This window comes from Bos mutus, chromosome 16 (assembly GCF_027580195.1).
Source record: "Bos mutus isolate GX-2022 chromosome 16, NWIPB_WYAK_1.1, whole genome shotgun sequence".
In the NCBI taxonomy this organism is placed as follows: Eukaryota; Metazoa; Chordata; class Mammalia; order Artiodactyla; family Bovidae; genus Bos; species Bos mutus.
The window spans coordinates 58,811,187-59,058,949 of NC_091632.1; the positions used below are offsets into that span (position 1 = coordinate 58,811,187).

The 247,763-nt window shown below is 44.6% G+C and overlaps 2 protein-coding genes and 2 long non-coding RNA genes across 6 annotated transcripts; 3 read left to right on the forward strand and 1 right to left on the reverse strand.

Moving 5' to 3' along the window:
• The first annotated feature begins 2,978 nt into the window (after positions 1 to 2,978).
• Positions 2,979 to 22,141, forward strand: LOC138991204 (uncharacterized). Its single transcript, XR_011467163.1, has 3 exons — positions 2,979 to 3,128; positions 15,184 to 15,340; positions 22,027 to 22,141. It is a non-coding gene; the product is annotated as an uncharacterized lncRNA (long non-coding RNA).
• Positions 22,142 to 55,467: 33,326 nt separating this feature from the next.
• On the forward strand, positions 55,468 to 59,930 carry LOC138991205 (uncharacterized). Its single transcript, XR_011467164.1, has 2 exons — positions 55,468 to 55,650; positions 58,713 to 59,930. It is a non-coding gene; the product is annotated as an uncharacterized lncRNA (long non-coding RNA).
• Positions 59,931 to 88,842: 28,912 nt separating this feature from the next.
• TP53BP2 (tumor protein p53 binding protein 2) lies at positions 88,843 to 156,580 on the forward strand. 3 transcript variants are annotated; one of them, XM_070385456.1, is made up of 19 exons: positions 88,843 to 89,133; positions 115,951 to 116,098; positions 122,635 to 122,748; positions 126,230 to 126,312; positions 131,245 to 131,346; positions 133,435 to 133,609; positions 134,163 to 134,344; positions 134,706 to 134,870; positions 135,256 to 135,484; positions 137,193 to 137,303; positions 137,621 to 137,769; positions 138,544 to 138,700; positions 138,791 to 139,009; positions 140,565 to 141,340; positions 144,327 to 144,464; positions 145,156 to 145,289; positions 147,777 to 147,943; positions 152,946 to 153,145; positions 155,661 to 156,580. In XM_070385456.1, the coding sequence occupies exons 1-19, from the start codon at positions 89,107 to 89,109 to the stop codon at positions 155,700 to 155,702; spliced, it is 3,318 nt and encodes a 1,105-aa protein (XP_070241557.1). In that variant the 5' UTR covers positions 88,843 to 89,106; the 3' UTR covers positions 155,703 to 156,580. The 3 variants fall into 3 exon arrangements, with proteins under 3 accessions (XP_070241557.1, XP_070241555.1, XP_005903788.1); XM_070385454.1 differs by adding an exon at positions 112,036 to 112,179 and having other exon boundaries at positions 88,844 to 89,133; positions 138,544 to 139,009; XM_005903726.3 differs by having other exon boundaries at positions 88,844 to 89,133; positions 138,544 to 139,009.
• A 1,391-nt stretch (positions 156,581 to 157,971) lies between these two features.
• CAPN2 (calpain 2) lies at positions 157,972 to 216,242 on the reverse strand. Its single transcript, XM_070385457.1, has 21 exons — positions 215,982 to 216,242; positions 210,784 to 210,853; positions 184,903 to 185,021; positions 183,793 to 183,926; positions 182,526 to 182,694; positions 181,094 to 181,177; positions 179,408 to 179,493; positions 178,126 to 178,200; positions 177,260 to 177,420; positions 175,354 to 175,523; positions 173,600 to 173,611; positions 172,202 to 172,413; positions 170,342 to 170,378; positions 169,355 to 169,420; positions 167,853 to 167,910; positions 164,847 to 164,911; positions 163,827 to 163,895; positions 163,265 to 163,343; positions 161,010 to 161,126; positions 160,692 to 160,750; positions 157,972 to 158,945 (listed from the first exon to the last, which is right to left on the reverse strand). The coding sequence occupies exons 1-21, from the start codon at positions 216,216 to 216,218 to the stop codon at positions 158,922 to 158,924; spliced, it is 2,103 nt and encodes a 700-aa protein (XP_070241558.1). The 5' UTR covers positions 216,219 to 216,242; the 3' UTR covers positions 157,972 to 158,921.
• Positions 216,243 to 247,763: the final 31,521 nt, after the last annotated feature.

Genomic DNA, 247,763 nt, shown 5'->3' on the forward strand with positions numbered 1-247,763 from the left:
GAGTCAGACACAGCTGAAGTGATTTAGCACAAAGTTGTATATTTGGAAAGAAAAGGTAGATTTCATGGAATATTTTTCATACAAAGTGATTCAGCTAACTGTGTTCTCTCCTGCCATTAGAAAAGTATATAAACAAAAATTATGGGAACATGTAGGTAGTAGTTGCTGCTGCTACTGCTGCTAAGTCACTTCAGTTGTGTCCGACTCTGTGCGACCCCATAGACCGCAGCCCACCAGGCTCCCCCGTCCCTGGGATTCTCCAGGGAAGAACACTGGAGTGGGTTGCCACTTCCTTCTCCAGTGCATGAAAGTGAAAAGTGAAAGTGAAGTCCCTCAGTTGTGTCCGACTCTTAGCGACCCCATGGATTGCATGCAGCCCACCAGGCTCCTCCATCCATGGGATTTTCCAGGCAAGAGTACTGGAGTGGGGTGCCATTGCCTTCTCCAAAGTAGTAGTTAATCCAACTTAAAGAATCAAGGGAAGCTTCACAAAGGTTACATTTCACCTTTGCCTAGAAAGATGGGGGTATTGGGATACTTGTGGAAGCTTTCTAAATTAAAAAGTGAAGAAAGTTATGTTGTTGTTGTTGTTTAGTTGCTAAGTCGTGTCGAACTCTTTGCAACCCCATGGACTACAGTACGCCAGGCTCCCTTCTCCATCACTATCTCCCAGAGGTTGCTCAAATTCATGTCCATGGAGTTGGTGATGTTATCTATCTCATCCTCTGCTGCCCCCTTCTCCTTTTGCCTTCAGTCTTTCCCATCAGGGTCTTTTCCAGGTTCTTCACATCAGGTGGCCAAAGTAGTGGAGCTTCAGCTTCAGCATCATTCCCTCCAATGAATATTCAGGGTTGATCTCCTTTAGGATTGACTGGTTTGATCTCCTTGCAGTCAGTCCAAGGGACTCTCAAGAGTCTTCTCCAGCACCACAGTTTTAAAGCATCAGTTCTTCAGCACTCAGTCTATTTTATGGTCCAACTCTCATATCCGTACATGACTACTGGAAAAACCAAAGCTTTGACTATACAGACCTTTGTCAGCAAAGTGATATGTGCTTTTTAATATACTGTCTAGGTTTGTTATTGGTTTCCTTCCAAGGAAAGGAGCAAATGTCTTTTAATTTCATGGCTGCAGTCACCATCCACACTGATTTTGGAGCCCGAGAAAATAAAATCTGAACATGCATGTTCAGTGAGTTTGACTCTTTGTGAACCCACGGACTGTAGCCCATCAGGCTCCTCTGCTCACGGGATTTCCCAGACAAGAATACTGGAGTGGATTGCCATTTCCTTCTCTGGGGGATCTTCCTGACCCAGGGATTGAACCCACATCTCCTGAGTCTCCTGCATTGGCAGGTGAATTCTTTACCACTTGAGTCACCTGGGAAGGTGAAGAACAGCACGAGGACATTTCAAACAAGAGGAACAGTAAGAGCAAATAAATGAACTATGTAAACACCCAGAAGATCGGGAAAATGCAGGTGGGTACAGGATTTTGAACTTTAATTCTGTAGACAGTGGGGATTCTTTTTGTTCTTCTTTTAAAATTCTTGTGTCAGTTATCAATTTATTGCCTCTGAGCTCTAAATTCACTCTTTTTGCCTGCCCTGTGAATATGTTTTCCTTCCTGGAGAGATGTTGCAGCAGAAAAGGGTTTTTTTGCTTGTTCCTGTGAGCTTGCTTGACAGGCTCCTACAGTGAGCATGTGGGTGGCTTCTCCTTCACCAGCTCCTAAACGGTGTTAGGAGCAGCACCCTGTGATCAGCAGCTCTCCCTGGCACCTCCTCCTCCCTTGGTGGTTTTGTATTAAAGTGCCTCTGGTCTCCCTCCTGGAGAACAGTTTTCTCTTTCAGTAAGTTCTAGAGGGTGGGTTATTTCCAGCAACTTTTGTCAGCACAGCACGACACAACAGCAACTTTCCTGCTATCCTATGAACCACAGCTCTGCCCTCCCACAAAGTCAGGGTCTCAGCCTTGAGGAGCCTCTTCCTTCAATGTTGTATCTTAGTTCAAAGAATATGGCTGCTCCTTATATTTGCCATCTCTGTATTCTTTAGAGTTCTCTTCATTGCTTACTAGCCAACCTCTCAATGTTCCAATCTGCTACTATATTCAATCCTGATATTAAAGTCTTCTTGTTCAAATTACTATTTGGTTTCTCTCTCTTAATTGGACCCAGACTGATAAAGTAGTGAAATTGATTTTTTACGATGGATGTCTTTCAAGACTCCTAATACAGAGAACAGATAAAAGCAGATCTTTTTTAATTGAAGCCAAGTGGGAAGATCCAAGACTCATCTCATTCAATCTTTCTTTTGTTCCCTGAGGAAATTTATCAAAATCTACTACTCTACAAATACTTGAAAACTATTGCTGTGGGCAATTGGGAGCCATCTTGAGTTGGAGAAATAACTTGATCAGTGGTGTGTTTCAGGAAAATGATTCTAGTAATAATAGAGAGACTACATTGGAAGGCAGAGAGTTGGTAGGTATGATGCCTATTAGGAGGATAGAGTGGTAGTTACAGAAAAATAAGATTTGGGGACTGAAATAGAGCAGAGACTTTTAGGATGGAAAAGAGAAATGCACAGAAACTGTAAAATTGCCAAAAATGAAAAAAAAAAAAAAACTGACACTACTTAATGACTGGATGTTGGAAATCAGGTACTGGAAAAAGAGTTAAAAGGTGACACTGTTACACAAACTCACCAATGGGGTGACTGGATGGGCCGTCAATGAACATTAGGACCATCAGAAAGGCTCAGGTTGGGGGTGGGAGGAGAGAAAATGAGTTTGATTTGGGGCCTAGTGAGATTAAATGCCTATGAGGCACCCAGAAAATGATAACAGCTCTAATTCTTTGAATACTTCCCTTGTGCCAATGACTCTTGCAGGTGTTCTCATTTTCTTTATGCTCTATTTTTAAATGTATCCAGGATTTTGTTTTCATCAGGTATAATGTAAGATGACAAGACTCAAAGACAACTACTTTGAAAGGAGAGTTTATCACTTACAATTCCCAAGAGGAAGAGGCACGCCACACACACACAGTCCTCTCTCCCCCACGCCACGTGAAGTCACGTGGGGAAGAACCACGGTCAGCTACGAGATGCAAGGAACAGAGAGGAAGGTATGGCCGCAGCCTTTATTGTGTCTTTTATAGGACAGAATGGGTGAAGCAAGGGAGGCAAGTTGACCAAGTTTAGGATTGGATAGCTTGAATAATTTCAGCAGACTCTGGGCTCCTGGGTTATCTCTGGTTCCACTGTACTTTTCTCTGGCATGGTTTACGGCAAGGGTTTAGTGTTCCAAACTACCAGAGGCTGATAAAAGGAGTTGGTTGGACTCTGAATTGGTCAGTGTGCATATCAAAGGCATGTTGTTTTCTGGGGGAGAATGGATACGTGTATACGTCTGGCTGAGTCCCTTCGCGGTTCACCTGAAACTATCACAACATTGTTAATTGACTATACCCCAATACAAAATAAAAAGCTTAAAGTTTGGAGAAAAAAAAAAAAAAGACAAGTTGTTTGCTATCTCAGGGAATATGCTAACCCTGGGAGGCCCAGTCCTTCCCCAGGTTGAAATGCCCCAAGATGTCAAAGCATTGTAAGATACAGAAAATAAAAAACATGATCAATTCGTTCTCCCTCATCTCTCTTCTTCTCCCAGTGATCTTATCTTCCATTCTATCACAGCTACTTACTCTCATAGTCATGTAGTAGACCATGTCATTATCAGTGACTGCAATTTTTTCTGCCCGTTTCAAACATCCCAATCTCTGGCCATCTCTTCCTGTCTTTGCAGCTCACTGCCTCTAATACCTTATTGTTAAGAATCCTCTGAACCCACTGGGACCTCCCTCCATTGATCACACTAGTTTTTTCCTGTTCCTCATCCTTCTCATAACATCTCTTCCTGCCTAACTCTGCTAAAATTCCACTGATAGTCATGATCTTTACTCCCTTGTAGAAATCCTCTACTCGCTCGCCCTTTCTTGCTTTATTATGGGTGCTTGTGCATGCTCAGTCACTTCAGTCATGTCTGACTCTTTGAGACCTTATGGACTGTAGACCCACCAGACTTCTCTGTCCATGGTATTCTCTAGGCAAGAATACTGAAGTAGATTGCCATGCCCTCTTCCAGTGCTTTATCATACTTCTGGATAAACTATGGTTTCAGTTCAGTTCAGTCGCTCAGTCATGTCTGACTCTTTATGACCCCATGGACTGCAGCATGTGAGTCCTCCCTGTCTATTTCCAACCCCCAGAGTTACCCAAACTCATGTCCATTGAGTTTCTCGTCCTCTGTCATCCCCTTCTCCTCTCGCCTTCAATCTTTCCCAGCATCAGGCTCTTTTCAAATGAGTCAGTTCTTCGCATCAAGTGGCCAAAGTATTGGAGCTTTAGCTTCAGCATCAGTCCTTCCAATGAATATTCAGGACTGATCTCCTTTAGGATGGACTGGTTGGATCTCCTTGCAGTCCAAGGGACTCTCAAGAGTCTTCTCCAACACCACAGTTCAAAAGCATCAATTCTTTGGTGCTCAGCTTTCTTTATAGTCCAACTCTCACATCCATACAGGACTACTGGAAAAACCGAAGCCTTGACTAGACGGACCTTTGTTGGCAAAGTAATGTCTCTGCTTTTTAATATGTTGTCTAGGTTGGTCATAACTTTCCTTCCAAGGAGTAAGCATCTTTTAATTTCTTGGCTGCAGTCACCATCTGCAGTGATTTTGGAGCCCCCCAAAATAAAGTCTGCCACTGTTTCTACTGTTTCCCCATCTATTAGCCATGAAGTGAAGGGACCAGATGCCATGATCTTAGTTTTCTGAATGTTGAGCTTTAAGACATCTTTTTCACTCTCCTCTTTCACTTTCATTAAGAAGCTCTTTAGTTCTTCATCACTTTCTGCCATAAGGGTGGTGTCATCTGCATATCTGAGGTTATTGATATTTCTCCCGGCAATCTTGAATCCAGCTTGTGCTTCATCCAGCCCAGCATTTCTCATGATATATGGTATCTGCATATAAGGTAAATAAGTAGGGTGACAGTTCATAATATGGTTAAAGTATGATTAGGTGCAGTTCTCTACTTACTCCTGCCTGTATTAGAGAACTGAATGTGACTGCCAAAAACAAAAACAAAACCCCCAAAAAACGAAACCATGCTGATTGTTCTTACTTTAAATTCATGATCACGACTCTCAAATGTACCTTACTGCTGCTCTGCAATCACTGTACACTTTCCAAGTTCATTTCCTCTACTGTTTTTCTAATGATTATTTCACACCATCTCCTCTCTTCTCTAACTTTAAATATTTTTCCACCTCCCCATCTACATTCAGTTATTGATCTGACTTCTAATTGCTTCAGTGACAAAGAGGACGCAATCAGAAGAGGACTTCTACAAGCTCCTCATTTCACATGTACTCACCGACCTGTACCTACCCATGAACTCTGACTTTCTTTTGTTACTTTGGATGAATTTTCTGTCTTTTTATTTTTTTATTATTTAGCCACGCTGCATGGCATGTGAAATCTTAGTTCCCTGGCCAGGAACCAAACCCGTGCCCCCTACATTGGAAGCAGGGAGTCTTAACCACTGGACAACCAGGGCAGTTCCTGGATGAATTTTCTAGTTCCCAGCGAGGGCTAACCTTTCTGCATGTGCAGTAGATCCCTCCATCCCTCCTCTATTCAAGGAATCACTCCAGCAATTTCTCTTTCCATTAAAAGTTCTCTCTTTTCTTGGTATTTCTCCTCACCATACATAAATGCCATTAGTTTTCCCATCTTAAGGAAAAAACAAACAAAAACTCTTGACCTCACATTAACTTGAGGTAACTTGACCTTCCAGTTACTACTCCATCTCTCCCCTTCCTTTCACAGTAAAACTTCCCTAAAGATTTGGCTCCATTTGCTACCTCTAATTTCTCTTCTCTTATTCTGTCTTGATTCCCCTGTAATCAGGCTTTTACCCTGGCCACATCTTCAATATTGCTCTTAATAAGGTCTCTGGGAGCTGCTCATTGCTAAATCTAATGGCCAGTTGTTAGTTCCCATCTTATTTGACTTGTCAGGGACATTTGTGACAGTTAGTCATTCTACCCTTTTAAAAATACTTTCTGCATCTGGCTCTCAGCTTGTATGTCATCCTGATTTTTCTTCTACCCAACCAGTCTCTTCTTTTGTTCTCTCTTCATTTCCCTGATCTCCTAACATTGTGATGCCCTAGGGCTCAGCCCTTGACCATCTCTTTATTCTTATATTCACTCCCTAGGTAGTCTCAGCTAATGCCTTTTTTAAAAAAAGTATATATTTGGCTGCGCTGGTCTTATTTTTATTTGTTTGGCTTGCAGCATGTGAACTCTTAATTGTGGCTTGTGGGGTCTAATTCCCTGATCAGGGATCAAACTTGGGCCCCCTGCCTTGGGAACATGGAGTCTTAGCCACTGGACCACCGGGGAAGCCCCTGGATGTCACCTTGTTGTATCCTCAGATGGTGGAGAGCAGAGAGAGTTAGCTGTCTTGTTCCCCTCATAAGAAAACAAGTCTCATCATGGGACTCCACATTCTTGACTTCATAGTTCACCTCTTCACATAAGTGGATTTGCCATAAAGCAAAGGAAGTTTAAATGTCAGGCTCTTTCACTTCCTATAGTCCCTTTATCTCACATTCAGATGATGTTTTAATGAAGGATGGTGAGAGATGGTGAGTTGATAGCAGGGCAGCTGTATATTTGAATCTCAGTGTTCCAATTAAGTGTTGGGACAGCTAGGCATGATCTGCCCCCATCTCTTGTTGCTATGGATCAGCATGTCTCAGAAGTGGGACCAGAAACTTGCATCTGAAGAATCTGGAGCATTTGTTAAAAATGACATTTCTTAGGCCTTATCCAAAATCTACCAAATCAGAACCTCTGAAAATCTTCACTGTAAATAAACTCCACAGCTATTCCTTAGACATGGTATGCTGCTGCTGCTGCTGCTGCTAAGTCGCTTCAGTCGTGTCCAACTCTTAGCGACCCCATGGACTGCAGCCTACCAGGCTCCTCCATCCATGGGATTTTCCAGGCAAGAGTGCCATTGGCTTTTCTCTGTGTGTTTCCCCATTCCTTCTCCCATGGCACAGTCTATGAGGAAGCTGGTACTTTTAGATTGCTTAATTGTGTACTCAAGTTCATAGTACTGTTAGAACTCAGATTTTCTCATCAGTTAACTATTCTAGAATTTTTCTTTTCTCTTGCCTTCAGGCATTGGCCCAAAAATGTGATTTTCATTTGTGCAGAATAGGTCATCCTACTTTTTTGATAAATAAATACTTTTGATTTTTTCCCCCCATAAATTTGGATTTGTGATTCTTTCCAAACATATTGACTCATGTATGCCTTGAATAGCTAGAATTGTGCATTAGCAGAGTAGATGTGAGCAAATATCCAGTGAACAAGATTAGATGACCATGAGGCACAGTAGAGGGATGTTTACATTTATTAGTCATTGAAATGAAATGGGGGGGTCAGCTCTTGAAGGTCTGTGGGGGTTGGGCAGTGGTAAAGGCATTGTCACCCACACTGTGAGCCACAGGAGTCTGACATTTGAAGGAAATTATTCCCCAGGCAGATCCTCATCTACAAAACTTCAGGATCGAAAGTGGTTCTGATTCAAGACTAAACAGAGACTCCTGCCTACAGAGGCTTCAAAAGAAATGATGGTCCATGACTCACTAATAACTGCTTCATATTTTCCTAGGCTTCATTGAAATGTCACCATGGTTTGGAGTCCCAAACCCTAAGCAACAAGCTAAAATGATTCTGAAGCTTAAAAAAAAATAAGCTGGCAACCTTTGGATAGAAACACCACATACAGCAGTTCAAATGTCTTGATTATCCTCTGGTCATTGTCCCATACCCACGTGTGAGGGGGCACGTGTGAGGGCGTAGGTATGGTGGACATCTGTGCAGCAGAGCCAGATTAGCAAGTGAGGGCAGAGTTAAGGAGCAAAGCCAATGTACTGCCTGTCAGAAAAGAAGATGCCAAAAGCTATGGCAGAATTGGAGGCACAGAATGGTAGTCAACAGTCAAGAACTTACCAAAAAAATGAGATGGCAAGAGCTGCAGACTAGGGGTGCCTGACATGTTTCTGAGTCTGGTGGGGTCTCAAGTAACAGTTGCGGTTCAGATCCCATCTGCTTGATTCAAGTACATCTCAGACAGCAGAAGGCCGGTGAGGAGGGCTTTTTTTTTTAAGAAGTGGATTTATTTAGAGAGAAACACACTCCACAGACAGAGTATGGGCCATATTAGAAGGTGAGAGTGGCCAGAGGGACTTTTTAAACAAAAATGATTAAAGTAGAGTTGATTTATGATGTTGTGTTAGTTTCTGTTCTACAGCAAAATGATTCAGTTATACATATGCACATATACATATGTTCCTTTTCATAGTCTTTTCCATTATGGTTTATCATGGGATATTGAATATCCTGGGCTATATAGTAGGACCTTGTTGTTTATCCATCCTATATATAATCATTTGCATCTGCTAAGTCCAAACTCGCAATCCATGCCTCCCCTCACCTCCTCCTCGGCCCTCTAGTCTATTCTGTGTGTCTGTGAGTCTGTTTCTGTCTTGTAGATAGGTTCATTTGTGTTGTATTTTAGATTCCACAAGTAAGTGATATCATAAGATATTTGCCTTTCTCTCTCTGACTTACTTAGTATGATAATCTCTAGGTCCAACCATGTAGCTGCAAAAGGCATTATTTCATTCTTTTAAAATTTCTGTAGAGTATTTCACTGTATATATGTGTCCTATCTTCTTTTTAAAATTTATTTATTTTTTAATTGAAGGATAATTGCTTTACAGAATTTTGTTGATTTCTGTCAAACCTCAACATGAATCAGCCATAGGTATACATATATCACCTACCTGTCCTGGGTCCTATCTTCTTTATCCGTTCATCTGTCAATGGACACTTAGGTTGTTCCCACGTCTTGGCTATTGTAAATAGTGCTGCTATGAACACTGGAGTGCGTGTGTCTCTTCTAAGTATGGTTTTCTCCCGATATATGTCTGGGAGCGAGACTGCACGATCATATGGCAACTCATTTTTTAATTTTTTGAGGAACCGTCATATTGTTTTCCAGTTGGCTGCACCAACCTACATTCCCACTAACAATATAGGAGGGTTCCCCTTTCTCTACACCCTGAGAAGGGGTTTTAAAGAACTGGATTCTTGCCCTCCTGCTCAAATTCTGAGCTTTGTTGTCTTTTAAGGAATTAAGAAATTGTTACCTCTTTGAAAGTTTCTTTATCGTTGCCCTGTTACAAAGTATCAAATGCATGCTAGTAACTAAAGTCCTTGAGCATCATTCGGATGTCCTTTGTGTATTGGTCATCTCTTAGGTTGACCCAAGTATAGTGTCAGGGGCTGGGATGAAGGATAAAGGGCTTAGGAGAAACTGCCCCCAAGGATGAGTGATCAGGAATCCACTATCTCAAGAGGCTTGGCAAACTGGGCCACAACACTCTTATCAGAGGATATTTTGTCTGGTGAGTTGGGGCAATATTTGGCAGAACTAAGAAGTAGTTTTAAGTTCTGGGATGTCATCTCAGAGAGCAGGAGGTGAGGGCGGAGGCTGGTGAGAGGAAAGCTCATGTTGGAATCTTTAACTGAGCTAATAATGTTCTAAGCTGGACTCTGACACTAAGTTCGAACTTGCAGAGTTAAATGTGAAACCATGGCAGACAGGGACCTAATCTTACAGGTGGGACCAGCCCTGTGAACAGTAGGAGGAGGCTCTTGTTCAGTCCAGCAAAGAGCATTTAGGAACTCTGCTGCTGTCACCATCAGAATTGGGCTATTACCTAAGAAAGAGAGTCTGCTCCATTCAAGGGCCCCGCCCCTGAGCCATTTGACCTGTTTTGGCCTTTGTTTTCTTCTTTTTGTCTTTGGCTGTGCTGTGTTTTGGTTGCTACACTTCGGTTTTTTGTAGTTACAGCAAGTGGGACTATTCTCTAGTTGCAATTGGTGGACTTTTCGTTGTGGTGGCTTCTCTTGTCGCAGAGCATAGGCTCTAGGGCCTGAGGGCTTCAGTAGTTGCCCCGAGGCATGTGGGATCTTCCAGGACTAGGGATCAAACCCATGTCCCCTGCATTGGCAGGTGGTTTCTTATCCACTGTGCCACCAGGAAAGTCCCTGTCCTTGGTTCTTTCTCCTGACTCCCCTGTTATACATCCATAGTTCACTTGGCAAGCTCTTGAGACACCCTTCCACACTGTCACATGTTGAGAATGAGTATATGAACACACCTTCCCCCTTGGGAACATCTTCCCAGCATTTAGCCTAGTAAAACTTGAGCTGGGCCCTTGGATAGGATCTGCACCACCTGGGCCTCTTACCCTTACCCTGGGCCAGGGGTGGGGAGGAAATGAGAAACAGGGGCACAAAGGAAGGTCTATTTTGTGTTCCTCTCTCTTTCCTCCTTGTGTTATTACCCTCTCCTTAATCTACCATCACAATCACTTAATACCTTAAAAAAAAATAGCTTCCTTTTCTCTGTTGTCAGATCTCACAAACAATATGGTGGTCTGCTTTCTACCTGTAATTCACTAAGGACTCCAAGTCAGCCTCCACGTTTCTTTTCTGTTACCATGTATTGCTTGAGAACATTGCTGCTTTGCGAGCTCTCAGAAAGTAGGTTGGGAGGCTAATTAAGATGGTTCACTGAGGTTCTTTAATAAGAGGGAATTCAGAGGAACGAGAAACATATACTTAAGGATAGGAGCAAAACCAATTGGAGGGCTGAAATGACATTTAATCTTTCAGGTCACAATGATGTCATTTGCTGCCCTAAATTAGTGGTTATCAGATCATCGGTGCTTGTTAAAAATAAGGGTTCCTGGGCACCTCCTCTGGCAATTTGGAGTCAGTGGACCTGGGATGGGTCCTGGGTGTCTTCCTTAACAAGAATGCTGAGAAATTCTTGGATGCCAGCAAGTTTGGAAGCCCTGTCTTCAAGTATCTATTACTGAACAGTCCCAGAGGATCTGAGGGTACACATGATTTTATTTTGTATAAAAATTTTCTCATAAAACTTATTGATTCAACCTTAAAGAACAGTTGGAAACATAAACTCTCTCTATTTCTGTTATTCAAATACAGTAGTTTCACCGCCTCAATTCCTTGTGTACTGCACTCACATTTCACATACTTGTGAACAAAAAACAAAGTACAGAAAGTTTTATTCGGCTGTTTTTTAGCAAAACATATCAGAAACATTTTTTTTCTTGATGTTATAGAAGGTTGGTAGTTATAATGTGAAATGTCTATAATTTATCTACTCATTTACCAAGTATTGCCCATTTCAGTTGCTTCTAACTTTTTATTTACATTATAGGTGATATAGAAACATTTAGTGGATATAGCTTTTATTAAAAAAAAAAACTTTAGGATAGTTTCTTAAAGATATTATTGAATTTAAGTGTGGATATTTTAAGGTCTACTGCTGCTAAGTCATTTCAGTCGTGTCCGACTCTGTATGACCCCAGAGATGGCAGTCCACCAGGCTCCCCCGTCCCTGGGATTCTCCAGGTGAGAACACTGGCGTGGGTTGCCATTTCCTTCTCCAATGCATGAAAGTGAAAAGTGAAAGGGAAGTCGCTTAGTCGTGTCCGACTCTTCGTGACCCCATGGACTGCAGCCCACCAGGCTCCTCTGTCCATGGGATTTTCCAGGCAAGAGTACTGGAGTGGGTTGCCATTTCCTTCTCCAATGCATGAAAGTGAAAAGTGAAAGTGAAGTCGTTCAGTCGTGTCCGACTCTTAGCGACCCCATGGACTGCAGCCTACCAGGCTCCTCCTTCCCTGGGATTTTCCAGGCAAGAGTACTGGAGTGGGGTGCCATTGCCTTCTCCTATTTTAAGGTCAAAGGGTTGCATATTGGAATATAAAATAGTTCCTCATTGGTAGAAACTGGTTGACTAGTTTCATGTTTAAAATGCTTGTAAACTTATGTCTCCACCTCTTTCTAATTAAAAGTACATTTTCCACTATTTGTATAATAACTGTTTAGTGTGCACTTCCTATATAGCAGTTACTGTTCTAATCATAAGGCCATGGGGAGCAAGGCAAAAAGGTGGGGTAAGATAGACAGTAAATGTACAAATAAGGAGACAAGGTAACCTTAGACGGCAATGACATAGAGTGTGACAAGATGCATGTGAAGTGTAATTGGGATTGATGAGTTCAGCTGGGTCTGGGTGGCAATGGGGAAGTGAGGTTGAGTCATGACCTGAGAGGCAAGACTATGCTAACCAAGCGAAGGATGCAAGCAAGAGAATGTCAGGCGAGAGAACTGCAAATGCAAATGGCCTGGGGCGAAAGGAACTCTGTGGTTCTGACAGAAATCCAGGTGGGCGGGTGATAGTGAGAAGGACAGTGACAAGTTGAGGAAAGATCACGTAGACTCTTCTGGATCACGGGAACGAGACTGGATTTTATTCTAAGGGCTCCAGGAAGCTACTGTAGTCTTTTCAGCGGGAAGTAACATGTTCTGATTTGAAAAGGTCACTGCCTGCTGTGTTGAGATTGAATGAGAGGGGATTTAGTGATGTGGGTGGAAAAGTCAGGAACTATTTTAATGTCATCCTTGTTAAACAGATTTTTTTTTTTTCTAAGGAAACTACTGGGGAGTTTTGAGCTAGGAGGTCATATGAACGGCTATATTGTAAATGGATCATTCTGGCTTCAGGGAAGCTCCAGGAAGCTACTGTAGTCTTTTCAGGGAAGAGAATAGTCATAGTTATAAGATCTGGCAGAAGTGGAGTGGGGGCAGGGGATGGAAGCATGGAGACCAGTTAGGAGGTTCTCACATCAGGCACGAGATGGTGGGGCTTGGACCAGAGTGGAAGAAGGGAAGGTAGCGAGAAGGGATCAGATTTTGGATATCCTTACAGTGTAGATGAGACCAAAGAAAATACAGATAAAATACAGAGTAAAGTTAAAGATGTCAGCAAAATCCAAACAAATGAAAGAAGGAAGACATTTCCTGAGATGGGGAACACTGGGAGGAAGCTTAGGGTGAAAAGAATTAAGAGTTCTGTTTTGAACCTACTAAGTTTTCTTTTAAAATCAGCTTTATAGAGGTATGATTTGCATATGGTAAAGTGCACACATTTTTAAAAATTTAAATATGATAGCGTAGTTTTATTTCCAAATGTTAAACAAATCTTGAAACAAGCCAAAATTTTTGTGATATAACATCCTTTTACCTAGATTCAAGCAATTTATATTTTATTTAGGTTTTAAATTTTTTTTTATTTATTTATTTTAATCGGAGGCTAATTACTTTACAATATTGTGGTGGTTTTTGCCATACATCAACATGAATCAGTCATGGGTGTACATGTGTCCCCCCATCATGAACCCCCTGCCACCTCCCTCCTCCCTTCATCCGTCCGGGTTGTCCCAGAGCACCAAATTTGAGTGCCCTCTTTCATGCATTGAACTTGCACTGGTCATCTATTTTACATATGGTAATATACATGTTTCAATGCTGTTTTCTCATATTGTGCCACCCTTGCCTTCTCCCACATAGTCCAAAAGTCTGTTCCTTACATCTGTGTCTCTTTGGCTGTCTTGCATATAGGATCGTTGTTACTGTCTTTCTAAATTCCATATATATGCATTAATATACTGTTTTGGTGTTTATCTTTCTGATTTACTTCACTCTGTATAGTAGGCTCCAATTTCATCCACCTCATTAGAACTGCTGCTGCTGCTGCTAAGTCGCTTCAGTCGTGTCCGACTCTGTGTGACCCCACAGATGGCAGCCCACCAGGCTCCGCTGTCCCTGGGATTCTCCAGGCAAGAACACTGGAGTGGGTTGCCATTTCCTTCTCTAATGCATGAAAGTGAAAAGTGAAAGTTGCTCAGTAAGTGTCCGACTCTTTGTGACCCCATGGACTACAGCCTACCAGGCTCCTCCATCCATGGGATTTTCCATGCAAGAGTACTGGAGTGGGTTGCCATTGCCTTCTCCATCATTAGAACCGACTCAAATGCATTTTTTTTTAATAGCTGAGAAATATTCCATTGTGTATATGTACCACAACTTTGTTAGCCATTTGTCTGCTGATGGACATCTAGATTGCTTCCATATCCTAGGTATTATAAACAGTGCTGCAATGTCTCTTTCAGTTCTGGTTTCCTCAGTATGTATGCCCAGCAGTGGGACTGCTGGGTCATATGGCAGTTCTATTTCCAGTTTTTTAAGGAATCTCCACACTGTTCTCCATGGGGCTGTACTAGTTTGCATTCCCACCAACAGTGTAAGAGGGTTCCCTTTTCTCCTCTCCTTCACCAGAATTTATTGTTTGTAGACTTTTTGATGGCAGCCATTCTGAAATGGTACCTCATTGTGGTTTTGATTTGCATTTCTCTGATAATGAGTGATGTTGAACATCTTTTCACGTGTTTGCTAGCCATCTGTATGTCTTCTTTGGAGAAATGTCTGTTTAGTTCTTTGGCCCATTTTTTGATTGGGTTGTTTATTTTTCTGGTATTGAGCTGCATGATCTGCTTGTATGTTTTGGAGATTAATTGTCAGTTGTTTCATTTGCTATTATTTTCTTCCTTTCTGAAGGCTGCCTTTTCACCTTGCTTATAGTTTCCTTCGTGGTACAAAAGCTTTTAAGTTTAATTAGGTCCCATTTGTTTTTTTTTTGCTTTTATTTCCATTACTCTGGGAGGTGGGTCATAAAGGATCTTGCTGTGATTTATGTCAGAGAGTGTTCTGCCTTTGTTTTCCTCTAAGAGTTTTATAGTTTCTGGTCTTACGATTAGATCTTTAATCCATTTTGAGTTTACTTTTTTGTGTGGTGTTAGAAAGTGTTCTAGTTTCATTCTTTTCCAGGTAGTTGACCAGTTTTCCCAGCACCACTTGCTGAAGAGATTGTCTTTTCTCCATTGTATATTTTTGCCTCTTTTGTCAAAGATAAGGTGTCCATACGTGCATGGATTTATCTCTGGGCTTTCTATTTTGTTCCATTGATCTATATTTCTGTCTGTGCCAGTACCATACTGTCTTGATGACTGTAGCTTTGTAGTATAGTATGAAGTCAGGCAGGTTGATAAGTGCATACATTTTTAAAAACATTTATTTTTATTTATTTGGCTCCTCCAGGTCCTTCATTGCAGCATGCACGAAGGGATCGAATCTGGGCCCCTGCATTGGGAGTGAGGAGTCTTAGCCACTGGACCATCAGAGGAGTCCCAGAGTGCACACATTTTGATGAGTTATGTCAAACGTACAGGCTCATGCAAGCACTACCACAATCAAGGTATAGAATATTTTCTGAAATTTCATATAAAAATACTGTACTTTAAACTGATTTTCTCTCCAAAATGGTATAACTTCTTAGAAATGATTTTAAAACTTAAAAATTAAAAGTTATTTCAGAACACCAAAAAGTCAGGACAAAGATATAACAGAATTGGCAAATTTATAATTACATAAGATATATTTGGTTTATAATGTTTTTGTAGTGTTTAGCTTTCAAGCATTTATTTCACACTCATTTGTATTAAGTGCATACGCCTGGGACTGCTGATCAAGATCCACAGGTTTCCTGCCTTCGTTAGTCTTATGGTCAAGCAGGAAAGAGAGAACTACCAAAAAAGTTTTCTAAATATAACTTTAGGGGAAGTAGGTGATGTAAGTAAAAGGGGGAAAAACACCTTGAAACAAAAAAGCAAGCGTGTGTTTATACTAATTAAGAAATAAATTTGACCTGACACCATAAAGTATCTAGAAGAAAACAGAGAATTAAGCTCTTGTGACATCAGTCTTGGCAATGATTTTTTGGATTTGACACCAAAAGCAAGCACAACAAAAGCAGGGGGAAAAAAGTGGGACTACATCAAACTGCAAAGTTTCTGCACAGCTAAGGAAAGTGAAAGTGAAAGTTGCTCAGTCGTCCAGAATTCTCCAGGCCAGAATACTGTGGTGGGTAGCCTTTCCCTTCTCCCGGGGATCTTCCCAACCCAGGTCTCCTGCATTGCAGGCAGATTCTTCACCAGCTGAGCCACAAGGGAAGCTCAAGAATACTGGAGCCTATCCCTTCTTCAGTGAATCTTCCCGACTCAGGAATCGAACTGGGGTCTTGTGCGTTGCAGGCGGATTCTTTACCAACTGAGCTATCAGGGAGGCCCCACAGCAAAGGAAAGCATCTACAAAATGAAAAGGCAACCCATCGAGTGGGAGAAAATCTTTGCAAATCATACATCTGTTCTTGCTGTTCAGCAACTAAGTCGTGTCTGACTCTTTGCAACCCCATGGACTGCAGCACCAGAAGCAGAAGATATTAAGAAGAGGTGGCAAGGATACACAGAACTATATCAAAAAGATCTTCATGACCCAGATAATCATAATACTGTGATCACTCACCTAAAGCCAGATATCCTGGAATGTGAAGTCAAGTGGACCTTAGGAAGCATCACTATGAACAAAGCTAGTGGAGGTGATGGAATTCCAGTTGAGCTATTTCAAACCTAAAAGATGATGCTGTGAAAGTGCTACACTCAATATGCCAGCAAATTTGGAAAACTCAGCAGTGGCCACATGACTGGAAAAGGTCAGTTTTCATTCCTAATCCCAAAGAAAGGCATTGCCCAAGAATGCTCAAACTACCGCACAATTACACTCATCTCACATGCTGGTAAAGTAATGCTCAAAATTCTCCAAGCCAGGCTTCAACAATATGTGAATTGTGAACTTGCAGATGTTCAAGCTGGATTTAGAAAAGGCAGAGGAACCAGAGATCAAATTGCCAATACCCGCTGGATCATTGAAAAAGGAAGAGTTACAGAAAAACATCTATTTTTGCTTTATTAACTATGCCAAAGTCTTTGACTGTGTGGATCACAATAAACTGTGGAAAATTCTGAAAGAGATGGGAACACCATACCACCTGACCTGCCTCCTGAGAGATCTGTATGCAGGTCAAGAAGCAACAGTTAGAACTGGACATGGAACAACAGACTGGTTCCAAATAGGAAAAGGAGTACGTCAAGGCTGTATATTGTCACTGTGCTTATTTAACGTGTATGCAGAGTACATCATGAGAAATGCTGGGCTGGATGAAGCACAAGATGGGATCAAGATTGCCAGGAGAAACATCAATAACCTAAGATATGCAGATGACACCACCGCTATGGCAGAAAGCAAAGAAGAACTAAAGAGCCTCTTGATGAAAGTGAAAATGGAGAGTGAAAAAGTTGTCTTAAAACTCAACATTCAGAAAACAAAGATCATGGCATCTGGTCCCATCATTTCATGGCAAGTACATGAGGAAACAGTGGAAACAGAGGCAGACTTTTTTGGGGGGGCTCTAAAACCACTGCAGATGGTGACTGCAGCTATGACATTAAAAGATGCTTGCTCCTTGGAAGAAAAGTTGTGACCAACCTTGACAGCATCTTAAAAAGCAGAGACATTACTTTGCCAACAAGGTCCATCTAGTCAAGGCTTTGGTTTTTCCAGCAGTCATGTATGGATGTGAGAGTTGAACTATAAAGAAAGCTGAGTGCAAAAGAATTGATGCTTTTGCACTGTGGTGTTGGAGAAGACTCGTGAAAGTCCTTTGGACTGCAAGGAGACCCAACCACTTCATCCTAAAGGAAATCAGTACTGAATGTTCATTGGAAGGACTGATGCTGAAGCTGAAGCTCCAGTACTTTGGCTACCTGATGTGAAGAACTGACTCACTGGAAAAGACCCTGATGCTGGGCAAGATTGAAGATGGGAGGAGAAGGGGACAACAGAGGATGAGATGATTTGATGGCATCATCAACTCAATGGACATGAGTTTGAGCAAGCTCCGGGAGATGGTGAAGAACAGGGAAGCCTGGTGTGATGCAGTCCATGGGGTCACAGAGAGTTGGACATGACTGAGCGACTGAACAACAACAAGAACAACAGCCTTCTTTATGGTCAAACTCTCACATCCATGCATGACTACTGGAAAAACCATAGCTTTGATTAGATGGACCTTTGTAAAGTAATGTCATTGCTTTTTAATACACTGTCTAGGTTTGTTATAGCTTTTCTTCCAAGAAGCAAGCATCTTTTAATTTCATGGCGGCAGTCACTGTCTTCAGTGATTTTGGAGCCCAAGAAAATAATGTCTGTCACTGTCTCCATTGTCTCCCCGTTTAAATGCATGAATTGATGGGACTGGATGCCATGAGCTTTGTTTTTGAATGTTGAGTTTTAAGCCAGCTTTTTCATTCTCCTCTTTCACTTTCATCAAGAGGCTCTTTAGTTCCTCTTTGCTTTCTGCTATAAGGGTGGTGTCATCTGCATATCAGAGAAGGCAATGGCAACGCACTCCAGTACTCTCACCTGGCAAATCCCATGGACAGAGGAGCCTGGTAGGCTGCAGTCCATGGGGCAGCTAGGAGTTGGACACTACTGAGCGACTTCCCTTTCACTTTTCACTTTCATGCATTGGAGAAGGAAATGGCAACCCACTCCAGTGTTCTTGCCTGGAGAATCCCAGGGACATGGGAGCCTGGTGGGCTGCCGTCTATGGGGTAGCACAGAGTCAGACACGACTGAAGCGACTTAGCAACAGCAGCAGCAGCATCTGCACATCTGAGGTTATTGATATTTCTGGCAATCTTAATTTCAGGTTTTGTTTCATCCAGCCTGGTATGTCACATGATGTACTCTGCATATAAGTTACATAAACAGGGTGACAATATAGAACCTTGATGTCCCCCTTTCCCTATTTTGAACAGGAAGTTTGTTCATAATCTGATAAGCGGTTAATATTCCAAGTATATAAAGAGTTCATACAACTCAGTAGCAAAAATAGTATATAAAGAATTCAAACAAATCAATAGCAAAAAAAAAAAATCCAATTAAAAAATGGGCAGAGTAAATGATTAGGCTTTTATTTTTTGCCCAAAGAAGACATCAGTTCAGTTTAGCTCGGTCCAAGCTCATGACTTCATCAGTTCAGTTTAGCTCATGTCCGACTCTTTGCGACCCCGTGGACTGCAGCATGCTAGGCTTCCCTGTCCATAGATGACCTATAGGTACAGGAAAAGATGCTCAACATCACTAACTGTCAGAGAAATATGAATCAAAACCACCATGCGATGTCACCTCACACCTATCAGAATAGCCATCATCAAAAAGACAAGAAGTAACAAGTGTTGGTGAGGATATGGAGAAAAGTGAACTCTACTGCACCGTTGGTGGGAATGTAATTTGATGCAGCCACTATAAAAAACAGTATAGAGGTTCCTCAAAGCATTAAATATAGAACTATCCTATATATTGTCACCCTGTTTATTTAACTTATATGCAGAGTACATCATGAGAAACGCTGGGCTGGAAGAAGCACAAGCTGGAATCAAGATTGCCGGGAGAAATACCAATAACCTCAGATATGCAGATGACACCACCCTTATGGCAGAAAGTGAAGAGGAACTCAAAAGCCTCTTGATGAAAGTGAAAGTGGAGAGTGAAAAAGTTGGCTTAAAACTCAACATTCAGAAAACTAAGATCATGGCATCCAGTCCCATCACTTCATGGCCAATAGATGGGGAAACAGTGGAAACAGTGTCAGGCTTTATTTTTCTGGGCTCCAAAATCACTGCAGATGGTGACTGCAGCCATGAAATTAAAAGATGCTTACTCCTTGGAAGGAAAGTTATGACCAACCTAGATAGCATATTCAAAAGCAGAGACATTACTTTGCCAACAAAGGTTCGTCTAGTCAAGGCTATGGTTTTTTCTGTGGTCATGTATGGATGTGAGAGTTGGACTGTGAAGAAGGCTGAGCATCGAAGAATTGATGCTTTTGAACTGTGGTGTTGGAGAAGACTCTTGAGAGTCCCTTGGACTGCAAGGAGATCCAACCAGTCCATCCTAAAGGAGATCAGTCCTGGGTGTTCTTTGGAAGGACTGATGTTGAAGCTGAAACTCCAGTACTTTGGCCACCTCATGAGAAGAGTTGACTCATTGGAAAAGACTCTGATGCTGGCAGGGACTGGGGGCAGGAGGAGAAGGGGACGACAGAGGATGAGATGGCTGGATGGCATCACTGACTCAATGGACGTGAGTCTGAGTGAACTCCGGGAGTTGGTGATGGACAGGGAGGCCTGGCGTGCTGCGATTCATGGGGTCGCAAAGAGTCGGACATGACTGAGCGACTGATCTGATCTGATCCTATAATTCAGCAATTTCACTTCTGACTGTTCAGCCAAAGAAAATGAAAATACTAGTTCAAAATGATATATCCTCTCCCATGTTTTTTGGAGCTATTTTTATTTTAAACAATAGCCAAGATAAGAATACTACTGTCTACTGATGAAGTGTTGTTAGTTGCTCAGTATGTCCAACTCTTTGTGACCCCCATGGATTGTAGCTCACCACACCCCTCATTCCATGGGATTCTCCAGAACCTAATACTGGATTGGGTTGCCGTGCCCTTCTTCAGGCAATCTTCCTGACCCAGGGATCAAACCCGAGTCTCCTGCTTTGCTGCCAGATTCTTTACCATGTACGTCATCAGGGAAGCCTTACTGATAAATGAATGGATTAAAAAAAATGTGGTACAGGAATACCTTGTTTTATTGGACTTTGCTTTATTGCGCTTCACAGATATTGCATTTTTTCTGTAAATTGAAAGTTTGTGGCAACTCTGCATTGTCAGATGATGGTTAACATTTTTGATCAGTGAGCTATTTTTGTTTGTTTGTTCGTTTATTTATTTGGCCAGATGTTAGTTGGGATATGCAGGATATTTTTTTTTCCCTATTTGCAGCATGTGGCATCTTTAGTTGAAGGCCAGGGATTGAACCTGGGCCCCCTGCATTGGCAGCATGAAGTCATAGCCACTGGACCACCAGGGAAGTCCCAGTGAAGTATTTTTAAAGTAAGAAAGGTACTGAACATTTTCATCACCCCCAAAGATTCCCTTGTGCCCCTTCCAAGTCAATCCCCACTCCTCATGCCCCTTGCTCTAGGCAATCACTGAGATTGCATTCTATCATGACACACTGGATTTTTCTTTTTGTCCTGTCAGTTCAGTTCAGTTGCTCAGTCGTGTCTGACTGTCTGCGATCCCATGATTCGCAGCACTCCAGGCCTACCTGTCCATCACCATCTCCCAGAGTTCACCCAGACTCACGTCCATTGAGTCAGTGATGCCATCCAGCCATCTCATCCTCTGTCGTCCCATTCTCCTCCTGCCCCCAGTCCCTGCCAGCATCAGAGTCTTTTCCAATGAGTCAACTCTTCTCATGAGGTGGCCAAAGTACTGGAGTTTCAGCTTCAACATCAGTCCTTCCAAAGAACACCCAGGACTGATCTCCTTTAGGATGGACTGGTTGGATCTCCTTGCAGTCCAAGGGACTCTCAAGAGTCTTCTCCAACACCACAGTTCAAAAGCATCAATTCTTCGGTGCTCAGCCTTCTTCACAGTCCAACTCTCACATCCATACATGACCACAGAAAAAACCATAGCCTTGACTAGACGGACCTTTGTTGGCAAAGTAATGTCTCTGCTTTTGAATATGCTATCTAGGTTGGTCATAACTTTCCTTCCAAGGAGTAAGCATCTTTTAATTTCATGGCTGCAGTCACCATCTGCAGTGATTTTGGAGCCCAGAAAAATAAAGCCTGACACTGTTTCCACTGTTTCCCCATCTATTGGCCATGAAGTGATGGGACCGGATGCCATGATCTTGGTTTTCTGAATGTTGAGCTTTAAGCCAACTTTTTCACTCTCCACTTTCACTTTCATCAAGAGGCTTTTGAGTTCCTCTTCACTTTCTGCCATAAGGGTGGTGTCATCTGCATATCTGAGGTTATTGGTATTTCTCCTGGCAATCTTGATTCCAGCTTGTGCTTCTTCCAGCCCAGCGTTTCTCATGATGTACTCTGCATATAAGTTAAATAAACAGGGTGACAATATACAGCCTTGATGTACTCCTTTTCCTATTTGTCCTGTAGGTTTGTGTAAATGGAATCATAAGTGCCGGGCACAGGAAGATGAATCAGACATGGTCCACTGTCTGGCACAGGGTTTCTCAACTTTTAAGCCTGTGTCCTCTTTGATAACGATGGAAATCTCAGGTCCTGTCCTGATTTACAGGGTAAGTCTATAGGGAGGCATGACCCCCTGTCTCCTGCTTTCTTAAGACTTTGACAAACGCTGCTTCTTTGTATTCTCTGCAGCCAAGAAGACCTTGTTGAACATTATTTTCAGATGTACCGAAAATGTATCAAAAAGGAAAAACTTTCCTTTTTTCCAATATAAAATTATATTACAACATTATAATGTGATTTCAAATTACATAGTTCACATCTCCAAATTTTGAGAAATTCCCGTCTTGGGGGTGGGGGTAGGAGAAGGGAATGGTCCTTACCTTTGAGAATTACTTGTCTATTTTTTTTTTTTTCCTGGCTATGGGGTCAGTTTGTAGGATCTTAGTTCCTCAACCAGAGATTGAACCCAGTCCACGACAGTAGGTTTCTCAGATGGTGCTACTTACCAAGAACCCACCTGCCAACGTAGGAGATGTAAGAGATACAGGTTCAATCCCTGGGTGAGGAATGGCAACCACTCTTGAATACTCTCCGGTATTCTTGCTTGGAGAATCCCATGGACAAAGGAGCCTGGCAGGCTACAGTCCATAGTGTTGCAAAGAGTCGGACACAACTGAGGTGACCTTGCATGCATGCATGCACAGCAGTGAAAGCGCAGAGTCCTACCTGCTTGACTGACAGAGAAGTCCCATCACTTGTCTGTTCTAACAATCACGTGGAAATCAGATGACTGACCATTGGCATTGATCTGCCAGAGGACATTCTGGGAAGAGTTGTACAGCCTTCTGCCTCATCCTGCCTCATTTAAAGAGCTTGGCCTTTTACGGGTGCCAAACATTTAATGATCACAGACCAAAGCAATTACTCATGTCTTTGTTTTATATCCTTTGGCTTCCTGATATTATTTTTAATAGTTCTCCCATAATCACGTAATAGCTCATTTATAAGGTCATCGGGATCCAGGAAATAATGAGCATTCAAATAGGTTTACCAGAGACTTCAGGTAGTTATACAGGCAGGGCATTCCCAGCTGGGCTGTTGTGGGATTTAGTTTTTACAGCAAAGAAATTACAAAGTATCATATTGCAGTTGCAGAAGAATGTATACCTCTTGGAATCTAATGTGTTCTAATAGAACATTGCAATTCTGACTAGTGGGAGGGCAGCGTACAGGGCAGTAGCTGTGGAGGAGGGTTAGTTTGTCAGAAGGAAAGAAGCGTTGATTTATTTAGGGAATAAGTAAATGTTGTTTAGGAACATCCTCCTTTTCTTCCTCCTCCTCCTCTTTATGACAGTAATTGTCAGAATGACTTTGTACTAGGTTTTCATTTTCAGCCCAAGATTTTATAGCTTTTTCACTAATGTTCAAATTCCAAAGAGCAGGTATTAGAGTAGGAGGAATAAAAAATATATATTGAGAAAGGAAAAAAAAGAAAAAAGAGAGAAAAGCTAGACATTGATTCGTTTTTCTAGTTACTATAAAATCTGTGCCTGTGTTGAGCCATCAGCAGGGAGCTGGATAACATTATTTTAGTTCCTATAGATGTTTCTGTGGCTGTTGATGACTATATCACACACTATTTCCTTTGTGAGAGCTTGCAGGAAAAAGTTTTTCTCTGGTTTTAACCGGGAACGGTTGTTCTTTTCCTGTGCAACAGATTGCCTTAAATTTCTGAGAGTCCTGTGCATCATGTAATTGATCATATTTTTTTTCCATTCTAGAATCTTGAGTTCAGAATTTGTGACTCTCAGTGGCTCTACCCAGTGAATAAGCCCTCCTAACCTCCTTCTACTTTTTCTACCCTGATTGTCTCTTCATTCTGATTTCCTCACTTGATTTCATTTTATTACAGGGTATTGTAGGAGTATTGAGACATGCTGTATCCTTTTTGAAAACAAGGGCATATAAGTAAACAGTAATTAAAAACCCGAGGAGGAGAAATGCTTTGCTAGTAAGGGACCTTGGGCAGTTGTCTTGTGGTTCTGCAGTTTGAGTTTTTATTGGAAGTGTTAGTGCTTTAAGGCACCGATTCTGGACCCTGGCCACTGGGGTACTTCCTGTTTGATCTAAGGGAAGTCATTTAACTTCTTCATGCCAGTAGTTTTCTGCTTAAGCTGATTCATCTAATTTTTTTTCATTTACCATTATTATTCAGGAATCCATTTGTTTGCTTTAATCTTCTAGGTTCTCTGTGTCTAGGGCATTACTGTCTTTTAGTCACAACATAGTCAGTGTATCAGTTATTTCCATTCTGTGTAACAAATTACCCCCAAATTTAGCAAATTAAAGCAATACATATTTATTATGTCATAGTTACTAAGAATCTGGAATCTCTGATGGACTTAACTGGTCCTCTGCTTCAGAGTTTCTTACAACGCAGAAATCAGGGTGTTATCTGAAGGCTCAACTGGGGAGGCATCAGGTTCCAACCTCACACACATGGTTGTTGTTCTTTTGGGCTTTTCTAAAAAACTGAAGTATAACTTATCTACAATTTTGCATTAGTTTCAGGTGTGCAGCAAAGTGACTATGATCATATATCTATTTCTATGTCTATCTGTCAATTATTTCTTTTTATTCTTTTCCATTATAGGTTGTTACTGAATATAGTACCCTGTGCTATATGGTAAATCCTTGTGGTTTATTTTATATATGGTAGTATGTATCTGCCAATCCCATACTCCTAATTTATCCCTTCCCTCTTTCCCCTTTGGTAACCATAAGTTTGTTTTCTATGTCTGTGAGTCTGTCTGTTTCTGTTTGTAAATAAGTTCAGTTATATTATTTTTTAGAGTTCACATGTAAGTGATATCCTATAGTATTTGTCCAACTCTGTCTGATTTGCTTTAGTTAGTATGATACTCTCTAGACCCATCCATGTTGCTGCAAATGGCATTATTTCATTCTCTAGTATGGCCAAGTAATATTCCATTATATATATGTGTACACATTTTCTTAAACCAGTCGTATGTTGATGGGCACTTGAATTGTTTCTACGTCTTGAATATTGTGAATGATGCTGCTGTGAACATTGAGGTGCACATATCCCTCCGAATTAGAGTTGTAGTCTTTTCTAGACTTTTCTATATATACCTTAAGGAGTGGGATTGCTTAATCATATGGTAGCTCTATTTTTAGTTTCTTAAGGAACCTCCATACTATTTTCCATAGTGGCTGCACCAATTTACATTCCTCCCAACACTGTAGGGAGGGTTCCCTTTTCTCCACACACTCTCCAAGTCTACATTTATTATCTGTAGACTTTTTGATGATGGCCGTGGGTCACTGTAGTTTTGATTTGCACTTCTCTAATAATTTGGATTCTGTGATTATGGTTTGTGTGTCTGCCCTCTGATGTCTCTTGCAACACCTACCATCTTATTTGGGTTTCTCTTACCTTGGACGTAGGGTATCTCTTCAGGGCTGCTCCAGCAAAGCGCAGCTGCTGCTCCTTACCTTGGATGAGGGGTATCTCCTCACAGCCGCCCCTCCTGACCTTGAACGTGGAGTAGATCCTCTCAGCCCTCCTGCGACCACGCAGCCACTGCTTCTTGGACATGGGGTTGCTCCTCTCGGCCGCTGCCCTGACCCCTGAACTAAGATCATGGCATCTGGTCCCATCATTTCATGGGAAATAGATGGGGAAACAGTGGAAACAGTGTCAGACTTTATTTTTCTGGGCTCCAAAATCACTGCAGATGGTGATTGCAGCCATGAAATTAAAAGATGCTTACTCCTTGGAAGGAAAGTTATGACCAACCTAGATAGCATATTCAAAAGCAGAGACATTACTTTGCCAACAAAGGTCTGTCTAGTCAAGGCTAAACAAAGGTCTGTCTAGTCAAGGCTATGGTTTTTCCAGTGGTCATGTATGGATGTGAGAGTTGGACTGTGAAGAAAGCTGAGTGCCAAAGAATTGATGCTTTTGAACTGTGGTGTTGGAGAAGACTCTTGAGAGTCCCTTGGATTGCAAGCAGATCTAACTAGTCCATTATAAAGGAGATCAGTCCTGGGTGTTCTTTGGAAGGACTGATACTAAAGCTGGAACTCCAATACTTTGCCACCTCATGCGAAGAGTTGACTCATGGGAAAAGACTCTGATGCTGGGAGGGATTGGGGGCAGGAGGAGAAGGGGATGACAGAGGATGATGCCATCCTCTGGATGGATCATCACCGACTCGATGGATATGAGTTTGGGTGAACTCCGGGAGTTGCTGATGGACCGGGAGGCCTGGAGTGCTGCAATTCACGGGGTCGCAGAGTCGGACGCAACTGAGTGACTGAACTGAACTGAACTGAACAATTTGGATTCAGTTCTTTAAGGGTTGTTGGACCGACGCCTCCCTCAGTACTTTGCCATTTGCTTTGTTGAAATCAATAATAGGGAATTCCGTGGTGGTCCAGTGGCTAAGATTTTGCACTCCCAATGCAGGGAGCCTAGGTTCAATCCCTGGTCAGGGAACTAGATCCCACATGGTGCAACAAAGAGTTCGCATGCCCCAACTAAAGATCCTGCCTGCCATAACTAAAAATAAAAAAGGATCCTTCATGCCACAGTGAAGGTCGTAGATCCCATGTGCTGCAACTAAGACCCAGTACAGCTAAATAAATACTTTTTTAAAAACCCAGTAATAGAGTTGTTCTGCTAGCAAGATGAAAGCCACAATCTTTTGTAACCTAATGTATAATACTCTGTCTGATCTTTGTTCCTGTTTCCTGGAAGATAACCTCTAAAGCCTTGGAATTTCCTGAGTTATAGGAATGTCTTTGTTATTCGTGGTGGGACCCTCAACCATACCTGAGTTCATGAAGTGACTCAGGATGGAAAGTCAGATTAGAGGGTTCGAATTTTCAGCTCAACCTCTAGGGAGAGAAAGGGGTTGGAAACTGAGTTCAGCCAATGATTAGATCAACCCAGCACACCGATAAAAACTTTGGCAACTGAAGCTCAGTGAGCTTCCTTGTTAGTGAACACCTTGATGAACCAAGAGGTTGCTGTGTCCTGATTCTATAGAGAGAGAACATGAGAACTCTGCATCTGGGACCCTTCCCTAACTTTGCTTTGCATGTCTCTCCATTTGCCTGGTCCTCATTTGTATGCTTTGCAGTAAAACTGTAAAAGTAGAGCACGTCCCTGAGTGTTGTGAGTTGTTCTAATGAACTGTTGAATCTGAGAGGGTCTTGTGAATCCTAGGATCTGGAGCCAGTTGCTCAGAAGGACCAGTGGCTTGGGGATGCCCAAACTTGTGACTGGCATCTAAAGTATAGGCAATCTCGTTGGGGTCTGTGCCCTTAAATCTGTGGACTCTGTAGTCACTCCAGGTGGTTCGTGTCAGATTGCATTGCAGTATTGCACCTAATCATGAAATGACATCCCATCACTTTTGCTGTATTCTGTTGTTTAGAAGCAGTCGGAAGGTTCAGCCCACACTGGAAGGGAGAGGGCTGGATAAGCATGTGATCTCCAGGAGGCAGAGAACATTGGCAGCCTTACCAGAAGTTTTTGATCACAGTCAGTGTAGCCTACAAAGTAAGGTTACTTGTCTTAGAACATCTTGATTGATTAGATGCACATGAGGTCATGGATTGTGAAATGTTAACGCTGGAAAGGATCTTAGGTATTGTCTAGTCTAGTTCAACCCTTTTGTTTTACAGATGAGAAAAATCAGGCTTAGTGTGCATAGGTGTCTTGCTTGAGAGCATGCAATGAGCCAGTGTCAAGGTCAGGACAAGAACTCAATGCTCTTTTCCCAATACCATGCTAAGTTATTTAATCTAGCCGATACGTAAATCAAAACTGCTATAGATAAATGTGTGTGCTTAGTCACCCTGACATGTCCAACTCTTTGTGACTGCATAAACTGTAGCTCTCCAGGCTCATCTGTCCATGGAATTTTCTAGGCAAGAATACAGGAGTGGGTTGCCATTTCCTCCTTCAGGGCTATTGATAAATAGTTATATTGATTAAAACACATTCACAGAGTTTATGGACTCCTTAGCCGAGAGAGAAAACTCCAAGGATGAGAAGATTCAGGTAGGGTCAAAGATTTTGCAAAAGACAAAGATTTTAACTGACATAAAATTGAAAAAACTCTTTGTTTCCAGGACATGATGCTGTGATTTTTTTTTTTTTAATTTAGACAATTGAATTAAGAAGGAGGCAAACAAAATGTAGAAGCAAAAGAAAATTAAGCTTCAGACTCACAGTTCACAGTATTAGTCATGCTCTCTAGACTGGTCCATACATGAATTCAGCTTCTTGATTAGCGTCATGATCAGTGGCAGGGGAGTTCTAGAATCTGTACTGAAACAAATGTTGCGCACCTCACAACATGCCAGCAGAAATTGTATGATATGCTGAAGTGGTTTGACTTTAAATAAGATGGGCAGAAAAAATGCTATTAGGACATAATAAAGAAGCTAATTGTGGCTTCTCTAATTGGGTTTACAAAATAGCTTCAATTCTGACCTCTGATCAGGTTGCCAGGAAACAGCAGATTTTCGTATTGCAGGATTTGGAGAGAGTGGGCAGGAAGCAATGGTCTGCTTCGTTTTCAGCAAAGGCACAGGGCAGCTCCCACAGTCAAGGTAAAATTCAAACAATAATTCAGGACTAACAGGGGCTTTGGCTTCCAAAGGCATTTTTGGAAGAAAGGACTTCTTATAGCAGAGTGTAGTCCTGTCACTGATCATAAACAATGTTACTAACCATAAACAATGTCACTAACCCTATCATCTTTACCAATAAGACTGTGCCCTTTGGTGTGTAATTCACAACTGATACTCCCAGCAGTGTTATCTCTCTTACCACAAAGTGAATCCTTTGTTCCATTCCAACAAAGTTACTCAGAGTTCCTCAGTCAGGGAACCCAGCCTCCTATGGGGTTCACTTATGGCGGTTGTTCCCAACCTCAGGGCCTTAGACCAGTACCTCCTGTCAGATTGGTGGCAGCATTAGATTAGAAATAAAGTGCAAAATAAATGTAATGAGCTTGGATCATCCTGAAACCAGCCCTCACATCCCCAGTCTGTGGAAAAATTGTCTCCCATGAAATTGGTTCCTGATGCCAAAAAGGTTGAGGACCACTGACCTATGACTGCTATGTCACCTATGACATTTTTGCCCTTATGTCGAATCCTCTTACAATACAGGAGACCCCTGGTTCAATTCCTGGGTCGGGAAGATTCACTGGAGAAACGATAGGCTACCCAGTCCAGTACTCGGGCTTTCCTTGTGGCTCAGCTGGTGAAGAATCCGCCTGCAATACAGGAGACCTGGGTTGGGAAGATCCCCTGGAGAAGGGAAAGGCTATCCACTCCAGTGTTCTGGCCTGGAGAATTCCATGGACTGTATAGTCCATGGGGTCACAAAGAGTCAGACACGACTGAGCGACTTTTACTTTCACATTCTCTATTCCATCTAAATCTTCCTCATTTTTCTGGACCAGGTAGTCTCTTCCTCTCTGGGAAACTTCACATATGACTCCACTTTATCACTGAACAAAAGGCTAGCATTGTGCTGCTGCTGCTGCTGCTAAGTCACTTCAGTCGTGTCCAACTCTGTGTGACCCCATAGACGGCAGCCCACCAGGCTCCCCTGTCCCTGGGATTCTCCAGGCAAGAACACTGGAGTGGGTTGCCATTTCCTTCTCCAATGCATGAAAGGGAAAAGGGAAAGTGACATGACTCTTAGTGACCCCATGGACTGCAGCCTACTAGACTCCTCCGTCCATGGGATTTTCAGGCAAGAGTACTGGAGTGGGGCACCAGGGTGCTAAGTGCTTTATAAATATTAATTCAATCCTTACAGTAGCTTTCAGAGGTAAATCCTATTGTTACTGTCAAATGAAGGCTCAGGGAGAGGAGCATTTTGAAAAGGAAAGAAAAAATTCACTTACAAAGAACACAGGAGAGGCAAACTTAAGCAGGTCTGGCTCAGCAAACCCAAACACAGGATTTAAAGGGATAAACCTAAAAGTTACCAAGGTTACCAAGATTACATATCTGTTGACTATATAAAAACAACTTTCTCACATGATTATCGTATTCTCAAAAGTGATGATCTCTCTTCAGACAACAGCATTGCATGAAATGAGAGATAATATCACTTTTTTAAAGGGAGTTTACGGAAAATATTCAAGATTTTGTTATTTGGGGGGAAGAATCAGACTTATTTTTGGTTTATCTCGGATTCAAAGTGGTCTTTGTTCATCTGAGTATGGAATGTAAAGTACAGAATCATGTTGAAAACAAGGCGAATTATAAATTTTTTGCTTGTGCATTATCCCCCATCCCAACCTTGGCTCATTGCAGATCAGGAAACTGAGGCAAACAGAGGTAAAGTCACATGTTTCCAGTTGTAGGGGTGGCAGCTGAGGGGGTGGATTTGAATACAGGTGGCTGGTTCCACTGGGTAACAATACCTGCCCATTTTCAAGGGTACCTCCTTCCTTGGAAATTTACTAGCTACTTCCTGCCTGTCATTTAATGATGCATGTGTGTGTTAGTCCCTCAGTCGTGTCTGACTTTGCAACTGCATGGGGTGTAGCACGCCAGGTTCCTCCATCCATGGGATTTTTCCAGGTAAGGATATTGGAGTGGGTAGCCATTTTTTTCTCTGGGGGATCATCCTGACCCAGGGATTGAACCTTGGTCTCCTGAATTGCAGGCAGATTCTTTACCGTCTGAACCACCAGGCAAGCCCTTAATGATGCATGACCCTAGACTCTTATTTCATTTTGCATATGTGATTGTCCTCTTTCTCCACCGGCCTGAGGGACCCTTACTAGCTGGGATTTTGTGATGCTGGCATTTGATAGCTCTAAGCCCACACAGCTGTTGCTCTATAAATATTCAAGAATGGGTGAATGACCTCTGGGCCCATTTCCACTTATAAAAACTGGTGGGTGACTGCTCATTATTTATCAAACCTGTTCATGTTCAGGGTTTTTGAAAATACATGTAGCATTATTTTTAACAAATAATTTGAGCAAAATTTTGAAAATTTGAGCAAAATTTTGAAAATTGAGATTTCTGTGAGGATCCAGAAAGATCTGCCCTAGGCTTGGGAATGCTAAAATTCAAGTTATTTTTCTTCCCATTTACATTGAAATACTCACCAGGACTTCTGAAATGTCACTGAAGGTCAAAATTTGAGGTGCCACAGACAGCTGCTGCCATCCAGGGACATGGTTTCAGCCAGTACCCATAGCAGTGACCGAGGAAAAATGGCTTAATCTTCCTAGTCTCTCATTTCCTATAACACAAGCTTAAGAACCCATCAGTATAATGATCTCCCCAAAGAGCTGAGGCGAGAAATGTCAGAAATAAACTTTCCAAGAGAAAGAGATTCACAATAATAAACTTTTGCTAAAAAGCCTTCAATATACTTAGCAGGCTAGAAAAAGAACCATCTTTTCTTTTCCGGTGAAAAATAACATTTTCTTAGCATTATCAAGAGCTGATTGCTGGTTAGTTGTTCCCTATTCATGGGTTATTTTATGACGGGATTTTAAACTCTTGTAATAAATGGTTTCTATCAAAAAGCTTGGCACATCCTCATATCACAGTTATCGCCAATGGTGCAACCTTCATCTCTGTAGCTGAAAAAAAAACCTAACTTCCTCTAAGTATTTACATAGTGCATAGTATTCTTTACTTTGCAAAATGTTGGCTTCCAAATGCATACTTTGGATGTCATTCTTTTGACGCAGAGAATTTCATAAAGTTATTTTAACATACTAGGGTATGGTACTCCTTTTCCCCTTGGATAATTTTTTTCCCTAGTCAGTAGAAAGCGCTTTCAGTGAGAAGTAAAGAAAACCACACACACTGTTTAGTTTCTCTCTGAACATATTATAGGAGCATGCTACCTAATTTTTTTAATAAGCCAGATTCTAAGTAATATACAACCAAACGAAAAGGAAACTAGTTATGGTACAAGAATGACCTCTCTAAGAAAGCCACAAAAACACGCCATTATTCTTCTTTGGGGTAAGTCAAGAGCTGTGTCATTGTCAGCCAGTGAAAGAGTCGTTCTAGCCTTGGGCAGTTATTGAATTTGTTCTGCTTTGCTACTGACTGTTGGTTTTGGCTTTTATTTTTCTTTATTTTTCCTCTTTCTCTTCGACTAGTTCAACTTCAAAGGAACTATTTCATGTTCCTCTATCCCATGATCAAAAATTCCTCCAAATGTTCTTGGAACTAGGGTCTTTCGAGGCTGGGTTTTTGGCTGCCTTCAGTCCTAGCTTGTTGAGTGTCTAGGCTCTGTTCAGTTTTACCACCGGCCATTCGATTATGGCTCGAGCCACTCCATGGACAAGGTCTGATGAGCCAGGACACCGCACACAGTGGGACGCACCTGCAGTGAAGTTCAGTGGCAGGTGTGGCTCTGAGAGCATTGCTGTCCTTTCTGTCTCCTAGTAGCACATCCAGGCCTGGCCTAATCTCTGGCCACAATAACTCGGCCTTGGCCAGAGTACTTTCATCCTTTGTTCAGGGATCGGTATACATCTCAAGCAAGGATAACTGGAGTCTTTCCCAGGATTCTTCTCTTGAGCCAGGAACGAAGACTTATCCCTTATTTTGGATCCCAATGTGGAGAAACCTCCTCCTATAGTAGGAGAGAATAAGACCAACTCACAGAGAGAATCTGCAGATAGAGGAAGAGGATGAGAGTTGAGAACTCTGTCTATAGTTGAGACCTATTCCACTCTTGGGCACCTGTCAGCCAATAAATCCCCATTTCTGCTAGCTGATTGGAACTGGAAACCTATCATTTGCAACAAATTGAGTCATGATCAAATCAGATCAGATCAGATCAGTCGCTCAGTCGTGTCCGACTCTTTGTGACCCCATGAATCGCAGCACGCCAGGCCTCCATGTCCATCACCAACTCCCAGAGTTCACCCAGACTCACGTCCATCGAGTCAGTGATGCCATCCAGCCATCTCATCCTCTGTCGTCCCCTTCTCCTCCTGCCCCCAATCCCTCCCAGCATCAGAGTCTTTTCCAATGAGTCAACTCTTCGCATGAGGTGGCCAAAGAACTGGAGTTTCAGCTTTAGCATCATTCCTTCCAAAGAACACCCAGGGCTGATCTCCTTCAGAATGGACTGGTTGGATCTCCTTGCAGTCCAAGGGACTCTCAAGAGTCTTCTCCAACACCACAGTTCAAAAGCCTCAATTCTTTGGCGCTCAGCCTTCTTCACAGTCCAACTCTCACATCCATACATGACCACAGAAAAAACCATAGTCTTGACTAGACAGACCTTTGTTGGCAAAGTAATGTCTCTGCTTTTCAATATGCTATCTAGGTTGGTCATAACTTTCCTTCCAAGGAGTAAACGTCTTTTAATTTCATGGCTGCAGTCACCATCTGAAGTGATCTTGGAGCCCAGAAAAATAAAGCCTGACACTGTTTCCACTGTTTCCCCATCTATTTCCCATGAAGTGATGGGACCAGATGCCATGATCTTTGTTTTCTGAATGTTGAGCTTTAAGCCAACTTTTTCACTCTCCACTTTCACTTTCATCAAGAGGCTTTTGAGTTCCTCTTCACTTTCTGCCATAAGGGTGGTGTCATCTGCATATCTGAGGTTATTGATATTTCTCCCGGCAATCTTGATTCCAGCTTGTGTTTCTTCCAGTCCAGCGTTTCTCATGATGTACTCTGCATATAAGTTAAATAAACAGGGTGACAATATACAGCCTTGATGTACTCCTTTTCCTATTTGGAACCAGTCTGTTGTTCCATGTCCAGTTCTAACTGTTGCTTCCTGACCTGCATACAAATTTCTCAAGAGGCAGATCAGGTGGTCTGGTATTCCCATCTCTTGAAGAATTTTCCACAGTTTATTGTGATCCACACAGTCAAAGGCCTTGGCATAGTCAATAAAGCAGAAATAGATGTTTTTCTGGAGCTCTCTTGCTTTTTCTATGATCCAACGGATGTTGGCAATTTGATCTCTGGTTCCTCTGGCTTTTCTAAAACCAGCTTGAACATCAGGAAGTCAATAAAGCAGAAATAGATGTTTTTCTGGAACTCTCTTGCTTTTTCGATGATCCAGCGGATGTTGGCAATTTGATCTCTGGTTCCTCTGCCTTTTCTAAAACCAGCTTGAACATCAGGAAGTTCACGGTTCATGTATTGCTGAAGCCTGGCTTGGAGAATTTTGAGCATTACTTTACTAGCGTGTGAGATGAGTGCAATTGTGCAGTAGTTTGAGCATTCTTTGGCATTGGCTTTCTTTGGGATTGGAATGCAAACTGACCTTTTCCGGTCCTGTGGCCACTGCTGAGTTTTCCAAATTTGCTGGCATATTGAGTGCAGCACTTTCACAGCATCATCTTTCAGGATTTGGAATAGCTCAACTGGAATTCCATCACCTCCACTAGCTTTGTTCGTAGTGATGCTTTCTAAGGCCCACTTAACTTCACAGTCCAGGATGTCTGGCTCTAGGTCAGTGATCACACCATCATGATTATCTGGGTCATGAAGATCTTTTTGGTACAGTTCTTCTGTGTATTCTTGCCATCTCTTCTTAATATCTTCTGCTTCTGTTAGGTCCATACCATTTCTGTCCTTTATCGAGCTCGTCTTTGCATGAAATGTCCCTTTGGTATCTCTGATTTTATTGAAGAGATCCCTAGTCTTTCCCATTCTGTTGTTTTCCTCTGTTTCTTTGCATTGATCCCTGAGGAAGGCTTTCTTATCTCTTCTTGCTATTCTTTGGAACTCTGCATTCAGATGTTTATATCTTTCCTTTTCTCCTTTGCTTTTCGCTTCTCTTCTTTTCACAGCTATTTGTAAGGCCTCCCCAAACAGCCATTTTGCTTTTTTGCATTTCTTTTCTATGGGAATGGTCTTGATCCCTGTATCCTGTACAATGTCACAAACCTCATTCCATAGTTCATCAGCCACTCTATCTATCAGATCTAGGTCCTTAAATCTATTTCTCACTTCCACTGTATAATCATAAGGGATTTGATGAATGGGGGAATTAAGACAGATATTGTCTCAGCTTTGGTAGAGCTTACTGTCTAGTGGGAGAGTTCTAGAAATTGGAGTACATGTGTTGAATGCTTCAATGGTGTGTGAGAGGAACTCCCAGTAGGGGAAATCACACTGGTGTAGGAGGTCAGGGGGTGTTTTACACAACCACATGTGCAGGAATTAGGCAGGGGAAAAGGGGCAAGAGTGTGAAAGCTCAGTGGAGAGACAACAGGGTGAAATGGAGACAATGTACCATTTTCATGTGGAGGGAAATGAAGCTGAAGAGGCTGTTGAAAAATATATAGTTCCTATCAGATTACTTGGTATTTTGCTGAAACAATGAAAGGCCATTAAAACATGTCATCAGGGCAATGATCTGATCAGACTTCTAGCTTAGAAAGGGCCATGCAGGCGCTCTATAGAGGGTAAATTAGAAGAGACTAAAGCTGGAGGCAGGAAGGCTGTTGCAGGAGCCTGGGAGCGTGAAGCAGGTCGCCTTGTTTGGACAGCAGGAATGGGGTTGGATAAAAGTGAATAAAATCAAGAAGGTGAAATTGACCATCGTGGTGACTGACCTCTGTCCTCTTTCTTCCAAATCCAATTATATGTTCAAGTGGTGGTCCTTAGTCCTTTGCTTCACTTCTGGTTCCTTTCCACTTGGCTTTGAAGTATTGGATGAGTTCTGTTCCCTTTTCACTCATCATCGAAGGATTTTCCTAGCAAGGCTAAATGGCTTTTTCAATTCCTTTTTTCCCCCTTCATTAATTCATTCTGATTTCAAGTAGTTTTTATTTTTATTACAATTTTTGTGCACATAAAGAATCAATTCTTCAGGGCTTGTGACAAAAAATACTGCTTTCTTCTGCATCCTGTTTCTTTCCTTAGAGGCAATAACTTTCAAATCTTTAAGCTGATTCTTTTAATATATATCTTCCTATCTCTACATGTTGTCATTTGAGATACTGTTCATATTGTTATTTCTTGGTATTTCCATTTTAGACATTATCTGTTGACTCCTTCCATGAAAGGTAAAGATTTAATTCACTTTCACCACTGCCCTCCGCTACCATATATATATAGGTGTGTACATATATATATATATACACATACACACACGCATACTTACATATATACATGTATATCCCATCACCCCATCCCATCTTGGATAGAGGATAATTCCATGTGTTCACTATTATAACTACATAAATACTATTCAGAAATGGACCAGGTAGCATACTGTGATTATTTACCCTTTCTTGCAGAACTTTTTTATTTCCCCTGAGGTTAATAATTGTCTTTTAAAAAATTGTTGTTGTTCCTTGATTTTCTTTATACTTATAATAAATCAACCACAAACTTTCCACAATTGTCTAAATCTTCTCTTAACGCTCGCCACCTCATCACTTTTATCTTCTTGTCACTTTTATCTTCTTGAAGAATTCTTTCCCTGAGCTTTCCAACTTGCTCCTGTCTGACTTGACTGCTCTCTGTGCTGGCTGCATGGTAGTCTTCCTGGATTATCTCTGCACCATCATTCTAGGGAGATCCTTTGCTTTCCTCTTGAGTTGGAACTTCTGTTTCTTGAGACTTTCTCTCCCATGCTTGGCTCCTTGTTTTGGTGGTGTGCATTCCTTCAGGAGCTTCCTGAGAAACTGTAAATAGGAAGGAAAATGTGGGGGCCATTCATGTCTAAAAATATTTTTGTTTTATCTTTACATGTAATTGATACATGAGATAGAATTTGGGGTTGAAAATCATTTTCCTTCTGAATTTTGAAAGCAATGCTCCATTTTCTTCTGTTTTCTAGACATTCTGATTCCTGATTATATATGGCCTGTTTTATGAGATCTTTTATGAGTTCTCTTTGTCACTAGTGAATGGAAATGTCCTGTTGATTTGTTTTTCTGTGGTTCTATTTTCAGATATTGTGCTGGATATTGGATGAATGCTTTCCATCTAAAAACTTAAGCCTTTCAGTTCAGGAAATTTTCTTGAATTATTTCTTTGACGATTCCCTCTCTTCCATTTCCCCTGCCCCCATTCTTTCTTTATAAAAACTCTTACTATTCAAATATTAGACATTCTTGAATAGTCTTTTTTATTTTCTTATCTCTACACTCATGTTTCCCATCTTTTGATCATTTTTTTCTACTTTCTGAGAAATTTCTTCAACTCGATCTTCTAAACCTTTTATTGAGATTTTCATTTCTGCTAATGGTCTCTAAATATTCTTATTTCATGAATGCAATATCTTCTTAACTTTCTGAGGTTACTAATTATTGTTTTGCAATGTTTTATCTCAGCAACTTTTGTTTCCTTTAAGTTTTATGTATGTGTGTTTGTTGTGATCTGTTTTTCATGCTGGGGATTTTCCTCAGATGCGTGGTGAGCCTTAAAAGTCTTCTTATATTTTAGAGAGGCACCCTTGCAGTCAGTTGGGAAGTTCTGAGTATGTGGGTGGGGCTTGCTTGTGGACTTCACCTATGATGACCTAGCTGAGGCATGTCTTTGAGGAACACAAGTCTGAATTCTTGGGTCTTTCCTCTTGGACTGGTTGGATTCTTTTGAGAAGAAGCTGCTAACATTTTGTCTATAAGAATGATAAAATGAAAATGATGCTGAGCTGAAAATATTCCCTTTAATCCTCTGAAAACACTATACCAACCTTAGATGGTGCCTTATGTCCAGATAATACATCTCCTACTAATAGGGTGGGAAAGGGGCAATCTATGAAAGCTAGACAGCAACTTTCATTCAATCAGCTGTTTGGGCCCACCTTCCTCCCCACTTCCAGTAGAACCTCAAGCCATCAATTCTGGAACCTTTTAGGACTCTGGGAGTACACATCAAACTGCATCTTTCCCACCGCTGGCTCAGGATCTAGCTTTCTCTGATGCCCTGAACTACCGCTTGTCCATCAGCTTTCAGATGCCAAAATTTTATTACTGTCATGGCCTCTCCATTCTCTTTATCTTTATGAGTTTGTGGCTTAAACCCCAAATCCCTATTTTGTTGATTTATTGGGGTTTTAAGAGGCAGTAAAAGTAAACACAGGGTTCAGTCTGCTCTCTTAGTTTTGAAGTCACTGAACTAGGCTTCCTAGTTAACTCTGCTTCACGGGGCCTATTTCCTGTTTCATTTCCTTGAAGGTCCATTACTGATCCCTTTAGCCTTGAGATTTGCTGTAGAATCTTTCAACACTAACTAGATGAAAGACAACAGAGGTAAACTTTAAGATTCTTCCTTGGAATAAAAATCCTAATTAAACATGGACTCCAAGAGGTGTTGCTTAATGCCCATACACATGAAAAAGACTGTAAGATCAATGTAATTCAATAATGTGATATGACTGTTCTTCAAATGCTAATTGATATGTGGGCTGCATTAACAGAAGTAGAATGCTCATAATAAGAGAGAGGAGATGCTCCTTCTCTCTTTGGTATTCATCTGTGGATGCTCTCATGTCCCCTACCGTATCCTTTGAGAAAGATGATGACAGCACAGAACAGAATAAGACAAGAGTGAAATGCGTGGAGACGGGACTTGAAATCTCAGTGAACGAGGAATGCGTGAAACAAACAATGCTTTGCTTGAAACAGAGAATGTAAGAAGGGAAATGCAAAGAGCTGTCATGTGGATGCGGATTAAATTTGGATTATGGGAACTTCCCTGGTGGTCCAGTGGCTAAGACTCCGAGTTTCCAATGCAGGGGGTCTGGGTTGGATCCCTGGTCAGTTCTGTTAGTCAGTTCATTCACATAGTCACGTCCGACTCTTTGCTACCCCATGGACTTCAGCACACCAGGCTTCCCTGTCCATCACCAACTCCCAGAGCCTACTCAAACTCATGTCCATTGAGACAGTGATGCCATCCAACCATCTCATCCTCTATTGTCCCCTTCTCCTCCCACCTTCAATCTTTCCCAGCATCAGGGTCATTTCCAGTGAGTCAATTCTTTGCATCAGGTGGCTAAAGTATTGAAGCTTCAGCTTCAGCATCAGTCCTTTCAATGAATATTCAGGACTGATTTCCTATTGGAGCTTCAGCTTCAGCATCAGTCCTTTCAATGAATATTCAGGACTGATTTCCTTTAGGATTGACTGGTTTGATCTTCTTGCAGTCCAAGAGACTCTCAAGAGTCTTCTCCAACACCACAGTTCAAAAGCATCAATCCTTTGGTGCTCAGCTTTTTTTGTAATCCAACTCTCACATCCATATATGACTACTGGAGAAACTATAGTTTTGACTAGATGGACCTTTGTTGGCAAAGTAATGTCTCTGCTTTTTAATACACTGTCTAGGTTGGTCATGGCTTTTCTTCCAAGAAGCAAGCGTCTTTTAATTTCATGGCTGCAGTCACCATCTGCAGTGATTTTGGAGCCCAAGAAAATGAAGTCTCTCACTGTTTCCATTGTGTCTCCATCTATTTCCCATGAAGTGATGGGACCAGATGCCATGATGTTAATTTTCTGAATGTTGAGTTTTAAGCCTACTTTTTCACTCTCCTCTTTCACTTTTATCAAGAGGCTCTTTAGTTCTTCTTTGCTATCTGTCATAAGGATGGTGTCATCTGCATATCTGAGGTTATCGATATTTCTCCCAGCAATCTTGACTCTACCTTTTGCTTCATCCAGCCTGGCATTCCAAATGATGTACTCTGCATATAAGTTAAATAATCAGGGTGACAATAGACAGCCTTGTCGTACTCCTTTCTCAATTTGGAACCAGCTTGTTGTTCTATGTCCAGTTCTAATTGTTGCTTCCTGACCTGCATCCAGATTTCTCAGGAGGCAGGTCAGGTGGTCTGGTATTCCCATCTCTTGAAGAATTTTCCACAGTTTGTTGTGATCCACACAGTCAAAGGCTTTGGCAAAGTCAATAAAGCAGAAGTAGATGTTTTTCTGGAGCTTGCTTGCTTTTTCTATGATCCGATGGATGTTGGCAATTTGATCTCTTGTTCCTTGGCCTTTTCTAAATCCAGCTTGGACATCTGGAAGTTCATGGTTCATGTACTGTTGAAGCCTGGCTTGGAGAATTTTGAGCATTACTTTCCTAACATGTGAGATGAATGCAATTGTGCAGTAGTTTGAGCATTCTTTGGCATTGCCTTTCTTTGAGATTGGAATGAAAACTGACCTTTTCCAGTCCTGTGGCCACTGCTGAGTTTTCTATACTCCAAACTCTGATCCCTCGTCAGGGAACTAGATCCCACATGCTGCAATTAGTTTAGCCAAATAAATTAATAAATAAATTTTTAAACTTTCGGATTATGTTGTCGAGGAGGAAGGATTTGGACTAAGGGTAGAAAATACAAAGAGAAAGGTGGCTGTTCAACATAAAGATCTTTCTCTGGTTATTGCTTCATTGCCTGGTTTGCCCCTGATTCTGGTAGGCCTCTTCTATGGCATGAACATCTTCTTGTACTTATTGAGCACCTAAAGATAGGCCACCTGATGCGAAGAGCTGACTCATTGGAAAAGACCCTGATTCTGGGAAGGACTGAGGGCAGGAGGAGAAGGGGATGACAGAGGATGAGATGGTTGGATGACATCACCGACTCGATGAACATGGGTTTGGGTGGACTCCGGGAGTTTGTGATGGACAGGGAGGCCTGGCGTGCTGCGGTTCACGGAGTCACAGAGTCAGACACCACTGAGAGACTGAACTGAACTGAACTGAAAGACAGGAGAACCCATGTATGGGTAGGGAGGGAAAAAGGGATAGGTGATATGGGAACTCTCTGGACTAATCTGTTCAAATTTTCTACAACTCTGAAACCATTCTAAAAACTGAAATATGCTGGGACTTCCCTAGTGATCCGGTGGCTAAGACTGCCTCACAATGCAAGGGGACCGGGTTTAATCCCTCGTCAGGGGTCTAGATTCCAAATGCCGCAACTAAAGATCCTGTATAGTGCAATGAGAAGGAAATGGCAACCCACTCCAGTGTTCTTGCCTGGAGAATCCCAGGGACGGGGGGAGCCTGGTGGGCTGCTGTCTATGGGGTCGCACAGCGTCGGACACGACTGAAGTGACTAGGCAGCAGCAGCATAGTACAATGGAGATCAAATATCCTGTGTGCCACCACTAAGACTTGGTGCAGACAAATAAATATTTTTTTAAAACCCTAAGATTTGTTAATGAAAAAAAAAAAAGACTTCTCCTGATAAGAGTTGTTGGGAAAGGGCATGGACTGGCTAGGGAGAGGCTGTCCTTTATGTCTTGAAAGGTATGGTTGAATTAAGAAGCTTCCAGGATCCTTTCCAGACTTGTGATTCTATCTTAAGGTCAAAGAATCATTCAGAATTGGAAGTGCTATAAACGTGGTTCAGAATCACCTTCCTTAACTTTTTAGACAAAGGCATTGAGAGCCAGCAGATCAGTGCCTGAGCAAGTTCTCCAGCCAAGCCTTCTAATTCCCTACCTGGCATTTCTCTTGGTCTTCCAGACTACTTTTATTTTAAGAACCTTAACATATTTGAACAGTTACAATAATAGCTTCCCCAAGGAATGAAACTAATTTTACATACAATGTTTTTGTATTTGTAGATGATAAAGTGCTTCCCAGAATTTACATACTTCATTGAGTCTCTCTCCCACTGTCAGCCCAGTAGCAATTCCCTGACTGTGTATTTTTTGCTGTGTAATCCAGGGTGCATTTGGGGGGCTATGCTCCTTGTTCTGTGATCTAGGTTTGAAAAGTCTCTCGCTCATTAGTGTCCTGAATGAACCACATAGATATAATAAATGAAACCTAAGGCCTTACAGCAAGTCATGTGAAGTCGCTCAGTCGTGTCTGACTCTTTGCAACCCCATGGACTGTAGCCTACCAGGCTCCTCTGTCCATGGGATTTTCCAGGCAAGAATCCTGAAGTAGGTTGCCATTTCCTTCTCCAGGAGACCTTCCTGACCCAGGGATTACCCAGGTCTCCCACATTGTAGGCAGATGCTTTACCGTCTGAGCTACCAGGGAAGTCCAGCAAGTCATATGTCCCCTCATTTGGACATTTGTATGATCACTGATGGAGAAGGAAATGGCAACCCACTCCAGTATTCTTGCCTGGAGAATCCCATGGACAGAGGAGCCTAGTGGGCTACAGTCCATGGGGTCTCAAAGAGTCGGGCATGACTGAGCGACCTTACTTACTTACTTACTTATGATCACTGAATCCTTGGGTGGTCTGAGTTTATTTATCATGAACTCTGGTCTTGACCATTTCAGTCTATGAACATCTCCATCCTCCCCAGACTGTAAGGACTGGCCTTCCAGGAACCCAACAATCAGAATTAAAAATCAGGTGGAAGGCCAGGATCTACATAGGTAGAATTGATAGATGTTTAGTCAGACATGAGTGGGTCTCTGCATCGTTCTGGATGGAGTCATCTTCCCCTCTCCAACCCGTACACTGGTGATCAAAACATGCCCAGAGTTCCTCCCCTTTTTGTGGTCCAGGACTGCTAAATTTCCAGCTTTATCAGGACCAAACAAGATAAAACCCACCAGCACAGGTTGGTGGAGGTGCAGCAAGACCTAAAAGGTGACTCAAAGTAATCCGGGGCTCATCATGCCATATTTGTAATAAAGTAGCATTGTGGTTTTTGACCACCTCCATGGCTTTCACTTGGGTGCTTATGGATAAATGCCCACATACAAGGAGAAAACATATATCGTAAACATATAACGTAAAACTGTCAGTCACCTTGTCAATCAAATGACCCGGTACAGAGGGAGGGACTTTCTAACACTCAGAGAAACCTACTCTACCCCCATTGCCGGGTGCGGTCTGGTATCCAGACAGCCTGTTCTCATCCTGTTTGGGGAGTACACTATCACTTTGCTTAATACTTAATACTTAATACTCTTGCTACTTGAAACTGCTCTATGTGTCCCGTCTGAATTCTTTCCCTCCAGAGGACAAGAACCAAGGAAATCACCATTCTGCCAGTAACAGCACAAGTGTCAAGGAATATGCTGTTGCTGGAGGTCAAGAATAGATCAGGAAGCTGGGGGTGGGGCAAATCACAAGTTAAAGGATAGGCAGAGTCTCAAATCCAAGCACATTGGAAAATCAGGCCCAAAGGCCAGCACTCAGAACACTGTGATGGAAACCTCTCCCTGGGGCAAATCAGAAATCTAGGTGTATACGGGCCTAAGCTTGAAAGTCATTTGTCACTGTCACTACCTGGTCAGAGAGGGGATCAGATTCTTGGTAGGGTCTGCTGATAGAATTAGAGAATAGCTTTGAAAAATGTCATACTTCCTTCTAACTGACTAAGGAAAAAAGTCTATGGTGATACTTACAATACGTGCTCAGTTGTGTCCGACTTGTTGTGACCTTTTGGACTATAGCCCACCAGGCTCCTCTGTCCATGGGATTTTTCAGGCAATAATACCGGAGTGGGTTGCTATTTTCTACTCCAGGAGATCTTCCTGATCCAGGGATCGAGCCTGTGTCTCCTGTACTTCCCACATTGCTGGCAGATTCTTTATCTATTGAACCATTAGGGAAGCCCTGATACTCATAATACTTTGTGATTACAGAGTACTTCTTCTAGAAACACCATTTAATTCATTCCCTTAAATTTCAATTGGAGAAGGCAAGTTCATTCTTGGAAAGTAAAGGGCAGTTGTGATTTTAAATTCCTATGCTGCAGTTTTAGGAACAGATGGGGCAAATTTCAAAACAGCTTTTCCTGACCATCAGAAGTAAACCAACACTCCTAATAGCAAGGTCCTGTTTTTTATCTTCTCCTTTCTCTTTGTCTGTAGGTAAAAGCAGAATAGCACCAATCTTTTTGATTGGACAAAGGTCAGGAGGTTACAGTAGAGAATAATAGTCAGTGAGTAATAAGGAGAGACTAAATATTAATTCCTTCATGCGCAGGATGGGTGACCACAGATGAAATGCCCTGTAACCCATGACCAGGCCACGGAGTCATCCTAGCTTGAAATGACAGGCTTCTATTAAAGTAAATCACACAGTCATGAAAGGAGACCAGAAAAGCAGCACTGACCTTCTTATTTATAAACCTTTCCATTTTCTTAGCTTAGCCTCATTTTAGGAAGTATCATTGTTCCTCTCGATCCAATCAAATAAGAGTTTCTTTTCTTACATTTTTGGCAAGACTTGAATATGCTAACCTTATCCTAGGAGACTTCCTGATTATCTTTGAAATGAGAGAGGGAGGCAAACGTAAGAGAATTAAAAAGAAAAAACCCAGTGGTTTGGAAGAAATCTTAGAGATTATTTAATTGAACTCTGCTACGTAGCAGCTTCACTTGAAACCTGAACTATTTCAGGAAATGGAATTTATTTTCTTAAAAACTCTCAAGGAAAGACTTATAACCATTTTAGGCACTTAGGCAAGTACTTAGGGGTTAGATTTCATTTAAGTTCATCCCAGTGTTTCTTGCTCCTATAAAGGATTAAACTCAGTCATAATCTGTAGAGCCCTTTTGGTTTTAAATGATTCCATAGGGAAATTAATTCTTAAAGCTACAAGTTGTACTACTGTCCTGAAATTTTCACTTGGAACTCGTTTTAGTATTTAAAGTGAAGTGAAGTGAAGTTGCTCAGTCGTGTCCGACTCTTTGTGACCCAATGGACTGTAGCCTACCAGGCTCCATCCATGGGATTTCCCAGGCAAGAATACTGGAGTGGGTTGCCATTTCCTTCTCCAGGGGATCTTCGAGACCCAGGGATCGAACCCTGGTCTCCCGCATTGCAGGCAGATGCTTTACCATCTGAGCCACCAGGGAAGCCTTAGTATTTGTAGTACACTTTAAACACCAGCCCTAGGGCATTCATACAATGGGCATGGCAGGTTACAGATGAGGAAACTGAGGTACAGAGAGCTCTGGTAACACTATTAGACAATCTTGCTTTTACAGCAAAGATAATTCTTTCTGGGTAAAGATTTGTCTAGACAGTGGTTTTTGTTAATGGAAAATGAGTTCAAGAAGAGCCTTCAGCCTTTCATTTGCTCCTTATGATCAGAATCTAAGCTGTCAACCTGGCAGTGATGAGTGAGGCTTGCTGTTCACTGTTGCTTGGAATAAATTAATATTTCAGGGAATTTTTCATGATAAAGGTCAATAACTGACTTTGAAAACATTAAGTTAAAAAAAGGAAGGAAAATTGCCCTTAAATGTGATCAAATAGCAATGGAATTTTCTGACCAACTGCCTATATTTGGGATGGTTTAGTGGTTTGCTTAGGTTGTAACTTCCTTCTCATGTTCTCTTATCTTTTACTTCCTTTCAATGTGTGTGCTTAGTTGCTTAGTCGTGTCCCACTCCTTGTGACCCTTTGGACTGTAGCCCACTAGCCTCCTCTATCCATGGGGTTCTCCAGGCAAGAATACTGGAGTGGGTTGCCATTTCCTTCTCCTTTCAATATCCTCCCCAAAAGATGGCATGAGGAGACTTTCTGGGACGTGAGAACATGTTCATTGTTTACTATGGGCAATCTGTCTCTTACAGAGGGCTTCCCCGATAGCTCAGTTGGTAAAGAATCCGCCTGCAATGCCGGAGACCTGGGTTCGATCCCTGGGTTGGGAAGATCCCCTGGAGAAGGGAATGGCTACCCACTCCAGTATTCTTGCCTGGAGAACTCCATGGACTGTATAGTCCATGGGGTCACAAAGAGTCAGACACAATTGAGCGACTTTCATTTTTCTTTTACAGAAGGCACTTAGATTTTCTTTTAGGCTTCTGAAGTTATTGCCACCCATTATCTTTTTACTTTATTTTATTTTTAAATTTTATTGAAGTTTCGTTGATTTACAATTTGTGTTAATTTTTTATGTACATCAAAGTGACTCAGTTATGCTTGTGTGTATATATACATATCAGTTCAGTTCAGTCACTCAGTCGTGTCTGACTCTTTGCGACCCCATGAACTTTAGCACACCAGGCTTCCCTGTCCATCACCAACTCCTGGAGCCTACTCAAACTCATGTCTATCTAGTTGGTGATCCCATCCAACCATCTCATCCTCTGTTGTCCCCCTCTCCTCCCACCTTCAATCTTTCCCAGCATCAGGGTCTTTTCCAGTGAGTCGGTTCTTTGCATCAGGTGGCCAAAGTATTAGAGTTTCAGCTTCAGCATCAGTCCTTTCAATGACTCTTCAAGACTGATTTCCTTTAGGATTGACTGGTTTGATCTTCTTGCAGTGCAGGGGACTCTCAAGAGTCTTCTCCAACACCACAGTTCAAAAGCATCAATTCTTCAGCGCTCGGCTTTCTTTATAGTTGAACTCTCATATCCATACATGGCTACTGGAAAAACCATAGCTTTGACTAGACAGACCTTTGTTGGCAAAATAATGTCTCTGCTTTTTAATAGTTTTTCTTCCAAGGAGCAAGCATCTTTTAATTTCATGGCTGCAGTCACCATCTGCAGTGATTTTGGAGCCCCCAAAAATAAAGTCTCTCACTGTTTCCACTGTTTCCCCATCTATTTGCCATGAAGGGATGGGACTGGATGCCATGATTTTAGTTTTCTGTATCTTCTTTTCCATTATTGTTTGTTACAAAATATTGAATATAGCTCCCTGTGCTAAACAGTAGAACCTTGTTGTTTAATAATACTTGCCACTGCTAAGTTGCTTCAGTCGTGTCCGACTCTGTGCTACCCCAGAGATGGCAGCCCACCAGGCTCCCCCATCCCTGGGATTCTCCAGGCAAGAACACTGGAGTGGGTTGCCATTTTCTTCTCCAATGCGTGAAAGTGAAAAGTGAAAGTGAAGTTGCTCAGTCGTGTCCAACTCTTCGCAACCCCATGGACTGCAGCCCACCAGGCTCCCCCATCCATGGGATTTTCCAGGCAAGAGTACTGGAGTAGGGTGCCATTGCCTTCTCCGGTTTAATAATACTTAGCCTCTGCTAATCCCAAACTCCCATTCCTTCTCTCTCCTCCCTCTTAGCAATCACAAGTCTGTTCTCTATATCTGTGAGTCTGCTTTTGTTTTGTAGATATGTTGATTTGTATTGTATTTTAGATTCCACATATAAGTGATATTGTACATGTCTCTTTATCTTTCTGATTTATTTTGCTTAGTATGATAATCTCTAGGTTCGTCTATGTTGCTGCAATTGGCATTATTTCATTACTTGTGATGGCTGAGTAGTAGTCCATTGTACATATTTACCCCATCTTTTTTATTTATTCCTCTGTTGAAGGACATTTGGGTTGGTTCCATGTCTTGGATATTGTAAATGGTGCTGTTATGAATATAGGGGTGCATGTATCTTTTCAAATTATAGTTTTGTTGGGAGTATATGCCCAGGAGTGGGATTGCTGGATCATACTCCATTATCCTTTTTTCTTGGCTGTCCTGGGTCTTTCTTGAGGCCCACAGGCTTTTTTCCTCTAGTTGTGGCACCCATGTGGCACTAGGGCGCAATCTCTTGTGTGATGCCTGAGGTCTAGAGCATGCAGGCTCAGTAGATATGGTGGGCCTGCTCAGTGGTCCCCGCAGCATGTGAGATCTTACTTCCCAGATCTGGGATCGAACCCACGTCCTCTGCACTGGAAGGCAGATTTTTAACCGTTAGACCATCAGGGAAGTCCCTGTAGTAGAATGTCTTCTGATGTATGGCTAGGTTCACGTTTGCCTCTTTTTGGCTGGAATAATACGGAAGTGCCGGTGCATCCTGCCAATTGCATGATGTGGGGAAAACTCAGACTGTCAGTTTGTCCCACTAACTACTGGTGATGTCAACTACTTTCTGGTGTTTTGATCATTGACCGACACAGGAAACACTAAGGGAACAATGACTAATCAATATGTTGGAATCCACTTAAGCGGAAGACTTCTTAGACTAATGTCATACGTTTTCTGGAGTTTTTTGTGTGTCTGTTTACAAGTTTCTCTTTGTAAACATCTTCCAGTTTTCAATTAGTTCAGAAAAAGCAAATAATTGTGGTGCTGTAACAGGGTGGATTTCAGGAAAGAGGATTTGAAACACTATGAGGCTGGGAGGAGATCAACTAGAGGGTTGATGGGTTCCCCACCTTTGAGTGGAGAAGGTGTGCTCAGGTCCTGGGACTCATCAAAGCTGTAGATGGACCTGAAGAGTGGACCTGACCCCCCCACCCCACCACACACACACACTCACCTCCCCCAACTTCACCTCCTGTGTGATTGGTGCTTGCCATCCTGCTCATACTCCCGGATTTTACACAAGTGTGCCAGTTCAGGTGGATGAGAAGGGAAGGGACTGATGTTTACTGAGCTCCTGCTATGATCCATGTACTTTGATGATGCAGAATGAAAAGCTGAGTCATCGGGAAGTTGAGGTCAGTAGAAAGAGTAATCAAACAAAAGCTAAGATAGTCATGTGTCAACATCCAGAAGTTCCTTTCCAGAGAGACTTTCCTGTCTTTTTAAGGTCTGTCTTTGTTTCTTTCTTTTTTTTAATTGACTGTATTGGGTCTTCGTTGCTGCTCCTGGGCTTTCACGAGTTGCTGCAAGCCGGGGTGGGCAGCTCTTCGTTGCGGTGTGCAGGCTTCTAATTGCAGTGGCTTCTCTTCTTGTACAGCGTGGGCTCTAGGTGTGTGGGCCCAGTAGTTGTGTATAAAAGCTTCCATCTGCTAACCCCAACCTCCCACTCCATCCATTTTCCCAACCCCCTCATAAAGTGTATTTATCTTTGGGAATCAAGTGCTACTTTATTATGTCTAATAATAAAATATATTGCTGTGTTTCTGAAGATGAATTAGAGAATGTGCTAGGGCAAAGGGGTGGTTTTCTTGTCATTAAGTACTAAATCTCTATCACTCATATGCAGTAGTAATGTATCCTACACGTGGCATTTCCAGGGGAAAGATAATAGAGAGAGGTGTATTGATTGAGAGTGACAGAGTGATTGAGAACCCTGGTGAAGATGAGCTAAAGCAATAAGATTTATAGGAAATAGTGATGCTAAATCAGGAGCCAGTAAGGTGCTTTTGTGCACATGGAAAGGTGACCAGAAAGTGGCGGTGAATCCAAGTCCTACTTAGCTTGTCTTGCTACCTCTAACCTCCAGGAATCAACTGAAGTGTAATTCTCCAATGCAGCCACCAGGTGGCCATAAACTCCCTTGGGTGTGCACAGGCAGCCGCACTGCCCTTGGTGCCAAAGGTGGGACATCAGTAACCCAACTGAAAAATTCTCTCCTCTGCTGGTACTGACCTATTGCTGTGCCCATCTGCTCCTCCCTGTTCGCGCGTAATGTCGACCAGATGGATGGACTCTGTCTTGAGACCTGAAGCAACCGTTCAACCATAACCTAATGAAGATTTCATTATAAATTGTTTCCACTCCTCCACACTCATTTTAAAAAATCTTTGACAATTCCTCTACATAGGCTTATGTAATGATAACAAATGTTTATCTACTATTTGGTTTTCTGTTTTTAATTCATTGTTATTTCACATATTCAAATTAGTATTGTCTACATGCATACATTTTAGAAAGTTAAATATTGTTTCAGTGCATTTCACAAGTTTTCACTATTATAAATAGCAGGAGTAAAAACACAAGCATTTTGATCCAAAGTCGTTATATATTGCCAGGTGACTTCACAGGAAAAATTTTTTTTCAACTGTTGCTTTCCCTGAAGCCTCTAATTCCTGATAAAAAATAGGTTGCTGGTATCTTGAGAAGCTAAAAAATACTCCCTCACCTTTCCTGCATTATGTATGATCTGCCACCTTCTCTACTCAATTGACTGTGAACTTGCTTCTTCTGAAAGATTAGGTAGGATAAGAAATGTATTTCAGCCGATACATATCAGCTTTGGGGAAAAGTGCTCAGACACCATTTGAATGATAGAACCATTTTGAAAGTTCCAGGTTTTCGTCTTTGATAGTATGTTTTCTGCTTTGCCTGAATCTTTCTTTCTTTCTTTAGTAACACGAGTTGGCCCTCCCTGGCAATAATTACCTCTTTTCTACTTAACTGTCTGAAAATGACTCACTGGCTCTGACCACTCATTACAGGAAATCTAACCACCAACATTATTTGTTTTTTTTAAAAAATATTTTGTTGATGTTATGTTTTATACCTTATATTCCTGACTTTCAATTTTCATCAAAATTTTTAAGTTGCATTTTTCTTGGGAAGGAGCTGTTTGAAATTAAATAATTCATTACTCTCAAATAGGTTAATAAAATCCAAAAGTATTCATAGAGTATAAGTAAAAAGAAAGTATCCACCCTTCACCAAGTCTCCCAATTTATTTTCCCAGAACCAACCACTGTTCATGTTTTTTTTTAATATTCCCCAGATATAGTCTATGTATAAAAACATGTATATATTTGTATTTGTACATTTAAATGGGCTTCCCTGGTAGCTCAGGGGTAAAGAATCTGCCTGCATTGAAGGAGACTTGGGCTCAATCTCTGGGTCAGGACAATTCCCTGGAGGAGGAAATGGCAACCCATTCTAGTATTCTTGCTGAGAAAAATCCCATGGACAGAGGAGCCTGGCAGGCTACAGTTCATGGGATCACAGAGAGTCAGACATGACTGAGCACAGCACAGGAAGTCTATGAGTAGCAAATCTATACATTTAAATATGTGCTTTTGTTTTTAAATACTGAGAATAACTACATACACATGATTTAGTTTCCTGCCTATTTTTAATTTTATGCTATGTCTTGGAAATCTTTCCATATCAAGATGTTTGACCTGTCTCATTGTTTTAACAGCTACATGGTATTTCATTGCATGGCTATATCATAATTTATTCAACAGTGTCCTTTGGGTATACATTCATTTTATTTCCAAACTTCTATTACTAAAGAATCCATCTGCAATGCAGGAGACCCCGGTTCGATTCCTGGGTCAGGAAGATCCACTGGCGAAGGAATAGGCTACCCACTCCAGTATTCTTGGGCTTCTCTTGTGGCTCAGCTGGTAAAGAATCCGCCTGCAATGTGGGAGACCTGGGTTTGATCCCTGGTTTGGGAAGATCCCCTGGAGAAGGGAAAGGCTACCCACTCCAGTATTCTGGCCTGGAGAATTCCATGGACTGTGTGAATATCCATGGGGTCGAAGAGTCGGACATGGCTGAGCGACTTTCACTTTCATTACTATAAATAGTAGTGCAGTGAGTATCCTGGTATTTATGTTTTACATTCACTTGCAAGTTTAAATGTTTAGAAGAGGAATTGCTGGGTTAGAGATACGAATTTGAAAATTGATAGCTATTGTCAGTTCCCCCCGCCACAGAGAATTTTTAATTTGCATATATAACATTATAAGTAAGGTCAAGTAGCTTTTGATAAATTAAGAAGCCACCTGTTTTTTCTCTTCTTGAGAAAGATGTTTCTTTGAAACATCTTTCTCAAGAAGAGAAAAAACAGGTGGCTTAACATCTTTTGTTTTCTTTTTAAAACATATTTTTTTGGTGTGAAATTCACATAGCACAGAATTAACCATTTTAAGGTGAACAGTCCAGTGGCATTTGGTGTATTTCCAATATTATGCAACCACTACCTCTGTCAAGTTCCAAAATGCTTTCATCATCCCGGACAGAAGTCTCAAACCCAGTAAGTAGCCACTCCTCACTCCCCTTTCCCCCAAGCAGTCCCTGGCAACCACTAGTCTATCTCCTGTCTATGGATTTATCTATTCTACATATGGCTCCTTGTTCTTTTTCAAATTTAATATATTGGAATTCTTTAAATATTAAAGAAATTAGTTCTTTGTCTTATGTGTTATAAATATTTTCTTTTGTTTCTTGCTTGTCTTTTGTCTTTGTCCATCATATTTTCCTACAGAATTTTAATCTATATGAAATTAAGTATGTGAAATTATTACCAAAAAGTGGGATCCGGCTGCTCACCGCTCAAAAGCCAATAAACAGGCCAGGTTGGTGGGAAGGAAAGTTTGCTTTATTTCAGATGCTGGCAGCTGGTGGGGAGGGCAGACGTCTGTCCAAAGGCCAGCTGTCTGCCACTGACAACCGTGGGCCAAGAGCTTGTATAGGCCGAGGGAGGGGGCTACATGCAGAAACAGCACAGTCAGCTCTGACAGTTGTCTTGAAATCTGTCCTTGGCGGTCTGACCAACGTCATCTTGATTGTTTTAGGAACAGTTAATCATCACTCCCAGGGTCAGTTTGTTTCCATTTCTCTGAGGCCAGTTCTTGGAGTTGTGGCAGCTTATGTCGTGGGTGCAGTCTGGTCATCATGTAGTTAACTTCTTCCACCTGGTGGGGGTTTCAGTATCAATAAGACCAGCTCATGGGATGTGACGCAGAATATTATCTATGGCCCTTGAGAAGGAACTAAAGGTCCTCAACTATGCTCAGTGACTACATTATTTTTGTTTGGTCTCCTTTGTTTTCCTTTGTTTCCGCATGTTTTCATGTCTCTGATTAAGCTTATTCTTTGACTAAAGTTTTCCACAGCAAAATGCAGGCAGAGGACATGGGGGGCAAGGACCGTAGGGTCCTGCTTCCTTTCAAAATTAAAATACATATGTACATATATATGTATATGTATTATGTATATCGTGACCATTGAAATCTGACACCACAAGTTTTTCCCTTGCCTTACCATTTTCTCTATTGTATCTCCCTTTTCCTACAGAAAATCCTGTTCCTGAAATAGTAAATTTGCTCACCAGTAAATTGACTCATTGCCCTACAATGCAAACAAAATACCTTTGGATGTATCACCAATGCAACTACTAAAAATAAATCTATTAATTAAAATTCAATGTTTGTAGTTCTTTTTGTTCTTAGTATATGTCCCACTAATGATGTATTGTGTTAGTAATTACTTTCAATACATTCCTTTCTCTGTGTCCAATGGGATCACTTTTAAAAGATGTAATTTAATTACTCAATCTTTAAAAAAAAAAAAATGGCATCTGAGTTTTGTGTTGCTCCCACTAAGGTTATGGAGAACTTTCCCCATGTTTCTTTAAGTACTTTTAACTTTTTTATTTTACATCCTACTGCTGCAAGGAACAAAATTTAATAGACTAGTAACAGAGGAAAAAGAGAATTTAAAAAAACAATTACTAATAGAGACAGAAAAGTATAGCCAAGGCAGACTTCCAGTCTTGCAGAATCCAATGTGGTGACGAAATGAGCAGAGCGTGGATTTAGGGTTGGGAACCAGAGTCTGCCTGCCAGGAGAAGGGGCACAGCAAACAAGCCCTGTCCCAGGAATGGATCAGGCCTGGGAAATGTGGTATCATTATCACACAGGTATGACTTCTAAGCATTCTGATGTGTAAAAGGTTTTTTTTTTGAGGAGTTGATGGGGAGAGAGGTGGGTGTGGTCGTCACTGGTGGGAATCCAGCAGGTCACACTAGGGGCACCTCTGAGAGATCCCTAAGGTCAGGACTCAACTCAGTCCTTGGTTTTTGGGTCCAGTACCCAGATTTTCTTTGGCCAGCCGGTGATAGATTTATGCTTGTTAAACATTATGTTGTTGCTGTTGTTGTTATATTTCAATAGGACAGTGCTGTCTACTCTCTCTCTCTCTTTTTTTTTTGGCTTTTTTAAAATTACTTATAAAGCTTTATAGAAAGAACACATCTGAGTATCATTCTATTTGATGATGACAATTGAACAATACTCATAAAACATAACTATTCTTGAGTAACTAATAATTATCAAAGATTGTAATTGACTGGAGTTGTATCAATACATTTTTAGAGAGTGATGCAATTAACATCACTGCGTGAAGTTGATGGAGCTTAAAATAGCTCAAGGGTTCATCACACAGCTTACGATTGTGGTTATCATTCACATTTTGCTCTGTTAGGGTTTTGTTCCAACCTTGTGTATATTATAAACACAAACTTACTGTACAACTTTAAAAAAAAAATGACACGTTGCCAAATTTTGAGTGAAGAAGAATTTTTTGGTGAATTTTAAGCAGATACTTTACCCAATATATATACTAATGTCTCAGAAGATGATAGTTCTTCGGAATATAGTTCTGATTCAGACGATGTGAATATTAGACCCACAAAAAGACAGAAAGCCTTAGAGATTCATCTTGATAAGGAAAGTGAAAATGAAACTCATGGCTCTGGAGAAGACTTTACAGCTGTGTCAGGTGTAACTGTTGAATGGAATAACCCACAAAGTGTTATGATATAACGGAATTAATTAATATCTGGCCGACCAAAATAAAAATCGCCAGCCACAGGTATTAGTTTCTGCAAAAATGCCCCGGTCAATAATGAGTTAAACTGATGGTGGACTGACTTGTTCATCAGAATTCAGCAAAATGATCGCAACAGGGTTTCCCTTTGCAGTGACCAAGATGCCTGAGTCTCCAAGCCTTGCCTATGGGAGCAGAACCATCATTTGTAATAGAAAGGCCATTGCTTCTCGGCCTTTTGGCTAAGATCAAGTGTAGTAATAAAAGGGCCCTGGGTGACCAGATTATTAATCAGAAGGCTGTTTTCTGTGAACAGAGTATAGATAAGAAAGCATTCCACCTGTGGGGAACTCTTCATCTATGTTCCTATAAAGCCTGATGAAAAATCCTTTCTCTTCATCAGAAGATACTTCTCCGGTGACAAGGCTGTTTGTCCAGTGACCCCAGAAGCAGGGTCTTGGATAGAAATAGACGCTACTGGTTTCTTTTGTCTCCCTGAATCCATATCAAAGCATATCAAGCTTTCCAGAATTTGAGGGGTGGATTTCTGTCTCAGTTAATAGTGTTTGTTAGATCAGGAGTTTGGGAAGAATTTCAGCTACCCTGAATTTTTTTCCGAATTGACTAATCTGTTGTTTGTGTTGAGAAATCTACATGACTCTTTTTTCCCAGCAGCCTTGACTATTCTCTCTGCAGCTCCAGTAAGAGGGGATAAGCCAGAGGGATGGGACATTCTGGCTTCTACACCAGCTCGTAGAACACAGCTTGGATTCACCTCCACTAATTTCCCATTTCTTCATCCGCAGGAGGAATAGGTGGCTTTGCTACTAAGAGGGGTCCCACACATTTCTCTGGACCACAGTTTCCATCTTTAGCTCATGTTACTCTGGCCCTGTTCAGGGGCTCCCAATGAAATCCTAACCTTTGACGCCTCTTCCAGCACCCCACTCTGTTGTAGGGTGTATACGTGAATGTTATGGTGGAAAGACCCTTCTTCCCACTGCAACCCTCTCACGAGCACCAAGCAGGGAGCCTGCAGTGAACACTGAGGCAGAATGTCTTTCAAGTGGAAATTGCAGGGCGGGGAAGGAGGTGCAGGTCATTGGATGAATGCCTTCAGGGTTGCTGGCAGGTTGCTACATGGATGAGGACCAGAGAGGATGAGTCATCTCAGGAAACATAATCCATGGGTGGAGACGGGCGGTAATGTCACACTGAGCACACTTGTTTTAGAGTTAACTTATTAGTATTGATCCCCAGGGATTTAAGCAAATCATTTACCTCTGTTTTTCTGGAAAAACATGGAAAACCTCATATAATCACAAGAATGAGATTAAGGGTCATTGACCCAAAGAAAATAGTGCTGATCTGTCTTCTCTTTTGTGGCCTATCACTCTCGAGCTACCAAGACCCCCAGGTAGGTCAGGATTATGTAGCAGAAAGAGTGGGATTTGACATCAAGCAGATCTGGGTTTTAATTATATTTCCACTTATCTGGCTCACATTACCGTACCTTTTTGAGTGTTTGTTTTCTCTGTGAAATGGAGACCTAATAACTACTTCATGAAGTCATGAGAATTAAAAATAATAATACCATAAAAGTTCTTGATAAATTGTAAGCACTCAAAAAATGAGAGCCCTCATTATTTGAAAGGCGTAACAATGTAATTTTGTTCTTTTGGTTAGCTGGGAGAAAAGACATTTGGCAAAACGTGAGGTTTTAAAGTGAGAGACTTTATTTTTTGGGCTCCAAAATCACTGCAGATGGTGACTACAGCCGTGAAATTAAGACACTTGCTTCTTGGAAGAAAAGTTATGACCAACCTAGGCAGCATATTAAAAAGCAGAGACATTACTTTGCCAGCAAAGGTCCATCTAGTCAAGGCTATGGTTTTTCCAGTGGTTATGTATGGATGTGAGAGTTGGACTATAAAGAAAGCTGAGCACAGAAGAATTGATGCTTTTGAACTGTGGTGTTGGAGAAGACTCTTGAGAGTCCCTTGGACTGCAAGGAGATCCAACCAGTCCATCCTAAAGGACATCAGTCCTGGGTGTTCATTGGAAGGACTGATGCTGAAACTGAAACTCCAATACTTGGGCCACCTGATGCAAAGAACTGACTCATTTGATAAGACCCAAATGCTGGGAAAGATTGAAGGCAGGAGGAGAAGGGGATGACAGAGGATGAGATGGCTGGATGGCATCACCAACTCAATGGACATAGTTTGAGTAAACTCTGGGAGTTCGGTTATGGACAGGGAGGCCTGGCATGCTGCAGTCCATGGGGTTGTAAAGAGTTGGACACGACTGAGAGACTGAACTGACTGACTGAAGGTTTCATCTTTGATTCTATTAGAATCTTGAGGACTTAGTTTTGTTTTTGTTTCCACACAATTGAGGTTAAGTTATAATACAATAGTTTTGCTGGAGGCTTGGAAAACACACACTTTTTGTTCTTCTTGTTATTTGTTTGCAAGTAAGAATAAAATAAAAATCTTGCATCTTCCTACCTAGGGAAATAAGCTCTTCATTGGTTCTAGAAGATTGTGAAAAGTCTGGTGCTGGGTACATTGGTCACATATTAGAATTCCTCTGGGCACAAGACAGTGGGAAAGACCAGGGAGGATGTGACCACCACAGGCAAAGCCACCGATGTGGCCCATGGAGGTGTGTGATATTTTAAGAGCTACTGGTACCATCTGGAGCTTTTTTCTGTACCCCAACTCCTTTACACAAATAACAGTTGGTATCTATGACTTAGTATTTTACGACAAAGAACAACAGGATATAGGACATAAAATATGACATTAATTATGGTGTATGGCTCTATAGTTTGTATATATATATATATATTGATGTTAAAATAAATGTTGGTCTGAGAACTGCACAAATTATATGTTTTTACTCCATAGTTGACTTTTCTGTCAATGACCGTCAGGTTTGAAGCCTTGGTATCCTCCTGGGCTCGTCTCTTTTTGTTGTCTTCACATCCCAAGGGTTTGGTCTACTGCTCAATTAGCCATGTAGTGTTTCTATCTCTTTCTCATCCACACTGCCAGTCTGGATTCAGCCCTCTTCACCTGGGTGTTTTAGTGTGGGTTTTCCCCACAGAAGAGCCTGACATAAGGACCTGGGTACAAGAAGCAGGAGTGAGGGGGATGGGAGAGAGGGAGAGAGGAAGGGAAGAAAAGCCAATATTGGGGTGTGTTACTGAGGGTCCAGATCGCTTTGAACAATGGAGATGTGATCCCACTGGGACCTTTTAGAAAGGTAGAGAGTAGCTACCAGAAGAGTCCACCTAAAGGACAGAAGACAGACATTTATTCAAGGCTTCTGGGCCTGGTGGACTCTCAGAGACTTATAGAAAGCCTGAAACAGTCACCTGAAATTGTTACCGATAGGTGCGGGCTCTGGCGGCTCACCACTCAAAAGCCAATAAGCAGGCCAGGTTGGTGGAAGGGAAAGTTTGCTGTATCTCAGACGTCAGTAATTGGGGAGGAGGATGGACATCTATCCAAAGGCCCACACCACCCCTGACAAGCAGCGGGTGAGAGTTTTATAGACTGAAGGAGGGGGCTACATGCAGAACAATGCAGTCAGCTCTGACAGTAATCTTGACATTGGTCATTAGTGGTCTGACCAGTGTCGTCTTGGTTGTTTTAGGTATGGTTAATCATCAGTTCAGGGGCTTCCCTGATAGCTCAGCTGGTAAAGAATCCACCTGCAGTACAGGAGACCCTGGTTCGATTCCTGAGTTGGGAAGATCTGCTGGAAAAGGAATAGGCTACCCACTCCAGTATTCTTGGACTTCCCCATTGGCTCAGATGGTAAAGAAACCACCTGCAATGCGGAAGACCTGGGTTCGATCCCTTGGTTGGGAAGATGTCCTGGAGAAGGGCATGGGAACCCACTTCAGTATTCTTACCTGGAGAATCCCTATGGACAGAGGAGTCCGGTGGACTACAGTTCATGGGGGTCGCAGAGTCAAACATGACACAGCACAATCTTCAGCTCCAGGGTCCATTTGTTCCCATCTCTTTGAGGCCAGTTCTTGGAATTGTGGCAGCTTATGTTGTGGGTGCAGACTGGTCATCATGTAGTTAACTTCTTCCACCTGGGGTTTCAGTATCTATAAGACAGCTCATGGGATATGGCTCAGAATTTTATCTATTGCCCTTGAGAAGGAACTAAAGGTCCTTGGCTGTGCTTAATGACTACATTATTATTACTTCATCTCTTTTGACTGCTTTCCTTTGTTTCTGCATGCTCTCATTTCTCTGATTAAACTTATCCTTCGACTAATGTTTTCATAGATAAAAGGCAGGCATAAGACATAGGGTGGGGAGCTGGGCAAAGGCCATAGGGTCCTGATCTTGTTTCAAAATCACAGGTGTGCTGAGGGGATGGGATGTGGGCCCCATGGTGTCTGGTTCTCTGGGCAACTGTGATAACTTCCTACCTCGGCATCTCTACCTCCAGTCTACCCCTTCCTGTGATGTCAGCTTCATCTTCCTCAAGAACAGTGCTTATCATGTACTCCTCTTCATCTTCAATGTCTCCTTACGACATCCTGGAAAAAAGATAACCTTCTTGGGATGGCATTCTGGATCCCGGGAAAGTGGCTGAAGAGACTTCAGCCTCACAGGAGGCCTGGCAGCAGCGTTATCGGTGCCTTCTTGAAGACTTCCCAACACTTCCAGCTCTCACCTTTGGCTGTGCTCTGCCCTCTGCCTGGAGGACTTTTTCCCCCTCTTCTTGAGATTTTGAAATCCTATCCCTCCTCAAGGGAAAGTTCAAATGTCACTGTATTAGTTTTCTACTGCTATGTAACAAACGCAATGGTTTAAACCTACAGCCATGTACTACCTCCTGGCTTTGTCAGTCAGAATTCTGAGCAGGCTCAACTGGATTCTCTGCTCAGGGTCTCACAAGATGGAAACCAAGGTGTCAGCTGGAGTAGGCATTTACCTGGAGGCTCCCAGGTAGAATCTGTCTCCAGCTCATCCAGGTTGTTGACTGAATTCTGTTCCTTATGTTGTAGAAAGAAGATCATTTTTCTCGCTGGCTATTGGCTGAGGTTGCTCTGACCTCCTAGAGGTTGCTCTCGGCTTTTTCCACGTGTCCTCCTCCATCTCAGCTACAGAAAACCTCCCTTGAGTCCCAAGTTGCCCTCATGTTTAAGTTTTCTTCTTCTAGAAGATTCATGTGATGAGACTGGGCCCACTTGGATAAACTCCGTTTTGCCAAAGAAAGTAACATGATCACGGGAATAATATCTCAACAGTTCTGCCCATACTCAAAGAGGATGAAATTATAAAAGGGTGAGGATCACTGGGGTCATTCTTTAAATTTTTCCCATCATACCACCTCTTTGAGAAATCTCTTCTGATCCCTTCAAATGAATGCCAGACCCTTCCTCTGCACCTCACAGCATGTTGTGACAATGAATTCACTGTCTGCAATGGAGCTACTATGACCTGTTCTTTCTCCACAGAAAATAAGAGCCCATTGGTCTTCCTTACCTCCTATTTGTCTTTCTTAGCCTTGGTTTTTCAAAGCCCCTGAGTTATTTTTGTGCCAGAATATATTTTGGTATTGTACTATATTTAAATACTGAAAGACACATGAAGGACTAAACCTTAAAATGTTAAAAAAAAAATGTACAGAGCCATGAAATAAATAAAGTTCTAGAGAAAAGGAAGTTCTAATATAATTTTTACAAGGGTTTTCCATGACATTTTCAGTTATGTCTTCTTGGTGGGTTAAGTATGAAATACCCCTCTTTATTTCTTTTATTGCTATTCCCTTAAATTCTATAATGTTTTAATTAAGGTATTAATTTTCTTTTTATAAATAGTAAGCTGTAAGTCCTAAAAAGAGTTGGAATTTTTAAATCCAGTCCAAGAGTCTGTCTTTTATTTGGTGTGTTTTACCATTTACATTTATCATGATTACTAAGTAGACATGTTATGCTGCTGCTAAGTCACTTCAGTCGTGTCCGACTCTGTGCAACCCCATAGACGGCAGCCCACCAGGCTCCCCTGTCCCTGGGATTCTCCAGGCAAGAACACTGGAGTGGGTTGCCATTTCCTTCTCCAATGCATGAAAGTGAAAAGTGAAAGTGAAGTCGCTTGTTGTGTCCGACTCTTAGCAACCCCACGGACTGCAGCCTTCCAGGCTCCTCCATCCATGGGATTTTCCAGGCAAAAGTACTGGAGTGGGTTGCCATTGCCTTCTCCGGATATGCAATGACTCAGGCTTAAATCTGAATTAGCACTTACATGCAAAATAATCCCCAAAGTTAAAGACCACTTGACTTCAGAAGTCACTTCGAAAGTCACAATAAAGTTATAATGGCCCTTCTTGGAAGACTAGAGTAAAATACCCAGCCATAGTTGTAAGAAATCTTTCAAAAAATGCAGCCCTTTGTGAATGACATCTCAATTAAAAAAAAAAAAAAAATGGGCAGCCCCTCAGAAGCAGCTCTGGAAAGAGAAAAAATATATAACTTAATGTATCTTAAAAACCAATGTGAATATAGGTTCAGAAGATAGTTAAAAGAGATATTTTATAAGGCTACCTAGGATTAGGCTTATAACATAGCCTAGTCTTTCAACTTTTGCTCTAAAGTAGACATGTTACTACCATCTAATTTTGTTTTCTTTTTTCTGTGCTTTTATTTACTACTTTTTTCCTTCTTTCCTGCTATCTATTGTGTTGACAAAGAATTCTTTTTCTTAGAACTACACCAGTTTGTTTTTAAGAAGATTTATCTGTTTTATTATTTTCTTGACGGCGCGGGTCTTCGTCGCGCACGTGGGCTTTCTCTGGTTGCCGTGTGCAGATTCTCACTGTGGTGGCATCTCTCGTTGTGGAGCACAGGCTCTAAGCACCTGGGCTCAGTAGTTGTGGCCCATAGCTGCTCTGAGGTATGTGGCATCTTCCTAGACTAAGGATCAAACGGGTGTCCTCTCCATTGCAAGGCAGCCTCTTAACCACTGGACCATCAGGGAAGCCCTCTTTATTCTTATAGCTCTGGGTGAGGTATTTTTGTGATGACCTTAATTTTTAACATGCATATCTAGTTTTTTTCCAATAAAGTTTGAAGTTCATCGGTGTTTTTATCCTCTTCTTGCGTGAGGCAAGAAGGCCCTTGAGTTTAGTGCCTAGATCCCCTGGAGAAGGGAATGGCAACCCACTCCAGTATTCTTGCCTAGAGAATTCCATGGATCGAGGAGCCTGGCAGGCTACAGTCCGTGGGGTCACAAAGAGCTGGACACGACTGAGTGACTAACACTAAAACACTGTATCACCTTCTTGAATGAGGCAAGAATTTAGTGCCTGTCAACTTCTTGCAAACTCTATACCTAGCCAGATATTGGTGTTTGTTTTAGTTTGTATTTAAACATTCAAAAACTATTTTTATTATTACTATTAATGATTTAAACTTAGTTTTAGATTTAGATGTATTACCATATACTACCAATTTCTCCCTTCAGTCTTATTTTTTATTTTATTTTTTTACATTTTGGCCACCCTGTGTGGCATGTGGGATCTTAGTCCCCTGATCCTAGGGATTGAACCCATGCCCCTGTGGTGGAAGTGCAAAGTCATAACCACTGGACTGCCAGGGAAGTCCCCGTTCTTATTTTTATTTTCTACATCTTCCTTTATTCTTTTGCATCTTTTGACATTTTTTCAGTGAGAATTTTAGGCAGTAAACTTTCTATGTTATGTATTTTAAAGTATTTATTTTTTGTTTTGTGTCTTAATTTTTATAACACAAAATTTCAAACATGTACAAAGGCAGAGAGTTTTTTGTGTCATGTTTCATGTGTTCATCACAACTTAAACAACTACCAATGCATGGCTAACATAATTTCATCTGTATGTCTTCCCCCACTTCCACTGGCTACTTCCTCTTCTGAAGCAAAGTCCATGTTATTATCAAACTGAAGATAAACAGTAATTCCTTAGTATCATAAAATATCCAGTCAGTGTTTAAATTTCCCAATTTTCCCTTTTTTACTCTCTCTCTGTAGTTTGATATTCAAATCAGTATTGCTAAGTCACTTCAGTCGTGTCCGACTCTGTGCAACCCCATAGACGCAGCCCACCAGGCTCCCCCGTCCCTGGGATTCTGCAGGCAAGAACACTGGAGTGGGTTGCCATTTCCTTCTCCAATGCATGGAAGTGAAAAGTGAAAGGGAAGTTGCTCAGTCATGTCTGACTCTTTGCAACCCTATGGACTGCAGCCTACCAGGCTCCTCTGTCCATGGGATTTTCCAGGCAAGAGTACTGGAGTGGGGTGCCATGGCCTTCTCCAAAATCAGTATTCATACATTACAATAGACTGATACGTCTCTTGTCTTGTTAATCTATAGATTCTCCCCCTGCCTTACCCTTTTTTCTCTGCAGTGTATTTTTTTTTAAGAAATAGCATTGTTTGACCTATAGTTTCCCGTAGTCTGAATTTTGCTGATTGTGTTTCCTGGATGTCATCTAACCTGTTTTTTGTCTCCTATATTTCCTATAAACCAGTAGTTAGCTCAGAGGCTTGCTCTTCTAGGTACAATTGATTTTAGCAAGGATTTATATGCAGAATATATAAGTAATTCTCAAAACAATAATACAAAAAAAAAAAAAAACCCACCCAATTTTAAAATTGGGTAAAAAATTTAAATAGGCACTTCACTAAAGAAGATATTTAGTTGGCAAATAGTACATGAAAAGATCCTCAGTATTATGAGTCATTAGTATTTTAATTTTAACTACAAGCAAATACCACAAATTACGCCTATTAATTAGTGGTCTAAATTAGAATGGCTAAAATGAAAAAGAGGGTCCTTGCCAAGTGTTGGTGAGGTTGTGGAGGAATTAGAACTCTCATACACTGCCGGTGGAATGTAAGATGTTACAACACTTTGGAAAGCAGTTTGGCACCTTTTTTAAAAGGTTAAGCATACATCTATTATATGACCAAGCCTTCTACTCCTGGTTATTTACCAGAAATGAAAACATGTGTCTATACAAAGACTTGTATACTAATGTTTGTAACAGCTTTATTTGTGATAGGCCCAAACTGGGAACAACCCAGATTTCCATTAACAGATTAATAGGTAGACCAATTGTGGTATAACCAGACAATGGAATATTACTAAACCAAAACCACAGCAAAAAATTAGATGAAACATTGATACACATAAAAGCATAGGTGAGGACTGCCCCGGTGGCATAGTGGAAGAGAATCTGCCTGCCAATGCCGATCGCACGGGTTTCTTCCCTGGCCCGGCAAGATTACATGCACCTTGGAGCAACTAAAGCCTGTGTGCTACAACTATTGAGCCCATGTGCTCCAACTATTGAAGCCTGTGCACCCTAGAGCCCGTGCTTGAGACAAGAGAAGCCACCGAAATGAGAAGCCCGCACACTTCAATGAAGAATAGCCCTGGCTCACTGTAACTAGAGAAAGCCTGTTCACAGCAATGGAGACCCAGTGCAACCAAAAATAAATAGATAAATAAATTTTTTTAAAATGCTGCACCTTAAAAAAATAGGTGAATCTCAAAATAATTATTCTGAGTGAAATCACACCACTCCCCAAAAAGCACATACTGTATGATTCCATCTATATATAAAATTCTAGAAAATGCAGACTGATCTATCCCAACAGAAATCAGTCTGGTAGCCACATAGGGATGAAGGGGGAAAGGAAGAGGAAGGAAGTAGAGATTATAAAGGGGCACAAAGAAACTTTTGAGCGTGATGGATATGTTTATTATCTCTTAAAAAGATGTTTTATTTTTACTTTTTTGGCTGCACCATGCAGCATGTAAGATCTTAGTTCCCTGACCAGGGATCAAACCTGTGTCCATTGCATTGGAAGTTTGGAGTCTCAGCCACTGGGTCTTCAGGGAAGTCCTATGTTTATTATCTTGACTGTGGTGACATTTTCAGAGATTTGCACATATGTTACAATTCATGGATGGTACGCTGTAAATATTGCAGTTTTTAGTGTGTCAATCATATCTCAATATAACTGGCAGAATAGTGACCCTCTCAGAACCGGTGAACACATTACATAGCAAAAAGTAATTATGGCTGCATATAAAATTAAAGTTATTAATCAGCTGACCTTAGAATAGGGAAAATTATCCTGGATTATATGGATGGGCCCAGTGAAATCACAAGGATCCTTAAAAATGGCAACCCTTTAAATATTTGAAGACCTTTTCTTACCTTTTTACAATATTGTGGAAAAATTTAAACGTATACAAAAATGTAGAGAATAGTATAGTGAATTCCCAGGTACCTATCACTTTTCTTTTCTACTTCAGGCAAATCTCATTTCAGTTATACTCTCATCTACTCCCCCTTTATTATTTGAAGCAAAAGTCAGATATCTTATCATTCTATCCTTATCTATTTCAACATGTATAATTAGAAGATAAGGACTTAAAAAGATAGCCACAGTAGTATCATTATCATTCTTTTTCTTTTTTAAAAGACCTTTGGATATGAACCATTTTTTAAAGTCTATATTGAATTTGTTACAACATTGCTTCTGTTTTCTGTTTTGGTGTTTTGGTGGTCCTGAGGTATGTGGGATCTTAGCTCTTCGATTGAATCCCATGCCTTAGAAGGTGAAGTCTTAACCACCAGATCACCAGGCAAGTCCCTGTCACTCTTAAATCTGTAATGACCTCATGATATCATCAATTATCCAATAACATATTCTTAAATGATAGTTTGGTTGGGCATGTCACCTTTTTTGGGGAGGAAACAATTCGCATGAAGATTTTTTTAAAACATCAGACACTCAGAAGAGGGGTACCAGCTCCACCTCTAAGTTGCACGTGTGACAAATTTTGTGCAAGTAATAGTGGAAAACGCCTCACCTGGAAAGCTGAAGAACCGTGTTCACTTTGGCATATGGTAAAATGTTTATTCAGACATGTGAAACAATCATGTTAAAATTTATTTTTTATTTTTAAAAACTCTTTTGAAGTAGTGATATTCAAATTTAAATCTAACTCCTTTACAGAGTTCATAGTTACATAAAATGTCATTTTTCATTCAATGAATGTTGAGTTTTGCAAATGTTTTATTATTGTTGTTGTTCAATGGCTAAGTCATGTCTCACTCTTTGGGACTGCAAGAACTGCAGCACGCCAGGCTTCCCTGTCCTTCACTGTCTCCCAGAGTTTGCTGAAACTCATGTCCATTGAGTCAGTGATGCCATCCAACCATCTCATCCTCTGTGGTTTTATTAAGTTATAACATTTGTTAATTCCATTTCTTATAATCTGATGGGAACTCTTTGTAGGATCTGAAAACATTTACAAAGTGTTTCTACATCTGGTGCAGGTATTTTCCTGGGCTCCTCAGCCTCCAGAGGCACTCAAATTGTGATATGATAAGAAATCTCTTATTCCTGGGGGCGGTCTTGCAAACCACCAAGTCCTACACATCCTGACATGCCTCTTAGCTGCTGAGTCTCTGTGGGGTGCTCTCATTGCCCCTAGATTACCTCTGTCTGCAGTGCCGCTACTGATGCTGGGAGCATCTGTCTTTGCACAAACACCACACCCAGAGGTTCTGCCTGCCCTCTCTGCAGCCCCTGTGTGGGGCAAGCGCCTGTGCTTTGAGGTACAGCCAGCAAGCAGCTGGATGAGCTTATTCCCAACCTGCCTGTCACTTGCTTGGGTCTCAGGACTGAGCTGACTGCCTCTCACACATCTTATCTTACTCTTGGGCCATGTTGATCATTGGGAATCAGGTTATTTTCTTTCCCTTTTCCAGGTGGCCAGTCTCCTCACTGGATTTTGCTCACTCACTTGTCCTTTCCTAAAAGCACCCTTTCCTTTTTGCCCACCTCTTCCAGCTGCTGGTTCTAGAGCTGAATCAGTCATTTTGACCTAAACCTCATGTTTCTTGGTGAGGTTTCACTTCATCTACAGAGTCATATGGGCTTCCCTGATAGCTCAACTGGTAAAGAATCCACCTGCAATGCAGGAGACTGTGGTTTGATTCCTTAGTTGAGAAGATCCACTGGAGAAAGGCTAGGTTACCCACTCCAGTATTCTTGGACTTTCCTGGAGGCTTGGACAGTGAGGAATTTGCCTGCAATGTGGGAGACCTGGGTTCAATCCCTTGGTTGGGAAGATCCCCTGGAGAAGGGAATGGCTACCTACTCCAGTATTCTGGCCCAGAGAATTCCACGGACAGAGAGCCTGGGCTACAGTCCATGGGATCACAAAGAGTTGGACACGACTGAATGACTTTCATTTTTTATAGAGTAGTATCTGATCCCCATGGCAATCTCATGAAGTAAGAAAGGCAGGCATGATTAGCTTCACTTAAAGACAAAACTGAGGTTTAGAAACAGTCAAGCAGGGCTTTGAAGGAGCATAAACCTGTGAAGGAACAATTGGAGTCAAACACTGAGGTAAGACTAGATAGCCACTTTGCTTGGGACATGAAGGGCCTGAGGAAGACAATCACAGAACTGGTCCTCTGAGCTGGAAGAGACACCCCTCCTCCACCTCCCCCCCACCCCCGCCTCCCCTCCACCCCCCACCCCCACCTCTACCCTGACAGAGACATGCAGATCAGATTTCCCTGGAGGGTTTGCAGGCTTGCTCTGTATAATGAGAAATGACAGCTGTGGTTGGGGAGCACAAGGTCTGATTTCGATACTAGGTAAAAATATGTGTAACCCCCTTATTGAATGCTTACTAAGAACCGGGTTCTGGGCTAAACCTTTTTTTTTCCCCTTGGACTTCCCTGGTGGCTCAGATGGTAAAGCATCTGCCTACAATGCGGGAGACCTGGGTTCAATCCCTGGGTCTGGAAGATCCCCTGGAGAAGGAAATGGCAACCCACTCCAGTACTCTCGCCAGGAAAATCCCATGGACAGGGAATCCTGGTAGGCTACAAATGGCACCCCACTCCAGTACTCTTGCCTGGAAAATCCCACGGATGGAGGAGCCTGGTGGGCTGCAGTCCAAGGGGTCGCAAAGAGCTGGACATGACTGAGAGACTTCACTTTCTTTCTTTAGTTTTTTTTTTTTGGTTGTGCTGGATCTCAGCTGCAGCTTATGGGATCCAGTTCTCTGACCAAGGATTGAATTCCAGCCCCCTGTGTTGGGAGCTCAGAGTCTTGGCTGCTGGAACACCAGGGAAGTCCCTGAGCTAAATCTTTTGCATGTACTACCTCCCTTGATTTTCACAGTATTGTGAGAGCAAAATAATATTGTTCTCATCTTAAAGCTGAGAAAACTAAAGCTTCCAGAGGTTTCAATAACTTCTCTGATGCGACACTGATAGCCAGTGTCAGAGATGGCTTCCAGTATGGTCCTGTGTGTGACACCGAGTCCATAATTCTAGTCACTCCGCTATGTTTTCTTACAGGAACTGAAGCCCCTGAACACAAAGTTGGCTTTATTCCAGTGGTAGTTAGATAGACTCAGGCTGTCTCTAGTTAAAGAGACTAATTTTCCCTTGCTTGTGGCTGAGAAACAGTTATGATCAGAGACTCAGTGGCTCTTAGATTTCTTAATGAATCAATCTTTTGCTGCATGGCAGTTCTTGGTGCCCTGGAACCAACATGCTCAGTGGAGGTTTTCTTTTTAGCTTGTTGAAATTTCTTCTATTTATGTTTACCCTGTGCACGTGTGCTAAGTCTCTGCAGTCGTGTCTGATGCTTTGCGACCCTTTGGACTGTAGCCCACCAGGCTCCTCTGTTTGTGGGATTCTCCAGGCAAGAATACTGGAGTGGGTTGCCATGCCTTCCTCCCGGGGATCTTCCCAACCCAGGAATCGAAATCTTGTCTCTTATGTCTCCTGAACTGGCAGGCAGGTTCTTTACCACTAGACTTCGATTGCCCTGTACCCCTTTGAAAAAAAAGACAACGAAACTTATTCTCAGACTGACTTAAGATTCATGACTTAGGCTATTGGCATTAACCAGAAGGATCCATTTACTTGATCGCTGTCCATGCAAACATCTCTCGCTGTCCTCAGGTTTAACCAGTTTTTGGTAACATAGGCCCAGCTTACTACTCAGCTTGGTGTTTAGACTTGAGACATCTCCCCAGCATTTCCCTTTCAGGTTGTCTTCTCTGAACCTTATCCCAGCCCCAGACATCCCCGTAGATGATGGTGTCAACTCGCCTTCTGCTTCTCAATGTAACTGTGAGGTCCCAGTTTTATCCCAACTTTGCCATCTGGGGGCATCCAGGCTGTTTTCTGGTTCAACAAGTTCTATCAGTGAACCCCAGGTCCAGGATGGTACTCCTTGCTGGATGCAGGTGTGTTCTCCAGGACTCTTCTCAAGAGTGGTTTATAAACCTTTTTGTGGTCACCTAGAAATTTTGATGACCTTCAATTTGGAGAGAGCATCTGCTAGTTAGTGGATACCTATGCATTTGTGTCTATATAAAGAATCAGATAAGCTGATCAAAAGAAGGCCTCATATAATTCCAAGAGATGATGGAGCCCTTCTTGAGGGTTTGATGCATCATCTTTGTCCTAATGGCACATTTCAGTTTTTGCAGCCATGAGCTACTAACGAAAGTGACAGACTTGAGGGTCTTCCCTGGTGGTTCAGTGGTTAAGAATCCCCTGCCAATGCAGGGGATATGGGTTTAATCCCTGGTCCAGGAAGATGCCACATGTCACAGGACAACTAAGCCCATGTTCTGCAACTACTGAGCCCGAGCTCTAGAGCCCATGCTCTGCAACAAGAGAAGCCACCACAGTGAGAAGCCCACATATCAAAGCTGGAGAGTAGCCCTCACACTCCTCAACCAGAGAAAGTCTGTGCACAGCAATGAAGACCCAGTACAGCCAAAAAAAAGTGACAAAATTCAGGCCCTCCCACGGCATTGTAGCTGCTGCTGTTACTGCTGCCATGGCTGTCGCTCAGGTCTTCCTCCAAGGTTTCTTTACTTATGGTTAGCAGTGTAGGCTTTAATTCTGCTTCTGGCCAAGATGTACTAATTGGTACTAGCCTAGCCAACCTGCCATAAATAAGCATAAAACTAGGCAAAATATACGCAGCAACTGTTTCAGGCATTTAGCAACAGACACTATAAGGCTTGCACTCATCTCACATGCTAGTAAAGTAATGCTCAAAATTCTCCAAGCCAGGCTTCAACAGTACGTGAACTGTGAACTTCCAGATGTTCAAGTTGGTTTTAGAAAAGGCAGAGGAACCAGAGATCAAATTGCCAACATCCGCTGGATCATCAAAAAAGCAAGAGAGTTCCAGAAAAACATCTATTTCTACTTTATTAACTATGCCAAAGCCTTTGACTGTGTGGATCACAACAAACTGTGGAAAATTCTGAAGGAGATGGGAATACCAGACCACCTGACCTGCCTCTTGAGAAATCTGTATGCAGGTCAGGAAGCAACAGTTTGAACTGGACATGGAACAACAGACTGGTTCCAAATAGGGAATGGAGTATGTCAAGGCTGTATATTGTCACCCTGCTTATTTAACTTATATGCAGAGTACATCATGAGAAATACTGGACTGCATGAAGCACAAGCTGGAATCAAGATTTCCAGGAGAAATATCAATAACCTCAGATATGCAGATGACACCACCCTTATGGCAGAAAGTGAAGAAGAACTAAAGAGCCTCTTGATGAAAATGAAAAAGGAGAGTGAGCTTAAAGCTCAACATTCAGGAAACGTAGATCATGGCCTCCGGTCCCATCACTTCATGGGAAATAGATGGGGAAACAGCAGTAACAGTGGCTGACTTTATTTTTCTGGGCTCCAAAATCACTGCAGATAGTGATTGCAGCCATGAAATTAAAAGACACTTGCTCCTTGGAAGAAAAGTTATGACCAACCTAGACAGCATATTAAAAAGTAGAGACATTACTTTGCCAACAAAGGTCCATCTAGTCAAGGCTATGGTTTTTCCAGTGGTTATGTATGGATGTGAGAGTTGGACTATAAAGAAAGCTGAGCACAGAAGAATTGATGCTTTTGAACTGTGGTGTTGGAGAAGACTCTTGAGAGTCCCTTGGACTGCAAGGAGATCCAACCAGTCCATCCTAAAGGACATCAGTCCTGGGTGTTCATTGGAAGGACTGATGTTGAAGCTGAAACTCCAATACTTTGGCCACCTGATGTGAAGAGCTGACTCACTTGGAAAGACCCTGATGCTGGGAAAGATTGAGGGCAGGAGGAGAAGGGGACGACAGAGGATGAGATGGTTGGATGGCATCACCAACTCAATGGACATGGGTTTGGGTGGACTTCGGGAGTTGGTGATAGACAGGGAGGCCTGGCGTGCTGCAGTTCATGGGATTCCAAAGAGTCGGACATGACTGAGCGACTGAACTTAATTTAACCATAAGGCTGTGATTCTTGAGAACAAGGAAGCTCATGGGGTGAGCCCCACGTGCCCTGCATGTGTATGTGCTAAATTGTTTCAGTCGTGTCTGAATCTTTCGACACTATGGACTGTAGCCCACCAGACTCCTCTGTCCATGAGATACTCCAGGCAAGAATATTGGAGTGGGTTGCACGCCCTCATCCAGGCAATCTTTCTGACCCAGGGATTGAACCCGCACCTCCTGCAGCTTCTGCACTGAAGCAGATTCTTTACTACTGAGCCCCTGGGGAAGCCCTCCTTTGCCCTGATTTGGGCAAACTGCATCTGGGGATAATTTGTATGGCATCATGATATAGAGCCCAAACAGAGTCTGGGGGTCCCTCTGAGCTGAGGAAGCAGAGATCAGAGTTTGGGGCTGTGAATGTGGCTGGGAGGCAGGAACTATGGGACATCGACAGGATGGAGTGGAGAGCCCAGAAATATACCCATACATATATAATAAGTTGATTTTTGACAGAAAAGCCAAAATAATCAAATGGGGAAAGGATAGTCTATTTCACTGAAGTCGACTGAATAGCCACATGAAAAAAAAGAACTTTGACCTTATTTTATCTCATACACACTATAGGTCATGGGCCTAACTGTAAAAAGTAAAATTATAAAATTTCTAGAAGCAAATATAGGAGAGAAATCTTTGAAAGCTTGGGTTAAGCAAGATTTCTTAGGACAGAAAAAGCACAAAACAAAAGCATGATAAATTGAACTTCATCAAAATTATAATTTCTCCTTTTTGAAAGACACCATCAAGAAAATGAAATGATAAGCCACATAATGGGAGAAATAGTCTCAATGCACATGTCTATCAAAGGGCATTTTCCCAGAATATACAAAAATCCTTACAACTCAATAATCATAAGCCAAACAGCCTGAGTAACGGGCTAAAGACTTGGACAGATACTTCACAAAAGAAAATGTACACATGGCCAAAAGCACAAGAAGATATTTACCATAAGTAATGAGGCAATATCAAGAATCCTTTTTAAAAAAAAAAAAATTTTATTTATTTATCTATTGGCGGTGCTGGGTCTTAACGGCAACATGGGCTTTTCTCTACTTGTGGCCAGCGGGGGCTACTCTCTAACTGTGGCGTGTGGGCTTCTCACTGTGGTGGCTTCTCTCATAGTGGAGCACTGGCTCTAGGGCACTTGGCTGCAGTAGTTCCAGCACGTGGATCCAGTGGTTTCAGCTCCCAGGCTCTAGAGCACAGGCTCAATAGTTGTGGTGCCTGGGCTTAGCTGCTCCAAGGCATGTGGGATCTTCCTGGATCAGGGATTGAACCCGTGTCTCCTGCCCTGGCAGGTGGATTCTTTACCACAGAGCCAACAGAGAAGTCCAATACCAAGTATGCTCAAATATGTGGAGCAACTGGAACTCTCGTCCCTTGCTGGCAGGAGTGTGAAGTGGTCTAACTACTTTGGAAAAGACTTCGGCAATTTTTTATAAAGGTAAACACACAGTAACCAAATGACCCAGCAATTCTATTGCTAGATTTCGAGATATTTACCGAAGATAAATGAAAATACTTGCTCAGAAAAAGATTTATAAATGTTCACAGCAAGCTTATTCATAATAGTCAGATCATGATATAGCCCAAATATCAATCAAAGGATGAAGAGTTTGACAAATAATGGAATGCTACTCAGTAGTAACAAGAATGCACTATTCATACATGCACTAACATGAAGGAATCTCAGAAATATGCAGAACAAAGGGAAACAGACATGAAAGAGTTCAATGCTATCTCATTTTATTTCTCTAACCTTCTAAAACAAAGCCAAACTACCTTTTGGTATAAGAAAATAGATTGGTGGTTGCCAGGTGTGGGAAGATTGATGCAAAGATATAAGAGGCAGGTGAAGAATTATTAACCTTGATTTGATGGCATGGTGGGCTGCCATCTGTGGGGTTGCACAGAGTCGGACACGACTGAAGCGACTTAGCAGTAGTAGTAACAGTGCATGGTAAAGAATCTGCCTGCCAATGCAAAAGACATGAGAGTCAGGTTTGATCCCTGGGCTGAGAAGATCCCCTAGATTAGGAAAAGGCAACCCACTCTAGTACTCTTGCTTGGAGAATTCCATGGACAGAAGAGTGTGGAGGGCTACAGTCTATGGGGTCACAAAGAGTCTGACACAGCTGAGCAACTGAGCACGTATGCATGCATACACAAGAGTTTACACATTTGTCAAGACTAAAATGACTGCTCACTTCAGGTATGTGCAATACACTGAATGCAAATTATACCTCAATAAAGTGGACTAAAAAAATAAAGAGCACAGACCTAGCCTAGGTAAGGAGACCTTTGGCTGTTTCTCACTAATGAGTGATCTTGCATGAGTTAGTTATCTAAGTCCAAACTTCTTTATCTGTAAACTGGACTATTAATAGCATCAATTTCATAGGGTCATGGTGAGGATTTCATAAGATATAATGTGTTGTTTTAGGATCTGGCATGAAATTTAAAATCAGAAGTATTGGGCTGGCTGAAAAGTTTGTTTGGATCTTTCTGTAACAGCTTACAAAGAAAGCCCAAAGAAACTTTTAGCCAACCGAATAGTTCCTACTACTACTATTCATGGATTGTTTTTCCATGAAGTTTTTTTTCCCCTCTAATCAACTCATGAAAGAATGTGGTTCATGATTCATCTCGTTTTTAGAAGGGCTGACTCTGTAGATCTCAGAGGAGATCTGTATCTTTGCCCACCACCCACAGATCACACCAGCAGAACATACAAATCACACCCTGGAAAAGCACCTTTTTAAAAATGCCAACTATCAGCAGGAAAATTAGGCTAATCTTCTTCCCCTGGCTGAGCTGGAATAGAACGTTCTGTGTGCCTGGATACAGAGGAGAGATCCAGCCCTTCAGGACTAAGTGAGATTTCTTTGGGTTGTGCCATTAAACCCAGGCTGACCTGCCTTACAGTGGGCTTATTTGACCCAGCAAGGTGTTAGAAAACTTGTCGCTCTTGGATTCACAGGTGGTGTTTCATTTTGATGAAGTTTTCTGCCCTCTGTCTATGACAGCTTGCTTGGCAACTTGAGCCTCCCCTGCCCACAGTTTGGCTCTCTGCCACTTACCCGATGATGACTATCTCAGCAACAGCTCCCGTCTACCACCCTCTCCCGTGCGTGCACTGGTTTCGTCACACCTGACCAGCCAACCCTGCACGATCTCCTGCAGAAACTCTCACCCAGATGGCTCCTGCCTGCCAAGGGCTCGTCTCCTGGAGCCTCCAGAAGTAAGGGGCCCTCCACACTGAGTACTTCTCTGCTGGTATCCGTGAGAAACTGGAAGAATTTTGGACATTAAGTTTATCTGAGCTCCTAATCTGAAGTATTAGAGCTGCCTCCCATTACCCCCAAGGGATTTCAGTCTGCAGTAAGAACTGTGAATGCATAATGGGCTGAGGTTAAGATCAGAGTTAGATGAAGCTGGGTTTGATACAGCTTGTGCAATACAACGCCTTGTTTGTCTTGGGACCTCCTCTCTGAGAGAAGCCTTTCTGCTTACGAGACTTCTATTCTGACTTTTGTATTCCGTGTGTTCCTTTTTCTTTGGATTTTCTTTGGGTTGTTCAAGTTAAAAACACACTTCTACATGTTGATGACAACAGGTAGAACATTTGATTTGTTCCTTCAGGCAATTAGTTTAGTGGTAGTATGTGGGCTGTGGCTGTAGGCAGAGCTAGATTTGACTGTCCTCTGTGCATCTGTGCTGGTTGTTGTCTGTATGACTTGGGGTAAGATCCCCTGCTTCAACCTCCCTGGCTTTCCTCTTGCTCATCAAACATGCCAGGCTCACTTCTTCCTCAGGGTCTTTGCAGGGGTTCTTTCCTCTGCCCGGGACCCTCTTCATTCAGATCTTCTGGAGATAGTTTCATTTAGATCTCAGTTCAAACATCATCCCCTTCAGACAGAACTTTCCTGACCACCATTTCTAAAGTGCTCACTCCACTCCAGTCACTTACATTGTCTTAATTTCTTCATAACATCTGTCCTATGTACTTCTTTATCATCTGCCTCCTCCATTAGAACAAAAACTTCTAGAGAGCGGAGCAGGTACTTTCCTTCCTATCACTGTATTTCTAGAGCTTAGAGTTGTACTGACAGGACTTCCCTGGCGCTGCAGCAGATAAGAATCCACCTGCTGATACAGGGGACACAGGTTCGATCTCTGGTCTGGGAAGATTTCACATGCTGCAGGGAAGCTGGGCCTGTGTGCCGCAACTACTGAAGCCCACGCGCCTGGAGCCTGTGTTCTGCAGCAAGAGACACCACCACAATGAGAAGCAGGTGCCCTGCATTGAAGAGTAGCCCCCACTCACAGCAAAGCCCCTGCAAAGCAATGAAGACCCAGTGCAGCCGAAATAATGACTTGTACCTGCATATACATAGTACACAAGAGAAGACTCTACACATGGACATAGCCAGATGGTCAATACTGAAATCAGATTGATCATATTATTTGCAGCCAAAGATGGAAAAGCTCTATACAGTCAGCAAAAACAAGACCGGGAGATGACTGTGGTTCAGATCATGAACTCCTTATTGCCAATTTCAGACTTAAATTGAAGAAAGTAGGGAAAACCACTAGACCATTCAGGTATGACCTAAATCAAATCCCTTATGATTATACAGTGGAAGTGAGAAATAGATTTAAGGGATTAGATCTGATAGAGTGCCTGATGAACTATGGATGGAGGTTCGTGACATTGTACAGGAGACAGAGATCAAGACCATCCCCATGGAAAAGAAATGCAAAAAGGCAAAATGGTTGTCTGAGGAGTGACAAGTAGCTGTGTCACTTACAAATAGCTTATAAATAGCTTACAAATAGCTATGTAAAGAAGAGAACCGAAAGGCAAAGGAGTAAAGGAAAGATATACCTACCTGAATGCAGAGTTCCAAAGAAGAGCAAGGAGAGATAAGAAAGCCTTCCTCTGTGATCAATGCAAAGAAATAGAGGAAAACAATAGAATGGGAAAGAATAGAGAGCTCTTCGAGAAAATTAGAGATACCAAGGGAACATTTCATACAAAGATGGGCACAATAAAGGACAAAAATGGTATGGACCTAACAGAAGTAGAAGATATTAAGAAGAGGTGGCAAGAATACACAGAAGGACTATACAAAAAAGATCTTCATGACCCAGATAATCACGATGGTGTGATCACTCACCTAGAGCCAGACATCCTGGAATCTGAAGTCAAGTGGGTCTTAAGAAGCATCACTACAAACAAAGCTAATGGAGGTGATGGAATTCCAGTTGAGCTATTTCAAATCCTAAAAGATGATGCTGTGAAAGTGCTGCACTCAATATGCTAGCAAATTTGGAAAACTCAGCAGTGGCCACATGACTGGAAAAGGTCAGTTTTCATTCCAATCCCAAAGAAAAGGCAATGCCAAAGAATGCTCAAACTACCGCACAATTGCACTCTCTCACACGCTAGCAAAGTAATGCTCAAAATTCTCCAAGACAGGCTTCAACAGTACGTGAACCGTGAACTTCCAGATGTTCAAGCTGGATTATAAAAGGCAGACGAACCAGAGATCAAGTTCCCAACATCTGTTGGATGATAGAAAAAGCAAGAGAGTTCCAGAAAAACATCTACTTCTGCTTTATTGACTATGCCAAAGCCTTTGACTGTGTGGATCACAACAAACTGGAAAATTCTTCAAAAGATGGGAATACCAGGCCACCTGACCTGCCTCCTGAGAAATCTGTATTCAAGTCAAGAAGCAAGAATTAGAACTGGACATGGAACAGCAGAGTGGTTCCAAATTGAGAAAGGAGTACATCAAGGCTGTATATTGTCACCCTGCTTATTTAACTTATATGCAAGGTACATCATGAGAAATACTGGACTGGATGAAGCACAAGCTGGAACCAAGATTTCTGGGAGAAATATCAATAACCTCAGATATGCAGATAACACTATACTTATGGCAGAAAGGGAAGAACTAAAGACCCTCCTAAGAAAGTGAAAGAGGAGAGTGAAAAAATAGGCTTAAAACTCAACATTCAGGAAAACTAGGATCATGGCATCTGGTCCCATCATTTCATGGGAAATAGATGGGGAAACAGTGGAAACAGTGACAGACTTTATTTTTGGGGGCTTCAAAATCACTGCAGATGGTGACTGCAGTCATGAAATTAAAAGACACTTGCTTCTTGGAAGAAAAGTTATGACCAACCTAGACAACATATTCAAAAGCAGAGACATTACTTTGCCAACAAAGTAGTCTAGTCAAAGCTATGGTTTTTCCAGTAGTCATGTATGGATGTGAGAGTTGGACTATAAAGAAAGCTGAGTGCTGAATAATTGATGCTTTTGAACTGTGGTGTTGGAGAAGACTCTTGAGAGTCCCTTGGACTGCAAGGAGATCCAACCAGTTCATCCTAAAGGAAATGAGTCCTGAATATTCATTGGAAGGACTGATGCTAAAGCTGAAGCTCCAATACTTTGGCCACCTGATGTGAAGAACTGACTCATTTGAAAAGACCCTGATGCTGGGAAAGATTGAAGGCGGGTGGAGAAGGGGATAACAGAGGATGAGATGGTTGGATGGCATCCCCAACTCAATGGACATGAGTTTGAGTAAACTCCGGGAATTGGTGATGGACAGGGAAGCCTGGTGTGCTGCAGTCCATGCGGTTGCAAAGAGTCGGACATGACTGAGTGACTGAAGTGAACTGAGCATTTAGTAAGTGCACAATAAATGGTGGACTTAGTTATTATAATTTCTACCCACATTTCCCCCTTCACCAGTTTCACCAGTTTCTGATCAAGGGCCCAGATCAAGTCTATTGGTATATTTTATACTGCTATGCATATAGTACACACTCAATTTCACTTAGTTTAAATGAAGTAAAATTTACTATTTAACCAGCGATTCAAATAAATGAAATAGAAAATACAAACCCTTCAGGTAAGTTCATCTTTTAGACTCAGCTCCTGAGCCCTTCTCTCTGAGTGTTTTCCAGACTGTCCTAACCTGGGAGGGTCAGGGGCTTAGGTACAAACAGTTCCCCATGCCAACTTCAACCATTGCACCTGTGTGTTAGATTTCATGCATGGCTCATAAGGATGCACATACTAGGCTGTATATGCTCTGAGTCCCACTTACCTTTATATCCTCACTGGCTGGTCTGGTGCCCCAGGCACTCAGGGTAGAAGTGCTGAAGGAAAGGAGACCATAAAGGAAAGTAGGTTAAGAATGCAGACTCTGGACTCAAGTACCTTGGCTCAAATCCTAGCTTCTGCAGTGCACCCTGCTGTGAGGCTTCTGACAGTTTACTTAAACTCTCTGGGCCTCAGACTCCTTGCCCTTAAGACAGGATAACAGAAGTACCAACTTCACAATTATTGCGGAGATTAACTAGTTTAAGATTCCCCTATGTGTAGCTTTCTGGAGAAGGCAATGGCACCCCACTCCAGTATTCTTGCCTGGAAAATCCCATGGGCAGAGGAGCCTGATAGGCTGCAGTCCATGGGGTCGCTAAGAGTCGGATATGACTGAGCGACTTCACTTTCACTTTTCACTTTCATGCATTGGAGAAGGAAATAGGAACCCACTCCAGTGTTCTTGCCTGGAGAATCCCAGGGACCGGGGAGCCTGGTGGGCTGCCATCTATGGGGTCTCACAGAGTCGGACACGACTGAAGTGACTTAGCAGCAGCAGCAGCATGTGTAGGCTTCAGTCCTATATCTGTATCTCATTTCATTGTATCCTGTATCCCAGACAGTTCATGGCTCATAGTAGACATTCAGTAGTGTTTATTGAATTAAACAGAAAAGCTGTGTGTAAATTGAAAGGTATAAATACCTACCTGTTCAGGAGACAAAAGAGACTAGGTATGAATCCTGGGTCAAGAAGATCCCCTGGAGGAGGGCATGGCTACCCACTCCAGCATTCTTGCTTGGAGAATCCCATGGACAGAGGAGCCTGGCGGGCTACAGTCCATGGGGTCACAAAGAGCTGGACACGACTGAAATGACTTAGCACACACACAAAGGCATATTTAAATGGACTACGAGACCTTGCTGTAGTTGGTCCCGCAAGCATGCCTTAATTGATTTTTTTCAATTGCATGTTTATTCTATTAGATGTGGTAAATGTGAAGTGTATTTGAAATGAGATTTCCACTTTTCCCCCAAACCAACTTATAAACACTTTCAGAGAACAAATTACTTAAAGAAAAAAAAATAATCTTTAGTGCTTACAGCTTGGGGATTCATTAATTTGAAGTGAAAATTCTCTCTAACCAGATAATACTCTCTTTTTTCAGTTTTATTGTCTTCTAAGTATACCTTCTCTGTGGGTCTTTTTTAAAGCTTCCTGTGGGGCTTAACAAGAGCACTAAGAACTGAGTTCAGCCAAGACTTTTAGAAATGAGTGTTCTCAACTGTCAATTAATAACTAACTTGAGTGTTGCAAATAATTGGTACTGAAACTGAGTTATGGACTTCACATAAATGGGGTTTAAATGACAGTACAGAAAATCCAATTCATTTCTCATTCAATTGGTTATCTTTAGCTATTGGCAAAAAATTTATAGTAGCAACATGATTGCATTCATTCAATACTTGACAATGAAACATTGTGTGCTAGGCTAAAAGGAATATCAAAAACTTTAAGAATTGGTCCTTTCCCCAAAGGAACTTTGGTCATGAATCTGTAAAACCACAGTGGTTTTCATGGGCACTCTTGAAAAATATTTGAATAAATCCCAAATTTAAAAATCATTTTAAACAGCCCATTTAAAATGGTTTTAAATAGAACTGACTAGACCTCAGTTCATTCTGGGCTAACATAGAGTATTTTAATAAAGACCAGGAGGAAATACATGTACTTTTCTCACAGTGAAATAAAAACCCATCTGCACTGGGGAGAAAGCCACAGCAGGCTCTGTTGATGGCCAATGTCCTTGGTGACATCTCAGCACTTAAAAGTGTCCATTTTCAGCATTTCAGGCTAGACTTCTCTTGCTTGCTCACTAACTTTCTGAAATCTCATCAGGTGGACTGACTTTCTTTTCAAATGCTGTGCAGTAATTATCAATAGAGTCATGCTACGGATGATGACGTCATAGACAATCAGCAGAAGGGCAAGCACCTCAGTTTGTTTTTCAGCAATGGGTTTTATTTAGTTCCATAGATCCTTTGACTCAACTGGAACATTTTATAGGCATTTATGAGATGGCTTTTTGGGGTGATGAGTATACTGTATGGCCATAGGATTGGAAAACTGTACAATTATGGCTGTTACAGATAGTTACGTACTGAATTGTGTCATCCCCTCATTCATATTTTGAAGCACTGCCACCCTCCCTTCCACACTCCCATCCCCCCCAAAGCTCCCCTCCATGTGATGATATTTGAGGGTGGGGCTTTGGGGAGATAATTAGGTTTAGCTCAAGTCTTAAAGGTGGAGCCCTCATGATGGGATTCTCCCTCTTATAGGAAGAGACACCAGAGAGTTTGCTTCCTCTTTCTGTCTCTGCTGTGTGTGGATAAATGCTAAGACATAGTTTGCCAGCTAGGAAGAGGGCCCTTACCTGGAAACCAAACTGGCTGACACCTTGGTCTTGGACTTCCCAGCCTTCAGAACCATTAAAAAAAAAAAAAAGTAAACTCCTATAGTGTAAGCCACTTATTCTATGCTATTTTGTTATGGCAGCCTGAGCTGACTAATGCACTGGCTTTAATCACATGCACTGCAGACAAATGAACAATTCATTTATTCACTCTTTTGTTCATTCAAACACACTGGGCCCTATTTTAAGTCTGAAGAATCAGTGGTAAACAAGGATGAGTTGAAATTCCTACCCTATGGTTCAAAGTCTTGTGAGAGAGAAAGCATTAATTGAATGACACTTGAAACACAAATCATCTGAATATCCTGTGGTGACACATGGCATAAAGGTGAGGTCCTCGGAGTATGCTGCCATATGTCCTGGAGGAAGCACAGAGGGGGAAAGGGATTGAAAAAGGATGGTTCGGCTGAGTCTCAGGAAGGGAGGGGACTGTGGTACCTGTTAAGGAGAGGGGATGGGCGGGGACAGACAATCAGGGCTTGGAGGCAATGTTAAGGAAAGACTTTAAGTAGGGCTGTCTATGATAAGACAAGTGAGAAATGGTGGTGGCTTTAACAGGGTGGTGGTGGTGATGGAAAATGGGGAGTTTGAAGAAATGTTTAAGAAATAGAATGAACAGGGGACTTCCCTGGTGGTGGTCGAGTGGTTAACACTCCATGCTTCCATGGCAGGGGATATGGGTTTGATCCCTGGTTGGAGAATAAGATCCTACATGCCACATGGCATGCCCCCCCCAAAAAAAAATATATATATCCAAAAACGGAAAGAGAATGAACAGAGTTTGATGACTGAATACATGTTGGAGATAAGGAAGAAATAAAGTTAAGCATGATTCCTGAGTTATTGGCTTGAGAAAATGGATGAACACATGTGCCATTCACAGAGACAGAACATACTGGGGAGAAAGACTATACCTTTGGTTTTAGAGCAGTTGAACTTGCAATACTTTGAGACAGCCAAGAGGAAACATCTAATGGACAGCTGGATATAACTGAATATAGATATTCAGCACTCTTCAGTAGAACTTTCTGTAATGATGGAACTATTCTGTATCTATATTGTTCACTATTTTAATCACTACTGGCCACTTACATTTGAATGAATTAAGGTTAAAATTTTAGTTTCTCAGTTGCACCAGCCACATTTCAAAGGCTCAGTAGCTATATATAGTTAGTGACTTTGCCCCTGGATAGCTAAGTTCTAGAGCCCAGAGAAGCAGTCTGGTTTGGAAATACAAAAATTCACACCATGTGTATATGAGGTTTAAGACTGAGGATAAGATTGTCTAGGAAGAAGGCAGTCAGTGAAAAAAGAAAATAGCTAGGATTGAGCCTTAAGGACCTTCAACATGTAAAGGCTGGTAAGGAGGAAGGAATCTTCAAAAGACACAGAGAACAGACTTCCCTGGCAGACCAGTGTTTGGAGTTTGCCTTCCAATGCAGGGGATACTGGTTCGACTCCTGGTTGTGAAGCTAAGATCCCACATGCCTGGTGGCCAAAAAACCAAAATGTAAAACAGAAGCAATATTGTAACAAATTCAATAAAGAATTTAAAAATGGTCCACATGAAGAAAAATCTTGGAAAAAAAAAAAAAAGACAGAGAAGAAGCAGGGAGAGAATTAGGAGGAAAACCACGAGAACACTGTCCTAAAAGGCAAGGGAGAGGGGTGTTTTGGGGTTTCCCAGGTAGCTCAGCGGTAAAGAATCTGCCTGCAATGCAGAAATCACAGGAGACATAGGTTTGATCCCTGGGTCGGGAAGATCCCCTGGAGAAGAGAATGGCTACCACTCCAGTATTCTTGCCTGGAGAATTCCATGGACTGAGGAACCTGGCAGGCTACATTCCATAGGGTCTCAAAGAGTCAGCACAACTGAAGTGACTTAGCATGCAAAGAGGTGTTTTGAAAGGGAGAGAATGAGCCATGGCTCCATGCTGGTGGAAGATCAAGAAAGAGGAAGACTGAAAATGTTCATTGCATCAGTGGAATAGAGGTCACCAGTGACTGCAGCAAAAGCTCTTTCAGAAGAGGGATGGAGTTGGAAGGCAGACTGGGTGCGGGAGTGGGAGGTGGAGTATGGAAAGAGAAATGACAACAGAAGCTAAGAAACCCGGAGCTCCTAGTTCCATGACTTTCAGTAAGCAAGGAATTATTTAAACCAAATCAAGGTACACAGATATATGTTTTCAAAGCTCTGAGTTTATCTTGCCAAGTTAACAATGGAGAATATTTTTTCCATGTATTTGGGGAGGTATTGTTTCTCCTTTCTACCCTGACTGTCTTGGAAAGTAGGTATGAGTTGCTGCTGCTGCTGTGTCGCTTCAGTCATGTCCGACTCTGTGCAACCCCAGAGACCGCAGCCCACCAGGCTCCCCCGTCCCTGCAATTCTCTAGGCAAGAACACTGGAGTGGGTTGCCATTTCCTTATCCAGTGCATGAAACTGAAAAGTCAAAGTGAAGTCGCTCAGTCGTGTCCGACTCTTAGCAACCCCATGGACTGCAGCCTACCAGGCTCCTCCGTCCATGGGATTTTCCAGGCAAGAGTACTGGAGTGGGGTGCCATTGCCTTCTCCTAGGTGTGAGCTAGACCAAGCAAAAGCTGGGAGGCCATGTATGGAGTATTCTTTACCCTAATAGCAAGAGTAAGCAATGGAAGGGTTTTCTTAAAAACTTTTTTATTATCCAGAATTTAGAGTAAACACAAGAAGACAGAAAAGCATAATTAACTTTGACGTGCATTTATCACCTGGCTCCAATGTTCTTCAGCCCTCAACTCTACCCTATCCATGTGCCCATCCCCTTGGATTAAAGACTTTTAAGCATGGGAGTGACACAATTACACTTCTGTTACAAAGATCATCCTTATTGCTCTTAGAGCAGGAGTGGCAAATTTCCTCTTTAAAGGGCCAGATAATATTTTAGGCTTCGCAGGCCATACAGTCTCTACCACAACTACCCAACTCCCCTGTTGTGGTGTGAAAGCAGCCACAGACAATATGTAAACAAGTAAGTGTGACTGTGTTCCAATAAAACTGTCCTTAAGGACACTGAAATTGGAATTTTGTATAATTTTTATGTGTCACAAAGTGTTCTTCTTTTGCTTCCTCCCCTCTGCCCTGAGCATTAAAAAAAAAAAAAAATGTAAAAACCATTTTGCTCATCGGCAATACAAAAACTGGAGGAGGATAGATTTGGCCAGTTATCTGCCAACTCCTAGGGTGGAGGGTGGACTGGAGGGGCCAGGGCAGAAAGCCCCGCTGAGGCTATTGCAGGGGTCAAGAACACAACCTCACTATGCCCAGCAAAGAGAAAAGAGAGCATGGTAAATACTGACTTGTTTTGTGGTTTTGTTTAGTTCGTTTAGTTGCTCTGTTGTTTCCGACTCTTTTGTGATCCCGTGGACTATAGCCTGCCAGTCTCCTCTGTCCAAGGAATTTTCTAGGAAAACTAGAGTGGGTTGCCATTTCCTTCTTCAGGGGATCTTCCTGACCCAGGTGTCAAATCCCTGTCTCCTGCATTGGCAGGTGGGTTCTTTACCACTGAATCACCAGGGAAGCCCAAACACCGATTAAGTACCATCAGTTTTACATTTATTGAGTACCTGTTATGGCCTAGGCACAACATTAAGGCTGAAGATACACAGATTTGCCACTGAGTAAATAGATGAATAGATTTTGCCACTGAGTCTAGCTGGAGAGACAGATATATTTTTCTATATCATATAGTAAGTACAACAATACATACATTTTATATATACATATATAGGGCTATGGAATATAGATGAGATATTGATTAATTCTGGTGGAGAAACAGCAAACATGAGCCGCAAGAATGACATTTAGGTAGGCACTTAAAAGGCTAGCAGAAGTAGGATGAGGGGAAGATAGTCAAAGCAATGAGAAAAGCATGGATGGCATTAAGGAGGCTTGAAATGGAAGCTTCTGTCCCATCTCTGTCTTTTGGTTACTGTTAATTTAAAGAGAATGCAGGAGAGAACCAGATAAATTTGATGGGAGTATCTGAGGTTTCAAGAAGGAGCATAATGGGTAGAACATCAAATGGTCCCACATGATACATCCAGACCGTGGCTACATCTTCTACCTCCCTGACCACTCTCCTCCTCACTCACTCAAGGCCAGGCACATTGGCCTTTGTTGCTGTTTCTTTAATTGCACACTCTATGGGGTCACACAGAGTCGGATACGACTGAAGCGACTTAGCAGCAGCAGCAGCAGCCTCAGGCTCTTCCACTGCCTAGAGTCTGATTTTGTCCTTCACTTCATCCATAAGAGGCCTTTTCTAAGCACTCTATCCAAAACAGACTTTACCCTCTTTTGTGTACCTAGCTGTTCCCCATCCCTGACCCAAAGCATTTATTATAACCTCATTCATTTATTGTCTAACTCCCTGACGTGAACACAAGCTTCATGAAGGCAGAGTCTTTGTTTTGTAGGCTGTTGTAGCTCTAGAGTCTAGAACAGTGCCTGGCAAAATACAGGCACACAGTTGTAAAGTGAATCCACAGGAACTCCCTTGGTGGTCCAGTGGCTAAGATTCTGCACTTCAAATGCAGGGGGCCTGGGTTTGATCCCTTTCACTTTTCACTTTCATGCACTGGAGAAGGAAATGGCAACCCACTCCAGTGTTCTTGCCTGGAGAATCCCAGGGACGGGGGAGCCTGGTGGGCTGCCGTCTCTGGGGTCGCAAAGAGTCGGACACGATTGAAGTGACTTAGCAGCAGCAGCAGGGAACTAGATTCCACATGCCACAGCTAAGAGTTTCTTTGCCTTCTGCCACTTAAGATCCTGCAAAGAAGATAGAGGGTCCTGAGTGCTGCAACTAAGATCCAGTGCAGCCAAACAAAATAAATATTTATTTTCTTTTTTTTTAAAGAAAAGAATCCACAGTAGGAGAGGGAAGGAGAGGAAGAACGCAGAGAAGGCCACATAGGTTGGAGGTGGAGAAAATGATATTGCAGGAGTGTAGTGCAAGCCCCAGTAGCCTCAATATCATTGGGTAAGGAAGATGGGAGTTCATCTCCTGAGGGGGAGAGAGAGGGATGCAAGGTTTGCGACACTGTGGGAAACGGGAAAGAAAGTAACATGGGGAGGAAGTTGGGAACACAAACATCTGAACTCAAGCCAAACAGGTAATTGTACTGTGGCTGGGGGTGAGGTGAGATCCAAAGAGAAGACAGCAGCTCCCCACCCAGCGAGTGGTGATTTATCTTTCTCAGAGTTGACTGCAGAATTATCGAGTTAGGAGAATGATAGGTTCTCCACGAATAAGCAGGTGAGAGTGGGCATGAAGAAAGAGATGGAAGGAAGAAAACAGCTTATCTGAGAGCTCAGTATGATGGCACAGAATTTGAACAAATGAAACCAAAGCACAGACAAGGTTTCTTTGGTTTCATGCTTCTATGCTAAAAAAAAAAAAAAAGGAGAGAAAGAAAACAAAACAAAACCCTCAAACAGAAACATACCTGCTCTTTGGCAGCAGGGAATTCTCAATTGGCTGGAAGTAGGTTTCGGGACACACTGCCAGGTGCTATCCCCTTTTCTTTCCTGTTCTTAGGAGAAACAAGCAGCAAAACAGCCCGTTCGTGAAAAAAAGGCAGTAAAAAAATAGACCCGGGCCATCATATCCCAATTCTTCTCTCCTTTCTTCTACTTTGGTTATTATTTTATTAATAAGTCAGGGCTGCCAATTCTCCCTCTAAATATAATTTACTATTGTGTGTGACCAGTAACACACAGTGTTTTTTGGATATGAAGGAGAGATGTTTTCTCATTGTTGAGAATGGGAGGTTTAGTGATTGATACCCAGAATTCTTTCTCTGGATGACCTAGATCGTGGTCGTTTCTGAGACTTTATTTGTAGTTGTTTCTGATATTTCTTTGCATGCAAGAAAATAATGAAAGTCAGTGGAATATGAGATAGGTTTTTTCGGTTATATAGTCCCTGCAGGTTGCCAATAGGCAGTCTTGGTTCCCATAAATGTGCTAAAATCCAAGATTAGGGCTTTTTAAAATTAAGATTCTCAAATTTAACGATTGCCTCTTCCTGCAACATGCTCCACTCAGGGTTTTTCTCAGTCTTGGTGGGTAGCAATTTCCATTCTTTAGGACAAAAGCCTTGGACTTCTCTTTGACTTTTTACTCTCCTATTCCATATCTACCTTGTCACAAAATTCTATGAGTTTGACCTTCAAAATACATCTCACATCTGACTACTTTTCACAATGTTCACCATTACTGCCCAAGCCACTTTCATCTTTTTCTTGGATTATTGCAAGCTCTTCCTACAGGTTCTCTGCTAAACTTTCAGTCTGTTTACCACAGCAGCTAGTGTGATTCCATTAAAACAGAAGTCATATCATGGTAGCCATTGGTTAAATTTTTTCTATGACTTAACCACTTCACTCAGAGTAAGAGCCAAAGTTCTTATAATGGCTCGTAAGGCTGTACATTATCTGGCTCTTTATTTCACTCTACCTCATCTTCTGCTTCTCTCTACCTTATCCAGTCCGCTCTAGCCATCCAGGCTTCCTTGAGGGTCCTGGAAACACCAAGTAGGCTCCTACCTCAAGGCCTTAGCACTGGCTGTTCCCTCTGCTTGGAAGCCTTCATGAAGGCTGCAGTTTACTCCTTCAAGTCTGTGCTCACATATCATCTTTTCAGTGAGGTCTACCTCGACCACTTGATTTAAAATTTCACCTGCATGCCTCATCCCCTTAATTTTTGTCTATTTGGTCATTTTTTTTTGGACTGGCTGAGATAATTGGTAATTTATGTAAATATTAATTATTAATATACTCAGCTACTGATTTTACTGTCCACCTAATTTTGTTGTCTTCATTAATGTATCCCTATACTTAGAAGAATACTCAGCATGTAGTAAATATTAGACAAATATTTACTGAATAAAAGGATGAATTTCCTTTACAATTTAGGACAATCCTCTTAAAATAACTAGGCTTTACACTGGATTTTTGGAGAATTTTTGATTCTAATTGAATTAGCCATAGCTTAATATATTAGTATTTCCAGATATGTAGCTGGGATAAGAAGGCTAAGAGTTTGATGATGGAGATTCTGGTTAGCGATATATTGGACTATAAGACTCTTGAGAGTCCCTTGGACATCACACCAGTCAATCCTGAAGGAAATCAACCCTGAGTATTCACTGGAAGGACTGATGCTGAAGCTGAAGCTCCAATATTTTGACCTGATGTGAAGAGTCAACTCATTGGAAAAGGCCATGATACTGGGAAAGATTGACGGCAGGAGGAGAACAGGGCGACAGAAGATGAGATGGTTGGATGGCATCATCGACTCAATGGGTATGAGTTTGAGCAAGCTCTGGGAGCTGGTGATGGACAGGGAATCCTGGCGTGCTGCAACCCATGGCGTCCCACAGAGTTGGACACGACTGAGCGACTGACCAACAATATTGGACTAAGAAAGATCTGTCCATGCTTGAGGCTAGATGAATGCAGGGGCTTTATTCCACTTCATCTCGCTCACAAGGACAATTTAAACAGAACTACAGTTTCCTGTAGTTAGGGTTCCAGGAATCTGTGTCCTTGGAAGGTGGAAGAAGGTGCCTAAACCAGCTCTGCTGCTCTTTCAAAATGAGCCACTGCAATTCTCCTAGGCAAAGGGAGCAGAGTGTGTGGCCATTTCCGAGACTGTCCTGAGGGTGTAACGAGTACCCTTCAGAGAGGAAATCCAGGACTTTTTAGAATAGCAGAAAAAGAAGCTCCTCGGAAAGCTGCTTCAAACTTTTTTTGGTTTTATTTACTTATTTTTATTGTGGTAAAACAAACAAAATTGATCATTTTAGTTATTTTTGAATGTTCGGGGTTTTGTTGTTTGTTTTTAGTTACAGAAAGTCACACAGAGTTCTAAACTAGAGTTTGGGCGATGCAGAAGAGAGGGAAGGCGACAGCCCGAGGACTCCTCCACCAGGAACTCTCGGAATGCAGTGCCGGCTGAGACGGCCCCGCCGATCTCCATTTTGCTGGGACCGGGCCGTCGCCGGAGCCTCCAGGGACCTCGGCCACTCCAGCCCCGCGGCTGGGTCCTCCCAGGAGGTACGGTCGTCTGGCTCCGGCCGAGGCCGGCGGCGGTGCTCCGGGGAGGAACCGTCCAGGTGCCGAGTTTCCGCCCAGGATTCAGCCCCCACTCCCCCCGCTTTCCCCCCACCCCGACCCAGTTCGAAACTGCGGGGAGGTGACGGCCGCAGCAACACGGGGGTTCGTCCGGCGCTTTCCTTATTTTGTCTTCCAGAGGCGGCCTCAGAGTCCTCGGCTCCGCCTGCGGGCGCGCGCGCGCTCTGGTGGCTCCGCCGCGCGCGCCCCCGGTAACTTGTCATCCCGAAGGCAAATAAAGGCGGCGCGGCCCCGCCGCCCCGGGCGCGCTCCCGCCCCCGGCCTCCCTCCCGCCGCGGGCCCGCGCGGCTCCGTCCCCGCGGCCTCCCCTCCCCCACCCCGCCTCGCGCGCCGCGGGCGGGGCCCCGCGCGGGGGGCGGAGCCGGCGCGGGCGGCGGGGGCCAGGCCCGGGGATTAGTTGGTTTCGGAGCCGAGGAGGGAGTCCGGGCCGTGGCGAGCGCGGAGCAGACAAAGCCACGTACGGGGGGGCCTGGCCGGAGGTGGGCTCGGGGCTCGGTGGCGCCCCAGCCCGCACTGAGAGCTTTGGGGACCCGCACGCCGCCCCGCCACCCGCCGCCTCTTTGCAACAGGTCCGCCGCCTTCGGGCGGCCTCCCTCTGCGCTCCCCTCCCCCGCACCGTGCGACCCCCACACTCCGGGGTGCCTCCGCTTGGCTCCGGGCCGTCATCTCGCCACCAGCTTCGATGCGGTTCGGGTCCAAAATGATGCCGGTAAGCGGACGGGCGGTAGGGGCCGGGACCGGAAGTGTGCGGGGTCGCGGGCAGGGGTCTGGTGCCCGCCTTCGTGCGGATCCTGAGCAGAGCCCGGGGATGGCGGCTGCGGGGGGCTGAGTCCGCGTCGCGGGTGGTCCGTGCATAGCTCACCTCCCGCGAGCGGCTCCATCCTCCCCACCCCAAGCTCCCGCGTGCGGGAACGGGGAGACCCTCACCGAGGGTAGGGGTCCCAGCAACTGCTCCCGAGCCGGTGCGGCAGCCACTCTAAAGTTTTCTTTTTCTGTCTGGCTGGGTCCTGACTTTTTTTTTGCAGTTCCTGAAGGTCAAGAACAAGGGAACCGGGAATCTTATTTGCTTTGTCTTAAAAAAAACAAGAAACAACTTCAAGTTGGCATGAAATACACGTACCGAAAAGCGTACCTTTTGTTTTCAGTTGAATTTCGATCTTGATATCGGTGATGGCCAACTCTTTTTATCTGGAAACTGATTTTAATAAATGAAGCCTCAAAGTTTTTGATAGCAGTAAAAACGCATTTGCCTGGCTCCCACCGTTTCCACAGCTTGTTTAGCGAGCCCTCGGAGAAGGTTGGTGAGTTCTTTATAGACTCCGTAGGCTTTCGACGTGTCCACCAGGCCACACAGGTGAACAACAGGTTTGAGACGTTTGAAATGCCCTTTTTCTTCAACGGTCGCAGAAGCTGGAGGGTTGCAGTGGCTTATGCAGATTTCAGTAGCGTGTTTCCTCGAGGAAATTGTATGTGCTTTACACTTCTGCCACTGAAGCAGGATTATCTTGCAGTCGAGCGATGTTTTCTTATGGCTTCATTTGTGGAAACAAAGAAATCACTTTTCTTTTACTTTTATAGAGTCTGTGGAATGAGTGAGGACAAATTTTGTGTATATGCAGTCACAGATGCAGAATACACTATCTTCTGGCCCCTTAGCTTGTGTTGTGGGAGGGTTTCTTAAACTTTCACATACTGGACACATTTGATTGATTGGTTTTGATAATTCAGTTTAGATGGTTTGGGATATTTTGTCCTGCCAGGATTCAGAGAATTTGAAAGTGTTAATAGCATTATGTGTCCTTTTTTAGTTTGATACCTGGTTATGGAGTTAGGTTTGTGATGTGAATGACCAATATTTAAAATATGGAGAAGGGTGAGGGATTTTGTCATTAAAATGTTTTATTCCTTGTATTTACATTTCTTTGCCTAAAAATAACTTTCACAGTTTGTGATTTTTTTCCTTAAAAATAGGAGCAAGACAAGTGTTTGTTGTTGCGGTATGATTTCTTTCTTAAAGATCAGCTGTATGTTAAGGTATTCTTTGGCCATTATTAATGATGATGAAAGTTTTCCTTCTTACATACCAGATCATCACAATGTATAGAAAGTTATATAGCTCTTTAGGCTTTTGCCTTTCCTAACGTCAGTAGAATCTTTTTAAAAAAGATTTATTTTTCTTAGACTGTGCCGGGTCTTCCTTGCCGCCCGTGGACTTCGTCTAGTTGCCGGGAGCGAGGGCCACTCTTCGTTGTGGTGCGTGGGCTTCTCATTGCAGTGACTTCTCTTGTTGTGGGCACAGGCCCCAGAGTGCTGCCTCAGTAGCTGTGGCACACGGACTTTGCTGCTCCTTGGCATGTGGGATCTTCCTGGACCGGGGATCAAACCCGTGGCCCCTGAATGGCAGGCAGATTCTTAACCATTGGACCACCAAGGAAACCCTGTCAGTAGAATCTAACAGGACTCATGATGTGGTGGCATGTGCAGTATTTGCTCAGCTCCTACCTTTGTGACCATAGCCTTTTTTCTTTCTTAGTGTTTTGTTTCACCATCTGTAAAATGGGGGTTTTAGTAGTAACCTAGCTTTAGGATGTTTGTGAGGATTAGAGTTATTGTTTATGAAACAGTTAGTGCCTCCTTGCCTCTCTCGGGATAGTTGCTAGATAAGAACTTCTCTTGAATTTGTAACATTGGTTAGGTTAAACTGGAGATTCTTATACTTGCGACACATAAAAAATATGAAAAAAAATTTCATTTATTAACCTCTTGTTATATCTTTATCCTGTAATAGTTGGGATATTTGAAAATAAGACTGTTTTCTTAAATATATCTCTTCTCTTTAGCTTTTAATAGGGATTTTTATTCCATCATCAAGTGAGGTTTTAAATTTATTACTTTGAAAAACTAACCAATTTATCAAAAAAAAGCACTTTGCTTAATAGGGAAAAATGGATAGTCTCAGAATGTAGACAATTACCTTGATATGCTTTCTTGTTGAGGTGAGATGTTCATAACATAAAAATGACAGTTTTAACCATTTTAAAATGTACAGTTCTGTGACATTAAGAATACATTTTTAAAATTGCTTTTACAGGAATGCTGGAGATAACAACTTGCTATTTAGACTGCATTATATTAAAGTTGTGCAAATAAATTGTGTTCATGTGTTTTCTCAACAAATGGTAGAGAATCAAGTGAATTTCTTTCATGTGGGACATGAAGTGATAATTGGATCCCAAATCAGAAGGGGATGATGCATTTTAGTAGGCTAACTAAAAATAAGTAGGCAAGTGCTGAGAATCACAGTAGAGATAATGATAGGGTACTGCAGAAAAGGGTGTAATAATTACACTCATTTTGAGATACCTGCCATAGTTGGTATGTCTGGTTCTGTGATATTTCCACAACTTGGTGAGGAGAAACTGATTACTCCTTCCTACTTGACACTGTATCTTTTTCTTCATTAAAGAAACATTATTTGTAGTTTGGCAGTATGGCTGTTTAATGAGGCATTCTCATGTTGTATTTATCAACTAAAGGGAAATCGTCATTAAAAGCAACATTTCTCAGCTGTTTAAAATTATATCAGATATCTTTTTTCATTACTTTTCGTTTTGTGAAGTGTTTTATTCAAACAAGAATATTTTTATGAAAGAGCTTGCTGCTGCTGCTGCCAAGTTGCTTCAGTCGTGTCCGACTCTGTGCAACCCCAGAGACGGCAGCCCACCAGGCTCCCCCGTCCCTGGGATTCTCCAGGCAAGAACACTGGAGTGGGTATGAAAGAGCTTAGCTAACTCTAAAAGCATTCCCTGTTCTTTTTAGATACAGTTTGATAACAATTTCTGTTTGTACCTGCTGCTCAAAGGTAAATGAAAAAAACCTGCTCACAAAACCACACACAGTGTTCCACAGTGCCGTGTGGAAGGCCAGAGGACTTGAATTTGCCTGTCTCAGTGGTTGATGTCATATATGTGGCATTTATATTCAGCTGTGATAGAAAATGAACTGTATCTGTGCTGTCCAGTGTGGTAGCCACCAGCCACCCGCAGCTACTGCACTTAAAATGGGACTAATGAGACCAAGGAATTGAATTTAAAAAAAAATTTAATTATATCTAAATAGCCACATATGCCTGATGGTCACTGACTGTATCGACAGGGCAGTCGGTTTGATGAAGGGGCACAAAGGAGCATTTTACATTTGAATCCCATATTTGCAGCTTCACATTTACGTTAATACTTTAAATGAAATTGTAATGGGTCGTTTATCCCTAATGACTTGGAAAATGGGTTTTCCGATTATTTAATTTAGTGTTCTGTTTAAATGAATTTCACCACAAAACCCTAATATGGATAATATTTTGGAGAAAATAATAGCTTATTTTAAAGAGCTCAGTTGAACTAATCATGATTTATTTTTAGGTTTATGGCATTTTATCTTTCAATGCTACAGAGGTATCATAATTACGCCTAGCAATTTCATTATGCTGTGAAATATCATCTGATTATTGGAATTTATAATTTTGGAAGTCTGGGACCAAAAAAATGGGATATTGCAGTAGCTCCTTTAGAAGTCTGATTCTTGGTCAATCAGATTTATGTATTTCTAAAGGCAGCTTAGTCAGCTCCCCAGCCTGAGAGCTTAACTTCTGCTGAAATACTTGTATTATTTTCATGTTTTAAAGTATTATTTGTATTATATACTGGTTTTCTTTGCACATACTTTCCCAAACTGAAATTGTGTTTTGAAATGACAAACCTTTCAAGTTGTAGCTTCGGAACATTGTATTATTATGATTATACCATGTTCTGAAAGAATTCCTTTTTGTTGTTGAGAAGTAATGCAGTCCATTAGCTTAGGTTTTATTTCAGAATAAAGTTTAAGGTAGGTTCTCTATAGAACTATAATTCTCAAAGGCTGTTAAACAAATCATCTATTTAAAAGAAAATGTGCAAAGTATCTCACATTTCCTGTGCTGTAGTGAAATTTGTTTCTTGTGACTTATGCTACACTAATTAAAAGCCGAAAAGTATTTTAACAATTTCTGTATTTTTACCTGTTTGAGAGAAACTGGATTTAGACTTTGTAAAGAACTGTAGCACAATCATACACCTGCTTATATTGTAAAAATTAACTTAGAATTTATCTGAGAGGGACACAGAGGGTCATTTATTCATACACTGCTTCTAGGAAGAACTGTTTTCTCTCTCTCTTTACATTCCCTGTCCCCCAGCAGCAGATGGTAAAAACAAGAAAACAAAACCTCTCTTTTCTGGAGCTTTTAAGGAACACTGTAGACCTTTATCTCTTGGTAATCTACCATAGTATGTGAGACTTCTTAAAAAGTCTTTCTAAAGTGAACCTAACACTGAGCCATTCTTGCAGCTCAGGTAAGGTCCAGCCTCTTTCTAGTTCAAATAGGGTAACAGCGTACCAATACATGTTGATATGATTTCCATCATGTACCATAAACCTCTGAATCAACCTGAATATTCATTGGAAGGACTGATGGTGAAGCTCCAATACTTGGACCACCTGATGTGAAGCGCCGACTCATTGGAAAAGACCCTGATGCTGGGAAAGATTGAGGGCAGGAGAAGGGGACAACAGAGGATGAGTTGGTTGGATGGCATCATCGACTCAATGGACATGAGTTTGAGCAAGCTCCGAGAGATAGTGAAGGTCAGGGAAGCCTGGCATGCTGCAGTCCGTGGGGTCGCAGAGTTAGACGTGACTGAGCGATTAAACAACAACCCTGTAAACCTCTCACCAGCCTTTTCTACTTACAAGTACTGCAAAGAACATGAAGAGTGGGATAGAAGAATTCAGGAATCCAGAGTGTTCTTTTCAGCTCATGCCACTTTTTCAAGTCAAACATTATTTAAATATTTCTCTTTTTTCATGATACTGAAGCAGGTACTGAACAGAACATTTTCTTTTAATCAGATGTCATTGAGAAAAGCAAAAACAGATGACAGACCTTGTGAGAGGTATACTTAGGCTGGAGTGGTAGGTGTGACAGTAAAATTTTTCATCTTGTTGGGGAGAGCTGAGAAGTCTTAGTCATTAGGAGAGCCTTCAGGAGCACTGAACATTAAGGACGCAGTGATTCTTAAAACATTCTGCATACTCTCTTATCAGAGGAAAACTCTCTTATCAAAGAAATGCAAATTCCCAACATAGTTAGAGCCTGTGTAGGAAAAGTAGCTTCACAGACTCTGCGACTGTGGCCGTTTTTAGCTTTTTTCTGCTTAATATTTATCCAAACACAAATGATTCATTTGGTTAACGGAACCAGATTTTTCATTGAAAATTTTCACGGGACCAATAAATACTGAATTTTCCCTTTTGAAATGCGTACTTCAGTGGTTGTTCTAGAAACAGATTTGTGACTTAGTACTATTTATTTAAATTTCCAACATTTCAACCAGAAATCCTTAAGACACAAGTTTAGAAAAGTAATAGAGAATCATAAGGAGTAAACTATTGTAAAATATTGCTTTAAACTACTAGTGGTAATAATAAGAAATGATCCAGACAGTGTATTAATCTTCCGTAGTGGAAAGAATAATTTCTCTGTCAACTGGTATGGTTGAAAGCCCCATGCTTTTATTTTCCACCCAGGGTGGAGAGGGAGCTTCTGCTGGAACCCCTTGTGTGCCCAACACCTGCCCCTCTGTTGGGCTGCTCATCTCAGATAATCCGGTTTTGACCCTGTGAAGCAAGGCTTCCCCCTTCTCATGTAACAAAGAATTTGAAGCCCATAGGGTTTTAGTAATTTACCCTGGGTCACTTGGCAGAAATGAGATGAGAACCAGGTCCACCTGTGAAGAAATGCTCTAGAATGTTTCTGTATACTTATCAAGACAGTAGTCATGGTATTCTTTTGGCTAATGACAACTTCAAATACTGGTTTATAGAGCATAACTCTAATTATTTTTGACTTTAAGGAAAACAGAGATATCTTCCCATATGTAAATCCACACTGGGTGATAAATTTGGTAAATGGTTCTCTTATCAAGTTTCGACTGATGTGGAGCTGACCTCACCCTGTGCAAAGGAAATGGCTCAGTGACTATTATTTTTTTCTACCTTTAATGCTTCTATAGAGATCTCGGCTCTTTCGCATCATCTGGGAAAGAGAAGGGGTGTAATGATTGCTTTTTTCTTCTTCTTCTTTCTTTGATACAGTTGCCTTTTGTCTGAGGGGTATTGGATAATCTTGCTTTTGATGGTATGTTTAAACAGGGTGTGAACGTTGTGAGGTAGGAGAGTAAGGGTCAGAGTGGAATGGGTGGTTAAGAGCCACGGAGGGCAGGGAACTAGAGAGTCTGCTGTGAGGTTGCCGTCTTTATTGTGCAGTCTTTTCCAGGGGCTTGAGAGGTGAATCTGTGACTTGGAGGAATGCCCACTGCTGGCAGAATCTCCAGATGAGGACAAAGTGATAGCATCTCCCCTTGCTGCCCCAGGGTGGTGTGTATAGTGAGGAAGAGTGATTCCATTTAATCAGATGAATTTATTGGAAATAAACTGGAGACTGGTATGGAATGAAATCATATTAAATCAGTGATCTTCCTTCTTCCTTATTAACCTGCTGATTGTTTTTGGATGGCCTTTTGGGGACAACATCTGTTCAATAAGTGTGCAGTGAACACCCACTATATTCCAGGCACTGTTCTCAGTGCCATGGATACAGGAAAGAAGATGACAGTTTTCAAGGAGCGTACCTCTCCTGAAGCTTAGTGGGAGGCTTGGAGCGGAGAGGATATGGAAAGTAGAAACAAAACAAGAGAGTTATGTAGGATTTAAACAGCATGTGACTAGGACGGCTGCTGTAGATTGGTTGTCAGGGAAGTGACATCTTGGCTGAGACCTGTGCAGATCTGTGGGAGGAGCAAAAAGCTATGACAAACCTAGACAGCATATTAAAAAGCAGAGACATTACTTTGCTGACAGAGGTCCATATAGTCAAAGCTATGATTTTTCCAGTAGTCATGTATGGATGTGAGAGTTGGACCATAATGAAGGCTGAGTGCCAAAGAATTGATGCTTTTGAACTGTGGTGTTGGAGAGGACTCTCGAGAGTCCCTTGAACTGCAGGGAGATCAAATGAGTCAATCCTAAAGGAAATCAACCCTGAGTATTCATTGGAAGGACTGATGCTGGAGCTGAAGTTCCAGTATTTTGGCCACCTGATGCGAACTGACTCATTGGAAAAGACCCTGAGGCTGGGAAAGATTGAGGGCAGGAGGAGAAGGGGATGACAGCGGCTGAGATGGGTGGATGATATCATTGACTCAATGGACATGATTTTGAGCAAATCCCAAGAGATAGTGATAGGGAAGCCTGGCGTGCTGCAGTCCATGGGGTTGCAGAGTCGGACATGACTTAGTGACTGAACAACAACAACATATCAAGTAGGCAGAATTCCCAGGGGATGGTGCAAAGGCCTGGAGGAAGCAAGGGGGACTATGAGGCCGGAGCTTAGTGGTTGGGAGTGAGTGACTGGAGTGGAGGTAGAGAAGTGCAGCCTGTAGGCTTTCCTGGGCGGGGCGAAGAGTTTAGTTGCCAGGGGAAGGGATGTGACAGCCCCTGGAAAAGTTCTAAGGAGTAAAAGTGACATAGATGGAGAGATTAGAAAAGATGCCTCCATTGCTGTGTGAGAACAGATTGTGGAGGTGCCACAGCCAAAGAACTGGGAAATATGGGGGGAGCCTGACAGCCCTTGTGGTAGGAAGACAATGGAAAACCACCAAAGATGGATAAAAGCTTTATCATATACTGTGAGGGCCCAGCAGTTAGTGTGAACTCGCTGTGAACTCAGTCCATGCAGTGTGTGACTTGCTCTAGGCGTTCAGAAGCCCCAGGGATGAGAGAAGGGTTGATCTTACCCCAGGGTTGGGCATAAGATCAGGACAGGGATGGGCAGGGTTACTCCATGTCCACAAGCTCCTCCTGTGAGACTCAAGAGAAACCAGACTTGTTACATCCTTAAAGAGCTCTGCAGAGCTTTAGAGAAAGCCTGTCGCCGTGCGTGGAGATCAGTCCCTTGCGGATGCCTTAACCCTACAAGTATTTTACAACAACTGTGCCTTCCACCCCATGATCATCTACTTTGAAAGCTTCAAGTGCTTTCACCTACAAGTTCCTTCACCTTTTTTTTTTTTAATCAATGGTAATCTTCATTTTATTGACAAAGATACAAAACAGCCAATGACCTAGGAAATTGAAATCAGAGCTGACTTAAATTCTAGAAAGAGTCTCTTCCTGCCAGTGTTTTTCTGTATCACAGCAATATCTAGTTGCTAACTGCTAGCTATTGATAATTTGTGACGTGCAGGTTATTACTGGACTTCCCTGTGGCTCTGATAGTTAAGAATCTGCCTGAAATAGGGAGACCTGGGTTCGATTGCTGTGTTGGGAGGATCCCCTGGAAGAGGGCATGACAACCCACTCCAGTATTCTTGCCTGGAGAATCCCCATGGACAGAGGAGCCTGGTGGGCTACAGTCCATGGAGTCACAAAGAGTCAGAGATGACTGAGCGACTAAGCACAGCACAGGTTATTATTATTATTATTATTTTCTTGTAATTTGTTGATCTGGAAAAGGGGACTATTTTGGATACTAATTTTATTTTAAAGTTAAATAGGATCTTTCTCTGGTAGGTGTTGATCGCTGCTTTTGGTCACTAAGAGACCTGGATGTTATCCTGCATTCCATCCGTTCTTCCATTTTCTCCCATGATGGTTTCATCACTATGTCCCGGACTCCTCCTCTCTAGCCCCTGGTGCTCTTCTTCTGTGTTACCCCTCTCCTGCCTGGAAGGGGTGATCCTCTCCTTATTTATACCTTTACTGTCCTTCACCCCGTCAGTCCATCTCCACACTACTTCCATGGTGATCTGAGATAGTGTCTGTTGCTCCCCCTGTCCAGAATTCTTCAAGACTGACTTGTATTACCTATAGCATACCACCATAATCTCCTTAGCTAGATCCAAAGTTTCCTTATCATCTGGCCCAGTGGATTTCAGCCTTTTTTGTGTCCAAATACACTTGTAGAATATTTGGCCTCTCAGTGGGGAAGGGAAGTGATCGAAAGACTCAAAACATGAAGCAACTCAGCCCTTCACACCCAGCGCCCGCTGCGGAGGGAAAGTAAGTGGTGTGTGTGCCTCGTGCCTGGCAGAAGGGCAGCCCCCTTCGCCCTGCTCAGCCGGCCTGCCTTCAGGATTGCAGGGCAGTTGGGGAAGAAGATCTGCTCACCGCCTCCTTCATGCTCCCAAGGGACGCTGTGTTAGGACTCTGTGGGGCTTGATGATCTGTTTTCCTCTAGCTGGCAGTGAGTTGCACCTTCTTGTATATTGACGTCCATCACCTGCTCTGCGCCGTCTGACTGGGCCTTAATTGTCAGTGTGAAATAAGTCGTGTATGTCCCGAGTTTCTGCGTCACAGCTGTGACTCAGGGGTTGAGAGGTGACCTGTTCCTTCTGTCTGACCTCCCACCTTCCTGGTTTCAGCAGTTCCGGGGCTGCGTGACGATAGCACGCCGGGTTTCCTCTCACTGCTGTGCCTTTACATGTGCCATTTTTCTGCCTGGACAGCCCTCTTCTTGTCTGACTCATCCTACCCTTTTCGGTTCAGTAGTATTCCTTGAGAGGGGTGGTTTTTTTTTTCCTGTTCTCACTGGACGTCATCTGAACCTCCACCAGGAAGTTCTCCGGTTGTGTCACGTGTTTGCGGGGCCCTGTGGGGCTTTGTGCTCTGTGTGCGGCTTGAGGGTGTGACCCATCCTCTAGTCTGTGTTTCTAACACTGAGCACAGTGTTTGACACACAGTGGCATTTAATAAATGTAGTTTGGGTGAATGAATGTTCTTATTTTTAATTTTCCTTGGGGAGGGTAGTGCTTGCCCATTTAAATATATGTCCATTGTTGGGAGAAGTTTCACAGAGGTGAAATCTTTGAACATAGAGGACCACTTCCATAGCAGACTGCCAGGTAGAAAGGAAAGAACTAGAAATCATGGATTGGTTGTGCTCAGGCGATCATGCATGGATCTTAAAAATACGGTGCTTACAGGGAGCTCTACTCTAGGGAACTTTTCCCATGGGTCTGTAATGACCTATATGCAAAAAGAATCTCAAAAAGAGTGGATATGTGTATATGTATCAGATTCACTTTGCTGTACACCTGAAACTAATACAATTGGGAAATCAACTATACTCCAGTAAAAATTGTTTAAAAATACAATGCTTAGTGAATAAAAGCAACAGATAGAGTGAAGTCTATGATGGTGCCTTTGTGTAAAATTAGACATGCTCCTAAGACAGCAGTGCTCAGCCTAGAAGAAAGTATACCAGCCAACATGAAGCTTATACAGAAGGGTTGAGGTAGGGATGGAGAATTAACTAGTCAAGTATATTTATTTAGTTCTTTTATTTTGTTGTTTGTTTATGGCAGATAGTGAAATCAGAGTAGCTTCAAGTGAGCAACTTTGATAGATATTTTGGAATTTGAAATCTTGCCTAAATCAGGCTTCTGGCATAGTTGAAAAGGAGAGAAAAGATTTCTTAGGTTATCCTAAAGTAAGCAGAATGCTTTGTTTTCTTCGCTTGAGACGTGGTCTGGCTCTGAGAAAACTCACTTTGCAGTTACACTGCGAGGTCACGTATAAGTGCTTCTTATGCCTGATGACGTGAACACACTGTTCACATCTGTTTCCTGTTCACATTCCCATCTTCCGGGGAACTTTGAGTCTCTGAGCCACAGTATCGGTTCAGTTGAACAATCACATATTCAGATTTGCTGTGTGTCAGACAGATACTGAGATTGTGTTTTTCGGGAGAGGAGAAAAACTGGGAGGAAGCATTTGAGGGCCAGAACTTCTGTACCAAAGGAATTTATAGACCAGTAAGACAGATAAGACCGGGATCCGGACAACTGTGATGTGAACAGTCGTCTGAGAAGCAGAGAGAAGGCGTCCTCCTGGCTCGAGGTGTGTGTCTGTGGGAGGGACAGGGCTGGAGGCAATTTTATGGTTTTGAATTATTCCAGAAAGCTTTTCGAGATTTCTCATTTGGTGATTTGAGGCTGTGACTGTGGAGCAGATAACTTCTATGTTTTAAGTCTTTATATTTCTTATAATTGATTGGAAGTTCCTTGAAATTAAAAATAGGCAAAGATAAAATACCACTGTATATGAATCTGATTTTTTTTTTTTAATTGAAGTATAGTTGATGTACAGGTAAGTTACAGGTTTAAAAGTCTGTGAAGTTTTGATTGTCACAGAGTTAACCATTGACATTTTAAGTTAATATACACTATACAGGTTAATATGCACTGCTGTTATCTATTGGTAAAAGAACTAATGCTGTAGTTCATTTACCCAGAAATTTAGTTTCATGTTACATCTCTGCTTATAAGCCCCAATGCAGTGGTTCTCAAACTTCAGTGGGATTGCTGGGCCATACCTCAAGGTTTTCTGATTCAGGAGGTCTAGGTGGGGGCCTGAGACTTTCTGTTTCTGGCAAGTTCCCAGCGATGCTGATACTGTTGGTCTGGGGACCATGCTTTGAGAACTACTCTAGTGATGTCCCTTATTCTTCAGCCTGTGTCCCTTATACTTGACCTCAAGGCCCTTTATCAGCTGTTTACCTGTCCATCCTTGTTCATATGTGCCTATATTCCTGATACACTGGCCTTCTTAGTGGTCACGGCACAGACCAAGCCTGTTCCCATCTCAGGGTTGTTGCCTGGAATGTCTTCCCTGGATGTTTCAAGAGGCTGGCTCCTTCCGCCTCAGTTCAGCTGCTCCTCTCTCAACCGTGATTAGCCATGTCCTGCCATCACCTGCATCTTTCTCTATCACATCACCTTTTATTGTGCTCGTTGATCAGTCTCTTCTCTCTGCCCTGAAGAATGCAGACTTTCCCATTCTCTGTGGGTGAATGAAAGATGTTGAAAACAACAAGAAGATGGGACTGAGAGGAAACCAAACCAGGAGCTCCTTTTGAATGACTGACGTTCATGAGAGAAGACTCTATGTCTCAGGGGAGGTGACTGCTCTCTGTTTTTGTAGATGAAGTGGTTATGTAATCAGACATCTAAAACCAGCTACTTTTCAGTATGTGATGAATTTTTTTCCCGCTATTAAAGTAACCATATTTACTATGTCATTTTTCTCAGAATGGTAGTTGTCTCAGAAAATGATTGTGTACTCTAGAAGATCCTGAATGAATGGCTAGGAAATGTGGTGAACTTTTTTAACTATTCAAATTTGTGTCATTGATTTCTAGATTCTACTCATTTGCTCTAGTGACCGAAGAAATAGTTTATAATATAAAGAAATCCTTTGAATATGATTTTATGGTTTTTCTTTATTTTTAATGAATCCTTTCTATTTAAAAAATTTATTTAATTTTATTTAAAAAACTTTCAGGCCACACCATGCAGCATGCAGGATCTTATGAGTTCCCTGATGAGAGCTGGAACCCGTGCCCCCTGCTGTGGAAGCATGGAGTCTTTTTTTTTTTTCTTTTAATTTATTTTTTAATTGGGGGAAAATTGCTTTACAATGTTGCGTTGGTTTCTGCCATACAACAGCAGACATCAGCCATAATTATACATATATCCTCTCGCTCTTGAGCCATCCTCCTCTCCATGCATCCCATCCCTCTAGGTCATCACAGAGCACCAGCCTGGGCTCCCTGTGTAATAGCTTTTCACCAGCTATCTGTTTTACACGTGATAGTGTATGTACGTCGATGCCGCTTTCTCTGTTCATCCCACTCTCTCTTTCCCTTACTGTGTCCATGAGTCCATTCTCTACATCTGTGTCTCCTCCATTCCTTCCCTGTGCATAGGTTCATCAATACCATTTTTCTAGACTCCTTATATATGTGTTGATATATGATATTTTTCTTTTTCTGACTGACTTCACTCTGTATAACAGACTGTAGGTTCATCTACCTCACTAGAACTGACTCCAAGTGGTTCCTTCTGTGGCTGAGTGTAATATTCCGTTGTATATATGAACCACATCTTCTTTATCCATTCATCTCTAGAAGGACATCCAGGTTGAGAATTGTGGAATCTTAACCACTGAACCGACAGGGAAGTCCCTGATTTTTCTTTAAATAACTCACATGTCTGATAGAAACTGACGGGCTGATGTTTAAAGTATTCCATGAGCAAAATGCAGTACATTTAGTGAATACATGCCATACTTAGTGTAGAAGTGGGTTTAAATATCATTGATCTTTAATGGAACATTAGTAGATGTGACCCATGGTAATTGATGAAGATTTTATAAAGCAGTGTAATGGCCTCAGGAGTAAACTCTGGGCAGGAGAGATGGCGCATAATAAGCCTCTGTCAGCAGTGATCGCCGATAGCGGTAGCAAGGTTGGACGGATCATCAGGGAGGCTGGGGAGTGTCTGAGGGAAAGGACTCAAAGACTCAGTGTCCCCGCTGCTCCTGAGGGAGACGTCACGGAGACCTCTGTCGGGATGCCCACTGAACTACTGGGGAGGGGTGGCAGGGTTGTCCAGACTGGGGTGGCTGGGCAGCACACCCCCTGCAGAAGGAGGGCAGCCCAGCCCGCCCTTGGGACGGAGCAAGTCCAAGTCAGGGAGCCAAGCAAGCCGCCCTGTGTTCTTGGTTCGTGGCCCCTGGAGCAGAGTTACCACAGGAGCAGACAGCGAGGTCTCTGAGGAGCAGGAGGCTGAAAATGCTGGAAGATTGGAATGATCTGCGTCTCATTTCTGACCCCTTTCTCGGGTTGGAAGCCAGAGTTGGGCTGAATGGCTCTGTATGTTTGAGAGACTGAAAGAAGCTTTGGTTGTTGCTGTTTCTTAATCCCTTTCTATGTATCTTACTGTTAAGAGAGGTGTTTTTCTTGACCAGGTTATAGGAAGTCTAGTAGCAGCATCCTCTTCTAGAAGGTAGTCTGGGGTCTTCCTTCCTTCATTTCATTTCTGTCTCCATAGGGGAATTATTAAATACAAAAATCATCTTGACTTTTCTCTACTCTCTACTACCATTATTATCTGATTGCCTCTATGGTGAGTTTCCTGTGAGTTGTAAGATTGGGGAGGATTTATGTCACTCTTTTTATAGATTGTTCATTTTCCTCTAAAGGACAAATTTTCTCATATATGAATATATATATATATATTTTCTTAGGTAAACCTAAGTGATTTGGGATTTTATAAATCAAAACTCTGGTGCTTTTATTGCAAAGCTTAAATTCCTTTCTATGACAGGGAACATCCTAAACTCTTAGTTCTATTTTTCTTTCTGTTAAACTTCACATGGTTTTTCAGTCAAAGGAATAAATTTAGCCTCTGACACAAAGTAAATTTCTTGTAAATGCCCTGGTCAGTTTTTTTTTTTTTTTTCAATTTCCTTTTGGAAAAGTCTTCCAAATTTTAATCTGAAATAATTCCTCTTTGAAATGAGTCATCCTTGTATTAATAGCATAACTTTATAGTTACAGTGCATACATGTCCTGTTAAAATGGAACTCTTAAAAATAAATCTTTGATCTCTTCTTTTTTAATGAAAATTGTCTCTGACTTTGGATTTTTGGAAGGGCAAGCCTTCTTCACGCATGACTTGGGCATGAATTACTGTGCAGCGCGTGTGGGGAGGCCTGGTGCAACTTAATGTAATGGTGTTTGGTCTTTCCCTGAATCTTTCTCTTCAGATTGATCACTTTAAGAATCAAATCTTATTTGCTGTTTTTAGGGAAATATTTTCACATTATCACAGTTTGTATTGTGTTATGTATACTTTTAAATTGTACATTATTATAAAACTATATTAACATTGATATTTAAACAAATTTAAAGTGACATCTATACCTGATCTCTGGAGAAGGAAATAGCAACCCACTCCAGTGTTCTCGCCTGGAGAATCCCAGGGATGGCGGAGCCTGGTGGGCTGCCATCTATGGGGTCGCACGGAGTCGGACACGACTGAAGCGACTTAGCAGCAGCAGCAGCAGCATACCCGATCTCATAATACCAGAGTTCTCTTACGTATTCTGTACAAGACAGTTCCTGTGTCTGTATGTTTAATTTTTTATATTTTGGCTGCGCCATGCAGCAGGTGGGATTTTAGTTCCCTAACCGGACATCAAATCTGCACCCCCTGCAGTGGAAGTGGAGTCTTAACCCCTGAACCACCAGGGAAGTCCTGTCCATATGTTTTAAATGGTTAAAATCTACAACTTAATATTTCTATTTTGTAACCTTATCTTGCCATTTTCTAACACTGTACTTACAGTAGTTGGTACCTGGGTCATAGTCCCTCCAGCAGCTACCCTTCCATGGTTAACTTATTGGATGTTAGTTTCCTATCTTACTGTTCATAGCTCCAACACCACAGTGAAAAATCTTCAGCCATTTACAGGTTTTCTTCATTTCAGTTATTTCTGTAAGGGTAATTCATGGGGTATACGTAAATTTACGGGTTTTGATAACATGATACACTTTACTTTCCAAGTGGGATTTTAAACAATTTTTAGTACCATCATTATATCTTTGAATGAATCAGTCTCATCTCTGTTGGATCTTACGTTTTAATCACTAATTTAATAGTTGTAAGTGATGACTCATTGTTTTAATTTACATTCATCCTTCCCACTCTGTGTTTTACCTTTCGTATTGCCCTCTGGTCTGTCCCTGAGAGCCTCTGCTCCTAAGTATATATTAGATTTGATGCTTACTATTTTTTAAAAACATGAAGTTCTTGATGTGCAAGTTGGGAAGAAGTGAGCAGTTCATGTCTCTGTTAATGGGAAGGGCTGACCTGGTATCAGGGGAAGAAAAGCCATCTCTTCTGTTCTGTCCAAGCTAGACTCTGAGCATTTTCAGATACCCCAGCAATTTATCGTCCTCACAGCTGCAGGTTCAGCTGTGAAAGCTGATGTGTTGTTTTGATCTGATTATTGCTGTGCTTGTGATGAAAATAACTTACGTCACAAGTTCCCAGGAACACATTTGTGAGTCAATGAAAATAACCAAGTTTCTCACAGTAGCCTCCCATGCGATTTGACGCCAGGAAACTCCATTCTCCTTTCTTCCTTACGGGAAAGGAGCTAAGGGAGTCATCTTTGTTTTCTTGAGAATATGGTGTTTTCAGAAATCTAAAGAGTCAGGAAAAGATGGCATTTTTAGAAGTAAGGTTACTATAGATTATTATTTTTCTTTTTTATTATTTCCTTATGTATGCATAAGCCATTTCAGTTGTGTTCAACTCTTTGTGACCCTGTGGACTGTAGCCGGCCAGGCTCCTCTGTCCATGGGATTCTCCAGGCAAGAATACTGGAGTGGTTGCCATTTCCGGCTCCAGGGGATGTTCCCTACCCAGGGATCCAACCCACCTCTCTTCTGTCTCCTCCATTGATAGGCAGGTTCTTTAGCCCTGGCGTCACCTGGGAAACCCAGAATTTCTTTCTTTATGCTTGCCATTAGTTTATGCCTGTTTGCTGAAACCTCAGTCTGCCTCAGATCACATTCATCTTTCTCCTTTCTGAATTTTCATTTTACTTACAGCCCCACTCACGTAATTTGGTACTAAGTTGTTCTTAATTTGGTATTAAGTTTTTTTATGAGTAAATTTTATTTCCCTTAAGAGATTCTTGTATCTGTCACATAGTAAGCATGTAGTGGGCATTTAAGATTGTGATATAATTCATATACCATAAAATTCACCCTATGAAGTATGTAATTCAGTATTTTTTTTGTTTTGTTTTTAGTATGTTCACAGTGTTAACCACTGGTAATTCCAGAACATTTTCATCACCTTAGAGAAAAACATCCTCTAGGGTTACACGCTATTCCCCCTCCCCTCAACCCCTGGTAAACACTAATCTACTTTTAGTCTCTATGGATTTGAATATTGTGGTGTTTCTTTTTGTGCCTGACTTCTGTCACTTAGTATAGTGTTCTCAGAGTTCATCTATGTGTAGTATGCATCAGTACCTCATTGCTTTTATGGCTGAATAATATTTCATTCTAATGCAGTGGATGTTTAAGATGTGTTTCTTGTGTGTGTGTGTGTGTGTGTGTGTGTGTGTGTGTGTATTTGCAGGCTCATAAGTGCGGCACACGGGCTTAGTTGCCTCACAGCACGGGGTACCTTAGTTCCCTGACGAGGGATCAAACCTGTGTCCCCTGCACTGGAAGGTGGATTCTTAACCACTGGACCACCAGAGAAGTTCCAGGATATATTTCTTGATTGTTAGGTTTTAGTCCCTGGCTAAAGTTGAGGCAGTATGGTGACCCTAGAAAACAACATTGTCAGACAGATATTTGCCATATATATCACATAGCAAGGACCAGGTAATAAGAATGTTTGCCTTATTAATTTAATTATTGATTCTTTATCAGTTTTATTATCCAAGTGATGTTTAATCATTCTAGAAAGTTTAAGCATAGATAAGTCCCCCCAAATTCATTTCATAATTTTACTGCCAAACATTCCTACTGTTAATTTGGTGAGGTCTTTTTTTGTTTGTACTACATGTCTGTGTACACGTATTATATTTTCCATTTGTATAGTGGGATATGGTGAATACTGTTTTGTAACAAAACAGTACATACCTGACCATTCTTGAAAGTTTCGCTTTTTGTGCTTTTTCCTTCTGAAATGTTTTGGTATTAGATGCTGAAAAGTTCTCTAAGATTTAGCCATTTTATTTTTTATCATTAAAGATCATGAATTTTTGGCCAAAATTATTGTTTTCAGAAGGACTTAGTTGATAGAGTAGGTTAAAATTTTTTTCTTTAGTAAGGTTTCAACATGCTGATAAAACTGCCTCATCAAAATGAAATAAAAACAGCTTCATCTTTTTATTTTTTAGGGAATTAAGTTACACTTCAAAGAGCGATGTTTTGTAGCACAGTCCACTTATGAAACAAAGATAAAAAGAAAGTACAGTATAAAAAGCCCATGTGCCTACTTTTCTCAGGTTAGCATGATAGGTTAGTTTAACTAGCCTTTTCTTTTGATTTGGCTCGCTTTTCTATATATTTAAGAAATATATATATACTTTCCCAGTATGGTTTATCCCAGGAAATTGGATATAGTTATCTGTGCTGTAAGGAGGACCTTGCTGTCCATCCCTTCTAAGCATGATAGTTTGCATCTGCTGCTGCTTCTGCTGCTAAGTCGCTTCAGTCGTGTCCGACTCTGTGCGACCCCATAGACGGCAGCCCACCAGACTCCCCCGTCCCTGGGATTCTCCGGGCAAGACCACTGGAGTGGGTTGCCATTTCATTCTCCAATGCATGAAGGTGAAAAGTGAAAGTGAAGTCGTTCAGTCGTGTCCGACTCCTAGCAACCCCATGGACTGCAGCCTACCAGGCTCCTCCGTCCATGGGATTTTCCAGGCAAGAGTACTGGAGCGGGGTGCCATTGCCTTCAAGTTTGCATCTACTTGACCCTGAACTCCCAGTCCATCTCTCTCCTCCCACCCGACTTAGCAACAACATCTTTTTATGTTATTGTTTTTCCTCTTCCAAATAAAGAAGAGAAAAGATATTCATTGAGAAAATGCCTGATTTACTTCCTCTGTAAAATTTGGAACAACTATGAATTATCACAGTAAAGCCTATAATTGTGGGCAGATTATAATGATTTTAAATTATAAGTGATATATAAATGCAAGGGGACATACTTAATGTCTATAAATTTAAGATGGGTGAAATGAGTTTAAACTATTTATTTCAAGTGACGTGATGCCTTTTTGTTCTAATGGAAATTTTCTAGGGGGAAATGTGGCATTTATAGGTCTCAGGGCCACCAGGCGCAACTGGTGCTGGTGGGTGGCCCTCTCTCCCACCCCTTCTCTGGGATTGTCAGGAAGACACCTGCCCTCGGCTGCACATCAGCTGTCACACAGTCACGGCTCAAAGCCACCTCTTCCCAGCTGTATTGTTGTCACTGTGCTGTGGTGTCCCATTAAGAAATTGTCAAACTTGATAAACTATCTTTGTAACCTAAAAAGTAAGATAATCACTACAGCAAAGAAAGTCAGTGCACATGGGACTGTGCTGGTTTGGCCAAGCTGAGCATGAAGCATTTGCGGGTTCTCCAGACATAGATTGCCACTGGGCAGTGAGTACTGGCCTAGGAATAGAGACTAGAGATACAGAGTCAGCATCATCAGCAGCATTCCCCTCTTGACTGAATCAGTCCATCCATTAAAATGCTCTGTAAAAACTCCATGTTGAAATAAAGAAGAAACAAAGCACCGCTTTTACTCTGTCTTCTTCCATCTGTGGCTCCATATTCTCCACCTTCCTTTTTTTTTGACCGCACCATGCAGTTATATGGGATCTTAGTTCCCCAACCAGGGATCGACGTGCCCCCTACATTGAAAGTGCTGAGTTTCAACCACTGGCCTGCCAGGGAGTCGCTGTTTTCTCCATCTTTCTGTTCTGAGTCTCTGCATCCTTCCCTTGGGCTCTTAGCCTGTCTCAAACAGGCCTTCGACCTCGTTCCTCAGACAGCACTGGTCAAGGCATCCAGCAGCCTCCGTCTTGTCCAGCCTGGAGAACTGTCCTCATTCTCGTTTCTAAGATCGCTAAGCTTTATTTGACTTAGTTGAGACACTGCTTTGCATGGTCTCTGGTATTCCACACTCCTTTGTGTTTCTTTCCATTTTTTATGGTTGGATCTTTTCTAATCCTTTACTGGGTCCCTGTCCTCTATGGGACTTCTGGCCGAGGCCCCAGTCCTGTGGCCCCTTCCCTAATCTGTTCCTCCTTCCTCATAGTAAATGACAGCACTATTTACTCTGTTGCTTAGACACCAAATCTACGTTCATTCAATTTCTATGGTTGCATCCCACATTCTGTCCATTAGGCAAGTCTTGTTGACTCTGCCTTCAAAATATAATCCGGTCCAGCCATTTTTCACCACTTGCTGTTACCTGCAGTCTGTGCTACCATTATATCTCATTTTATGTGCTGCGTGTGTGCGTGCTAAGTCCCTCCAGTCGTGTCTGACTCTGTGACCCTATGGACTGTATCCCACCAGACTCCTCTGTCTGTGAGATTCTCCAGGCAAGAATACTGGAGTCAGTTGCCATACCCTCCTCCAGGGGATCTTCCTGACCCAGGGATCAAACCCATACCCTTATGTTTCCCACATTGGTAGATGGGTTCTTTACCGCTGAGCCATCAGTGAAGCCCCTTTATGTGCTACATTTCCTCTTAATTGGTCTTCCATGCCTGCCTCTCTGTGGTCTATTCATATAGTAGCCAGAGTAATGTTTAAAAAAATGACTTCAATACTCTTTTCAGAATCCTCCAGTGACTTATTTTTTAAAAAATTGAGATATGATTTACATACCACCATTTTGAAGTATCCAGTTCAGTGGATTTTAGTATGTTTACAAGGTGGTACAACCATCACCACTATTTCCAGAACATTCTCATCACCTCAAAAAGAAGCCTTGTACTTGTTAGCAGTCAGTCCCCCAGCCCCTGGCAACCACCAATCTAATCTTTTTTGTCTCTAATGATTTGCCTCCAATGGCCTCTTAGATTAAAATCCAGATTCCTTGCTCCAGCCTTTGGGTCTTTGAACAATGGTTTTTGGTTTGCAGTTTCCAGAGCCACAGTATCAGCATCTCAAGGGAGCTTCTTAGAAGTGCAGAATCTCTGTCCCCACCCCTGGTCTACTGAATCAGAATCTCTGAGGGTGGGGCCTTGCCATCTGTGATGAATAACCCTCTGTTTGCACCACAGCTTGAGGACTCAGTGGCTTCTATGCGTGATCTAGTCTCTTTGAGTTAATCTCCTATAATCCTTTCCTCTTGCTCACTCTGTCAGAGTGACCTTCCTCGTCCACAAATGTGACAAGCTTGATTCCTCCTCGGGGCCTTGACATTTGTTCTTCCCTCTGCTTGGGCTGTTCGTTTCCTGTACTTTGTGTTCTCTCATTCTGTTTAGATTGTGGCTCAGGAGCCCTCGCTCACCATAGAGGGGTTGAAGTCATTGAGTTTGAGGATGGAGTGGGGAAGCATCTTTTGCTTGCCTGTCTCCACCCTGCTTTGTGCCCCAGGAAGTTGACTTCTATAAAGGCATCAGTAGTCTCCCTTTCCATCCGACTTCTAGTTGGGTTTTTCCAGTGAGGAGGGGTAGCACGGATGACCTAAGAAGGAGGAAGCCAGGTTGGGGTATTTATTCCCCTGGGGTGGTTGTGTCCCTCTCCACACAGCGCTCTCTGTCTCTCGTTCTGTACCGTGTGCTGTAATGGCTACTTAATAAAGATTATGTCTGTATTAGAACTTAAACCATAAAATAGATAGCCTATAAATCTTGCATAAATGAACAAGATGTTGAAACAAAAGTAGGATGGCATAGCATGATACAAACTGAAGAGGAGAGGACACTAACTTCTGTCGGCGTGTGTAGCTGTGCTGAATACTGTCTGCTCTGCTTTCTGTCAATACCTGTGGGAAACTTACTGTGAAAATAAATCAGAGGTGAATCTGTCAAGTGCAGTAACAGCTGCGGTATTTATTCATTCCTAAACACACACTTACTGTGTGTTTGTTACAAACCAGGCACAGTTCAAGGTGCTAAGGATGCTGTATTGAACAGACAAAACCCTGGGCCTCATGGACCGTCTGTTCTAGCAGGGAAGACAGTAAAAGCAAGTGAAATAAATACAATACATGGTATGTTGGTCACTGTGCCAGGGAGAGAGAGAAAGTAGGGAAGTGCATGTGTGTGCATGTGCATATGTGGGTGCACGCATGCTGTGCAAGTTGAGGGTGGTGGTGGGGTTTTAGGCAGGATGACCAGGGAAAGCCTCCCGGGAAGGAAGTGGTTGTATCAAGACCCAGGGAAAGGAGCGGCAGGCCGTGCTGGCACACAGGGAAGAACATTTGTCGGGGAAGGTCATCAAGAAGACGTGACCTCAGGCTCGACCTGCAAGCTGACCCAGGCACTTGGAGGCTGTTCACCCACCTTCCTATCCTTGGAACATGCTGCCTGCTGTCCCAGGCTGACGCTGCCCAAGGACGCAGGCTGGAGACGGAGCCCAGGGGGACCCTCTCCATAAGCTTTTACCATGCTGCTGGGCAGGGGTCGGGGGAGCCACTCCAGTCTCCTGAGCAAGCTGCCTTGCTTCCGGAAAGGCCAGTTGCCAGTCTGGAGTGGGCTGCCTGCCTTCTGTCTCTCCTTGCCCTCCGCGCTTGGCGCCAGTTTCAGAGTCCACCCCAGAAGCTCTGAGGACGTTTCGAGCCAACAACATGGCAGTCAGAAACAGGATGCGCAGGCTCCAGGCGGTGGGAGGCAAGGAGGAGGATGCTGGTGGAACCGAGCTTGAAGGTCCGAAGGCCGTGAGGGCTGGAGAGGGGGTGCGGACAGGTGGTCCCAGATCAGCTCATCCAAACGAAACTCCTGCTTTTCTCTCATCCCCTGCCTGCTGCTACCATAATCTCAGAGTGAAGCAAGCCTGGTTTTCCTCCTGAATTTGCTATGAATTGTTTAGTTCACCGTCCCCCCCCCCCCCCATCCTCCCACATTTAGTCACCAGATCCAGTCTTTCTGTTGAATCTGTTCTTTCCCCCTCTGTCCATTGCCTTCATTCAGGTCCTCACTTCGCGACTGAATTGCTACCTTCCAGGTTGTGGACTGTTGTGAAGAAGTTGGCTCTTACAAACACCCAAACTACATGGCAGCTCTCAGGAACTTAGGACTCTTATTTTGAAGACCAGGAGGCTGGGATTCAGAGAGGTGACATTACTTCCCTAATAATGATTAACAAGTCTGGGGTAAGAACCCAGATCTCCCACCTGGGCGTCAGGAGCAGCTCACATTGCCGGCCTGGCCTTGGAGCACTCAGCCCAGAACAGTCACTCCAGAGCTGTCTTCAGGCATGCCTGAATGAAGTCCACTCACCACTCGCACCAGTGTTAATCCTGTGGGATTTTGGGGGAAAAGTGCAGTGATCTTAGAACACATTTCTCATCCTTTGTATCTATAATTTGTACTTTTAAATAAATGAAGCTGTTGTCTTCTAAAAAGTAAAACACCAGATCTCTATACAAGTTTGGTTGTGTGCTTAGTCGCTCAGTCGTGACCAACTCTTTGCGACCCCATGGACTGTAGCCCACCAGGCTCTTCTCTGTCCATGGGGATTCCCCAGGCAAGAATACTGGAGTGGACTGCCTTGCCCTCCTCCTGGGGATTTTTACCAGGGTTCAATAGAGCATTTCCTAATACTCTTCTGCTATAAGGAACAGCTGAAAGAGTAGAGGATGGGTGGAGAACAGAATTGTACGCTCATCCTCTCATTTTAGTAGCCAGTATAAAGACTCTTTATAAAAGACTCTTGCTTCATTTATAGAGAAAGTAATATCTGCTCTGCTTATCTGAGAGTTGATGTAAGTTTCTGAGATAATGTGTGTGAAAGGACTCTTTAAGATGAGGTTTACGAGGTAAGGCACTTTTATCTTGGGAAATAACCTCTTATTTGTTGATACAGTGTGTGTTTTGTATATAGGGGTACTCAGTCGCTCAGTTGTGTCCGACTCTGTGACCCTTTGGACAGTAGCCCACTAGGTTCATGGGGTTTTCCAGGCAAGAATATTGGAGTGGATTGCCATTTTCTCCTCCAGGGGATCTTCCTGACCCAGGGATCAAACTCTCATCTCCTGTGTCTTCTGCATTGAAGGCAGATTCTTTACCTGCTGAGTCATTGGGAAAACCTGTTTTGTGTATATACAGTATATTAAATATTTCTATAATTTGATAAATGCCTCTTAGTCTCATATTTACAATGAAAACGGTTCCTATGTTTGAAGTGTTAAACTTCAGAGAAAGTTCTGATGTGGGTAGGGAGTATGGAGGAGGAGTACTCTTTAATACTAAAGTGTAAATTATTTACACTGGTTACATGTGCTGTATATGTATCCAGAGTCGCACCGGGGTGGAAACCTATGTTCATTTTGTGTAACAGTTTTAAAGTGCTGCCTTGTTGGCTGAGCTGAGGCCTGGAACTATGTATCTTTATGTAGCACAGTTTATCAGAATGTGAAGAACCTGATACAGTTAGCTTGAAGGCTTCTGAGCTCATGCTGACAAATTTTGCAGCTTTGTTTTCATATGTTTTATTTTTTTGATAGCATCCGCTTTAAAATTTGTTTCTGAGTTGCCTTCTAGCTGTAATGGGTTCCTGTCTATGTTTTCCAGTTTGGGGGGTTCCTTTCTGTGTTAGATGTGTTTCTGTGAATGAAGAGCTTCAGTTGCAGGAAGTGGAGACTTGGCTTACTTTGGAAAAGCATAGTTTTACTGCAGGGAGGAGCAGGGAAGCCCCGTGGGCAGAGCCCACGGACCCAGGGGGCCTCCTTCTCTCGTGCATTTTCTTCTCCCCTTACTCAAACCAGATCCTTGAGGCGGCCAGTCTGCTGTTTCAGCCAGTTTCCATCATCATCCCTGGTCAGATGCTGCCGCTCTCCTGCTGTCCCCTCCCCTCCCCCACGCCCCCCAAAAAGAAGAGCCTAATGCAACTCTCACTTCTGGGGTAGTGGGAGAGAGGTTTATGCTGGGTGAGACGCCATGTGACTGAGGGCACTGTGGCTCGTATGTGTCATTGTGACCACAGTGCAGATCCTACTCATTCTGCCTTTAAAAGAAAAAAAAAATTATTTGTTTGGCTGCTCCAGTTCTTAGGTGCAGCGAAGGGGATCTCCATCTTGTTTTTGGCATGTGAGATCTCTGGTTGTGGCGTGTGGACTCTTATTTGCAGTGTGTAGGATCTAGTTCCCTGACCAGTGATTGAACCCAGGACTCCTCCTTCGAGAGCTTGGAATGTTAGCCACTAGACCACCAGGGAAATCCCCTTCTGTTTTGTTATAGCCTTAAAACCCAAACTCCTGCAGTGTTTGGCTTGGTCTCATTAATTCTTTTTACAGAATGTATACTGGTCCATCAAGTTCATGTTTCAAAGCCATTGCATTTTCTTTCTCTAATAAGAATTATTTTCACAGAATATAAAGCTCACAGTGGAATTACACTTTCAAATTGTCTGGGTTTTGTTTACTTGTTTTAATCCCGATACACATTAATCTGCCCAGAGTAAGTCCTCACTGAATGAATGAGCTAATGGGTTTGCAGACTTGAGTTGTCATCAACAATTTATTTGCTCAGTTTTCTTCAGTGCTAGGAATTAACAATGGTTGTTTTTTGTTTGGTTGATTTTTTTTTGTTTTGTTACTTGATAGGTGTGAACACTTGAATTCTTTAGCGAAGTGAAGTGAAGTTGCTCAGTCGTATCCGACTCTTTGTGACCCCATGGACTGTAGCCTACTACGCTCTTCCGTCCATGGGATTTTCCAGGCAAGAGTACTGGAGTGGGTTGCCATTTCCTTCTCCAGAGGATCCTCCTGACCCAGGGATCGAACCCAGGTCTCCCGTACTGTAGGCAGATGCAGTGTTTTTAAGATACAGTATCTGTTTTTACCGGGAGGAAGACTGAGTTTTAGATCTAAATCTTCTGGTCTGAGTGTTTATATACAAGGTCATCTCAGCTTTAGCACGACAGCCATTCATTTCTACTTACACCTTATTGATGAATACTTAAGCTTTTTAAAAATAATCGTATTTATTTATTTTTATTTTTGGCTGTGCTGGGTCTTTGTTGCTGCCTGGGCTTTTCTCTAGTTGCTGCCTGGGCTTTTCTCTAGTTGCTGTTTGGGGTGGCTTCTCTTGTGGAGCATGGGCTCTAAGGTGTATGGGCTTCAGTAGTTGTGGCCGGTGGGCTCTAGAGCACAGGCTTTATAGTTACACGTGGGGTTAGTTGCTCTGAGGCATGTAAGATCTTCCTGGATCTGGAATTGACCCGTGTCTCCTGTATTGACAGGCGGATTCTTTACCACTGAGCCATCACTGACTTATGCTTTAAAGTATGTATCTAATCTGATTAAAACATCTTAGATTTGAAAATATAATTGTTTGAACAGGTGATACATTGTACGTGGTATAAATATTAGATATCCCTCTGAATTCTGTCCCCTTTTCCCATCCCCACCCTCAGCAGCAACACGTTTTGTTTATGTATCCTTCCTGAAAGAGACTTTGCTCAGTTAAGCATGTGTTTGTGTGATCATCATCTCCTGATCATACTCACGGGGCTGATGGGAGAATCTCTTTGTAGTATGGGCCTGGCACATCATATACTAAGAACTACAGAAGTCTTGGTAAACAAATGACATAAATAAACTGTCAGAGGAAGATTTAACTTGACCTTTTGTGTGCACTGATCCATTTACTGTGCTCCAGGGATCCCCTAGGGTTCTTCAGGCGCAGCTGATGGAGGGAGGGCAGGGGCCATCAGCAAAGCTCCGGGTCCCTCTCCACCTTGGGCCTGGAGACAGCCAGATGGTCCTGTTGTGTATTTGCATTTCAGTTAAGACAGTCGGGGAAAGGAATCTAAAGTAAGCGAGAAGTGACCAGCGCCAGTGTAGGTGGTACTGATAACCCTTGTGTTTCTCCTTCTGTTTCCAGATGTTTCTTACTGTGTACCTCAGCAACAATGAGCAGCACTTCACAGAAGTCCCTGTCACTCCAGAAACCATCTGCAGAGACGTGGTGGACTTGTGCAAAGAACCTGGCGAGAGCGATTGCCACCTGGCTGAAGTGTGGTGTGGCTCTGGTACGTCTTCTTCAGCTGTGCCATCTTTATTATCAAAGTTTTAGAGAAGGCAGTGTGTGCCTCTCATGTTTATCCATGGAGAAACTGGAGAATAGGGTGTCTATCAGAGAGACAGTTTTATCTATTCAGTCCAGTTTTGTTGCCTCCTCCAAAGTCTTTTTTTTTTTTAATATTTATTTTGACTACGCTGGGTCCCAGTGCAACACGTGGGATCTTTAGTTGTGGCATTCCAGCGCTTGGTTGTGGCATGTGGGATCTAGCTCCCTGACCAAGGAAGCAATCTGGGCCCCCCGCCCTGTACTGGGAGCATGGAGTCACGGCCGTTGAACCGCCTGGGAAGTTCCTCCAAAGTCCTCTGCTGTTTTCTTTTTCCGCAGCACATCATAGACACTACAGTATTAAAGGTCAAAGGATAAGCAGCTGATACATGGGGTGGAAACTTCTGGAGGTGTTAGGGTAAAATGTACTGTGCTCAGAAGTGTTTTGGGTATGCTTAGGTGGTTTCACTTCATTAGAAATTTGAGGCATTCTGAGCTGTTCTGATTGTTTTGCCGTCTCTAAGTCTTTGGAGGTTTTTAGGGAGAGCTCTTCGGTATTGAGTTAATTATGGTGGCAGGAGGCAGTGGTGAAATCATAGTCATTATTTTAAGCCTTGAAATCGGTCCCTTACTTAGTTCTTTGGAGCCCTAAAATGGGACAGCCTGGTTTCTTTTTGGCCCTTCAGGAGTTTGTAGATGGAGGAGTAATGTTTCACGAGTTGTGCGCTATCCCTGTACAGCTTGGGTGAGCCTTTACTGTTTCCTTCTTCTCCCCTTTGGTGCAGTTTATCTCAGTGCAGGTTTCCCACTGTTCACTGCATTCACACCGTTCATGGGGGTGTGACTTCAGCTAACACCCTCTGCTTCCCAGGCAAGTCTTCTCAATCATCTTCGGATGATTTTCCTACAGCTGGGTGTTCAGGAAGACTTCCTTCACTCTCTCTGAGCTGCTTACTTCGCATAGGAACTAGATTAGACCATTTTCGTAAAGAAACCCTAGTGATCCTTTTTGTAAAAAAAAATTAAATTTATTTGACTGCGCCAGGTTTTGGGTGCACCATGTGGGCTCTTCCTTCGGTCTTCCTTTTGGCATGCAAGATCTTTTCGTTTTTTTCAGCATGTGGGATTTAGTTCCTGACTAGGGATCGGACCTGAGCCTCTAACATTGGTAGCATGGAGTCTTGGCCACTGGACCACCAGGAAAGTCCCTCTAAGTGATCCCTATTAAATGAAAATTTGATAGTTTGACTTTCTTGTTTTAACTTTTTTATTCTACTTAGGACAAAATCCAGAGTCTTGGTTTTAAATTGTGAGGTCTTTAGATTTGTGAGGTCTGGTACCATTTTCCTCCTTGCTCACCTTTTGCCGCGTTTTTATGTTCCTGGATAAATGAAGCTGTGTCCCACCTCAGAGCCTCTGGTGCCAGCTGCTCCTTCTGCACTCCCAGATTTTGTTGTTGCTGGTTGATTGCAACATTTGTTGCAATCCAAATGTTGCTGGTCATTTGGATTGCAGCTAACACGTTGGCTCTTCAGAGATGTTTCTCCTGAGCTTCCCACTAAAGCAGGCACGAGGTTCTCTATTATGTCATCCTGGTTTGATCCTGTGCATGAGACGTGTCTGTCTGGTTTTTGTGTGTGTGTTTATTAATCTGCTGCTTCTTTAATCCCTGTAGCCTCACACACACGCACGAGAATGTAAACTCCTTAAGAGTGGAGACCTGCTTGTCTCATTCTTTGCTGTGTCCTAGCTTAGAGGGAGTGCTCAGGAAATATTTACTGAAAGAATAAACGAGCTTCTAGCTGCTCTGGTGGCCTCCCTGCATTCTGCAAATAACTTGCCCAAAGTGAAGTGATTGAGACCATGCACTGTGCGCTTCCTCAGTCTCCTCCCCGCTGCTTACCTCAGGTTCCTCTGGATGTGTGCCTGCCCTTCTTTCTGACTTCCTTCCTTTGCCAAGGCTCACCCTCTCCCTTGAAACTCTTGATTCCACTGTTTCCCTTTCCTCTCTAGTATCTTGCTCACTTGAGTTCAGTAGCCCTTGCTATGTAATGAGGGTGTTTAAAGGATATTCTTTCTTCTAATTTTTTTAATTAAAAAAAAAAAAGACCACATGAATGGATTCTTTTTTGTAAGGCAAATAATATAGATGGAATGGAAACCTCTCCCACAAGCCCATCTTGTGTCGCTTGATGTATAATTGCTTATAATTTTAGCAGATAACTTTTCAGACTTTTCTCTGTACTGTAACTATAGAAATAGTTTTGTGTCATCTCTATTTTTTCTTTATGTAACAGTATCATACATCTTGCTATCTACAATTTATCATTTTACCTTACAGTATAGCTTGGAGGTCTTTTCTGATTAGCTTGTGTAAATCTACACCATCGTACCATTGTTTTTAATTATCATAATTTTCCGTAGTATGACCCACAAACTGCATTTCTTTATTCACTAACATTTCAATTAATTCTCTTATTTCTATAAATGTTGCAGTAGAAGGCCTTGTAGAAGCCTCTAGATCACGTGCAAGCATTTCTCTAGGGTAGATAACCAGGAATTGATTGCTTAAAGGTTCACACATTTTAAATTTGAATATATTTCACCAGATTTCCCTCAGCAAAGGCTGTAGAAATTCACACTTCTACCAGTTATTTCTAAAAGTATCCCTCATCAAAAAAAGATACTAATACAATGAATTCTTACTTTTGCTTAGCTGATGCTGAAGTTGATCATTTTTCATTTATCTACTGGCCACTTGGATTTCCATTAAAAAAAAAAGATTGTTTCGTTATAGTCTTTGCTCAAGTCTCTTTTGACTTTTGCCCTTTTCCTTCTTGATTTGTAGATGTTATAGAAAAACACAACTCTTCTAGAACTCAGGCCTAGTTGTGTGTTGTTTTAAAAAGTCTTTTCTGTATGTTAAGGCTGTAAACAAAGTCTCCTGTTGTTTGGTACCATTAAATTTAAAATTTTTTTCCCTACCCTCCCCACCCTTCCCTTCTTCTTTGTCATTAATTTTTCTGACTAGTGTGAATTAGAGATCTAATATGTTCCCCCCCCCAGGTGGATAGTGAATTTTTTTAAGTGTCTTATTGAAGACACTTGGTTTCTTCCTTACTGATGTGAAACTTCACTTCATAGTCTTGTTATATCTCATAGGAAGTATGTTTCTATAAGCTTCAGCCAGTTACTTTTATTTTTTTCTTCTATTTATGATAGGATCAAATAGTTTTCTTAAATTTTATTTTTCTTAGTTTTTAAATTATGAAAATATGATAACTCATTTACAGAGACTTGGAAAATACAGAACAAAGTTACATATAGTTCCACTATATATTGCAATCATTTTTTTAAATAAGTAAATTAAAGTTTTTAGTTGGAGTTTCAATATCAAACTCTCAAAAATTAGTAAAATGAATATACAGAGAAGTAGAAGGATATAGTAGGCCTGAAAAATACTATGAACCAATTCGAGATAATTAAGATTTATACAGTTTTTACACAGCAGTAACATACTCTTAAGTTCCCATAAACTAGGAGACACTAGAATATATCCAGTGACATGAGACCAGATGCAAAAATTTGATGAGGACCAAATAGTTTTAATTTACTCTAGTTTTATAATAGATTACTACTACTACTACTACTACTACTACTACTACTACTACTACTAAGTCGCTTCAGTCGTGTCCGACTCTGTGCGACCCCATAGACGGCAGCCCACCAGGCTCCCCCATCCCTGGGATTCTCCAGGCAAGAACACTGGGGTGGGTTGCCATTTCCTTCTCCAATGCAGAAAAGTGAAAGTGAAGTCGCTCAATCATGTCCGACTCTTCGTGACCCCATGGAATGCAGCCCACCAGGCTCCTCCGTCCATGGGATTTTCCAGGCAAGAGTACTGGAGTGGGTTGCCATTTCCTGTAAAGGCAACTGCTTATTTCATTGTGCTCCTGTACTATTCTTGTGTATTTTCTTTTTCAGATATGTTTTAGAATTACCTTGAAATGTTCCATGAAAAGTTCTTTGGGGATTTTGATTGGTTGCAGGGAATTCATAAGTAATTTGAGGGTTGTTTGTATGATGTGATTAAGAGCAAGGTCGTGGGTGTCAACATCTTGTCTCTTTCATTTACTAGCTTTATAATGTCAGACAAGATACTTAATCTCTATAATCCTCAGTGTTTTTCCTACAGAATTGGGATAATAAATGAATCTATTGCACAGGATTGTGTGAAAATCCTAGGCGCTGACATTTGAAGGGGGCTTAGCATAGCCCCTGGCACATTTAGTGTTCACACTCAGCAAGTAATAGCTGTTACGTTTTCAGCTTTTTTTTTTTTTTTGCTATAACTTGTCCAAGGTGTCCCATTTTAAAAATAGTAACTATGTTACTTCCACTTTGTTTGCTTTTCAAGTTTCCCATTTCCTTTAACTGTCTTTTAAAATAAGTAGCTTTTGGGACTTCTCTGGTGGTCCAGTGGTTAGGACTGCTTCCAACGCAGGGGACACAGGTTCGATCTCTGTGCAGGGAGCTGAGACCCCACATGCTGTGTGGTCAAAAAGTAAAATTTTAAAAAACGATAGCTTTTACTTGCCATCTCCATTTCCTTACTCCCCTCTGGTTTATTTGCTGAGAGAACATATCTTGGATTCTTGTTGTTTGCTAGGAGCTGTGCTTGATTGTAAAGAAGAGAGAGATGAACGTGTGCTGTCAAAGTAAAAACAGGAATCAGCAGACATTTCTCTCATACAGAGTGATGACTTCAGGAATAGATGGAGGTGCTCCATCTGCAGAAGGAGAAGAGGGTACTGGGGACAGTTCTCAGTGCTGGGAATGGCTTGTTCAGAGTCACATAGGCATGGACGCCAGGACGAGGGATGGATGTCGTTGGAGCATGGGTTAAATGGGCAGCTTTGAGAACCTTTGAAGTGTATTTCCGCTTGTGCTGGCCTAAGCTTGATATATATATGCATGATGTCACTGTAGGCCATTAGGACCTTAGCTTCTAGACCTAGAAGGTCCACGCTCAACATGGACTGGAAGTCATTTCTTTTGAAATAAAGTGTATGTGTATGTGTGTGTGTGAGATTTTTGTTTTTGTGAGGAGGTAGAGGGTCTGCATGGACTGGAAGTCACTTCATTTCTTTTGGAATAAAGTGTGTGTGTGTGTGTGTGTGTGTGTGTGTGTGAGATTTTTGTTTTTGTGAGAAGGTGGAGGGTCTACATGGACTGGAAGTCACTTCTTTTGGAATAAAGTGTGTGTGTGTGTGTGTGTGTGTGTGTGTGTGTGCAAGATTTTGTTTTTGTGAGAAGGTGGAGGGTCTACAGGGACTGGAAGTCACTTCATTTCTTTTGAAATAAAGTGAGTGTGTGTGAGATTTTTGTTTTTGTGAGAAGGTGGAGGGTCTACATGGATTGGAAGTTACTTCATTTCTTTTGGAATAAAGTGTGTGTGTGTGTGTGTGATTTTTGTTTTTGTGAGGAGGTAGAAGGTCTGCCCAGAATTTCTTTCAGGAAGGTGTCCGCTCAGCTCCGAGTGTTTCCTCTTGGGGGGGCGTCTTGGTTAGACTTTCTCTGGTTTAGAGAAGAGGGTATCTGTGTCTGCTCATTATGTCATGTTGCTGTAAATAGAACCCAAGCTGTACTTTGTTGCCACCAAGCCGATTAAGTTCAGGGGTTAGTTCACAGAATTGGCTGCTGAATCTTTGGCTGCTCTCTTCTGTGTCCGTGTTGTTTATTTAAGGTACTCAGATAGTGTCCTTGGTTACTGACAAGTGCATTGAATTTTTTGGGGGGCCACTGCAGCATTCTTAGATTAAAAATGATTAAGTTCTTTGATTTTAAACTGTTGGCATCCTCAAACAGTATATTTGGTTTTTATGTTCAGATTCCTTAAGATTGGAAGATTACAGTTCCCATGTAGTATTTAGCTATGCCTCTTTTTTTTTTTTGTCTCAAGGAATATTTTCAGGGCAGTAAACAGACTTTTGTTTGGAAATACATGTGTATGATTTTTTTTTTTTTAAACATGGTTTGTAAAATTGTCACAAAAAAAATCCCTAATAGAAAGACAAGGCTATTTAGAAAGTTGTTTTTAAGTTTTCGTTTGTATACTTGGAAAATCATAGAACCATTAGAGTTAACAGAGACCTCAGAGACCATCCTATGGAATAGATAACAGGAACTTTGGAACCTGCAGAGCTTCACGGCCTGCCTGGAACTAGTGAGGGGCTGCTGAATCTGACTCCTGAACTCTTGCCAGTGGCCCTGACCCAGTCCTTTCCTATCCCCGTATTCCACCCAGCTTTGACCCTGATTATGTGGGTGGTAAGCTGGTGATACTTCATTTTCTAAGGGTTCTTTTTTTTTTTTAAAAAAAAAAGATCTTAGATAGTATTTTCTGCATTCATAATGCATAATTTGTATGAAGGGTAGACAGTAAGTGATGTGTTACCAGGTAACATGACTTGTACATGATTTATTCATTTCTTTTAGAACGTCCAGTTGCCGATAATGAGCGAATGTTCGATGTCCTGCAGCGGTTTGGAAGTCAGAGGAGTGAAGTTCGGTTCTTCCTTCGCCACGAACGCCCCCCTGGTAGGGATGTTGGTAGGTAGCATCCTGTTGATCATGACAAAGATTCGGACTTCAGTTTCATGCTCGGGAGAGGTGACCCATGATCAGGAGCAGGCAGTGTGATGGATGAGTGAGCAAGAAGCAAGGGGGAAAAGTGAGGATAGCCCTCTCTCCCAAGCCCTGACTCTGTAGGGTGGGCAGAAAAGGGTGCGGTTCTGTTTGTTGTGTTTTGTTGAAAGATGGGAAAAGTTTGATGACAGTTTTTTTTTTTTTTAATGTTTTATTTTTGGCTGCACCATATGGCACGTGGAATCTTAGTTCCCCGACCAGGGATCAACCCCGTGTCCCCTGCCTTGGAAGCACAGAGTCTTAACCACCAGACCACCAAGGAAGTCCCTTGACTACAGCTGTTAATATGGGCGGGAAAGAAAGGAGTCAGTAGAGAAGGAGTTTGAAATACAAGGAAGAAGGGAATGCTTGATGGGCAAGTTAGCCAAGGGGAAATTCAGGGTCGAGGGGGTCGAGGGGTGAGATAGGAGGGTAAGAGAAGGGTCTGTTCCATTTTAACAGGGTGGAAGGGACGCTTCCCAGAGGCAGTAAATGTGTGCTCTCTATGGGAGTAGTGGGAGGGGCTTCTCATTTGAAAACATTTGTTTTCTCTGAGGGAGGAGGCCCTGGTGGAGAATAAGAGAGAGTGTGGCCAGGGAAGCTGGCACGCCAGGGCCCCTAGAGGACAGTGGAGATTAGACACCAGGAGACCATGGGTGATTTTGCTGCAGTGGTGCTCTGCAGCCCAGAGGGTTGTAAGAGGAGAAGATGGTTGGATTGACCCAAGGTTGGAATTTGGCCAGACAAGTTCAGTGGAAAATTGGTGAGACAAGGAAAAAAGAGGATGTTGGTGAGATGGCATTCAAGCCGAGATGGGGATGAAGTGAAGGCGGAGGGGCTGCAGAGAAAGAAACACAAGTTTCAGGTTATTGAACAGGTGTAGCGAGAGGTAATTGTGGTCAAAAAGTAAGAAGATTGAATTTAACATGTCAGGAGTAGAGCATTTCTAGATAATGTGGTCTTGTATTGGACCATGAAATAAAGCTGAATTAGAGAGGAGACAGGAAGTTGTGGATCTGAGAGGCGAGCTTTTAGATGGTGAGGTCATCCAAAATGAAGGGCGGGGACTTGGGCAAAGAGAACAGAAGGGTCAGGTGGTCACGTCTGTGTGACCAGAGTTTCTAGATGACAGTAAGCAGAGGGTAGAAGGTGATAAGTGGAGATCGGAAATAGTGGGCTGAAAGCGACTAGACATTGAGAACACAGTCAAACCTGTGACCCTGAGGTCTCTCTCATAGGATGTAGGAGAGAAAGCAGTTTCAAGTCTTGAGATCTGTAGGGAAGCCTTTGTTCTCAGTGGAAAGTGGTTGCAGCAGGGTTACTAGGTGTTTCTAAAAATGTTGGGATTCTTAAAATGGAAAGTTGACGGTTTGTGACTTTAGTATATATTGAAAAATTCTTGGGAGTAAGAATGTCGATAACAGAGGTTAATTATTACATGTTATAGAATCTCAGTTTTATTCCTTTAGTCAGAGGTCCACATGGCAGCCATTAGACATTATCAGAGGTGTGGGAGACCCCAGAATTGACGTAGTCTAGCCTCTTCTGCTCTACAGATGAGAAACGCTGATACTTAGGGGTTAGATGACTTATCAGAGGCCACATACCAGGAGGCAGAGCCAGGAGGGGAACCTGAGTCTCCTTATCCTGGCTGATTCCTCGGCCTTTGAGCTTCACTGTGTCTGTAATACTGTTTTAAATAAACATGCATTTTTTCCCCCCAAAGCTGCCTTCTTTTTTGTGGTTTTGACATCTGCATCTTATTTTTATTTTGTTCTTTATTTACATTATTGCATATATCTCCTTTTACTCAATTAGTTGAATTTTCTCCCTTCATCTGTCAGTTCAAATATCTTCCTCTATGGTACCTGGTAAATTATTAAATAGCTTCTCAATAGTGCAATATGCAGTTTCAGTGTGTCTGTAATGTGAGAAATACAATCTGAAGATAAAGGCGCTGTTTTTACATTGTTGCAAAACACCAGTGCCACACAGTGTCAAAACTGGGATAAAACAGGATTGCTGTTTAGTGTCAGCCTTTGTGGTTGTAGGCTTCTAGATTACAGATTAAGAGACTGTTACTATATTCTTTTTCTGGTTTAACTAGGACCTGTGACCCAGAATGTATATGACTTTTTTTTTTTGGCCACGCCATGTAGCATGCGGGTTCTTAAGTTCCTCAACCAGGGGTCAAACCCATGCCCCTTTCAGTGAAAGTGCTGAGTCTTAACCTCTGGACCACCACCATGGAAATCCGCTACGTTTTTCTCTCTTTTTTTTAATATGACACTATTTTCAAAGCTCTTGCTTTTTATTCTAATTATGTAACTGAACATGCCAGTTCAGTTGCTCTCTCTTGGAGGCAGCAAAGAAAGCAATTATTCCAGAATGGTAGATTTTTTTTTTTCCTTGGAGAAATATTGTGACAGATACCTGAGCTATTTTGCCAGAAAATTGAGCAGTTTTAAAAGTAAAGCTGAGAAAACGTTGGAGTTAGGTATAAGTGTGACATGTGGCTCTGAGGATAGACATATTTATTATTTGTGGGAATTTGTGCCAAGCTTCCAGGCAGGTTCAACAAACATTTGATTCAGAAGAAATTTTTATCTAAAGCTTCTTGGGAAATAGTTTAGTATTTTTTCTCTAACATCTGGGAAGTACAGTTATAAGCTTAATTTCATATTTAAGAAACTCTCTTTGATATTTTTCAATTTATCAGTTTAAGTTAAAACTATTTTCTTATCATGATACATTAAGTGATGCTGAGAAACATATATTTGGACCTGAAAAGTTCTTTTTACCCCCAAAAAGCAGAATGTACAATGTTTTCCAACTAGTACTTTCCCATGCTAAGAAAATGAAATTTTTTTTACTTAAATGGGGAAGTACTTGCTAGTACTTAGGAATTACCACAAAATTCGAATTACTACTTGTTCTGTTTCGATTGCTTCCTTCCTGTGGAAGTTACAAACACTTTAATGAGTACAAGGGTGGGTTGATTAATTTTCACCTATTTCTTTCAGTGAGACTATTCCCAGTTTTATTTCTGGGTAGCTAAAGAGAACTGGGAACAGACACTGTAGGCATATGGTATGAATGACCCAAAAGAAGAAGTATATTTATGTTGTTAATTTTTCTCCTCTAGCACCTAACTCATGCAGCTTTTCTAGGGATTGGTTAGCATGTGACATTTTCTAGTGCTGACCATTCACTGTTCCAAGTGAAGTTTTCTAGAACAGGTTGAATCTGTGAGACCTTAACTTCATTGATATTAGAAAGTATTGGTATTTTAAGTATATTTTCAACTTAAAGTATTAGCATTAAAAACATAACTGAGAAATGAACTGGTACTTAAAATATCTGTCACCTCTAGTGTTAATGCATACTTTTTGAATTTTGTGCTTAGTGAGTGGACCAAGGTCTCAGGATCCAAGTTTAAAAAGAAATGGTGTAAAAGTTCCAGGTGAACATCGAAGAAAGGAAAATGGCGTAAGTGATCGTCGTTACCCATTCTGTGTTTGGACCACAGTGATGCTGCTTTTTTTTTAACTTTTAAATCTCATTCACTGTTCATTTTTTATTCAGTAGGTGATTAAGGGAAACCCTTTTTTAAAGGCTTATTTTAAATTTATTTCATGAAAGTGATTAATGGTCTCTATGGTTGTTGAAATATCCAACAACCTTAGATATGCAGATGATACTATTCTAATGGCAGAAAGTGAAGAGGAACTAAAGAGCCTCTTGATGAAGGTGAAAGAGGAGAGTGAAAAAGCTGACTTGAAACTCAACATTCCGGGGCGGGAGGAGGGAGGAGGGTTCAGGATGGGGAGCACGGGTATACCTGTGGCGGATTCATTTCGATGTTTGGCAAAACTAATACAATATTGTAAAGTTTAAAAATAAAATAAAATTAAAAAAAAAAAAAAAAAAAGAAACTCAACATTCAAAAAAACGAAGATATTGGCATCCGGGCCCATCACTTCATGGCAAATAGAAAGGGAAAAAGTGGAAGCAGTGACAGATTTTATTTTCTTGGGCTCCCAAAATCACTGCGGATGGTGAGTTCAGCCATGAAATTAAAAGATGCTTACTCCTTGGAAGGAAAGCTGTGACAAGCCTAGACAGTAATTGAAAAAGCAGAGACATCACTTTGGTGACAAGCATCTATGTAGTCAAAGCTGTAGTTTTTCCAGTAGTCATGTTTCGATGGGAGAGTTGAACCATGAAGAAGACCAAGTGCCAAAGAATTGATGCTTTTGAACTGTGGTGCTGGAGAAGACTCTTGAGAGTCCCTTGGACTGCAACGAGATCAAAACAGTCAATCCTAAGGGCAGTCAACCCTAAATATTCATTGGAAGGACTGATGCTGAAGCTGAAGCTCTAGTACTTTGGCTACCTGATGTGAAGAGCTGACTCACTGGAAAAGACCCTGATGCTGAGAATGATTGAAGGCAAAAGGAGAAAGGGTGGCAGAGGATGAAATGGTTACATAGCATCACTGACTCCGTGCAACTCTGGAAGATAGTGTAGGACAGAGAAGCCCGGGCTTCTGAAGTCCATAGGGTCGCAAAGAGACACGACCTCATGACTGAACAGCAACAACATGGCTGTTGAAAGAAGTCAGATGCTGGATATGTCACAAATACAGAACAAGTGTTGAATAAGTTTGAGGAAGTATTTGTTTTTTTGGTGATTTTATTTGTTACTGTTATTGCTTTTAGCATTAATGTGAATAAGTTCGAGGAAGTATTTGTTTTTTTGGTGATTTTATTTGTTGCTGTTATTGCTTTTAGCAATGTGAATAAGTTCGAGGAAGTATTTGTTTTTTTGGTGATTTTATTTGTTGCTATTATTGCTTTTAGCAATGTGAATAAGTTCGAGGAAGTATTTGTTTTTTTGGTGATTTTATTTGTTGCTGTTATTGCTTTTAGCATTAATGATATATTAATGCTCTTGCTATTGCATATGAATTTTAGCAGGTATCTTTGGGACTCCTTGTAGACATTTTCTTTTCAGAGCTTAGAATTTTTAACCTTGTTAGGGATTAGCTAAATTACCTCTCCAACACACACTGCTTTTATTCCACCTTGCCCAAATTCTTCCTGTTTCTCTTCTTTGATCTCATAGTTATCTTAGTGATGAAAGGCTGATACAAGGATAATGGAAATGGTCTGACCATCAATGAGATTTCAGTGCATATCGACACAATGTATCTTTCCCCATCACTGGATTTTTATTTTTTTTAAATGATTTATTTATTTTTTGGCCTCGCCATGAGACATGCAAAATTGTAGTTTTCCAACTAGGGATCAAACCCTTGCCCCCTGCAGTGGTAGCTTGGAGTCTTAACCACTGGACTGCCAGGGAAGTCCCATCACTGTTTTTTTTTTTCTTATTTTTTTTAAATTATGAAAGTATTATAACACTTAAAAAAATAAAATTTACTGGTTGTTCTGGGTCTTTGTTGCTGCTTGGGCTTTTCTCTCATTGCAGCAAGTAGGGGTTCCTCTCTAGTTGCATTGTGTGGGCTTTTCATTGTAGTGACTTGTTGCGGAGCATGGGCTCTAGGGCCCACAGGCTTCAGTGGTTGCAGTTCCCAGGTTCTAGGACACAGGCTCAATAATATTTGTGGCACACAGGCTTAGTTGCTCTGCAGCATGTGGGATCTTCTGGACCAGGGATCAGACCCGTATCTCCTGCATTGACAGGTGGATTCTTCACTACTAAGCCACCAGGGAAACCCCTTCACTGGGTTTTTAAATAACATCTTTATTAATGTATAATTGACATATAATAAACTACACATAGGGCTTCTCTGGTGGCTCAGATGGTAAAGAATCTGCCTGCAATGTGCGAGACCTGGGTTCATTCAGTCCCTGGGTTGGGAACATCCCTGGGAGAATAGGGAATGGCAGCCCCCTCCAGAGTTCTTGCCTGGAGAATTCCATGGACAGAGGAGCCTGGCGGGTTCTTTGGGTTCACAAAGAGTTGGACATGACTAAGTGACGAACACAACACAACAAACAAGCTGCTCACATGTTGGGTATACATTTTGATAAGTTTTGACATGTGTACATCTCTGATGCTGTCACCATAATCAAGATAATGAACATATTTGATCACCCCCCCAAAAAAAGTTTCCTTATGTTCTTTTGTAATTGTTCCTTCTTGCCTCCCTTCCCATCCTCAGGGAACTGCTAGCCGGTCTGCTGTCTGTCGCCATAAATTAGTTTTGTTTTCCAGAATCTAGGATAAATGGAGTCATCCAGTATATACTCTTTTCTGTCTGAATTTGCTCAGGATAAATAGTTTGAGGTTTATTCATTTTGTTGTGTATCAGTAGTTGATTCCTTTTTATTGCTGGGAGATATTCTATTGCCTGGTTATACCACTCCTTATCCATTCATCTGTTGGGCATTTTGATTGTTTAGTTATTCTGTATCACGCTGTGATGAGTACTTGGGTATACATCTTTGTATGGACATATGCTTTTATTACTATTTCCCTAAAGTAAATACTTAGGAGTAAAATGGTTGGTTCATATGTTAACTTTTTAAGAAGCTGTCAGACTGATTTCCAAAGTGATTGTTTTATTTTATAGTCCTCATCAGAGAGTTCTAGTTTTTCCACATCCTTGCCAACATTTGGTATGGTCAGTGCTTTTAATTTTGGCTTCTGCTAGGTGTGTGACGGTAGTACATTCTGGTTGTATTTTGTATTTCTCTGATGGCTGATGGTATTGGGCATCTATCATGTGCTTATTTGTCATTCATATATTGTCTTTAGTGAAGTGTTAATATTTGTTCACTTCTTTTTTTATCATGTTGCAGGGCTTTTGGGATCTCAGTTTCCCAGCCAGGTTTTGAATCCAGGCCAGGGCAGTGAAATAAATGAATCCTAACCTTTAGACCACTAGGGAACTTCCTGTTCCCCTCTTTTGCTTATCTTTTTCATGATTGGGTTGTTTGCTTCATTATTATTGAGTTTAAGAGTTCTGTTATATATGCTGAATCCAAAGTTTTTTATTAGATAGATAATTGGCAATTATTTTTCCCAGTCTATGACTTCAATACAGTATAATTAATCAACTTAGAAGTTTTAGATCTTGCATCTGAGTTTAGGATCCATTTTGAATTAACACTTGCATGTATTGTGAGAGAAGTGCATTTTGTTTATTGTGTGTGGATATCCAGTTGTACAAGCAGCATTTGTTGAAAAGACTCTTCTTTGTCTACTCAACTGCCCTTTCTCTTAAATCAATTACCAGTGTAGGTGTGGGTCTGTTTTTGTACTCTGTCTTCTGTTTCATTGATCTGTTCATCTGACATGATATCAGTAACACAATGTATTGATCACTAAAGCGTGTTTAGTCTTGAAGTCAGGCAGTGTATGTTTTCTAACTCTTCTTTTCGAAGTTGTTTTGGCTATTCTGTCTCATTTGCACTTCCATATGAGATTGTATAATTCGCCAGTTGATTTATTTTTTTTTTAAAAGCCTGCTGGAATTTGGGTTCGTATTGTCTTGCCTCTGTAGGTCAGTATGGGAAACATTGCCATCTTGACAATATTGAGCTTTTTAGTTCACAAGCACCACAGTATTCCTCCCCAAATAGGTCTTCTCTTTCTTAGCCATGTTTTGAAGTTTTCAGTGTCAGGCCTGAGCATCTGTCAAATTTATTCCTGAGTGCTTCATGGTTTTTATGCTAATCTTAATGATATTACAAAATGTCTTTTTTCAGTTTTCTGGGTTTTGCTAATGTATAGAAATATCGTTGATTTTGGCTATTGATGTTTTATCCTGCATTCTTGCTAAATAACTTATTTATTTAGTAGCTTTTTATAGATTCCATAGAATTTTCTTCATAGATGATTATGTTGTCCTTGAGTAAAGACAGAAAATTTTTCCCTTTGCAATCTGGATATAGTTTCTTTCTTCCTGCCTTCCTTTCTTTCTAGCGAGAACCTCTTAGGACCATGTGGAATGGATGTTTAGGGAGTATAGTAGACATCTTGCTTTGTCTCTGATGACCTACTGTGTCTTGGATTTTTTAAATTCCAGTGTTACATTTTTAAAGGGTGTTTTAATGACTGTATTCTAAGTTTGCTGCCAATACCCAACATCATATTTGATGTGGTCAAATACTGCCTTCCTAATTTAACTGCAGAACAAGGTGATTCCAGATGGTTCCATTTGTGTCAGTACTGAAACTATTTAATTTAAATTTACAACTTAAAAGAGTCTGTGTATCATTATGTTTTAAATATTAAGTCAATATGGGAATAGTAATATAAAAATTAATGAGTTCTTTAATATGATGTGAGAAAAATAGCTAAATAATTTTGTCATGATTACATGATTTGAGGGAGGAGTCTCCGTGATCATTTTATAGTGAGTTGGATTATTTGCACTTTTTTTGGTAGGTTAATAGTCCTAGAATGGATCTGACACTTGCTGAACTTCAGGAAATGGCGTCCCGCCAGCAGCAACAGATTGAGGCCCAGCAACAAATGCTGGCCACTAAGGTAATGGCCATGTTTTCAGAGACCTAACAGGCCACTCCCGTTCCTGTGTAAGTAAAGCTGTTTACAGTACACCCTTGCTAGTAAGCTGGTTCCCTCACATATGAGTTAATAACATCAGCCCAACAGGTATCTGCTGTGTGGTGCTTTCTTCTCTTCACTGTAGCGTTTTGTAGAAATGCTAAAATCATTCAGTTGTTTTAGATCCTCCTTGGCCCGATCCTGATCAAAGTTAACCATGCTGTGTTGAGTGTCAGTAAAACAGGGAAGGCGTAAAGAGCCTTTCAGCTTTGCTTGCAGGCACTAGTCTGGGCTGACTTCATCTTGAATCAGGAGGAACTTCAAAGTCTCATGCTCACCTGTCCCCAGCTACTGCTTGGCACCGAAAACAGGCTGCTTGCCTCTACTTGGGGACATTCTCCACCCACAAAATAAACCTTGTCCTCTCCTTGAACAGAGAAAATATGGGAAGTTTCTCCATCACTCTCAAAACCAGTCTTCCTGCGGCTGCTCCTGTGAGCCTTGGGCTAATAGTCTAAACCAGATGTTGTCAGACTTTCTGAAGGGCCGAAATATTTTAGGCTTTGCAGGCTGTGCAGTCTCAGCTCTGCATCTGTGGCTGGAAAGCAGCCATAAACAATAGGTAAACGAATGGATGTGGCCGTGTGCCAAGAGAACTTTGTTTATGAACACAGACAGTAGGCTGTGTAGTCTGTTAGCCCTGGTCTAAACACTCAGTATTTTCGCTTACCAGTCTTTGAGGGTCTGTAAGCTGGGGTGGACACCTGAGAGTTTGAGTAGCAAGGTCCCCAGCATCGCTTTGAAGTGATGGCCAAGGATTCTTCAACCTCATTCTCAGCATGCACTGTGGCTTCCCTGTAATACTTCTTAGGGTTCCTATGCATCCTTTTCTTTTCTTTTTTAACACTTAAAATATTTATTGAAATTACAAATTAAACTTTTCCATATGGTTCCCAAGTAGAAAACACAATATTTAAAGGCATTTAACAGCTGTTTTTTTTACATCAGAGGGTTAGTGGCACCAAATGTACCTATGCATCCTTTTCTACTTTTGATGCTAGACACCAGCTTTTTCAAAATCCTGTGTATTGTTGCTTCTCATACTTTAATGTGCGTATGAATCACCTAGGGGTTTTGTTAAAAATGCATGTTCTGATTCAGTAGGTGTGGGTTGCGGGTCTGACATTTTACATTTCTAATGCGATCCCATGCGGTGCTGATGCAGCATTCCTTGAGTAGCAAGGACATGAATTCAAATAAAAAATTCAATTGTTAACAGCATAAATCTTTAAAATCAAGGTCTTATTTTGAAACTGTCTGTGTCCTTGTATGTGTTAGCCATACAAATCTGAGAAGTTTACCCTTGAGTATAAATTGTGTGGCTCTGTTTTCCTCAGTTGAAATTTTAGATATAATAGAAATAAAATTGTAAGTTGCGTAATTGCAGTTTCCTAAAGGCATTCTTTAGAAAGTAGTTCTTTGGCTCTTTTCTAAGCGTGCCGAGTGTGCCCTAACTGTGTAAGATGCTGGTCACAGAGATTTCCACTACACGTTGCATTGATTCCTCACTGCAGCCCTGGAGGGACTAGTGATCATCTCATTTTATAGGTGAAGACACAGACTTGTGGACTCAGTGAGGTTATATAATTTGCCCCAAAGTCTCATAGCTAATAAGTGGCAGGGCTTGAGTCTGAATCCAAATTTAACTTCAAAGTGTGTCATTTAATAGCTTTCTTTTACCGCCTCCCATCTCTGCATGAGCTCCTTCTTAATATTAATGGCTGCAGCTCATGAAAACTAGTTCACAGATCACTGCTTGCTCGCTGCAAAAGGACCACTTGGATAACAGTACTGATTCCTGGATCTTACCGCCTTAAGTAGATCCTAGGGTAGAGCTCAGGAGTGTCTGTTTTTCACAAACGCCCCAGGTGGTTCTGATGGCAGCGTGAGGACAGATGGTAAGACTGGAGCAATGCCACAGATGCACGTCAGTCTGGGCATCTCAGGGTGATTGTAGGTTAGTGGTCTGCTGTTTAAAATGACATGTCTGATGATGGCTTATATCTTTAGGAACAGCGCTTGAAGTTTCTGAAACAGCAAGATCAGCGTCAACAGCAACAAGCGGCTGAACAAGAAAAGCTTAAGAGGCTCAAAGAAATAGCTGAGAATCAGGAAGCGAAGCTAAAAAAAGTGAGAGCGCTTAAAGGCCACGTGGAACAGAAGAGGCTAAGCAATGGGAAACTTGGTAAGTTGCTCCCAGTCAGTTTATGTCAGTGCTAAATGCCACAGACTGTTTGAGTATAGAAAAACACTGGTGTAGGAAGTTTGTATAAATTTGTAGTAAGAGGACTAAGATGAGACTTTGTATGTAGGTCACTTTAAAAGGATTTTTGGGGAAAAGTATAATTCACTGCAGTTTCGAAGCTGCTGGTTCCCCTGAGTTGAATTCAGCTATTGAATGTTTTAGACAAGGTTCTTTTTTGGAATATAGAGTATTTTTTTTTTTTTCTCTCTCTAAATAGTTTTTTGACTGAAGGTTCAATGAAGGCAAGGATTTTTATTCATATTAATAGCTCCATCGATTATAATGCCATTTTAATTAAAACTTTAGTGATTTGGTTTATAGATGTCTTTGTTGACTTCAGTTGATTATATAGGAATTGGTTGGTTCTAGGACATTTCTGAAAATTTTCTTTGCTTTTTATGAGGAAGTTTATGGTACATCTTAGGTTACCTGGGAAGCGATCCCTTCTCATTTTTCTTTTCAACAATTGTTGCTTTTCTCGTTCTTACTTTAGTGGAGGAAATTGAACAGATGAATAGTTTGTTCCAGCAAAAGCAGAGGGAGCTTGTTCTGGCTGTGTCAAAAGTAGAGGAACTTACAAGACAACTGGAGATGCTGAAGAACGGCAGGATTGACGGTCACCATGACAACCAGTCCGCGGTGGCTGAGCTTGATCGGCTCTACAAGGAGCTTCAGGTAAATGGTGGCCTCTTGTGACATTTCGGTGGCACCTCATCTCCAGCACCACAGCGTTGTCCACATACAGGGCAGGAAGTCCTGGATTTCCACCTCTTTTCCTTAAAGGGGTGGGGACAGGGAGGAAGACCTAAACTCCACAGAATCCAGAATAAACTTTATGGTACCTCAAACAGGAAACTTGAGGTGTTCATTGTGACCACAGCCGGTGGTCTAACACTTCATTTTAAACCATGAGATGAGAAGTGTGTAGGGACCTTACATTTTTAGAAATTATATAATAGTGAACCGTGTGATTATCTGTTTGAGAAATTTTTCTGCCTACTCCTTGGCTACCTTTTTCTCCCCTAATTTTATTCAGTTAAGAAACAAACTGAACCAGGAGCAGAATGCCAAGCTGCAACAACAAAGGGAGTGTTTGAATAAGCGCAATTCAGAAGTGGCGGTGATGGACAAGCGTGTTAATGAGCTCAGGGACCGGCTGTGGAAGAAGAAGGCGGCCCTGCAGCAGAAAGAGAACCTTCCAGTAAGTGCGCGGTTGGCCAGGGCCAGGAGGAGGGGACAGTGACCATCCCAGTGAGGTCAGTGCTTGCATATTTCAGAAACACTGCTGGGCACATCCTTGGAAAAGAGACAGGACCTTGTGGCTCCTTGAAAGAGAGTCCACTCTTCTTGTACTTTTAATATAATCCCCTCTGTAGCTCTGCTCTTCTTTCTAATTCTTGTAATGAAGTGTGGGTGAGACTTCACCCAGGGGTGTTTTTGTCGGGGGATGTTTCTGGTACACTCAATGGCTAGATCCTGAAAGTGCTGGATTTTAGCAGTTGAAATTATCATGGTGTCACAGGCTTTTCTGAGTTGGATCCGGTCTGACTTGGAATACTAAAGGCCCTGTGCTTTCTCCGAATAAGGTCTCATCTGATGGACACGTGCCCCAGCCGGGGGCATCGGGGCAGAGTCGCGTGGCGGCAGTTGGTCCCTATATCCAGTCGTCGACTATGCCCCGGATCCCGTCACGGCCTGAACTTCTGGTGAAGCCAGCCCTGCCCGATGGGCCCGGGGCCACGCAGGCTTCCGAGGGGCCCATGAAAGTCCAGACGCTGCCCAACATGAGATCTGGGGCCGCCTCGCAAGCAAAAGGTAAAATCAGGCACTTCCTAGTCCTTCCATGGCCTGGCTGTTCCCCTCCTCACTGTGATTTTCCCTCAAGTTTGAGTTTTATTGATTTATTTATTTTGGTATACCTTTCTTTTATTTGTGCTTCACAGCAAGTTTTTTTTTTTAATTTAGATTTTTTTTCCCCCCGCCAAATTTTGAGTTTTAAAGGTGTCTTCCTATTTATTCCTTGTTCCTGTTGAAATTCTAAAAACCTCCTTGTGTTCTTTGGGGTTAAGAAATGATAATTTTCTTAACGCTCAATGATATAGTTCTGCTCAGGAAATGAAATAAAACATCAGGTTTTTTGAAAACCTAAACATTGGTTTGAATTTCTTCTCATTAATAAAGAAATTTTGATCTGATGTTAACAGCTTGAGAACCTTCCCTGTTGTGTAAAAAGGCCAGATATGTGTTAGTGGCGTCATCTGTGCAGACTGAGGTGGCGGGTCCACTCCGTTGATGGTTGGTGTTTTCTATCCGTATGTGCTTCTGCATGAGAATTTGCCTACGGATAATGTTTAGAATAAAAGGAAACACTGGGAGATAAAAGTGAAGATAAAAGGAGGGAGGTTCAAAAGGGAGAGGATATTGTATACCTGTGGCTGATTCATGTTGAGGTTTGACAGAAGACAACAAAATTCTGTAAAGCAATTATCCTTCAATTATAAAAAAAATAACAAATTTTTAAAAAAAGTGAAGGTAATAGAGGCTGCTTGTGTTAGTGACCTTTGCTTTCTGTGTGTAGTCCTCAGATATTTTGGAGGGTGGGGTGCACGCCAGAGTGTTATATTAGTAAGAGGAGGAAATGAAAGGAGAGTTGTAGCAAAAGCTGGGTGAAAGTATCCTTTAATGAGCTTATTATTCAGGAGAAAAAAATAGAATTGTGTCTTTTCCCTAGCCACTATCATGTGTAAATAATAGCTAACTTTAAAATTATTTATTATTGCTGCAATTACCACTGTGACGCAGTAGTGCTATGTAGTCTGGGTTTTATTGCAGAAAGAGTTACTTCTGTGAAAGAAAAGCTGCGGCTTTGAAACTTAAATGCCAGTGTAGAAAACACTTGAATATTTTGATTTATCCAAGGCTGTGGTCAGAGTCACGGGCTGAAAGCCCGCGTTTCTGCTTTTGTTGTGCATACATCACTCGTGGCCGTTACGTAAGACACACCAGCGAGGCCTTGGTTTGATGAATTGGAAGTCGTTTTCTGGGTGTGATGGTGATGTTTCCTTACCCTGTGAGAAGTCGTGTCCTTGCTGCTTCAGGCAGACTTTGTGTTGATCGTGATTATTTTAAGTAAATGAGAACACTCTTACATTGTTAATACAAGTATAAAATCTGATGTTTCTAAGTAAGTTTACTGGGCTTGTTGTGAGTCTGATATTTAAACCGATTTTTAGAGATAAAGTGCTTTCCTTGTGGCTCAGCTGGTGAAGAATCTGCCTAAAATGCGGGAGCCCTGGGTTTGATCCCTGGGTTTGGGAAGATCCCCTGGAGAAGGGAAAGGCACTCTAGTATTCTGGCCTGGAGAATTCCATGGACTATGTATGTATAGTCCACGGGGTCGCAAAGGGTCAGGTACAACTGAGCAACTTTCACTTTCACGGGATTAAATGTCTTAGCAGCAAAGGGAACCTTTAAAAATCTCCTTAGCATCCCGGGTTATTGCAGCTACTTTTCTGTGTTCTAGGCTCTAAAATCCATCTCCTTGGCCCTGATTGGACTCCTCCGAATGCAGATCTTTTCTCTAGCCAAGCCTCTGCCTCTGTGTCTAAAAGCTCTGGGAATGTTCCAGACCAAGGTGAGGTTTACTTGTGCTGTTCCTGAGTATCCTCTTTTGGCTGTCTGAGGGCTCTAAGTATTCTTTTTTAGATTGCTACTTTCTAGTGTGTTAAAACCAGGGACCGTGTTAATTTCTAGAACATCTTCCTTTAGCAGGGGAATTAAGGTACTAGCATTGTAGTGTGGGGTTATTCCTTAATCGACTTAATTTAAAAATAGAGCATTTAATGACTATAGGATTTCAAAGAGATTGTGGAGAGAGTAACGTGAATAAGAAATTTTTATCACAAGCAGTTTGATTATTAGAATGATTTTTTTTTTTTCTGTCGTCTTCAGTGGATGATGGAGAGGTTCCGTTGAGGGAGAAGGAGAAGAAAGTGCGTCCCTTTTCGATGTTCGACACCGTGGACCAGTCTGCCGCCCCACCTGCCTTTGGTACCCTGAGGAAGAACCAGAGCAGTGAAGACATCTTGCGGGATGCTCAGGTATGTGAGGATGTCCCAGTTTTAACATTTAATAGTAATTCTTTGTGCATTTTTCAAAAGAGAAAGTATTAATGTGAGGGAGAATAAAGAAAATCTGGAAGATTAGAAAATATAACTGCATTCTGTTATTTTCAGTTCTGTTACTTAAGTGTGTTTGTGGTCTCCCATCATACAGGAGGAGCATGACTGACTGGCTTGTGGGTATTATTTTGTGCGACTCTCTAGAAAATACAAGTGCATTAAAGAACATCATGTTCACACTGCTTAGTTACATTGTCTCTTCAAAATTTGGGGTTAAGGCAGTATCAAGCAATTTGACGGTAAATCTTCCATAACTGTTAGAATCCCAACCTTTGACAACCAGACTGTGGCTGTGTGATCCAGTTAGGAGTTTTGTTTTTTTTTTCTTTTCTTTTTACAACACGGCCCAGATTGCATGAAGTTCCATTGAACAGGAATGGTTTTCAGTTATTGGTGCCATCTGTGAATATGTAAAATGGCAATTAAAAGGTTTTCAAGTGGACACTTAAACAGTTGTCCCAGTAGGAAGGGGTAACTTGGAGGAAGTCGTACCGGGTATAGGAATTGTATTGCATTACTGAAGGTCCTTTTACATGTGATTAAACTCAGAGATTTAAAACTTTTTAATGACCTTTCAATGTAGAGCTAATCTTTTCAGTCTATATTGACACTTGTAAAACTTAGGTTATCTAGAACATTCCATGTACCCAGTTACACAGTATTTTAACTGGATATGTGTGTGTATATTTACAGGCTGCAAATAAAAATGTGGCTAAGGTACCACCTCCTGTCCCATCAAAACCAAAACAGATAAATTTGCCTTATTTCGGACAAACTAACCAGTCACCATCCGACATGAAGCCAGATGGAACTGCTCCGCAGTTGTCAGCAGCTGTTGCATCCATGGGAGGTAAACCCAAACCCACCGTGCAGCAGCAGAGGGGCCTGCTGGCCCCCGGCGGGCCTTCAGTGGGCCCAGCAGACCAGACCCTTCCTCCAGGTTCTAAGCAAGAGAGTCCCCCTGCTGCCGCTGTCCGACCCTTCACGCCTCAGCCTTCCAAGGACGCCCTCCTTCCACCCTTCAGAAAACCCCAGACGGTGGCCGCCAGCTCCATATACTCCATGTACACACAGCACCAGGCTCCCGGGAAAAACTTCCAACAGGCCGTGCAGAGCGCGCTGACCAAGCCCCATCCCCGAGCGCCCCACTTTCCAAGCGGTAAGATTCTGGGTCTCATCTTCACCTGCGTGAATGTGTTTCTGTCCTTCACTGGAGCTGCCCTCTCTCTGTAAACAGGACGGTGACTTGTACCTGCTTTGACTGATGCTTTTGTCCTAAGAGTTTTATTTCAGTATGGCTTCTGTTCTGCATAGGGCTTCCCTGGTGGCTCAGATGGTACAGAATCTGCCTGCAAAGCAGGAGACCCTGGGTTTGATCCCTGGGTTGGGAAGATCCCCTGGAGAAGGGAATGGCTACCCACTCCAGTATTCTGGCCTGGAGAATCCCCATGGACAGGGGAGCCTGGTGGGTTACAGTCCATGGGATGGCAAAGAATCAGACACAACTGAGCGACTGACTTCACTTTCACTTTTTTCCTGTTCTACATGGAGAGTTTAAAGGAGTTTGTGCTAAATGCCAGCTGTTGTGGTAGCTGAAAATGATAGGTAGATAAAATATGAGTAAAATGAAATGAATGAAATAGATAAGTAAAACCTGTAGGGATGACATCACCTCCTGTGTTGAATTTCCCACGTGTTTATTTCCTGTTCACGGACAAGCCCCTTGGTGAGGGGGGAAGAGTGCCTGTGGGTAATTACCGTGCAGAAGGCTGTGTCTTCCCTCGAGGTCTGACCAGACATTCTTGGGGCATAGAGGATTGGACAGCTGCCTCTGTGAATGGCTTTTTTTTTTTTTTTTTAATGCTCTCTACTATATTTTAAGTTGTTCTAATGAGGACACAGCTACTACTTATATATAAAACATCAAAAGATTACTTTGTGTTAAATGTACATGGTCTGGTCATTTGTTGGGTCCTTTTTAAGAGTCATTACTTTACGGGACTAGAATACAATTCAATAAGTTTTAAATGAATGAAAAGGCTTTCTAGTTATGAAATAAGCATGTAGCTGTGGCCCCAGATGTCATGGAACTAATTACACAGCAGAGAATTTGTATGCATACTTCATCTTTCTCTTTTCATGAGTATTTGGTGTGAACTGCTCATATAATAATTTGGGAATTAGACAATGGTGATAGAATGTCTAAGGGGACTAGTTTTGGTAAATATAGGTGGTTATTAATAATTTTGTGAGCCAGATGATTTCTCACATTGACTTACTTTTGAAAACTAAAAGATGGGATCACGCATGTTTAGTTTTAATTTGGACACATGAAAGGATTACCAGTTTTCATTGATTCTAAATCTTTTTCACAGTTTGACATTTTATTTATTTATGTATTTCACATTTAAACAATTTAAATGTGGATGCTATGTAAGTGATTTCTTACAACTGTACTCGGCAGCGTTTTCTTATTGATACGTAAAATAATGGGCCTGTTTACAATCAGTGAGGGTTTTGATTTAACCTATATGTATTATGCAGTGGTGGAAACCTTGCTCTGTTTATTATTTTAAAAAATTAGTTGTATTGAAGGGTATTTATGTAATAACTATGAAATTAAAAGAGGCTTTAATTATTGTTACTTCTGTCTGTTATTTGCTAGTTTTGTTTAATATTAATCAAGGCCTTTTTTTCCCCCCAATTCCAATTAGTGTATGGGAAGCCTGTGATTGCTGCTGCTCAGAACCAACAGCAGCTCCCAGAGAACGTTTATTCCAATAACCAGGGCAAATCTGGCAGCCCAGAACCTGAAACAGAGCCTGTTTCTTCAGTTCAGGAGACCCACGAAAATGAAAGGATTCCTCGGCCGCTCAGCCCGACCAAATTACTGCCTTTCCTTTCTAATCCTTACCGAAACCAGAGTGATGCTGACCTGGAAGCCCTACGAAAGAAACTGTCGAACGCCCCACGGCCGTTAAAGAAACGCAGCTCTATTACAGAACCCGAGGGTCCTAATGGGCCGAATATTCAGAAACTTCTGTATCAGAGGACCACCATCGCCGCCATGGAGACCATTTCTGTCCCAGCCTACCCATCCAAGTCTGCTTCTGGGACTGCCAGCCCGGAAAGCCCGCTGGAGATTCAGAATCCATATTTGCCTGTGGAGCCAGAGAAGGAGGTGGTCCCTCTGGTTCCTGAGCCGGTGTCCCCGGAGGAGGCCGGGAGCGCCAGTACAGAGAGCAATGACGCGCCAGCTCCTTCTACAGGCCTCGAGTATGTGCCTGAAGGAGTCCCAGACAGCAGCCCGAATTTCCAGAACAGCGTGGAAGAACCAAACCCAGAGGCTCCCCCTCTGCTGGAAGTGTACCTGGAGGAGTACCCCCCCTACCCACCCCCGCCATACCCATCTGGGGAACCAGAAGGCCCGGGAGAAGACTCTGTGAGCTTGCGTCCACCTGAGATCACCGGGCAAGTTTCTCTGCCTCCTGTAAGTAAAACCTTTCATCGCAGAAAGCTTTTATCTTGTCACAGCCTTCTCGGTGGCTGATGGTCACAACTCAGCAAAACACCAGTGAGTACTTACGGCCATTCACAAATGAAGATCTGTGTTTAAACTGCTGATTATAACAAATGTCTTCCACAGCTTCCCTTTTATTTTGCAATTCTCTTGGCACAGAGTGGGTCTTACAAATGTTATCAAAATGCAGTATATTCAGTATCATGAACATTTTCACTTTTTAGGAAGACCCCCTTTCTTTATGGAGGAAACAAAAGTTTTGTTCTTAGACCTATAAATACCACGTCTGCTGTTTCTTCTGTAGCTGGTGTTGTATGCATATTAGGGAAGCAACACTGGGAATGAAAAGACTGCCTTTGGAACTTTTGATCATTAGTTTAGCTCTGTGAAATAAGGCAGATGGTTTAACTTCTTGTTGACATCACTCTTTCAAATTTTACTTTTGAAAGCATTGAAATTTATTTTCAGATTTTTCAGTGTCATATTTAGATGGAACCTCAAACTTCTGACATCGATAAAATTGTAATGGTTCTGGAAGAATTGGGTTCTGCTTGAATTGGGGTGTAGGAGAGAGTGGGGTATACAATCTTTAGCCTCATCCTCACCTTCGGCCTGGTTTGAAGTCTCCGGGTATCATAGTGATCCCTTAGGTTTCCTTGTGCTCTGACATTAAGTTATTCTGTTTCAGCAATTGTAATTGGTCTGTTCATATTTTCTATTTCTTCCTGGTTCAGCCTTGGAAGATCGTACCTTTCTAAGAATTTGTCCATTTCTTCCAGGTTGTCCATATTATTGGCATGAATTGTTTGTAGTAGTCTCTTAAGGTCCTTGGTATTTCTGTGGTGTCAGTGGTAACTTCCGTCTTTCGTTTCTAATTCTATTGATTTGCGCCCTCTCCCTTTTTTCTGGATGAGTCTGGCTAAAGGTTTATCGATTTTACCTTTTCGAAGAACCAGCTTTTGGTTTCATTCATTGTTTCTGTTGTTTCTTTTGTCTCTATTTCATTTGTTTCTCCTCTAATCTTTGTGATTCCTTCTGCTGACATAGGGTTTTCTTTGTTCTTCTTTCTCTAGTTGCATTAAATATAAGATTAGGTTGTTTATTTGAGGTTTTTCTTGTTTCCTGGGGTAAGTGTGTAAAGCTCCCTCTTAGATCTGCTTTTGCGCATCCCATACATTTTAGATGACATGAAGCTATTCTAAAGCTTTGTATGTTTTGACTTGGGCATGTCTCCCAGACTCCTTCCAAATATTAAGCTTTTCTTTGGGAGTTTATTATGCCTCTTTGAAGTAGTGAGAAGATCAAAACCTGAGAATGTCTTTAAAGTCGGTTTTTTCAGAGTTTAATTTGAAGTCAATTTTATTTCAGTAGGAATGCAAGCTATCAATTTTTAAAACCTGGGCAAAGCAACATAGTATATTATAAGGATTTCTAAAAAACCGCTCTAGGTACTTTCCTGGCAATCAAGTGGTTAAGACGCCTCGCGTCCATACAAGAGGCATGGGTTTTTGATCCCTTGTTGGGGAACTAGGGTCCCACATGCCACGTGGCTAAAAAATTTTAAATAAATAAATATTGCTAAAGCTTCTTTTTTTTAAGTGCTTTATACATTTGATCCCTTATTACATCTTTAGATGTGGTAGTATTCAAAAATAATGATTATCCAAAGTAGCTTTAGCTACTAGTTTACAGTCAACATTTGTTTAAAAGTTTTAGACAGTGAACATTGAATTGTAAGGGGAAATGTTTTAAAATAGAACTTAAAACTTTTTTTTTTTTTTAACAAATTCGTGCTTCTAAGTTCTGAGGCATGATTCTCTTAGTGTTAAACAAGCAAGATTCTGTCATTCTCTTCCTAGGAAAGTGATTTATAAAGTTTTTCCTTCTTAGCTCGTGTTAAGTAGGAGCCTCTATTTTGTACTTTTGTTTGAAAGTGGATATGACTGTATTATTTATGAGTTGAATTATCGCTGCCATGTAATATTTACATTTCTTTTTTTTCAAGAGACAGCATTTTAGCCATTGCACATTTGTGAAATATATTGATTGCCACTTAATGTTTTTCAAAACTCAGTAGTTTCCATATCTGAAATAAAAGAAAGAAGTGTGGTATATCATACCCTAGGAAATGTTTCTACTCTGTTGGTTGTGTTTAAGAAACCTACCTTAGGGAGAATGTTAGGTCTGGTTGCCTAATTTTTTTAAGCCTGATGTATTAAAATGTAGAGAGGACTTGATTAATTTATTCACGTATCTTGGAATACAGTTAAATTTTCAAATATAAAATAGTGATAGCATTTTAAGACTGGTAGGATTCTTCCCTGGTTTATCTAAGTCAGACTGATCTTTATATTTTTCCTTACAATATACTTTCCCCTCCAACCCCACAAGAGGCTTTATGTTGTGAAATGATTAAAAGAAAGTGTTTTGAAGAAGCCTGATTACTCGGATTTGATTCCGTCTCTGACTGATGTTTACAGGCTGTGTGCCTCAATTTCCTTATCTGTAAAACAGGATAATAGAGTTTTCGTGAAGAATAAAAGAATAATCATTCAATACATGTCAGCTATCACAATTTAGAGTTTGTGCTCTTGCTCAGGTTAATCATGTGGGGTTTGTTCTACTATATTAGGTAATTTAAAGACCAGTCTTGGCTAATTTTGATCCTTGACAAATAATCCAATCTGCTTTACAGATTTTACTCTTAGCCCAGTGTTACCCAAATGTGATTTCACTAAGTTTTAAAGAGTTAAGTTCTTTCCACTCTGTTACATGCATATATAAATATTAAGCTATGTATTATGATTTATATACTTTATAATATAATGTTACACTTTAATAAAATGTGCTAAATATATATTTTTTAAAGTTCTTTTTACTAACTCAGCTGAGATGTTATTCCTCTCCTTTTTGTTGTTTTTTGGTCTCCTAAATCTTCCCTGTGTTTCTTCTGCAGGGCAAAAGGACAAACTTGCGTAAAACTGGTTCCGAGCGGATTGCACATGGAATGAGGGTGAAATTCAACCCTCTTGCTTTGCTTCTAGATTCCTCTTTGGAGGGAGAATTTGACCTTGTACAGAGAATTATTTATGAGGTATGATTGAATTAGTTAATTTCATAAATATGACCTTGTATTTTGTTTTAAAGCTCTGATCAGAAAGCTACTGTAATTTACATTGTTTTCTCTTTTGGGAGTTGGGTTTGTTGAGAGGAACTTTTGAGCATGCTCCACAACCAGCTTCTCTGTTTTAAGAGTGTGGCTGTAACAGTTTCAATAATGTGGACGTTCAGTTTTCTCTGGGGTTACTTTGCTTTCCCAGGGAGATCATGACCCTCCTTTAAAAATTGTTCATGTATGGATTTGTACTCTGCAGTGGTTTCAATTGTGGTCCCTACTTTTCAGAAGCCTGCTATTTAAAATATTTTTAGTTTGACCTTTCTTCCTCTTTATGGCAAATGTGACTTCTGCTTAGACACTAATTTGTGGTGGGAAGTTGGAGGATAAATAAACAAAAATGACTGTAAGGTTATAGTTTCTGGGACTTTTTCAGTTTTTAAAAAACCTTTTTATAGTGAGTGCCTACTTAATGTCTATCTTGCTTCTAGAACTGTTCTTGGTACAGTTTTTTTGGCTTCTGTAGGTTTTAATTATGATTTTCTTAAAAAAAAAAAAATTACTACAAGAGTTTCTTTCAGTTCTCTTAATCCTAAAGAGCCAGCTAATGTTTGATCATTTGGGCAACAAGAAATTTGAGTAACAGTCGGCCTTCTTATTGACGTTATAGGTTGATGACCCAAGCCTGCCTAATGATGAAGGTATTACAGCTCTTCACAACGCTGTGTGTGCAGGTCACACTGAAATTGTGAAATTCCTGGTGCAGTTTGGTGTAAACGTCAATGCTGCTGACAGTGATGGATGGTAAGACTTTCTTTTAAACTCCATTCTGGCTTCAGTTGTATCTGCTGTGTAGGCAGCAGAGGAACGGTGTTGTAGGTGCTTCTGGAAGGCAAAGAAGTATGTCAGTGCGTGTCCTCACGCTATTTATAATCTAAAAGGGGAGACGTGGGAGACACTTTCAGGGAATTAATATGTCCTCGTGTTAACAGTCCTCTCACTCCCATTCTGGAAGCAGATGGAGTTTTAGAAGTTTAGTAGTTAACTAATAAAAATAAGAAATGTCCCAAGGTGGTATACAGTTCACTGGCATGTTTCTGCAGATCTGAGAAATGCTGATTTAAGCAGGTTCCTTCCACCTCCCTGAAACTACCATATGTCTCTTAAGAGGGAGCGTATTGAATAATTTATAACCTTTCCCAAATATTTTTGACTGTGGAATCCATTTTTCATGGAACATTTTGTGGAACTGGTTTGTGGATAATCCCAGGAGATACTATTGCAAATGATAAATATTATTGTTTATAAGATAATACATTATTATTATCTAATAATGTCAAAGGCCCAAATAAGTTACTGTTACTCCTGATAACTGTAGTTACCAGGATAACTGAATGGATACTAAATTTTGTATTTAATTTTTTGAAAAAATAAAATTTTAAATTATGATATGCTTTTTTGGGGGGAAAAATACCAAAAATCTACTTCTTTCTATATGGGAAATTTTTTTAAGTTGTAAATCACACCATGGTTACTCAAGTATTTTAATTTTATAGACTGTTTTTTCTCTTGATGTGGAAATAATTGTGATATAAAATTTACATGTATACACATAAATTCAGACCCCCAGATGCATGGGTTCTCCTCACTTGGCTGTGACTTGTTTACTGTGGCTGTCTCCTTCTTGTTAAACATTTAGACTGTTTTTCCAATTTTTTGTTTTGTTATAAATGATACTCTGAGAAGCATTTTGGTTGCAGTTTTAAAAAATTAATATGTGTAAAATATGAGCCGAATACGGAAACATGCAAAAATAGAGAAATGAGGAAAACAAGCCATGTGCACCCCACCATCAGTATTTTAATATACTTCCTTCAAGCTCATTTGTGAATGTGTGTATATATATAGCTTTTTATGTCTTTTTGTTTTTTTAGTTTAGCTCTCAGTGGAGTTTTTTTTTTTTTAATTGAGATATAGTTGAGTTACAATACTATATTAGTTTCAGGTGTATAGCATAGGGATTCAAAGGTTTTATAGATTATACTCTGCTTAGTTATTTTTAAAATATTGGCTCTGTTTCCTGTGCTGTAGTATATTTATTTTATACATAGTAGTTTGTCTGAGTCCCTTATCCCTGTCTTGCTGTCTTCCTTGCTGCACTCTCCTCACTGGTAACTGCTAGTTTGTTCTCTATATCTGTGAGTCTCCATGTTTTCTTGTATTCATTTGTTTGTTTTATTTTTTAGATTCTGCATATAAGTGATAACATGTAGTATTTGTCTTTTTTATGCCTACTTTTTTAGTTTAACTTTATACCATAAGCAAAACAAATTCTTAAGGTGTCATAATGCCTTTGTTTTCCTAATATTGGGAGTTTAGATTATGTATAATTGTTCACTATTAAAAAAGCCATGCAGTTCAAAAATCTACAGTAATAGTCACCAAACTATTGAACTCAGTGTTTGGGATGGGTGATAGGAAATAAATTTCTATTCTGAAAGACCCAAAGGGAATAAAATGACGAGGGGAGGAGAGAAGAGGGTAAAGAAGTGAAATCTCATGTACTTCAGGGCCTGATTACTGTCCTCAAGCCTGTCTTCTGAGTTTGAGCAGGGGTCCTGACTCTTCCACCACCTTTACTATGAATCTGGAGTCATTTATAATACATTACAAAACATTTGAGATGCTAGGGAAGATTCTCTGTCATGGTATTCAGAAGTGTCTGCTCACCATAGATTGAGATGTGTATTTTACAGTCATTTTTTCTGATCCAGATTGAATTGGCATTTTTTTTTTTCCCAATTAAGTTTCAGTAAGGATTTTAAGTGTTGGATGAAGGGAGTTATTTAGGTGCAATTTAGTTCCTTCAAAAGGGATCTTTAAAGGTGCATGTTTTGAGAAAAGGCCTGTTATTTAAAGAATTATAACCTCCACTGTGGCAGGAATAATTAGACTGGATGCTCCAGAGCGTGAACTAAATACATTTTATCCTGCTTTAGATGATCAGACCCTTCCATGTCCTTTCACTCCTGTGCTTGATTCCTCTCGCCTGCTGGGCTGCCCTGGCCCTGGTGTAGTCCAGCACCCTGACATTTACCTGCGTGGCTCTGTAATTCTCAGATGGGCTCAGATATCTGTGTTTAACTGATTTTCAAAAATCGGTGTGAAAGGTTTTCAGGAGGGGCTTGGTAGATGACAGACTTGAGAACTCTCTTTTCAGATACTCTGTCATAGCAATTGTCATTCAGTTTGGGAAGCCGTCTCTAGCCCTTGCTGTGTCCTTCTCCACAGGACCCCGCTGCACTGTGCTGCCTCCTGTAACAACGTCCAGGTGTGTAAGTTCTTGGTGGAGTCAGGAGCCGCTGTGTTTGCCATGACCTACAGTGATATGCAGACGGCTGCTGATAAGTGCGAGGAGATGGAAGAAGGCTACACCCAATGCTCGCAATTTCTGTATGGTATGGAGCAACTAGATACACCTGTATTGATTACTGCATTCGTGTATCCTGTATCTCTAGGGTGTCATTTGATAAGTGTTCTTATTATTTGGGGGTTCCCTGATAGCTCAGTTGGTAAGGAATCCGCCTGCAATGCAGGAGACCCTGGTTTGGTTCCTGGGTTAGGAAGATCTGCTGGAGAAGGGATAGGCTACCCACTTCAGTATTCTTGGCCTTCCCTTGTGGCTCAGCTGGTAAAGAATCCGTCTGCAATGCGGGAAACCTGGGTTTGATCCCTGGGTTGGGAAGATCCCCTGGAGAAGGGAAAGGCTACCCGCTCCAGTATTCTGGCCTGGAGAATTCCATGGACTATGTAGTCCATGGGGTCGCAGAGTCAGACACGACTGAACGACTTTCACTTATTATTTGAGAAAGCATTTTGTGTTGATACATTGTCCTAGGCATTGAAAATAGGGCAGCCTTGATCTCAAATGTGAATGCAGCTTTTGTGTGTGTGTGTGTGTGTCTAGAAGCAGCTATTGTCCGGGACATCTTTACCAACAAAAGACAGTGATGCAGCATTGCATCTAGCAGGATTAATAGCTTTTGACCATCAAAAGATCCTCTAGTAAGACCTCAGTACTTGGCAAATGATGCTGTATCTTGCTGTATCTTTGCGCATAAGTACACAGAACTCTCCTCCCCGCTTCTAAGATGAGCAAGAGAAATGCATTGTTGGAATAAGAATCCAACTGATTCAAGTTTTCCTGCTAAATCAGACTTGTCACAAAGTAGATCACATGTACTTCAGAGCTAATTTTTTTACTCTTTTGTTCTCTTATTTTTGCGTTTATTATTCTAATGGATAATACCATCAGTGCTGTACCCAGAGAAAAATGGACTTGAGGTTTTAGATGGATAGATGTTGGTTGGCATTGTTATTTACAGGGAAAAATTTTTTTTATTTACAAATCTTAGAAGTTGAGGTTAGTATTTGTTTTTAGACTGGCTTGAGAGGAAGGGAGAAGCGATAAAGATAGCGATAAAGATAAAGAAGCGATAAAGATAAAGAAGCGATAAAGCGAGAGACAAATGAGGCAGCGGTCCCCCAGGACCCCAAACCACTCAGGCATCAGACATGGGAAGATGCCCAAGGTGAAACGTCTTCTCTGGCTGTGCTCGGGGTGTGACTAGGCCTGTTTTCAGGCTCTAGGAGAGAAGGGAGAGAGTCAGAGGAAGAACCACAGATTGTAGATTCTCTTCTTTATCTCTCAGCTCTTAGTTTTTATTGTTGATATTATGATCATTTACTGTTTGTGTTCTGAACTCTAGATCGAAGAATAATTTTGATGTATTACTGTATTTAAAAATCAGTGTTATGTAATATGTGTTTTGTTTTGTTAAAAACATATATTGAAAAAATATAGCTCATATTGGTGATTGAGCTGTATTTAAGTAAGGAATGTGATTTTTAAAAACATTTAAGGACATTTGACCAGAAATTTTAAAAATTTGTGAAATGTTTCGTGGATGTTCAAGCTGGTTTTAGAAAAGGCAAAGGAACCAGAGATCAAAGTGCCAACATCCACTGGATCATGGAAAAAGCAAGAGAGTTCCAGAAAAGCATCTATTTCTGCTTTATTGACTATGCCAAAGCCTTTGACTGTGTGGATCACAATAAACTGTGGAAAATTCTGAAAGAGATGGGAATACCAGACCACCTGATCTGCCTCTTGAGAAATTTGTATGCAGGTCAGGAAGCAACAGTTAGAACTGGACATGGAACAATAAACTGGTTCCAAATAGAAAAAGGAGTTCGTCAAGGCTGTATATTGTCACCCTGTTTATTTAACTTATATGCAGAGTACGTCATGAGAAACGCAGGACTGGAAGAAACAAGCTGGAATCAAGATTGCCGGGAGAAATATCAATAACCTCAGATATGCAGATGACACCACCCTTATGGCAGAAAGTGAAGAGGAACTAAAAAGCCTCTTGATGAAAGTGAAAGTGGAGAGTAAAAAAGTTGACTTAAAGCTCAACATTCAGAAAATGAAGATCATGGCATCCAGTCCCATCACTTCATGGGAAATAGATGGGGAAACAGTGGAAACAGTGTTAGACTTTATTTTTCTGGGCTCCAAAATCACTGCAGATGGTGACTGCAGCCATGAAATTTAAAGATGCTTACTCCTTGGAAGGAAAGTTATGACCAACCTAGATAGCATATTGAAAAGCAGAGACATTACTTTGCCAACAAAGGTCCGTCTAGTCAAGGCTATGGTTTTTTCTGTGGTCATGTATGGATGTGAGAGTTGGACTGTGAAGAAGGCTGAGCGCCGAAGAATTGATGCTTTTGAACTGTGGTGTTGGAGAAGACTCTTGAGAGTCCTTGGACTGCAAGGAGATCCAACCAGTCCATTCTGAAGGAGATCAGCCCTGGGATTTCTTTGGAAGGAATGATGCTAAAGCTGAAACTCCAGTACTTTGGCCACCTCATGTGAAGAGTTGACTCATTGGAAAAGACTCTGATGCTGGGAGGGATTGGGGGCAGGAGGAGAAGGGGACGACAGAGGATGAGATGGCTGGATGGCATCACTGACTTGATGGACGTGAGTCTGAGTGAACTCCGGGAGTTGGTGATGGACAGGGAGGCCTGGTGTGCTGCGATTCATGGGGTCGCAAAGAGTCGGACACCACTGAGTGACTGATCTGATCTGATCGTGGATACTGAGAGCATTTCTGATATGTAGTTTAAATACTGATGCTACTAGACTGAACACAGTGAAGCATCCAGGTATCCAGCCTGGGAAACAGAAGCTGAGCGCTCTCAGCCATCAGTTGGGCCCCTCCTGACATAGCCCCTCTCACATCTTTGGTGACTGCCCCCTGGAATTGATAACAATAGTTGTATCACCTCTGTATGAATCCTACAACTAATATTGTTTATCTTCCCGTTTTTGACCTTTACATAGAATAAACCATACTAGTGATGCCCTGGCTTCTTTTTTCATCCACTGTGGCTTTTGAGAGTCATTGGTGGTGTTGCCTTTAGCTGACGTTTCTTTTCACTGTGCTGCTGTTCCATTTTGGGACTCTCCCACAAGCTATATTTCCATTTTACTTTGGGCGGACATTGGGTTGTTTTCCTGCTTCATGCCTCCCTCCGTCCCTCTCTCTTGCTTGCTTCCTTCCTTCCACCCTGGTGACGATTTTTGTCCTCGTCTCCCAGTGTCCCTAGAACTAGCTGCCAGGTCACAGGGAGGCCTGTCAAGCAGAGTGTTCCTTCTGCTCCGTGTTCTCTTTAACCTTCAGTGGGTTTGGAATCCTATCCCACTGTGGCTTTAGTTTGCATTTCCCAAATTACAGTGAGGGTGGAGCAAGTTTTTAGGCCCTCAGAAACTGTTTAAAACAGTAATTTGTAACTCTTAGTTTAATAAACAATGAGAAATTGTCTTTCACGTCTAATGATTTCCTGGAATTGAGACTCGAGTTGTTATTTCGAGTGCATCATTCCATCCCAAACAGATAACAAATCTGGCCAGCTTTAAAATTGAGTGGAATCATGGTGGTATCAAGTCTTATTGTCCTTGTGAATCTCCCATATTTTGCATGTCTTATATAAGCAGGAAAGTTGGAAATTCACTTGTCCCCATGAGTAGAAACCTGACCCTCTAGATAGGCAGAGCCTTCTTTTGGAAAAGAATGATTTAATTTCTAGTTTTGCCCAGAGTGAGAGACAGGCAGCGTGTGCTGCATCATTAACTGACACAAGAAAAATAGGTTTATAATCAATAACTTAGGTTCACGTAAGTTGAAAGACCTGACTATTTTCATAAGCAAGCAGATACTTTCCTGGCTTTTCTAAAAAAGTGAAAATAATAATGAAGTCTGCCTTGCTCAGGAGATTGCTGTCTAATTCCTCTTCCCCTTCCCCTGTGTTGCCTGCCTGTTGATGATTGCGACTCCTTATTAGCATCACCTTAGAGGATGCTGCTGCTGCTGCTAAGTTGCTTCAGTCGTGTCCGACTCTGTGCGACCCCATAGACGGCAGCCAACCAGGCTCCCCCGTCCCTGGGATTCTCCAGGCAAGAACACTGGAGTGGGTTGCCATTTCCTTCTCCAATGCATGAAAGTTAAAAGTGAAAGTGAAGTCGCTCAATCGTGTCTGACTCTTCGAGACCCCATGGATTGCAGCCTTCCAGGCTCCTCCGTCCATGGGATTTTCCAGGCAAGAGTACTGGAGTGGGGTGCCATTGCCTTCTCCGACCTTAGAGGATAGGGAGGTATAAATGGAGAAAGATGAAACCTACAGTCCTAGTTCATCTGCAGATCTGGTGTTAACTCTGGTAAAAAGTGAGCATTTGGGGATTTTTTTTTTTCCTTCCCCCAGTTTGTGGACTTCAGTGACTTTTAGAATTCTGATTCAAGTTGACTATACATAGACTTTTATATCCTAATACCTGTCCCTATATCTGCATTCTAACATTTTATATATATTTTTCTTCCATCTTTCCTTATTTGGAAATTAATAGAAACCACTTTAACAGGCACAACATTCTGATCTTTTTTCTCTGCCTGCTTTAAGTTTTAGGTAGAGAACAAAAATGATCCCAGAGTTCCTTGGTCATTACACTTAGTCTGCTAAAATTTGACAGATGTCTCATCCACTTTTTTAATATTCTAGACTTGAACAGTTGTTTTTTTCATTCCTGGGTTTGTAATTTTTTTTGTATTCTGAGTGAGAGTAGTTTTGAGAGCTGCTTATAAAGTGTTGGTTAATTTTAGAGCTCGTTTAAAGCTAATAGCATACATTAACTTGTCTTTTATATGTTCCTTCTACCCTGCTGGCGTTCCTCTCCTTCCCCAGCCCCGGGAAGTTTATTTATTGAATGTTTAATGTAGTAGCTTCTCCCATTCCAGCAGGTCCCCATTGCTTCTCATTTAGTTTCATGGAGCTGCAGGTTCTGAGCGTGGTATCCTCTGAGTTACTTACTCTGTGCTGTATCTTACATGATTTTAGGAGTTCAGGAGAAAATGGGCATAATGAATAAAGGGATCATTTATGCACTTTGGGACTATGAACCTCAGAATGATGACGAGCTGCCCATGAAAGAAGGAGACTGCATGACAATCGTGCGCAGGGAAGACGAAGATGAGATTGAATGGTGGTGGGCCCGCCTGAACGACAAGGAAGGATATGTTCCACGCAATTTGCTGGGAGTAAGTGAATGATGTCTTTATGTGCGTCAGAGAGGGGCTTGGGGAAAACGGCTGTGTATTGTAGGTTCAGTGCAGCCTGCTGCCCTTTGTTAATGAGAAGTGGAATTTAACATTTTGTCTTAAATTTAGATCCAGAACCTCATTTCCAGTGATTCCTATTATGATCAATAGCATGTTTACAGGTTTACCAGCCCCCAGAAGTCTGGGGTTCTGTCTTCATTTATAAATACAGTGAAGATAATTGGACAATATGATGGAAATTGAGCTTATGAAATTTGAAATACATTTTGGATTTAAGTTGGGATTTGTGAATCTGCTAGAGAGTTTGAACAGGGCACCAGAGGCAAGATTCTTTGTTCTTGCTCTACTGTTGAATTTTGTTTCATATAAACCAAGAAAGTAATCAAGTCACACCAGCACATATAAACCCATAACATATCTATATTAGTCTGAAGGGGCTGCTCTCTTTGGGCAGACATTCTGGGGGTATTTTCAGGGAAAGGCTAGTATAGTTGGACGAAGTCTAATGTACAGCAAATGGGAGATATTTTTATTGTATTTTCATCATTTGTCAGGCCAGCATGGTCTGTGCCTGCAGAGTGCTTCTGCTCCGCTTGAGGTCCTAAACCAGGGAGCACTGGGAGTGTCCCTCTGCCCGGGCATTACTCTCTGGGGAGATGGCTAAAATGACTCCAGTGTTGGGATCTGGAGCTTGGATTCTGGCCCATGTCTCCTCATTCTGACTCAGTCTTCTCCTTTGTTGTTTGATGTACAGTATAAATGACTTCATACATCTTGACTCCCTCATAGCTCAGTTGGTAAAGAATCCGCCTACAATGCAGGAGACCCTGGTTTGATTCCTGGGTTGGGAAGATCTGCTGGAGAAGGGATAGGCTACCCACTCCAGTATTCTTGGGCTTCCCTTGTGGCTCAGCTGGTAAAGAATCTGCCTATAATGTGGGAGACCTGGAAGATCCCCTGGAGGAGGGAAAGGCTACACACTCCAGTATTCTGGCCTGGAGAATTCTGTGGACTGTATAGTCCATGGGGTTGCAAAGAGTAGGACACGACTGAGTGACCTTCACTTTCACTTTCATCTTGATGCCTGTCTTCCTGGGAGCAAAATTTATTATTATTAAACATTTGGGGTTTGGATAATATTTATTCATCTGATCGTAATGAAAATGGAAAAAAACCAAAACAAGCCATGGAGCCCTTCAAAAAAGCTTTTCAAATTACCAGACAAAAGTAGAAATATAGAGATGCTTCTCTTTCGAGCCCTCCTGTTTGCTTCTACAAAGACTTTAGCGCCAGAGAAGCATAATCTCTTACATGCAGCCACTTTCCTTCTTTAATGAACACCAAGAGGAAATATGTACTTTTACTTCTTATAGTTTCTTGGGGAAAGCTCTGCCCCTTAGAATTAGTTGATTATTTGGGTCTTACTTTAATTTTCTAACAGAGAGGTCCAGTGGTTACTGAAACGTGGGGAGAATGATTCGTTCCCAAGTGTGGAAGCACTTGGTCAGAGATCAAGCTCTCCTCCTGAGGATGGCTTTCAAAGGTTCTGAAATCAGTGGACTGGATTGAAGATTTTCATTTTAATCCAACATTTAAATATTCTTAGTCCTTTGGAAATCTTTCCTGGGTACATGTGGCCTCTACACAACTTCTTTGGGTTTCTCTTGAAGTTTTTTTGAAAAGGAAATTGCCTAAATGTTGAATTTTTAGTCAGAGGCTCACATACAAGTTTTGAAGACTGTATAGGCCAAGTATCTTTCCTCACAGAGAGAAGCAGTCCTTGATATAACATTGATCCCTCAGTTAACTTTTCAGTTTTGGCTTGAAGTCCGACTCGATTGTCTTTTTTTTCCCCCTTTGTCTGGAGGAGGAGAAGGAGGGAGGAAGGGTTGGTTTTGTTTGCCAGTTGAATGACTAGTCTGACTTGCTCTTGGCTTCATGAACACTCTCCTTCCCAGCTCTTGTTATGGAAAAGCACGAGATCCTAAAACAAAAAAACCCCACTATCCTCCCTGAAATCTGTAGACTTTTAGTCTGTGGCATTTCGTTCATGACGGTCTCCAGTCCCATGACACCATGTGACGTCCATTACACATAAAGTTCAAAGAGACTTTTCCACTCCTTATCTTTTCCCTCAGAACAGAAGTTCTCCGTGTTGGAGTTACAGCGTATTGCAAGTCATTTCTTCCAGTCCTTTGTGGTCCTCGTTGGACTTGATTTGCAGTTCAGTAGGCTGCGTAGAGGAAGTTAATGCTCTGAGCCATCCCAGATTTTCTATCACTGCACCAGGAGTGTTCCTGTTGAGGGAACCCCTATGACAACAAGAGTTACTCAGCTACTCTGGTTGCTTCACATGGCAGAGAGTCCTTTCTTTGGTTTAGCTTCTCTCCTGTGACATCAACATCCCACTCCCCCCCCGCCCCCATAATTTCCTGAAGGTGTGTTATACTCCCATGTCGTGCATATGTAAATATTTTAAAACTTCTTTTAACAGCTATACCCAAGAATTAAACCAAGACAAAGGAGCTTGGCCTGAAACTTTGCAGATGTTTAGTTCATGAAGAATTCATCTCTGTTACCACTAAGAAGAAACAGTATGATCGTTTGCGGCAGAAATTTCTCAAGACTGATTTTAATGACAGAGTAACTTGAAAGCCATGAAGAAGGAGCTCTGGAAGCAGATGAAGGCTTGGAGCAGCCACTGTTGGTGAAGGATGCTCAGCTCGCTGGAGCAGAGCTGGGCAGGAAGCTGATGCGCTGTGCTGGGCAAGGTGCCCTGTGTTGTACTCCGAAAGATCCATGGTGACAATCCTGTTCTCTGCAAGAAATGGGACCACTTACTGGACTACTGGGAGGTCGGCTCCTTGGCCTGCTTCCGGTGGTGTGTTTCAGCGCCTGCCACACCCCTGTCCTCCCACCAGGACCAGTGCCACCACGGCGCCATCTGATTGTCCCCCAGAACAGCAGGCCCGTGGGGGACGTGCATGGAGGCTCAAAGGCGCCGCAGACTGTGTCTTGTCTGTGAAGAACTGTTTGATGGTTGTCAGTGAGCAATAACCTGATGGTATGATTCCTCGTAGCACCGTATCTTTTTGAAATATTGAAACCACACTACACTACAGGTAGATTTAGATTCTTGTTTTTAGGCTGAGATTTGAATCTATATTTATTGTCTTTTGTATCCCAGAAATTAGAGACTTGCTATAGACTTAACTCATGATATTTGTCAAGATCATAGTTGACTTTAAAAATAATTGTAATAAAATTAAACTTTTTGACTCTAAGCTTTTTACTGGCTTTAGTTTTTTATGTCATTAACAGCTGTGTTTCAAGTTTCTAAGTCATTGGAATATCATACTCTGCTGAAAAATAATATTTCTTTACCAGCCATGTGATTAAATATTTCTTTGCTCAGTTTTGCAATTTGTGATTTTTGTGGTGGTCTTTGATATAGAGTTAAGACTTTTTATAAAAGATCTTAGAGGCCATGGTGATAGAAGCTTGTACCTTTACCTAGAGCTTCTGACAGGCTGTTTGTGTCCTCATTTTATTTCAGAGGCTTCATATGGTTATATACACTGAGTTACAGGATGTAAAGTTAATGTAGCCCCAGCCTGCACATTAATATGTTACCAAGTTTGTGAATTGTTGGGGACCTCATTTTGCTTAGTAAAACTGTTTCATTTATTAGAAGATACAGGTGAGAAAACGAGTGGTCACGTTTCCTTAGACATTTTTACGAGTAGTAGATTCTAGCAAGAAAGGAAGGTAGACAGCAGAACATACTGCGCCTTTCAGACTAATAGTGAGTAGAGAAAACATGGACGAAATGTCAGAGGACCTGTGTGGTAGACAAAATTCTGAAGATGCCCCGCCAGTCCCCCATATTCTTGTCCTGTTGTGTTGTGGACTGAATATTTGTGTCCCCCTAAAATTCATGTCGACACCCTAATCCCCAGTGTGATAGTATTTGGAGGTGGGGCCTTTGGAAGGTGATTAGGTTTACATGAGGGTGGGGCTGCATGAACTTAGTGTCCTGATAAGAGGAAAAGTCTAGTATACTCTGTGAGGATAACCCAAGAAGGCTGCCATTCTCACCTGACACTGAATCTGCTGGCACCTTGGTTTTGGATGTCCCAGCCTCCAGAACCATGAGAAATAGATGTCGTTTAAGCTACACAGCCTGTGGTATTTTTTTACAGCAGCCTGAGACACCTGGTTATTTAATCAAGCAAATCTAGGTACTGCCAAGAGGGTTTTTCAGATTTAAATTTCCTAATCAACTGACCTGACAATAGGGAGATTATCCTGGATTATCTCAGGTGGGCCCAAATGTGGTCATAGGATTTGACTTTGGGAAGTAAGTGGTGATCATCAAAAGAGGTCAGGCCAGTAGCCAGCGAATGCCGTTTACCACTTTCCTAGTCATCTTTCCTAGTCATATTTCCCGTCCACCATTCCTTAAGGATCCCCAGCAGTTGACCAGGGCTTTAGTTGCATGCCTTTCCGGATCTCTCTTACTCCCTCCACCAAAGGACACTCAGTGGCAGGCACACCCCGAAACTGCCGGTACCTCTTCAGGAGACCAAGAAGCAGCAGACATTGGAGCTAACTTTAGGGTCAATTATCAGAGCTTCTGAATTGGATTTTTACAAAGTTTTACAGTTCCACGAAATGGTAGATGAGCAGGCCCCTCCTCCCAATACAGGCAGTTTCAGAGGGAGGGAGCACGCCTTGCTGGAGTGGGGTGGGCTGTGACTGGGGGTGCTCACTGCTGCGCCTCTCCAGGAAGAACAGCACCCACGTGGGATTGCCTGAGCGACTCTTTATTGAACAGTACACTTGGAAGAAGATAAGGCAACAAGGCAGTATTTGTATAATGTCATTAGCATTTTCCCCAAGTTAAAGCCAGGAAACAAGCTTGGGTGGTTTCCCTGGGGGTTTCTATGAGACGTTCCCCCCAGTCCATGCATGGATGCTAGTGGGGAAGTTGGGGAAGATTTGAGGCGGGCGGCAAACAGCTGTGCTGTCTTCCATCACAGTGGGCTTGTAGACAGATGCCCAGTTTGGGTCAGTGCTTCAGCTGAGCCAGAGTAGCATCCTTTTGGTATCATAACACTCAGTGTGTTAAGACCAGATGTGCTCCAGCACTTGAGTTAAGACATGCTGGTTAACCAATCAATGTTATATAAAATCTGTCTCTTAACCCAGTGACTGAGATGTGCTTCTCACCTGGCCTCTTGAGATGCCTTCATGATGCATCATGTTTTCCCATTATACCCAAGGGCAATAAGGAATCCCTGGACAGCTGTTTGGTAGATGTCATAGCTGCATTTTTAAACTTGAAGTTGCTTTAACTATTGCTGGCAAGGACGTTGTGTCCTTTGAGGTTGACTGAATGTTCAATTAAGCTCAGCTGTTAAACACCTCCCTGCAGTTTTTCCTGATTTAATATTGCTCTAAACAGGAAAGTGTGTAAAAGTAAAAAGTATATACTATATACAGATGGAAGATTTTTCTCTAAGTTTGTCAAGGGTTTAAGTGACTCGCATTTAGTATGATTATATGCAAATCTTTTACTTGGATATCTGAAAGTTCTGCTTTCTCAAGTCGACAATATCATTTTCAGCTCTAATCATCAGTTTAAGTAAATGTTCCCATAATTTCAAGATCTAGATAAAAAGTTTCTCCGTGGAAGCTTAGTCCTCAGCTGATTTTCTTTCATGAGACATCTTCAGGCAGATTGGTTATCACTTCAAAGTACTGAAAAAGACAGCCACTGTGAGGAAAGGAAGAAAAAAAAAAATCAGGGATCACTTTTTAAACTCAAAGGGTGTAGATTATTTTGAAAGATTGCCTGTTTTACCAGAAAAGCTGATTAAGGCTTAAGATGTGACTGCACTAACTCACATTTCTTTCTACCTGATTTCTAGAGTCTAGCTTTTTACAGGGCAGTGAAAAGTGGTTATTTGAATCCGGTGGTCACGAATCGAATTACAGGGTTGACTGAAACGATGACACTTGGACACTTGAATTAGCATTTCCACCTCTGTGCCTCAGAGTGTCACAGCAGAGGTTAGCTTGGGGTGTGGATAAACCCTTAAACTAGTGGTTTCCAACCTTAGTTCTATATTGGAGGAATCTGGGAACTTTACACCAGATTCTAATGAAATTAAGTCTGGAATGGGCCTGGACATTGGGACTTTTTGAAGTTTCCCAGGTCTAGCCTGCAGGCAAGGTTGACCATCATGGCAAACCAAAGGGGAGATCTTCCTGCTGTTACCACCTTAGCCAAAAACAAAAAAGACTGGGGAACTCCAGGGACCTGTAAGAGGAAAGGCTAAGAAAGGATGGAAAGCCAGTGGGTAAGATGCTTCCTAGAGGAAATGGGGATGGTGATGTGAGTAGGCTGGTCATAGGGAACAGTGGCAGCCGGGGAGGAATAGATTTCCATTGAGAATGATAAAGGGGGCTACAGTTGCAAACTTTACACGTGGCATGTTTGGCCCCAACTGGAATGCCTCTACCTTAACTGCAGTCTCAGGGGAGGGTTATTTCCTGAGCTACATGAGTTTCAAGCAAATTAGTTCTTTGGAACCAGCTAAAATGTATCTGCAGTTGGCTCATGTTACTTTAAAATGCATAATAGCAGACTGAAAGAGTCATTTAGTTTCTGGGTTCCTTCAGAGTTCTAAATTCAAGGAAAGAAGTGCCAGTCCCTCATCCCCCGACCCCACCCCCTGTCCTTGACACTCTGCTCCTCTCTGGCCCATGGGATCCGGTCATCCCCACTCAGCACTGGTCATGCCACCCCACCCTCTGTAGGTAGCCCTGTTCCAAGCTCAGCTCCCCCTCAGACAGAGGAAAAGCAGGCTGGGGCCCTGTGAGGATGAAAGAAACCCCAGTGACCTCCTTTGAAGTGAGTACGTCACTCACTTTGTCGTCTTTGGATGACAAGAGAACATTTTGTGCTTTGCTTTCTGTGGAACTGGAGTACCAACTGAATTTGGATTGGTGATCATTTTATAGGTGGCTGTCACTGGGGTTCCAGACCATATGAACACAATTATTACATATGGCACGCTTAGTCACTATTGTTAGTTTTACTTCAAGGGCAGAGGAAATGGAGAAAAGTAATTTGCTCACAAAGTCCTTTTAAGCAAAACTAAGAATGATGGCTCTTCCTAACACCCACTTAACTTTCAGCCAAAGGACTTCTTTGCATAAGCACCTTCTCCCATGCATGCTAATTAGCAGGTCATTTTTCTAAGAGGCCTTCTGCAGCCACCCTCTCCTTATTCTAACTTTGTGCTATTCTCAGGGCAAAGTTCTTGGGAGGAGGAGCCACATGTATTTCTTGGATTGGAGAATCAATAGGTAGTTGGGAACAACCAAACAGAAGTGCAGTTTGGGATCTCATAACCATTTATAGCCTGTCACTAACAGACCAAAAGCTTCAGGCTTCTGTCGCCCCGGTAACAGCCCTTCTCCCCTAGGAGTCTGGGCTGGGAGGCTGCTGACTTACAGAGATAAGGTCAAGCTGGATCATTCCAGTATTCTCGGGGTCCAGCTGCTTAAATATCCCTGTGGAGGAAGAAAGAGGATGTCACATAAATGAGTGAACTGAAACAAAGATCACATTATCCTCTTCCCCAGACTGGCAGCCGATTTCATCGAATGTCACAGCTATGATTTCTTCCCACTATCCCCAGATTAAAGAAGGAGTTTCATTCCCAGCTGAACAGACTCGTCTCTGGCTCAGGTTGTTTCACCCATGAAGAAAAGTAGGCTGCTTTCCTGCCGAGAGAACTGAAATGGGTCTTTTCCCCCAATGGGCACTTACTGAACAGTGTCTCCAGTCGAATCAAACACCGGACAAAATTGTCAAAATCGATGATGAGGTCGTCATCTGCAAACCGGGCAACAATCACTTGGTGGAGCTGACAGGGCATCTTGAAACCTGAAGTTAAATGAATAAGCAAACTGATGGCAAGGTGTTCGATTGCACCCGTGGGCTCTGCGCATGGGCTGTGGACCTGGCGGGGCGGTTTAGATGACAGTTGTCTTTGCTGTGGTCCCCCTGGTTGCTCTGCTGTGAGATTTTTTTTTTGCAAACCTAGTGCCTCTGGCGTTGCTGGATGGATGTGGCAGAAACTGTTCATGCTAAACCAATATTAATTCTCCCTTTTTCCATAGTAGTAGAATTTTTTTTTTTTTAATTTGGCTGTGCTGCGTCTTAGCTGCAGCACACGGGATCTTTGTTGCCACATGCAGGATCTTTCAGTTGGGGCACACAGGCTCTTTAGTTGTGGCATGTGGGCTCTAGTTCCCTGACCAGGGATTGAACCTGGGCCCCCTGCATTGGGAGTGTGGAGTCTTAATCACTGGACCACCAAGGAGGTCTCCCACAGTAGTAGAATTTTTAACAGGTCATGGCTGCCTAGAATTCAGGCTACATTTCTCAGTTTCCCTTACAGTCCTCTGAGGCCTTGTGACTAAGCCCTGGCACTGGGATTTGTGTACAGAGTGATGTATGCCCTTAAAGGCAAGGAGATTAGGACTTCCCCGGTGGTCCACTGGTTAAGAATCCACCTTGCAATGCAGGGGACACACGTTCATGCCTGGTTGGGGAACTAAGATCCCACATGCCTTGGGGCAACTGAGCCCGCACACCATGAACTACTGAGTTCACATAACATGATGAAAGATCTCACACGACCCAAGGAGGATTGCAAGCAGCCAGATAATAAATACTTTATATGTGTGTGCGTATACACTTACTTGCTCAGTCATGTCCAACTCTTTGTAACCCTATGGACTGTAGCCTGCTAGGCTCCTCTGTTCATGGGGATTTTCCAGGCAAGAGTATTGGAGTGGGTTGCCATGTTCTCCTCCAGGGGATCTTCCCAACCCAGGGATAGAACCCAGGTCTCCAGCATTGCAGGTAGATCCTTTACTGTCTGAATCACTAGGGAAGTCCATGAATACTGGAGTGGGTAGCCTATCCCTTCTCCAGGGGATCTTCCCCACCCAGGAATCGAACTGGGGTCTCCTGCATTGCAGATGGATTCTTTACCAGCTGAGCTACCAGGGAAGCCCATATATATATGAAGACAAGGAGACTGTCTTTCCCTCCTTCTGTCAGCCTGTTGCTAGCATGTGGCTTTGGCAAGCTGTCCTGGTCCTGCAGATACAGGCAATGCTCTGCAGGCTGGTGACACAATATGACAGAGGGAACCCGGGTCCCTGACAGCAGGAGACACCATCCCGGCCTTGGACGGCTTGAGCTTGAATTGCTATGTGAGAGAACGGTGTATGTTGTTTAAACCACTCACTTGGGGGGTCTCTGCTGCAGCATTATCCCATCAAATGAACAACTCCATGTTGTCATATCTGTCCCCACACCAGTCTCCCACTCTGCAGGTCTCCCACAGCTCGTGTCCTTTTTTACGGACATCACATTCTGTTAGGGACTCACTCAAGGATGGAGCTGGACATCCCACTTCTGCTGAACCAGCTCTGCACCTGAACAGGGTGGGGAGTGGGGAGTGGGGGTGGTGGGTCTGTTGAGAACTGACTTTGCCTGCAACCCAACAGGGCCCTCAGAGGGAAATGGGATTCAAGAAGCCTTAGAGAGCAGACACATCCTGGACTCCATTTCATTTTACCAATTCGTTTTTAAAAGGCAAATGAAAAGGAGGTGTTTGTATTGAACCAGCGCCTACTTTTGGAGAAGGCAATGGCACCCCACTCCAATACTCTTGCCTGGAAAATCCCATGGACAGAGGAGCCTGGTAGGCTGCAATCCATGGGGTCACTAAGAGTCGGGCACGACTGAGGGACTTCACTTTCACTTTTCACTTTCATGCATTGGAGAGGGAAATGGCAACCCACTCCAGTATTCTTGCCTGGAGAATCCCAGGGGGAAGAGCCTGGTGGGCTGCCATCTATGGGGTCGCACAGAGTCAGACACGACTGAAGCGACTTAGCAGCAGCAGCAGCAGCACCTACTTTATTTCAGTTTACCAAGCTTTGTATCATATAGTCTAAGTTTTCGCATGTTCTACAGATAAAGAAAATACAGTGAGGAAGTATTACCTGCTTCTTCTAATGCTTTCCGCATCTCATAGGAGTTCATGGTTCCAGACCGGTCCACATCAATTTCCCGGTAAATTTTCTGGAACATAAAAAACAGAAAATCATGACCTGAAAGGCAGCAAGTTACCTCTGTGCTATGTGCTAAGTGGGGCTGGGGTGTTTCCAGCTCTGTGCCTCTACTTTGGCCTTGGAAAAATCATCCACGTTTCAGCCTTAAATAGTATTTTGCCTCTTTGTGTGAGCTGGATTATAAATAAGCCCATCAAATCACCTAGCCAACTCCATGAGTCCTGTTACTATCTTCTGTAATCTTTGCACTTGAGCTGTCAGAAACCCAAACTACAAGGGATTACAGTTACACAAACCTTTTCAGGACGTTTGATGGTGGCTTTTAGATGACCCCGTTTCCAGTCCATAAGGAAGTATGCCACTTAATTTGCCCCGACCTGTTTGCACCCATTCTGAGCTCCATCACAGGTACAATCCCCTCCCCTTGGAGCTGTTCCTCCACATCCCAACACAGACCCACTGCCCCTGCCGCCCGGCCCTCATGGGCTCTCACTTGGTATTTCTGAATCTTCGTCCAGAGAATGTAGAACTCCTTCAGACCCAGTTTGCCACTCCCATCCGACTGCCTTCAGTTAAGGAAAGCTCCTGGAGTCTGGGTCCACCCGGCCTGAGTCACCTCGTCTGTCCTCTCCCCTGGGGAGTCTGGTAACCCCAGTCATCCACGAGGAGCTCTCGTAGAAGGCCCTTTTCCACTCTTCACACTGGCTAGAGCTCCCTCTAAGGGCTGGTGGACAGGCCCAGTAGAGACCTGCAGACCCCCTGACCCTGCGTGCTGACTGGTCTGGGGTGATCTGCTGAAGGCCCCAGGTGCTGCTAGCAATGAGCCCTCGGATGATATGCAGAGGCTTTGGGCGGCTTTTAATGGCCTGGCCCTTGCCTATTTGGGGAGAATTATTATTTCTAAGAGGACTTTTGTGAGGGGAGCTCACAGCAGGTGCCAAGGGCCCACCAAATGAAGCTTCACAGCAGCTTGGACCATCCAGGCCACTCCTGCCCAGCACCTCCCAGGAAGCAGGAAGGACACTGGATGGGTGAGGAGTCGGCCTTGGGGCCAGGTGGTGGCCTAGGAAGGGGCCAGAGCAAAGACGAAGGACTGTGCTCTTGTTGGGGGGCAGGGGCGCTCTTAGGACGGAAAACCATGCCTGGGGAAACATTCACATCAGAAACACCATGGTTTAGGGACTGTTCCCCTAGAGGTAGCAAGTCCAAACTGCCCTGGCAGGTGACGGTGGGTGTGCTGTTGGGCACTTTCTGCAAGAGCCCAGGAACCACTCAGCCTGTGGTGCGGGTGGTGGGAGGGGAGAGGGCTGGAGTGAATGTGGCATCTCGCATTCCCTCATTTGAAGCTTCCCGAATTTCCCCAGCGAGAGAGGTCACTGCTGACAACAGTCCTACACCTCGGCCGGCGGGGACCGCTGGCCGCTGTGAGGGGAAGGAAGCATGTGTTTGAATCTTCCCAGAGTGCAGTTTCACACTCCCCCAGCCTCTGTCCTCGGGGCCTGTTAAAGGATACGTCGAGCATGTCCACCATGATTTTGCAGGTCTCAATGCTAAAGCCGTCGGACTTGATATCTTGGCCTAGGATCAAAAGAAGTGTGAGAGGAGCATCTTGTGGAGCAGTGCTATTCAACATGACCTTCTGGGAGGACAGGGAAGTCCTGTGTCTGCACCCCTGATGTGGGATCCACTTGTGTGTGCTAAGTCGTTGTCACATCTGACTCTTTGTGACCCCATGGACTGTAGCCCACCAGGTTCCTCTGTCCATGGGGTTTTCCCAGCAAGAATACTGGAGTGGGTTGCCATTTCCTCCTCCAGGGGATCTTCCCCACCCAGGGACTGAACCCAGTGTCTCCTGCATTGCAGGTGGATTCTTTACCGCTGAGCCACCAGAGGAGCCACTTAAGTTATTTTAAATAGCCACATAAGGCTGATGGCCATGATACTGGGCCAGTGCAGAGATGTGTAACCTTTTTTTGACTTCTTTGTATATTAGCCATGGGCACCCAGGATTTTAATAAGAGCTTTCTAAAATTTTTTGACTGTGCCGCATGGCATGTGGTATCTTAGTTCCCCAACCAGGGGTTGAAACCTTGCCCCCTGCATTGGAAGGTGGAGTCTTAACCATAGGACCGCCAAGGAAGGCCAAGTGTTTTTTAAATAAATAACAGGATGATAAGGATCTGGGCTTTTAAGTGCAAAGCCACCTGTGGACAGATCGGAAGCCCCATGTGCTCATTCTAGGCTGGGCCCTGAAGAAGAAGATGTTTACTTATCTATCTCTTTGTAGGTGTTCAGGGGTCCTGTGTGTCCCCAGCTGGGTGGGAATTGAGGGCTGGAGCCTGTATTCTCCTGGGTGAGTCACTTGCAAGGTGAGTCCCGTGTAGTTGGTGGTCAGTAGGTGGAGTGAGCACCTCGCCACAGACATGAGTCTTCCCACAGCCTTCAGGGGAGCCCACCCCTTTTGCCATGAAATGTTAGGACCTAACCTGTCTCAAAGCTGCCCTTCTGGGCACTGACCCCTTCTCCGTGTGGGCATGAGACTGTGCGTGGGCCCCTTGGGGAGAAGGAGGAGTCACCAGGCATTGCTTGGGGGGAGGTACCGCGCTCTGAGGTGTGGGGGAGGCCACTGCTGTGCCCCCAACAAAGAGCAGCTGAATCTGAGCTGGCCATACCCCTCCCCTCCCCACATCTGTGCAGAAACAACGAGCCTCTGTGTCCCTGGGCTTATGACGGCCACACAGCTGAAGAGCCCGTGACCTCACTTGTGCCTGGCGGCCTTGAGGGTAAACACCATCTTCTCGTCACCCCCAGATCAGAGGAGGGGAGCCTAGGACTGGGACGCATCTTGGGGAAGCCCTGCCCTGGCCCAGCCTTTCTGGCCGATCGACCCCCTAACTGCAGCTCCTCGAATCACAGACGCTCAAAAGCAGCCATTTGTTCCAAGGCCACAGATGGTTTCCATGAAGGGTGTGTTGTTTGCATCCACTGTGATGGAAGACCCTGCAGGCCTAGAACCTTCTTTGGCTTCCAGAGGAGGATTTTCATCTCTTGGGATTGAGCCAGAGTGAAGTCCCCGGGACTTCTGGAGACAATCCCCAGACTGACACTCAGACCTGACAACATACTCACTTGTTTCTGATTTGGTCTGAGAACTGATACTCGACAGTCCCTGCTCAGTGGACTGCTGCTGTCTTATCAAAGCAGCATAGTTCTCAGGATAACTTGAGGGGGAAATGCCTCTATGTGTACATGTGTGTGTGAGTGTGCGCACATGCGTGCACACCTTCTCCCTAACCTCTGCAGTGGTGATCAACACTGGGGAGGTGGACTATCCAGCCCTTGTTAATTTTTGCTTGCATGTGTGCTAACTCGTGTCCGACTCTGTGTGACCCTATGGACTGTGGCCTGCCAGGCTCCTCTGTCTATGGGATTCTCCAGGCAAGAATACTGGAGTGGGTTGCCCTGCATCAAACCAGTGTCTCTTATGTCTCCTGCATAAGCATGTGGGTTCTTTACCACTAGAGTCTTCTGGGAAGCCCTAGTTTTTGCCTAAGAAACAGTTAAACCTGAAAGGGTATGTGAGGACCATGGCTCTCTAGTTCCTTCTCAAGCTGCCACCTACTTCTGCCCACTCTTTGTGGAAGCCCGTCAGCCCAGGCTGAAAGCAGCCATTTGGGCAGCCTTGAAGCCACTTGCCTGGCCCACTGGGTCAACTGAAGTGACATTTCTCCCAATAAGAACTGGCCTGACCAGGTGCAGTTAAACACACATTTGGGAGATGAGCCTTTTTAATGCCATCCCCTTAGTTTGAGTGAAAGAGAGATCATGCATTTTTCCATCTTTTGGCTAATCAGTGAGCTAGTGCCGCTCCGTCAGTCATTCCCCACTGAACACAGCTGGGAGTCCAGCAATGGGGAGTGCTTTCCGGCTCCCTCCTTCGTCTGGACTGACTCACTCCTTCTTAGCAATTAATCATGGTAACAGCCACCATTTACAGAGCCCAGACTTGGTGCTACGCAATTCCTACATGTCATCTCAGTCACTCTGAAGAGATAAATAATAATGTGCCTATTTTGCAGATAAAGAAACGAGAGTCAGGGAGGTTACCTAATTTCATTTAGACCGCAGAGCTAGTAAGTCATGGAAACCTGGATATGACTTTTGACCTCCAGACTCCAGAAACATTTGCCTTTTTAGGCCAAGCCACGTGGCATGTGGGATTTTAGTTCCCTGACCAGGGATGGGAACCCATGCCCACTGCATTGGGAGTGAGGTGTCTTAACCACTGGATCACCAGGGAAGTCCTACCTTTGCCCCCCACCTTTTTTTTTTTTTTTAATCACATTGAGTAGAACCTCCTTCATCCAGTTCTTTGTTGGTGGTGGCAGTATTTGAGCAGGACTGGGAATGATGGTTCAGCCATCACAGTATCTGAGATGGGAAAGGGAAGGATCCCCGTGTTCCCTCATACTGCACGAGGACGAGCAGGATGAGGGATTTGCAAGGAGGGGATACTCACGCTTTGCTAGCACTCTTCTCAGGATTGTCTGCAACTCAAAGGCAGAAATCTCTGCGTCCTGTGGAAACACACAACCAAAGTGTCATTACTGGCTCCCTTGGAATGCATGTAGCACAGAGGAGCAGGTGTGTGACCAGTGTCCAGAGGAGCTGGGCTCCAGCGGAGCCCTGCGAGGTGCGTTAGATCTGGGGTCTATGCGTGCGCATTTCTGTTTTTTAAAGATGCTAATGTTTTACTTTATTTTTAAAGCACTTAATTTCTTCTTTACTCGTTTATTTATTTTTTTGGCATTGTGTGGCATGAGGAATCTTAGTTCCCCAACCAGGGATCAAACCAGTGCTCCGCTGCAGTCTTAACCACTGGACCACCAGGGAGGTCCCGCATGTGCATTTCTAACAAGCCCCCAGGAGATGATGCTGCCGCCCCCATATGGCACTATGAGTAGCACAGCCACAGCCCGAATTCTAGTTAGTGTTTCAGTGTACAATATTAAAACAGGCAGAGTTCATTCACCACTGCCTTGCTGTAGAGAACGTAAAGAATAAATCCTCCACTCTATCCATGTTTGTGGTCTTTAGACTCAGTTCTTTACACTATTCCTCTCACACAGCATGCCTTCCCCTCCCTTTAAAACCAAGACCTGTGGCGTTAGTTGGAACCAGCTGTCTCCAAGAACTGGCCCAGCACTTTCTCTGTGGCCTCTGATGCCAGAGCCCCTCAGGAGTGGTGTGGGTGCCTCTGTTCACGTACACATATTGTGTAACTGGGGGACAAGCCCTATTATTTGAGACCAAGGTTGACACTGTGCCTTCGTGGGGGGTGTGTGTATGTCGGTGTGTATGATTCAATTAGAGGGGAAATGGATCTCTGTGATGCTCCTTCCATTAGAAACCAGGAGGCATGCAGGAGCAGGTGGTGCCTGCTTCAGCTCTTTGATGAGGAGGCCTAGGTGAGTCGACAGTGGACACTGGCAAGAGCTAGCATCCTCCATATATGGAGGAAAATGCATTTTTTGAAGTTGTTGGAACAGGAGGCCCACTAACTTTGTAGTGGACCGAAGCCCAAGTGGCTGAGAGATTTCTTTTTAAAGAACAGGGATGTCTGGTACTCTGTTGCTTACATCCTTGAGATTAAAGACCCGCCATCTCCCCAAATGTTTTTGTGGGAATCAAGGAGAAGGGGCCAAGTTCCACGCCTCAGTCACAGTGGCAGAGAGCAAATGACACAGACACAGGAGAGGCCCGGAGTCCTCAGGTAGGAGGATCTCATCGAGAGCTGACCGGACAGCGGAAGCCCCTGTCGACTGATGCACAAAAATTCTAGGGAGGCCGTTAGCAAGGAATCTCAACGGAAACCTCAGTTACATTTGCAACTCCTCTTTGCTTTTGTTCTGTTTGTTTTTTGTTTCTGCTCCCCGCTTAAATGGAAGTCTTTGAGGACAAAGACTGTCCCATTTTTGGTATCAAAGCAGGACACATAACAGGGACCTGGGGACCACTCACCTCTCCGGCCAGCTGGGCGAACAGTCTCCTGAATCCATCATCGATGTCATCCTCGCTGATGTCAATCTGGAAGGCGAGGGAGACCCAGGAGTGAGAGAGGGTGACCAGCAGATGTCTACTCTCCCTTCCAGGGTGGCCTCCCCTCCCTGCTCAGGAACCCTCTCTCCCTCTCTTGGGCCTGAATTCTAAGGTTACTGAGATTAAGGACAGGTGAGGAATTAATAAAAGAATTTTTTCCAGTTAAAACCCACGAGAGGAAATATGTATACTATGTGAGAGGGAATTACACTCTCATTTCTCACATAGACATCTTCTCTGACATTCCACTAAAATGGACTTTCATGATCTAATTAACGAGCGCTCAGAAACATAAAGACTAGCTGGCAAGTTCTGGAAGGACACTGACCACGTCGAGAGCACAGATATGAGGCTGTTGGAAATCGTTCTGTCTCTCACTGTGACGAGTGTGGAGCCTCGGCAGCCGAGAGTAACAGAATCACGGAGCCCCGGCGGGCATCGGGACGGCCGAAGAGTGCTCCTTCCTCTGTGTGGTCCCCTTCCTCCACCTGGGCCAAGTCTGCAAGGCCTGAGCTGTAGCCCTCAAAGCCCTCAGGCCTTACCCCGAATCACAACTCTGGGGACTCTGGGGACCCTGAGAAATCTTGTGCAGCACTTTGGTTTAATCAGTGAGAAAACTGAGGTCCAGAAAGGGGAGTGACAAGACCGCCCGCTGCTCAGAGCAGCCGGGGGGTCCCATCCTCCGTGGCACCCACGCCTGTGGGCTACGCCTGGGGCACCGCCCAGGCCCCACGTGGCAGCCAGAACTGGTGCAGGAGGGGCCCTCAGACTCCCAGGCCAGGGCTGCACCCCAGCTTCAAGCTGTGCTCCTGAAGTCCCAGGGGCCTCGGAAACCCCTGGGGTTATTTTCTGCTCCTCTCCTCTTGGGCTGTGTGGGACACAGGCATGGAATTCGAACAGTTACAGTACCTCGTCAATGTTGGCCTCGATTTCATCGTCGACAACTCTAGAAGCAGAAGGAAGGCGTGTGTTACTGCAGAGGGAGTGGGCAGAAATCCCTGCTAAAATGGAACTGGCATATTACACCCAGCATGGGGTGGGCACAGGGGGTTTCTCTGCATCCCAAGTTTCTGTGACAACACATCCCGTAATTTCAGCAGAAATTAAAGCAGAAACGATCTAAAAAAGTGTCATCACCAAAAACACTTGGAGCATCAGAATGTTTTTGGTCCCTAGTTTTTGGTCTTTATCAAAGAACACAGGCTTCCCATGTACTATGGCGGTGGTGCTCTGGCCTGGAGAACAGTTTTTAGGTTCCCTTGGAAACACTCTTTGCCCTCGTGAACACACCGAGAATCAGCATACCCTGCTGCCTAGGGCGGGAGGAGGCAGGCAGCCGGGGAGGCCTAGGGGAGATTTCAAATGAGGCTCCGGCACTGGCTGGTTTATCCCACGCCTGTGTGAAGGGCTGGGTCCTTCTGCTCTACAGTGAGGCAAGTTAAGCCCAGGAGGGTCTCCCTCCGGCCCCTGGGATCTCAAACTAGACCACCAAGAGTCCCGTCTACCGTGCTGATGCCTCACAGAAGGATGCACGCGGAGACTTCTTGGTGCTGACAGTTAGAATCAGGATTAATATCCTGGGACAAGAAGGTGGACACCTTTGAGGGATGGCGTGTCCCCTTTGGGGAGGGAGCTCCCCAAGAGATGGCAGAGTTGGTGGCGGGGAAGGAGGTGGTTGAGGTTTCCCCGGGAGGGGACTGAGGTTGACATAGGACCGTGTCATTCCAATGCACTGTGTCATGTCCCCATTTCCTTGTCAGTGGGGACCACAGGCTAAATACCAGGCCAGCCCCGAGGATCCTAGGAGCTGAGAGCAAGGCCCTGCCCCACGGCGAGCTTAAGCAGAGGAAGGGAGCCTGTCAGAGGCAGGAAAGCTACAGCCATGGCAGTGCTGTTACCCGTTCGAAGCTCTGACACTTTCCCTCACTTTAACAACACCCCAGTTTTCTCAAGAGGAACTCCTTCTCTGCCGTGCACTGTCTTGGAGCCTGGGCCATCATCCTTGGCCCTCCTGCCTGCTGCCCTCCCCTTCTAGGCAGCTTCTAGAGCCCATCCAACGGAGACACTCTACTGAGTCTCTTGACCTTGAGCATGTGACTCAGGTCAGAGGGGACACGGCAGCCACCACAACCCCTGCTTCCCACACCCTGGTCCTCGGGAGCATCTGAGGTCCCTGCACTTTTCTATCCCGTTGTCCAGCCTCCCGTAGGTTCTAGAGAGTTCCATGGCCTTCCAGTAATCTCCATCTGCTTAAGTTACCCCAGGCTGATTACATCACATGCAGTCAAGGGCCGAGATGAACAGACACAGTTGGGCAGCAGCCGGAGAAGCAGAAGCCACTAGAATTGAGGCTGTACTGACAGTGGCTTCAGCTAAAAAGGATCCTGGACAGCTGGGCTCCAGTGAGGAAGGGGGAACGCCTTGAGACCTAGTGATTGCCGCGGGGAGACTTACTCACACCCTTGGCTCTGCCAGGCCGGCGGACTGGGGACACAAGGATCCCACCAGCACTGCCCTAGTTGGTGGACATTCGGAGACACGGCTGTAAAGTCAGGCTCTGCGACTGGCTCTGCCACCACCCCTTTCTAACCCCAAAGATCCTGAGTGGCTATTTTCTTTGCTGACGTGATGACAGCGCTAGAGTTCTTCAATAGCTCGCCCCTGAAGCCGGCAGGTGTTATAGAAAAAGAAACTGACGTTCAGAGGAGTGAGGTTGCTCCAGGCAAGCCAGGAACAAGGGGCGCGGAGGAGGAGGGCTGAACGACCTACTGGTAGTCGGCTTTCTTCTCGGAAAAGACCCGGATGCAGAAGTCGCCGTCCTTGTTGGGCTCGAAGGTGGAGGGCACCACGATGTACTCCCCGGGGGGCAGCTTGAAGCGGTTGAGCACCTCCCGCAGGTTGATGAAGGTGTCCGACCGCTCCCGCGCTCTGGTTGTCAGGAAGAATTTTTTGCTGAGGTGGATGTTGGTCTGTCCAGTCAACTGGTGAAGAAAGAGGAGCATGTGGGAGTGGATGGAGGGAAGGGCTCCAAGCACCGCCCTCTCCACTCCTTGGGGTGAGAGGATCACAGCCATAAGGCTGGAGCGTCACAGATAAAAAGCAAGCCTTTCAGCCCAAACAGCAGCTCAGAGACACACGTAAGAGGGGACCCACATTCACCCACTGTCTGCAGACACCCCATCTCTTCACTCAGACAGAGGTCCTCAGCCTTGCTGCAATGACTCGGGGATATCAGAGTCCCCGTGGCTGGGATCCGCTCGGTTCTGTGTGGTGTAGACACACTGACACAAGCAGACAGGTGAGGAGGGGTCCCAGCTCCCAAACCCGGGGTGTCAGTCTGTCCACAGCATCCGCAAAGACCCAGGATGCTACCAGGTGCTCTGCCTCGTTTGTGTTGACTTGAATAACCAACCGTGGCCTTTAAAGACACACACCGCAACTGTGCATCTCACCAGCTCAGTGAAGCCTGACTGTGGGCCTGTTAAGTGCTCTCAAGTATCTCAATGCATCCCAACAATCTGGTAAGGTGGATGGTTGGTCAGTTTTACTGACGAAGAAACTGACGTTCAGATAGGGCAAGTAAATTGTCCAAGGTCACACAGCCTGCAGGTGGCAGAGCTGGGAACGGGGTCCAGGTCTCTTGCTATGTCCCCCCATCTCCTTATAATACCACTTGTAGGGCTCATCATTTCTCTTTAGGCCAGTTTTTTTGTTTTGGTCATGCCATGAGGCAGGTGGGATCTTAGTTCCCTGACCAGGGATTGAACTTGCGCCCCCTACACTGGCAGTGCAGAGTTCTAACCACTGGACAGCCAGGGAAGTCCCTCTAGCCTATTTTAGGAGCACTACAGGACTCTTGAGAAGAGTCTCCTGCAGTTCCAGGACCAACGAACCTCCACCCAGGACTAAATGTGTCTGACTCTGCGGGCCTCAGGGAGAAAGTACGTTCCATTGGGACTGTCCCGGACCCCTCCCCATGTGCTTAGACCGTGAGACCTAGGACCTGAGCAACCTCACCAGGGCTTAGGGGGCGGGGGTGGGCATTCACTCTTCATAGACATGAGCCCCTGCCCAGACTTCACGAGACCCCAGAGCCAGCAGTCTAAGCCTTTTCCTTGTTGGTGAACCTGAGCCCCAAGGATGGGGGCTGTCGCGTGCCAGACGTACCTCCTCTGGAACCTGCAAATAAAGGAAAGCATGTGTAATTCAGACTCTGGAAGAGCTCCATAAAGAAATGTCACCACTGAGATGGTCTCCTTTGTTACTCTACTCCTTCTGTAGCCTTAGCAAGAATAACTAAGTCATCAAAATAAGTATTTTCCAAGGAACTCAAAGCATTCTCACATTTTAAAAAAAATTCTTAGGACTTAGCAATAATGAGGATGAGCGCTTAGCACCATTCCTAACTTACAGAGCATGAAACCAAGGCTTGGAGCTGTGAAGTGGCTGTCTACAGTTACCAGCTGCCTGCAGCAAAGCCTACACCCCTCCTTCCCCCAGGGAAAACAGAGCTGAGCTGCTTGAAGAAGCAGCAGGATGTGCTCTGGCCTGGAGCCAGCAGGTGTCAGTTCTAGGTTCCTATTGGCCACCTCCATCTGTATTTCCTCAAGTAAGTCTCTTCCCTTCTCTGGCCTCAGTTTCCTTATCTCTAAAATGGGATCAAATGAGCCCCCAGGTCCTTCTCAGCTCTCGCAGCCCATGGCTAGATTTCCTGGCCTGTGAGTGGTGGGGGTAGGGTGGGCTGGGTGTCACAATTCAGTCTGCATTTTTCTGGCAGTTATTCTGTCCCAGCTCTGAAGTCCTCAGCTCCTACTTCAGAGACTGAGGAGCTTGGAATTGTGTGCATTTTTAGCAAAGATGATGTTTGCCAAACTCCACCTGTTCGTGCGTGAGAAGGTAGATCACTGCCCTGATGAGTGAAGTGAGCAGACAGCCTTCTCTCTGACACTGTGCCTGACTCCCACGTGCTGTGCTGGGAGCCTGGCTCTTGAGGGATTGTGGGAACCCTAATTTGCAATATTTCCTAATTTCTACAGTGTAAATACTGCCCACTCCTTGCCAAGGTCATTTTTGGGCTGCCAAAGTGACTTCACTGAAGGGTGGGGCCAGGGAGAGTGGGCCAGCTCCAGCACATCATCAGGGCCCCCCACCACACCGATGTGCACCCCACTTCAGCAGCTCTGAAGTCCTCCTTTCACCCCTCTTCTCCCACTGCTCACCCCAGGCTGGGAGAAACTCTTCTCTGTGCTGTAGAAAGGAGTGGGGAGGGGACCCAGTAGTGGCAATGACATGGCTGCTCTCTGACTGTGGCTGAGCTGGGCTTTGGTTTACTTTGCAAAGTTCCAGAAGAAAGGACATGGGGGAAGTCACCGTGCCTGTGTGGGGGCCGGGCTCCACCTGCGGAGCCCTGGTTGGAGCCTAAGGCCAACTAACTGCTCCCCTGCCCAGCGCTCTGCCATAAAAGCAGACACTCTGTGGACTCAGACCAGAGAGCACCTGCTGGCTCAGTTCTTGCCTTCACGCTGGTGCCCCGTGTGGTTCCATATGCTCTGTCCTCAGTTCACATCTGTTCGATTTACTGGAGGTTGACGACCAACCAGAGTGCCAGGCCTGGGGATGTGAGAAGGGCCACAGAGGCTATTTGATACCATGGGACCTCCGGAAGCTGGCTGCAGGGAAAGGGGGGCCTCCAGCGACACAGACCAACTGCAGGGACCTCCCTGCATGACTTCTCCTAAGACTGGCCTGGACCCTGGCTTTGGTTTTCTTTGGCCAAGCTTCTGGTTTGGAGCCCCCTCCCCAGGTCTGCTTCTGGGGTTGGCAGAGGTTAAGAGCCGAGAAGGAAGGGAAGGCGGAGCCCCGCCCCCGTGGATGCCCCGCCCCCGTGGATGCCCCGCCCCGCGGACACCCCGCCCCCATACCTCATAGATGCCGAAGCCAATGGTGTGCATGTCCTCGCCCATCTTCCTCTGCCGCCGCCGGTGCTTCTGGATGAGGCCCACCAGGAAGGTGCAGCCGCTCTCCCCGTCCTCCTGGTCCTCGTCCTCTTCCTCCAGCTTGATCAGGTACTGAGGGTTCATCCAGAACGTGTCTGCAGACAGAGAGGGGCGGGGTCAGTCACCCAACACACAACACACGGGTGGGGGAGATGGAAGAGGAACCAGAGACCAGGACTGGAGGGGGGGTGCATTTCTCACCCTGGAACAGGGTGGTCAGAGCTGAGGCCCAGATCTCCTTTGGATCAGCTATGACATCCCCTACTTTTTCCTCCCCTCACCAGGCTCTAACTCGGGGGTCAGAGATGGCTTGGACGGCATGGCTAGGGAGACTTGGGGACTAGCTCTGCAGCCCCCTCAATGAACTAAGGGCCAGGAACATCAGTGCACAATCTCAGCCTCTTGTTCTGTGTCCCTGTCCTCCTGGGCCTGTGCCCTTGCCCACTCCCATGGTGCTGGAAGGAGCTGAGATTCATTCATTTTAAGGATAATTAATATGATTGCCTCCCCTTCCTTGATGGGATAATACTTGGATTCTGGAAATAAAGACATCATCTAGTATGTGTTAGTCACTCAGTCGTGTCTGACTCTTTGCGACCCCATGGACTATAGGTTGCCAGACTCCTCTGTCCATGGGATTCTCTAGACAAGAATACTGGAGAGGGTTGCCATTACCCTCTCCAAACATCTAGTATAGGGCTTGGCAAACTATGGCTCTGTTTTTACAAATAAAGTTTTATTAGCACACAGCCACATCCATTCATTAAGTATGGCTGCCTTTGGGCTACAGCAACAGTTGATAGTTACCATAGAGACTGGGTGGTCCACAGAGCCAGGTATCAACTATCTGTCCCTCAAGAGAGAGTTTACCAACCCCTGAAATAAGGGGTGGAAGATAGTCTTGTCTGAGGCAGAGGACAGTCTCCTAGAACCTCTGGAACTTGCTTGGTGGCTGCACACATGAGGTGAAGGATTAAAAGCACCAGAGCTACAGGCACCAGCTAGTCCCAGTCTGACTACTTGTTCTGTGGCCCGAGCATACCACTCAGAGCCTCGGTTTCTTCATCTGTAACAGAGAATCCATATATGACCATGACTTGCCACTGCAGTGCTTAAAGGCTGACTTCACAGCCAGACTGCTTGGGTTCTTAACCCTAGGCACAGTCAAGGCTCTGTGGCCCTTGGGCAAGACATTTAACTTCACCAAGTCCCCTCATCTTAAGGATGGAGATGATAATAAAGTGCCTGCCCCAGAAGTCTTCTGTGAAGACTAGCACCCAATGTGTCTTCCACAATCGGCAGATGTCATCGTGATGAGACAGTTTCTGAGGTAGAGAGGGCAGGGGAGGACTGGGTCATCGAGGCAGAAGAGTCAAGGGAATCAACAAAGGATGAACCACTAGAGGAATCCTCACTGCCACCTCCTCTGAGCAGGGCCCCATCAGCATTGGCTGAGTGAATTGGGCACAAAAGTGTTGCCAGGCAACAACCAGGGCCTGGATGTGCAGAGACCCAGTGGGTGAGAACCTCTGCTGGGCTAAGCTGCTTGGGCTTTGGGTGGATAAAGTAGCCCATGGGCATGAAGTGGGGTTAGTGCTACCTCAGTGTGAGGTCATGGCATCAGGGAATCTAGGGCCTGGAGAGGAATCACAGACTCAGCACGTCTTGGGTTCTGCCCAGGCAGGTAGAAAGGTGAGCACAGAAGGGAAGGGGCTGAGGAGACCGAGAGGGTGTTGAGATGGAGACTCAGGAAGGAGAGACAGAGGGCCCCAGTGGTAGGAGCAGCCAGGCTGGGGTGCAGCACCCCAGGGTAAGGTTGAGAGGGGCTCACTCGGGTAGTTCCTGCAGCCGCCCGCGGTGGAGCCCCGCCTCCAGTTCCCATCCATCTTGGTGAGTTTCCACTTCTTGTAGGTGTCACTGGTGAGTGTGTCAGGGGTCAGGTTGCAGATTTCCAGGCGGGAATAGTGTCTCAGGAAGTCGTTGAAAGACATCCTGCAAAAGCAAGGACGCGTGACCCAGGCTGCCAGAGGATGCACTGGCAAGCCTGGACCTTCCACCCAAGGCCAGACTAGGACGCAGTTAGGGCAGCCAGTGGACAGCATGTCAGGGCCGCATGGCCACTAGGTCAGCCATCGGACGGCGCCGGTTCCGGTCCTGGTGCTGCCACCTTCCAGCTGGTAATCTTGAACAAGTTACCTAAGCCTCTCTGAAACTCAGAACTCTCATCTGTAGAAACGGGGGTGTCAAAGGAGACACGAGTATCAAATGAGACAAAATATGGACACTCAGTTGGTAAGATGTCAGGACTGTACAGATGTGGGTGGTCTCAGAGCAGCACAGACACAGATGCCCAGGCCCATCCCTGTTCTCCCAGGGACCTGTTTCTTGAAGCCTTGGGAAGATTCTCTAGGAACTTGTTAGGAGTGAAGTCCATCTTTCCCCTCTTTTTCTCGTGTTCTCAGGACCTGAACACTCCTGCAGGAATTCATAGCCTTCTCTGCTGAGCTGCTCAGCTTTGAAACCCAATTGTTGAGATGGATAAATTGAAGAGGTTCAGGAACTTTTTTGTTCAAGGTCTTACAGTGAATTTAAAACAACAAAACCCTGATCCCACACTCCTGTGCCCTCCACACAATAATCTCACTCAATTTTGAGTAAAGATCAGTCACCTTTTTTCTTAAAGCCCAAGAATCTTACCAGAATTCCCCATCCTCATGCTGTCTAGTCAGCGTTTCCCTCACCTCGGGGTCGACTGTGTTCCAGTTTGGGCAGCTGGAAAACCAAGCGATGGGACAGACATTAGAAACTAGTGTGGAGCAATGACTTCTCCCCAAGTTGCTCCAAATTTGAGGACCAGGGACACGCTCTCTCATCTGAGGGCCCAGACCCCAGTAAGGAAGGGAAGTGACACCCAGGTGGCTGAGAGGTGCAGGGCAGTAGGGTGAGAGGATACCTTATCCTGGAAGATGGGGGCAAGGAAGATTCCAAAGAATGAACACAGCCCATTGGATAGACAGGAAGTAGCATCAGTGACCCAAACTGGGAAGGGCTTGGCAGCTCTTTTAAGGAGTGACTAGAAATCCAATCGGAGAAGGCAATAGCACCCCACTCCAGTACTTTTGCCTAGAAAATCCCATGGACGGAGGAGCCTGCTAGGCTGCAGTCCATGGGGTCGCTAGAGTCGGACATGACTGAGCAACTTCGCTTTTACTTTTCACTTTCATTCATTGGAGAAGGAAATGGCAACCCACTCCAGTGTTCTTGCCTGGAGAATCCCAGGGACAGCGGAGCTTGGTGGGCTGCCATCTATGGGGTCGTACAGAGTCAGACACAACTGAAGCGACTTAGCAGCAGCAGCAGCAGAAATCCAATGGAGGGGGGAGGGGGTGCTCATCTTGGCCTCTGCAGCTGACCTGCGGGCCCTGGTGGGTGTCTCTCTGCCAAAGCAGAGGCTGCCTGGGAATTGGCCAGGGAAAAGGTGGAATTGTAGCTGCTGGGCTGTGGAGGAGAACGGGGAGATAGGAGCAGAGGAAGACCAGGAGAGGGGCTCATGGGAGATTTCACCCTAGAGCTGAAGGTTGAACAGGCCAACCAAGAACCCTGGACATCAACAGAGGACTTCTATTGGCACAACGTTTACATCCTTGGGATAGAACGAGTGCTTGAAGGAGGAAAGGTGTGTATTTTCTCTGAAGATCCAATAGCAGAGTGACTTTGAGCCAGCGAAGGGGTGGACCATGAGCTGATGAAAGGATGAGCATCCCGGGAGCTTGGGCCTTGAAAGGCAGCCAGGTGGCTGGAGTGTTGTGGTTAAGAGTCCTGAGGGGCCACCAGCCCCATGGGTCCCACTCGGGGTGGGGAACCCTGTGCTCTGGGACTTTATTCTCAGCACAGCCGCCATGCGTGCTCTCCTTAGCTCCCCCCTCCCAGAGCTTCCTGGCCGGACGCCCCCCACCCAGACCCCCACCACCCTCCTCACTTGTCATTCCACTGCCCGGTCCACTCCACCTCTCCCCAGGGATTCCGGATGCGGATCAGCTTCTGCAGGCTTCCTCTGCTTTCCACCTGAAGGACGGGTGGGTGAAGGAGAGGAGGGAGATGCTGAGTTCAAGCCAGGCCTGGAGGTTCTCCGGCCCAAAGCCCCTTTCTCCATGAGGCAGGGATGGGAGCCATGTTACAAGGGGGATCACAAAAGGGAGAAGGATTTGACCCCTAGACTCTCGCTGCTGCTCAGCTTGTGGCAGCTCCTGGGTCTAACCCTCAGAAGACCGGGGCTCTTCAACCTCCGTTGTGAGCCAGAGGCACAAACGCCCTTGTTCTGGGCTCTGCACTGGCACGTCACCTGTGAACCTCCGTTCAGCTGACTATAATAGGATGTATTTTTGTCACAGGAGCTCCGTCAAATGAACACTGGTGATGACAAGCAAAACGGTACATGGATCTTGACTAAACCTTGGACTGGGGGCATTGAGGAGGCTATAAAAGACATTTTGGAGCAACTGGGGAAATGTTTATATGCACTATTTATTGCATCACATTATTGAATTAATGTTTATTTCTTCAGCATGAAAACAGTACTGGGATTATGTAAGACAGTGTCCCTGTGGGCAGGAGATAAATACTGAAATGTCAGGAGCGAGTGAAGTGTTGTGACATTTGCGATTTCCTTCCAAATGGCTCAGAAAGAAAGTGCACACTAAGCGATGAAACAGCTGTGGAAAATCTTAACCATTGTTGAATCCAGGGAAATAGCATTTGAATGTTTACTATATGATTCTTTCAGCTTTTCTGTAGACTTGAGATTTTTCAAAATACAAAGATGTGGGGAGTTGGATAAAACAAAGATTCAAGGTTAAAAACAAAAAACCGCACTGAGTATGTCAGACGACCTAGGATCTAGTCTTCATTCAGTGATTAGAAGATGGCTATCTAACAACATTTAAAGTAATGATACGGAGAAGGCAATGGCACCCCACTCCAGTACTTTGCCTGGAAAATCCCATGGATGGAGGAGCCTGATAGGCTGCAGTCCATGGGGTCGCTACGAGTCGGACTCGACTGAAGCGACTCAGCAGCAGCAGCAGCAGCAGCATGGTAACGATAATAACAGCCAAGTCAAGGAGAGCGATTTGTTTATACACAACTTGTCAGGAAGTCTGAGCGCTTTACACGTATTAACTCGTTTGATTCACCTCAACAACCTTACAACGGGTATCACTGTATTATGGTTTCTAATTCAACTTTGAGGAAACTGGGGAGTAGAAGAGAGTTTAAACACTTGCCCAGGCCAACAGCGTGCAAGGGGCAGAGTCAGATTTGAACACTAACCGGGGCACTAATGCTTTTGTGAGATCAAATGTGAAAGCACTTTAAAGAGGCTGGAACACGACACTGTGTCGTGTTCTCTTTAGCTGGTCTGGAGGAAGGAGGCGATTCTGGAACTTGATGGCACTGCGCCTGGCCCCACTCGCGGCCAGCAGAGGGCAGCGCGCGGCCGGCAGGCGCTGGGGAGGGCCACCCGTCGCGAGCCCTGAACTTCAGCAACTCGGGGCTGCTGGGAAAGGACCGGGAACGCGGGGCCCCACCCTCGGCAAGCAGGCAAAAATGTGCTTCTGCCATCGGGTGAGGGAGAGAAAGATCCCCAGGAATGCCTGCCGGGCGTTACCTCCTCGGCGCCGGTCACCGAGTACGCGTGCCCCTTCACCAGCTTCTGGAACGTGATGGCCTCCGAGTCCGCAGCGCTGGTGATCTGCAAACGCGGGAGAATCAGTCCGGCCTCCACATCCCGCCTTCTTCCCTCCTTCCCTCCCTCGCTCGGGTCCTACCGCAGGGCGGGGGGCCTGGGTGGTGGGTGAGAGAGCCGCCCCACTCCCGCCCAGAGCCCTCCCGCCGTTATTTACAACCAGAGGAGAGGCTGCAAGCAGCCCTCGGGGGGCGCCGCACCTGCACTCGTGTGTGTGCCCCGCGCAGTCACAAATTCCCGCAGGAAAAGGGCACGCCGTGCAGAGGGGGCTCAGGGCACACACCTGGGCGGCCCAAATGCGCTGGGTCTCCGGAAACCGCGCGGATCGCCCTGCCCCGCCCCGCTGCAGGGTTTACACGAGGGTAGTCCTCCGTTTCTGCCTGACTTCAGAATTGGAGTCTGGCTAGTCCAGGTTCAATGCACGATACTGGATGCTTGGGGCTAGTGCACTGGGACGACCCGGAGGGATGGTATGGGGAGGGAGGAGGGAGGAGGGTTCAGGATGGGGAACATATGTATACCTGTGGTGGATTCATTTTGATATTTGGCAAAACTAATACAATTTTGTAAAGTTTAAAAATAAAATTTAAAAAAAAAAAAAAAAAAGGCTTCCCCAGGGATCCCATTCCCCATCTGTTGTGATGGAGGTGGTTATTTTTGTCTGAGTCAATGAGAAGGGCTGCTAGTAGAAAGGGTCTATGCCTGGACATGGTCTGCAGAGAAGGTTTGCAAATCTCCGCCTAGAGTCGCACACAGACTTGGACCCCCCAGAGCCAGGCTTCTTATGCCTGATCCCAGAGCAACCAGCTCCTCCTGGTTAGGACAGGGCTGGGCCACTGGGCACAGGCAAAGCCTGGCGGCTCCTTGCTGACAGGATGTCACACCCACCTCCCTTCCCCTGGCAAGGTGTGCCAGCAAGGCTTGCATGAGGAGATGGTTCCTCCCTGTGCCTCCTAAAGTCTTCCTACAGATCTGCTAACCCTGCACCAGTCTGGGGGAGGCTGCTGGGCTCTGGGCATAGGCCCTGCAGGTGGGCTGAAGGTGAATGGGATGGTGCTGCCCTTGGGCCCAGCAGAGGGCAGGGGACTCTCACAGAAGTTGTGATCTGGGTGGTGAGTCACAGGAGGCTGAGGGTTGTACGTGGGCTGGAGAGAGAACAGCTGGAGGCTGGAGTCACCATTTGGGCAACAGTTGTACCCCCAGCCAGCCTGACTGTTGCCTAGCCACCCCTGGGCGGACAAAAGATGGGCTAGTCGTTCGGGGAGTAAGGGCAGTGGGACTTTTTAGTCACCGTGGAAGCTCACTTCCACTAGAGCAGATTGGGATGTGGCTAGGGAGGGAGGCCTGGACTTACATCGATGGAGCAGCCCAGGAGAGAGCCTTTCTGCAGAGCCTTCTGGATGATCCTGAACAGGTTGGGAGGGGCCTTCCTCAACTCATACCACTCAGCGATGCCTCCAGTGAAGTCCTCGAAGCCCTCGGTGGTGGCGCCCCCCGAAAGTGCTTCATAACACCCATTGATCCTGCGGGAAGGGGAGAGACACTGTGGCCTCCGGAGTTGAAACTTCCGCTTCTCAAAGTGTCCTGCCCAACTCAGGCCTCTTGTTGGATGCTCCAGGGACCCTCTGCTCAGTCTCTCCTTGGTTTGTCTCCAGCTCAAGTTGCCCATGAGGGCAGGTGACTGTCCCTGTGGTTACTTTTTTGGAAAAGTCTCACAGAACCTTACAGCTGGAAGGACCTGGATGTTTATCTGGCCAACCTCCTGTATTGATTCTCTCTGCATCCTGGCAGGAAAGGGGTCTGCTAAATGGGCTGTTTGGTGGTTATAGCTTAAAAGGGGACAGCAGTTCAGTAATGAAAGTAGGTTCCCTGAGCATCCTCGGCACTGTCTTAGGAGGTGCTGGTTGCTCCTGATGGTGCCCTGGTCACAACGTTGCTGCCCTGTGGCTTCCCTAACTCTACTGCTTGTGTGTAGACTTAGCAGCAATTCAGGCCCCAGCTTCTCACAGCTGGTGTCTGACTCCTGGCCCTCCTCCCTGGCAGGGGCTGGAGGGAACAGAAATCCTCCTGATGCCTGAGAGCTGCTCACTTTCCTAGAGGGAGCCCAGGCAGCAGGGCCAGGACCGGGCACACTCTGGAGGGGGCTGGACAGATGGGGGTAGGGGGTGGGATCCTGCTGGGAACAGGCAGTGCTGAGCACTGGACAAGGCAGCTTGTGGGGGATGCAGCTGGGAGGGCTGGGGAAAACCATTTCTAATCAGTGTATTATGTATTCTGGGCAAATTTCCATAATTTTCATACCTCTGCAATGGATCGTTTTGCCCATTTGGCAAAGAAATCCTTGATGCATTTAGCTGACAAAAATGTAACACGACCTGCCAAGGAAGTAGAAGTCCTCAAGGCCAGCACGATCAGTGCCGTGTGTGTTCCTGTGCATTTGGTGAAAAATGGCAATAGCCACGTGCATTATCTCCTTGAATTTCAAGCCCAGTTTTGTCCAGAGTAGTCCTTCTGTAGTATAGGACTTTTTTTTTTCAAAATCGTCCTTGAATAGTTTCTGTCTTTTCCAGAATGCAGGGCAGCTGGGGGCAGGCTGGTGGGGGCAGGGCGCAGGCACTTACTTGGCGTAGGCCTTCTCCAGCAGCGCACTCCAGAACTCGCTGCCCTCTGCCGAGTGCACGAAGAGCAGCTCCCCGTCCTTGGTGGGCAGCCTGTCGTCCACCACCACCTCCACCCACTCGCCGTACTGCCAGAACTGCAGGGCAGGGAGAGAGAGGGCTGGCCTGGAGAGGGAGCTGGTGGCAGGTGGCAGCCTGGGGTCCTTCCCACCCCACGAGCCTCAGCTGCACCTGGTTCCTCCCGTAGGAGGCCCTGGGCGTAGGCTCCATGAGCCCACCCTGAGAAGAGGTGCTCCCTCCAGCCCTCGTCCTGCAGGTTCATCCTCACTGAGAAACCAAGGACACATGCTTGCCCCTCCCTCCGAGGCCACACCCTCCCCTTCTACCCTCTACCCTGCACCTTATACTTTAAAAAATACTATTTCTCATTTACCAGCATACAAGGAGGACAGTGAGCCTTACCTTAACATTTTGTCTCAGATCCCAAATAGCACACTTTTTTAAAAACTTGGGAACCACTTCCTGAGAACCCTGCCCTACCACCCTCCTCGCCTTTGCTGTCCTTACAGGGTCCCAGGTTGGTCGCAGGTCAGGGAGCTTCCTGATGTTCCTCAGGGTGCTTAGTAGAAGAGTATTGTTCTCGGCCCCTAGCATCTGCTCCTGGCCCCCAGGATCCATTCCTAACCTCCACACTTGCTCCTAGTACCCAGGACATGATCCTGGCCCTCAGGACCTGTTCGAATTGTGGTATTGGAGAAGACTCTTGAGAGTCCCTTGGACTGCAAGGAGATCAATCCAATCAATCCTAAAGGAAATCAACCCTGAATATTCATTGGAAGGACTGATGCTAAAGCTCCAATACTTTGGCCACCTGATGCAAAGAGCCGACTCACTGGAAAAGACCCTGATGCCAGAAAAGATTGAAGGGAATGAGATGGTTGGATGGCATCACTGATTCAATGGACATGAGTTTGAGCAAACTCGGGAGATAGTGAAGGACAAGGAAGCCTGGTGTGCTGCAGTCCATGGAGTTGCAAAGAGTCAGACATGACTGAGCAACTGAATAACAACAACCAGGACGTGATGAGAAGCTTGAGCCAACTATTAAGTTACCTGGAAGTGGAAGATCCCCGCATAGTTCTCCTGGAAGCTCTGGTCCAGGGGGACGACTCGAGCCAGGATTTCTTCATTCAAAGTGAGGGAGGCAATTGCAGCCAGCAGCCAGCAGTCACCTGTGAATATAGCACAAGGAACTCTCATCAGAGGGGTCTCAGTGCCGAACAGCTTGTCACCGCCTCTGGTGTTGGAAGCCTAAGGCCAACCTGGCCCAGATGCTCCAGCTGGTCCTCATGTGAGGGGTGTGGAGGAAGGCTGGGGTTTGAGGGGACTGCTGAGGGAGAGACGTTTTCGTTGTGATAGCAGTTCGGTGGAGATGGGAGAATTCATTCCCTGAAAGATGTAGACCCTGTGATGGCTAGACTGTGTCCTCACAGCTGGCTCCAGGCTTGGTCCGCTGGAGGTGCTCAGCAGTGAGCATGTGTGCAGTGAGGACGCCAACCTGGCAGAAGAGGCTGCTGAGAACACAGGCTTTAAAGGTGAGGTTGAGTGACAGGAAGAAAACATCGTGATGGATGGGAAGGGATCGAATATCATGCATCCTCTCCTGGGAAAAGGATGTAGCGGCAAGGGAGGAGAGGCCAGCAGGTGGCCCGACGGATGCAAATACAAGGGCCTGAGTCTGAGAAGGCACCTTGGGCTGGGCTGTCTTCGAGGATGGACAAGGACGTATGAAGCCCTCTGCGGGGGGTGTGGGCACCACACATGGGGAGTAAGGATGGGGACAGCCAGATGGGCGGCTGGTCTGGCAGCCTGGCCTTGGTCTCAATGCCCTCCTCTCTGATACGTGGGTCATACACGAGGTGTGATGAGAGCACGTGTGTAAAGCATGCACTCATTTCACGTGGTCAGAAGCAAGCTGATGGTGGGGAGAGGTCATGTTTTCCACAAGACAAAAGGTCTGACTGATGGAGGCTCTGGGGAAAAGATAAGGAAGTTTACTCCCTTAAGGAATGTGCACTTTCCTACAATTTCCCATGACAATAATAGGAAATAGCCTCAGATGAGTTTGATCTCCATGGCTGGGTTTCTTTTTATTAATTGGCAGATCTATTAAAAGTGTCGTGGGCTTCCACGTGGCACTAGTGGTAAACAATCTGTCTGCCAATGCAGGGTTCAAACATGGGTTCGATCCCTGGGTCAGGAAGGTCCCCTGGAGGAGGAAATGGCAACTCACTCCAGTATTCTTGCCTGGAAAATCCCACGGACAGGGGAGCCTTGCAGGCTATAGTCCATGGGGTCGCAAAGAGTTGGACACAGCCTAGTACACGTGCACACACACACACACACACACTAAAACTGCCACTGAAGTTCACCGTGATCTCTGATTTCTGCAGACTATTCGGTGTCCTGGTAGTTCTTGAACTGGACTGTCCTGCTAACACTTAGCAATGATGCTGTATGAGTAGCTCTGAGGCCTCTGTGTGCTCCTGACAACCCTGTGGAAAGAGGGGGTCCACCCCTCCCTAATCAGTCAATCAGTAACCAAAGGAAGTTAAGTCACTTTGCTCCTCCAGTTGGGCAGGTGCAGTGGGTTCTCTGTAGTTTCCCACTCAGAGGCCATTGCTCCCCTTCTGGCACCACCAATGACCCTCTGAGAAGCAAGCCTCCCTGCCTCCTCCTTGCCTGTGAGATTTGGGTGGCATGGACCCTGCCCCCAGGTGGGAGGTAGGTGGGTCTCTAGCAAATAAGCAGCACGTTCCCTGGCTTCAGTGGTTGGCTCGGGGAAGGTGCTGTAACCCAGCCAGAGCCAGGGGGAGGTATGAGGAGACCTCTCCTGGGGCTTCGGGGAGAGTGGACAGGTTCCTTCTTCTACTTCACTGGCTCTACAATGGTGTGTGGTCTACTGCTGCTGAAGCCATCTTGCAGCCAGCTCAAAGGAAGAGGGGCTGAAAGGTGGAGGAAGAAACCAGGCCCTGGTGTTATCGCTGGCTAGTTCCCTGGATCAAACTGTACCTGAAGCTGTATCTATTTGGACGTCTATTACATGAACTGATCATGTCCCTATTTCCTTACCCATTAGCCCAGTTCCTGCCACTTGACTGCAAGGGGTGCATGGACACTAGCCATTACTTATGAGGCCTTCCTATGTGCCAGTCACTGTTCCAAGAGATTCGGGTTCATCATCTCATTCATTTCCCACAGAAGCTCCATGATGGTGCTGCCACCATCTCCATGTTAAAGCTAAGGATAACAGGGCTTAGGTTAAATGCACTGCCAACTGTGAAACACTACAAGGAAGAGTTTAGAAGGTATGTTTGTCAGATCTCAGAAGACAACTTGTGGGTCAACTAGATCTTTATATAAACCAAACTAGAGACTCTTTGACACACTTAGAATAGGATCATGCAGAAAACTTGGCATTGAGAGGTTTTACTGCTGGCCATGGGGAGGAGCCCCTGCTTGGTGGGGATGGAACTCTACACAGAGGAGCTTTCCTGGCCTGATTCCATATGCTGCCAGACAGGAACAAGATCGTCATTATAACAAACAACATTCAGCCTTTTCTGAGAACCCACCCTTCTCTCAGACTTTATCATATTATCTATCATTCCTAGAGGATGACGTCACCAAGTGCCAGCTGCTGTCAGAGTCAAGAGATCCTCCTTTTCAATCTATTCCCCCTCCTCCAAGCCAGACCTTCTTCTGACTCTAGTCCTTTGAGAACCTGGAGATGCCTGTGATTCTTATCTTTCTTGAGGTTATTTGAGATTTTCTCGGAATCTTGGAAAAGGATTTGGGTCTCTCAATACATGGAGGCAGACAGCCTTGCGGATAACATGGGCCCACGTGTAGGAATTTCAGTGGCATTTGTCCTGAAACCAGTTATTCCCATGGCTCCTGTGGATCCACCATAAAATCCCTGAGCATCCTCCGAAGAGCTTCCCTATCTGTCTGACTCTGGAGGGGCCATCTGAACGCCCTCCCAGTTCTGTTTCCCTCGGTACCAACAGGAGGATGGCCTTTACCTTGTGCATGCGTGTGGGCATCACACTGGTGTGTGTCTGCAGGACCATTTGGTTGCTTTTTAGCCCTGGAGATCACAGCTGTCTATGCTGCTACTCAGGGGACAGTGACTGAATGCATGAAGGACTGGATTTGGGTAGTGGTACCATTTCTTTTTTTTTCCCTTTTTTCCTTTTTGTGGGTCATCCATCTAGGTCAGTGCTGGCCACACACCTCTCTCAGATTACTGCTCACCACCAGACCTGGATGCTCTTGCCACAGCCCAGAAATCAGTGGCCATGCCTCATGGCTCCCTGTTTTCTTTCTTCATGTCCCAGAACCTTTTTCCTGGTCACTCCAGGAAAGACCTCATCTCCCCTGGCCCTTCAGAGAGGATTGCTTTTTTGATCCTTTTCTATTCCAATCTAATTTGTTTCCTCTGATTATAAATTCTAGGATTTGTAATCCTAGAATGTTTCCTAGATGACAAAACTGTCCAAGAGGCAATTAAGAGATTTAAAATACTTTAAGAATTAAGTTACTTGCTTGAGGTTGCAGGTACTGGAAAGGGCAGAGCAGGGACCAGAGTCTGGACTCTTTTGCTTCCGCCAAAAGAAATGAGAGAAATAACAAGTAGCTAATATTTTGTGTGACATTTTGGAATTTACAAAATCATGGTTTACATTTTATTTGATCCTTACAGATATCTTTTGAGATGATTGTCCTTACAGTATTACTAATCACCTTTTTTGGATGAAGCTCAGGAAGTTTTGTGTTCTACCCAGTTGACAGGTCTTACATGCAAATTGTCTGAATCCACACCCTGGGTTTTGTTTAAAAAACATACCTTGCAAAATACTTCCTTTGGTTAACAGCATGACTCATAACTAGGGAAAGAACCCACTAGGAATATCCAACTGCAATTCAAATTTAAAACTAAGTGGTAGGGGCTTCCCTGGCAGTCCAATGGTTAAAACTTTGCCTTCCAATGCAGCAGGTGGGTCCAATCTCTGATCGGGGAGATAAGATCCCACATGCCTTGAGGCCAAAAAGCCAAAACATAAAACAGAAACAATATTGTAATGAATTCAATAAAGACTTTAAAAATGGTCCATATCAAAAACATCTTTAAAAAAACCCCAAAACTAAGGGGTAACAAGCAGCGGCCTCCTGAAATCCTATATTGCATGTTAATATCCCAAAATCCTTGGCTCAGAAATATTAAAACATGTCACCTATTCAATGCAATGCAGTTCCCTAAGGCAACAGGAGGATGGCCTGTCATTGCACAGCCAAGCCCCTAGCACTAAGATCACAGCACAAGCAAGGGTAAACAAGAGTTAGATGCACTTTATGGTCAAAGGTTCAAAGTTTTTCATATATACACACATATAAGTGGCTCTAAGTCTTATTTCTAATAAGGTAGAAACATTTGAAATCCTATTTTATAATAGTATCAGTTCAGTTCAGTTGCTCAGTTGTGTCCAACTCTTTGTGACCCCATGAATCGCCACATGCCAGGCCTCCCTGTCCATCACCAACTCCCGGAGTTCACCCAAACCCACGTCCATCGAGTCAGTGATGCCATCCAGCCATCTCATCCTCTGTCGTCCCCTTTTCCTCCTGCCCCCAATCCCTCCCAGCATCAGAGTCTTTTCCAATGAGTCAGATCTTCGCATGAGGTGGTCCAAAGTATTGGAGTTTCAGCTTTAGCATCATTCCTTCCAAAGAAATCCCAGGGCTGATCTCCTTCAGAATGGACTGGTTGGATCTCCTTGCAGTCCAAGGGACTCTCAAAAGTCTTCTCCAATACCACAGTTCAAAAGCATCAATTCTTCGGCGCTCAGCTTTCTTCACAGTCCAACTCTCACATTCATACATGACCACTGGAAAAACCATAGCCTTGACTAGACGGACCTTTGTTGGCAAAGTAATGTCTCTGCTTTTCAATATGCTGTCTAGGTTGGTCATAACTTTTCTTCCAAGGAGTAAGTGTCTTTTAATTTCATGGCTGCAGTCACCATCTGCAGTGATTTTGGAGCCCCCAAAAATAAAGTCTGACACTATTTCCACTGTTTCCCCATCTATTTGCCATGAAGTGATGGGACCAGATGCCATGATCTCAGTTTTCTAAATGTTGAGCTTTAAGCCAGCTTTTTCACTCTCCACTTTCACTTTCATCAAGAGGCTTTTTAGTTCCTTTTCACTTTCTGCCATAAGGGTGGTGTCATCTGCATATCTGAGGTTATTGATATTTATAATATACTTTTACATTATTTTATACTTCTGATTTCTTAAGTCCATCCCTCACCACACGCAGCAAAATATTTTTAACAAAGTTGGGAAGCTCCCTTACAAAACCTATTTTTTTTTTTTTTTTGGCATACAGCAAATTCCCTTTGGCTTTCTGTTTTACATATGGTAATGTATGTTTCCATGTTACTCTTTCCACACATCTCACCCTCTCCCCATGTCCATAAGTCTATTCTCTATGTCTGTTTCTTCACTGTTGCCCTGAAATTCTTCAGTACCATTTTTCTAGATTCTGTATATATGTGTTGCTGCTGCTGCTAAGTCGCTTCAGTCGTGTCCGACTCTGTGCGACCCCATAGACGGCAGCCCACCAGGCTCTGCTGTCCCTGGGATTCTCCAGGCAAGAACACTGGAGTGGGTTGCCATTTCCTTCTCCAGTGCATGAAAGTGAAAAGTGAAAGTGAAGTCGCTCAGTTGTGCACGACTCTTAGCGACCTCATGGACTGCAGCCTACCAGCTCCTCCGTCCATGGGATTTGCCAGGCAAGAGTACTGGAGTGGGTTGCCATTGCTGGTATTTATCTTTCTCTTTCTGACTCACTTCACTCTGTATAATAGGTTGTAGGTTCATCCACCTCATTAGAATGGCCCTCATCAAAACCTATTTTTAAAGTTTATTTATTATCTGTCCATATAAGCTTTCTCAGTAACAAAATCTGAAAACAATGGTTATAGCAGTTTGCATTCATGCAGACTTACTATGTGCCAGGCCCTGTGCTAAAATGCTTTACATGTACTGTGAGCAAAAAAAGTATCACCTGTCACTTAGTAAACAAAGAATGTTGTTGCCGTCAAACCATCAGCCACTGCAGCGGCCCTGCCAGTGAGCCCTGAGGGAAAATCAGCATGGAGAAGACTGGGACACTGGTCCTAGACAGTTAGGATGCACACCTAAGGAGTAACTTCAACGAGCCCAGACTCTTGCATCTTCTCATGCATAGAAAAGCACTGAAATCATTAACTTGAGAGTCTGCTTTTTATGATTAGCAGTAATATTTTAATGTTCAAATCCATGTTTTGTTTTGTTTTTCAGCAACCCCCCTATATATCCTGCATATCCTCCCTTATGTCTTTGGAATGATTCCTCAGAGCTAGCTGAGAGGTTGTCTCCCAGACTACAGTCCTCAGTAACGTCCCCGAATAAAACATAACTCACAACTTTGAGGTTGTGTGGCTTTGTTTTTTAACTTGAAAGTATCATGAAGTTGCCAGAAAACAATGTGAGAGGGACTTTCCTGTTGGTCCAGTGGTGAAGAATCTGCCTGCCAGTGTGGGGGACATGGATTCGATCCCTGGTCCAGGAAGATCCTACGTGCCGTGAGGCAATTAAGCCCAGCCACAGCTGCTGAAGTTTTCACTCTAGAGTCCATTCTCTGCAACAAGAGAACCCACCACAAGGAGAAGCCTGCGCAGCGCAACTAGAGAAGACCCTCACACAGCAATGAAGACCCAATGCAGCTAAAAAAAAAAGAAAAAGCTAAAAACCAAAACAAACCCATTTGATATCGGTGGGCACTATTACCACCTTCTGTAAGGAGACTGGGTGGCTCACCCCAAGGTCCCAGCTAATGAATGGCTGTCAGGCCTGTCTGAGCAAAGCACACTCTGTTAATGCATAATCGGAACAGTCTCCTTGGCAAATAGGTGTCAATTTCTAATTCACTTAGGTCCCAAGACATGGTCCTGGGGGCTTTTGTCCTTGAGAGGTGACTCCATTATGTGTCAGCATTTGGGCTGCTCAGTGTTTTTTCTTTCTAGTTTCCTGCTTGCTCCACCTGGATGGCCACACCTGCCTGAGGGTTTTCTCCCCACAAGGAAACCTGCTGGGTTCCCCCTACCAAGGTCAGAATCTACCCATCCTACAATGGTTTAAAAAAACCCATCTGCTCTGGGTAACCCCATGGTGACCTGCTCCTGCAGAGGTGAGCAGGGTGGAGAGGAGGCACTGGAGTCTCCTTCTGGCACAGCCTGTTTGGGTCGGCCACGTTGGGGTCTGGGTAAAACCAGGCTGGCCGGTACAGGCCAGGCCAGATGACCCACTGACCTCTGAGGCTCCAGCTCACCTGTGGTTCTAACTGGTTTGAGAGGATGCCTGCCAGTGACCAAGGCCTCTCCTGGAATGATGCCACATGGATGGGGCTTGAAAAAGAAAGATCCGGTGTGTACTTCTATAGATGTTTAAATTATATGTCTATAAGAGACTCTGAAAGTGAAAATGGCTCAGTCGTGTGTGACTGTTTGTGACCCCATGGAGTGTAGCCCACCAGGCTCCTCTGCCCATGGAATTTTCTAGGCAAGAGTACTGGAGTGGGTTGCCATTTCCTCCTCCAGGGGATCTTCCTGACCCAGGGATCCAACCCATGTCTCTTGCATCTACTGTATTGGCAGGCAGGTTCTTTTTTTTCTAATTATTTTTAAATTTTAATTGGAGGCTAATTACTTTACAATATTGTGGTGGTTTTTGCTACATAGTCACATGAATCAGCCATGGGTGTACAGGTGTTCCTCATCCTGAACCTCCCTCCCACCTCCCTCCCCATCCCATCCCTCAGGGTCATCCCAGTGCACCAGCCCTGAGCACCTTGTCTCATACATCGAACCTGGACTGGCGATCTATTTCACATATGCTGTTCTCTTAAATCATCCCACCCTCGCCTTCTCCCACAGAGTCCAAAAAGTCTGTTCTTTACATCTGTGTCTCTTTCGCTATCTCGCATATAGGGTCATCATTACCATCTTTCTAAATCCATATATATGCGTTAATATACTGTATTGGTGTTTCTCTTTCTGGTAGGCAGGTTCTTTACCACTAGCACCATCTAGGAATCCTGGGAGGGATGGTTATGCCTCCTCATTCGCTTGCAGAGGCTTCCAGCCAGGCTTTTTATGTCCAACAGTGTTCAAAGCTTCTCTGACTAGTGTGATCTGTCCTCCACCAGCTGTTCACCCTTAGAATTAACTCCAAGGGCATCATCCAGCCTGCATAGACAATCATTTACTCCATTTACACTGTGGCCCACATTCTTGGCTAGAAAAATTCACCATCATAAAATTGCTACTTCCTGTTAAGCCAGTCTATAAATCTAATGCAATCCCAATAAAAACAGCAAGAGGATTTTTAAACAATTGGAACACAGCTGATTCCAAAATTTACTGGGAAAAAATAAACATGAAGCCAAGCCAGCAAAAAATCTAAATATCTATTAGATATTAAAACACACACATAATAAATAAAATAGTACAGAACTTGTGCATGAACATAGAGATACATAAATGCACTGAATAGAAAGTCCAGAAATAGTTCCAAACATAGAAATTTAGTAAAGATAAGTTATTCACAAATGAAATCGGAATAACTGAATTGAACAACATCTAGAAAAAAAGTCAAATTATAGCTCATCTTGTCATGGGAATAAATTCTAAATGGAATAACATTTATATATAAATATAATATTATACATCTTAACTATATACTTTTATATTTTATGTATTATATGTAAATATTATAAATCTATCCATTTGTATTATCTACATATTTTTGCTTATGTATTTATATGATATACTGTTATATTTTAATACAGCCACAATATGATCAATCTAGCCATTTGTATTATTGACATGTTTATTCATGTATTTATATGATATACTGTTATGTCTTAATATAAATTCATGCTATGATAGCATTATAATATTTTTATAAATCCATATATTCTATAAGAGATAATGGGAGAATTCTTTTATAACCTTAGAGTGGAGATATCATCAAATTACAACCTAGAGGTCATAAAATATTCTAAGAAGTATTCTTTAGGTCTTTTTATTTCTTGTGGACAGTACAGTGTTAAACAGTCTTTATTTTTTTTGGCTGTGCGAGGTCTTCGAGGCTGCAGGCTTTTCTGTAGTTCTGACAGTGGGGGGCTACTCTTTCGTCGTGGTGTGCAGGCTTCTCCCTGTGGGGGCCTCTCCTGTTGCAGAGCACAGGCTGGAAGGCAAGCTCACTTCAGTAGGTGCTGCGCGTGGGCTCAGCAGTTGTGGCGCATGGACTTAGCTGTTCTGAGGTGTGTGAGATCTTCCCAGATCAGGGAAGGAATCCACGTCTCCTGCACTGGCAGGTGGATTCTTTACCACTGAGCCACCAGGGAAGCCCACAACAGCTTTTAAATTAGTCCACTGAGTAAGGTTGCTGCTAATGGATTTTAAAAGCCATAAAATGTTTAAATGATAAACTTAACTACATTAAAGTAAAAAAAAAAAAAACAAAAACGACATGCTAAACAAATCACAATAAGCAAAGTCAAACTAAAAAATAACAGGGAAAAATATCTGTTACTCAGATCCCAGACCAAAAGTTATGTATAAATCTTCTCAGTATTTAATGAGAAAAAAATGAAAGCTCAATAGAAAAATGGGCAACGGCATCAACAGAGTCAATGGGAAAAGGAAAAATTAATGGCTCTTAAACATATTAAAAGGCACTTACCCTCACTCATCATAGAAGAAGCATAAAGTAAAACTACACTGAGATACCATTTTCACCCTTGGGATTGCCAAGGTCAAAGCATGATGACCTGGAGAGGTTGTGGGGGAATGTACATCCTCAGTCCTGACAAAGGCAGTTTGAGGCTATTGTTGATGTGCTCCAGTAATATCATAGTCATCTCCCTACAGACATTCTCACAAGAGAAATGATGTATGTACAAGTTTATTTACTGCAGCGCTCGCTGCAACAGAAAAGTCTGAAACAAGGTAAATCTCCATCCACAGAGGAGAGGTGAAACAAACTATTGTCCTTCTCCAGGGATAGTCTATGCGGCCATAAGAAGGAATGAAGACGCTCCCTGTTGATACAGAATGATCCCCAAGATGTGCTATGTGAAACAAAGCAAGTGCAAAACAACAACAACAACAAGAGGAAACAGAAAAAGAGAAGATGGGGGTACCCTGTATTTGCCTCCCTTTTCTAATTCATATCTTCACAATCTGAAGTTATTTGGGAGGGATTGGGGGCAGGAGGAGAAGGGGACGACAGAGGATGAGATGGCTGGATGGCATCACTGACTCGATGGATGTGAGTCTCAGTGAACTCCGGGAGTTGGTGATGGACAGGGAGGCCTGGCGTGCTGCGATTCATGGGGTCGCAAAGAGTCGGACACGACTGAGCGACTGATCTGATATAGAAGAGAAACATGTTCTTCTATAAGCTTAGATTGTGGTTTTATTACCATAAACTCTAGTTTATTGCCCTCAATAGATAATTAGTTAGGTTAATACTTGCAGTGAAAAAAAATGAAGTTTAATATCAATTACTCTAAATGAAAATTATTTTTTGGCAAAAGTCTTCTATAATAATTGCTCCATAGTCAACAAGAACCCTGGAGGAGGGCATGGCAACCCACTCCAGTATTCTTGCCTAGAGAATCCCTATAGACAGAGGAGCCTGGCAGGCTGCAGTCCATGGGGTTGCAAAGAGTCAGACAGGACTCAGCGACCAAGCACAGCACAGTCAAGAAGAACAGTTGATCAAGTCACTTACTCCCGTGTCCGCCAAAGTGTGTTCTGTAGAAACCAGTTCCTCAGGTTAACAGATGTTCCTTCAGAAATGTGTTCAGTGGTCAGATAAGTTTGGGAAATGCAAAGCTAACTAGGTCAGGTGTGGAGACATTCAGAGTCTTTCAATAATTGTACACGGTCACCTCCCCAAAGCAGGGCCGTGGATGGCTCTGCGGTAAAGTACCTGCCTGCAACGCAGGAGGCACAGGAGATGCGGGTTTGATCGCTGGGTCGGGAAAGATCTCCTGGAGGAGGAAATGGCAACCCATTCTAGTATTCTTGCCTGGAAAACCCCATGGACAGAGGAGCCTGGCAGGCTGTAGTCCATGGGGTCAAGAGTTGGACACAACTGAACTCATGCACACATACTTTAGAACTTGTTTTGCTATAAGACACACACACATACAAACATGTATATATATATGCTTTTTGGGGTGAGGGGGTAAAGCCAAAAAAATTTCTGAGGAATGAGGCGTGGTATATCTAAATACCAATACATTCTGACTCACCACCTCTCCTCTGCCTTTCTCATCCTGGGAGCCTGATACCTGCCTTGGTCTGTCCTGAGGCCTGAACACAAGCAGGGACAAGTGTCAGAGCTGGGTCACTATGGGTCCCTGACTGCCCTGGCTGCTGGTGACATTTCCTTTCAGCAGGCGGCTCCTGGCCAAGTCCCTCCCTGAGGCAGCAGACAGGGTCCTGCCCAGAGGTTCCCAAACCACACCAAAGCCTGACCGCAGGCTGGACAGACGGGCTATTCCAACATCCGGGCTCCCCCCACACTCGGCTCAGCCTCTGCTCCTCCTTTCAGTCCTGGGAGACACTCGGCCAGTCCAGGCCTGCCAGGCTGGGGAGGGGGGCTGGGGGATTTTCTGTTCCGCTTTGCACCCTTAAAGCTCACCTGGTGCCCAACAGCCTCCTGCCTGGTCAAGCAGGGGCTTGCTGGCCCTTCCTCCCAACACCGGCACCACATCCAGACTTAACTCCCAGGAAGAGACAGTCCTCACTCCACATGGAGAGGGGACCTAGAATGCAAGTGCCCCGGGAAAGGGAACTGTGGATTCAAATGCCCTCACGTGAAAATGACTGAGCCCAGGTCAGTGGGGGGATGAGAGAGGCGGTGTTCTGGGAATCTGGAGCAGGCTGGGGGTGGGGGACAAGTGGAAAGCAGGATAGAAAGGAAATCACCCAGGGGAGGGGATCCAGGGCCTCAAGCCAGACTTGCCCCTTGATTTTGGACGTAGGCGGGCACTGCCCTGCCCAGTGGGGACCTCTGGATCCCTGTAACGGGCGTGTCTCACTGGAGGTTGTGTTCATGCCTGTTTCCTCAAAGAACTGCCTCACTGCCCCCTCATCTTGCCTTGCACCGCATTCTCTCGCCTTCCCACACCCCTTTTTGCCTCCAGCACCAGGAAACCTCCGTGCCAACTCCACCCTCTGGGGATTCCTCAGAGGCTGGCTCTTGGCTGCCCTGTCAGTCCCCTTTGGCTGGGTTTTCTCCTCCAACCCAGGCCCTTGGGATTGTCCTTTCAGCAAGACTTCCTCTACAAGTCGGCTTCATGATGTCCTAGGGGCCTGCTCTGCAGCTAAAAGGAGGTGCACAAACCCACAGGCAGGATGCCTGCCGCCTGGGAGCGCTGACCTGCTGGAGGAGAACCTCGGGGCCGGCAGCACCTGGGTTGATGGTTCGCCTACCGAGGGGTTCGCCTACCGAGGGGTTCGCCTACCGAGGAGGTTAGAAGAGCCCCAGCCACCAGACACAAGGAAGGGGCTCCGTGGGCGCCCACACTCCCCCCAGGCAATCCCCAAACCAGAAGGGAAAGACCCCCTGGATAGAGCTGGGAGGGCAGATCTGGATATGAATCCTGACCTCGCCACTTAAGACTGTGTGATCTCGGACACCTTTCTTAATTCCTCTGAGACCATGTTTTCTCAGCTGTGAAGTGGGTAAAAGACACACATACCCTCAAAGGGTTGTTAGGATCCGACGGAAAAGGGAAACTAGGGTTCCTGGCTGGGTTTCAGAGATCTGTAACCCAGAGACACGGTGTGCACATTTTGCCTGTAAGCAAACACAGGCATTTTCCAGGGAGGAGTCAGGTTTCACCCCCCTTTCATACCCCGAAAGTTAAATAACACCAGAGCTGACACTGAGTTCCAATCCTGGCTTTGACTGGGGGCATACTACTCTCTGTGTGCCTGTTTTCTCATGTATACATGGGCTTCATAATAGGGAGCTGTCTCGAGTTGAGAATTAAATGCAAGAACATAAGCATTTAGAACACTGTCTATAGGTGGTGGCTGTTTTTAATCTTCTAACATTATAGAAGAGAAACCTGAGGCCTGGAAGAGGCGAAGTCTTGACCGAGGATGCGTTATGCACCAAACATTGGCCACAGCAGGCTGCGCTGTTTCGGAAAGGGTGACAGCTCAGGATGGGGGGGTGCAGGAAGGTGGGAGTGAGGAGGGAGGGGAGCCCCCAGGGTGGGGAGGAGGAGGGGGTGAGAGGGGAAGGACTGAGACCACTAGCGCCTGTGGGCCTGATCATTGTGAGCCCCGGCCAACTCGTCCAAAGTAAGGGGGCGGGAAGGAGGTGTAAATAAAGGTGAAGCGTGAGCACTGATGAGGGTGTAGATCCAAATGCATTCACTCAAAACCCCAGAAAGACAGAGAGATTCCCTGGTGGCTCAGTCGGTAAAGAATATGCCTATCAATGCAGGAGATTCAGGTTTGAGCCCTTGGTGGGGAAGATCCCCTAGAAAAGGAAATGGCAACCTATTCCAGCATTCTTGCCCGGGTAATCCCATGGACAGAGGAGTGTGGTGGGCTACATACAGTCCATGGGGTCACAAGAGTCGGACGCAACTTATCGACTCAACCGCCACCACTCACCTTCACCCCCACCCCTGCCTCGCCTGGGACTGTGGCAGCTGTCCCTCTCTACTCCCAGTGCAGGACTGGGAACTGAGTACCACCCCTCTGGGCTGAGGCTGGTTTGGTGGTCTCTTCTCTGCTCTGTCCCCTCGCAGAACCCAGGAGCCTCCTCCTGTGTCTGCAGTTTGATAATCGCTTTCTCTCCCTGCACGCCTTTCCCAGGCGTTTTCCGCACAAAACTTCTACTACCTTTGTGCCCACAGCAGAAGAGGATTCGTCAGTTTAGTTCAGTCGTTCTGAACTGAACGTCAGTCGTTCAGTCGTGTCTGACTCTTTGCGACCCCATGGAATGCAGCACACCAGGCCTCCATGTCCGTCACCAACTCCCAGAGTTGACTCAAACTTATGTTCACTGAGTCGGTGATGCCATCCAACCATCTCATCCTCTCTTGTCCCCTTCTCCTCCCACCTTCAATCTTTCCCAGCATCAGAGTCTTTTTCAGTGAGTTGGTTCTTCACATCAGGTGGCCAAAGTATTGGAGTTTCAGCTTCAGCATCAGTCCTTCCAATGAATATTCATGTTAGCTTTAATTTTTTTACTTTAATTTTTTCAGTAGTTCAATGACTACCTCGTGTCTTCTCTCTGGCCCACCCTCGGGCACCTGCCAAGATTACTTAGGCCACTTTTGCTCAAGGGACCCCAGGGAATACCCTGAAAGTTCAAACTTCCCCCTCCCTCCCCCCCCTTCTAATTTGTTGCGAAAGGAGGTCTGAGCAGGATTTTGGCTGTTAAGCACAGCTGCCGCACCCTTCTGGACTCAGGCACCTGGATAAAGGTCTAACTGTCCCTAGCCGGGCTGCCCTCCCCCGGCTCCTGCACAGCCTCACCGTGACCCTGACCATGTACACACAGGCTTCCCTCTGCGGTGCACACTCGGCCGCACCCAGACCCCCACCCGCTGAGCACACAGCACCCCCAGGCAGACCTCGTGAATGGCTCCTTTAAGCTCCAGAGCCCTCTTCTGTAAAGGTAAATACATGTAGAGCCATGTGGGTAAATTTCCAGAGCCGTGCTCCCCGGGCCTCTGTGTCTGGTCCTGAGGGTCAGCGCTGAGCACCGGCCAGGCCACCTGGGGCCCGCTGCGGGGAGTGGAACGGTGACGAGGATTGTATTTGCGGCTGCTGGAAATTTTTCCAAGAGTGGAGCAGGCTATTTGTTTATGCCTTCTCCTCCTTTCTCTCCCACCATCACTGTCTTCCCTCCAACCACAGGGAAGTGGAGCAGAGAAGCTGGGAGATGCTGGCTCCCTGCTCACCTGTCCCACGGCAGCTCTATTACTTTAGGGAGAGGTGCCTGCTGACGGTCCCAGGAGAATGGCAGCTCTACGAGGGGCCGGGACCCTGTCTCCGTGGAGCACGTGCTCCGTGAAGCAACAGACGTCTCAGAGAAAGAGACAGAGTCCGAAGCCCAGGGCTGGCCTCCCAGGGCCCTCTCTGCCTTCTTGGCCAGACCGGCGCCTCTGAGCACCTGTCCTTGCACTGACCCTGCATACGTGCTGCTTTTTTTCCTCCCATCTGGGCTCAAACTCCCTGTTCCCGTGGTCCCTCCTGAGCCAGGTCTAGAGAAGGATAGAGCTTCCTCTCCAGGGTTCATCAGACAGCAAGGGGGATGATGATCAAAGAAGATGGATTAGAAGAGATGGGGGCGGGGGGAGGTGAACATCGAGCCTCAAGTCCAAACAGGGCACATGGGCTGTAGCGGGGTGGGGCTCGAGGAGGGGAGCTTAGACTGGTCCTGAGAGGGAGTGGAGGTGGGGCGGGAAGAACTTGCAGGGAGAGGCAAGGTCCAGTGCAGATGCCAAAAGGTATGGGGGGCGTGGCACCATCCAGGAGCGTGGAAAGCAGGCCAGAGCCCCAGTGAGGATGCTGGGAGGATGGAGGCTGGACACGGGTTATCCAGAGTCTGAATTGACCCCCGAGGGAAATTAACCTGAGGTTCCTTTTCACCCTTTCTTCTTCTGCACAGACCCTCCAGGCACAAGAAAATAACACTTGCACCTTCCAGAAAGGGCTTCTCCCTGCTGGGGAAGAAGGACCCAAGGATCGAACCCGGGTCTTCTGCGTTGCAGGCAGATTCTTTACCAGCTGAGCCAGTAGGGAAGCCCTGGAGAGAAAGTAAGGACGCAGAACAGAGAGGACTGGATGGATGGGGGGAAAGTGGTGGTGGGGGGGAGTGGGGAGAGGCAGAGACAAGAAGAGGCCGGTGTAGAGAAAGGACTGTGACGTTTTTTGTTGTTGCTGTTTGTTTTCTTTTGCCTAAAGTCCAGTCCACTGATCTTCCTGTCATGGGCACCCAGTAAAGCTGGCTGAACGGAAGCAGAGAGGGTCTCAGGGCTGGGCGGGGTGTCCCAGGAAAGCTCGGTGGGTGAAGGGAGTCCAGAAACTGGGAGCACCAGCCCAGCCTGCTCAGTGCAGGGCCCCTCCGCCCTGCACACCGGGAAGCCCCGGAGAACACACCTGCCCCAACCACGATGGGCTTGTGTCCGAGCAGCCTTGGGTCACCACTGTGGTGAAGGAAGGACAAGGCCATTATGCAAAGGGGAGGAACCGTGGCATCTTCCAAAAATGGCAACCTCAATATTTCTGGTTGCACGTGTTCTTCTGGAGCCTTGCCCATCCCCACCACGGGGTGGAATCTGCGTTCTCCCCTTGAACCTGGTGGGCCTCTGTCTATCTCGATGAACAGGCATGGCAGGAGGGATGCTTCCTGACTTCTAGGGCTCTCTACAACTTCTGTGTAAGAGGGTGAGCTCCCTTAAAGCCCCCGTGGAAGACACCACACAGGAGGCAGACAGACCCCGGAGCTTCAGCTGACCAGCCTCCAGCCTAGACACCAACCTGTGGCTGAGGGATCTTCAGGTGCCCCCCAGCCCCATCCACCCCAACCCCATGGGAGACCCCAAGAGAATGCCCTGGCTGAGCCCAGTCATCCTTCAGAACCACAAGAGAGAACAAGAAAATGATTGCTATTGTTTCAAGCCTTTGATGGTGGGAGGCAGGTTGCTAAACAACAGATACAGGTGTAAGGAGACCAGGACCTTCCTGAAATCTGTGCCTGGCCAGGGGCAGTGAGATGCACCTGCCAACTAACAGAGAGGAGTCCACATGGAGAGATGTCAGTGCGAGGATGCTGACATCCAGTCACTCCAAGGTCCTGGGGGCACCCCAGTACCCGAGATGCATTGCACATGCCTGGTCCAGGAAGCTGGCACGATAGATGGCCCTGCCAGGGGGAGTATCCCCGAGATGCAGGAGGGCTAATCTCCTTTGCTGCAGCAGCTCCCCAGAGGAAGGCTGGAGCTTTTCTCCCACGGGGTCAAACATCCCAGCAATGCCGCCCTGACTGCGGCTCCATATTGTTTCCTCTTTCCCTAGGATGACGCCTGCTCCTAACTGTGGCTGGCACTGTGTGGAGTCTTCACCAGTTCCCAGCACAGGCATCACACCCTGGGTGCCCAGTGACCACCCTCCATCTGCCCCATGGTACTTAATGCCTCCCTAGTCTCCTTCTCCTCCTGGGTCTATCACGGTATCCCCCAGGAACATTTTTGCTCCCTCTACCCCCAAGGGACGTTTGGCACTGTCTGGGGACATTTTTGGTTGCCATGCTTGGGGAGTGGGGTGCCAGTTCAGCTTGCAGGCAGAGGCTGGGAGCGTGCCATGCAGCCTGCAGCACTCAGGACAGCCCCCGGGACGGAGAATGACCCAGTCCCAACTGTCAGCTGTGCTGGGGCCAGGAAACCCTGCTCTCTCTCGAGTCCTGCTTGCCTCACATTTCATCCCTATAGTACTTTGTTCCTTTGCTTTCCATGGTGACGGCTAGATACATGACCCTTCCTGAGACTGAGATACTGGTATGTGCTTCCCAGGTGGTTTGGTGGTAATGAATCCACCTGCCAATGCAAGAAATGCAGGTTTGATCCCTGGGTCAGAAGATCACCTGCAGAAGAAAATGGCAACCCACTCCAGTATTCCTGTCTGGGAAATCCCAAGGACAGAGGAGCTTGGTGGGCTACAGTCTATGGGGTCACAAAAGAATTAGACACAATTTAGTGAAGAAACGAGACACTGGTATCTAACAATCTCCAGCAGGCCTGATGCCCTGCTGACGGGACGAATCTCTTTTGGCCGAGGCAGCCTGGTGAGTCTCAGCTTTGGAATGGAGGGGAAGGAAGTCCCGAGGAGCCAATGGTGCCCCCACTCCGGGCGCTGGTGGTGGTGGTGGGGTTCCTAAACGAAGCGTACACTCTGCCAGGACCCGGCCGGAGAGATGAGTCCCAAGGGGCCGCCCCTTCCGTGACTGCTTCCTTGCCTGGAGCAGCCCAGAAAAGGGTGCCCCCAACCAGAACGATGCTTCCATACAATCACATCACATTGTATTAGCGCTGTCAGGGGCAGGAGGGGGAGTGGGGCGGGGAGGGGGGTGCTCCACTCTGCTCACATCCCAACCCTGGCTGTAACACGGGGCTTCAGTCTCCTTCCGTGAGCCGCACACAGAGCTGGAGCAAGAACAGATGATCCAGGCCGGATGTGTTCCCTCCCTCCCTCCACCTGATGCTCCTGCGGAGAGCTCTGAGAGGGAGAAGGAGAAGGGAGGATGGAGGGGGACGGGGTGCCAAGGCCTCAGGGGCACAATGTCGCGCACCGAGCTTGCGTGTATGACCAGAAGGAGGCCGGGCTCCGTGCGCCGGGAGGACACAGCCTGTTGTCCATCTCTGCTCCCTAGCTCCCTGTGAGAGTGGCCCCCATGGGGACCCCCTGATAGCAGCGTTACCTGCCAGTTCTCTCTTGCCTTCCTGCCAGCCACAGCCACATCCTCGCTGTCCTCCTCAACCCCTCTGTGCCCCAGGCCCCCACAGGAGAGGAGGTGGAGCCAACCCTCCTTCTAGACTCCTACTTCTCAGAGCTCCTTCCTCACTCCAGGAGGATCCAGCCAGCAGGGGTCTACTTTCCTGACTTCCTAGGGGCCTTCACAGTGTCGAACTAAAGGAAAAGTCTCACCGTGGCTGGGGCAGCAAACGCAGGGGAAAGATCACATAGGGGACTGTGGTAAGAATGAGCACAGGAGGGGCTTCCCTGGTGGCTCAGGGGTGAAGAGTCTGTCTGCCGATGCAGGAGGCACAGGTTCCATCCCTGGTCTGGGAAGATCCCACATGCCGCGGAGCAGCTGAGCCCACGCGCCACAACTACTGAGCCTGCACTCTAGAGCCTGGAGGCTGCAACTACAGAAGCCCTGGCACCCTATAGCCTGTGCTCTGCAACAAGAGAGGCCACTGCAATGAGAAGTCCATGCACTGCAACCAGAGAGCAGCCCCAACTCGCCACAACTAGAGAAAAGCCTGTGCAGCAATGAGACCCAGCACAGCCACAAGTAACTCATTAAAAATTATTCAAAAGAATGAATGTGAGAGGTTTCCTCACTCTGATCCCCAGGGAGAGAAGAGACCACCAGTGACACACCCGTAAAGTTCTGCACCACATGGGAAAAGGAGAGATGCAAATGCCACCTTGTTCCCATTTCCCAGGTGGGTAAGTTTTTGAGGCTGAAAACAGCAGAGGCACTGCAGACAAAGTGGGTGCTGGGAGAGGAAAAGGTCCAGGCAAGGGGGAGTGAAGAGCCTCCCAGCTTCTCCTGGAAACATCAGGGAGAAATGGCCGTTGCATGAGCCCTGAAAGCTGGGGCAGGAGACTTCACTGAGTTTCCTGAACTTTCCTCCAAACACTAGCTCCTCTGTCACCTCCTCTCCACAGCTTCAGTGTCTGTCAAAGCCAAGTGCTAGAGCCGACCCCGTGGGGTATTCAAAACCAGCCGCGTGTACCTCCTCCCCTCAAGCCTTGCTCTCCCCAAAGGTAATGTGCAGTTTGCAGCTATTAAACCCTTACTAAGTGTCAGCCTCTGGCAAGTAGAGCTTTCCACGCATTATTTAATTCCATCTTCATAGCCCTATGATGTAGATACTATTATCATCCCATTTTATGGATGAGAAAACTGAGGCTTGATGAGGATGGTGATTTGCCTCATGTGACACAGCCAAGAAGTGGTGGAACCAAGAAGCCAACTTCTAACTGATGGACACTCAAGTCCTCACTCTGGACCCTGCTATTTACAGATATTTGCTGATGTCTGGGGCTTCCCTGGAGGCTCAGGCGGTAAAGGATCTGCGTGAAATGCAGGAGACCCAGATTCGATCCCTGGGTTGGGGAGAAAGGAATGGCTACCCACTCCAGTATTCTTGCCTGGAGAATCTCATGGACAGAGTAGCCTGCAGGGTACAGTCCATGGGGATGCAAAGAGTCAGATGTGACTGAGCAACTAACACTTTCACTTCTTCACTGATACGTGTGCATTGCTTGGCTCTGTGTGGAGACATACAGGCCTGTGAGGATCATCCCACCCTGAGAAGTCGAGGATGGGGGGCTGGATCCCAACAGCAGTAGCTATAATGCTATGGTAGCTATAGTGCACACATGGCTTTTTCCATTCAAACCGAATAAGATAAAAAATTCAGCTCTGTGGTTGGATTAGTCACACTTCCAGTGTTCCCCATGTAGCTTGTGGCTACCATACGGACAGAGCAGAACATTCCCATCACTTCTGAAAGTTCTGGTGGACAGTGCTGGCTTGGAGTCTGCCCCACTGCACACCGGCCATGCAATGTTGGGCCAGCCAGCAGACCACCCTCCTCCTGGGGCTCCTGTGCCTGTACTGTAGCTGCCGAGGGTCCCACTAGACCTCACAGAACATGTGGCCCTTCATTTTTGAAATCCCCTGGATGAGGGCCTCGCTGGGCCTGATGCCGTGTGGGGGGATGATCTGAGCAGGGGTCTCAGACCTTGGAATGGAGATGTTATTGCTCAACATACATGAACTGAAGCCCGGTGCGGGGGCGATGTGCGGCTGCCAGGGGAAGCCACAGAATGTAGGAAGTAGTGAGACCTCAGGGAACTCAGATCCAATCCCCTCATCTCAGGAAAAGGCCAGAGACCACACAGGGATGTGGCCTGGCTCCTGGCTCAGGGAGCAGCAGAATAAGCGAAAAGTCACACTCTGACCCACAGGCCCACGGGGAGCAGAAGAACCCTGTCAACTCCTCGGGCGTTTCCTGAGATTGCAGAGGACCCTGTACGCGACAGTGGGGTGGGGGAGAATTCTTTGGGGAGAATTCCTACTGCCTCTGGAGAGATGAGGTCAGGGGCAGCAAGGAGAGATGTGCTCAACCTTGGGCATCTGATGGGCAGGAACCCCGCTGTGTGACGGCCAGGGCAGGACGGGGCCTCTGGGCGATCCATCCCTGCCCTGTTTACAGACCTGTCTCAGGTGCAGCCGGAAAGGGAGCTGGGAGCACAGGCTGCTGCCACAAGGCAGACGCTGTGAAAGAGCATTTATAACCAGAAGAGCTGGGAGAGGAAACGATGACTCATGGACTGCACACATCTGCCCCAGGAGGCTGGGGAGGGGGGTGGGGCAGTGCGGGCAGTGCTGGGCTGGTGGTGAAGCCATTGTTTTAAGAAAGAGGAGAAACCAGCCAACACTCATTTTTAAATTTTTAAAAAAAAAACTATAAGCACTATCTTTAAAAAACATATCCTACAAAATCCTGGCCCAGGACTCCTGAAAAGTGGCAAGCTCATCAAAGCTGTCTGAGAAACTGTCACAGCCAAGAGGAGCCTTAGGAGCCGTGACAACTAAATGCAACGTGGTATCCTGGATGGGATCCCGAGACAGAAAAATGACTGGGGAGAAACTCAGGAAGGTAAAGGATGGACTTTGGTTAATGATAATGTATCAGTATTGGTTCATTAATCGTAGCAGATGTCCCACACTTATAATGTAAGAAGTTAACAATCAGGGAAACTGGGGGTGGTGTGTATGGAATTCTCTGTACTTTTCATCTCAACTTTTCTATAAATCTACAACTGTTCCAACAAATAAAGGCTATTAAATTTTTTTAAGGTGCTTATTAAAGTGGCTTTTAAAAATTATAAGAATCACTTTTAAATGATTATTATTATATAACCTTTAAAAATGGGAAAATAGGGAGAGGCTGAATTTGCTCAGGATTCTACAATTTGCCAAGTGCGTTTGCCTATATTAATTGCATTTTTCACCATGGCCCCGGGAAGGAAGTATTATCATGATTCCCATTTTCTAGAAGAGGAAACTGAGGCTCAGAGTGCCTGGATAACCTGCTCATTGTCACGCGGGCTAGGAAACAGGAGAGGAAGCCGAAACTGGAGACCTCCTTCCTGGTGCTTTTCCAACTGGCTCTGGGCTCCCCACTCTCTGCTGAGCTCGGCTGTGAGGGGAGACACCCTGTGACACCTCTCAGCAGGTGCTGTGGGGCTTGTGTGACCCTCAGCGGTAGGGTGAGGGTAGAGGCTGGGTGATCCACCTTTAGGGGCCAGGTTACAAAGACACGGGGCTGTGCGGTTTCAGCACTGGCAGCCTGGAGCCCTCCCTCAAGAAGCTGAGGGCCTTTGGGGGCACCTGGCCAGGGCAGCCACCTTCCCCTGAGAGCCGTGAGGGCAGTGGGGACCGTGGGGAGCTATGTAAAAGGGGCAGTGTGAAAGCTCAGAAGTGGCCCAGTGAAAATCAGAGGCAGAAGGAGCTCGGCTCTTGGGTCTCCCAGCCCTGGGGGCCACCATGGCCATCACCTGTCACAAGAGGCTACCAGCAGCAACTCCAGGCTGTATTTAGCTGCAGGGCAGCCTGGCTGAAGGTCAGCCTGGATCTCCAGCCCTTCCTCCAGAGAGGCAGACTTTTCTTCCCTGACTCAGTGCTCAGCACAGCCAAGGTCTGCAGTACAAGTGGCTCACATCAGAGCCGCCTACAACAGTTAGGGTTACTCTGGTGCGGCTTTGAGCTGACCCTCTGGGAAGGTGGTAGAAATCTGTGGATTAACTACTGCCAGGCAGCCCTGTGAAGGAAGCCCTGTTGGGAGATGTACAAGTCCAAGGACAGCCCCGGCCCAGGTTCCCTGGCAAACTGAGTGAGTCTCTGGGTAAAAAGTACAGGTAAGGAAATACAGTTTGCTTTGAGAATGTTACCTCCATATTTCCTCAACAAAGCCTCATGGCAACTCGTGATGGGAGTGAGAAGAGTGTAGAAAGATTTAAAATCATATTCAAGTTCTTTCCTTGGGCCATTTTTAGCTTTGTGGCCTTGCATGGAGTCCCCACCTGCTGCCGCAGCTTTCTTATCTGCATAGTGGGGTGAAAATATTTATTTGGATGAGATAATAATAATATCACTACATGTAATAATATTTATGACATGAGATAATGAGATGAAAATGCTCCATGAGTTGCACACTGTTTCTTAGTCACAGGGGCTTCCCAGGTGGTGCTAGTGGTAAAGAACGTGCCTGCCAATGCCGGAGACGTAAGAGACACGGGTTCGATCCCTGGGTCAGGAAGACCCTCTGGAGGAGGGCATGACAACCCAGTCCAGTATTCTTGCCTATGAAATCCCAAGGACAGAGGAGTCGGGAGGGCTACAGTCCATAGGATTGAAAACTGGACATGACAGAAGCAATTTAGCACGAATACACAGGGTCACAGGGGCTGTTATCACTCCTCGGCTAAGATAAAAGATCTGGTGGCCTAGCCCAAGATCTCCACTCAGTGTCCGGCATGAGGAGTGATTCTAGAACAGTTGAATGCCCCATAGTAGGGAATCTTTGAGATCACCCTGCTGACCCTCCCCACCTTCCCTTTTTAGAAGAGGCTGAGGTTCCTAGTGATGACTTGCCCACGGTCCTCAACTGTGAGGTGAGCCTCGACTCCTATCTCTAGTCGCGTGGCAGGCATTGCTGCCGTTTGTTCCTGATGCTTCTGAACCTTCGGGGACCGGGTGACAGCCACCACCCCACACCCACCCTCTGCCCAGATGCCAGAGTCAGGGTGAGAGTTCAGTTCACCACATTTCACAGTTCATAGTCAAATCAGGATCCTCCAGTACAAAAGGCCAAGAGAACAAAATGGCCAATGTGGTATAAAAACAACAACAAACAAACAAAACTTAGAAATGGCAAACCTGATTACTGAGAAGTTTTTAAAGGACTTTAGCTTAAACTTGTTTTTATTTAATTCGGTGCATATCATGTGGATTTTTACCCCAGGAATGTAAACTTTTTGTGTCTCCTCTCCAAATGGCCTGACAGTATTCCAACAGGACTTACATCTTACAATTCGGTCCTTGAGAGATCATTAAGCTCTGAAGTGGATGTTTAGCCCAGGTGTGGAATTTAGCCCAGATATGACCGTTGCCATTTCTGTTTCCAGATTTTTCTAAAACCCCCGTGGTTAGCTGTAATCTCCATCAACTTCTAGCTCAATTAACTTTCATTTTCTCTAACCAATGGACTTTTCTGGAGTACCCACCTTAGGTGCCTAAGGGCCCCTGGGTCTATCTTTTGTGAGGGAGAGAAGGCAGGAAATGGGAGGTAGGTATTCTTTAGGTAAAAGTATGCTCTGGCATCTCAGGAATTTGCACACGGATGCTGAGCTCAGATAGTGGGGTTTGCACGCCTAGCTCTGAGTCATGCTCTCCATTTCCCAAGGGGCCCCCAGCATACCCTGTCTTAACATCTTAATGATTCACAGAGCGGCCCCGACATCCCTCAGAGGTTGAAAACTTTCCATGCCCCTTCTAGGGAGTCTAGCTCAGGGATTAAACACAGACCGTCTGCATTTGCATTCCAGGCCCTCGCTTCAGCTGTGGGATGACCTTAAGCAAGTCACTCCCAGGACAGAACCTCTCTGCTGGGTGGGCCAGGAAAGAAGGCACAATTCAAAGATGCTTAACTCTGTTACTGATGGACTAGTCTGGAAAACAAGTTGAAGCTGATGGCTCAAAATTAGGTTTTGGTTTATCGCAGCAAATAAGCTGCTCCAGCGATCGTAGGCTCATATCTACTAGGAGTAAAACATAATAAGCGTGGATTCTATGAGAATCTTAAACAGTGGTCGCAGGCCCCTTTGTTAAGACTTCTTCAAAGAAACCCTGGGGGCAATAAGCCACGAGGTCCTACTTAGAGCACAGGTAACTGTACTCAAGGTCCTGTGATAAACCATAATGGTAAGGAGTGTGAAAAAGAACATGTATATGTGTAATTGAGTCACTCTTACAGCAGAAATTAGCACAACATTGTGAATCAACTATCCTTCAGTAAAATCAATTAAAAAAACAAAAATAAAACGCAGGTGCTTTCATGTCAAAGCAGCCTGTAGGTTCCAGTCTCAGCAGGCACTGTATTCAGAAATCAGAGCCCGGCTTCAGAGAGCCTCACAACTCAGCTACTCCAGTTAAAATTACTTAAGTGAACATTACAATTGCCTCTGTGACAAGAGCACCATGTCCACTGTTGTGATACCATGGTGAGCTCGTCCTGCAAACACTGAGGACACCCTGGTACGTTAACTTCCTCCCCCCAGTGACTACTAGGGTTTCCTCTTCCTTTACAATGAGTCACCATCCCATCCCTGAACCACAGAGAACTGATGTCTCAGTGCTGCAGCTGACCCGGGGGAGTCCTCCTAACTGGTCCTCAGCCTGGAGCCTGACTGCTCCGTGGGCCACTAGTAACACTGGCTCCGGGAGATGCAGACGCTCCGGGTGGCTGAGATCCAGGAGCTCCTCTGTCTCCCAGTGGGAGCATGTTTGTAACTTCAGCAACTAGCCCAGCACTTCCCTGGTGTTCCAGAGGCTAAGACTTCTCATTCGCACTGCAGGGCAGGGGCCCGGGTTTGATCCCTGGTCAAGGAACTAGAACCCATGTGCCACAACTAAAGATCCCGCATGCTGCAACAAAGATTGAAAAGTCCATATGCTCCAACTGAGACCCAGCACAAAAATAAATACATAGTAAAAATAATAATAATCTCAACTCTTTAAAATGACAACAGCAACAAACAGCCCAGTCTGGTGCAGGGGACACAGGGGGCCTCACTGCACCTCTGTCTATTTGTCTACCACAGCACAGGATCCTAAGGAGACAAGACATTCCAGGAAGCTTCTGGAAATGGAAATTGCCAAAGGGTTTAGCAAGAGAGCGGAATCATAACTATCCCTCACTCTTTGCACCCACAGCTGTGTCGACAGGCCCCTGTAGCCTGCTTAGATGCCATCACTTACCTAGGGCTCCTTGGCAGATGTCTGTGCGAGTGGCTCCTCCAGTAATAAATTGGGGATTATCGCAGATCTCCTGAAAACGAGACCCACAAAGTATTGTCAACATATATGCCATATGCTTTTGTAGTTAGGACACCTCAGTTTCCAACAGATGCACCAAACCCCTCTGTCTCTCCCGTCTCCTCTAGGGAACGCCTGGCCGTTAGACTGCCATGGGGTCCTTCTCTGACCCCTGCTCTGTGGGTCCTGATAGGTGGTAGGGGATCCTACTGCTCCACCAGATCCCAACACCCCATACTGCTTGGAGCCTACTTCATCATGCCACTTCCTAGGGCCAGGGCGGTGGCAAGTCCAGCCTCCTCTGGGGGCCTGGAGATGCTCCACACTCTAAAGTTGCCCTGCCCACCACGCCCGCCCCTCTCCTCTTTTCCTGCATGGGATTTCTCCTCTCCTACCCAGTTCCCTCCTTCTCCACATCTTAACATATCTCAAGACTCACTGCCACCAACTCCATGAAGCCCTCCTTCACAGTCTGGCCCTCACTCATCCTTTCCATCCTGAATCCCAGAGTATCTGTACTCTGCAATTCAGCAGCTAGATGTGTGCTGTGCATGGTGCTGGATACCACTATGTCTTCCTAACACTTATGCTTCTTGAGGGCAGGGGGAGGTATCTAGCTTTCTGGATTTGCCCACAGGCCATGATACTCGGGGCGGAGGGTCCGCATACTATGAGCCTGCTGTATGTCAGTATTGTGTGTGGTGCTTTATCTCAGGAACATGGATGGGCAACAACCCCGTTTTATAGGTGAGGAAACAGGCTAAGAGATGAGCCACGTATCCCAAGATGCATCGCTCATGGCTGTAGACAGCAATGGGATTTGACTGCTGTAAACCATACACTCCTTCCCCTCCTGAACTGCCTCTAAATGATTACTAACAAGCCAAAAAGGGCTGTCCCACAGGTCGCCTACTGGAAGCCAACTTTGAGTAGGGCTGGCCCCTCTGCTGCCCTCTCTGAGCACGCTTCCTGATTCTGAAGAGCCCCACCCAAAACCACAGAGGAAGCACAGAGCATAAATCTGGGCTTCCCTTGGCCGGGACCCTTTGATTTGGAGGAGCTCCACCCCAGAGTGCCCCGAGGGCCCCCTCTCTGTCAAGCAGAAACGTTTCCTGGGTGAGGCCAGGATCTAGCCCCTGTCCATCGTGGCTTAGACTGTAGACCCTTCTGGAATCCACAGCAGAGCACACTCCTCTCATGCCTGAATTGTCCCTTCCCTGTTCGGGTGGGTCTGTCTGGGGGAAGACAGGCACAGTGAGAATGCTTTTTTGCTGAGGCAGAGGAAGCCAGCTTTGCCCGAGGCCTGCCAGCCAAGCACTTATCCTGCTGATGGAATACACGGAGCTTGGTGCTGGGAGCCTAGAAATCATATTGATAATCCTCGGTGCGCCAGGCACTTATCCCAGAAGGGTTTTTCCATTATTTTTGAGAAATTTTTCACGTCTTTGGCAGCCTCTCCAAAGAAGGCAAAGTTTAGAGTGGCTCTTAGAGATGCTTCAGGAAATTTGTACACAGCATGAAGGGCACGAATTAAATACAGAACATCACAGTCTCAGGAAAGGGGTTGAGATCCTGGGCTTTGGAGTTAGCTGGAGTGTGACTCCTGGCTCTGCCACTTCTTATATAGTGGGTTCTATGACCCTGGCAAGTTACTTCACCTCTTTTAGACTCAGTTTCAAAAAAAAAAAAAAAAGACTCAGTTTCCTCATCTGTATAATGGGGATAGTGATGACAAGTGTACCTACAACATCTGAAGGTTAAATGAGATGACTATGGATGTGTGTCTCGTAAGCACTATATCAGTTACCGACTATTATAGCTACTGAAGGAGTATCATAATCACTGAACTTGGAGGCAGGAGATGCAGGCTTGAGGCTGAATTCAGCTAGCTGAGTGTAAACAAGTCATTAAGGTCTCAGAGGCCTTAGATCAGAGGTCTCCAACCTTTTTGGCACTAGGGACTGGTTTTGTGGAAGACAAATTTTCCCATGGACAGGGTGGGGGTGGGGAGATGGTTTGGGGATGATTCGAGCATGTTACATTTATTATGCCGCCGCTGATACACCAGGAGACTGAGCTCAGGTGGTAATGTGAACAATGGGGAGCAGCTGTAAACACTGATAAGCTTTGCTTGCTCACCAGCTGCTCTCCTTCTGCTGTGTGGCCTGGTTCCTAACAGGCCATAGGCACCGGTCAGGGCAAGGTGGGGACTGGCATGTCTGCCCTCGCTCCAACCTGACTGGTGCCATCCCTGATGGTGACCAGCCCACAGTGACTTTAGCCGTGTCCTCTTCCCGTCTGTGGAGCCCTCTGTGGCCAGTGTTGAGAAACCCCCTCTGAGGAAGGGCAGCCCTTTGGCTCCAGGGCTGGCCCGCTCCCCTCCCTCCTCTTACTCCCTCCTCTCACTTCCTCGGGGCCTCCTTTTTTCTTTAGTTCCTTTCTCTCTGGGGCTTGACATATGCTTGTGTGCGTGCTCAGTTGCTCAGTCATGTCTGACTCTTTGTGACCCTTTGGACTGTAGCGCACCAGGCTTCTCTGTCCATGGGATTCTCCAGGCAAGAATACTGGAGGAGGTTGCCATGCCCCGCACCAGGGGATCTTCCCCATCCAGGGATCGAACCTGCATCTCCAGTGGATCCTGCATTGCGGGTGGATTCTTTACCACTGAGCGCCAGGGAAGCCTGGGACTTGGCATATAAAACATTCCAATTGCTCTCGTCTGAAAACACAACCTCTCAAGTCCCAGGTCCCACTCTCCCTGCCACCTTTCCTCCTTTCCTTTCGCAAGAACGCTTCTGGAACTACATGAGCACGCTCCTCATTTCTGGTTCCTTACTTTGGGGTCTACAGCCATCTGGCTCCTACCCACTGCAATTCGGTTGTTGTTGTTCAGTCACTAAGTTGTGTCCAACTCTTTTTGACCCCATGGACTGCAGCATACCAGGCTCCTCTGTCCCCCATTATCTCCCAGAGTTTACTCAAATTCATGTCCATTGAGTTGGTGAGGCTACCTAACCATCTCATTCTACCCCATGGCAATTGCTCTGTTAAAGTCACCAGTGACTTGCTTTTGTCTAGATCCAGTGGATACATTTTTGATTGTCTCACTTGACCTGAACTACAGCCGTGTTTGAGAAGGCAGAGAAGGTGGCTATGAGCTGTGGACTCTAAACACCCCCAGGCGGACAGTCCTGGCTCCAGCCCAAGACACCTGAATAAGCAGATATTTAACCTTCTCAAGCCTCAATTTCTTCAGCTGCTGAATGGGTCTATACCTGTTGCCCTCCCCATTGGTTGTTCAGCTCATACCCCTTTCATGCCCTAACCTGGGGCTCTAAAATGGGCTTAGATTTCCATTTTCCCATCTGGAAATCCTACAGGTATTCCCAACTGTTGGGTGACCTGTCTGTCTAGCCCCTAATGCCTTCAGAGGCAAAAACCAATATGCACTATGCCTAGCATACAGTAGGTGTTCAACATAAGCTTACAGAATGAATGAAAGAATAAGCAAAGAAGTATATAAATTCACTCCACAGACTGTCATGTACTATACAAACGTAAGGCAATTACATTCTCGTTTATCACTTTCACGGTCGTAATTTTTTTGAGGCTTGTTACAATCTTGCATTCATTCATTCATTCCACAAAGAGTCTTTTTGTTCACAAATGTATCCCAAGCATTTAAGACAGTGCCTGACATTTAACAGGCACTCAACAAATACTGTTAAATGAATGAATGAACAAATGAATGCTTACTCTGAATGCACCAGGGATTGACTGGTGAACAATACACACACGGTCCCTGCAGTTCAATAGGAAGGACAAGCAAATGTATGTAATTATGTGAACAAACTGTGAAATGCTGTAAAGGAAATCAGCAGAGTTCATGATGAAGAATGACAAGATGAGAAGCGGGGCTGCAAAGAATGGTCAGGACAAAATCTCTTTGGGGAGGGAACACCTAAGTCCCAAAGAATGAGTGAGCCAGATTCCAGAAAACTGAGAAAGAGCATCTCTGGCCAGTGAGGCAGGAAAGAGCAAGGTGCCCTTGAGAAACTAAAAAGTGCTGGGCTTGGTGAGTCAGTGGAGAGAGGAAACTCTCTCTTTTAGATAAAGAAATGGAGGCACAGAGGTTAAACAGCTCACTCAAGTTAGCAAGAATTGAACTCAAGTGCTCTGGGCCAAGGGTACCTCCTATTGCACTTGCTGCTTGCAGGCTGGGTTTGGGGTAACAGAAGGTGACCAGCCGATGGGGGTGGGGGTGGGGGTTCAGGGGAGGGGAAGCAGGACAGGAAGGCTTATTTTCCTAACAAGAATCTAGAGGCTGGATTTCCCAGGAGGCCTCCTTGAGGTGTGGTGGGGGAAGGTCAGCGAGGTGTCTGTCCCATAGGAGGTGGGGCCAGGAGGGTTCCCAGGGACACAGGATGTACAAACTGATCAAGGAAGCAAACTGCACCCAAGGCCTGCCAGGGCACGGAGAACAGAGATCCAGGGCCGGTAGGAAAAGGGAGCTCAGAGGAGGCCGGGAGATTCCCGGATGAGGAGCAGGAACCGGCTCCTGGCTGTATCTCCCTATCCTTTTGATAATCACCAGGGTAAATATTACAGGGAGCTGTCTTGCCAGTTCCCATCTGGAAAAATAAACAGGAAACTGAGTGGATAAATCTAACCATCACTTCAAGAGACAATCCCTAGTCACAACGTCCAGGCCATGCGTGGACTTTCTCCCTGAAGCAGAGATAACCGAGTTAGAGACCGACTTTCCCCGTGAAATACCGTAACACTCACGCCCCGGTCTCCCACCCACCCCCCACCCCCGGCCTCCCTTCTCCGCTATCCGGAATCCAAGAAGTTTCCTCCAGGTCCCCTTATGTCACCCGCGTTTTTGTGAGTTTTTGCCAGTGGGCCTGCTAGTGGGATCTGTGGGCAGTGTGCACCTCGGCGCGTCCTAAGGGCCCTGTGGGTGGCAGATGGGACGCGGGCGACCCCGCGCCAGCGGAGCCCCGGATCGGGTTCCGGGCCGCGGGGCTCGCTCCCCGCGCTTCCGCGGCTCCCCGCGCGCGGGGCCGGGTTCTCGCCCGCTCGCAGGCCCGGCCGCCGCACCCCCGGGCCCCGCATCCCGCCCCGGGCGCGCTCCCTACCGTGGGCCGCTTCCACTCGATGCCCCGGGTCTTGCTGGAGTAAGGTCCCAACTCCTTGAAGCCCAGGGAGGACGGCAGGGCCGGGAAGGAGGGGTCCTGGAACAGCGCCCCGGCCTCCAGGCACTCGTCCCGCAGCGCCGCGTAGTCCTGGTTGAGGTACTTGACCGCCCTCTCGTGTGAGCCCAGCCCCTCGGCCGCCTCCCGGTCCTTCGCCAGCTTGGCCGCGATGCCCGCCATGGTTGGCCCGGTGCCGCCGGACGAGCGAGCGAGGGTCTCGGCTGCGGCGATTAGCAGCGCTCGGCAGGGGCGCGGCCAGGTCCCTGCGCGCGGCAGCGGGACTGTGAGCTGCCGCCGCCGGCGATGATTCACCGGGTCCGGCAGCGCCCTCCGCCCGGCGGGCGTGGCCTGGCCGCTCCCGGCCTGCTCGGCGCCCCTCCCGGGACCCTAGCGGCCTGCACAGCGCCAGCCGGACGGCGGTGGCCCGCGGGGCCGGTGCTGCCACCTGCGGACGACTCCCGGGATGGCCGAGCCGGCCGGCTGCGAGCACCCCGGGCATCCCGGTGGAAAAGCGGGGACTCAAATCCAGCCTCACTTTAGCCGGTTTCCCACTTGCTGGAGAAGGCTGGCGAAAACCCAAGGCTGGGCCTATCCTGACTCTCCAGGAAACACCCTGTGAGTCAGAAGGGGATAGAGCTGGAGGAGACGAAATCAGCTCTGTAAGAAGGTGGTTTCTCTGCTATAGACCCCATTTGACAGATGGGAAAACTGAGCAACAGTGAGGTTAGATGACATCACCCGGTGTTGCTCAACTAGTTTGGGGTGGAACAAAGACTCCAAGTTACCAGAGGCATGTTACAATCAGAAGGCTACACACTGCTACTGGTTAGCTGTATGATCACAGATAGCGGGGCCAGATTTGGCAAATAAAAATATATCCACCTGTAATCAGATCAGATCAGATCAGATCAGTCGCTCAGTCGTGTCCGACTCTTTGCGACCCCATGAATCGCAGCACGCCAGGCCTCCCTGTCCATCACCAACTCCTGGAGTTCACTCAGACTAACGTCCATCAAGTCAGTGATGCCATCCAGCCATCTCATCCTCTGTCGTCCCCTTCTCCTCCTGCCCCCAGTCCCTCCCAGCATCAGAGTCTTTTCCAATGAGACAACTCTTTGCATGAGGTGGCCAAAGTACTGGAGTTTCAGCTTTAGCATCATTCCTTCCAAAGAAATCCCATGGCTGATCTCCTTCAGAATGGACTGGTTGGATCTCCTTGCAGTCCAAGAGACTCTCAAGAGTCTTCTCCAACACCACAGTTCAAAAGCATCAATTCTTTGGCACTCAGCCTTCTTCACAGTCCAACTCTCACATCCATACATGACCACAGGAAAAGCCATAGCCTTGACTAGACGAACCTTTGTTGGCAAAGTAATGTCTCTGCTTTTGAATATGCTATCTAGGTTGGTCGTAACTTTCCTTCCAAGGAGTAAGCGTCTTTTAATTTCATGGCTGCAATAGGGAAGAACAAATGTGATTCCATATTAGATCTGTTGTGTTGCCTGTGCTTACTCATATTGGTTCTGCATCTTTTGTTAAAAAAAAAAAAATGTTGCCTATAGCCTGAAATATATAGGGGAGCCTAGTTTCAGGGCTCTCACCTAAAAGAGTCCATTCATATAGAGATAAAAATTTGGGGAACAGAGAATAACATTTGTTTCATTGAAGATTTATGGGAATGTCTTGACCTGACCTACATGGACGGCTAAGAAAGGAGTCCAACACCAAGAAGTTTGCAACAGCTAACCATGTCCCTCCCTCAGCTTGCCTTTAAAGGTGCTTTGCTCAATCCCTTCAGGGAGTTAAGGGCTTTTTAACAATGAGACACCCCAGTCTCCTTGCATGACCCTGCAATAAACCTTCCTCTGCTCCAAACTGTTTTGATTTGTTTGGCTTCACTGGGTGTCAGGCACACGAAATTTCATTCAGTAAAACACCCAGCTAAATTCGAATTTCAGGTAAATACTAATGATTTTTCACTATACGTATGTTCCAAATAGTGAATGGTGGCATACTTACACTAAAAAATTATTTCTTATTTAAGGGAGCAAAATTTGCCACCTCAAAATGTCTTATTTGGCATGCGGATTATTTTGAGCTGAAAACAATGGAGGCTCAGAAGACTCAGGAAGAAACTGACCTTCCCTATAATGGCCTGAAGAATTTAGATAAAGGACCTGTTTCCAAAACAGAGCAATCAACAGAGATATCTGCAAAGATTATAGGCTCAGTGTGGTGGGGACCTTCGAGGCCTAGAGATCAGATACCTCTCTGTGTCCCATTGTCTCTTTGTCGTTCAGTCGCTAAGTCCTGTCCAACTCTTTGTGACCCCATGGACTGCAGCACACCAAGCTTCACCATCTCCCGGAGTTTGCTCAAACTCATGTCCATTAAGTCGGTGATGCTATCTAACCATCTTATCCTCTGTCACCCTCTTCTCCTGCCCTTAATCTTTCCCAGCATCAGGGTCTTTTCCAGTGAGTCAGCTCTTTGCATCCAATATTTTGTGGCCAAAATATTGGAGCTTCAGCTTCAGCATCAGCCCTTCCAATGAATATTCAGAATTGATTTCTTTTAGGATTGACTGGCTTGATCTCCTTGTAGTCCAAGGGACTCTCAGGAGTCTTCTCCAACATCACAGTTTGAAAGCCTCAGTTCTTTAGTGCTCAGCCTTCATTATGGTTCAACTCTCACATCCATGCATGATTACTGGAAGAAACCATAGCTTTGACTATATAGACCTTTGTTGGCAACATTATGGCCCTGCTTTTTAATATGCTGTCTGGGTTTGTCATAGCTTTCCTTCCAAGGAACAAGCATCTTTTAGTTTCATGGCTGCAGTCACCATCTGTAGTGATTTTGGAGCCCAAGGAAATAAGTATCTCACTGTTTCCATTGTTTCCCCATCTATTTGCTGTGAAGTGATGGGACCAGATGCCATGATCTTGTTTTTCTGAATGTTGAGTTTTAAGCCAGCTTTTTCACTCTCATCTTCCAACCTCATCAAGAGGCCTTTTAGTTCCTCTTAGCTTTCTGCCATTAGAATGGTATCATCTGCATATCTGAGGTTGTTTATATTTCTCCCAGCAATCTTGATTCCAGCTTGTTATTCATCCAGCCCAGTTAGTATATATATGTGATTTTGGTGACAGGAGATGAGTGTAGTCAAGCCCACATTTTGGCAGAAGGTTTCTGTCAGTCACCAGGAGCAGGTGTCTCTGTTAATGACTTTTGTGCTTTCCTAGATATAGGGAACGGCAAACAACTTCAGTATTCTTGCCTTGAAAACCCCGTGAACAATATGAAAAGGCAAAATGATAGGATACTGAAAGAGGAACTCCCCAGGTCGGTAAGTGTCCAATATGCTACTGGAGATCAGTGGAGAAATAAATCCAGAAGGAATGAAGGGATGGAGCCAAAGCAAACACAATACCCAGTTGTGGATGTGACTGGTGATAGAAGCAAGGTCTGATGCTGTAAAGAGCAATATTGCATAGGAACCTGGAATGTTAGGTCCATGAATCAAGGCAAATTGGAAGTGGTCAAACAGGAGATGGCAAGAGTGAACATCGACATTCTAGGATCAGCGAACTAAAATGGACTGGAATGGGTGAATTTAACTCAGATGACCATTATATCTACTACTGTGGGCAGGAATCCCTTAGGAGAAATGGAGTAGCCACCATGGTCAACAAAAGAGTCTGAAATGCAGTACTTGGATGCAATCTCAAAAATGACAGAATGATCTCTGTTCGTTTCCAAGGCAAATCATTCAATATCACAGTAATCCAAGTCTACGTCCCAACCAGTAATGCTGAAGAAGCTGAAGTTGAACGGTTCTATGAAGACCTACAAGACCTTTTAGAACTAACACCCAAAAAAGATGTCCTTTTCATTATAGGGGACTGGAATGCAGAAGTAGGAAGTCAAGAAACACCTGGAGTAACAGGCAAATTTGGCCTTGGAATACAGAATGAAGCAGAGCAAAGACTAATAGAGTTCTGCCAAGAGAACGCACTGGTCACAGCAAACACCCTCTTCCAACAACACAAGAGAAGACTCTACACATGGACATCAGATGGTCAACACCGAAATCAGATTGATTATATTCTTTGCAGCCGAAGATGGAGAAACTCTATACAGTCAGCAAAAACAAGACCTGGAGCTGACTGTGTCTCAGATCATGAACTCCTTATTGCCAAATTCAGACTTTAATTGAAGAAAGTAGGGAAAACTACTAGACCATTCAGGTATGACCTAAATCAAATCCCTTAGGATTATACAGTGGAAGTGAGAAATAGATTTAAGGGACTAGATCTGATAGACAGAGTGCCTGATGAACTATGGACATTGTACAGGTTTGTGCACATTGTACAGGGTTCAAAACCATCCCCATGGAAAAGAAATGCAAAAAAGCAAAATGGCTGTCTGGGGAGACCTTACAAATAGCTGTGAAAAGAAGAGAAGCGAAAAGCAAAGGAGAAAAGGAAAGATATAAGCATCTGAATGCAGAGTTCCAAAGAATAGCAAGAAGAGATAAGAAAGCCTTCCTCAGCGATCAATGCAAAGAAATAGAGGAAAACAACAGAATGGGAAAGACTAGAGATCTCTTCAAGAAAATTAGAGATACCAAGGGAACATTTCATGCAAAGGTGGGCTCGATAAAGGACAGAAATGGTATGAACCTAACAGAAGCAGAAGATATGCACAAGATCAAATGGCCAACATCCGCTGGATCATCGAAAAAGCAAGAGAGTCCCAGAAAAAGGTCTGTTTCTGCTTTATTGACTATGCCAAAACCTTTGACTGTGTGGGTCACAATAAACTGTGGAAAATTCTGAAAGAGATGGGAATACCAGACCACCTGACCTGCCTCTTGTGAAACTTATATGCAAGTCAGGAAGCAACAGTTAGAACTGAACATGGAACAACAGACTGGTTCCAAATAGGAAAAGGAGTACATCAAGGCTGTATATTGTCACCCTGCTTATTTAACTTCTATGCAGAGTACATCATGAGAAACGCTGGGCTGGAAGAAGCACAAGCTGGAATCAAGATTGCTGGGAGAAATATCAATAACCTCAGATATGCAGATGATACCACCCTATGGCAGAAAGTGAAGAGGAACTAAAGAGCCTCTTGACGAAAGTGAAAGTGGAGAGTGAAAAAGTTGACTTAAAGCTCAACATTCAGAAAACTAAGATTATGGCATCTGGTCCCATCACTTCATGGGAAATAGTTGGGGAAACAGTGGAAACAGTGTCAGACTTTATTTTTCTGGGCTCCAAAATCACTGCAGATGGTGACTGCAGCCATGAAATTAAAAGATGCTTACTCCTTGGAAAGAAACTTATGACCAACCTAGACAGCATATTGAAAAGCAGAGACATTACTTTGCCAACAAAGGTCCGTCTAGTCAAGGCTATGGTTTTTCCAGTGGTCATGTATGGATGTGAGAGTTGGACTGTGAAGAAAGCTGAGCACCGAAGAATTGATGCTTTTGAACTGTGGTGTTGGAGAAGACTCTTGAGAGTCCCTTGGACTGCAAGGAGATCCAACCAGTCCATCCTAAAGGAGATCAGTCCTGGGTGTTCATTGGAAGGACTGATGCTAAAGCTGAAACTCTAATACTTTGGCCACCTGATGCAAAGAACTGACTCATTGGAAAATCCCCTGATACTGGGAGGGATTGAGGGCAGGAGGAGAAGGGGACGACAGAGGATGAGATGGCTGGATGGCATCTCCGACTCGATGGACATGAGTTTGGGTAAACTCCAGGAGTTGGTGATGGACAGGGAGGCCTGGCGTGCTGTAATTCATGGGGTCGCAAAGAGTCGGACATGACTGAGCGACTGAACTGACTGAGATGTGAGAAGATGCATGAAATTTGGCTCATAAAACCTTCTGAAAATATCTATCTCAAGGCCTGTTCTGCCAGTTTTCCCCAGAGCAGTGAGTGCCTCATTTCTGATCCCTACCCTGAACTTCTTTCAGAGTGTGTTGAAGGTCAGCGACTGCAGTGGCTAGTGGAAACCAGATGGCAGGTGACAATTTTTAGTCAGCATCCAAAATGTCAGTAATCCCTGAGGCTGAGAAAGTCTGGTTTTGAGCACCTTTACCCAGGTTATCTGATTCCAGCTTTTCATTGTTTTTAAGTCATTTTACAACCTCAAATTGTAGACAGCTGTAGCAGTGCAAAATAATTTTTCTCTACATGCAGATTAATTCTGTCCAGTGGGGGGATCTCTCTATCCATCTTAGAGAAGCCTGTTGAGTCCATTTGCACATTCATTTTTAATATTCTTTATTCTTTACTTCATATAAACATGTGGTTCTTTGACTTTTTTATTTGAATCAGTTATTGTATCACTTAGTCGCTTCTTATTTTAGGTCTTCCCTGTAGCTCAGATGGTAAAGAATCATCTGCCTGCAATGCAGAAAACCCAGGTTGGAGTCCCGGGTCCAGTAGATCCCCTGAAGAAGGGAAAGACAACCCACTCCAGTATTCTTGCCTGGAGAATCCCATGGACAGAGGAGCCTGGTGGGTTACAGTCCAAGGGGTTACAAAAAGCTGGATACAACTGAGCAACTAATACTACACTGCCACTAGTTGCTTCATTTAATTAAGTTAAATAAAAAATTTAAAATGTGTCCATTAAAATGGGTACATCTATGAGTTATGATTTTACCATTTTAAAAAATTATCTTTTAGTTCAAGGAAAGGAGACCAGATAAAGTGGCATTTTAGTCAATCTTGAAGGATAGTTTGAGATTTAAACATTCAGAATTTTTTAGTGAAGCAATGCTCTTTAGGGATAGACTTAAAAGTCTTTGGAATTAAAAAAATGTTCCTGGTGCCCTGTGGAATTGAAACTGGTTTCGGGGGCTTCAAGAAGCTCTGATCCTTTAAATCTCAGTGCAGAAAGAATTCAGCAAGAGGTAAAGTGATAGATAAGAAGTGATTTATTAGAATAGGAACCTTGTGAGGCTTACAAGCGGGGGAGGAGGACAAGAGGGTGCTGTGCATTGAGCACTTAGTGGGCTACAGTTTTATAATCAAAGGAAAAGCAGGGAGGAGGGAAAAACCACCTTCTTCCTCATTTTTGAGTAGATGTCATGTTTCCACCATCAGTTCCTCCTCCAGGTTGGGTAGGGGAGTTTTCTTGCCCCTATATGGCCAAACCAAGACTGTCATGGCACTATGAAAAGATTATTTCAGGTCTCAGTACACTCAGGCCTTTCACTTTGAAGAGTCGCCTTTCTGTAAGTTATTATTATATTTTTTATGTGTGCAGAGAGCGTGTCCTAGGGGTTATTAACTTATTGAGCTCACTGGTCATGTGTGGGTCTCCTGCCACCGCTGTTTTATTGTTTTGGGGGTATGTCTGATGCTTCTGTTGCATGGTTTTGTTACTAAGCAAGCCTGCTTGATTTTGTGGTTAAGCAAACCTGGCTTTCTTGAGTGATCATAAACTTACTGTGGTCTCCCAAAGCCTCCTAAAGTTGCTTCTCTATCTAGTGATATAATCTCATAATGGGATTTCAGAGCTATTTGATTATCCTACTCTGTCCCTATCAGAATTAGATGAAGCCTAATCACCTTGCCAGGGTCTGTGCCTAAGCATCCTTTCATAGTCTTCAGTATATTTTACTGCTCTGTGCAGTGTAGACGTTGATAGTAATGCAAATAATTCTTGTCTGTGTATATGCAAATGAATTTCTTGGGATAGAAGTGCAATCAACCATCTTTCCTCCCTCAGTTTTGCGTATATTAACAAATTCCACTTAGTATTCCTAATTGTTCTTTCAGATTCTCCTTTGAACTAATTTTTCAAGAACATATACTGGTTCCCTCATTTGTTCATGAGTTAAATCAAAACTAAATAAATAAAATGGGTAAGAAATAATCAAAGAAAACAGAGGCATTTTTCCTTGGATGGGCATGTGCGCATGTGCCGTCCTGTCTGACTCTTTGCGACTGCATGGACTGTAGCCAGCCAGGTTCCTCTCTTCTTGGGCTTTCCCAGGCAGGAATACTGGAGTGGGTTGCCATTTCCTTCTCCAGAGAATCTTCCCAACCCAGGGTTTCAACCCGTGTCTGTTGAGCTGCACTGGCACGTGGGTTCTTTACCAGCTGAGCCACTGGGGAAGCAAGAGAAGGATATTGGGCAGGTAACACTAACTTCAAGTGTTTGCAGGATTGTCCTGGAGAAGAGGCAGCGTATTCATTCTGTGTTGCTTCAGAGGGAGAAAAGGAACTAGTGGCAGATTTAAAGGGGCATGGATTTTAATTCACCATGAAAACTAATTAAATAGTGGCTGGAGCTGTGCCATGTGCAATGGGCCACCTTGTGATGCTGGGAGTCCAGCACCACTGGTTGTGTTCAAGGGGTCAGGAGTTCCCCAGCTTGGTGAGTATCAGAATCACTTGGGTAGTGTGTTAAAAATACAGATTCTGGGCTGGGCAGCCAAGGCTCTGTAGGTCAGAAAGTGTTTGGTCTTTAATGATTGAGGGCCAGCCAGTTTGGGGTCCCTCTGCCAAAGGGGGCTCAGCGATGGGGGGTGGTGACCTCTGGGGTCCTTTCATAGCCAAAGATTCCATGACCAGAAGGTTTGCTGACAGGCGGTATGAGCCAATGCTGTCGCTACTTTCCCATCATCAGGGTGCCAGCTTCTTCTTTAAAGTCAGCACTGATGTTGATCTTGAGGGCCACACATCTGTTTTATAAGGGGTGGGGGGTTGCATTAGAAGGAACTACTTCTCTGCCCCTCAGAATCTTTTGGGGACTGCCTGTTGCTCCCCACTTTCTAAATTTCCTGGAGAGGAGGAAGAGCCATAGGATATGTGAATTGCATTGGCTGCACGAGTATATTTTCATATTTGAGGACTGAGCCCTTTGCACCAAGTGCTTCAGGAGTGGACTTCCCAGGCACGCCTGATTTTGTGGAATCAGCCTGCACTTGGTTTGGTTTTGTATTCACCGACTTTACTCCTCCTCCTTTATCTATTCTTGTCCTTGACCAGCTGTTCAGGAGTCCATTTCTTACCCTCTGCTTGACCAAACTTTATCAGGTTTCTCTCTTGCTTCCAAGCCCAAGCCAGCACAGAAAAAAATGGACCGGGCCCCCCTTATCAGCTTCTCCCGAGAATATGCTGACTTCAGCATGACCCTTTCCTATCCGACCCCGTTCGTTTCCCCTTGTTTGTCTGGCTTCCCCTCCAAACATTCTGCTTATCTCTGTTGCCCCTCCTTTACTCTATTAAACACACACACACACAAAGTCCTTTTTTGTTTGATTTTGAGACTGTTGCAGCTTTCTGCGACCAGGGAGTTCCCCTGATTGCAACAGCCTTTCTTTCTGATTAGTCTTCCCCGTCTAAGTCTGAATGTGTTTCATACACTACCAGCACTGGGCTTTGCTTTCTGTATGCTTGGGTGAAATGGGGGACACAGGCATTCATTTCTAGCTCACGGGTTTCTGATGCAAGAGTTTCATGAAACCATGCCAGTGGAGAAGAGAGGGAAGAGACAGCTCTTCATGGAAATTGTTAATTTCCTGCACTATTGAATTTCCATTGGGGCACTGAGCTCTGGGCTCTTGAGAGAAAGCTCGTGCACCCCTCCAGCAGCCAAGTGGGCAGACTGCTTCTCCAGCCGACTGCTGGAGGACAGCTGGTTCCAGGAAAGCACCTTCTCCCGGTCAAGTGGCTGAGGTCCCCCAGGCCTTTTAGTGACAAAGGCAAACCAGCCCTAACAGAAGTTCCCTGCAGCCCTTGGCAGAGGAGCCTCCTTGTCACCCTGGACTGCCTCCCTCTGGGCTGGTGCAATGCCCAATTTTCTCTGCAGCCCTGGCAACTGATTGGCCAGCCTTTAGGGCCTCTGCACACAGGACTCTCACAAAGGAACTCACATTTACTTGTAATTACACACGGTGATGATCACGCCCACCATTGGAAGAGATCCAGTTTTTAAAACCTGAATAACCACTGCCCTGTACTTCTCAGAGCCTCTCACATAATGCTATCTCGCTGGATCTGGAAAAACCTCATCTCTCTCTGACCGCACAATCCCTTCCTCAGGGCTCATCAGCACAGACATACATGCACCCCACCAGCCTCACCGATCCAGTGAGTCACCAGTCCTGAGAGCAGGGGTGAGTCAGTGCTGCTGGGATTACCCAAAGCTGCCTAGGGGTGAAGCACAAGTCTGTGCATCAGCAGGAGTGGGTGTGACAGAGAGAGAGAGGGAATGTGTGTGTGTGTCAGAGGGCCACAGCAAAGGAATTTCTTTTAGTAGGTTTTCTTTTCTTGATCAATATATTTTTAATTGAAGTATAATTGATTTACAATGTTGTGTTAATTTCTACTGTACAGCAAAGTGATTCAGTTAAATCTATATATACATTCTTTTTAAAATATTCTTTCCCATTATGGTTTATCATAGGATACTGAGTACAGTTCTCTGTGCTATGTAGCATGTGCTCAGTCACTCAGTGCAACTCCATGGACTGTAGCCCACCAGGCTCCTCTGTCCATGGGATTCCCCAGGCAAGAATACAGGAGTGGGTTGCCATTTCCTCTTCCAGGGGATCTCCCTGATCCAGGGGTTGAACCTGCGTCTCTTGCACTGGCAGACGGATTCTTTACCACTGAGTCACCTGGGAAGCCCTGTCCTATATAGTAGGACATCCTTTCCTAGATTTTTTTCCTGGAGATTATTTTCTGCAAGTGAAAAGAAGAGAAAATAAAGCACCTAGGTCATACCAGCTCCACAGCATGGCTGCTTGAGAGGTGACAGGGGCACAGTATGAAGGTCCTGGGGACACTCTTCCAAGCCAACTTCTTAACTGACCCCTCTATGTGCCAGGCTGATCTCTGCTCATTATACACGTTTGCACATTTAAATCTTTAATTGGTCAGGGAGATCTTATTTCCTCATTTGACAGACGAGGAAACTGAGGCCCAGGAGAGTGACAGCTATTATGTAATAGAGCCTTAGTCCTGTCCAGTCTCTTTTCCTGGCTTAGGAGGGCAAGGGGCCGCCTCTCCCTTAGGACTCAGGCTGAGGCAAAGTGAGTTCTGTCTTCTCCTCAACTTTCAGGTCCGTGATCAGAATCTAGCGGAGAACAGGGCGAATACGAATTCTGCAGTGTTAACAACATATGGTTTTGTTTTAGAGATTTCTCCTCGCTGGAGCTGCCGCAGACCTTATTCTTTCCTCATGCTTGTCCCATGAGGGTTGGAAGGGCCTGCTGGATTCCATCGAGCGGAGGGGGTGTCCTGTGTGTTTCCAAGGACTGGGCTGGGCCGCGCCCTGGCAAAGCAAGCTTCCAAAAGCCCAGTTTCCTGGGCCCTTTGATGATTTTATCAGTTGGCTGGAACTCCGAGGTTCCAAGGTATTTTAACCGACTCTTGCCAAGAGGCCAGGGAGGCAGGGCTGCTGGTACCTACCACACACCATCTCTGGGAGCAGCTTCCATAGAAGGGGTCCCCTGGTGATAGCTTTGCTGATGATGTTATATCTTGTATTTGTGGGGTCCTTTGGAGTTGTCAAAACACTAACCATCAATTCTCTCATAGCTTCAAATGGGGAAAACTACCTACGTCACAAAGTTCACAGAGTTGTTTGTAAGCGTCGAATTGCAGTGTGTGTGAAATTGCTGGCACTGGACTACCTTGGCCGATTCACCAGCAGCCGCACACCCTTGTCTTCAAGGCCGGGGTGTCCTTGACACTCTGGGAGCGATTCCTCTATTTTCACGCCGCCCGTAGCAGGTAAGGACCGCAGGGTGGGTGTTCTCTCCTCTGCTGGAAGCAATAAGCTCCAGTGTCTGCACCACAGGTGCTGGGAGGGGGGCTGGCCCCAACCATAACTTCCATCAGCAGAACCTCTAAGCCCCCCACATTAATACGTTTCTGAGCTGGAACAGGGGACTTATTAGGCAAAAAAGCCTCAAGACAAGGCCCCAGCGCACCCCACTATACCTACCACCCCCATCTCCAGCCCTAAGTTCTTTTATGTAGAAATTCTAGAACTGCCCCACGTATGCTCCAGCTCAGACGATGAGAAGTGTGTACTCGGCCCCCTCTGCCCTCCTTGTCTGCAGGCTTGGTGGCTGCCGTGTGGTTGTCCCCACCACGCCCACATGAGCTGTGACAGAAACCAGCTTCCCCAGTAATGTGTGGGGCTGTTCAGAGCAATGAGTAAACATCACCCGTGCTCATTTGTTTACACTGGGATGTGGGTAACTGCATCTTGAGAAGCCTGGCTCTGTCTGGTCTCTTGGATTCATTACTTCTCCCAATTCCATTCCTGTTTTTTTCTGCCAATTAGTTAACAGGCTTGTTATTGGAGAATGAACTTGAAAATGTTTCATAACCAGTGTCTCCAGATACCCACCCTTTGGAAGGGAAGCTGGTGGCCGCACTGATCTAGCCTCTGCTGGGTTAGGTGGTAATCCTACAGTGCGTGGACTGGGTCGACATGGGGCTGGGGTGGGTCTGGGGACTGCAGACTGGGCTAGAACAGTGAGCGGACATGGATGGGGCTGGGGCAGCCAGTTGCCAATCCTGCTCATTGGACAGGATACAAGGACAAGGACATAGCCCTCTCTCCTAATCCCTCTGTGTTAGTCGCTTGGTCATGATCAAATCTTTGCGACCCCATGGACTGTAGCCCATCAGGCTCCTCTGTCCATGGGATTCTCCAGGCAAGAATACTGGAGTGGGTTGCCATGCCCTCCTCCAGGGGATCTTCCCAACCCAGAAATCAAACCTGGGTCTCTGGCACTGCAGGCAGACTCTTTACCATCTGAGCCACCAGGGAAGCCCCATGCGCCTCCACATTCCCCACACTCTGTTACAGATGCTACTTGGCAGTTTTCGGTATTTTTTTCTCCTCTGTGCGATATCGCATTCCACCTGGGCTCAGGCACCACTCTCTTGCTGTTACTTTTTACCTTCTTTCTCCTTTAGGCACAGGGCTCGACCTAGTGACATCTTGTTTTTGCTGTCATCCAATTTATTCCTGGGACCTAGATTTAGGAACTTTTCCATTTCCCCACTCCCTTTGGCCGCCCATCAAGGCAACGTCTCAAAATGATCATGACTCAGTGTCAACACCAGGAACTTGAGTATGGATCTGAGGCAAGTGTCTTAATCTTCCTAAGCCTCAGTTTTTCCGTCTGTAAAATAAGGATGATTACATCGGTATTAATAAAGTACGGTGTGCAAACAAAAGAGACGTAAATATCTCTTGGGTTGTTGAGAAAAATCAAGTGAGAACTTGGGACTTCCCTTCTGTACAACGAAGCCCTGGAAGCACTCTAATTACAGAAGTGTTTCACCTTTTGAGAGCCCTGAGACAGAATCCCAGGGTCGGATGGAACTGTAGAGGCCTTCTCCTTCAGTGTTCGCCAAACTTTACTTAGCAGAGCGTAAGTTCCATGAGATGTCAATGGATGTTCTGTGGTGTTGTGGGTGTGAGTATGTGTATGTTAGCTTTTAGAGATCAAATAAATTTGGGACACATTTCAGATTATGTTCCCCTCTTGAAAATCATAATGTATATTCTTACGTTAAAGACTTCGGCAAGTCCCATAGCGAAGAATTCTGTTTTGCCTAGTTTGTCAATTTGGGTCCTCCAGGAAGCAAATGCCAGCATGAAATCAGACGTGCAAGTCATTGATTGGGGGTGATACCATGAAAGAGAAGTGTGCAGGGGGCAGAGGACGTCGGGGAGCCTTCCGACCACAGTACAAGCCTGACACCTGTGGAAAGAGAGAAAGAGAAGGAAAGATGACAGGGTTGGGGGGCCAGCAGTGCCACCCAAGAAAGTCCCAGCCAACCCACGAGGGACACCTGAGCAAAGTCGGCCTGTTAGAGGTGGACAGAAATGGCCAGCTCGGCGCCTCTGCTTTATTGTCGGGGGCTGGAGCAGCCTAGCGAGAGCTGGTCTTCATCTTGAATACCCTGCACATTTTTTTTTCTCTTATTCCTCACAGTAACCCTTGGAGATGGGTCTTGTCGTTTTCCCCACATTTACAGATGAGGAAACCGAGGCACCAGGAGTTGCAGTGACTTCCCTGGGGTCATCCAGCCAGTGAGTAGGGGAGTCCAGGGCCATGTGATTTGCAGAACCAATGGGGTGAAAAATGAACTTTCTAAACCTTATTCACCAGTATGCCCCAGACTGCAATGGCCACAGTCACTGATGGCTTCCATATTCTCAATCAAAGATCTTAGTTCTGGGGCTTCCCTGGTGGTCCAGTGGTTAAAACTCCTATTTCCACTAAATGGGACATGGGTTCAATACCTGGTCGGGGAACTAGATCCCACATGTGGCATTGCTGCTGCTGCTGCTAAGTCGCTTCAGTCGTGTTCGACTCTGTGCGACCCTATAGATGGCAGCCCACCAGGCTCCCCCGTCCCTGGGATTCTCCAGGCAAGATCACTGGAGTGGGTTGCCATTTCCTTCTCCAATGCATGAAAGTGAAAAGTGAAAGTGAAGTCACTCAGTCGTGTCTGACTCCTAGCGACCCCATGGACTGCAGCCCACCAGGCCCCTCCGTCCATGGGATTTTTCAGGCAAGAGTACTGGAGTGGGTTGCCATTGCCTTCACTGCACATGCGGCATAGCACGGTCAAAATAAATAAAATTTAAAAAGACATCTACATTTCCTAATGGCTCAAATTTTTTTTTTTTTTTAAAGAAGATCTTGGTTTCTCCAAGGCTATAGATGATATTCTGAGCCACACCCTTTGAGCTGTTTGGCAGGTTGGAAGGCTTCTCTGTTCTTGCCTCGTCCCGTGCAGCCCTTTCCCTCCTCAAAACCTTTCTCCTGCTCTGTTTCCATGGACACTCCCTCCCCTGGCTTGCCTCCCAGGTCTCAGCCTGTTCTTCCTCAGCCACCTTCACCAGCTCCCCTTCCTCTGCCTGTGCCCTTTATGTACAAGTGATTCAGCTTTTCCTGTTTCAGAATCTGCCTGGTCCATCTCCCACTCTTGTTTTCAACTTCCAGCCGTGGGGGCCACGTGGACATGCAGCCAGCGCTGGGAGTAGAACTAAGGTATTTGCACTGCCTGACGCTTCCTCCTTGGAGAGGTTGTTTGTCTTCTTTAATACACACACACACACCATGCACACACACAAGCGCATACTTGCACGGCTTTTCTACAGAGATATTTAACTTTCAGAGTGTTAATTTGGGCTTCCAGGCACAGTGAATCTTAACGGTGCCCAAGTCATTCTCCAGACAATTTATAACCTACATTTCCGTATGATTTAAAGCTTGGGAAAAGCTTCCTGAGCACTAGTCCCTCCTGAGGATGAGCCAGTCAGTTATGGAGCCTGTGACTGGCTGTCCCTGCCTGAGTGTTGGGCACCCAGGTTGTTCCTTGGCCCAGAAAGAGGCCTTGCCCAGCAGCTCCCAAGAGAGCCCCTGCCTGGGGCCAAATAAGGGAATATTACCAGAGGAGCCTCCCAGCTGAGTCCGGGTCTGAGTCATGTCTTAGCGATGTAGCTGCACAGGGTCTGACTCAGAGAGTGGAGGTTCTTCAGCATCTAATGGCAAGGATGAGACTCACCAAGGCCACCGGCTTGGAGGTGGAGAAGAGGGCAGGACCGTCTCCTCCCATCTCATCACCAGATGAGAGGCCGAGGCTAGAGAAGGGCTGTGGCAGCCGTAGGGGAGGGCTGGAGCTGGCACGGAGGCCCTGCTTCTCAGAGTGGGGTCTGGTCCTGCTACCCGCCTCCACCCCCACTCAGGCTGTGCCCAGACTCCCCTTGGAACCTGCAGTGGGGCCCAGTCATCCCCGCTCTGACCCAGTTTATGCCGGAGAGGCCTCAGCTTCCTGACTCATACTCAGAAGGGAGTGGCCTGGAGGAATTCTTTTCTAGAGACTGATCAGAAATGCAAGCCATGTCAAGACATGAGTGCTCTCTCGTGTATATTCTATGTTGTGGACTTGAATATAAACCAGAACACACGATAATGAATAATTAGAGCTGTTACCTTAGCACTTTTTGTGTGACTTGTTACAGCGTTTATAACTGGGTGTGACAAATATTTATGGGTCTGACCCCCGCCTGGCCTGTAAGTCCCTGAAATGGAGGACTGGGTCTTTCTCATTCACTTTGTGACCTTGGCACGGTGCCTGGCGCCTGATGGGTCCCTGGTAGAGGTCTGCTGACTGAAGGACCATGGACACAAAGCTTCCCCAAGGCAAAGCTTGCTGTTTTCTTCAATGTCTGTGTTGCCTATATGCGCTTCCCTGTTGGCTCAGCGGTAAGGAATCCTCCTGCAACGCAGAAGTTGCAGGAGATACAGGTTTGATCTGTAGGTTGGGAAGATCCCCTGGAGGAGGGCATGGCAACCCACTCCAATATTCTTGCCTGGAGAATCCCATGGACAGAGGAGCCTGGTGGACAACAGTCCATGGGGTTGCGAAGAATCGGACACTACTGAAGCAACTTAGCATGCACGCATGTCACTTACATAGGGTAGAAGGAGATGCTACTTAGGGCCTTGTGTCCTGCTAAAGGGATCCCTGAATTCAGAGTTTTTTCTCTGAACTGAGTTTCAGTCAGTTCAGTTGCTCAGTCGTGTCCTACTCTTTGCGACCCCATGGACTGCAGCAGGCCAGGCATCCCTGTGCATCACCAACTCCTGGAGCTTGCTTAAACTCATTTCCATCAAGTTGGTGATGCCATCTAACCATCTTATCTTCTGTCGTCCCCTACTCCTCCTGCCTTCAATCTTTCCCAGCATCAGGTCTTTTCTAATGAGTCAGTGCTTTGCATCAGGTGGTCAAAGTATTGGAGCTTCAGCTTTAGCATCAGTCCTTCCAATGAATATTCAGGACTGATTTCCTTTAAGATGGACTGGTTTGATTCTCAGAGTTTTTAGGAGCCCAGATTTAACATCCATGATGATTATTTCTCATGTCCCTGTTTTTCGTGGGGGTGGGGTGCACCATCCCTCTTTAGAGGAGAACCAGAAGGTTTCTTCCCCAGGGCGGGGCCTGTGACGTCTCCTCTAGGAGAAAGGTGAGAATGTTCTTGATCAATTACCTTCAAGTGTCTCCTACTGCCTCCCTCCTCCTCCCATGCTCTGTGGCTGGACTGGTCCAGAGTTACATCCTTCCTTCAGGTATGGATGCTAATGCTGGTATGTGTGTGTGGCGGGAGAGCCTTTAGAGAGTCTGCTTGGGACCAGACTGGCCATCACACAGCCCAGTCTCTCTACCCCATTTCCACCCACTGGGGGCATGTAGGGCCAGTTACAAACCAGAGACCCAGGGCACTCTCTCTTGACCTCTTGCAGGGGCGGGGGGTGGGGGGTGGGGTGGTGGTGGGTAGGGTGGAGGGGAGTGGGAGTGTGGAGGTGGGCAGAGGGCCCAGAGGTGAGCCTGGGAGGTGGGGAGGGGCTGGCTCCTCTGCAGGCCCTCAAAGGAAAGGAAAGTGAAGTCTCTCAGTCGTGTCTGATTCTTTGCGACCACATGGACTGTAGCCTACCAGGCGCCTCCATCCATGGGATTTCCCAGGCAAGAATACTGGAGTGGGTTGCCATTTTCTTCTCCAGGGGATCTTTCTGATCCAGGGATTCAAACTCTGGTCTCCCGCATTGCGGGTAGACGTTTTCCCGGCTGAGCCACCAGGGACGCTGGTCCTCGAGGGAGTCATAAAAAGATTAAGGAGATGAGTGTGAAGGTCAGGCTGGGTCGGGGAGGGATCAGGGTGAGGGTGGAGGGGGCCCCTGAGCCCCATGGCAGGAAATGCCAGAGACACTGAAGGCTCCTTCCAGAAGCAGAATCTGGTCAGATTGCAGACTCCACCCCCCTCCTACCCCTCCTCTCAGTCCCTAGAGCCTCCTTGACCTCAGAGGCAGGCCCAGAGGGAAAAGTACTTGGCTTTTTCAAAGACAATGGTTTCTCCTCATTCCCAGTGGAACAGCTTGCTCACTTATTTCTTCCCAGGTGGCTGACAGGTTCTTGGAGAGAAAATACCCCTCTCCACCCTTTTGTGAAGCTGGGATGATTTCTTTGAGTCTGAGAATTTTAACTATTGCCGTGATGACCCGAATAACAAAATACAAGCCCCTCCAGTACTCTTGCCTGGAAAATCCCATGGACGGAGGGGCCTGGTAGGCTGCAGTCCATGAGGTCACTAAGAGTCGGACACGACTGAGCGCTTCACTTTCACTTTTCACTTTCATGCATTGGAGAAGGAAATGGCAACCCACTCCAGTGTTCTTGCCTGGAGAATCCCAGGGACGGGGGAGCCTGGTGGGCTGCCGTCTATGGGGTCGCACAGAGTTGGACACGACTGAAGCGACTTAGCAGCAGCAGCAGCAGTAAAGTCTTTACCGTAATAACCCTGTCCACCGTCCACCGGGGTGGGTGACTTCACGCTCAGCCAGAAGACGAGGCGAAACGGCGCCGCTGAAGGCCTCTTTGGTGTTGTGCTGGCGCCACCACGTGGCAGAACGCAGTATTGTCATTTCAAAGCCACAAAACCCCCAATATAGCTGCGGAAAAGGAAATCTCTACCTCAAAATCCTTTGATACTTTTCGGTATCAATGAGTAAAACTGGTAAAGCGTTTTGCCACGGATCTCAGGAATTTAAGTCCAGAGTCCAAAACACTCTGGAGTTTGATACTGAGTTATTTTGTTCATTTATCTATCCATCCATCTCTATCTAATGGGTCATCTATCTACTATCATCAATCAACCAAGCATCTATCGATCCATCCATCTATCCATCCATATATGTATCACTATTCTGTCAAGGTGTAATGTGCCAGGTAAAACAATGAGCACTGAGGCCTCAACCATGAACAAGACACAGAGGATGTAGACAAGTAACTAGGAAATTACAGTTCACCACCACAAATTACCCCATCCAGGACCATGAAGCGCTTTTAGTCGTTATATCCTTTTAGAGTTCTTTAAACTAGAACAGTTCTTCAGTCTTTTTTGTCTTTCATGACTTCAACATTTTTGACGAATACAGGCTAGTTTCAATGTCCTTGAGTTTGGGTTTGTCTGATGTTTCTTCATGATCTGAGCTGTGCCTTTTGGCAATAATGTCATAGAAATGATGCTGTATCCTTTTTAGGACTTTACATCCTGGAGGCATATGATACTGATTTGTCCCATTACTGGAGATGTTGATTTTGGTTACTGAGGGAAGGTGGTGTCTGCCAGCTTCTCCACTGTAAAGTTAGTTTGTCCTCTGTAATCAATCAATCATTTGATAGGAAATATTTTGAAACTGTATTAATGTCCTGTGCCTAATCAAACTTTTGTCCACTAGCTATAGCATTCATTGATATGTCTTGCCTGAAACAACCATTACTATGAGTATTACAAAACAGTGGTTTCTTGTCTTATTATTTCTTCTGTCTTCCTTGGCTGGCATTCTGCTGTTACGAAGAACTTCCCCTTCTCCTCCAATAAAGACACACAAATTCTTATTTTACTCAGTGGATTCTAATCCATTACTATCATTATTTATTTCTATCCTCAAGTCATCCAGTTGGAGTTCAAGTTGGTTGCTATGTCCTTTTAACATATCCCCACCATGCTTTATTGATTATGCCAAAGCCTTTGACTGTGTGGATCACAAGAAACTGGAAAATTCTAAAAGAGATGGGAATACCAGACCACCTGACCTGCTGAGAAACCTGTATACAGGTCAGGAAGCTACAGTTAGAACTGGACATGGAACAACAGACCAGTTCCAAATAGGAAAAGGAGTACATCAAGGCTGTATATTGTCACCCTGCTTATTTAACATATGCAGAGTACATCATGAGAAACGCTGGGCTGGAGGAAGCACAAGCTGGAATCAAGATTGCTGGGAGAAATATCAATAACCTCAGATATGCAGATGATACCACCCTTATGGCAGAAAGTGAAGAAGAACTAAAGAGCCTCTTGATGAAAGTGAAAGAAGAGAGTGAAAAAGTTGGCTTAAAGTTCAACATTCAGAAAACGAAGATCATGGCATCTGGTCCCATCACTTCATGGGAAATAGATGGAGAAACAATGGAAACAGTGTCAGACTTTATTTTTCTGGGCTCCAAAATCACTGTAGATGGTGATTGTAGTCATGAAAGTAAAAGACGCTTGCTCCTTGGAAGGAAAGTTGTGACCAACCTAGACAGCATATTAAAAAGCAGAGACATTACTTTGCCAACAAAAGTCTGTCTAATCAAGGCTATAGTTTTTCCAGTGGTCGTGTATGGATGTGAGAGTTGGACTATAAAGAAAGCTGAGCGCCGAAGAATTGATGCTTTTGAACTGTGGTGTTGGAGAAGACTCTTGAGAGTCCCTTGGACTGCAAGGAGATCCAACCAGTCCATCCTAAAGGAGATTAGTCCTGGGTGTTCCTTGGAAGGACTGATGTTGAAGCCCAAACTCCAATACTTTGGCCATCTGATGCGGAGAGCTGATTCATTTGGAAAGACCCTGATCCTGGGAAAGGTTGAGGGCAGGAGGAGAAGGGGACGACAGAGGATGAGATGGCTGGATGGCATCACTGACTCGATGGACATGAGTTTGAGTGAACTCCGGGAGTTGGTGATGGACAGGGAGGCCTGGTGTGCTGCGGTTCATGGGGTCGCAAAGAGTCAGACACGACTGAGCGGCTGAACTGAGCTGAATTGAACCATTCTTTGAGCACTTTCTTACTTTTTGGCACATAACTAGAGTCCAGATTCCTCTTAAATGTTTTCTGCCCTAGCTCCATTACTTCATGGAGTCTTTGTACCTTTTAGTGGAGAATGGTGTTTGGAAAGATCTAGGTGCTTATTGCTATTGAAGCAGCGATGCTCTGTGACCCTCATGGCAGACATATCTTGTCCTCGCTATAGAGGACACTGTCCTGTCGCCAGCTAACAGGTCCACGCAAGGATTTTTTAAAAAATTCTTTAGGGAAATGAACTTTTGTTTGAGTCGTTATTCACCACTGAATAGAGCCCAGACTCTATAAGTTTACATGCTAATACATAGATTTTTGTCTGGTACTGAGGCAAATTATTTCTTTCAGGTAAAAAACAAAACAAAAAACCAAAAAAATCAGAAACTAAATCCTCAAATCCCTAAGGTTATAGTTTCCTTGCCCTGTATGACATTAACCAGCTTTGTATCTAACCCACATATCCTATTTTATCATTCTTTATTCAGTATCTGCAATATTTAATCTCTCAAATTCTCTTTGAACCACCTTTTACCACCTTGCTGGTTTTCTTTTCAACAGGAAAATAAATTAGTTTAAAAATTGGGTAAATAAATGCATCTTCACTTTTATGTTTATGAAAGTGAATAAATGAAATAACATTTTAACTTATAAAAAATTATACCTTGCCTCATGAGTTCATACTGATCTTCAATTTCCAAACAAATGCCATGTGGTTTGTTTTAAAGTTCCCTCTCTCCTTATTTGTAATTTCCTTCACCAACAGTGAAGAACGCCAGCAATGAGAACATCATTCTTAATGTATTTCTTCATTTACTTAATCCAAGAATACTCTGAAAGTAGTTTTAAATTGCTAACTCATTCTACTGTGAAAAAAGTCAAAACTACCAATCAGTATTCAATATTTGTTTACAATTCTTTTTGTCTTTACTGAGGATATATGGTCAAAATGCTGTAGATAAATCTGTTGGATTAGTTTTCCTTCTGCCTGACAGATTCTTTCTGAGTCTGAAATCTGTTTATAAAAGGCCTGGAACGGCACCCATAGCTAAGAGTGTTGTTAACTGTGAAAGTTCCTTTCATATGAAAATGGATCCTCACTTTTTACACAAAGCAGGCATGTAAGTAGAAATATCAAATGCACACTGAACAGGATGTAAAAAAAAAAAAGTTGTGTTGTGATCATATCCTTGGAGCTGTGCACTTAATTTACCAGTGAATAGCATGTTTACTAGCCTTTTGCTGATATCCTAACTACACATTAGAGTTCTTTGTGCCCCATGGAAAATGACAGCATTGACACATTTTAATTAACTCTCGATATTTTTCTCTATTTAAAACTCTGATCAGAGTTGATATCCCTCCAGAGAATCCCAGACAATAAAAAGCAGCTCCAATTCTCCAGAGTTCGGCAATTCAAAGCCAGTTTTAAACAAGAGGTTGAATGATGTTCCTGACTGTTCACTCTTATATGTGGTATTAGCTTACGTCTGGTGGTAAGGGGATTTTTTTATGACTCATATAAATAATATCTTAATTTTTAGTTTTTAAAAGCTGGGCTGTATGTTTTGTTCACATTAGTGTTGGGAACAACAGTCTAACAAAGCCTGCTGCTGCTGTTGCTAAGTCGCTTCAGTCTAACCGGCTACAAAATTTGGAGTTTATTGTTAACCCTGACCTGACCCATTTCATCACCCTTTCTCACTTTGATGGTGGCGGTGGTTTAGTCGCTAAGTCGTGCCCGACTCTTGAGACCCCATGGACTGTGGCTGCCAGGATCGTCTGTCCATGGGATTCTCCAGGCAAGAGTACTGGAGTGGGTTGCCATTTCCTTCTCCCTTTCTCACTTTAATGATATTCCATTTTCCAGGTACACAGTGCCCCTAAGCTCTCTTCTTACACATTTTTAGATGTTTAATAAAAATGAAAGAGTAGGGAAGGGGGCAGGCACAACCTTCAAAAGAATGACAGCTAGCTACCACCGTCTTGAGGGGTGAAACAGGAAGAGTGGTACTACACACTGTTACACCAAGCACATGGTTTCAAATGAATCAACAAGGCAGGTTGAAATGAAACAGGGATCTAGGGGGCAGCAAAGACCACCAGCCGCTGGAGTCACAACACCTTGGCTCTGACACCTTTAAAAATTCCTTGCCACTGACGGTTGTTGCTTGCAGCTCTAATTTCTGCTAGCTATCATCTCAGCTGATCTGAGAATAACATCCCACCCCAATCAAGCCTCAGCTGATTGTAGCTTCCCATCAACATCTTACCTGCAGCCTCAAAAAAGACTCAGAACAGAACCACCCAGCTAAGTTATGCCCAACTTCCTTACTCACAGAAATGGTAAGGTAATAAGTAGTTGTTCTAGGCCAACAACTGGGGTAAATTGCTAGCAGAAATAGATAACTAATACACAGGCTGATTTGTCTCACACTCTATTGATAATCCAGAAAAGGCGATGGCGCCCCACTCCAGTACTCTTGCCTGGAAAATCCCATGGACGGAGGAGCCTGGTAGGCTGCAGTCCATGGGGTCGCTGAGGGTTGGACACAACTGAGGGACTTCACTTTCACTTTTCACTTTCATGCATTGGAGAAGGAAATGGCAACCCACTCCAGTGTTCTTGCCTGGAGAATCCCAGGGACGGGGGAGCCTGGTGGGCTGCCATCTATGGGGTCGCACAGAGTTGGACACGACTGAAGCGACTTAGCAGCAGCAGCAGCTATTGATAATCACTGACTCCACTGGGCTCTTAATACTGCCTGGCAACCATACTATTATGTTTCCATCCTTCCCTCCTCCCATTCCCGTTCATAACTGCTCTCTTTCAGATCTCCAACACCTCCACCTCATTCTCAGTTTCACCTAAATGTCCTAATTCCTACTTCCATGAGTAAAAATTAAAGCAATCAGAAGAGAACTTTCTGGGTCCCATGGTCATACCTGCGCTCATACCTGTTCTGCCTTCGCTCCTGTGACTAAGGACGGGCTGTCTATGCTCCTAGCTGTGCCCAACCTTTCCGCTTGGGTTTTAGATCGGATCCTGCCTTGCCCATTCAAAGACATCCCTCGTGAAATTCTCCCCCCCCACCATCTGTTTCTGGAAGGAACGAGCATTGATCTGTGTCTAATTGCTACTTATAGTTCAAGTAAAATGAGAACTGAGAAGTAAGCATTGGTTTTAGCAACATCATGGTCATGAGGTTCTTCACCCAGTGGCTTATCCTGAAAATCTGACTGGAAGAGAGACTGGAGGTGAGCATTGGACACAGTGAGTGTATACACCTCTTTGATGACATTTTGTTGTAAAAAGAAAGGGGAAAATGAATCAGAAATATGGAGTCAAGAAAAGTTAGAAACAAGAGAAATTAAAGGAAGGCTGTATGCTGAAGGAAATGACCTCGTAAGGAAAGAGAAAACTGACGATGCTACATCCATGGTTACCTGGCAGCGGGGACGGAGGGCAAGGGAGTGTGTGGCCTAGTGATACTCCGAAAGAACCACCTCAAATCACTAAGCTCTGGCAATTACCCGCGGCACTCTGTGGCGGCTTCCATGATAAACTAGATAATGCATGCACAGTTCCAGCCTTCCATGGCCTTGTTTTCTGCGATAGACTGGGCCAGGACAGTTCTCACCTTTCCCCCCAGCCTTTTCTTTTCTAGGAAGTCGTTTCCTTTTGGAGGAAATCACATTGCCCCTGTTACTCAAAACGTGAATCCTGAACTGTCAGAGCTCTAGGGCGGGGGTGGGAGAGGGTCTCCACAAGGCCACTGTTCATTGGTACCCTGGCAGTTTCCCCCCGGCCACTCCAGGACACGCAGAGGGGGGAACCTTGGTGATTCATCTCTCCAGCTGCCCAACCCCACGGGCACTACCTGGCTTAGACTGTCATCCGCTCTTGCCTGGTTTAGAGCAACTGCATCTCTTTAAAAAAATAATTTTATTTATCAATATTTATTTATTTTTGGATGCACTGGGTCTCTGTTGCTGTGCGTGGACTTTCTCTAGTTGTGGCCAGTGGGGGCTACCCTTCCTTGTGGCGTGTGGGCTTCTCATTGTGGTGGATTCTCTTGTTGCAGAGCGTGGGCTCTAGGTGCTTGGGCTTTGGTAATTGTGGCTCACCAGCTTAGTTGCTCTGTGGCATGTGGAATCTTCCCAGATCAGGGATCAAACCAGTGTCACCTGTATTAGCAGGAAGGTTCTTAACCTCTGTACTACCAGGGAAGTTGCTGCTGCTGCTGCTGCTGCGTCGCTTCAGTCGTGTCTGACTCTGTGCAACCCCATAGATGGCAGCCCACCAGACTCCCCTGTCCCTGGGATTCTCCAGGCAAGAACACTGGAGTGGGTTGCCATTTCCTTCTCCAATGCATGAAAGTGAAAAGTGAAAGTGAAGTCACTCAGTCAAGTCCGACTCTTAGCGACCCCATGGACTGCAGCCCACCAGGCTCCTCCATCCATGGGATTTTCCAAGCCAGAGTACTGGAGTGGGGTGCCATTGCCTTCTCCAGGGAAGTTGCTAATTGCTTTTAACTAGAGAAAAATTCCACGTCTGAAGTACCTACTTGCCCTGTCATCTTGTCCATCACCTCATCCCTCACTCCAGCCGCTCTGGAGCATTAATCATGCATGCTAAGTTGCTTCAGTTGTGTCTGACTCTTTGCGACCCCATGGACTGTAGCCCATCAGGTTCCTCTGTCCATGGGATTCTCCCGGCAAGAAGACTGGAGTGGGTTGCCATTTCCTCCTGCAGGGGATCTTCCCGACCCTGGGATCGAACCCGCATCTCTTACGTCTCCTGCGTTGGCAGGTGGGTTCTTTACCACTAGTGCCGTGTGGGAGCATTAATAGTCCTTGCCTTTATTCTCAATGCTCCTCTGGGCTCAAATGCGGTTTTCTTGTTTCCCTTTTTCAAATCCTAATCATCCTTTAAGTCCCTTAAAGCTTCAGGATCCAGCTGGAATGCCATCTTCTCCATGAAGCCTTCCTTATCATCTGTCCCCTCGGAATCGGCCACTCCTTCCTTTGAGTGGCCTGCCCCGTCTCTCCTGTAGCATCCAAGTTCTTCATGGGCAGGGGTGCTGTTTGCTTGTCCTTTGATCCTGCTACTTGGTGTCTGCTCACGCACAGCAAAGTGTTGGTGTGGAGAAGGCTTGTGGGTTGAAGGACTGAACGGTCAATAGCCTTTTTTGTCTCAGGTTTCCTGCCTTGTGGCCTATTGCCCAGACTAGGGCTTCCTACTAGTAGGCAGGGTAGGTCCTGTGCTGTGGAGAGAGCGTAGACTTTAAAATCAGAAGGCTTCGGGTCATGTTTATCACGTGAATGACTTTGGGTTAACCTGACAATACAACCTACCCATAGACTTGCTGCTGCTGCTGCGTCGCTTCAGTCGTGTCCGACTCTGTGCGACCCCATGGACTGCAGCCTACCAGGCTCCTCTGCCCATGGGATGTGCCAGGCAAGAGTACTGGGGTGCCATTGCCTTCTCCCCATAGACTTGCTATGAGTCTCAAATTGGTCATGGGCTTGAAAGTGCTACCTCTATTCAGATATAACTTTTTAGAGCATTAGTCATACTGGGTCTGCAAGATATAGGTTGGCCACTGGGGGGCAGTCTCAGCTGGTCTCTCAGCTTGGCTTGACTGGGTCCACCCCTTCCTGCCAGCGATGAGGGCCTGGGATGGTATGTGAACCCACATACCTGGCCTGCCCAGACTTCTGTATTCTCGGGGCTGTTTTAGGGTTCAGTCTTTCAGCTCTGGCACTTTTTGGTATGATGGGATTCTTGCTGTCCTGGGGCAGACCAGAAACCCATCTTTTTCCTTAGAGAGCACAAATGAATGCATAGATCACATCAAACCATCTTCTTTGTAATATTATTTTCTTCTATTTTAAAAACTTAACTGTGAAATAATTCACATATTAGACAACTCGTTATTTTAAAGTATACAATTCTGTGGCTTCCGTTACAGTCACTATGCTGTGTAACCATCACTGCTCCCTAATTCGAGAAAATTTCCATCACCCTAAAAAGAAACCGCATACCTGTTTGTAGTCAGTCCCAGTTTCCCTCTCTGCTCAGTTCCTGGGAACCAATAATCTACTCTGTTTCTGTGGACTTGGCTAGTCTGGTTATTGCATATAGCTAGAATCATAGCTTTTTTGTGACGGCTGTATTCATACTGGGCCTGCGGGATCTCGGTTGGCCGCTGGGGGGCAGTCTCCACTGGTTTCCCAGCTCGGCTTGCCGGTCCGCCCCTTCTTTCACTTAGCATAGTATTTTCAAGGCTCAGCCACGTTGTAGTGTGTGTCCGTTTTTTCGTTCCTTTTTATGGCTGAATGATATTCAGTTGCATGGCGATACTACATTTTGTCTATTCATCCATTGATAGACACTGGACTGTTTCCACTTTTTGGCTATTGCAAATAACGTGTTCTGAGCATCGGAGTACACGTTTTCCTGTGGACTTGAGTTTTCAATTGTCTTTCAATTCCCTCGAGTGGAATGTTCCCAGGAATTACCCTGTCACTCTGTGTTTAGCATTTTGAGGAACTGCCAGACTGGTTTCCAAAGTGCCTGTACATTTTCCATTCCCACCAGGGGCGTATGGGAACTCTGTAATCCTCTTGACGTTAGATTCACCCCATGCTTGCCTTAGAAATCTGAAATGGGAAGGCCCAGGAGAGAGACAGAAGATCGGGTTCTGCATGACAACAAGCTTTGCAAACTTCGTCTGAAAAGCACACTTGGGCTTTGGGGTGATTTGTCTTCCTTGCTGAGGGTACAAGGCAGCCTGTCCTTCTGGCTGAGAGGAGCCCCTGGGTAAAACAGTGCTCTGTCTGAACCGCATTGACCAGTGCTGTTTGCCAAGAAGGGTTCTTACTAGTCGGTGCCGCCTGGTGTGTTTCTGCAGGCCCTCGTCAGCCTCTGTCATGGAACTTGGGCTTCCTGGGTGGAACTGGCAGCAGCTCTTGCTGGGGTGTCTGGGGTGTGAGGCTGGGGAGATGTCTGTCCAGGTTGACAGGGCCAGCGGGCGCCTGGCTGGCTAACGGGGAGACGCTGGCTGTCAGCTCAGGTGGGGCTGGTGAGCAGAGACTCTGCCTGACTTGGGAAATGAGGGCTCTGTTCACAGCGGTGCAGACCTGTCTGCCTAAAATGAAGATGGGTTTGTTCGTGCAGAGTCTGGAGGTGATTTAGGCAGGTGGGGTGGGAAGGAGATTGCTAACCCCAAAGGAGCCACTTAGGGATAAAAGAAGTTACCAGCTGCACTCACTCTGCCATTAGATGGTGGGGCGGGGGTGGGGGGGTGGAGGGGGTGGGGGGGTGGAGGGGGTGGGGGGGTGGGGGTGGGGGGGGTGGGGGTCGGGGGGACACTTGTTTATTTCAGTCCAGATGGAGGGAGGGCTTGTCTATTTCAGTCCATCTAAGGGGAGTGTTTCAGGGAGGCTTGGAGAGAAACAGAGGCAGGGAAAATGATCCCACGAGCTATCTGCCTGAAGGTACTGGGTCCACTATACCTGGTGTGTATCTCTCCAACCACTGGGCATCTTATAGCCATGGGTGTTTATTCATTCAGCAAATATTTATTCAGTCCCTACTATGCTCCAGGAGCTTTCCAGGATCCAGTGACACAGTGATGAGCAAAGCAAACACAGAGAGTTGTCCTTGTGGAGATCAGAGTCTGCTGGGGTGGAGAGGCATTCATCAAATTCACCCTGCCTGGTTGCCAGACAGGGTACTGCTGGCTGCTGCGAGAGCCTACAGAAGGTGGATGTCTCTGGGTAGGGTGTCCAGGAAGACTTCCCTGGGGCACTGGGCATCTGAAGGCTGAGTAGGGGTGGGGGTGAGGGGAGGGTATTTCCGGGGGAGGGCATAGCAGGTGCAAAGCCTTCAGTGGGACAGAGCATGGCATTCCAGGACCAGAAAGAGGTCAGGAAGTGGAAAGCAGAGAGGGAGGGGGGTTTGGGACAGGGGGCAGAGAGGGAGCAAGGGACCAGTCTGCTGAGTGGTGGGCAGACTTATTCTCTTGAATGATGGGCAGCTGTTGAGGGGGCTTTAGGTTTGGAAGAGACATGGTTGGATTTGTATTTGAAATGACTGCTCTGAGTAGAGTAAGATTGGCCATGGACGTCAGTCACAAGCTTCAGATAATTAGGCAGTAAATTAAAAAATGGGGCTTCCCTGATAGATCAGTTAGTAAAGAATCTGACTGCAATGCAGGAGACCCTGGTTTGATTCCTGGGTCAGGAAGATCCCCTGGAGAAGGTATAGGCTACCCACTCCAGTATTCTGGCCTGGAGAATTCCATGGACTGTGTAGCCCATGGGATCGTGAAGAGTTGGACATGACTGAGCGACTTCCACTTTCACTTTCAGATTCAAAAGTAAAATAAGTATTTCCTTGCCTTTCGCACAGAGTTGCTAGATTGCCCCTGGAATCCCATGTGCTTGAGAGGATTCTGTGTTGACTGAGTGAAGGAATTATGGTTCTGGTTTTAAAGGAGGATGGGGCCACCCAAGTGAGACCAGGAGCAATGTTAGTGAAATGAAAGTCGCTCAGTCGAGTCTGATTCTTTGCGACCCTAGAGGCTATACAGTCCATGGAATTCTCCAGGCCAGAATACTGGAATGGGTAGCTTTTCCCTTCTCCAGGGGATCTTCCCAACCCAGGGATCTAACCCAGGTCTCCTGCATTGCAGGCAGATTCTTTACCAGCTGAGCCACAAGGGAAAAGCTAATCTTGAAATTCGGATGAGCTTACTATTGGGGCAGATGGTGAATCAAGGTGCTGTTGAGGAAATGCAGGTGGGACCCCCCAGAGAGATGAGGGCCTAGCCAAGACTGTGATGCTAGCTTGAGCCTCTGAGGGTCATTTTTTGGCCTTGAATTTCTGGTGAAACCTGAAACCATGTCTTATGCTGGATGCCTGGGGAGCAGACACTTCTTTCTCTTTGCCCAGACCCTGGTGAACTGCTCTATACGCAGTGGCTGTCTTAGAAGGTGGGAACCCGGGGGACTCAGAGTTCAGCTGGTTCAGAGCTTCTCAGAGTGTGGACCGTGGACCCCTGCATTTGGCATCATCTTTAATCCCAAAGAAAGGCAATGCCAAAGAATGCTCAAACCAGCACAATTGCACTCATCTCACATGCTAGTAAAGTAATGCTCAAAATTCTCCAAGCCAGGCTTCAGCAATACGTGAACTGTGAACTTCCAGATGTTCAAGCTGGTTTTAGAAAAGGCAGAGGAACCAGAGACCAAATTGCCAACATTTGATGGATCATGGAAAAAGGAAGAGAGCTCCAGAAAAACATCTATTTCTGCTTTATTGACTATGCCAAAGCCTTTGACTGTGTGGATCACAAGAAACTGTGGAAAATTCTGAAAGAGATGGGAATACCAGATCACCTGACCTGCCTCTTGAGAAACCTGTATGCAGGTGGAAGCAACAGTTAGAACTGGACATGGAACAACAGACTGGTTCCAAATAGGAAAAGGAGTACGGAGAAACGCTGGACTGGAAGAAACACAAGCTGGAATCAAGATTGCCAGGAGAAATATCAATAACTCCAGATATGCAGGTGACACCACCATTATGGCAGAAAGTGAAGAGGAACTAAAAAGCCTCTTGACGAAAGTGAAAAAAAGAGAGTGAAAAAGTTGGCTTAAAGCTCAACATTCAGAAAACTAAGCTCATGGCATCTGGTCCCATCACTTCATGGGAAATATCAGTGTCAGACTTTATTTTTGGGGGCTCCAAAATCACTGCAGATGGTGATTGCAGCCATGAAATTAAAAGACGCTTACTCCTTGGAAGGAAAGTTATGACCAACCTAGATAGCATATTGAAAAACAAAGACATTACTTTGCCAACAAAGGTCCGTCTAGTCAAGGCTATGGTTTTTCCAGTGGTCATGTATGCATGTGAGAGTTGGACTGTGAAGAAGGCTGAGCGCTGAAGAATTGATGCTTTTGAACTGTGGTGTTGGAGAAGACTCTTAAGAGTCCCTTGGACTGCAAGGAGATCCAACCAGTCCATTCTGAAGGAGATCAGCCCTGGGATTTCTTTGGAAGGCCCAGTGCTAAAGCTGAAACTCCAGTCCTTTGGCCACCTCATGTGAAGAGTTGACTCATTGGAAAAGACTCTGATGCTGGGAGGGATTGGGGGCAGGAGGAGAAGGGGACGACAGAGGATGAGATGGCTGGGTGGCATCACGGACTCGATGGACATGAATTTGGGTAAACTCTGGGAGTTGGTGATGGACGGGGAGGCCTGGTGTGCTGCGATTCATGGGGTAACAAAGAGTTGGACACGACTGAGCGACTGAACTGAACTGAACTGTAATAACAGTATAAAAACTATAGACCCTTGGGTCCTACCCCACACCCACTGAATTAGAACTTTGGAGGGAGTGGGGAGCAAAAGCAGGAGTCAGCATTTTATTTTTTAAAAAACTTAAAAAAAATTGTATCTATTAGGTTGTGCCATTGGGTGGGATCTTAGTTCCCTGACCAGGAATCAAACTTACACCCCCTGCAGTCGAAGGTGGATTTTTAACTCCTGGACTGCCAGGGAAGTCCCAGGAATCAGCATTTTAAGCAAGTGTTTCACAGGAGTCTCGCACACCCTGGATTTGTTTCCTGGGGCTGCTGTAACCAGTTAACAAACTTTGTGGCTTAAACAGCAGGAATATGTTCCCTCTCAGTTTAGGAGGCCAGAAGTCTAAAATCAGTTCCATGGGGCTGAAACCAAGATGGTGGCAAGGCCACAGCACTTCCAGAGACTCTCGGGGAGGATTCATTTATGGCCTCTGTCTGCTTCTGGTGGCTGCTGGCATTCTTTGGCCTGTGACAGCATCACCCCAGTCTCTCTGCCTCTGTGGGTACCTTCTTCTGTTCTGTCTGTTGTTAAATCTCCCTCGACCTCTGTCTCATGAGGATACTTGTAATTACACGTAAGGCTATGATAGTCTCCTCATTTTAAAATCCTTAACTTAATCACGTCTGCAAAAATCCCTTTTC

Coding starts and splice junctions, on each gene's coding strand:
- TP53BP2 (XM_005903726.3), top strand. CDS start 89,107: ATGCGGTTCGGGTCCAAAATGATGCCG. Junction 89,134..115,950: donor TCGGGTCCAAAATGATGCCG/GTAAGCGGACGG, acceptor TTCTGTTTCCAG/ATGTTTCTTACTGTGTACCT. Junction 122,749..126,229: donor CCCCCCTGGTAGGGATGTTG/GTAGGTAGCATC, acceptor TTTTGTGCTTAG/TGAGTGGACCAAGGTCTCAG.
- CAPN2 (XM_070385457.1), bottom strand. CDS start 216,218: ATGGCGGGCATCGCGGCCAAGCTGGCGAAGGACCGGGAGGCGGCCGAG. Junction 182,695..183,792: donor CTGGAGAAGGCCTACGCCAA/GTAAGTGCCTGC, acceptor CCCTTCCCGCAG/GATCAATGGGTGTTATGAAG. Junction 179,494..181,093: donor CGGTGACCGGCGCCGAGGAG/GTAACGCCCGGC, acceptor CCCGTCCTTCAG/GTGGAAAGCAGAGGAAGCCT.